Genomic DNA, 239,882 nt, shown 5'->3' on the forward strand with positions numbered 1-239,882 from the left:
AATACATATTGTTTTCCCTGGAGTTTATGATTGTCTTGGTCTTTCATTTGCTAAGTTTTCTACACCTTTATCATTAATTTAGCTGTAAACTCTCTTTCATATATATAAATCTCTTCTCAATATGTTCAAGCTCATTAGGCATTTTATCATTTTTATCTTCTTGAATAATTATCTCCCGGTCTCCTGACCCGCTCCAGCAATCTGAACTGTCTGCATGACCGTCATCCAGGGATTTCCCTTCACCATCAACCTGGGCATTCCTTTGTTTCTCTCCTGTGTTGGATTCTCTGTTTCCTGTATCCCAATTTGTAACGCCATATCCCATTTCACCATCTTTTGTACACACACATACACACACACTCTTTCAGTCTTCACTGCGCTTTTGCTTCTAACGACCAACACCTGCAGCTCTTCAGAGGAGGACTACTCTTGGGCTACTGGAGGTGCTTTGCCTAAAGCCAGAGAACCAAGTGCCTTGGAATTTTCATCCCTCACCCAAGCCACCCCAGAGTGGCTCTTATCTATTGATGGACAAGTATGAAAGCATGCAAGCCAGCTCCTCTGTTCAGGTTGGGACAACTCTAAAGTAACTTATACTCCAGCATTCTCCAGCAGGATCAGACTGATTTCTGCCTGGAATCACACTTTGCCTGGCTTCCTCTATTTTCTTGTCCTGCTTCCTCCACTCCTTTCTAAATCTCCTTAATAAATCACTTGCACAAGAATCCACACCTCTGAGTCTTCAAGGTGGCCCAACCTGAAATACATGTCCTCCTTTTGCTTGGTTTAATCCCTTGGTTTGTTGAAGTACATTTTCCAGTAGCTTCCTGAGACAGAGCATATGGTAAATAAACATTTTTTTGACCCTCTATGTTTGAAAATGTCTTATTCTACTGGCACAGTTCACAGATGGTTTTCGGCTCGTGTGTCAGTTTTATGTGTCAACTTAGCTAGGCTGTGGTACTCAGTTACTTAAATGCTAATCTAGATATTGCCGTGAAAATATTTTATAGATGCAGTTAACATCTATAATCCTTTGACTTTAAAGAGACTGCCCTCAGTAATGTGGGTGAGCCCCATCCAATCAGGAGAATGAAGAGTATAAACAGGTATCCTGAAGAAGAAACTCTGCCTCAAGACTGCAACAATAATTCCTGCCTGCATCTCTAGCCTGCCCTACAGATTTCAGACTTACCAGCTCTCCCACATGAGCCAATTCGCCTGCATCTCTAGCCTGCCCTACAGATTTCAGACTTACCAGCTCTCCCACACGAGCCAATTCCTCAAAATAAAAATCCATTTATATATTTCCATAAATATGTATAATTATACACTTCTGTACCCAGTAGGGTATATATTGCCCGTTGGCTCTATTTCTCTGGAGAACTCTGATACCGCTGGACAGCAGAGTCATCTCATCCTAATGTTTTGATGGTGTTACTTCAGCATCCTATGCCACCTCCCAGTGCTGCTGTTGAGAAGTCCAATATTATTCAATTCCTGATCCTCACTAGAGAACCTGATATTTCTCTCTGAATCTTTCTTCATCCTTATCGTTCTGAAATTTCATGGTGAGTCAGTTGACTTTTTTTCATTGTGTTTGACACTCAGCAGGACCTCTCGATTTGGATACCTGAATTTTTAAGAATTAAAAATTCTCTTGAGTTGTTTCTTTAATGATGCATTCTTCTTTGTTGTCTCCCTTTTTTTTTCAGGGACTTTTATTATTTGGATGCTGGACCTCTTATACTGGTCCTCTAACTTTCTCGTATTGTCCCTCCTATTTTCTATCACCAGACTTTTTCTTCTACCTTTGAGAGATTTCACCATAGTTTTCTTCTAATCCTTCTATTGAGTTTATAATTTCATCTCTCATATTTTTAACTTCTAATAGTTGTTTAATAGAACACTTTGTTTCATGAATGAAACAGGCTTTTTTTTAGCTCTCTGGAGATAATAGAGGTAGCTGTTTTTCACACTTTTGCCTACTACAGACTATTTACTCAAAAATGCTTGTGTATTTTAGTCTCTCTCTTACATGTAAGATTTCTTCATAGTACGGATATCCTAGACTATCTGCTTAAGAGTGTGACTCTAAAAAGGTGAGTGGAAGTCCCAAGTATGTGGCAGAGTTCATGAACCATTATCTTCAGAGTAGGGTGATCTGGCTGGGCTGTTTGTCAGAGGACCCTGGTTTCAGTGTCTTTAAGTCTTTCCTCTTATCTGCCAAGCTTACATTCTGAAATTTTGTATATCCCTAACACACGTTATTTATAGATACCCTATCCGAGATAGCCCTGACTAAATGCAGAGGGCGGAGATTAATGACCTGTGATGTTCTCTTCCTCCTATGTATCTGTAGAATATGTTATCCAATCAATGACAAATCCCGAAAAGGTGATAAGGGATGTAAGAGATACATCTCGTCTCTGTGGAGTCATACCACATGAAAAAATGAGCCTAGAGAAAGGAAAGATGGAGCCTTCAAGGCAGCTGGGATTAGAAACCAATCCTGATTCAAACTCCAGCTCATGCATGCTCCCCCTCTAGCAACACCATGGTGTAGTGGGGGGAAATATGGGCTTTAGCCCCACAGACCAAGGATGTCTTGGTGGCTATTTTAGCCACTTCCCAGACATGTGAGCCAAGGCAAATTACTTAGTCTCTCCACGCATTAAATTTTCCTTTGGAAATCCAGGTTGGGAGTCAATCCAATTGTCTCCTGGGACCCTAGACTTCCTCTGCCATTAGCCCAATCCATACCATGACTGTTTGCTTACTTGCCTCTCACCCTATGCTGACCATATGCTCGTGGGTGACAGGGCCTGGGTCATTTATCACTGGGCTACATAGGCAGCCCAAGACCTTGACCTCAATGACTGTTGGATCAATGTTAATTCTCTTCCCTTTTACTTCCCCCTATGAACTAGGAACCAGAATCTCTTTGGAAGACTTGATTTTTTTCAGTTTGCTTACAGGTAAAGAATACAGAGCACAGGAAGACAATCAAGAAGAAAAATGGAGAGGAGGTGATAGATTGAGAGGAAGAAGCAACTAACTGGAAGAAACTGAAGAAAAGATAAAATTTAGCACATGTCCAAACCATGATTTAAAAAAAAATAAACGAAGGAGGATTGGGAGAAAGGAAGGACAGAGGATACAGGTAAATTTGGATTCTGGAAAAGAAAAACAGAACATAATAGAACTATATGATTACAAAGCTGTAGTATCTTAGGCTGGCTGAAAGCAAGGTTCTCCTTCATGCTGTCATAGTGATTTTGCCCCGAATTCTCCTTTTCATTTAATTGGTCTACCCCACATTCCACCCACGTGATTTTCTCAATTGCTGCCATTTCCTTCCATGAATTTACCTTCCTATCTCTGCCACAGTTGACTGAGTTAGTGGTAGGCACCCATGGTCTAAGCTAATGACAGCCCTTTTTCAGAATGTTATTCATTAGTGTATACTTATAGAAACAAAACTCAGGGGCACCTGGTTGGCTCAGTCGTTAAGTGTCTGCCTTTGGCTCAGGGCGTGATCCTGGCATTATGGGATCGAGCCCCACATCAGGCTCCTCCGCTGGGAGCCTGCTTCTTCCTCTCCCACTCCCCCTGCTTGTGTTCCCTCTCTCTCTGGCTGTCTCTCTGTCAAATAAATAAACAAAATATTTTTTTAAAAAAGAAAAGAAACAAACAAACAAACAAAACTCAGGTGCTCTCAGAAGCTGTTTCTCACCATGTGGAGAAAGCCCATTCACAGAGAGAACCAGAGAAGGAACACTGGCCATGTCCAAGACCACAGACTGAATTGTTCCTGAAACCCCACTGTTCTCCTTCCCTTTTCACAGTTTAATAGTTCAATCTTAACTGATGTACATGAGCCAATAAATCCCTCCTTTTGCCTAAGTCTGCTCAAGATGAGTCCCCATCACTTGTAACCAAAATGGTCCTGGTTAATAAGACATATGGGAAGAAAGACTATGAGAAAAGCCTGTACTGTTCATATACGTAGAAACATCTATACATGTACAAATATCTTCAATCTTGCTAAGTCATTAAATCAGGTCTAGGAAGAAGATGCTATTTATCTGTGTTTGTTACCAGGGACCCTCAGGAAATTAAACATAGCAAAAATCCCTCCTCTAAATGTCCATGTTTCCAACTTCAGACTGTCCTTCCTTTCCATTAATCCCTACTTCAGTCTCCTGCACCACCAGTTCAAACCTTAGATATTGTTTCTTTCCTCCTCTTTGACATCACATCCAAAAAATTCATCACTTCCAGACTCTACAAGTTTTGAAAGATTATTCTTCTCATAGACTGATACCCATCATCTGTCTTCCAATATTGGAAGTTAAAAAAGGATATGTTTCCAGTTTCGGTCAAGATAAACATATTCCAGCCTCTCTCTCCCACTAAATGCAATCAAAAATCCTGGACAGAATGCATGGAGCAGCTATGGTTTGAGAACTCTGGAAAGTAAATGCTGGCAGGTAGATTGGAGAAGGAAAGCAAAACTCAAAGAACCACCAAAAAGAATGATGAGTTTTCTGGTTTTACCCTTCGGTATCTCTGAGCCTAGATTCAAAGGCAGTCAAAAGCCTGGAACTATGCACCAGATGAGGACAGAAAGAATTCCAAAGAGAAACCATCTATATTTCTGTTCTGGGACATGAGAAAGCAAGTCCCTACAGATCTGATAGAGTGGGAGAAATCCCCTGGGTCAGTGGGCTTTGTTTTTTCTACTCCCTCACTCCTAGCCGCTAGGCAATTTCATGGCAATACTATAGAAGGGAGCAGTAGCCAGGTAGGCACCTAAAATTCTGAAAGTGAGTCCTTCTCTCTGACCAGAAAAACTGAGGTCTCTGTAGTAAGGGGAGAATCCCCATTGCTTTTTTTTTTTTTTTTTTTTTTTTTTTTCCTCTCACTTATTCTCTCATTTCATGGCTCTGGGCAGACACCGGCACAGGAAGTGCATGGCAGAGTGGCCCAGCTTGCTAGCCATAGAACCAGGAGGGGAGGACCTTGGGAGCCAACAAGTTTCTAGGGAGACTCAACCCCCAGGCACAGGGACAAGTTCTGATAGGCCTAACTTCAGCAAGCCATTGGTCCCATTCCCCTTGACAGTGATTGGTTTAGAACTGACACAGAATGCAACTCTGGCCAAGGAGAAATGGGCGGAAGGCTGCCCATAGTGAGGGCAGAAGGCTGGTTTTGGTAAAGGTTACTCTACAAAGGAGAGAGAAAAAGTCCTGATCCTAAGTGTCATGTCCATGGACTAGAGCCACAGCCCTGGTTGGAGTCACCACTAAACTGCCGCTCTGAGATTGGCAGAATGGAAAAATGGAAAGAACCTTCAGCCATGGAACTAACCAGTCTGGAGCTGCCCTGCCCATGAGCTTCTTCTTATAAAGAATAATGATTTTTCCTGTTTTGGGGGTAAACTGAGGCAATATTTTCTGGAACTTGCAGTCAAGTTACCTAAGAGTAATACCTTATAAGATATATACGTGGCAAAACGATTGCTAGACCAGGGGCATAAAGTCAGCTCTTCACCCAAACCTGCCCTCATTCTATATTGTTTTAGGCTCATTCTCTGAACCTTGGAGCAGAAGATCACTTGATCATCTTCAAGGTTCACAGGATATATTAACTTCAGGGAAAAGCAAGAAGTCTGTATCTGGAACAGAGGGGGAAACTCACCCTCCTCCAGGCCATTCACAGATATTTGCAACATCCTTATATTGGCTTTCTGTGCAGGCAGCAGACCCCACCATAGGCAATAACCCAACTACAGTGGTCGTAGCAGTACAGAAATACTATGGTCAGCTCTCCCAGGAAAGGTAAAAGCACCCTACGTATTAGAAAAGAATTTACTACATGGATCACACATGTAATGTTTTAACCACCATTTTTTTGTTTTGTCAAATAGATGTTTGACAAATGTTTAAATAAATAATTTTATAGGAAAAAAATCCCATGAATTTAAAACACTCAGATATTTACATCTATCTATGTCTTTTCCAGACTCATCAAAACACAGACACCACGTATATGAAGTTTGTAAGAGTGGCTATTCTATTCTGCATTGTTTTGCTTGCAGTTAGCATTGTGATGTATGCACATTGTTACATATGACTCAGTTCATATATGACTCATTTTTAGTGGTCACGGAGAATTCTGATACACTGTGGTTCTCTTAAGCATTCCCACTTACCAGGCATTTTGGTCACTTCCCATCTTTCCATATTATGAACTTGATGCTATAAATATCTTTGTATAAACAACTTTTTTTTTCCATTTGGATTACTACCTTAGGGTATATTCCCAAAAGTGGGATTACCAACTCAAAGAGTATGAATGCTTTCATAGTTTCTATTACAAATTGCCAACTTGTACTTCAGAAAAATAGGAACAAATTACAGATTGGCCAGTAATGTGTGGGGGTTTTCAATGCAGAATCTAATATAATAGGTTTTATTGATCTTATTTTTTTTGTTAATATTGGCACTCCATAGCTGTTCAAATCTGCATTTATTCAGTTACAATTCAGGCTGAACATTTTTCATATTCGTTTCCTATTTGTAGACAAACAAAAAGACATTTTGATAGAGCGAATCTATCCACTAGGATGATGTGGCGACATTATAAATTGTAAAGGCAATACTAATGAAAGATGTTACCTGTCATTCTTTATATGTAAACAATATCTTCATATTTTTTGATAAATTTTCAAGTAGAATCCAGGTCTTAACTATAAATTTACATAATTCTGTATCTATTTTGGACCATAAGCTTTATTCATAATGATTAAAATAATTTTCTAAGTTATTTCGTTTAGATTTTCTTTTGCTACCAAAAGGTAAAATTCTTTTGTAATTGATTTGATTTGCCTTGTTTCTGATGCTATCTTCTATTGCTTTAAATATCACAAATATATTTCTCCTCCATTGTAGAAATAAATACGCTATTTCATCCTCTTTTGATTTTTTTATGGTTTGTTTATGGTCATTTGTAAGGTGCAAACCTGAGGTAAATTTCATTACTGCCTGGACTTTTGACTTATGCTGCTAAATTCTTCCCTTACAACATGAACTGAGGATAAGAACACCCAGCCATTTAGTTCTGTGTCTGGTAGGTTGATACAGAGCAACTCAGAGTTCTGCTACAGGACCATATGCGTCACCTTTTTACAGGATTCCTTACTAACCAGAAAGAATAAGTAAAATGATGTTCATAAGCATCTTGAGATGAAAAAAATGTGCGCGCACACGTTTTAATGCATGTCTCTGCGTATTTCTTACAACTGCATGTGAATCTACAATGATTTCAAAGCAAAAACTTTAACTGAAAAAAAAAACTTTTAAAATTCATGCAAACTTAGTAAGACATTTGCTTTTAAATAAATAAATTTCCAGGGGCGCCTGGGTGGGGCAGTCGTTAAGCATCTGCCTTCGGCTCAGGGCGTGATCCCGGCGTTATGGGATCGAGCCCCACATCAGGCTCCTTTGCTAGGAGCCTGCTTCTTCCTCTCCCACTCCCCCTGCTTGTGTTCCCTCTCTCGCTGGCTGGCTCTCTCTGTCAAATAAATAAATAAATAATTTTCCAGATTCACACCCTGACTCTCAACAAAAGTCCAGAAGCTTGGAGTATGGCTGTTCTTTATCAGTTTCCATACTCTGGGCAAGAGCCACCAGGTGGTGGGGTCTTTATCTTCAACTTCCCATTATTTGAGGAATCAGCTCTCAAATACTGCAATGTTAAGGCCAAAGGCAGGTCTCAAAGTGTTGTTGTTTAACCAAATTGCCAAATATTTATTAAGGATCACAGCAATCTTACTTGAAAGTTGGGCACCAGCTCTCAAACAAACAACTTGTAACAGAGAGAATTAATATTTTAAAGCTGCCAACAGCTTCTTCCCCCTGCTACAGGTGAGGCTTCTTTTTTGAAGCTGGGGAACTGTCATTTTGGTAACCAAGTGGATTTTGCATCCTAAAGTTTAAGCTGGAATATGTCCTTGGGCAGGTCTTCCCTTTCTTTTTTCTGTGGTGACCTTTTTAGTCATGCAGACAGAGATAAAGCAATTTCTTACCCCTTTTCCTGCAAACAGCCCTGAACAAGACAGGGCTTCGGATGTTAAGTATTCTGTTCACTAATGAAAATTTGGTCTATATTTTAGCAGGACTGTGCCCTTGCAAATAAATTATTTTAAAAAATGAATTTAAACTGTCCAGCTTCTGAAAATTATTCCTTGTTCATGAGAGACATTTCCTTTTTTATCTATCTCCAGTGGTTTTTTTACCAGTAGATTGCCAGACCAGCTCATGCGAGGAGAAACATCGGGCCTGATGGACTTCTCACAGTGAGGAAAGCAGACCTGGGCTGAGCTTGACAACTGCTCTCAGCCTAGCCAGTTGGGACCCCAAACCCGGGGCAGCCCCTGCTGCCATTGCTGCCTCTAACCCAGAGGCCTCTGGCCCTGAAACAATCCAGCCATTAGGAGCACAGGTCTGGGTTTGAATTCCCCAATTCCACCACTGTACCCCTGTGTGACTTTGGGCAACTCACTTTACCTCTCCTGACTCAGTTTCTTCATTTTCAAAATGGAGAAATTAATACCCACTAGTTAGTTCCCTCCCCCTGTTCTGGACCTTGGACTGGGGGTCTCTCCCATTCTGTACATAGAAGCTGAAATCCAGTGGCCAAAGGGGATGAACAAGAGAAATGGTCCCTCCTACCTCCTCCCCTCCCACTGGATACACCAGCAGAACCAGTTCTCCGCAGCAGCCACCTAGAAGCTGCTAAGTGTGGGGAGAGCTTGGACTACCTGCAGCAGAGGGATACTGCACTGTGCCTGGAACCTCAGCTTGTCTGCCTTCCTTGCAATCCGCCTCTCCGCCTAGGTGCACAGAATTACAGCTGACTCCAAGGCTGACCCTTGGTCTTCCTCACATCCTGGCCAAGGAGGCATGAAGATCCCTGGGGGGCAAATAGCCTCTGCTCAATGGGCCACCCTCTCTGAGCTACTTGTTCCAGCCCCTGCTCAGATGGCCTCCTTGGGCCAGGACCCATACCCACAGGCTCTGCACCTCACCCTGTTTCTCCTTGGATCATCCTTCTGCTCTTTGAAAGAATTCTCCCCACACCCATAGCTTCCTGCCGTCCCCTCACCACACACACAGAGTACTCTGCCCAGATCCCCTCTACCAGTATTATGTGCCATTACCAAGATTCCTTACCTGTGTGCTTTGCCTCAGAAAGCTCTCACCCTGCAGGCTTCAGAGAATGACCCCTGGGCTACTGAAAACTTTACCCAGGCACAAGGACAGACAGAAGTGCCTGGGAGTTTATGCCCTTGGGGTACCAGTGCATGACCGCTACTGTATGAGAGCCACTTCCCTTGCCTCAATGAGAGACAAAATGAGGGGTAATCTGTGCTCCAGAGCATTCCAAAGGATCAGGCCAAGGCTGCGAACTCGCCTAAATCACATTGTGTAGCTTCCTCCTCTTCCCGGTCCTGGTTATCCTACTCCCTTAAGGTCTCCCCTGGGAGCACTTCCTTAATAAATCCCTGGCACACTCCCTTTCATCTCAGGGTCTGCTTCTGGGCAACCTAAGACACAACACTAGCTTATCACGCTCTGATGAGATGCAAGTCCAACAACCTGAGCCCACTCAACTGTGTGTGTTCTCAGGTTTGTGTATATATGCACATGCATGTGCACATTCACGTGGGAGTGTGAGAACAGCCATGTTGGTGTGGAAGTATGAAAGCGTATAGGTGTGCTGCTTGGGTGAGTATATGCATATTCTGGGGGAAAAGTGTGTTTGCCTGTATCTGTATGTGTGTCCAGAAATGTGTGTTTCTGTTTGCAAATGCGGATGTAACTGAGGAATGTGTGTGTACCAATATGTGTGCATACAGGAAGTGGTAGGGTATGTATACACATTCGTGCTTGTGTCTAGCTCCCCTGTTGGGGGGCTTACAAGCAGAAGTAACTTGCAGCATCTGAACATCTCCACAGCCAGCAGAGCCCACATCCTTCGAACAGGCCAGCAAACAGCTGGGTCTCAGGCCCTTTTCAATGTCCAGAAACACAGCCTCAGTTCTCAGTTAAGCAAACATCAGATCCACTTCCACACAAAGTCCACTGACACATCAATGAAAGACTTGGGAAAGAGGGGAATCCTGTGGTAAATGAAACCCAGACCCCTAGGACTGAAGATACCCACTCTATCGGACTACTTTCGGTATAACTGGGTGCCTGGGAAGCTAGGCCCACCCCCACATCCTCCCCAAGTGCTTGGCATACAATCTCCCACTTAGTTTTGTAAACCTAGGCAAGCTTTTCATCCTGTGTCTCAGCTCCCTCATCTGAAAACGAGGATAATGGTAGCATCATTAGGTAGTAACAGTATATTCCCTGTACTCATTTATTAGGGCTGCCAGAACAACATACCACAAACTGGGCAGCTCAAGCAACAGAAGCTTATCGTCTTCCAGTTCCCATAGCTGAAAGTCTGAAATCAAGGTGTCAGCAGGGTTGGCTTTCTGAGGCCTCTCTCCTTGACTAGTAGATGGCCATTTTCTCCCTCTGTCTTTACCTTATCTTCCCTGAATGCATATCTATGTGTCCAAATTTTCCCTTTTTATCAGGACACCAGTCATATTGGATTAGGGCTCATCCCGGTGACTTCACGTTAACTTGATTATGTCTGGAAAGACCCTATCTCCAAATAAGATTGCATTCTGAAGTACTAGGATTAGAACTGGGCACACAATCCAATCCCAAACATTTACCTGAGGAGGTTAAAATCAGTTAGTTTTTGGAAAGTCCTTAGCTCAGTGCCTGGCATATAGTAAGCCCTATGATATATTTTGTTATGATAATGATGATGAATTATAACAACTTCAGGACTTTTGTGCCCTGTAATAATAAGATGTAAAAGTGGTTGCATAATGGTTGTAAGACAAAATATAACAAGCTTTATAATATGCAAAAGGTGAAAGAGAAAACAAAATCCATCAAAGGGAGTTTACTCTGATTATTATGAGACCAATTTCCAACAGTTTGTGCAACATTTGAGCCTAGTTTATGTGCCACAAAACTGAACGTTCCAGGTGGGTAAAATGGACCCACTGTTCAAGAACTCTTTTTTTTTTTTTTAAGATTTTATTTATTTACTTGAGAGACAGAGAGCACACAAGCAGGGGGAGCAGCAGGCAAAGGGAGAAGCAGGCTCCCTGCTGAGCGAGAAGCCTGATGCGGGGCTCAATCCCAGGACCCCAAGATCATGACCCGAGCTGAAGACAGATGCTTAACCGACTGAGCCACCCAGGCGCCCCCAAGAACCCTTAAAACAAATGTTTGTCTTATCACCTCTACAAGGTACACTTTCCCACTGCTGCTCAAGATAAACAAGCAAAACCAACCCAGACTGAAAATCATCAGTAAAGAGACAGAAAATGGGTCCTTATCTCAAGACATCTCTTCTTTTCATTAAAAATTTTTCACTTTTTTCAGCCCTGAGATCACAGAACCCAAGCAAAAAGAGAGGAGATCTTTGAGTGCATTGTTAAGTTTCAGGCCCAGGGGAGCTTCCAGGATAAATACTATAATGGTGTGTTTATAGTGTGTGGGCTGACTGCTGACCAGAAGGAAATGGAAATTAGTTTCTCCAGGACCCCTGGCAAGCTGGGCTTGCTGAATGAACCACCCGGTGGTGGTGTCCAGTGAAGACCCCTGAGCTGAATTCCTGGGTGCATCATCCCCAGCTCCACTTCCAGTCACTCATGAGCACCCACAACTTGCCCCTGCAGCCTGGGGTGGCACAGGCCAAGCCCGGCAGTCGTCGCTGCCTCAGCCAGCCAGCTAATGCTTCAAAGGGCTGGGTGAGGGATGCCTGGGGGGCGTAGTCAGTTGAGCATCCCACTTTTGGTTTCAGCTCAGGTCCTGGGATCAAGCCCCACGTTGGGCTCCATGCTCAGCATGGAGTCTGCCTGAGATTCTCTCTCTCCCTCACCCTTTGCCCCTCCCGCTCATGCTCTCTCTCTCTCAAAAAAATAAATAAAATCTAAAAAGGCGGGGGGGGGGGGCTAGGTGAATATAAATGCAGTTACTTAATCTAATGCGGTTATTAATGTAAATGGGTTATTTAAGACTCGGATAAATATTGCCTCAGATGTATTCAGTTATAAGTAAAAGAAAATCTAACTGATACAAACAAATCAGGCATTTATTTTTTTTGCTAACAAGAAAATGGGGAAAAGGTGATCATAGAGTTGGTTTGGCAACCAAATGATGCCATCAAGAAACCAAGAATGTCTGTCTTTCCATGTTCCCATCTCTGGCTTGTTGGCTTTTGGCTTTCTTGCTTGTGGCCTGACAGTTGCAAGGTGGCTGTCCCTAGTAACACCACCTCCTCCCTCTGTCTCTCCAACCAAGGAGTCAGAGCAGCTTTCTTTCTATTGCTCATTTCTGGGTTGTTTCTTCCATCCGCTGCTTGCCTTCTCAACAGCTCTACCCCCTGCTGAAACAATTCCCTGCATTAAACTCTTGCTGTTGCAATAACCAGTGATTTTGTTTTCTCAATTAAAACCTGACTGCCCTGTAGTTAACACAGTAACAAACTCATATCCCTAAGGAGCAACACTTTAAAAGCACATACTTATGGAGAAAAACAAAGATAACTTTTAGTAAAAGTTAACAAAACTCAAAGTAGGCACATTTCAATAATATTGAAAATGAGGCACGTGATCATATGATGATGGTAGTACCCTCGACAAGTGAGAAGGTGGAAGAGGCCAGCACCCCTTCTAGCTCATTCCATACGGGGCACTGGGACAAGGAAGGAGTGTAGCTCAAATTCAGCAGTGCTTCACTCACTGCACTATGTACCCCACATGGGGCTCTTTTCCCAAGGAAAGGGCACTTTTTATAGCTAGCACAGGGTTTCCCTAATTTTCACTTGGCTAGCCTTGGCGCCCTCTAGAGTTGCCAAAAGTTATGGCAGGCAGGACAATGAAGAAGACAGAGCATAAAACAAGGCCCACCTAAACCCTGAAGCGTTTTTTCCCCATTTTTTAAAATTTAATTAAAATATAATGTATTATTTGTTTCACAGGTAGAGGTCAGTGATTCCTGAGGCTTATATAACACCCAGTGCTCATTACATCACGTGCCCTCCTTAATGTCCATCCCCGAATTACCCCATCCCTCCACCCACTTCCCCTCCAGCAACTTCAGTTTGTTTCCTATGATTAAGAGTCTCTTGCGGTCTCTCTCCCTCTCTGATTTTGTCTTATTTTTTCCTCTCTTCCCCTATGATCCTCTGCCTTGTTTCTTAAATTCCACATATCAGTGAGATCATATAATTGTCTTTTTCTGACTGACTTATTTCGCTTAGTATAATACCCTCTAGTTCCATCCATGTCGCTGCAAATGGCAAGATTTCATTCTTTCTGATGGTTAATATTCCATTGTGTATATATACCACATTTTCTTTATCCATTTATCATCTGTTGATGGACATCTGGGCTCTTTCCATAGTTTGGCTATTGTGGACATTGCTGCTATAAACATTGGGGTGCAGGTGCCCCTTCAGATCACTACATTTGTATCTTTGGGGTAAATACCCAGTAGTGCAATCGCTGGGTCATAGGGTAGCACTATTTTCAACTTTTTGAGGGACCTCCATACTGTTTTCCAGAGTGGCTGAACCAGTTTCCACTCCCACCAACAGTGTAAGAGGGTTCCCCTTTCTCCTCATCCTCGCCAACATCTGTCGTTTCCTGACTTGTTAACTCGAGCCATTCTGACTGGTATGAGGGGGTATCTCATTGTGGTTTTGATTTGTCTTTCACTGATGCTGAGTGATGTTGAACATTTTTTCATGTGTCTGTTAGCCGTTTGTATGTCTTCTTTGCAGAATATCTGTTCATGTCTTCTGCCCATTTCTTGATTGGATTATTTGTTCTTTGGGTGAAAATTTTATTTATTTGAAAGAAAGAGCAGGAGGAGGGGCAGAGGGAGAAGCAGGCTCCCCGCTGAGCAGGGAGCCTGGACAAGGGGCTTGATCCCAGGACACTGGGATCATGACCAGAGCTGAAGGCAGACGCCCAAACAACTGAGTCACCAGGCACCCATAAAGAGTTTTGTTTAGGTTTTTAATGTTCCAAGAACACAAGGCAAAGGGACTTTTAAGGAGGCTCCCCATCCAGAGGCAAGGCTGGGTTAATAAAATATATAAAGCCCATCCTCTGGAGGAGCAGAGCGAGGCAGTGACGGCCCCTGCTGGAAGGCACCTTGTTAGAAGGAGACCCACACTTCTGACAAGTGGCCTGTTCCACATAGCTGCAGCTTTCTTTTCTTATCTCTGTCATTCGAGAGCGTGGCCTCAGAAATTAGAAAATCAGCTTTGACCTCTGATGGCCCTAATAATTCCCCCTATAAAACTGCAGGACTCCAGAGACAGACAGACCTAAAGTACGCACAGTTATTTGTGGGCATCTTCAAGGGGAGCCTGCCAGGTATTGTAAGTTGGTCTATGCAGTTGCTACCAAGCATCAGCCCTCCCTTCCTCTGGACCCCACATCTCATTTGTCCCTATCCCCCTGCCCACAAAGTCACTTGCAGGAGCCTCAACTCTGCCAGCCTGTGGGGGAATGCCTCCATCCATGTCACGGGTGCTCTGATAGGTAATCCCAAAGCCACCCTCCAGAGGTGCCCTCACCATGCCGAGGCCCATGCAGAAGTGCAGAAATGGTCTCCTCCCAGCTCTGTGCCTCTCCTTATCACCTGGGTCCCAAAGCAGCTTTGTCAGCACCCAGGGTCTCACCAGGTGACCCCATCAACTCCTAGAACACCTCCACCCCCCTGCCAGGCCTGGGCAACCTGGAGGAACCTGGGACCAGCAGGGACCTCTGTGTCTTCCAAGGGGTCCCCCACACTCAGCCCACAGGGCCTCATGCCCAATCCATGGAGCTGAGTTTGAGCAGGCACCAGGCCACCCACCCAGTCTCCTTCTATTCCATCTCCTGCCACCAAAAAAAACCTCTGTGCTCTTCCAGTTACAAAGCAAAAATTCCCAGGTACTGATATATCTGAAAGAAAGAGAGACAGAGAATGCCATCTCCATCAGCAGTTGACAGAAGACTCTCTGGTACACTTCGCAGAAGTAAGCCAGGGAGGTCTCTCCTCAGCAGGGGAGGGCATTAAGCAGGGCCTATGTGGAGTTAAAAGAAATACTGGCCTTTACTGCCGAATGTTTGACCTGCCGGCCTGTAGGGCGCGCAGCAAAAAAAAACCTCCTGGAGCAGCTGGTACTCCAGCAGGCCGCAGAGAAGCTGGCAGCCTCTGAGGGGAGAATGGGGTCTGGGAGGTGGCTATCCAGCTCCCTCCCCTCTCTGCTCCTGTCTCTCCTCTCTCTCTCTTCTCCTCTCCCTCCTCTCTCTCTCTTCTCCTCTCCTTTGCCTTCATTTTTACCTGCTTCTCCTTCCTGCTCCTTAGCTTCTAACCATTGTTCTTCCTCCACTTCCCTTCTCATTCTACTTTCTCTCCAGTACCCCTGTTGGATAGAGCACTTTTTTATATGCCATTGGAAGGGAAACAGAAAAGAGACACTGGCCCCACCCTTAGCGGTTAGTGAGATTACCAAAGGGGGGAAAAATCTGCTTGCAGAGCCAAGCAGAAGGATAGGACTGGGTCAGAAATGCCTTTGACCCTCTGAAGTGTTTCTTCAGCATTCACTTGTTAGGACAGCCTTGGGGGAAGACATGGCCCAAGGAGACAGCCCCACGGGATCCTTCTGGATTGGTTCAGCAGAGAAAGGAAGAATTTTAGAACACTTGCTGATGTCTGTGGAGTGACACAACTGAATTTATCTAATAAAAAATGAGAGAGCAAAGAATTTTCTATAAGGGACTCATCTATCTTTTTTAAAATATTACAGTGTCCTGTTTGAACATGTTTTTAAAGAAAAGTCTTATTTATTTTTTTTTAAGAAAAGTCTTTTTAAAAGCCTCACGCACCTTATTGTTAAAAGCACTATCAGATACAAGGCCCAACACTGTAAGGAAGACCACAAATACTATAAATAGGAGTTTAAAAATTCATTCAACAAATGTGATAAACTTAAGTTTTATATTCAGACGGAAGGGAGCTGTTAGAAAATTACTCCTTTCTAATTGGGAAAGGTCCACCCTAAGGATTTCTGAGGTCAACATAGAAGAGTGCTTCTCTTTTGTGCCAGGGAAGACAGACTCAGGCCTACGGAGCATAGAGTTTTTTTCTCCCTTTTACAAAGAGGCAGGGATCTGGCCTCTTAGGGAAAGCTAAGCCCTCGCTGACAGCATGAAACTTCCCAAGCTGTCTAAATGCTATAGACCAATATTCTGGCACATCCCAGACAAAGCAAGCAAGAGTCAATATCATCTATTCCAATCTGGGGACGAGGAACCAGGGATGTGTAAACAGAAGCAAATCGGCTCGTCTTATATTTTTGTGTTTCTTTAAATCTTACCCTAAACATGGTAGTCTATCTAACACACATATATCATATTAATAAGAGTTAACTCTATAATGTTTGGAAAACACAAAACTTTGTAAAAGGAAGCTAAATTCGCTTTCAGCTTCCCAAGGCTATGGGAAGCCCAGCTGCGGACCCCTGCAATTCCCAGTGGGTACCTGAACTGGCAGCACCCAGCTTAGGACAATGCCTAGAATTGCCTAGCTAACTTAAAAGTTAACAGCAAATAGCACAACTCCTACCTAATCAAGGCACGGGGTGGGGGTCAAGAAAACAGCTGCCTAATCGTACTAATAACTTAGACAAAGCAAAGGGGAAATGGATAGCAGCCCACATTTTCCTGTTGATAGCCCATAGCTGCTTCCACCATGTCTCTGGATTAAGAATGATGGACAGGAGAACTACCATCTGCCAATTAATTCCAGAGTATAATTTGTAGCCTGGGCCCATCCTGGAAGATCCTGGGCTGCTAACAAACCATGACACTGCTTTAATTTCTCCTTTGCCCCCACACTTTATTAAAACCTGGAGTGGGTTCCATCAAATATCCCTTCAAGGGAAAAACAGAGAGAGGCAGAGAAATGGAGCAACATTTGTCTCAATGCAATATGAAAGATTAGAGTTTGCTGGATAAAGAGGGAGAAGGGAGGGGGTAGGAATTCTTGTGAAACACACGCACGCACAGGGACACACACACACACACACACACACACACAATTTCTCTTTTGCAATGACCTCCTTATGCCCCATCCATCAGCCTGGGGTTGGCTTATTCTAACTAGCAGATTCCTTTATTCTGTATAACAGGCCCATCAGACACAATCTGCATGCCAATTACTGGCACAGACCCCTTGATACCAAAAAATGGAAATTAGCTGTCAAGGAAAGGCTTCAGCCGGCCAGGTCTCTTTCTTGCTCTCTATTTCCAGCTCATATACACACTCACTCTGCTCAGCGCCTGGCTCTCACCAGGGAGTCCCCAGTGGAAAAAGTCATCTAAAAAATACAAACATATTTTATTGTTATTAGTATTAGTTGCTGACTTTCTCAGTACAATGTGAAATTCACTAGTGGGCAAAAGCTGCTTAGGGCAGAAATGGGTGAGAGAGGTTGATTTCTGATAATTGCATTTCTTTGGGAGCAGATCAAGGCGTCCCATGAAAGGACATTCAAAGAAATGTGAGGATAAGGGCAAAAGAAAACAGACAAGGAATGGGATTCTGTAACCAAGATAACAATCAGAACTTTCACACTTAGGAATGGGCCTAGGCAGAGTTGAGAGGACAAAGGTGAGACAAGCTCCATGAACAAGCGTGCATGACTGCCTTGCATCCTAATAAGCTCTCACAAAGCCAGGCTGCGGCCAACCTGGACAGCTTCCTATGGACACAGAATCACTTCGGTGTGTTTTCAACCCAACCTAAGCCTGCTGCCCACAAGGTTTCTGTCCTTATGCTCCCAGAATCTCCAAAAGAGCACATTTTATTATTGTTTCCTCTTCTCTTTTTTCCAAAGTGAGTCAAGGAGGGAGGGAGTTTATTTTCTGCTGTCAAAGGTCTGGGGTTCATGTTGAATCTCATTTGGTGGGACAATGGAATCCATCTGGATCACTGCGACCTCAGAATGGTGCCCTGGAAAATTCAGGGCACCCCCCCTCATTCAAGAACACATCCAACCTAATGTCAGAGAGGGCTTTATCCTAAAAATTTTTAGTGAGGGGCATCTCTGTATTAAAAGTTTAGTTGTATGGATCCATCCAACAATATGTTTCATGAAATATTTTCATTACCACACAATTCAAAACTTGCTCAAAATCTGGATTCCATCATTGGCAATTTGAAATTATCTTTACTTCTAAACAAATTGTCCCTTCGTCCCATGCATTCTGGGAGCTAAAGTTGTCAGCCAAGAAAATCTGGAGTTCTTAAAATGCACAATTTTCAGAACATGATGTAAAATCAACTTAATTTGTCGAACTGAATTCCTACTATGTTCCTCATACCTAAATGTACAGTTCGTGGAAACAATGAAGGAATGAATGGCAGGAGCTCAAATGGCGCTTCAAATAGGTTGGAGAAGACACATATCTTGACCTTGAGGAGCTCAAGGTCAGACCTAGTCAAAATCCTTCATCACTCATTTCCTGTCCCTGTATGTATTTTGTAGTTGGTGTTAACAAATGAGTTTACTTGGCTTTCACCAGAGGATGGCTTATGTGTTCCCGCACCCAAATGCTCTTCTTTAAGCTCCCAACCTTGAGTTACTGGATTTACAAAAAGCTATTTACTTTCTCATCACCCAGAGTGCTCCTGACATCTAAACAAAAGCAATTTGGTTTAGGATCTGATGACATTTAAGGCTTCTAACCACTTCGGATGCTTCAGGATGCATTTCTAGTTTTCCTCCTACTTCTCTGAATGCTCCCTCCCATCCTTCTTTGAAGATTCTTCTTCCATTCCTTAAATACTGGTATGCCACTGAGTCTGTCCCAGGTTCTCCTCCTTCTCGTGTATTCAGGTTCTAGGACAACAGAAAAGGCAAGGAGAGGGGCACCTGGGTGACTCAGTTGGTTAAGTGGCCAGCTCTTGATTTCCGCTCAGGTCATGATCTCAGCTTCCTGGGACTGAGCCCCATGGTTTCGGTGTTGGTGTCAGGGCTCCCCGCTCAGCAGAGAGGCTGCTTCAGGATTCTCTCTTCCTCTGCCCCTCACCACGCTCACTCACATTCTCCCTTCCTCTCTCTCAAATAAATAAATTCAAGAAAGAAAGAAGGGGGGGAGGGGAAGGGAGGGGAGGGGAGAAGAGGGGAGAGAAAAGGAAGGAGAGTCAAAGCAGAGCCCCAGGTTTCTGGCTTGAGCAACTGGACAAACACAAATCATTTCAGTTAGGCATCCCAGGTTGCAAGGAACAGAAATCCATTTAAACTAGCTCAAGAAAAGGATTTTTACGAGGACACAAAGCATCTGAGAAAAATGCAGAAAAGGAAAGGTGAAACCAAGGCCACTCCAAGACACACTCTCACCTCTTCTCCCATTAGTGGCTCCTCAACTTCTCTGACTACTTCTGCTCCTTTCCTGTCCTCTAATCAGCTATCTCTAAGTTGCCCCTTTTCCCAAATCTCAACTAGCCCTTCACTGCCACCCCAGACACAACTCTCCCATAGTCTTTCTGCTCCAGTGCCCACCATGAACCGAAAACTTCCCTGGTATCACTTAGATTCCCCTGAGTGACATCTGACCAGCCCAACTCACCTTTTGTATTCCAGGCAAGCTTAACAGTGAGCTCCCCTTAGATGAGGCGCACATCCCTGTGCCAATCAGCTATGACTGGGGCTGGGCCAGATGGCCTGCTGTCTATGTAGCGGGGAGTGTGGGTGGAGGAAGATTCTCTAAGAAGAGAGTGTTACTGAGACAGTTATCTCAGTGCCAAAACGTGCCAAATACAGTTGTATCATTAAACGGACTAATTCTACAAATATTCATTGTGAAAATGCTAAATGCACAGCAAGATAAGATGGTTGAGGCTTATACCTCTAACATTTTGGAGGGGACAGACTCAAAAAGACCAGCAGAAGAAGCAGAAGTTTCCATATAGGGAGAGAGAGTCTTGAGAGGTGTATTGGTTTTTTATTACTGCTGTAACAAATTACCACAAACTTAGTGGCTTAAAACAATGCAAATTTATTCTCTCACAGTCCTAGAGGTCAGAAGTTTGAAATGGGTCTTACGGGGCTAAAATTAAGGTACTGGCAGAGCTGTGTTCTTTTTGAAGGCTCTACAAACACCTCCATCCCTTGCCTTTTCTAGCTTCTGGAGGATTCCAGCATTCCTTGGCTCATGACCTGGCATTACTCTGGCCTCTTTCTCCATCATTTCGGCTCCCTCCCTGAATTGGACTCTCCTGTCTCCCTCTTTTCCTTATAAGAAGCCTTGTGATTACACTGGGACCACCTGGATAACCGAGGATTATCTCCCCACCTCAAGATCCTTAACTTAATCACATCTGCAAAGTCCTTTTTGCCATGTAAGGTAACATATTTACAGGTTCCAGGGACTAGAAGGTCATTATTCTGGGGGCGCCTGGGTGGCACAGCGGTTAAGCGTCTGCCTTCGGCTCAGGGCGTGATCCCAGCGTTATGGGATCGAGCCCCACATCAGGCTCCTCTGCTATGAGCCTGCTTCTTCCTCTCCCACTCCCCCTGCTTGTGTTCCCTCTCTCGCTGGCTGTCTCCATCTCTGTCAAATAAATAAATAAAAAATCTTTAAAAAAAAAAAAAAAAAGAAGAAGGTCATTATTCTGTCTACCAGATGAAGGATATGATGGTCACAGAGGACCAACGCTGCCACTAGTCTGAGGAAAAGCCCAAGTCTAGACATAGCCTCATCTGTATCCTACAAAACACTGGTTTTCACAAAATGGAAGGAGAGGAAATTAAATGTGAAGAGATTAGAGGGGTGCAGGTGGTAGAGAAAAGGAGGCAGAAATGCCGCTCACTCCTCAGAAAAGTCCAGCTATAGAAGATGAAGGGAGAACTGTAGTCTGAGGGAGAATCAGGCCCAAGGAGGACAAGGCATGACAGAGTCACTGAAGTATGAAAGTTGGAGGCTAAGACCCCGCTGAGTCATGCGGAGGCAGAAAGAGACCAAGTCTTGGAGTGTCCAGGCTCAAAGGCACCTCCACGGAAACGCCACGGAGGAGCCCCAAGAGGGAGAGAAGTTCAACAAGACTCTTCGCGTATCCAGCTGAGGTGAATATTGACCCAACCTCCTCGATTCTCATGAGAAGGCCTGGAGGTCTGGATAAGGAACAAGAAAGCAAACAGTGGAGATGGCTGGGCTGGAGGCTTGGCAGGATGGTTTCATGGGGGATCTGGGAAGTGAGCAATGCAGGGTTGCTAGAGACAGCAAGGGTAGAAAAGTCAGAGAAGCCAGGGAAGGCCAGGGAGTGGAGAACTAAAGTGGGAGAGGGAGACAGTAGCCTACGTAAGGGTTCCATCAACACTCACTGAGGGGGGGCGCCTGGGTGGCACAGCGGTTAAGCGCCTGCCTTCGGCTCAGGGCGTGATCCCGGTGTTACGGGATCGAGCCCCACATCAGGCTCCTCCGCTGTGAGCCTGCTTCCTCCTCTCCCACTCCCCCTGCTTGTGTTCCCTCTCTCGCTGGCTGTCTCTATCTCTGTCGAATAAATAAATAAAATCTTTAAAAAAAAAAAAAAACACTCACTGAGGGATGGAATGCATGGAAGAATGAAGAGCTGATCCATACGCATGGTGCTGCTGGTCTGCTGAGTATGATGTAGGATATGGGACTGAAGAGGTGGCTGTGATTAGATGGGGGAGGCTGGAGATGAACAGGGTCACATCACTAACCATGCCACACCCCTAAGGTGCACAGAGTTGCAGGGATGAAAGTTACTGGCTTTCCTGGATGATCCAATTGCTTACCACAGTCCAATGAGCCCCTGGCCACCAGGAAAGAAAGGACTCAGGGTTATCCCATCAGCTTCAATCATTATTTAGCCCTAAATCTTTCTTTGGTGGGGTGGGGGGTGATTATAAAAAAACATCTTGAGTGACTCAATTCAAGAAAACCTGAAATACACTGTCTCCACTTGCCGTACAACTGTTTATCCATGCTTGTCAGATGGACATTGGCAGAAAGCACACTTCTTCCCTAGAGAAAAGAAAGATGTCACTAAAATTATCTTGGACTCCACAGGTGACATTAGTATAGCCAGACTGCAGAGCATCAAGTGCCAATTTACATGTTAGCTTCTGTTGTGCTAAATGAAAGAAATCGTACCCTTGTTGTGTCAATTACGTAGGTGAGAAAACGCCACCAGCCGTGGGCCTGGCGCTGGGCTGCACGTGGGCCCAGGGGCCACTTATCTGCTCGTGTCGGTGGATTCTCTGCTGCTTGGCTCTAGAGGAAAATGCATCTTACATAAGGTGCTGCTCCACAGATAAGTCTGTTGTTAATATGCCTCAGACTGCCTTTGCCATGGCTATTATCACGGATACATGCGACGTACATCTTTTTTATCGGTGTGCATTGTACTTGTGGTAAAATAAATAAATAAATAAATAAGGAAAAGAGACCACAGGATGTCATTTGTTGTTTTTTTAAAAAGTAAAAAAAATTTTGCTACAGATTCAACCCATACCACATATTATCCCCGAAGAATAAAACTGGAACATCAAACACGAATTAATCAATTTTGTGGGTTTTTCAGAATGGACTTTTCCATAGTTTAGCGTGATCCAGCAGGTACTTGCAGGGCATTATGGCCAAGTTGAAGGAACTTGTTAAATGCTATGTGTTATGATTCTACCCCCTCATTATTGTTAAAATGTACACAGTAATTTCCACCACCAATTCCCCCCAACACTGCCAAAAAAAAAAAAAAATGAGGATTTTGATATTTTTTCTTTTTTTTTTTTTTTAAGATTTGAGAGAGCGAGCATGTGCACCTGTGTGCAAGAGAGTGGGGGGGAAGAGCAGTGGGAGGGAATCCCCAAGCAGACTCCCCACTAAGCGCAGAGCCCTACGTGGGGCTCAATCCTAGGACCCTGGGATCATGACCTGATGCTGAAATCAAGAGTTGGCTGCTTAACCAACTGAGCCACCCAGGTACCCCTGGTAATGCACTCTCAGCTGAGAGAACAGAGGAGACATGGAGGCCCAGTGTGAATCTGGGCCATTTCTTCCTTAATATCCAAGAACTGATCAGTCTAGGGAAACTGAGGCAGCTCAACCTGACGTTTGTTCCAGCAGAAGCCGACTGTGCAGCAGAGTGAACCCCAGCTGCATTGTTAGGGAACTCCTGGCCCTTCTCTGAAGACCCTGACCTGCCGGGGGTGGGGGGTAGGTTCAGAGTTGTGGGAAACTGTTTGAGGGTGTGCAGGCAGTGAAAAGACAATAACGCATTTCCCCATTTTCCTCGACCCAGGAAGGCAGACACTTGAATGGTAACTAGTGATGAAACCACCCACGGCAGCCAGGGCCAGAAGCCTATGGGGCTGAAGAAGCCCAAGTGAGCTAAGAGTGACCATGTCTCTGGGCCTCCATGTCCCTATCTATGGGAGGGATCCAGAGCGGACTAAATGCCCAATGACATCCTCCATGCTGACTGTATGCATCCAATGCCTAAGCGTCAGGTTTCACCATCACTGTAGTATGTCTGCTCTATACATTTCTGCTTCCTTCCTAGCCAGGGAGCAGCTGAGGTGCTAGCTGGGGGTCCCACTGAGGCTCTGGCTGAGCCCTCATGCCCAAGTAAAGCCCAAATCCCAGACTGGAGTTGATACTAAGAGGAAGGGATCTTCCATGAGGCATGGAAGCTCTGAAAACTTGGGTCTGAGGACATGGTAGAGACTAGAGAGCTGGGCCTCCAAAAGGAACGTGAATCCTCAGTGCAGTGGCTGAGAGTTTTGTTCATCACTTGCCCAAGAGGGTGGGCACTGATGGCTCCAGTTTCAAACAACCATGCACAAGGGCAGAGGGAGAACCTGGGCGGGGTGGGGGGGGGACACACTCTCAATGCTCCGCCCAAATCCTCTAGGATCTCTTTCACCATTTCTGTGCACCTCCCTCCTGGCTTCACTATGTTTTTGCCCTGATGGCCAGCATTGCCCTTCTAGAATTCAGACCCTTCAAAGAGACATCAGTTTACAAGTCCTAGACAGGACTGAATGCTAGGAAAGAGTCTTAGATATTTTCCAGAGCTTGATCCAGACCACCAGAATTCTCTCTAGCCTGTAACTCATGTATTCCCAGCACTCTCTAACCCCTCACTTCTTTGGTGATACCATGGCCCAAATGACTGCCTGCCAATCAGTGAACCACATTTATGTTGCCTTCTTTATAACACTAGCATAAAACGGTTAAATCAGAAGCCCCAGTGTCGTCCCCCCCCCCCCGCCACACACACACACACACCCTCTTCCTTACCTTCAACTGCTACTGCCTGGAGGCATATTTAATGGTGTCTGCCACAGAGAAAGTGCCACGGTACCTGTGTTTCGTCCCAGACCCAAGAGGTAGACTCTACCCAATGTAATTTAAAATGCCCCTATTGTAGATTGTAGCAGAAAGAACACTAAGCAGGACAAGGTACCCAACATCCAGACACCAGAAACAGGCTGAGTTCTCATTCACAGGGAGAGGCTAAGGAATGAGAGAGCAAAAGAATGAGAGAATGGGAGTGAGCAAGGCACACACAGCCCCTCCACTCACCCGTCCTGTCAGGCTGGCAACCATTCATTCCACACTGTCTTGAAGCAAGAACCCTGCATTCGCTCATCTGAAAATAGAGTAATTGCCTATGTGCCTATGCATAGAAATCAACAAATAAAGAGGCAATATTTATAGATTTACTTTGAGTATCTAAAGAAACAAAGGAGCTTTCTGTCAACAGTAAAAGTAACTAGGTTCAAAGTGAGTTCAAAATTGAACAAATTATACCAACTGCCTCTTAGTCCATTGGGTAAGGATAGCAAGTCAGCTTGGGGCCCTTGGGGGACACTTCTTAGTTATGCAAATTAAGGCCTTTTATAATATTTTATACTTGGGAAGAGGATGCTGAGGCCCCATAGGGATCTAAGGTATACAGTATGTGAGGCTCTGGAGGAGTGTAACAGGGCTGTATGGCCCTGTGAAGGCATGCCTCTGCTAGAGACCCTAGACCTGCAGAGCTCAGAGGAAGATGGACTCACCAGGGTAGGTAAAAACGTTAAAGCAAGAGGACAGAATTTTTATTTCAGGATGGTAATCGGGCTCAAACATAAGAATCTTAAAACAAAAAAATCAACATTTCGATCTATTAATAGAGTGAACCGTGAAAGAGGCTTGGCACACGCTGGAAGAGAGAAGTAAGGCTATTTTACTGCAACCCTTGTGGAGGTCGGGGGTCTACCAGTTCCCCCCAGAACTTCCTACCAGCCCTGTGCCCACTGTCCTTAGAGGTCAACACCAGAGGAACCTCTACTGAGACCACATTCCAGAGTGCCAGCCCACTCCTCCATTTACTCTTATCACTGCATAAAGTCCTGGATTGAAGAGCTACCCTACCTAAGTTTAATACTGATTCAGTCAAGATTCTGGAGTCCAGAGTAACAACCACTTGGCAGCCCCTCTGCCCCACTGACTTGCCCCAGGACTGAGGATAAATGCTTCTCGGGGTCTGGCCTCCCCTTGCACCCCGGGGAGAGGCCCAGTCCCTGGCTGCTGAGAACAAACCCGAGAGAATGCATGGCCCTCCAAGGCAGTCCTGGGTCCCCCGCAGCCCCCATCACACCTCTCTCTCCCCACCCCGCCCCCTCGTCGGCATATGAAGCGACCATCTCTGCTGCGCCAGGCCTCACAATTCACACAGGAATCCACCTCGCAAACCAGCGCACAGCATCACTTGGTCTGCATTACCTCTCCATAATAATCTCATATATCAAAGCTGGAAGAGACCCCGGCTCTGCCTGTGAGCGACTCCGTTAGACGCTGAATATCATTATCAGAGCCCCTCGCTCCCTCGGCTTCGTATGCAAACTCCTGAGCTCCCTGGAGTCCTTCCCGCGGAAAGTGCCCTGCTCCACGGACATTTGTTATTTTGAGGGTGAGGACGCTGAGGCTCCATCGAGACCGAACCAAATTAACGGCAGCCGCCAGTTGACTGCAACCAAGACCTACATTGACACCTAGTGGCCTCTCTGGGAACTACAGCCGCTCTGGCGGATTGCTCGGGAAGCCGCTGGGAAAGCTGAACAATGCCACTGGTCTACATACTAACATCCAGGAAGAGGACTGAATGGGAAACAAATATTCACTTTCAACACCTCTTTGGTGATACACAAACCCACGCGTCATGTTTAAATATCTTAACTTGGCAAGGAGAGGGAGAAATTGAAGACATCTCTCTCTCATCCCTTCTCAGGATAAAGCCAGGTCATTAAGAAAGAAATGGAGGAACTGAATCAAACACGTTAAGTGGAATCCAACTTTACATTGCACATCCCTCTGACTTGGGAATTTGTCCTACGTATACTCACACAAGTCATTGCAGCTGTGTTTGGAATTTTAAAAAGAAAAGAGGGACACCTGGGTGGCTCGGTTAAGCGTCTGCCTGCCTTCTGTAATGGAGCCCTGCATCGCACCCGGGCTCTCAGCTCTGCAGGGAGCCTGCTTCTCCCTCTCCCTCTGCAGCTACCCCTGCTTGTGCTCTCTCTCTGTCAAATAAATAAAATCTTTTTAAAATAAACAAATAAAAGAAAAAAGAACAGAACCTAATAAGGCCACATACATATATATATAACAGGTATGTAACAATATATATGACAAGTCATACATATATACACGTGTGTGTGTGTGTCTGTGTATAGCTAGTATACATGATATGACTTTTTTGTTATTGTTACATAATTTAATTTTACCTTTATTTGGAGTTTCCTTTCCTCCCAATGGCAGAAAATATAATCGTGGTCTGTCCTAGATGAAGTCAGGCGTTTTATATTTAAATTTAGTCAAAGCAGAAGTTTTCTTTCCTTACCTCGGCCCTTAGATTTAGGGGCCTATCTCATATCACATTTTCAGAGGAAGGTGTCTCTTCCCCAAATCTCCAAATGAAGGTTTATCACTGACCCCTAAGTTCCTGAGTCTCCAAATTTTATCCCGAGAGATCTATAACACCTTCATATGTGATATCTAACCCCCCCCCCGTTCATGTTTAATAATCTCTTGGTCTCATTGCAAAGATGCTATTCCCTCCTTGCCTCTTCAATATGTAACATGATGTTAAACTTAAAAGTAATATCTGAATATTATAACTGTCACCCATTGAGAGGATATAAAAAGGGTTGAGTTGTTGGGCATTTCAAAGGATTTGTGAGGCAGATGTCTCTGGAGAGCTGCTGGAGTGCTCTGAGTTTCACTGCTGGGGAAAGGTGAAATGGGGGCAATTTACCTCTAAACCCCAATTTTAGGGTTCCATGCAGAGAGCCTGAAATGTTGGGGAACAAAGAGGGTGGGTGCCTGGCTCACTCTGAGGAGGCCAAAGGGCCTGTGAATGCAGAGTGGATGGCAACATCTGGGAAAACCGGATACCAAGGAGGAAAGTGCAGCTGTGTACTAGTTTGGGTTCTCCAGAGAAATAGAACCAGATAGATGTTGATAGATAGATAGATAGATAGATAGATAGATAGATAGATAGATAGATAGATAAGACAGATAATAAGAAAATCAGTTCACATGATTATGGAGGACGAAAAGTCCCAAGATCTGCAGTTGGCAAATGAGAGACTCAGGAGAGCAATGGTGTAAGTTGCAGTCCAAGTCCCAGTATGAAGCAGGAGGAGACTGACATCCCAGCTTGAAGACAGGCAAAGAGAGAATTCTTCCTTACTCAGCCTTATTCTATTCAGGCCTTCCATTGATTAGATGAGGCTCACATACTCTGGAGAGGGCAATCTGCTTTACTCAGTCTACCAATTCAAATGTTAATCTCATCCAGAAACACCTTCACAAACACACCCAGAATGTTTATCCAAATATCTGGGTACCCCATGGCCCAGTCAAGTTGACAAAATTAACCATCACAAGCCCATTCTTTGTCAATTTGGCATTCATATGCCTCTCCTTAACACATGCTTTATCTCCAAATAAAGATAACACCAAGGTCATAATGCCATCCAACATGATATAACTATCCTGCATACAATTAAAACCGCACTAAGCCTTTCCCCAGAAGAGGAAGTAGAGTCCTTGAGTACTGTTTACTTCTTTCTAATATCCCATAACTTAAATACTATGATATAAAGTTAATGCTTAAATACTATGATACAGGTTTAATATATCTTATGTTGCATGATAAAGGAATAAGAGAAGGAAGAAAACAAAGATATTTGCTTTATACACTAACACACACCTATAAACACATTCATAACACAATAAGGAGGAATCCTTGTAACAGACTCCTCATTTCTGTATTTGGTCATGTGGTATTTATAACCCTCTTCTTCTACTATCCATTTCCTTTGCCTTCAACAAGAACCTCAGCTGGTTCTTTAACTGCTGATGTGACTCAAACCCTCATTCCTGTAAGGTCTGGGCCATTAGCGGTTCTGCCTGGGTTGAACTGTTGGGGTTTTCCATTGAGCTTAATCACAGCACATAGTAATAGTAGGAAACACCCTAAGGGATCTCCTGTATTCCATATACTTTGTTACTTCCACTGTGGAGTAGCAGTCCAATTTCCCTTGGTGGTCAAGGTTATTTCCCCAGCCAGCACAGGCACTCCTTTCTTTGCCTGTTGATTCAGAGACATGAGGACTATAACGTAGCCACATGGTGGTCTTAACTTCCAGTTCAATGGTGAAGGCTTTCCTCCCTCTGTAACTAAGACCTCTAGGCCAAAAGAGGATAAGGTCATGAGAATAGGAAGCCCCAGAATTTTGCTAATGGGTCACCAGAGGTAATAATGAGTAGCACCACTCCCATTTCCACGAATCTTGGCTTGGGAAAAAGGGTACTACTTTATATTCGACACTGATGCAGAGCATAAATAGTCTTGTGAAGAGCCTTGCCCTAGTCCTGCAAAAGTATTGCCATCTAGTTGGTGCCATAATTGAGTCTTCAAAAGACCATTCCATAGTTCCATCAAGCCATGTGCTTTGGGATGGTGTAGAACATGGTGAAAATCAATGAATTCCACATAAGCATGGGTTCACTGCAGCACTTCTTTTGCTGTGAAGTTCCTTGATCAGAAGCAATTAAGGGGGGGGGGCGCCTGGGTGGCACAGCGGTTGAGCGTCTGCCTTCGGCTCAGGGCGTGATCCCGGTGTTATGGGATCGAGCCCCACATCAGGCTCCTCTGCTGGGAGCCTGCTTCTTCCTCTCCCACTCCCCCTGCTTGTGTTCCCTCTCTCGCTGGCTGTCTCTATCTCTGTCAAATAAATAAATAAAATCTTAAAAAAAAGCAATTAAGGGGGCACCTGGGTGACTCAGTCAATTAAGTATCTGACTTTTGATTTCAGCTCAGGTCATGATCTCAGGGTCATGAAACAGATCCTCAAGTTAGCTTCCACACTCAGCACAGAGTCTTCTTGAAATTCTCTCTCTCCCTCTCCTCTTCCCCTCCCCCTGCTCATGCTCTCTTTCTCCCTCTCTCTCTAATACAAAATTAAATAAATAAAATCTTTAAAAAGCAGCAGTAGCAGCAGCAATATGTGTGGAATGCCATGACAATGGATAAGGCATTCTGTCAGTCCATGTGTGGTGGTTTTGGCAAAAACACTGCATACAGGGAAGGCAAATCCTCAAGCAGAGCAAGTGTCTATTCCAGTAAGAAAAATGCCCCTCCCATGATGGAAGTGATCCAGTATAATCAACCCGCCACCACATCACAAGCTAATCACCCCAGGGAATAGTGCTACATGAGATTCGATGTTGGTCTCTGCTGGAAGACTGAACACTACCAGTGGCCACAGCAAGGTTGGCCTTGGTGAGAGAAATCCATGTTACTGAGTCTATGCATAAACTCTATCCCTGCCACCATGGCCACCTCACCCATGAGTCCACTGAATGATAACAGGAATGACTGGGGAAAGAGGCTGAATGGAATCCACCTAATGGATCATCCTATCAACTTGATTATTAAAATCCTCCTCTTCTAAAGTCACCATTTGGTGAGCATTCAATGGGACACAAATATCTTCATGTTTCTTGCTCATTCAGAGGGGTCTCTCCACATATCTCTTCTCCATGTTTTTTGTCACCAATTTTTCAATCATGTTCCTTCCAAGTCCCTAACCATCCAGCCAAACCATTGGCCACAGCCCATGAATCAGCATATAATCGCACATCTGGCCATTTCTCCTTTCCAAGCAAAGTGAATCACCAGGCACACTGTTCAAAGTTCTGCCCACTGGGAGGGTTTCCCTTCACTACTGTCCATCAGGGATGTCCTAAAGAGAGCTATAGTGCTACAGCTGTCCACTTTGGGATAGTGCCTGTATAATTATAAACCAGGCCAAAGTCTTCTCTTCCTCTGATCATAGGACACTCCCCATGAGGCCAAAGGTGCAGACTGAAAGGGAGAAGTCAATGTAGCAAGAGTGGGGATCATGGACATTTGGGCTACTTCCTCATATAACTTACTTGTGGCTTCAGGGCCTGCTCAGGCCCAATCACATATATATATGCCACTTCCATTTGATAATGGAGTGCTGTTGTGTCCAACTTCATGGCTTGGTATGTCAGATAACACCCAGTTCATGACTTGCAGCTCAGACACGTGGTAATTTTGTTGCCTATAGTTAAGCATTTAATCTCTAGTAAGGCCCAGTAGCAGGCCAAGAGCTGCTTCTCAAAAGGAATGTAGTTATCTACTGAAGATGCCAGAACTTTGCTCCAAAATCCTGAGGGCCTGTGCTAGATTCACCTACAAGGGCGTGTCAAAAGTTCCAAACAGCATCTCTGCCACTGACAGTTTAAGCCCCACTGATCTGCAGAAGCATATGGCCCAAGCAGCAGAGCAGTCTGCACAGCAGCCTGGACCCTGCTGTAGAGCTTGCTCTTGTCTGGGCCCCACTCATAACTAGCAGCTTTTTGGGCCCCTGTAAATGGGCTAGAGTAACCCACCCAAAAGAGGAATATATTGCCTCCAAAATCCAAAGAGGCCCACTAGGTATTATGCCGCATTTTTTGTTGTAGGAGGGGCCAGATGCAACAATTTATCCTTCTACCTTGGAAAAGATATCTCAACGTGCCCTATACTACTGGACCCCTAGAAATTTCACTGAGACATAAAGCCCTTAAATTTTAATCAGATTTATTTCCTACCCTCTGACACACATATATTTTACCAATAAGTCCAGAGTAGTTGCTACTTCTTGTTCACTAAATCCAATCAGCATATTTGTCATCAGTGTAATGGACCAGTGCGACACCTCATAGAAGAGAAAGGTGATCAAGTTCCCTGTGAATTAAATTATGACACAGGGCTAGAGAGTTGATATACCTAGGACAGTGAAGGTGTATTGCTGGCCTTCCCAGGCAAAAGCAAACTGCTTTGGTGATCTTTACTAACAGGTATTGAGAAAAAAGCAACGGGAAGATCAATAGCTGTACGCTAGGTACCAGGGGATGGATTGTTTTGCTCAAGCAATGAAACCATGCCTGGTCAGCAGCTGCAACTGGAGTCACCAGCTGGTTAAGCTTATGATAATCCATAATCCACTGTCATTCTCCAAGATCCAACTGTCTTCCAAACAGGTCAAATAAGTGAGTAAAATGGGGATATAGTGGGAATCACCACCCCTGCATCTTTCAAGTCCTTGATGGTAGCACTAACCTCTGCATTCCCTCCAGCAACTTGGTATTGCTTTTGATTTACTATTTTCCTATGTAAAAACAGTTCTTTTTTTTTTTAAGATTTTTTATTTATTTGACAGAGAGAGAGACAGCCAGTGAGAGAGGGAACACAAGCAGGGGAAGTGGGAGAGAAGGAAGCAGACTCCCAGTGGAGCAGGGAGCCTGATGCGGGGCTCGATCCCAGGACCCTGGGATCAGGCCCCGAGCCGAAGGCAGACGCTTAAGGACTGAGCCACCCAGGCGCCCCATATGTAAAAACAGTTCTACTTGGCCTTTCCCATCTTTTCATTCCACCAATTAGGGAACCCATGTGGTGATTCTGCCAGCTCCTAAGTATATCTATTCCAACTATTCATTCTAAAACAAGGGAAATAAACACTGGATGTGTTCAGGGTCCCAACCAGCCCACTATGAGTCAAATCTAAATTAAAACTCCATTGATCACCTGACCTCCAGGGATGCCTGGGTGGCTCGGTCAATTAAGCATCTGCCTTTGGCTCAGATCATGATCCTGGGGTCCTGGGATGGAGTCCTGCATCAGGCTCCTTGCTCAGCAGGGAGCCTGCTTCTCCCCGCCTGCCGCTCCCCCTGCTTGCACTCACTTTCGCTCTCTTGTGCTCTCTCTCTCTCTCTGATAAATAAATAAATAAAATCTTTAAAAAAAAAAATCACCTGACCTCCATAACTCCCTATCCTTGACTGGTGGACCACAGTGACATTCTGGGTCTCCTGGAGACCCAATTCAAAGTCGTGTCAGCAGTCCCCAACAGCTCTGATTATTTCCTTTTCCCAAGTGCACAGCTGCCCTCCTAAAGGCCACAAATCCCTCTGGGGAAGACTGGGAAGAAAATTAATAGTGTAAATTTTTGGTTGTGTACCAGGGTCCTTCCCAGAGGGGACCTAGCCTCCCCTTCATTCAAGGGATTCTGGGTTTATAAACTGGCTCAAGTTTGGGAATTGATTGAGGAGCTATGACTCTGTTTTTATGATTCAGGTTAAACTTACTCACTTAGAACTTTTCTTACAAGATCAAGTAAAAATTTAGTAGGCTTCCTATCTACTTTCACTTCTAGAAACACCATGAGCAACTAGGTCAGTCTGAGTTGGACTATTCTGATCACTCCTTTGAGTCTGCTGTCCACTACAGTAACTACACTAACCTTGCCTTTGGCAGTTGCGTGCCACCACTTTACCCCTACCATCCCAAGATCCAATTATTCCCACTGTATTTTGGCTTCCCAATTCAATGACTACAGCACTCACCGTAAGGTCTAGTCTACAGAGAAAAGCAATCACAGTGCTCTTCAAGTATATTGGGACTTCCCGTCCCAAATTACTTCTCACAGGAATAGTAAAATGTATGTCTTCTGTACCTTCCCAGTGTGAGTAAATCTTAAATGATACCATTCTAACATTCTAGTCTCCCTAAGCCTTTGAATCCCTTCCTCTACATGAAGCCAAGGCAGGTCAATCATTTCTCATTTGCTCACTGTGAGCCGCCTTTTCATCCATGTTTATGTTAACCAAACAAACTGTTAGAGAGTTTCCTAACTCCTTGAGCTTGCAGCATAAATACAGAAGCTCTGCTTAGTGAGCCTATATCAATAAATTCACATGATTCAAATTAATGTTCCTCCCACTATTACTATTACCTCACACCCTCAATATCATTCCCACACATTCCCCAGATTTCTGTCTACACAAATTAGAAAACTCAAGTAGTCTTTTGGAGTGTAGTGCATCTCCTCATGGGTCACACTTGGTGCCTCACCTTTAGGGACTGCTGGGATTTGAGTCCAGTTACAGGTCTAGAAGCAAAGATGGGAGGTGGCTGTGGGGCCTGAGGAAACTCACCATTCTCTTGCATCGCAACAACCTCAGGGGTGGCCATTACAGCTTCCTCAGCCAATGCAAAGTGAATTCTCTCAGTAGGGAATCACTACCACTAGAGGTGGGAAGGCAGCTTCTGGGGGTAGGCAGGCCTCTTCCACAGGCAAAAAAGATTCATCAAAATTTAGGGGCTCATGGTCCCCAGCTTCATCAGGGGACCTCCAATTCAACCTACAGGATCCCATTCTTTCCCCATCTATGCCCTTACTTTAATGCCCTGCAAGGCTGGGTGTTCAATTTACATTATAATTCAGCCAATTGCAGGGTAAGATTCTGCATTTGATTTTCAGCAATTTCAACTCTCCAGCTATAGTAGATAAGAGTCTCCTTCAGGGCACACATAGAAGCTTTCAGGTGATTTATGTGGCATTTGAGCTGGGAATTCAAATCCCTGAGCTCATCCTTTTCTTCTGACACTTTGTAAAGCAACATTAGAAGAAACCAGCCAACCTCATTAGAACTGTTATTTTTCAAAAAATGTTAGAAAACATTAAATACACAGTTACCCAACTCCCTGTTTATTAGTGGTTGATTAAGAATGTTCAATAATGATATTTTGCACATCTTTATTGCCAAATTATGCCATGGATTATCAGTGTCCTCTTTATTATAGGAAATAGAGTCATTAGCACGTTTAAATCTAATTAAATTAGAGAACCAATTCCAGAAACCCCCAAACCAATTTAGAAAATTCATCCTTAAAATTCTGTTCCTCTAGAACCACTCTCAGTACCAAAATCTGTATTAGTCCGGGAGTTACAGATGGATGGATGGATGGATGGATGGATAGATAATAAGGAATTGTTTCATGGGATTATAGAGACTAAGAAGTCCCAGGATCTACACTTGGCAAACTAGAGACTCAGGAGAGCAATCGTGTAAGGTCCAGTCTGAGTCTGAAGGCAGGGCAAGACTGATACCCCAGCTTGAACACACTCAAGCAGAGAGAGAATTCCTTCTCACCCAGCCTTCTTATTCTATTCAGGACTTCACTGGATTGGATGAAGCTCATCGCATTGGAGAGGGCAATCTGCTTTACTCAGTCTGCTAATTCAAATGTTAATCTCATTCAGAAACACCCTCACTGACACAACCAGAGTAACATTTATCCAAACATCTGGGCATCCCCATGTCCCAGTCAAATTGACACATAAAAGTAACCATCAAAAGCTGGAAAATTAAATTTATTGCCTACATCATGGACGTACAGTCTGAGAATTTCAACAGAAAAACTTACAAAGAGCTCATGAAAAGTGTCCACAGGAGAAGGAAATCAGCTTTACACCTCAGCCACTCCCAGGGAACCCAAACTGAGCTTTCAACTGCTCCAATCAAGTAAGTCCATTCCTGAGCCCCCTTTCTGCTCTATCCATCTTGAAATCCAATCTCAGAAGGGCCCACAATGGCAGCAGGTGAAGGAGGGGGAGGTAAAAAAGAAATGGAAACAGACCACACATTTCCCTGAAGTAAGGAAGCCAACCTGCTAAAGACAAAAGCTTTCTCTCTCCTAAGAGTTCCATGTTTTTATCACTACCTGGGAATAGGCAGTTTCAATTTGAATTGAATTAAAGTGACTGAGTCAAAGTGATGATAGAGCTTTCTATCACCTAAGAGTGACCAAAAAGTCATCAACTGACAAGGAAAAAACTGCCACATTCTGGAAAGCCCCAGTGCCAGAAGCCTCCTCAAGCCCTCCCTCTCACAATAACGAACTTCAGAAGCGATTCGGGACTTTCAGATAAAATCTCAGATGCAGATGCTGATATCACATAGGTCAGCCTGCTACTCCCACAGCTCAGAAAGCTCTGGGCCTCCAATGTGCTGCTCTCACCAGGCTCCTATTCTTTCCTGGGGCTGCATCATCAACCCAGCCTGGCTGATGAGCCCAAACCCTGAATCTCCAACAACCAATTAGGGTACGAAAAACATGAAGAGGGGCCTGAGCACTCCCACTGGGGCAAGTGGAGAGTCCAGACCCGGAGAGGCAACATGGATGGCTCAGGAACTACACTTGCTTAGCATAGAAACGGCCCGTATAGCCACACCCCTCAGACCTCAGCAGCCGTACACCACCCTCCCCAAGAGCTGAGCAACTGGCCAATCAGCAAGAAGTTCAGCTGACTAGAACCAACTGTACACCAGACACTGCAATAAATACTTTACATACATTATCTCATTTACTCATCTACCCATCATGATGTGGAAAGTAATGTCAGTTCCATTTTTCAGATAAGTAACTGAAGCTCAGAGAGGTTAAGTACTTTGCCGAAGATCACACAGCTATTAAGTGGTAGAGTCATAATTCAAATCCAGGGGGTCTGAAGCCAGAAGCAGCACTATTGGTCTCTCTGCTCTCCCTGCCTCTGGCAGTGGGGCTCTCCAGGATGTTAAACTGGTCCACCCCACATCAGCTCCCACAGAGTGGTGTCCACCTTTCTGGGAGGGACAAGAAGAGCATGGACCTCAGTCTAGGCAATGGGGAGTGAAGGAAGTCTGTACCATGGAAGGAGAGAACAATCCCCCAACCCCACAGAGTCAGAGCAAGAGGACCCTCAAGGACCCCATTTGGACTTGCTGTCTGATGGGGTCCCAGGGCTCGCCTGCAGTCAAAGCTCCCAGGTGTCTCTTATTGGAAGGTACAGCCCCATTCTGGAAAGCAGTCCAGATGCCTCCAGCTCTGCCTTGAGGGAGAATATGGGCATTTGTGTCATTTAGGGCTTGGAATTAGACACCAAGTAACCCCAGTAGCCCGCTTCTGTGACCCAGCCTCTCCTTACAGTTGCCTGGTTGCAGGGATTTCGCTCCTCTGAGCTGCACCGCTGGTACCTGCACACCCTGCACTGTGCCAGGCAGCCTTTGGCTGCTGGGGCCCCCCAGCCCTCTGGGTTCAGACCAGTCCCAAAAAGGAAGGTGATGTATGGCTGCTGAGGTCTGAGGGGCGTGGCTGTATGGGCTACTTCTATGCCAAGCAAATGTAACTCCTGAGCCATCCCTGTTGCCTGCATAGCCCTGGGTGTAGAGAGTGCCCACTCCCTGAAAATCTTTCCTAGGTAGCAGCTTTATACCAGCAACAGTCAGTCCCCACTCAGAATGGCTACCTGATGTGGTTAGGGCTTCTCCAGAAAGCTAGGCTCCCAGCTGTCACTGGAAGGTTCCGAACCAGCCCTTCTGCCACACAAAGCAGCCCACATGCCTTCCGCTCCACCTCCACCCCCGGGGAAATACGCACACTTGTGTAGTTGAAGCATGGAATTAGGCAGAGGCTAGGTAGTCCCTGAGGTCCTTTCCTGTAAGCAGGCCTCACCTGACATCGTTCTGTTCCAGGGCCCTGGCTCCCCTGTGCTGTGCCCACATGCGCGGTCCCAGTTCACGCACTACACCTTGTTAGCAGGCCGTGGGCTGCAAGGGGCACTCCAGGCCCACAGGACTCTGGTAGGACCCCACTAAATGAAAGGCCTCAGGGTGTACAGAGCCCACCACCCAAAGATATTTCTTTTTCTTTTTCCTTTCCTTTTTTTTTTTCTTTTAAAGATTTTATTTATTTGACAGAGATAGAGACAGCCAGCGAGAGAGGGAACACAAGCAGGGGGAGTGGGAGAGGAAGAAGCAGGCTCATAGCGGAGGAGCCTGATGTGGGGCTCGATCCCAGAACACAGGGATCACGCCCTGAGCCGAAGGCAGACGCTTAACCGCTGAGCCACCCAGGCGCCTTTTTTTTTTTTTTTTTTTTAATCTACAATCAACATGGTAATGCCTTTAGAAGCCAGGACCTTTTCAGCTTTTCGGTTTTGTTTTGTTGTTTTTGTAATGTTCAACGATTCGACAATATTTCTGACATTCCTTTTAAAACAGGGGCCTGTCAGTCCCTGATTGGACCGGCTGCCTGCCTCGGTCAAGGCTCCCAGGTGTCTCTCACTGGAGGCTACTCTGACCTTCCCAGGCAGCCCCCCGCCCCACAAGGCCGCCCAGAGGCCTCCATTCTGCCCGCGGGGGAATATGCGCATTCGTGTAGGGGAGAGCTTGGAGCCTCGAACCCCCCACACCTCACAGCAACGCTGTCAGGGCCTCTCCACACACTTTCCCTGTACCAGGTCCCCGGCTCCCCTACGTGCGTGGCTCGTACATGCCCCGCACACACCCTGGCAGCCTGCCCAGGGCAGCCCGGGCCCTCCAGCCGGAGCCCGCAGGCTCAGGCCGGTCCCAAACCACCTGCGCAGCCTCCTGGGTGAAGAGAGCCCAACCCCCCAAAATTTCTCTGAGTGGCTGCTCTAAAGGGGCTCTAATCGGGCAGTCCTGCTAGGGTCCCGGGCTTACCAGTCATCACGGCTCCCAGGTGTCTCTTAAGGAATGGTGCCTGGGCACCCACCAGGTCTCGTCCCGGCCAGGCAGTCCAGACTCCGCCAGCGTCTCTTCCGGGGGGAACATGTGCACTTCTGCAGCTAGGGCTTGGAATCGGGCTAATCCCAGGGAACCCCAGTAGCTCCCTCAGGGAGCGCAGCCTCTTCCTACCGCGGCTGTGTTTCTGGTGCTGCCTCCCCAGAAGTGCGCGGCTCACGCCTGCGCAGTACACATCCCATCTGCCCACCCAGTGCACCTGGGGCTCTCCAGGCCTGTGGCACTAGGGCCAATCCTCAACCTCCTGTGTCCAAGGTCATAGCAAGGAACCAGCTACATTAGGACAAAAATGTATCTCTAAACAGGGGAGGCTCCTGCTCAGTGTTCCGAATCCTAGCCATCTTCTGAATAATTGCACTGTTTTGTTCTCCTTTTCTTTTGTTGTTGTTTGTTCATTTGTTTTCTGAACAGCAGATTACCACCACCCCCCAACCTGCCCCAGGAGATCCTACTTCAAGCAGTCTGAGGACCACACCTGTGTCCTTGTTAACATTCCCCATGCTGGGATCTGCTACACCAGCCACTCCTGACTTTCTCTCCTTGATTCTTTCCTCCTGTGCCCATGGTTTTGGAAGGACTAGGGTGCCTCTTCCACTCCTTCCAGTTCCCTTCAAAGCTCTGGACAGTGGAACCCTCGGCCCCCACATTTGACACAGCCCTCCTGCCAAACTCAATGGCCTCTTCTCTGTACAGCATGGGATGCTGACAACCCCCCCACCACCCCCTTGCAATTCAGCTCCCTTGAGTTCTAGGAAACTGCAAAGATGAAGAGACAGAATAAACTGGCTGACCTCAATTCTCTGTTCACACCTCCCGACCTCCCTCAACAAAGCCAGCCCCTCATGCCCTGGGACTGCTGCTCCCACTGCCTTCTGGACATGTGGCACCCCAAACCTCATACATTCCAAAACAAACTCATTATCCTTGCCCCAAGCACAAGCCACTCTGCCTTCCCCGTCTGTCATTTCCCAGTTTCTCAGGCCCTGGACTCAGGAGTGATTCCTACCTCCTCTCTCTCCTTCGTTGGCTATGCACGTTGACTGCATAATTTGTGGGGCCCCTTGTGCATGAAGCAGAAAAAATGTCATTAAAGGCACATAAAAAGCTTTTTCCTTTCTGCTGTGATCTTTTTCTATGCTTGTCATGGTGGGTTTTATTTGCTGTTTAATGTGTTTTAAGGGAAAAAAATTTAAAATTTTAATTAGCACAAATTTTACCTCTCATTTTTACATCGCAAATATCACAGCATTTAGCTGTTGCACGGAGTCACCAAAATTATGTAATTCCTATTTCCTGCCTTGTCCCCAGAGGGTGCCAGGAGCTGGCCGAAGAGGCAAACACAAGCCAGACTCAGGAATTTTGGAAGGCCAGGATTCATTAAACCTTAACTCCTAAGCATCAACTTAATGGGTCTTCTTAATACATAAGCATAATCAAAGATACTTCCATTGGATCTGATATTTTTACATGGCCCTGTCTGTCAGGGTTACAACTTATAGGGTCAATCCACTTATGTTCCCTCGAAACATAAAAATTCCTTCTGACTGAGGTATTCGTGTTTACTGGTTTCTGTTTTCTACATCTATGCAATCGAGAAGACAGTAATCCAACAAAACACACTTTTTTTTAAGCTTCTCTTAGTCTGCATGATTTGGATGCGCTCTGCATACCATTTTAGACCCATGACTTCAGATTTACTACATGTCAACTGACCTCAGCCAGTATTCTTATTTCTAATGTTCAAGTTGTCTCAACTTTGTCAGTGGGAGCCCCTTCTAGATTGGCTCCTATGTCCTTTGGATTCCATTAATCTATTTAAACACTCCTGCTTCCTGATCTTGGTGTTTAGCTGTTTGGGTTCATCGTGAACTTTCAGCTCAAAGTACAGATATCTGCCATTTCTCCCAAGGTGCTTTCAGTGGGAAAAGAGAACTACAGGCCAGAATGAGCACGCTGAGATGCGATGTCAGGTGACACGTCTCCCTGGCCCCTTCAAGAGACCAAGAGATAAAGTGTATGTTTTCAGTTTACTATTTTTGTTCTTTTAAAAGCATGAGTTCATATTGATGTTTCCAGTTCAGGTCTAACAATGCAGTATTCCTACTCAAATCCTTGATGCTACGATGGTACTTCCTTTTCTTTTATGCTAAAAAAAAAAAAATCTAGACTCCTAACAAAATAAATATAATTGCCTGTTTTCTTTGAAAAGAAAATAATTCTAAAATATTACAACATTAATGCGAACTATCTAATTACCTAATAAAGTTCAACGTTTCTAATGCTTATTTTTTGTTTGTTTTTAGGCTGCATTCCACTAAGGATTCGCAAGAAGAAGAAGAAGAAGAAGAAGAAGAAGAGGAAGAAATCTTTGCTCTAGAGTCACTTATAATCTCTCACTCTATTTGACTCTGTGAGTCCTTATCTGGCATAGAGTTTTGGTTCAACCGTTTTCCTTCATTTTCAATCTGAGAGCCCTAGCATTAGAACAGTCGACAGACCAAAGCTCTTAGGGTGTGGAGACTGGCGGCCACTAAGAGAAAGAAGGTCCTCTCTGACACAAGATACTGGAGAGACCTCCAGCAGTACAGTGGCCAAAATTCTGCACGACAGTTGCAGTTCCCCACTATCTGCCCATCTGCAATGGCTTAACCCCTGGGTATAATATCAAGATTGGTTATATGATTTCTGGCTGCTGTTAACTAACCTATCCAACCTATATTACTTTCACATATTCGGTTGTTTTTTCTTTTTTTCTAAAGTCCTGTTCTAATCTCCTAAACTTTTTAATTTATCTTCCTCCTTCTATGAACTATAAGCCCACCCTTCTTTTATAATGTTCAACATTCCCTTACCAGACTAATATACTGTGTTATGTATTGTTACCTCAACTGGCAGTGAAGAACCAAAATCAATTAGCAGTATCTTTTTTTTCTTTTAAGATTTTATTTATTTATTCGACAGAGAGAGAGACAGCCAGCGAGAGAGGGAACACAAGCAGGGGGAGTGGGAAAGGAAGAAGTAGGCTCCCAGCGGAGGAGCCTGATGTGGGGCTCGATCCCAGAACGCTGGGATCACGCCCTGAGCCGAAGGCAGACGCTCAACCACTGTGCCACCCAGGCGCCCCCAATTAGCAGTATCTTAAGTCCAGTCAAAGCTTTTAATTTTCTCGCAAGGGAATCAAATTCTTTATGGTTATCCAAGAATAGTACCTATAAATGCAGTAATTTTCATCTTCGTGACACGAGCCTCACCTGCAAAGGCACATCAGCCTCAATAATGTAGGTGGGATGACATCAGAGGGCCCTAGTTCTGGGGTAGAATTTCCCAAGGCTAGAAACCTAAGACGATGTTTGTAGGCTTCATCTTACACCAACGCAGTTTGGCAGAGACGTGCCAGCATCTCCAGGAAATGTGGAGGCATGGGGCCACTTTGTAGATGAGTGGCTTAAAATACAGGAGCAAAATGTAGCAGTTACTGAAGTTTGTACAGATATTCATTTTTCTAACAGCCAGGATTTTTTCAGCAGTTTTTAAAAATTTCCCCAAGGGGATCCAATGGAGGGACCAGGGACAAGGGCCTCCTTCACAGTAAGAGGGCTTGTGCTTTTACTCATGGAACTTTTTGCAGGTACCCAAGAGCACTCCTGCTCAGTTTTCCCTCCAGAATCTTTAATGGGGTTTTACAACTTCCCCTGGGCTTGCAGCTTCTCACTGAGGGAGCAGGAGGGGCTGTGTCTTCCTTTTGGGAGCCTCCTGTTCCCACATGTGCCTGCTCCCATTTCAGGCAAGAATGGGTTTTCCAGCCTTTTTTGTTAGATGCTTGAGGACCTCAGGGTCCCTGGAACCCACAAGACAAAACTGTAATTTGGGGTCAAATCTTGTATGCCAGTTTCAAATTTCACAGAGGAGAGGCCACAATGGTTTGATATGACTACCCTCTCATGAACCATGGCCTGAGGAACACCCCAGGAAGTCAGTCTAGTCCAAGAATAGGCTAGAAATATGACACATGGAAAAAATAAAAATTCAGACAACTCTTTTTTTTTTTTAAGAGATAAGGAAGGATAGCACAGAGGAAAGACGACACAGAAGAGAGTGAGGCAGAGGCCCAGGGCCTAGTAGGGAGGGAGAGCCATGCAGGCAGAGTGAAGCCCCTAATGATGTGCTGGAGACAGAGCCCGAGTGAGGATATGGCGGCCACTAAATTCTGAATCCACTAATGACAGTGGAGGGTTGTCAGGGGCCAAGCCCACAGAGGTTTTGTAATTGAGTTCTCATTCTAGGAAACTTGCCTTGAGTTTTCCTCTCTCCATCCAGGAAACTTGGGTCTCTTGGCTCAGTGGGAACAGAAGAAAATACTTTTTCCAGAACCCAACACAAGGTGGCGCCAGACACCCGCGGACTTAATGAGATCCCCCCTCCAGGTGGGCTCCAGAAGCTTTGCGAAAGTTCCCTGAAGCAATCAATCAAGTCAGGCCAGGTTCAAAGGAAACTCAGAGCTCTGCATCCACAGCGAATTAGCCTACGGATAAAATAGGGCACAAAGAAAATAAAATATATATATGCATATTATATATGTAAGATATATATATTATACACACACACACACACACACACACACACACACGTAAAAGACGGGGAGAAGTAGCACAGAGGCTAACCAGACAAACTGAAACTACAAAACCTCCGTAAAAGGAAAATAAAGGCACGTCTCCGGGAATCCCTGGCAGGACAGGAGCCTGGCAAGTGCGGAAGGACTGGACGTGCAAAGCAGCCAGTAAAGAGGCTGTCGCAGGTGCCCGGTGGGGAGAGGATCGCAGCTGGGGCCAGGGATTGATGGCAGTGGAGACCAGTGCCTTCTGACAGAGGTATTTACATTTACCGGTATTCTTCACTGATATGACTGCATAACAAGACTCAACATGACTGCATAACAAGACTCAATTGAAATGCATTCTATTCATCTTTTCTGAGAATTCACTGTACCATAGCTTTGCTCTTTTATGTGTTATTATGGACTCATGACATTTCAAATGTACTGATGTCAGCCAACATCCTCATTTTGATGCTCTGTCCCAACTTTGGCTGGTGGAGACCCTTTTAGCTTTCAAATGCCCTGGTTATTTCAAGCTTTGCTTCTGCCCCAACAAGGTGTTAGGTGTTCTGAGATTGCCCCATATTCTTGTGCCCCAGACCAGACATGGAATCAGACATTGTTCCAAGAAACTCTGGTTCCTTTTGGGAGAGAAATAGCGTTAGAAACCACAATGTAGGCATCAGGGTGCATTACGCGCGTTATGGGGTAACATTGCTACTGGGCCATTTTGGGGGGACAAAAAACAAAACAGGAAAGAAAAGAAATATATTTTTAATTACGTGTTTTATGAAGGCATGACTTCATATTGATATGCTCAAATCAATTCTAACAACACATTGCTTCTAGTCAAATTTGTGTCTACAATTAGCCTTCCCTTTCACCAATCCTGAAATCTAGGTTCCTATCTATCAAAATAACCATAATTATTTATTTGCTCTGACAACTTAAGAGAATAGCTCCAAAAACAAACAAAAATACACTATCAATACGCATAGTACAAATACTAAACAAAGTTTTTGTTTTAGACTGCAGACTCCTAAAGATTCGTTGCCAAGTTACTCTGTTCTAGAGGCACTCGTAATCACCCCACCCCACGTGGCTATACAAAGATGTAACTGTGGGCCAGCGGTTTCCATTCACTTTGATTTTGAGGAAGCTGCAACCTGCCCCCACCCCCCATTTTCTGCTCTACCTTTTCATTTTTCATAGGACTTATACACTCCCAATATACTGGATAATTCACTTAAAAAAAGTAATTACTATCGTTATTTGATTTTGTATTATTTTGTTATTCTTTCCCCTTTCCCCCGGTGGAAATGTAAACCTCATGGAGCAGGGGGTTTTCTTCAACTGGACTCTGGCAGCTGTTGCCTGAGGGCAGGGCTGGGAGAGCTGGGCTTGATTCTGGGGGCAGGGGGTCTATTCGGGGTTGAGGGCAGAGATGCGCAGGCTTCCTCTTCTGTTGTACTTATTAACTGTGCCCCTTTTCACAAAATCCTTTAAGTGTCATAAAGAGCCAGGTGATGGGGGTAAAAGGAGAGGAGGCCTGGGGAGTCAGAATATAAACACTCCTAGTGTTTATAGAGGAGGGAGCCCCTCTACTCTGGGGAACTAGCTCAATGTCTGATGCATGGTTGGACCTCAGTAAATGCATGTTTGGGAACTGGGAAGACAACAGAATAGTTGAGAGAAATGTTTATATCCATATATATACCAGCAGAAATGTATGAGCACTGGGACAAATTGTGAGAGGGACGCACACAGAGGGAAATCAAGGGTGATTTCTGGGTTCTAGGCCTGAACAGGTGACAGAGGCACATTAGCCCCAGGGTGGAGAGGCAAGGAAGTGGGACGAGGGAGAGTGATGACCAGTATAGTACTATGGCCTTTATTTTTGCGAACTGAAAATATGTTTCCAGTTTAGGCTAAATATAAAATTAACACATACTCTTCATGAAAAAGTCGAACACAGAAGCGTGCAACATGGTACAAAGGAAAAGATCTTCAGGAATATCATCCTTCTGGAGAGCCACCCCCTGGCTACTTGAGACCCTACCAGGTGGAGAGGGGTTGTAGGCCTCTATCTTGTAGGAGAAACATCTAGTTGAAGTAGTTAGATTGTCCCACCTCTAGGCTGGCTGGAAGGGGCCTAGGAAGTTCGTGTGGAGACAAACCAACTCACAGGCTCCAAAGCTGGGGGCTAAGAAGGGAGGCACAGGCCTTGCCCATCAATCCCTTTGCTTCTCAAGAAACTTCCCTCTCCATTCCTTCTCTAACCCTGACTCTTTTCCTCATCTGGTAGGGAGAGGGGCAGGAAGAGTCTTCCAAAGGTGGGTCTTGTATGAACATGCTAGAAGGGGCTAAGGACACCCTGAGTGAGCTGTCTTAAGGAGGAGAGGTACCCAAAGAGATTTCCTGTGGAGCACGGCCTCCAGGAAGAACCAAGAGCAACCTGACCAGGTAAGGCCTTAGCCAGCTGTACCAGTCAGGGTTCTCGTGAGGCCGGAAGCTGCCTGCCNNTCTTTCCCTGCTCCATCCTGCACCTGGGGTCATCCCCACAACTCTTGACCAATGGTGGCCTTCAGGAGCCTCTCTGAACACAAGGCTGATGATGTAATAGAACCCAAAGACCACTTTTTTGGTTACCCAAGGTGACCCCTTTTTATTTTTAATTCTATACTTTAACAACTGTACAGGTGAAAGGAACAAAGAAAATACCACGTTTATGATCAACATCCTTCTGCATTCTCCTCTCCTCATACACATGCATTCTAGCCGCTGCCTTCAGTGTGCATGTGTTATTTACCCTTCACAATATCTCATGTATGCACAGCATGTCCCATTTTCCATGGGCCTGTGGCCTCCTTCCAGGTCATGTATTGTAGAGCTGGCTGAGCCATTAGCCTCTGCACAAGCATTTGGCTTGAAGGGAAGTCAACACTGTACCCATCCTTCCTTTCCTCATCAAGGTTTCCTCTAGAAGAGTGGGATCTCCAAGCCAACTGGTGTAAAAAGTTTTTATCATTCTTGTTAAAATTTATATACTGCTCCGCAGAAAAGCTGAACCCATCACAATGTGCAGTGCTGCCAGGTTCCCAAAGCTCTGCAAGTGCCAGATATACATAGTGGTTTAACGGTCGTATGGTTAATTCCCCCATTTTATAGATGAGAAAACTGAGGACCAGAGCAACCAAGCCACTTTCTCCAGGGTCATTGAGTCAGTGAATGACAGATGACCCAGTTCTAGAGGTCACATCTCCTGACCCCCACTGAGTGTTCTGTCAAACCAGTCTGCCTCTGACAGTTGCTTCTAGACATTGGTACAGCAGGCTCTTCTTGCTTTTCTTGTCCTTTGTCCGTGGAGGAAAACAGATACAGGGCCTTTCCCCTCATGGCTGTGCCAACCAGATTCTCAGTTTCAACTGGGCCCTCCCCAAGCCTGCTAGATCCAGGCCCTGAAGGGTTCCTCAGAAGACAGCACGGCTGTGGCACAGGCTTCCACCTCTTCCCTTCTGCAGCTGATTAACTTCTGGGGTGAATTGGTTATTTTCTGAAAAAATAATTTTCATTAATATTTATTAGAGGGATGGTAGTAGCAGTAGAGTAGTAGTCACAATTACAGAGAATGTTGCAGAAATCCCAGCTCCTTGATTAACTTTCAAGCAGCAAAAAAAACCCCAAAGACAATTCTAACCCCTGGTTCAGGGGCTTCCAACATTGACTTTGATCATCCCCCAGTTCCCTGACAGCAGATCTCTTGCGGCCCTACTATGTCAGTGCTCCTCTCTCCGGGACACTGACCCACAAAAGCCCAGAAGGCAATTCTGGTCAAGCCTAACCTTCTTCCGGCAGAGAACTCTGAAAATAATGACCTGGATTGTGATGCTCAGTGTGCACCACATGGCAGGGTGCCCAGTCCGGAGATGGGACTCCATAAACAGGAGTCCCTTCCCACTCGTATTCATGTTCCTACCACCTTCTCGCAGCAACCCTGATATGTATTCCTAACCGGCTGTAAAAATGCACCTGTCAACACTTCAGAGGGACTCTCCCCACTGTTCCTAGCCTGCTCACCTGCACCAAATTCATGAGGTTCCTCTACAGTTATTTCCCACGGCCCTTCCCATCATCACGCCAAAGAAGGACACATGGACACAGCAACTAGGCACAACAGGTTCCTTCACCTCTGTCCTGGGAGACATTAGTGTCATGGAGCCAGGCGCCTTTGATCCTTGTTTGTAAAGAGGCGGCTGTGGGGCTCAGTCCTAATGTTCATGAGCAAATAACAGGGAAGGACCACGTACACACAGGGTTCACTGAGGGGGCGTGTCAGCATGGAGCCCACCACCAATTCACTCCTGCTAGTCCCATCAGATCCTTAGGATGACAGCTACCTAAAACTGCAGTGATTATATATGATTATTTTTTTAACTCTAGAGAAGTACTGTCCAATGGAAACATAACTTGAGCTATATATACAATTTAAAGTTCTCCAGTAGCACATTTTAAAAAAGTAAAAAGAACTAGGTAAAATTTATTTTAATAAGGCATTTTATTATTAAAATATTATTTTAACTTATGATCTATGTAAAAATATTAATGAGTTTTTCAAAATCTGTTGTGTATTTTATATTTACAGTACATCTCAATTTGGACTAGCTACATTTCAAGTGCTTAATAGTCACATATGGATAGTGGCTACCATATTGGACAGTATGGTTCTAGAACATGAAAGTAAAACACATAATCTTAGAAGTTCCAAAGGTGTAAAACTGTTGTCCCATAGGTTAGAATAAACTTCAAAGCAAGGTTCAGTTGATTTTTTTATTTGAATTACTTTTCAACATTCAAAAATCAGGAGATTTCTCATAAATGTTTGGATTTCTGGCTTCTTATTTAAAACTTGGAGATCTGGTGGGGTGCCTGGGTGGCTCAGTCAGTTGGGCAACTGACTCTTGATTTTGGCTCAGGTCATGATCTTGGCAAGGTCATGAGACTGAGCCCCACATCAGGCTCTGCACTCAGTGGGAAGTCTGCTTGGGGTTCTCTCTCTCTCCCTCTGCCCCTGCCCAACACACACTCACTCGCTCTCACTCTCTCTCTTTCACTCTATAAAATAAATAGATAAATCTAAAAACAAACAAACAAACCTTGGAGATCTGGCAGCATTGGCTCACATTTCCTACGAGCAACAACATGCTGGAGCTGGAACACAGCTGCATTCTTTAGCTGAAACATGTTTGCTATGGTCCCTACCATCTCTCCCTATCCAATTATGTTCACTGAGGTGCACACTTTTTTTTTTTTTGTACCTGTCTGAGCCAGAGGCATCCGAGCTCACAAACTCTACTTTCTATAAAGTACACAAAGCCAAACTTGGGATGACCCACTGAAGAACGACTAACTTGGGGCCATCTTTATGCTTGCTACCTACATTACAGTGGAATGTGACAACAAAAAGAGAAAGAATAAAGTGAGTCACAGAAAGGAAAGGAAGACCCTCTAGCACCAAAGCCTCCATCCCCATAAAGAAATTATGGATGAAAGACAGGAAAAGAAGAAATACTTTAAAATAGGGACTACACACTGAGCATTCTTGATATAATTTTCTTTGCATATATATTTTTGCTTTAGACTGTTACTTTGTGATATAAATTTGAATGGAAAGAAAATCTTAATGGTGTATTTCAGAGTGCAACCGTCACCAACCATGAAATTATAGATGTAGACATGAAATGTTTAATCCAAACAGATAAATTAAATACTTACAAACTCAATAGGGATTTTTGAAGAATTGTCAAGGATTTCCACTTGGTAATTTCCCATGGTTTAATTGGAAAGATGCGTGGGTTTTGCAAGGAGGGCTGGAAGTTACTTTTTAATACTTCGGAGGATTATCTATAACTAAGGCAAACGTTGAAGTGCAGCTAGGCTGTGCTAAAGTCCAGGCTGAGGCAGAAGAGGGGTAGTGGTGACATGCAGCTCCAGAATCGGTTTGGGATTTAATGGACACTAGTGATCAATTTCTCATACAGCACTGTGGGAAATACATATACTCAGAGAAACTGTCCACTTAAAAAATTGAGGGAGAAACAATAAACATTAAAAAGCTTAGGGAAAGAAATGCACATATAGGCACAGACACTAGAACAACGTAGGGAGGATGGTAAGGAGAACAGAGAAGCAAAACGTAGTCGAGGGCAGTGGTATCTATCTTCCATGGATGAAAGTGGCCATACACTCTTATAGAATATCCTTGTTTCTGGTCTTCTCTAAAATTGTTCGGTTTTCTCCAAAAGCTATATTTAGGGTGTGGCTCATAATGCACTCAGACCCCTAGGAGTTCTTGCCATTTGAGGGCTCTTCTTGTGCACCTGAAATTCTATAAGCAACTGACCCTTTACGTGGTTCTCTCCCTGGCCCTTTGCTCTGTCACTCACTTTGGGTACTGGAAGGATCCTAGTGCCCCTGATCCTGAGGGAGAGAGGAACCTCTGCTGAGCTGCTGAATGTAGACCCAGAAGAAGAAAAATGAGAGACGGTGTTAGGAATGGAATACCCTGTGAACAGAGGGTAAGCATGAGTAACAAAGTTGAGAGGAAAACCACAAAAGGTGACTAATTGATGGAGTTCAGCTGAGGAAGGCTGAATTTTTTTACCACATGTGGAAAAGAAGAGCTGTGACCACCTCAGCCAGGGATGCTCCCCTCCCATTATCATTTTGGGTTGGTCCAGGACCTCCTCTTTGACTGCAGGGTGCGGCTTCTACTTACGGTGGAGGAGCACCAATCAGACCAATCCTCCTACAGATAACAACTTTAAAAACTGATCACAACATAAAGTCAACTTCCTTAAGTCGCTGGCAAGCAACCAAAAGTGGACTCTTGAAAGAAGGTAATGTCACTGGGTGGGTTTCACAGTTCCTTGTCTGAGGGCAAGTGTCTCTTTTGGTGCCATGAACAGTGACAGACACGGGTACAAACACAAAGGTTAGAAAGTGAGAGGACGGGGGTTAAGCGTTAATGGACCAAACATTCCAATTAAATGCAGAGATTATTGGAATGCATTTATTTAAAAACAAATTTTAAGACCAACATAAGCTGCTACAAGAGACATACTTTAAATATGAGGACACAGATATGTGTCGAGTAAAAATATGGAAAGAAGACATGTCACACAAACAGTAAACAATGGAGAGCAATTCTGATATCAGGATAAGGAATACTGCCAGAGATAAAAAGGGACATTTTGTGATGATAAAAGACTCAATCACTGAGGAAGACATGACAACAACGTGCGCCACCAAAATGCAGCGTCAAAATACATGAAGGAAAAATTGACAAACATCGAAACAGACACACCCACACTCCCAGTCGGAGATTCTGCTCTCTCGTTCTCAACGACTAAAAGAACTATACCAACATATCAGAGCAGGGTTATCAAACACTTTGACCCAACTGATATTTATAAAACACTACTCCAACAAATGTGGAATACACATCCTTTCATGGTTCTGGCAACTATAAGCCCTCGGGTTCTTGCTGAAGGGGAAAAGGCCCGCCCTGGCCCCCTGTGTTCGCCACACCACGGGGCCTTCGTGGTTAGCAGTGAACCATTTAGTCTTTCAGAGTGGGCTGGCAGGGCGCTGATGAACCGCACATTGGTAAGCAATTATGGAAGAGGAAAAATGAAATGAGTCAGTACACGAAAAGCCTTAGAACAATGCCTGGTGCTTAACTCTGCACTTAGCGTCAGCTAAAGTTAGGACTAGGCAGAAGTGCTGGAAAGAAACAGAGAGCTGGCCTTAGGCTAACAAGGTGAAAGGGTGTCCTGGAGAACGGATCACAGGGAGGATGACTCCCCCGCGTAGGGAGAACGTGGCCCGCACTCTCAAGGCCATGCAGATATGCCAAGAGTGACTCCTTCCAGAGTGACTCCCAGCTGACGCAGTTCTGATTCTAGTTGCCTCTGAGAAGCTGACTGCTAACTCCCTCTTCCCAGGAGAGAACTGTGAGAAATCCCTGAGGTGACAGGGATGGGTTTGTTTTTGTTTGTTGTTGCTTTGTTTCGTTTTGTGCCGCTTTATGTACTGAGGTCTGGGGGTGGGTGGAGGGCACAGGAGGCAGGAAAATGGAACAAAGGAAGCTGCTGGAGGCCTGCTTTTACTTTTCTCCCACCCTGGGATGGGCTTAGGACCTACCTGCACTGGAGACTCAAACCTGTGGCCTAGTGTCCACAACGCAGGCTTCACACACATGCACTTTCCCCGGGAAACCAATGAAGCTCTTGGCATATGAACTGAATATGTTGGGCTGGAACATACTACAGAATGTAGCTGCTGTTTTCATTATGGCAAGGGACCAAGAATCCTTGCGGGCCAGTCTAGAAGAGTCAGGCCGTGCATGACTCTTGAAATGCCGAGCATTCTGGGTGGTGTAACACACCTGCTCTCTTGGCTGTGCCAGGTCCTAAGGGCAAGCACCAGTGGACTGACGGGAGCCTGAGGAAGGTCACCACTCCCCAGAGAAGGGGATTTCTCTCCCAGCCCCACTGATCAGAAGTGAATTCCTATAAATCCTCTTCTCTTCTCTTTGTGCAAATGCTTGTAAAGCCACAGAATGTGCACCCATGCCAGACTAAGGCTCAAACTACATCTGGTCAGCGTCATGCTGAAAGGAAAAAAGAATACCATTACCAAGGTGTCGGGGAGCACCACCACGGGGCAACAGGAGTACCGGAGCAGCCGGCCCATTTTCCAGACGGAAACGGGCACGACCACAAGGATCAGCATGAGGCCAACAAACGCAAACAGGGCCAGCGTCAGCGGGAGGGTCTCTCCTGGAAATGAAAAGATGAGGGCAAGCTTAGGAGACAAGAGTGAAGACGAAATCACCAGTCCTGGCCTCTCTCACTTTCCTGGAGTTAGCTCTGCACAGCGGCCAAGACAGCAGATGCCAACATCCTGAGATTTGACATATGCCTTAGTGACTAAAATTACTACCATTAAAACCATGATTTTTAGAATCCAGATGAAGGCGTTGTTTCCAGAAAGCCCCAGGGAAGATTAAAATCTTTTTCTTGGGAAGGGAAAGGGAGGAGCATCATGTGTGAGGCCACTGGCCGTGTTAGCTCGTACCTTGGCGCAGCTGCCGGGAGGAAGGCAGAGCGCCAGGACCCTGGCAGGATGAGGGGGGTGCCGGAAGGGAGCCGCACAGAGGGGAGCTGGGCGGTAACTGAAAACAAAATGTGTTTCACAATTTGCTCTTGGCGTTGACTCACATTGTGAAGGAAAATACTGCCTTCAGAAAACTGTCACGTTGGAACTGCGATTTACCGAGCCCCTGCTATCGTTATGTGACGTACCCCAGGTCACAGGGGAGCGTTGGCTGCAAAGCCCAGGGTCACTCTACTAAGTACATGTATCGGAAAGTGCCAAGTGTGAGCATCTGGAGATGCAGATGGGGTGATAGGTTATGTTCCCACCTTTCTGTTCTGTATAACGTGGCTCCCGCAGCCCCTCCGGGTCAGACCGCGCACCCATCACGTAAAGGGCAGCACAGCCAAGGAGGCCACGGAGAAGATGGTGGTATCACATACGTGGCTGGGGGCGCCGTACTTGGTTTCCATGCTTTTGGAAAATACTTTGGCAGCACACATCAAGAAATAAACAAACGTTCGTACCCTTTCATTTACTCCCCTGAGTGGCTTCCAAAAAATAATTTCAAGGAAGGAAACAATTATATGCAGAAAACAGTTCCTAGCAACAGCTGGACTGGGCGACAGGCTCATAACCAGTCTTTCTCTCCACCCAAAGTGGCATACCTCCACCTCCAGGTACGCTCTGGTGTGTTCTGTGTATGGACCACCAAGCACGGACCACCAAGTGCAACTATCTCGTCTACTTGTTGGTAGCCTGTCTCCCCAGCTAGAGGATAAGCTCCTCTGAGGGCAGGGACTTCCCTGCTGCATCCCAGTGACGAGGCCAGCATTTGGCACATAGTCAATGCTCAGTAAGTATTCACTGAATGAATGAATCCGTCAATCAATGAACATCACCAAAAGCGCGTGGAAATGACCTAAAACATAGAAATGATCTAAGTACCCCCAAACAGGAGATGATTTAATACACTATGAGACATCAGCATGGTACCTTAGGAAGTCAGCTATTAAAATGGGAACTGGGATATACACAAACTTGCTCACTACAGCACGCTGTAGTGGCGAGACTGGGAAGCACAGAATATATGTTAGGAGGAGGATGGTTACATATATTTTGGCACATCGATAAATTCACTTATTATGCAACTTCTTAAAATGAGGTAGACCACATCCCTGCTGGCATGAATAGATGTCCACAATATGCTTGTAAGTGACGACAAGCAGGGGCAGAATGGCAAGCACAGCACAGTCCCGTTTGTGCCTGTGGGCACTGGTACCACAAATGACTGCAAGATTAAATGTCAAACCTGCCCGAGGAAGCCTCCTGAGTGCTGGCGGGGAGAATGGAGAACACGTGCCTCTCACTTTACATACTTCTGTGTTGTTTGCATTATTTTTTTTTTTTAAGATTTTACTTATTTGGAGCGCCTGGGTGGCTCAGTCAGTTAATCGTCTGCCTTCGGCTCAGGTCATGATCCCTGAGTCCTGGGATCAAGTCCCACATCGGGCTCCTTGCTCAGCGGGGATCCTGCTTCCCCCTCTGCCTGGCTCTCTCTCTCTCATTCTCTCTGACAAATAAATTAATAAATATCTAAAGATTTGTCAGAGAGAATGAGAAAGAGAGAGAGAGAGAGCACAAGCAGGGGGAGCAGCAGGCAGGAGCTCTGCAGGGAGCCCCATGCAGGGTGCAATCCCGGGACATCCTGAGCCGAAGGCAGATGCTTAAACCACTGAGCCACCCAGGCGCCCCTGTGTTGTTCGAATTCTTTAACAAACTTGACTTAAATGATTTTAAAATTAGTATAAAATAGTAATCAGAAAATCCGTGTGGAAACGTGATGAATTTGATATTTGTGAAAAAGCAAGCACAGAGTGTGTGTGCTACACGACTGCAACGTGTGTGCATACATGGACAGTGAAGGAACGACCATGCCACCTTGCAGAGCGATTTGGGAACAGCGGTCCAAATTCAAATGTGCATGCCTCTGACCAAGCAGCTCTACCTCCAGGACTTTATCCTTCAAATATATACACACCAGCAAAATGATCCATATACAAGGCAATTAATTAAAGCATTGGCTATAAGAGCAAAATATTGGGAAAAAAATGAAACGCCCATCAATGAAGGACTAGTTAAATTTGTTATCCATCCACACAACTATATACTGTGACGTTGTAAAGAAGGATGACAAAGTTCTTTATCAATATGGACAAATCTATAAGATCTATAAAAGCAAAAAGGACAAGATCCAGAACAATGCATAGAATATGCTACCATGTGTGCTAAAAAGAAGGGAAATATATTTATAAATATTCTCATTTACTTGTTATGCATTTAAAATGCTTTAGAAGGACGGGCGCCTGGGTGGCTCAGTCAGTTAAGCGTCTGCCTTCGGTTCAGGTCATGATCTCACGGTCCTGGGATCGAGCTCCAGAGTCGGGCTCCCTGCTCAGCAGGGAGCCTGCTTCTCCCTCTCCCTCTGCAGCTCCCCCTACTTCTGCTCTCTCACTCTCTCTCAAATAAATAAATAAAATCTTTTAAAAAAATATAAATAAAAATCTTTAGAAGGATATATAAGAAGCTAATACCTATGGGAAGGGGCTGAAATTGCAAAGATGGGGAAGAATAGAAAGGAGATTTTCCATATATATCTTATATTTTTTTAATCATACGAAAGCACTACATTTTTTAAATAATAATTATTTAAAGATGAAAAAGTTACACACAAAAATATCAGTGGTATTTGAGCAGCAAAATCGTGCGATGTGGGGTTTGGTTTTGTTTCATTTCTTTTCAAAGGATTTGTTAACACCATAGGGTTTTATGCTATAAAAACTTTAAGGGATGGGGCGCCTGGGTGGCCCAGTCAGTTGAGCGTCCAACTCTTGGTTTCAGCTCAGGTCGTGATCTCAGGGTCCTGGGATCAATCCCCGTGTTAGGCTTTGCTCAGCTCAGAGTCTGCTTAGGATTCTCTCTCCCCTTCCCTCTGCCCCTCCTGCTCATGCTCGCTCTCTCTCAAATAAATAAATCAATCAATAAATGTTAAAAATTGAAGGGAGAAAAATTAAGCCAAACAGGAGGACTCTGTAGACTTTCCACCAGGTCCCTTCCAGAGGAAAGCAGCAGTGATATACAGCGCGGGGCCTCCTTGCAAGGTCTGACTCTCATACCCCTGGCTGCTTCTCTGGCACCCCAACCCACCCTGGTTCCCAGGCCATTGCCATCAGGGTAAACCAGCCTTTCAACATCTAACCTCAGGCCTAGGGGACTTTTCAGGAGGAAAGTGTTCCACACAGCTGCTCGAGTGCCCTCAACCAGCCCTAGGGTGAACTCTTGCCTCGAGGGGAATTACAGGAAAGCACACTTTCACCAGACCCCCACCCGGCTGGGGGGGCAGGTCAGTGAAACCTAGGGGAAACTCGGAACCAAAGGATCCCAGGAGGCAGCCAAACATCCACCAGGAGGGGCTGTGGCCCCTGCAGGACTCCCAGGGAAGAGGCAGGCTATCCATACCTTGCACCTTGACACACTCTGCCTGGCTGAAAGGGCTGTGCCTCCCAATGGCCTTCACGAACGTCCGGACCTTCACACAGTATGCAGCCCCTGGTTCCATGGTTCCCAGGTGCACCGGAATGCCCCTGCTCTTCACCACTTTGACATGTTCCTTTAGACCAGAAAACAGTTACACCCTGGCAGAAGCAGGGCAGGAAAGGGCAAGAAGAGCCAAGGAAGGAGAGTTCTAGAGATTTCCTTTCTGGGATGCATACAGAATGTTCCCTCTCATTCATTCATTCATTCATTCTATCTATTTATTTAGCACCTCCTACATGCCAGTTTCTGTTGTAGGCCCTGAGAGATACAGCACTGAACAAAACAAAGTCCCTGCTCTTATGGAGTTTACGTGGGGGGTGACGGACAATTGTGTGACAAGTGTCAGGGGGTGATGGGGCTGTGAAACAAAAGGAAGCAGGGCAAGGAGGGAGGAGGAGGAGGAGAAGGCACCAGAGTGGTTAGGGAAGTCCTCTCTGAGAAGGTCACATTTGCACAAACACCTGAAAGTCAGAAACCTGACGAGCCTTGGGGCACAGGAGCAATGGAGCCAGTGGGATATGTCTCCTCCCGCGTTCACCCATTTACCCATCTGTCCATCCATCTGTATTCCCCTCTACCCCCATCCACCCACGGAAGCTTGTGCTCCACATGTGAACCTGTGGAGGCTTGTCTGGGCCAAACCCCAGTGACTCAGGGTACATACGCCTCTCTCAGCACTGGCACTCCCTGTTACCAAGGGTGGGGAGTGGGCCCCATCCCAAAGAATCTGAGGGAGCTGCATGCTCCCCCCTGCCCAGGTCCTGATCTGTCCCCTATACTACTCCATCTGCCTGGCTGGCAATGTCCTGTCCTACCACTAGGCCCTGACCCGGCAGGAGTAAATACCAGAAATCATTGTTATTGCTTGCCCCACCTACACACATCACCTTTCAGGGGAAACTATCGTTCCTGTTGAGTAGGTGGTAGGACATATGCTTTGTCCCCCACATACTCCTATGAGGTCAGAGGTAGCCTAGGCCAGCTTTGTTCATAGATTCCGTGAAAGTCCCTTTCTACATGGAAAAGCCTTGGCAAATCATCTCGGACGGGGTCTCCAACAGGTCGACTATCCCTCAGTTCCTGCTCAATCTGTAGCCCTTCTGTTTGTCTGGCCATTCACTCTGGGAGTGCAGACATCCCACCCAACCCGGTCTGCCGCAACTATCCCACAGGAGGATGGGGGAAGTGCCCCATCAAGGCATTCTGGGTGGCCCATTGACTGATAATTAGACAGGTTTATTCACAAGCCAGCTCCTGGCTCTCTGCCCCAACTTCTGCACCCTACCCAGGTACACACCCTCGAGAGGCTTGTGCCAGGTTCATATGCTCTTGAAATCATCTAGATGATCTGGAACACCCTGGTCTGCTGCACCTAAACGTACCAGGAAGAATGGCTGAGAAGACAGGTGGGGCAGGGAGAAGACGTGCACTGAAAGCTTCTGTGCATCATACTATGTTCGAGTTTAGGGCAAAGAGGCAACCCCCATGCTTCAGCAAATCTGGCGTGAGCCTGGCGTGGATCAAGGCAATTCTTTGAAGAGGAGGCTCTAGGATTGTCAGTGTGCTCCCATCTCTCCTTTCCCACCCTGCACCCAGGCCCGCTCGTGCTCAGGCCAGCCCTAGACTAGACGGTGAGCACTTCAGGGGACAGCTTTCCTCACCCACCCTTCAGAGGTCTGTGACTCCTTTCCTAAGGCCTGACTCCAAGGCCAAGGCTGGAAGTCTCACCTTGGCACCAGGCTCCCTCCTCCAGTAAGCCACGAGGAACTCAAACTGCGGCCCCAGGTCTTCCAGCTTAATAACCAGGTGGAAGCCGTCCTTGGTGACCTCCATCACAGGTGGTGTGAGGACGGCTGTTGGCAAGACGGGAGAGAATCAAAGGCAGTTCCAGACAGGACTGGTTTCTGTCCTGAGAGACCAGAACCGAGTCATCAATAGAAACACACCGGGGTTGTAGGGAAGGGGGGTGGTAGCTGTAACTCCCCAGCACGCAGAAGCTGTACCATCAGCCCCCTTATCGGAGATTTTGCTTGCTGGGCTTTCAGTTACCTGTGATTGGGAGGGAAGCAGATGGTCCTCCTTCTGATACAGGATCGGAAGGACAATACACAGTGCTTGCCTCATTCCCCTCACTCCTCCCATAGGCATTTTATCATCTCACATTATCACGAGAAGGAGGAGGGCCAGCACAGCACAAGATGAGAGAGGAGACCACAGTCACATAACTTTTATTACAGTGTATTGTTATAATTGTTCTTCTGTTATTACTGTTGTTAATCTCTTACTGTGCCTAATTTATAAATTCAACTTTATCATGAGTACGTATAGGAAAAAACATAGTATATATAGGATTTGGTACTATTCTCAATTTCAGGCATCCACTAGGGGTCTTGGAATGTATCCCCTGCAAATAAGGGGGACTACTGTATACCAATACTCTTGTATTCAGCAGGTGCTCAGGAAATGCTTTTTGAAGGATGAGCAAATTTTTTTTAAATGACAAAGACTTACTACAATTCTCTTTTTTCACTCCTCTCCTTTTTTTTTTTTTTTCACTTCTCTCCTTGACATAATAAAATCCTCTGCTCCTTCTCCAGGAGGCACACATACTCAAGAAAAGTGACTGAATACTCAGGTAAACATCTCTTTCTGTTTTAAAATTGTATAACCCATGTTCCTCTTTCTACTTTTTTGGCAGAAATTGTTCCTCACCTTGACTCATCTAAGCGAGCAGATGCTATTTCTTAATGCTTGCCGAACACCTGCATGAGCTCAGGTCTACATTAAACAGTTGGGTCCATTCTTTGCCCCTTAGGAATGAACATACGTGCAGGGGCACGTGTATCACGGTAGCTCAAAGAGATCAGTGATATATACTGGCTGCTGATGACTTTCAAGCATTAGGAAATCAGCAGCCTGTGGGTGGGTTGGCCATTCTATTCTTGGTCTAAGAATTCTTCACTTCATATTTCTAATGGGGATGTTGGAAAGTCAGAGGGCTTTACAAATTCCAATCATCAACTCTAGAAATTACAGCCTAGGCACAAGCACCCATATTTGACATTGTTGGATCTCAAACAGCCCCTGTGGATTCTTTCCCATCAGCAGACCAAGAACAGAAGGGCACACACAGGCAGCCTCCAGTCCCTGGCTACTGATGACGGATCCATACTTGCCTGTCAAATCTCAACACTGCGGGACCAGAAGGGCCACCTCACTGGTGGCCTTAGCTTGGGAAGTGCAGTGGGGTGTGTTCTGGGCTAAATCCCCCTGCACTGGGGTCAGTAGATACTTAGAAGAAAAGCAGTTCCTGGAGGGAGTTTTTGGAGAGCAAAGCATTTCCTGGCATTTGAAGAGCTGCCTGGATAGGAGACAGGAGAACTGGGGAAGTCGGGGACCAACTATGCAAAATATAGCCAGTTCAGAAGCTTCAGTTTTAAGTAACATGATTAAAACTGGATCCTCTCATCTCCGAATTTATTGAGAATAGAATTAGAGAAAATGGCCTAAAGTCATTTCAGTTCAGAGGAAAACTGTTGACAGTGTTGGGGCAGGAACCTCTGTTCTGTGCGCTCTACGTACTTGTTTCTCCGTCCAGCAAGCTTTGGAAAGCACGCGCTATTCCTGTTGTTTAGGCGTAAGTGAGCCTCGGAGAAGTTACGTGATTTGCCCAGAGTCACAGTGAATGGTCAGAATTTGAGCCCATGTCTTTCTAGACTCTGCTCTGTGGGGTATTTAGCCTCCGTATGAGTGGATCCCAAACCCAGCTATACACGAGAACAACCTGAGGAAACTGTGAACTCCCAGTAACAGAATGCACACGGACCCCTCGAATTAGACTGTGTGGAGATGGGCCCGAGACACGTGGTTCTGAAGCGCTGCCGTGATGGGCCGTGTAATCAGGGTGAAGAAACTCTGCTCTCAACAAGGCTCCCCCTGAAGAGGAGGAGAGCCTGTTCTNNGGAAAGAGCCTTAAAACAAGATCTTTCACATGCCTGGGGAGACACTGAGGTGGCCTTTTTCAAAGGCAAAAGAACAGATTTACTGCCCCTTTAGGAGTCACGAGTCCACCCTCACTCCGTAGCTGACTCTGTCTGCACGGGGATCACGGAGGGTGCCGTCTTCTACCTTCTGAGGCAGGTACGCAAGCTCTTTCCTGTTCCTCAGCATCTCCGGCAGTGAGACCCTTCCTGTTTACACGGGTCCCCTCGAGCACGAGCTGTTACTGCACGCCCCTGCCCACGTAAACACTTTGTCTCCATCTGACCTGTACCTTCCTTTCCAACAATAGCTGCCAGTTCCCAGCAATGGTTTTGGCTGGAGCCCTAGGCTCCTAGGAGCTGGAGAGCGGTGGTGCTGGGTGCTGCCCGGGCACTGCACCCTCCAGTGCCCCTCAGACTCCCCAGTGCCTCACACTGGGATCCCACTGCCTCCGCTGTAGCCTCTCAGTGCCTGGGGAAAGAGGCCTGGGCAGAGAAACCCCATTTTGCACCACAATTCCTATTGGTATCCCATTCTGGCAGTCCCACTCCTGCCCCCACCTCTTCGATCCTCTGCTCTCCGGCTCTCAGCTCCAAGCATCCCTTGGGCAATAATAATATAACACCAATAGCTGAGAGCTATGATAGGACAGCACTGCCCAGAACATTTACACATTTCACCTTATATAGTCCCCACAACCACCCAGCAACGCAAACTGTCGCCCTTTTTACAGGTGAGGAAGCACAGTCAGCTATCAAGTGGCTGAGCTGGGATTTGAATCATACCTGTCTGACTCTAAAGGGCCAACTTCCCCTTCAAATCTGTCTTCACCTTCCTCAGCCCCTTCCAGGGTGGGCTCCCTGACCTTCTGAATCCTCCTGATTTCTTTTTTTTTTTTTTTTGAAGATTTTATTTATTTATTCAACAGAGATAGAGACAGCCAGCGAGAGAGGGAACACAAGCAGGGGGAGTAGAAAAGGAAGAAGCAGGCTCCCAGCAGAGGAGCCTGATGTGGGGCTCGATCCCATAACGCCGGGATCACGCCCTGAGCCGAAGGCAGACGCTTAACCGCTGTGCCACCCAGGCGCCCCTGAATCCTCCTGATTTCTACCCGATCTTCTATACTCCTCAGCAACCTTTGAGTCACCCTATTACTACAGATGCTGCCCCAAACCTTCCTTTGTCCTCACTCACAGCAGAGGATCTTCCATTACATCAAGAGAACAGAGATCACCAAAGGCCTTTCCCCTGCCTTTCCCACAGCTCCAACCCGGTCGCATTATTGCCTGTGCCCATCTCAGAGGAGAAGCTGCCTTGCTCCTTCCCCTCTCCGTTCAATCCTCCACCTAGCAGCCTCGCCACCATCCCTAATATTCCATGAAGCCATTTTCCCAAAGACCCATTTAGGGCCCTCCTTCAGGTCTATCAGCAGCTCTTCTCCCCTCCATGACACTACCTGCCCAGCCACCTATGGGTGCCCTTCCCTCCATTCACTTTTTAAACTCTGAGGTTTCCCAGGATCCTATCCTGGGTTCTCTTTGTCCTCACATCTTGTCCCTGGACAATCTCATCTGCTCCCAAGTCTTTAGTTATTAATTTTGTCTGGTATCTGATATTGGCCTGTCTGAGCCCCAGGGCCTGATTTCTAGCTGCCAGTCAGACATCTGTGGCATGCTATCTTGAAGGCGCCTCCAGCTCAAAGAGCCCAAAGCCAGGAGTGCCTCCTATTCCTCCTGGGTTCTCTGCCTTGGATGACGTTCTCACCAACCACAACTAGAAGCCAGACACCATCATTGTCTCTCCCGACTCCATCTCCCAATAACTGGTCCCCAAGCTCTGTCTTTTCTAACTCAGCCATGTCTCTTGAATATGTCCTCTCCTTTCTGTCCCCTCCATCACTTCTATGATCAGGACCAATTTTGACTCAGCTGTAATGACAGTAACGCCCTCCTCACTCTTTCCGTGCCCTGCAGACCTGTCCTACTTCAACTCACTTTCCACACAGCATTCAGAGTGATTGGTATAGAAGATAGAACTAGCCTAAACCCTCTCTTCTTCCATGACTCCCCTCTGCTGATTTCAACAAGTTTCATGTCAAAGCCCTTCACCACATGACCAGACCTTGTTCCTGCTGTTCCCCAAACAAACATACCCTTGTATACACCTGTCATTGCTTGCACTCTGCCATATTTGGCCATGCATGTGGATTCTTCCCATCCTTTTTTCTCAATCATTTTCCATGTACTATTACTGTAGAAAAGTTGTTCATTTCCCAGTGGCTGTTTCTGGTGAGTCTGATAAATATATAGATCCTATTGCACAAAGAAGCTGCTCGTACAGGCAACAATATGAGGTTAACGAGGCCCCAGATGGGAGGCAATGTAAGATGTATTGAGGTACTATCTAGGTAGGAAGAAGCAGTCCCAGCTCTACCCCCCCCAACTTCAGAACAGCTTTCCTTCCGTGTTCCCCACCACTTGCAGACCGTGACAGAGACCGTCAGGAATGACTTCCAAAGTCTCTCTCAAAATGAGAGGGCATGTGGGAAGCAGTTGGTAATTTTTTAAATGGCCCAGTTAGGACCGTGTGTGTTCATGGTACTCTGGCTTTGCAAGGCCAGTTTGATGCTAACAAGAATCCCGAAAGTCTCAGTGAATTTGGTTCCTGAAGGTGAGGGCAATGGGAGCAGGGGAGTAAGAAGAGAAGTGCCTTACTTGAGTTTCGGTTAAAGGGATGCTGCAGGGTGCTCCAGGCTGAGGTCTGTGCGCCCACGGTGGCCCTGACACGGAGGTTGTATGGCACAGTGGCAGTGACGTCATCGGTGATGTCACACTCAGGACCTTCGGTGGGTGAGCACCAGCTGCTGGGGATCCAGATGTGGCTCATGTACAGGCTCTCATATTCTCTGGCCAAGGAGAGGAGGGCACAGCGTCACACCAGCCCCTTTCACCCAGGCTCAATGACAGGGGCAGGTCACTGCCTCATTCACCTACTTTTTATGAGTCAGCAAAATCAAGCATTTGCTCCACACTCCAGTTACTCCACTCTCTTCCCTCACCAACCATCCATTCTTTCTTAGTCCTTTTGTCACTGAACAAGAAAAACACAGGAGTAAACCCCAGTCTGTCCTGGCCTCTCCATCTCTGCAGCACCCCTTCAATCTCAACTGCTGTCATCCCTGACCTTGCTATGGTCTCCTGACTGATCTTCCAGCTTCAACTCCTGCCATCCTTCAAACCATTCATCACTCAGCAGACCGTGACATTTCTCTCCTTAATGGCTTCCAAAGCACTCAAAATGGAACCAAACTCTTCCTGGTGGCCTGTAAGACTCTCAGGCCTTCTCTCTCACTCTGCCCCTAAACATGGTGTTGCCTCTACACTGGCCTCCTTGCCATTCCTCCACAAGCCGAGCTCCTGTTACCTTAGGACCTTTGACTGCCTGTTTGCTGCCTCAAATGTCCCATCCCTGCTGTTCACATTGGTTGGCTCTTCCTGTCCTTCAGACCGGCTTAAACATCACCTCCCCAGGAAGACCCTCCCTGACAACCTAATTTTTTAAAATTTAAATTCAATTAGCCAACATATTAGTTTTTGATATAATGTTCAATGATTCATTAGTTCAGTATAACACCCAGTGCTCATCATATCTGACCACCTAATTAACAGGAGCCTCAGGGTCGACTCTCTATTGCATCAGCCTTCTCACTTCCTCTAGCACAGAACACGACCTGCAGCTACCTAGAGCAGTGCTGCCCAAGAGAACGTGTCCTGTATCAGTGTTGTTCACTGCGGCAGTCACTAGCCACGTGTGGCTATCAAGAACTTGAAATGTGACGAGTATGACTGAAAAGCAGACACTTTAATGTAATTTTAATTAATTTAAATTTAAATATCTATCTGTGTCATGTGTTGCCACCCTGGACAGTGCAGACCTAGTATATTTATTTCTTTACCTTTTTACTGTCTCTGCTTCTAAATGTAAGCTCCCCATATCTAGGAACCTTCTCAACCTGTACCCCTGAGCCTAGAGGAATGTCTACACACATAAGTGCTCAGTTTGTATTTACTGTTCATGCAACAGATTGAGCACCTTCTGTGTCCCTGTCCCTCCTCAACAGCTCCCAGAGCCTGGACACCCAGGGAAGAGCAGAGCCGGCTTGGCCCCAGGTCCGGCTGACCTTCAGGGTCATGATTTATTTATCTCCTATGGGCATGCTCCGAGTCAGGAAAACTGAGGTCTCCCCTCACCTCCAAAGGATCTGCATCTCCAGTGATTTATCCACCTCAAGTCAGAGGCAAACTCATTTCTTAAGATTTTCTTTAGCGTTGGACAGTTGGCTCACTGCTGTAAAGAAGCTCTACCAAAATGTGTTTATACATACTTATACTCCCAAAGAGTTCACTGTCAAATCCACAGGACAATTTCCCTTGCTTCTTCAACTGTCCTAATGCCCACGCAGACAGAAGAGGCAGATCATGGGAAATAACTTATCCCTGGGCTCACAAAGTCTCCTTGAGCTCCAGATTGAGGCCTGTACCTCCAGGAACCAACTACTCTTTAAAGGGTGAAAAAATTAGAAGCAAAAAAACTCACCCCTGGTACTCGACAAAATAGTATATTATTTCTCCAGGCACAATTACTGGGCTCCACATCAAGAGATGCTTCATGTTGGTTGATTGTACAGAGAGGTTCTGAGGCGCAGGCAGGATGGCCACTCCACCTGGGATTGAGGCATTTAGACAGGCTGACCTGTGGGCTCATATCAGAGGAATGTCACAGCTTCAAATTAGTTTCTAAGAAAAGGCGTCACATGTTAATGAACCAGAAACAATTTTAATTTCATCATACTTGTGTTGACACTAAATTTTTGCTTTCATCATTGTAATTCTGCCTTTGGTGATAAGTGGCATATTAACATTAATAATAAAAATGGCTAACATTATGAGAACTTACTATGTTCTATCTAGGCCATGTGTTAGATTGTTACATGATTATCTCATTTAATCTTCATGATTATAGGGGGAGGTAAGGACCATTGGTTTCTCCATCGTACAGATGAGAAAACTGAAGCACATTATTTACAACTTTTATGTCAGATCCACCTAGATGCAGGCCTTGGCTCTGCCACTTACTAACCATGTGACCAAACTCATGCAGGCTCCTGCTGCTTTCTCATTACTTCCTTCTCCTGCTATTGCCATCCTCAGGTACCAAAACACATCCCTTCACATCCCCCAAGAAGCCAAATGGGGCATCAGCTGCCAGCTGGGAAGTGCAGGCTCAGGTCTGCTGTGGAAGGAGTCGAATCCAGAAGAGCACCAAGCCAGATCAGAGACTTCACCCCAGGCAGACCTCAAGACCCTCAGCGTGGGATCCAAGCATCACCTCGCACAGGTGTGTGTGGTGTGCCCAGAGTGTGCCCAGAATGGGTCTACGATTTTCACACAGAATCAAAGAGACCCATGAAACTGAACCTGCCCTCCGAAGGAGGTGGGCAGTCCTGGGGTCCATCCTTGCATGCAGCCCAGGGTGCAGTCTGGATCTTCTGCTATGGTCCTTCTCCTCCCACTTTTACACATTTCTCTTTTAATGCCTAACACCTGCCTCCCTTTGCTGTTACAACTGCAGTGATAACATCGATAAGAGTGTGGGAGGAACTGGGGTCCTTGCCCGGGGGCTTTTCATCTCTGTGCCTATCTCCAGATTGGCACCTGTGCTCGTTATCAAGCCCTGTGACCACGAGGGGATGGGGGGCTCCTGGGGATGTCCTGCCTGATGCCCTTGCTTCTCTGATGTAGGACCCTAGTGATACACTTCTGTCACACTCTCAGCATCCGCAGCCTGCCCTGCAAGGAAGCACCTGGGGTGCCCACAGGGAGGCTTCCTGCCCTCCCCACTCAACTTTGTAATCCCCCAAGGGATGAAAAGGAAAAGAGCCAGCTGCAGTGGGATGGCACAGGAGGGTGGGTGGGGCATGGTCCTCTCCGACATCCTTCCTTTGGTAAAGTATACAACACATTTCTCTAGTCAAATATGGGTATTATACAGCTATGTAAATATACAACTATAATTAGTAATTTTTAAACTCTCAAAAATTAAAACTCCAGGCCCAGATGGTTTCACTGGAGAATGGCACCAATTATTAAAAAAAATTAAACACCAATTTTATACAACCTCTTCAAAAAAAAAAAAAAAAAAAAGAAGAGAAAAACTTTCCAACTTATTTATGAAGCCAGTATTACCCTGAAACCATAATAAGACAAAGATAGTGTGTATTTTTAAAAATAAAACCAAAACCCAATAGAACAATATATCTCATGCACTTAGATGCAAAAATCTTCAATAAAATACCAGCAATACAAATTCAATAATATATAAAAAAGATCATACACCATGACCAAGTGGGATTTATTCCAGGTATGCAAGGTTGGTTCGACATTTGAAAATCAATTAGTGTAATCCACCATATCAATAAACTAAAGAAGAAAAATCACACAGTCATATCGATTGACACGGAAAAAGTACTTACAAAATCTAACTCTAGTTGGTGATGTAAAAAAGAAAACATCTCTCTTCAAGTTAAGAACATCAGGGAGTTATCTCAATGATAAGACCATCTACAAAAAAAAACTACAGCTAATATCTTACTTAATGGTGAAAGACTAAATGCTTTCCCCCTAAAATCAGCAACAAGGCAAGGATGTTCACTCTCACCACTTTTATTCAACATAGTACTGAAAGTTGTAGCAACTGCCATAAGGCAAACAAAAGATGTCAAAAGCATTACAGATTGGAAATGAAGTAATGAAACTCCTCCTGTTTGCAGGTAACATGATAGGCTATATAGAAAATCCCACGGAATTGAGGTACCTGGCTGGCTCAATCAGTAGATCATGCAACTTTTGATCTCAGGATTCTGAGTTTGAGCCCCACATTGGGTGTTGAGAATATTTTTTAAAAAAATCATTAAAACAGAAAGAAAGAAAGAAAATCCCATGGATTCTACAAAAAACAAAACAAAACAAAACCGTCCTAAAACTCATAAGTGAGTTTAGCGAATTCATAGGCTATAAGATAAACAAAAAAAATTAATCATACTTCTACATATTAGCAATGAACACTTATACACTAAAGTTAGAAATACTTTTGACAATCACTCAAAAAAAAAAAATGAAATACTTAGGTATAAACCTAGCAAAACATATCTAGGATATATATAGAGAGAGAAAACTCCACAGTTATGGTGAAAGATTTCAGAGAAAATCTAAATAAATGGAGAGACATACTATGTTGAAGGATGGGACAATTCAACATAATTAAAATGGTAATTTCCCCCAAATTGATAAACAGGGTTAATATAATTCCTATCAAAGCCCATCAAGGGTTTTTGTACATATAGACAAGTTTTTTTCTAAAATATATAAGATATGGTAAAGGAACTAGAATAGCTAAGACAATTTTAAAAAAATAATAAAACGAGAGGACTAAATATACCCAATTTCAAGACTTACAGTAATTAAGACTGTATGGTATTGGCAAACAAACAAACAAACAAACCCACATAGATCAATGAAACACACTACGGTCCCAGAAATAGACCCACACAAATATGCTGAACTGATTTTTGGCAAAGGTACAAAAGTAATTCAGTAGAAGAAGGATAGCCTTTTCAACAAACAATACTAGAGCAACAGGACATCTACAAGTCAAATAAGAATAAGAATAATAAATCTCAGCCTAAATTCCACAACTTATTTTAAAATGAATTCAAAATGGGTCATAGACTTAATGTAAAATGTAAAACTCTAAAACTTTTAAGAAAAAAACATTAAGAAAATCCTCAGGGCTAAGCAAAGAGTTGACACCAAAAACAAGATTCATAAAAGGAAAAATTTATAACGGAACATCATCAAAATTAAAACCCTTTCCTCTGCAAAAGAACCTATTAAGAGAATGAGAAGACATCTACAGAATGGGAGGAAATATTTGCAAGCTATGTATTTCATAAAGGACTCATGTCTACAACATATAAAGGACTCTCAAAATTCAATAGTATAAAAGCAAATAATAATTAGAAAATGGGCAAAAGACATGAAGAAACATTTCACTGAAGAGCACATACAGATGGCAAAAAAGTACACAGATGTTCAACATCATTAGCTATTAGGAAAATGCAAACTAAAACCACAATAAAATAGCACTACACAGCTATTAGAATGGCTGAAATTAAAACAAACAAACAAACAAAAAAAAAAACCACCCAAATCCTGGTGAGGATGCAGAGAAGCTGGATCACTCACACATTGCTGGTAGGAATGTAAAATGGTATTAGCCACTCTGGAAAATATGTTAGCAGTTTCTTATAAAACTAAACATGTGATTACTATACAACCCAGCAATTTCACTCTTGGGCATTTATCCCAAAGAAATGAAAACTTATATCACAAAAGATCTGCAGCACATGAATGTCCATAGACAAACTAAGATCAGCGCATATGTCCTTCAAGAGCTAAATGGTTAGACAAACAATGGTATATCCATCCATGGGATACTATTCAGCAATAAAAAGGAACAAACTAATGATACACAAAACAACTTAGGGAATCTCCAGAGAACTCTGCTGAATGAAAAAAGATAATCCCCAAAAGTTATATCCTATATGATTATATTTATATAACATTTTTGAAATGATAAAATTTTAGAAATGGAGAACAGATCAGTGGTTGCCAGGGCTTAGAAACAGTGGGGAAGGGAAAGTGGTAAGAGGGAGGTAAGTATAGTTATAAAAGGCAACAGAAGGTATCATTGTGATGTTGGAACAGTTCAGTATGTTGACTGTGGTGGTAAATACACAAAGCTATACACACATGCACACATATACATAAGTGAGTACAACTAAAACTGGAGAAATCAGAATAAAATGGGATTGTATCAATGATGTCAATATCCTGGTTGTGATATTGTGCTATCATTTTGCAAAATACCACTGGGGGAACCTGGGCTCCCTGTATTCTTTCTTATAATTGCATATGAATCTAGAATTTCCTCAACAAATTTTCAATTAAAAAAATACAACTATGATGTCATCACACCTAAAAAAATAGTTTTCATTCTGATTATCTGGATGAAAGAATACATTTTAAAAGATTATGATTGGATAAACTCAATATGAAATGTACCTAGGAAAAATGTAAAGTTCTACAGTTAGATCCAGTCAATTAAATCAGTGAGGGAGACCTGTTTAGGGAGAGTGACCTGATGATTAGGGCACTCAAGGATTTAAGCAACACATCCTGATGTTGAATTACTGGGTATGTCTTTCTTCATGAGGGGGCGCCCAGGCAGGAAAACAGCAAGAGATGTCCCAACTTTTAGGTGGCCACATTATGTTAATGCAATAATTTGCTCTTGTGTGACTCTCTTCTACTTGTGAATTTCCATATCTAACTCAATTATGGGCAAAATCCTCGTTGTCATTCCTGTATCAAAATGAAAACAGCCGCTTCTTGGAGCACCTGGGTGGCTCAGTGAGTTAAGCATCTGCCTTCAGCTCAGGTCATGATCCCAGGGTCCTGGGATAACCCCCCCCCCCCCCCCCCCCCGCCCCCCAGGCATCAGGCCCTCTGCTCAGCAGGGAGTCTGCTTCTCCCTGTCCCTCTGCCCCTCCCCTCTCCCCTTCTCCCCTTCCCCCTGCTCATGGGCTTGCTCTCTCTCCTCCTCTCTCTCCTAAATAATTAATTAAATATTTTTTAAAAGAAAAAGAAAACTGCTGCTTCTTTCTGAGCCCTAAAGTCAACATCTTTAATATCCTTATGCTATTCCTATAGTGTATTCCAAATTTCATCTTTGTTTTGCCCATGTTTATGTAGCACATATACATTGGGTATGAGAAGGAAAAACAGTAATGCCCATGAGCTACTGATGCCAGGCAACATTTACTAGAATTGCCTAGAAAGTATCATGGCACTGCATGAGGAAGGATTCATTTTCTGCTAGGGCACTAAATAGAAAATAGGAAATGATTCTACAAGATGGGAGCTCAAGCTGAAAGTGACTCTTTCCACTTTCGAAGGGTTAAAAAATCCTCTCCCACTGTTACAGAATGCTGACTGTGGACTTGAGAACACAATTAAAGGGAGAAAAGGAAACTTTGTTATCCACACAGCATTCTCATTAACAAGAAGTGTCATCAATCAGCCAGGAGCAATGTGTACTGAAGTCAAGTCTCTGAAGAAACCAGCTAATAAAGACTCTACCTGACGTAAATGGGCAAATGCAAAAACAAAGAATACAGCTGATCCTTAAACAACATGGGATTGAACTGTGCAGGTCCACTTATACACAGATCTCTTTTGATAAATAGTGTACAATTATTATCTCTTATGATTTTCTTAATAACATTTTCTTTTCTCTAGCTTATTTCATTATAAGAGTAGAGGATATAATACATATAGCATACAAAATATGTGTTAATCAACTATTTATGGTAAGACTTGGTAAGACTTCTGGTCAATAGCAGCCTATTAGTAATTAAGTTTTAGAGAAGGCAAAAGTTACACGGAAGGGCGCCTGGATTAGCATCCAACTCTTGTTCCAGCTTAGGTCATGACCTCGGGGTGGTGAGATCAAGCCCTGAGTCGGGCTCCGTGCTCAGCAGGGAGTCTGCTTCTCTCTCTCTCTCTCTCTCTCTCTCTCTCTCTCTCGCCCTCTCTCTCCCTCTCCCTCTCTGCTCCTACCTTTGCTCGTGCTCTCTCTCTCTCTAAAATTAATAAATAAAATCTTCTTTAAAAATCTAAAAAAATGTTATAATGGATTTTTTATAGCACCAGGATTGGTGTGCCGTTCAAGGCTCAACTGTATAGTCAAGGGGAAAGAAGAGGGTAAACTTGAAGTGTGAACAGGAACGACAGATTAGCCACAGTGAGGACGGTACAAAATTTGAAACAATTATATCTTCAGCCATGTTGGATGAGGGATCTCAACAGAGTTGGAGAGAGAAGCTGGAACCCTCTGTATAATTTTTTGGTTCCTTGTAAATATTTATGCTTTTGTTTCTATAGAACATTGTATTGTTCCCATTCTAGCAGTCTGACTCAAGGATGTGAAGAAGTATCACTGGGTGGAGCCTCTTTGGTGGTATTTCCAAGAGAGACTTGAGCCTCCTGACCGTGACCTGACTATTAAGATTGAGCGTGGGCAAAACTAAGCAACATATTTTGCACAGAGCTTCATTCACAAAGCTGAGCTCTCTCTCTCTTGCAGCCTATTAAGTGTTCTACTGCTGTTGTAAACAAATGACCACAAATTTAGTATCTTGTAAAACAACACAGATTTATTACATTACAGTTCTGCGGGCCAGAAGTCTGACACAGGTCTCCAGGGGCCTGTGAGTTGGCAGGACTGCATTTCTTCTAGAAGCTCCAGGGAAGAATCTATTTCTTTGCCATTCCAGCTTCTAGAAGCCGCCTACCTTCCTGCTCAAACCCCTTGTCCTCCATTTTCAATGTCAATAATGGCTGATTGAGTCCCTTTCTTGCTTCAAATTTCTCCTGCCTTCTCTTCTATCTTCCCATCTCTCTCACTGCATCCAGAAAAGGTTCTCGGTTTTTAAGGACTCGTGTATTAGATTGGGCCCACTCTGATAATAATCCAGGATAATCTCTCCATCTCAAGGTCCCATACATAATATTAATCACATCTTTAAAATTCCTTTTTCTAGGGGCACCTGAATGGCTCAGTCAGTTAAGCATCTGCCTTCAGTTCAGGTCATGATCCCAGGGTCCTGGGATAGAGCCCCACATCGGGCTCCGTGCTCAGTAGGGCCTGCTTCTCCCTTTCCCTCTGCCCCACCCTTTCCCCTCTCCATAGCTCATGCTCTCTTTCTCTCTCTCAGTAAATTCCTTTTTCCATGGAAGCTAACATATCACAGGTTCCAATAATTAGAGCATGTACATCTTGGGAGGACCATTTTTCTGCCTGTAACATGGGGCTTGCACTATAGAGGATACTGGCACTATAAACTGACGCTATGCGCTAAAATTCCTTCCTCAAACATAGTCAGTTATTGCAAGAGAATTACTTTGTATGTGACCAGAAGAAGAAAAGACCAACATGGCTGCCAAGCAGGCTGCTGGCATCACCTGCTGCTTGAGTTACTAGTGCCTACATACCAGCTTCAAAAGGTGTGCAAACAAATTCATGCCTCAGGAAAGTGACAGAATACTTCATGGTCTTAAAGTACAGGCTTTGATTCAGCAGCATCACATTACCCAGAAGCTTATTAGTAATACAGACTCTCAGGGCACCTGGGTGTCCCAGTCAGTTAAGCATCGGACTCTTGATTTCAGCTAAGGTCATGATCTCAGGGTTGGGAGGCCAAGTCCTGCGTTCAGTCCCCCGAGTCGGGCTCCGGGCTCAACGGGGAATATCCTCTCCCTTTCCCTCCGTCCTTCCCACCACCCTCATATAAACAAATAAATCTTAAAAAAAAAAAAGAAAGAAAGAAAGAAAAAAGAAATACAGACTGTCAGGCTGCAACCTCTGTCTTACTGAACCAGAATCTGCAATTTAACAAGATCCCCAGGTAATTCATATGCACAGTAAAGTTTGAGAAACATGGGTCCATTCTCAACCTTGGCTGCCCATTAGAATCACTAGGGAGATGGTTTTGTTTTGTTAAGTCTTATTTTATTTTATTTTTTAAAATATTTTATGTATTTATTTTGAGAGACAGAGAGAGAGTGTGGGGGGAGTGGCAGAGGCAGAGGGAGAGGGAGAATCTCAAGCAGACTACACACTGAGCCCGAAGCCCAAGGCTGAAATCAAGAGTCCAACTGAGCCACCCAGGCGCCCTGGTTAAGTTTTATTTTAAAATAATTTCAGACTTAGGGGCACCTGGGTGACTCAGTCAGTTGGGCATCTGGCTCTTGATTTCAGCTAGGGTCATGATCTCAGGGTCATGGCACTGAGCCTCCCAATGATGGTCTCCCTGCTCAGCCGGTAGTCTGCTTAAAAGATTCTCTCCCTCTGCCCCTCCCCCCACTCATTCACGTGCTCTCATTCTCTCTCAAATAAATAAATCTTAAAAAAAAGTAATTTCAGACTTAGAGAAGAGTTTCACAAATAGTACAGAGAGCTCCCATATACCCTCTACTTCAGCCTTCCATATGTACATAACCATAATATAATTATGAAAATTAAAATATTAACATTGGTACCATATCATTAATGAAGCTTCAGTCTTTATTTAAATGTAACCAGTTTTTCCCTTAATGTCCTTTCTTTTTTCCCCAGGAACCAATCCAGGAGCCCACATTTTGTTATATCTATTTAGTCTCCTCCAATCTGTTCTCAGACTTTGTCTTTATAACCTTACCTTTAAGAGTACTAATCAGGGAGAGGAATCCAAGATAGTGGAGGAGTAGGAGACTGTAATTTCGTCTGGTCCCGGGAATTCAGCTAGACAGCTATCAAATCATTCTCAACACCTGCGAACTCAACCGGAGATTGAAGAACAGCTGCAACTCTACAAATAGAAAAGCGACCACTTTCTGCAAGGTAGGACATGCGGAGAAGTGAATCCAAGGTGATACAGGCGAAGACAGACCTTGTGGGGAGGGAGCCTCCCTCAGCTGGCTACCGGCAAGTGAGAGAGCGGAGGTACACAAACTCGGAAATTTTAGAAGTCCGCTCCAGTTTGGGACACAGCTCAGGTGGCTAAGCGGTGGGGGGGCGGGGAGGGGTGGAAACCTCGCTGGGACAGCATTGTCTCAGGATCCTCTGGGTCACAGGAACACCAAGGGTGCCTGAGTGCGACAGAGCTCCCAGGTATCAGAGCAGGAAAGCCAGCTGCAAACAGTGAGCCCAGCAGGGGCCTCTCAGTTCGGGGTCGCCATAAACAGCGATTTGAGGCTCGGTGGGGCCACTGCTATTGGAGCAGGGGCCCAAAAGCTGCAGAACCAGTGAGATCCCCCTTCCTACCCCGGGAGGAGCGTGCCACAGAAGTCTGCCGGGTTTGGAGACTCAAAGGCGGGTGGAGTGCCTGAGATAGAAACGCTCCAGGGACCAGAGACTGGGAGGCGCCATTTTTATTCTCATCCTCTAAAGCTGTGGGAAAGCTTTCAGGGCACAAAAGCTACAGAGAACAAATTGGAGCAGATGACTTAGCCTGGCCCCTGGCAAGGGGGGTGCAATTCCACCTGGGGCAAAGACATTTGAGAATCAACGCAACAGGCCCCTCCCCCAGATCAGCAAGAACATCCAGCCAAGACCAAGTTTACCCATCAAGGAGAACTGCAAAACTCCAGTACTAGGGGAATATAGCACATAGAATTCACGGCTTTTCTCCCATGATTCTTAAATCTTTCAACTTTAATCATTTTAATTTTCTTTTTTTTTCTTTTTTTTTTTAATTTTTCTTCTTTCCTTTTCCAACCAACTTATTTTATCAACTTTTTTTAAATTTTTTAATCTTAATTTTTACATTTACATTCTATCCCTTCATTGTATTTAATCTTATTTTTGTTTATATATATGTTTTTCTTTTGCTAAAATTTTGGGATGCAGTTTCTTCTAACAGACCAAAATGCACCCAGAATCTAGTGTATGGCTCTGTTCTATTCACCCGCCTGATCATATTCTCTTTTTTTTCTTCTTTTTTTTTGTCTTTTTGTTTTGTTAAATTCTTTTTAATGTTCATCTTTATAGTTACATTCTATTCTTTCAGTGTATTTAATTTAATTTTGTATTTATAAGTGTTTCTTTCTTTACAATTTGAGATGTAGTTTCCTCTAACAAACTGACCAAAATATACTCAGGAGATAGTGTATTGCTCTGTTCTGTTCACCTGTCTGTTTATATCCCTACCTTTTTTTTATTATTATTATTGTTGTTGTTTTCTTTCTCTTTTGTTTTTTCTTTTCTTTTAATTTCCATTTGTACAGTTACATTCTATCCTTTTATTGTATTTAATTTTATTTTTGTACATATATAAATTTTTCTTTCTTTACAACTTTGGGATCCAGTTTTCTAAAAAACAGACCAAAATACACACAGAATCCAGTGAATTGCTCTATTCTGCTCACCTGTCTGATTATATTTGTGTTTTTTTTTCCTCCTAGTTTTGGGTCTCTTCTGATTTGTTTAGTGTATATTTCTCTGGGGTCATTGTTGCCATTTTAGTATTTTGTTCTCTCGTTCATCTGTTTTTCTCTGGACAGAATGACAAAATGGGAAAACTCACCTCAGAAAAGAGAACAAGAGGCAGTACTGACTGCCAGGGACCAATCAGTATGGACATAAGTCAGATGTTGGAACTAGAGTTCAGAATAATGATTATAAAGATACTAGCTGGGCTCGAAATAGAAAACACTAGAGAATCCCTTTCTGGAGAAATAAAAGAACTAAAATCTAACCAAGTCAAAATCAAAAAGGCTATTAATGAGATGCAATAACAAATGGAGGCTCTAAGTGCTAGGATAAAGGAGGCAGAAGAGGGAATTAGTGATATAGAAGACCAAATAATGGAGAATAAAGCTGAGAAAAAGAGAGATAAACAACTACTGGATCATGAGGGGAGAATTTGAGACATAAGTGATACCATAAAGCAAAACAGTATTAGAATAATTGGGATCCCAGAAGAAGAGGAAAGAGAGAGAGGGGCAGAAGGCATTTTGGAGCAAATTATAATGGAGAATTTCCCTAATCTGGGGAAGAAAACAGGCATCACAATCCAGGAGGCACAGAGAACTCCCTCAAAATCAATAAAAATAGCTCAACACCCGACATATAGTAGTGACACTTACAAATCTCAGAGACAAAGAGAAAATCCTGAAAGCAACTTGGGACAAGAGGCATGTAACCTACAAGGGTAGAAACTTTAGATTGGCAACAGACCTATCCACAGAGACCTGGCAGGCCAGAAAGGACCGACATGATATATTCAGGTGTGAAAGGAGAAAAATATGCAGCCAAGAATACTTTATCCAGTTAGGATGTCCTTCAAAATAGGAGTGATAAAAAGCTTCCAGGACAAACAGAAACTAAAAGAATTTGTGATCACCAAACCAGCCCTACAATAAATATTGTAAGGGGTCCACTAAGCAAAGAGAGAGACCAAAAGTAACATAGACCAGAAAGGAACAGAGACAATATACAGTAACAGTCACCTTACAGGCAATACAATGGCACTAAATTCATATATCTCAATAGTTACTCTGAATGTAAAGGACTAAATGTCCCAATCAAAAGACACCGGGTATCAGATTGGATAAAAAAGCAAGACCCATCAATATGCTGTCTGCAAGGGACTCATTTTAGACCCAAAGACACCTCCAGATTGAAAGTGAGGGGGTGGAAAATCATTTATCATGCTAATGGACATCAAAAGAAAGCTGGGGTGGCAATCCTTATATCAGACAAATTAGATTTTAAACCAAAGACTGTAATAACAGATGAGGAAGGACACTATATCATAATTAAAGTGTCTATCCAACAAGAAGATCTAATAACTAAATATTTATGCCCCTAACATGGGAGCAGTCAATTATATAAGCCAATTAATAACAAAATCAAAGAAACACATCAATAATAATACAATAATAGTAGGGGACTTCAACGTCTCTCTCACTGCAATGGACAGATCATCTAAGCAGAAGATCAACAGGGAAATAAGGGCTTTGAATGACACACTGGGCCAGATCGACTTCACAGATATATTCAGAACATTCCATCCCAAAGCAAAAGAATACACATTCTTCTCAAGGGCACATGGAACATTCTCCATAATAGATCACATCCTGGGTCACAAATCAGGTCTCAACCAGTATCAAAAGATTAGGATCATTCCCTGCATATTTTTGGATCACAATGCTTTGAAACTGAACTCAATCACAAGAGGAAAGTTGCAAAGAACTCAAACACATGGAGGCTAAAGAGCATCCTACTAAAGAATCAACCTGGAAATTAAAGAAGAGTTAAAAAATTCATGGAAACAAATGAAAATGAAAACACAACTGTTCAAAATCTTTGGAATGCAGAAAAGGCAGTCCTAAGAGGGAAGTATATAGCAATATGAGCCTTTCTCAAGAAACAAGAAAGGTCTCAAATACACAATCTAACCCTACACCTAAAGGAGCTGGAGAAAGAACAGCAAATAAAGCCTAAACCTAGCAGAAGAGAAATAATAAAGATTAAAGCAGAAATCAATGAAATAGAAACCAAAAGAACAGTAGAAGAGATCAACGAACCTAAGAGCTGGCTCTTTGAAAGAATTAATAAGATTGATAAACCCCTGGCCAGACTTATCAAAAAGAAAAGAGAAAGGACCCAAATAAATAAAATCATGAATGAAGGAGGTCAGATCACAACCAACATTGAAAAACTATAAACAATTATAAGAACATATTATGAGCAACTATATGCCGGCAAATTAGGCAATCTGGAAGAAATGGATGCATTCCTAGAGATATATAAACTACCAAAACTGAACCAGGAAGAAATAGAAAACTGAACAGATCCATAACCAGCAAGGAACTTGAAGCAGTCATCCAAAATCTCCCAACAAACAAGAGTCCAGGGCCAGATGGCTTCCCAGGGGAATTCTATCAAACATTTAAAGAAGAATTAATACCTATTCTTCTGAAGCTGTTTCAAAAAATAGAAATGGAAGGAAAATTCCAAACTCTTTTTATGAAGCCAACATTACCTTGATCCCAAAACCAGACAAAGACCCACCAAGAAGGAGAATTACAAACCAATATCCTTAATGAACATGGATGCAAAAATTCTCACCAAGATACTAGACAATAGGATCCAACAGTACATTAAAAGGATTATTCACCACGACCAAGTGGGATTTATTCCTGGGCTTTAAGGTAGGTTCGACATCCACAAATCAATAGTGTGATATACTACATAAATAAAAGAAAGGACAAGAACCGTATGACCTCTCAACTGATGCAGTAAAAGCATTTGACATAGTACAACATCCTTTCTTGTTTAAAACTCTTCACAGTGTACATACATCAATGTCATAAAAGCCATCTATGAAAAACCCACAGCAAAGATCGTTCTCAGAAATGTGGGCACATGGAACATTCGGGAATGTGACAGAGATGTCCACTATCACCACTGCTGTTCAACATAGTACTAGAAGTCCTACCCTCAGCAATCAGACAACAAAAAGAAATAAAAGGCATCCGAATTGGCAAAGAAGTCAAACTCTCACTCTTTGCAGATGACATGATACTCTATGTGGAAAACCCAACAGACTCCACCCCAAAATTGCTAAAACTCATACTGGAATTCAGTAAAGTGGCAGGATATAAAATCAATGCACAGAAATCAGTTACATTTCCAAACACCAACAATGAGAGGAGAAATTAAGGAGTCAATCCCATTTACAATTGCACCCAAAACCATAAGATACCTAGGAATAAACCTAACCAAAGAGGCAAAGGATCTGTACTCAGAAAACTATAGAACACTCATGAATGAAACTGAGGAAGACACAAAGAAATGCAAAAACATTCCATGCTCATAGATTGGAAGAACAAATATTGTTAAAATGTCTAACGCTACCTAGAGCAATCTACACAATCAATGGAATTCCTATCAAAATACCATCAACTTTTTTCACAGAACTGGAACAAATAATCCTAAAATTTGTATGGAACCAGAAAAGACCCCAAATAGCCAGAGGAATATTGAGAAAGAAAACCAAAGATGGTGACATCACAATTCCGGACTTCAAGCTCTATTACTATGCTGTAGTCATTAAAATGGTATGGTACTGGCACAAAAACAGACACATAGATCGATGGAACAGAATAGAGAACCCAAAAATGGACCTTCAACTCTATGGTCAACTAATCTTTGACAAAGCAGGAAAAAACATCCAGTGGAAAAAAGACAGTCTCTTCAATAAATGGTGCTGGAAAAATTGGACAGTCACATGCAGAAGAATGAAGCTGGACCATTTCCTTACACTATACACAAAACCAGACTCAAAATAGATGAAAGACCTAAATGTGAGACAGGAATCCATCAAAATCCTTGAGGAGAACACAGGCAGCAATCTCTTCGACCTCGGCTGCAGCAACTTCTTGCTGGACACGTCTCCAAAGGCAAGGGAAACAAAGGCAAAAATGAACTATTGGAACTTCATCAAGATAAAAAGCTTTTGCACAGCAAAGGAAACAGTCAACAAAACTAAAAGGCAACCTATGGAACGGGAGGAGATATTTGCAAATGATAAATCAGATAAAGGGCTAGTATCCAAAATCTATAAAGAACTTAATCAAACTCAACACCCAAAGAACAATAATCCAATCAAGAAATGGGCAGAAACCATGAACAGACATTTCTGCAAAGAAGACATACAAATGGCTAACAGACACACGAAAAAGTGCTCAACATCACTCGGCATCAGGGAAATACAAATCAAAACTACAATGAGATACCACCTCACACCAGTCAGCATGGCTAAAATTAACAAGTCAGGAAACAACAGATGTTGGTGAGGATGCAGAGAAAGGGGAACCCTCCCACACTGTTGGTGGGAATGTAAGCTGGTGCACCCACTCTGGAAAACAGGATGGAGGTTCCTCAAAAAGTTGAAAATAGAGCTACCCTACAACCCAGCAATTGCATTACTGGATATTTACCCCAAAGATACAAATGTTGTGATCTGAAGGGGCATCTGCACCCCAATGTTTATAGCAGCAATGTCCACGATAACCAAACTATGGAAAGAGCCCAGATGTCCATTGACAGATGAATGGATAAAGATGTGGCGTGCGCGCACACACACACACACACACACACACACACACACAATGGAATATTACACAGCCATCGAAAAATGAAATCTTGCCATTATCAATGACATGGATGGAACTGGAGGGTATTATGCTAAGTGAAATAAGTCAATCAGAGAAAGATAATTATCACATGATCTCACTGATATGTGGAATTTTTAGAAACAAGGCAGAGGATCATAGGGGAAGAGAGGAAAAAATGAAACAAGACGAAACCAGAGAGGGAGACAAACCATAAGAGACTCTTAATCATAGGAAACAAACTGAGGGTTGCTGGAGGGAGCGGGTGGGGGGATGGGGTAACTGAGTGATTGACATCGGGAAGGAGATGTGATATAATAAGCACTGGGTATTATATAAGATTGATGAATATCAGGCCTGTACCCCTGAAACAAATAATATATTATGTTAATTGAAAAAAGAGTACTAGTCAGTTGTTTTGTAGAATATTCCTTAATTTGAGTTTGTCTGATGCTTTCCCATCATTTGACTGAAGTAATACATTTTTGGCATGTATTCACAGGGAGTACATGATGTTAGTGTCTTATTATGGGTGATATTAACCTTGTCACTTGGTTAAGGTGGTGTCTCTATTCTAAAAGCTACCATTTCCTCCTTTATAATTAATAACTTAGGGGATGCACTTTGACACTATGTGAATATTCTGCTTCTCAAACTTTTATCCATTAATTTTAGCACTTACTAGTGGCTATTATTTGCAACAATTATTGCTGTGGTATTCTAATTAACTGATTTTCTATCTATTAATTGGAATTCTGTAAGGAAGAGCTGTTCCTTCTCCACTATTTATTCACTCATTCATTCATTCATTCATTCATTCACTCATACAACTAATTATATTAGTATGGAGTCATGAATATTTATTTTATTCTGTTGTTACTTTGTTATTCAAATTATCCCAGCTTTGGCCGTTGGGAGCTCTTTCAGATTGGTTCTTGTGTCCTTTTTACTTACTCCCACTCCTCACTCTCTTTTTTCATGTTATTTTTATTAATAGAATTTTTATTTTTGGAATAATTTTGGATTTACAGAAAAAACTGCAGACAGTACACAGAGTTTCTGCATATCCTTCACCCAGCTTCCCCTAATACTAACATCTTACATAACCATGAAGTATTTGTCAAAACTAAGAAACCAACATTGGTACATTACCATTAACCAAACTCTACACTTCTTTGAATTTTGTGTTTTTCCACAAATGTTCCTTTTCCCAATCCGGGATCCAATCCAGGATACTCATTTCATTTAGGACTCTATCCTTTTTTGAGTACTTTCTTACTTACCACAAATGCTCTAGACTCGTCTTGCATTTTCTCAGCCCAGTCCTGGAATAATTCACTTCTCTAAGGAGTCCCAGCCAGAGAGTTTTGAAAAATTCCAATGCCCAAGAACCACCCTAGATTAATTAAGTCAGAATCTCTGGCTGTGAAACCCAGGCATTTATAGTTTTGAAAGCTCCCCAGGTGATTGCAATGCGCATTTGAGACTGAGTACCACTAATGCAGACCTTACCTCGCATTGCCAAAGGATAGTTGAAACTATAATGGTAAATTCCCAAACGCCAAAGACTTAAATATATTTCCCAGCAGGCTCTTATGTTCCCTGAAGACAAGGGACACAAATTCATTCTTCTATAATCAGCCCCCAAGCCCAGAACCCCGGCACATAGAAGGTACCAGAAATGCCAAATGAATGACAACTAAATAAGTGAATCAGGTCTTGACTCCCTTAGTGAAATTAGCCTCAGCCTGACTTCTTTTTTCCTAATCCCCTATCTATCGTACATTAGACATTTTTGCTGCTAAGTAAAGGCTGCCCACTGCAAAGCCCTTGGGCAAATTTTCCAAACAGAAATCCTTGTATCTCCTCCCTAGAATGATGCCAATGCTGACTTCCTCCCACTGGGTATACTGCCAGCTCCCCTCATTTGGGTCCCCTTCTGCCACTTCTACCTCCAACAGTCCTTAGAGCAAATGCTCAGAAAAGGTAGCAGCATCTTTATTCCCTGTACTTCTTCTGTGCTCCCTTCTCCTAACCTGCTTCAGTGTGTGAGCTTCTTCTGCAGAGAGATACAGAGGGCACGGGCCCTGGAACCAGCCAAACCAGAGTCAAATCCCAATTCTCCCACTTTCTAGATGTATGTATTTGGGCAAATTACTGAACCTCTCTGAATCTCTGTTTCATAGTACGTAAAATGGGGATAATACCACCTACTTTGCAGGATTATGAGAAGTCAAGAGAACATTTTTGCTAAACTAGAGCACAGTGTGAGCTCCGAAACAGCCACTGTGACTGTTGCTGCTGTTGTTATTGTTGCTGTCAGTAGTAGTAGTAGTGGTGGTAGTAGTAGTAGTGGTAGTAGTAGTACTAGAAGTGGCAGTAGCAGTAGTGGGAGTGGTGGTGGTGGTGGTGGTGGTGGTAGTAGTAGGGATCAGTTTCCTGAGTCACACACTATTATTTGGAAGGGACAGGGCAAGGCAAATGAATTCTATAAAGGTGAGCAAGAACTTCTACCCATCTGTCCAGGGATCTAGAGTAACTAATAGAAGTTCATTTAGAATTTGCAGAATTCATTGCAATCACCTACATCAACCAGAGGAAATGGTCAAAACTGCACAAAGGCAAACTCAGTTAAAGCAATTATTTGCTGACAACACCATCTGCTTATGCAACCCACAGATAATAATAATTAACATGGGGGTGGCGCACGTTGACGTCTTCAGAGTGCTTTCGTTTGCAGCATCTCATTTAATTAAAACACCTCCCAATCTCAAGGTGGCTATTTTATTTTTAACCATTTCACTGATGAGGAAAATGAAGTTGCATGATATAGTCACTGAGCTAGCAGGCAATGGAATCAAAACTCACACAGGTCCCTCGCACGGACATCCTTGCGGCTTCCACTACTGGTTTGTTTTTGTTTTTTTCTGTATAGGTTTATTGGTGGCAGAAGAGCACACTCATTTCCAGGTCTGTTTGAAATAGGTGTTTTCAGGAAGGGCTTAAAAGACTGGACAGCTTCACTGAAGAAAATGTCAAATTTAAAAATGGGGGAAGGGAGTCAGAAGGTACAAATTTCCAGTTTTAAGTGAAATAGGTAAGTCCTGGGGATGTAATGTACAGCTTGGTGACTATAGTTAATACTGTATTGCATATTTTAAAGTATTTAAATAGCACTGTATTGCATCACAAGAAAAAAAATGTGTAATTGTCACCAGCTAGACTGCAAAACCTGACATTTACTGCCCACCTGCTTGTATTCATTAACCTTTGTCTTACATATTTCCTTAAGCTCTCTTTCTGGCTTACCTCTTAACTCAGGCAAATGAAACCCAAAACCACCCGCAGGGGATGGCGATGGCCCTAACAACAGCTCCTACTGCCCCAGACCACCCAGACTGTTTGAGCCCAACTCCAGGCGAGTGCCTGTGCAGACAGACCATGGGGTGACGTCTGGAATGACTGGCAATTACCTTTACCTCACTGTAATACTAAAATCCCCGCCCAAGGAGGAGCACACGCCACATTTACATAACAAGCACTGTGTGCCTAGGCCTGACTCCTTAAGCGCCTATGCACCCTTACGCCCACCTCTACATACCGGTGACAGGGCTTTCCTATCCAAATTATTCATTCTAACTCTAAACAAAAGGAACCCATCCACCTGGGGGAGTTACCACTTTGGAAGCCATTTGCTGTGATCTCCGTATTTGCGGCAAATAAAAGTTTTCTTTGTGCAACAAATTAAGTTGGTGCAGTTTCTGACTCACCAAGGAGCCAACTCACGTTTGTTCGGTTACATAACTATGTATGGTGATGGATGTTAACTAGATTTATTATGGTCATCGTCTTGCAATATATACAAATACCAAATCATTATGGTGTATACCTGAAAGTAATATAATGTTATATGTCAATTATACCTCAATAAAAGGAAAAAAAATCTGAAAAAAAATGCTTAGCCTTCCCCTTCTCATTTGGCCTCCCCACTTCTCCCTTCTGGCAAGTTGTTTCACCAGCTAGTCAGTCAGCTAACTAACCAAATAACCAATATGATTAGCCTGTGCTAGGAGCTGTGAGGACACCAGAAAAGATGTCCAGACCAGTACAGGAAAGAGAAGTAACCCACCTAAGCAGAGTATGTGGGGTCAAGGGTCAAAGGAAAGAGAAGTCTGGGAAGAGTCTAAAGGAGGAGGGAACGACATGACAATGAGAGTATGGGCTTGAAGTGGGGAAAGGAACTGAGATGGTGCTTTGGTAGGAAATAACAATCATAAAAGCTGAGAGGAGGAAATGAGGGTGTTACCGGTCAATTGTGAAGACAGCAGCTACCTGTGGTTCATATTTGTTGTCAAGAAGCAGTGGAGAATAGGGTTGAGGCCTGAATGTGCTAGGTCATGAAACAAACAGCGACTTGAATGCCATGTGCTGAGCAATCGGGAGTTGAGAAGGTTTTTGAGCTAGGAAGGGACACTATAAATTTGATGTTAAAGACAATTCTAAACATTTGCAAATTGCTTTAGACTAATTTGTTGCCTGATTTATTTATTATTATTATTTTTTAAAGATTTTATTTATTTACCTGACAGAGATAGAGACGCCAGTGAGAGAGGGAACACAAGCAGGGGGAGTGGGAGAGGAAGAAGCAGGCTCATAGCGGAGGAGCCTGATGTGGGACTCAATCCCAGAACACAGGGATCAAGCCCTGAGCCAAAGGCACACGCTTAACGACTGTGCCACCCAGGCGCCCCTGTTGCCTGATTTAAAGTAAAACAATTAGTCCTCAGTGTTTAAAAAAAAGAAAGAAAGAAAAGACAAGGTACTCAAGGCTCCCACAAACACTGCAAAGTGCCCAGTACCTTGGAGCATTAAAATTAGAAATTTCTCTTGAAGGTGTTTTGGCAGGAAGAAACATCAAAGACTAAGGAGCTTCAATTTTGGAACAACAAAGCATGTAGGTACAAGCAGCCAGGAGTGGAGCAGAGAAAATTATGTAATCTTACTGGTAGGGAAAATGCCCCAAACCAAAATTTTTTAAATGCTATGGAGTACCTAACTACTTTTTCTGCAGTGACCAGAGAAATCCAATTTTTATAAGTCTTATACCCAATATTAAGGTTGCAAATTAAGCCTTTTTATTCATGTATATTCTGTTAGAATCTTTATTTTACTTTAACCTGTCCTTACAGTTAACATCTCCAAGGCACACACAGAATGACCAAGATAACCATGTTGTTCCTTTTAAAATCAGAGGAGATAAATAATAAAATGCATGGAGCTCTGCTAATCTTTAGACTGTTTTGATACTTTATCTTTCCAATTTGTTCTGTGATCATTAGGAAAGAGATTTCCAAACAGAATGTAGGCTTTTGCTTTGAGAGTGGGGATGAAGGTTTAAGACGTGAGAAACCTTTTTAAAAACAGACATAAGATGTTCTACACGTATACTTAAATTCCAAACTCTGCTAAAGTATTTTTCACCTTCTTAACCTATATTTGAATCCCAAGCTATTGACTATATTCTAATTCATTCTTACCTATGAGTAAACAAGGAATCAAGGCGTAGAAAAACCACATGATAAGACTTGTCAAGATTTCTTCTAAAACCACAAGAGGGTCTGTGTTGGCAGATTCAGCTCGACCTGGGACATAGTTTCCTTCCAGAATGAAGCATTCAGTCCATCTCAGCCATCCTTGCTTCAGAATGCAGATGTTGGAGCTGAGGTCTGAGCTGCCCTGAAGACTGAATTGTTCTAGAAAAAGGAGGCAGCCCAGACGGCTCAGAAGGGGCGGGCTATGCAGCTCCCCCCTTTCTGTCCAAACCCAGTATTGCATCAGAGGGAGTGGCCTAGGAGAGTTCCAGAGAAAAACTAACTCTGAGGAGCTTGAGAAATCTGCCTAGGAAAGATAGCTCATCAAGGCTGTATCCTGGGGGACCCTGGATGTCCCTAGAAGCCTCACTGGTGGTGAGATAGCAAGATTATTTTACCCTCTCCTCAAATAGCTATCCTCTTCTGAGTCTCCATCTTGTGAGTTCATTCAAGCTGGGGACTTACTAGCTCCTTTTGCAACATACTCCAGAAAAAATATAGAAGTTAAAAAAAATTTTTGAATATCTTTTAAGAAGTCAGAAGGTGAAGATTATAGCTTTATATTTGCTTATATTTGCAAAAAGAAAACTTGGAAGGAGATACAGAAACTAACAAGATCAGTTACCTTGGAGCAGAGAGAGTAGGAATCAGCAAGATGGAAGAGAAAAATACGACCAAGACTCCTTGCAGTATATCTTTCTTTGGGGGCTTTTTTTGAACATTTTTTTTTTTGGTAAAATACACATAACATAAAATTTACCTTCTTATTTAAAAAATTTATTTAAATTCAACTTAATTAACATATACTGTATTGTTAGTTTCAGAGGTAGATTTTAGCAATTCGCCAGTTACATATAACACCCAGTGCTCATTACTTCAAGTACCCTCCTTAATACCTATCACTCAGTTACCCCATCCCTCCACCCATCCCCTCTCCAGCAACCCTCAGTTTGTTTCCTATAGTTAAGAGTCTCTTACGCTTTGCTTCCCTGTTCTCTTCTTCTTTTATTTTCCTTCCCTTCCCCCATGTTCATCTGTTTTGTTTCTTAAATTCCACATATGAGTGAAATCATATTGTATTTGTCTTTCTGACTTCCTTCTTAACCTTTTTCAGTGTACAGTTCAGTGGTATTAATATATTCAAATTGTTGTGCAACCATCACCACCATCCGTCCCTATAAATCTTTTCACCTTGTAAAACTGAAACTCTATACCAATTAAACAGTAACTCCCCATTCTCCCCTCCCCTTAGCCCCTGGCAACCACCATTATACTTTCTGCCTTTATGATTCTGACTACACTAAGTATCTCATATAAAAGGAATCATGCAATTACTTGTCTAAGACTGACTTATTTCACTTAGCATAATGTCCTCAAGATTCACCCTTATTATAGCATATTACAGAATTTCCTTCCTTTCTAAAGCTAAATAATATTCCATTGTATGTACATACCACGTTTTGCTTATCCATTCATTCATCCATCAATGAACATTTGAGTTGCTTCCACTTTTTAGCTATTGTGAATAATGCTGCTACGAACATGGGTGTACAAACATCTCTTCGGGACCCTGCTTTCAATCCTTTTGGGTGCCGTATATCTTTTTGTACTGTTTGATGTAAGCATTAGTGGGATGCATGAGCGGGAGAACATGGGTTTTAGAGTGCCACAGATTTTCGTTTGTTTCAGAACCTATTTGCATTATAACCTTTGGGAAAGTTAATCACTTATTTATTCATTCAACAAATACTCACTAAAGGCCTACTGTATACTAGAATCTGGGAATTCAACAGTCCCTGCCTTAAACCAAGAACTTTTCAACTAGTGGAGAAGATAGGTATGGTAATAATCATAAATCAATATTGAAGATAAAGTGACAGAAATATCCACAAAGGAATATAGGAGCATTAAGGAGAAATACCTAACCTAGCCTGGGGGATTAGAGAAGTCTTCCTGAAAGAGGTGACTTTTAAGCTGAATGTTAAATGCTGAAAAAAATTAGCCAAGCAAGGTGTACTTAGGAAGCCACAGGAAATTTCCTTCGACTGGAGAGCAAGATTGGGTGGCAAGAAATGAGGCTCAAAGGTAGACAGATCCAGGATTCCAGACAACTTTAAATGCTTTGTTGAGGAAGTTAGAGTATACTGCGAGCAATAAAGGTCAAAGGAGGGGTTAAAAGCTCAAATCTTATCATGTTATTCCCTGCATTGGAGCTTTAAAAAGTTTGACTAGAGTGGAGAAAACAGTGGAAGGGACAAAACTGGAGGTAGGAGGGCAAGGAATAAACTTTGTTGGTCAGTGAGGTGAGAGATACTGTTGGCTTCCACTAGGCTGTCCTAGGTCTGTAGAAGGAAGTGACTAAATTCAAAAGATGGATAGAATTGATAGCTCTTAGATCCAGAGTGGATTAGGAGGGTGGAGAAGGAGGCAAACATGACTTTCAGGTTCTAGGTTTGAGTAACTGGGTGGATGGCAGCACCTCAATCAAAATAATGGAAAGGAGGAGGGAGAGATGAGGTCAGGCTAGGTAGGGTTGGGGGTGGTACAGAAGGTTCCATGTGTTCACCTTGATACACTTCAATTTGACACGCTTATATGGAGAGCAGCAGTCTCAAGTATGTTAACGATCTTTGTCCCAAATCTCTGGGTGTCAAGGGTATGGCACCATTTCCCCTACCTTCAGCGTTCCAGCAGTAGCAGAGACCAGGAAGTGGGTGAGAACATGCAAGGAGACTATGTAGATTAAAGAGATATATGGATGTGTTCCTGGAGAAGACCTACATAGAAGAACCGGCACAAGAAAAAAGAAATGGAGATATAGAGAGGAAAAAATAGGTCAGAGAGGTAGCCCTGGAACAAACTGTAGTCCTAAAAATGGTGAAGAATGGGGAAATCATCAAGGAGGAGTGCAGAAGAGTCACTGAGTTGATCCCTGAAAAATGTCCCCTGGATTTAGTACCTGCAAAGCCATTTGTAATCTCAGTAAGAGGAGTTTCAGTGGAGAACTTGGCTCATCAGATAGATAGTTGTAGGCTGAGGAGTGGATAGGAAAAGTAGTACACTCCTTTGATGTGAATGGGAAGAAAGCAACTTCATGAGCCTCATTTTTTCATTTACAAAATAGATGATGTCTTACATAATAGTTGTGGAATAAAGAATACAGACAAAACACAATTAGCCCAGGGCCAAGAACACAGTAGTCTTCACAAATGCTGTATTAACCATTTGTTATATTAATGTTAACAATAAATACAGGGGCCCCTGGCTGGCTCAGTCAGTGGAGCATGCAACTCTTGATCTCGGGGTTGTGGGTTTGAGTCCCACCCTGGGTGTAGAGATCACTTAAAAATAAAATCTTAAAATAGGATGGTATACTTAGAATGGGATCTGGCAAAGTAAGTGTATAGTAAATATTAGCTGTATATTTTTTTACTACATCATGGTCAAGAACACTTGGTGCATGTTCTCCTTGATCCCAGTACTGAGTCAGTGGCCACATCTGTGCCCTGACCTCTGGTCACCAGCTGCTTGTACACAGTCTCTCACTGCTCTCCCAGCTTCTGATCCTGGCCCCCTCTGCCTTTGGGTCTGGACACACCCCAGCTTGGGAGTGCTTCATGCATCCTGGCCTCAACATCTGTCCCCACTTTTACTTTTGTTCTCCCAGTCCTGGCTTCCTAATTCCTCTATCCTAAGTCCATTTCTACGCACAATTTCCACATGTTAAAAGCTAACAATAGAAAGTCAATGTGTACTGGTTATCTACTATGTGCCAGGAATTGTCCCTAAAGGCTTTCCATAATTATAAAGATTTCCATATATTATACAACAGATTTGATTTCCAACTTTTCAGATGAAGACATGGGGCTCCAAGAAATTTATTTACTGTACATCACAGAGCTAGTCAAGGATGGAGACAGGAATTCCAACTGAGGTTTGCCTAACTCCAAGTCCTTTTCACTCACCTTACTGCCCCACGATGTGTCTGAGGAGCACAGTGGGGTGAATGATCGCGGAGATTAGCAAAGGTTTTAGGGAATAGATAAATCTCAACATGGAATCCTAAGGATCTACCAATTTACATTTGGGTAGGAGAGATGCACTCAGTTTAGCATTCCAACTGGGCTAGTGGCATGAGCCAAGGCTCAAGGACCGAAAAGTTAAAGGGAATACAGACTGAGGATGGAAAGGAAAAGGTACATAAACAGAAAATGACAGAACAACACTCATTTACTTATGCTATGGGGGAAGCAGGAGAGTTGTTCAACAGAACTTGGGTCTTAGGATAGTTAGCTCTACTTGGGGATGGGTTCCTGTCAAGATGCCCATCTGCCATGCTGACAAGGCAGTACTACTGAGCTTTCACAAGCCACCGCAAGGAGAATCTCTATCTTAGACTCAGCACACCTCAAGGGTCACTGAAGGGGAATGCTACCTGCCTGCCACAGCTTTTGAATGACAGTCCCTGTCAGGACTGCTTCATGACTCAAGGAACTCAGATCATCATCTCTGCTTGAGCCTGCCATTGGGTGAGAACTTCTGGAGGGTTGTGCCTCACCTTCCAGCTCCTACCCTTGCCTAGACACTCCCACTCTGATCTTGCCTTCCTCTTCTGGCTTTGGGGTTCTTCTTTCTATACCTTCTCACCAGCTGGTTGTGGTCTCTTGATTGCAACATGCCCAAACCAAACTATTCTCTAACATGTTTCCTGCACTTCTCGGGTTAGTTTCTACTGCTTTCCAGAGCTGAAGGATCATCTACGTCTGAAGATGAACTGCTGGAAGAATGGACCTATTTCCTACTATAAGCAAGTATAGTCTAGAAATAAGAATTTTCTTTCCCATTTACACTAGTTGCCACTTAAGTATTTGATATTTAATTATGGGGAAAAAAAGCAAGGAGAGAAAAGGTTTTTATGGAAAGGTAAAGAGGCAGTGGGGAAGGATAAGGAGGTTAATGATCAAAGAAGAGATTCCTAAGCTCTCTGAGCTCGTGGGGCTGGGACTAGAATGAAGCAAGGAGGGGCAGTAGGGCACAAAATTTGAGACCACCACTCTTAGGGTTGTGCAAGTGCAGGATAGGTCCTGGTGCCCTGGCATGGAATACATGGTCAATTACTCCATCCCAATAACCATTCCTTGCCCTACTTAGCACAGAATTCCCTTCCCTTTACCAAGATTCCTAAATATCTATGTCCTGTGTTTTTAGCACATCGGACAATTGTAATCCAGTCTCAATCCTTCCCCTCCCCTCCCTCCTTCTTTCTTTTTTGGGAAGTAACACAGGGAATTCCCCTTGTCTTATGCTCTTCTAATTCCTGCTTCCACTGAGTCTGCTCCAGATGTAATTTCCACTTTCAAGCTCTAGTTTTCAGGGTTCTTGTCGCCCTTTTTTCACCTCCTCTGAATATACTTTTCAGTTTCCTCCCTAGTTTATATTGTCTGGCCACCAGTGCAGAGCACTAGGAATTTAACCTTCCTTAACCTCAATTCTTTCCTTAGGGTGTGATCAATTAAAAACTTTGTCAAACAGTTCTTCTTCCTGTAGTTAGAACGGATTTTTTTCCCCCAATGTGACATCCCCCAACAACTCCTCTTAAGATGGAGAATCAAACTTTATTCAGAATAGCCCTTTGAGTTAAAAGTTCTATACTTAAAATGCCATTTTATTTAATTTTAAAAAAATGAAAACCAGAAACAATGCTCTGTAATAGTGAAGATTGTAGTATAATTTTTAAATGGCTATGGTTGCTGTTATTTTCACTCAGCCACTGGTTTAATCCTGGTCAGTCATCAGTGATTCTATTAAGTGGAATACACAATATGCTCAAAGGTCAATTTTTTTTTTATTAGAGGCCTCTTTGATCACTCTATATAAATTAACACCCACTCCTCACTCTCAACCTCCTCAACCTGCTGCTCTATGCTTTCTTTAGAGCGCTTCGTTAGGTGTCTCATCACTAGCAATATAAATTTTATGACAGCTTTTAGACAGCTTTGTCTGTTTTCTTCAGTATCATATTGCTAGCTCAGAACTCTGACACCTGAGCATTCAAATATTTGAGGTGAGTTGGTTGGATGGCTGGATGATGGATACATATCTCCAAAAGCTAAACACTGACACACAATCACACATATAGATATAACATTTCAAATAATACTCTTTCCATCTTGGCACCAAGTGATTAGCATATGCCCTGAGGAAATCAGTATTTGTTTTCTGTAACATCTCCCTTATCCTCATCTTTCCATAGTCTAGAGAACGTATCTAAACAAGTAAAATTTGGCATTACACGTTCTTAGAAACAACATGCTTCTTCAGGGATTACAAATCAATTCAATAATCATTCCACTGAAACAGACAACACTTCAGTCTCACTCTGGAACCCAACTGTCTCCATAATTACCCAAAGGCAATCTGCAACTTTTCTACATAGTCTCAGATACAAATTTTCTTTCAGTCAGCCCAGAGATTTATTTAAAGCAACTAGGTATCTTTATCTTAGATGTCTATTTTTAATTGTCTATTTATGTTTGTTTTCCTGTTTGAAAGTCATTATTATTTCAAAAGGTACCAGAAAACATGGAAAAAAGGAAACTGACTACTCTTTGTCTTCTGTAGTTATAAGTACAAATGAAATTTATATTATTCCAAAATACTGAGCCCAGTTTTACCTAGCCTTGAAAACAGCTTAAAAAGTAATTTGAGTGAAACATTTAAAAATCAGCCAGGCCAGTAGATAAATTAAATGTTTGTGCTAAGTCAAACATTTGTTGTGTGAGCAACAGGCCAATTCTGAAATATTTGATAATGAAAGTGCTCTGGCCAGCAAACATAATCTTAAAAAGACACTTTGGTTTAAAAAATTTACCTCCGTGAACATGGCCGACTACAACTGAAACTCCTGTTCTTCAAAACCTCACAACACTCAATTTAGGTTCTACTCATTAAACAAAAAAGTCGTGGCAAACTGTATACTTTCAGATCAGAAAACACCTCGATGGTAAACTAGAAAAATGTATTTCGGTTCCTTGGTCACTTGGTTTAGGTCATGTAACAGCAAGAAATTAGGGTGTGGAGTCTGCATAGCATGCTGGTCTGCATGTGTTTAGAAGATGACAGTTGAGTCATATAAACTTGCTAAACCAATAGAACTAGCTTATCAGAAGACAGGAGATTCCTACCTTGCTTCACAGTAGAATCAAATAATGGTTTTCCCCAGCAGTAATGTTGCATTTTTTAAAAAGTCCACAGGATGCTGTTCAGAACATAAAATGAAGAGGTCATCTCTCTTATATCAAATGTCCTTTAAGAAAAAAGTGACTACAGTTGTGAAGCCATCTATCTATCTATCTACCTACCTACCTACCTACACAAGAATACAAAGGGCCCCTTATCTTAGAGCAAAATATTAAAGAGGAAACGTTGAATCATGTTGTAATGCTACATTCCTAACTTGTTGATTTGGATATTACATCTGCATGTTTCTGAAAAGTAACAGTTTCCAGATTCTAACCCAAAATTCCTCCACGTTACAGGGAAGATAGGGACTAACAACAACTGCATCTGGAGATGTGAACTAGGGAGGTAAGAGTTGGAAAGGAGACTTTTACAATTTTCTTTTAACCATGTACATTAGTAAACATAGGGGACCATTCACATTAGGTTCTATCCAACAGTCACCTTGTGGGAATTCAACTCCAGTACTGTCAGCTAATTATTCAGGGGAAACCAAAACTCCAAATTTTATGTGAAATTCCCCAATTTTTAAATGTGAACAATTACTTTTTTTGTACTGTGTGGGCTGAACTGTATTCCTATTTGGTTGTACCCTGAACAGGGCACCTGGCCAAGATGCGGGAGAGGGGCAGTGGTGAAATTTGGACTTTCCTGTAAGGAAAAAGCCTGGTTGTGCGTTGGGGCAAGGGGTGGAGGGTAGGAGGTGCCTTTTCCTAATTCTCACAAAAGTACCTACACCGACAGTTAGTGCCCCTTTTTTGCAATCTCTGGATTAGAAGACAGAATGAGAGCATTAAAGCTGGAGATAATTTCTGTGCCATACATCTGTAAGGACGGCCTTTTTCTACCAACCCAGGTTGCTCATCTGAAAGCTATAACAATGGATTAGTTAGCCTTCCTGTTTTTAGTGATATATCTGCGACACTGTCTTTAATTGTGCTAGGTACCTATTACTGTGTATAGTAAAAGAAACATTGTATGTGTTCATACATATTCAGCTGAATCCTAAGGACCTATGACCAACTGATACTGCAACAACATCCTTTCATTACTGAACTTATATAAAGTTCTCAAATAACTTCTTCCAAAACTTTGGAGAAGTTATTTATAGAAGTGGGGTGGGCAGGCTTATATGTGTTATCTGTGTGTAAATTGGTGGCTAAGTGTCTCCTCATATGTGGAAGAAAATTTCTGTAAATCTGCCCTTCCCAGAACTCTTAGTTTGTTTTCTTAAATCTAAGACTTATTTTAGAGAGTGAGAGAGAGAGAGAGGGAGAGAGAGAACGAAAGCATAAGAGGAGGGAGAGAATCCCAAGCAGAAACCCTGCTGAGTGCAGAGCTTAATGCAGGCCTCGAGCCCACGACCCTTAGCTCATGATCTGAGCCAAAACCAAGAGTTGGACACTCAAATGAGTCACCCAGTCTACCCCCAGAACTCTTAGTCTAAATAAAACAAGCACACAGATGGCAGCGTGTCACCAAACAGAATGTGCCAGACTGGGAATAAGGAAACCTGGTTTCTAATACAAGTCCTGCTACTTGCTAGCTATGCAGATGTTTTCTAAGGTTGTTCTAGTTCTGAAGAAAATTGCTTCAAGTAAAATTTGTGTTTATAAAAACAGTCATTGAGGTAAGGGTTGGTTTAAGACTTTACAAAAATTGGGGGCGCCTGGGTGGTGCAGTCGTTAAGCGTCTGCCTTTGGCTCAGGGCGTGATCCCAGCGTTCTGGGATCGAGCCCCACATCAGGCTCCTCTGCTAGGAGCCTGCTTCTTCCTCTCCCACTCCCCCTGCTTGTGTTCCCTCTCTCACTGGCTGTCTCTGTCAAATAAATAAATAAAATCTTAAAAAAAAAAAAAAGACTACAAAAATTGATAAAATGTTTTAAGTACAAAATTCCATAGTTCCCAGTGAGGTTTTCATCCCAGTATAATAAGAGCACAGTATTACTGGCTCATCAACTACCTGGCATTTGCAGCCCACCTGTGCATGCATAGGAGAGGGACTAAAGAAGGACTTGAGAAACTATAGGATATCTGAAAGAAGAAAAAATGTGGCAACAGAAAAAGAAAAGACGAGTGATGACACCTCTTATATAACTGCGTGGAATACATTTTCTCTTGTCTGATTTAACAAGTGGAAGAGTTCTGACAGCCTGGTTTGCCTGCCTCACCTCCTGGATACTGTTCAAGCTTTGTTTTATTGAACAATCAGATGCCCAACTCTTTTGCCTCGTGGAAGATGAGTAAATGCAGCACTTGTTAAAATGGTCATGTGGGCTATCTGGGAACTCTCTAGTTATTATAAATCTAATTATGGCACAGAAATGTGCAATCCAGTGCTACTCCATTCCTAGCTGCTTTCTCAAAATCCTTAACATAAGCTCAGTGGGGTTTGCTAAAAATACAGTTCATGTCTATGTACAAAGATTAATTGCTTTTTTTTTTTAAACAAAAAAAATTTTTTTAAAGGAAGACTGGGGGAGAAAGATGGAGAAAAAGCAAGCATATCAAATGTTTGTTTAAATAAAAAGGTGTTTACTACCTAGTCATATTTTAACACTTTGAAACTATTTTCAACTTATATTCAAGTGATTTTACAGCAAAAAAGGTAAGCACACAACTTTTACTTCTATTACACTTGTCTACTAATAATCATCTCAATAAACAAAGGGAGATTGACAAAGATGATGAAATATGAACTAAAAGGCTTTAAAAGCGGATGTAATGAAAATGAAAAATTGTACATCAATGTCTTAATTATATCTGCTAACTCCTGTTGCTTAGTGGGAGAAGCCAGGGCTGCCACCCAGTGGCAATGTAAGTCTTTAAATGCTTTTAAGATTAAAAGAATAAAAAATATTTAAAATAATTAAAAAAAAAAAAAACCCAAACCAAAACCTCAGGAATTAGACGTCAATTTTAACATCAGTAATTTTGGTGTATTAAATACTTATCTATAACATATTAAAGAATAGAAACATTCATTTGCTTAGGCAGCACTGGGGAAATCTTTGAAAATACCATATGATTTCCTACTAAGTTATATGGTTTTAGGAAGTATTTTAATTAAAATATTGAAGGTTACTTTGCTTAAATTTAAATTCCAGAATTAATAATGTGTGTGGGGGGGGGAGGAAGCTCACAAAATACAGTTGTTTTCTTCTGTGACCTGCAGAAGTAGACTCAATACTCCATAATAGCCTCTCAACCATACACCCAAACTTCTGCTTAGTAAACAAAAACATAATAGAAACCCTCCAAAAGTAAGATTTTAAAAATCACTTTCTCTAACCATTTGGCACATCCATCTTTTCCTCAGGTATAATCAATTTTAGTGTCTTAGTCAACGAAACACAAAGCTGAAGGAGGAAACGAAAATAGCAGAAATACTATGCCTGATAATTACTGATGTTTAGAGGTGAGAGGGAAGCCAAGTATCTGATTGCCTCCTATTTCCCCAACATTTGGTCACAGCTTTTTTCACACTGACACAGAAATAATATAATCCAATACGAAATGCTCTGATAAAATAACACTAGGGGAAAAATAATATATAACACAAAAGCATTCATTTATCATTTGAAAAACTAAGTATCTCAGAGACTGCTTTATTCTCTTGACTAACCAGATAAGAAGCACCCCCCCAAAAAACTCCTAGAAATTTAGGGGCGCCTGGGTGGCACAGCGGTTAAGCGTCTGCCTTCGGCTCAGGGCGTGATCCCGGCGTTATGGGATCGAGCCCCACATCGGGCTCCTCCGCTATGAGCCTGCTTCTTCCTCCCCCACTCCCCCTGCTTGTGTTCCCTCTCTCGCTGGTTGTCTCGATCTCTGTCGAATAAATGGATAAAATCTTAAAAAAAAAAAAAAATCCTAGAAATTTAGAGATTTTTGTTTCCAACAGCTGTAAATTAAAAGTGTAAAAGATACGTTTTCAAACGCATGTCCCATTTGTTTTGCTTTACAATGAAGACAATGAATAAATTTTTTAAAACGGCAGACACAACATTTGATATTTACAATGGCTTGCAACAGATACCTGAAAATAATTTCTAATTTTCCATTTATTATTGCTATTTAGTCACAGAAAAGAACATTGTCCAAGAAATTTATTTTAGTATATGCCATATACTGATATAATAATTTTATATGAAGAGAAACTTTTGCAGAAGTGACTAATATGGTGCCCTTACAAGGAAATAAAAATAAACCAATAAATTCTTCCATGTAAAGACTTTTGATCTGCATCATTTTTTCAAAATATAAAACCTTACTATTAGAAGCAAAGAAAAAACAGAAAACAATAGAACAGAAGACCAAGGATAAGGATCTGCTTTGTGCAGATGCTTTGCATATGTAGTATATATGTATGGGCTGAGTTATAATAAAAATACTTATGTATTATAGTCAATTCTCATGTAGGGTCAGAAAGCGATTTCCAATCAAACATGACTGGACTGACATTTTCTCAGTCTTCAATTACATGACGAATTATAGCTGTGTAGCAGTCACTTCTGGTCAGCATTATCATGACAAATGCTTGATAAGATACAGTTTTTCTCCTTGTTCACTTGTAAAAATTGGTGCCTTTTTGTAATGTTCTACAAGTTCTTCCATGGTGCTGAATTTACGTTGCCCAATGCAGTAGACAGTCTCTTTTAGTTGGACTTTAAAATGCTTGTTTTTCCCTTGTGCTTTTAGTGATACAGAGAAATCATTTGGCTAAAAGAGAAAAAAACACGTAAACATTTTGAAAGACATCTATTAGCATTTTTATATTAGACTAATGATAGTAAGTGCTCAAATTTTAGCTAAGTACTAGGCACTATGCTAAATTATTTACATAGATTATCTCCTTTACACCTCCAACCCCTTTTAGAGATGAGAAAATCGAGGCCAAGAGAAGCTAAGTTGCTCAAAATCATCCATCTAGTTAACAAGAAAGCCAGGATTCAAACTCAAGCAATCAGACTCCAAAGTCTCTTAAATTATATGCTCTAACACCCACAGCAAATCCGTTAAAGTTTAACATCTGAAGCACAACAGCTATCTTCTCTCCTGCCAAACAACTGGAGAAATACATGAGAAAACATGAGCTAATGTGAGCTGTTGAGATAATGTTCTGAATTCTCAAAGATGATAGACACTAATGACAGGTCATACACTCAAATGGCTACAAGGATAAAAAGACAAGTGACAGGGTGGATATATAGAAGGAACAGTGCATGGCCACTTAGCTGTGATTGTTGCCTTGTAGGAATATGGGCAATGCTGGCAGGCCTTCCAATTTTAAAAGGAAGTCTGTCATCTGAATTTTTATAATAAATCTCCCAGTATTTAAATACTGATAACAAATTTGAGTTAAAAAACATTGCTCGGGTCAAACAAAATATGCCTGTTTGAGACCTTACTTTAAAAATTCTACTGCTTAAAAAAAAATTATTTAAATGTAAAAAAAATTTTAAATGTAAATAAAAAATTGAATAAAATAAACATTCTACTGCTAAAAATAATGGTGTATTTTGGCTAATATCTATGCTCAATTACCCGCCACAAGAAAATAGTGTTCTACAATCAAACTGCTTTCTTAGGTTTTTTGTTTTGTTTTGTTTTAACCTAACACTTTTCTGAACAGTTTAAAAGTCTCCTTTTATATAGTTACTGACAAAGTGCTTCTTTGGAAACATCCTACACCTATGGTTACTCTTACCACCTGCTCTAAGGTCACTCACTTCCTAATCCCTCTTGCCCATTGTTTGTCCTGGAAAGCAGGGTCTAGTCAGGAATCTAACAGAAAACAAAGGCCACCACTCTTCCCTATCATTGATCCTGCTCTTCCTCAGGGGTTATGTACAGGCCCCATTTCCTGAACTTCATATCAAGCAGTTCAATTAGCCTCGATTTCTCCTTCCCTCCTTTCTTCCCTCCCTTCCCACACACCATATGCATGTGTGTGCACATGCACACACACACCAGATAGGTTTTCTTCTGACTTTCAACCTTCTGCACAATCATACATTCACTTTTGTACAACTACATACACAGCAACAAAACCAATACTAATGATTTAAAAAGTGGAAAAGTAGTGGTATCCTTTTAAAAGGAAAAATAAAGACCATTTTAAAGGGAAATGATATCATCAAATTCTAATATCCTAAACAGTAACCGAAAGAGCCCACATAACTATTATTCAATTTTTATGGTTTTAAAAACTTTTACTGTTTTTCTAGTATCAGAAAAAAATATCTTTTATTCCAAATGCATTTCAAATACAGTGAGTATTAAAATAGGCTTTTGAGGTAAATAATTAAAGGATTTCCAACTTCCAAACAATCTATGAAGAAAATTAAATCTTAATTTTTTTAATTTAGGGATTTCCTTTACTAAGGATGACCGCACATCCGATATGCAATTTAAGAAATGTTTTCCCAGGTGGCCTGGGTGGCTCAGTCAGTTAAGATCTGACTCATGATTTCGTCTCAGGTCATGATCTCAGGGTTGTGAGATGGAGCCTGCATCAGGCTCTGCACTGATCGTGGAGCCTGCTTGAGATTCTCTCTCTCTCTCCCCCCTTCTGCCCTCCCGCCAACTCATGCTCTCTCTCTCTCTCTCAAAAAAAAAAGTATTTTCCCAGTTTAGTTCATTGTGTTGTTTTACTCTGAATAAAGAAGCCACAGTTCAGTTTAATGCAACAGAAGATATTTCAGAAATGCAAGACCAACAGAATTAAACAAGGCCAAATAATCCAGTGTAGTTATAACTGCTAGGGCTATATTTTATTCAAAATAAATATGACTGGAAAGAACACTGACTTTAGGTTCAGAACATCTAAGTTTATGTCCCAGCTTATCATCTGGTTAATTTTAGGGAAGAACCTTAACCTTTCCAATGTTCTATTTATTTTTTAATACTCAGAGCTCTATTTCCATTTATTTGAAAACCAACTTACCGAAGATTCACTATCACGAATGAGGAAATCACCTTCATGCCCTCTTTCATTTAATGCCATTTCCGCTTGATGCCTGGTGACTTTCCCATAATACCATGGATTGCCAGCAAACTTTCCAGTGAGTGAAGGTCTAATGTAATCACACTGTGGAGGTGATGGTTCCAAACCTGAGGTTAATGGATTATTCTGCATAATGGTAACATAGTTTTTTGGCACCAAACCAACCGTTCCATTGATCTTCCTGCATTTCCACCATTCAGGATCATTTTCAGGCTTTTCAATAACATCCATTACATCTCCTTTCTCAAAATTAAGTTCTTCATCATTGGACGAACTGAATGGGTAAAGAGCCTGTACGACATGCAACACTTGCCCGGTATTTAGGTTATTGACAACTGCTGCTAATTTCTCTGACAGAGAACCCACATGATCACCCAAAGGACTGTCACCTTCCTCAGTTACATAGTTTGAAGGGAACCATCCAACTTGTCCATTGTAGCTACCCCGCCACCACCCATCACTGCATTTCTCCATGACGATCACCTTTGTCCCTTTTATCAATGATAACTCATCCTCTCTCTCTGCCATGTAGTTAAATTTCACATAAGCAGGCATGTTGAGGTCATAGAGACGTTCCCCTGGGTCAACAAAGGTATCATCAGCAGGAGATGCAGAATCTGGCACACTATGTTTTCTTTTCACTTTTCCAATGCCTGTTCACATAAAAAAGAGTAATAAGAGAATATAAATATAAGATAATGATAACCAAAAAACCCAATTTATTCATTATTAAAAAAGGATCTTCACCTCTGTAGTTCTTCAGCCTTTAAACTTAGGTAACTAATTTCTTTCTTCTTTTTTTCCTTTCTTTTACATCTTCCTGGCTTGCTTATTTTCTAATTGGAAGTTTGTACCTTTTGACTTCCTTCACAAATTCTTCTCATAACCAAACATGTAAATGCAGTTATTGTGTGACAGTTTACCTTCTCATCTTTTCTCTCAAAGGTGTTGAGATAATTGTATAATATAATGACAGTTTTCCTAAATTTAACAAAATTTCTTCCAAATGTAAATATAGATTATTTTTCTCATATCTACAATCTAAGTACATAAAGTCCCCTATTCTTGTCTTGCTTTATCAACCTAATTCTGCAACTAGCTGTACAGAAATAAAACAATAAATTACAACTTCTTTGTAACATAAGACTGTAGTTATGTCTGGGTAATCCTTCCATTTGCTTTCTTAGTTCCCAGATCCATGTTGCTCTATTTACCTCATTATGTTTATTTTAAAATACTACATGATTTCCTTGTTTGTCTACCCTCACCCTATTCACATGCAAGCTCCAGAAAAGCAGGGACTTTTGTTTACTTTGTTCACAGATATAACACCAAAGATCTTAGACAGCGCTTAGTACACAGGAGATGCTTAAAATATATTTGTTGAAAGAAACGAGAAAAGCACCACATGTACCATGATCAGCAGTGAAAACACATGACAAGTAAATGTAAGCTACGTCAATTTTTGTCATGTGTTTTCACTGCTGATCATTTCTTAGCATGTGATTTTGTGTTCTGCTTTTACTGAGAAACTGGAGGCATTCCTATATAAAACTTCTTGTACCTTCACACAATCTCGGAACTCTTTCTTCCACCCTATTTTTCTTCATGCAAGTTTCCAATCTCTGATCCTCCTGGGTTTTTAAATATCAGCTTTCCTGCCTCTTTTGGGACTCCTGGCCATCCTTGTTTCCCTCCTACTCAGTCCTTTCTACTGTCTAAAAACATACTCAGATCACTTCTATTCCAAAATAAAGTTACTTCAATCCTGCTACTCCTTTTGAACTCTACCATTCTTTAAAAAGTTGCCTCCATTTTTTCCTTCAACTTCACCATTCACTCACTCCTAACTCCTTATGATCTGGTCCTTTAATCTCTACCATTCTACCAAACTACTCAATTAAACCATTCTTATAAAAACTGTGTCATCTCTTTACTGCTAAATCAGTATCTTTTAGACCTTTCATTCTTTTCAAACTCTCTATGCAGCAACCAAGATCATAGATTATTCTGTTTTCTCCTTTAACTCCCCTGAGAGTCTCCTCTCTTACCTCCTGACCTGTTTAGATATTCTTCTGTCCCTCTAAGCTTCTCTAAACCTTGTTATAAAATTGTATCATACTTATTTTGTCTTCCTTCTTTAATATGAGAGTGAGTTTCCTGAAGGCAGAAAACTGGATCTTAATACCTTTGTATCTCCTGCACCCACACAATAGGAACAAGTCAATGTTTGCTGAATGAAAAGGTGAACAGATTCCTCAATTGAAAGTGTTTCCCAAGATATGATGCCTGGACTTCCTTTCTACTTCAAGGGTATTTTATACTTTTATTTTCTATAACTTCTGTATAGGTTCCAAGGTCTCTCTGCAGGTCTAACCTCTCTCTGGAATTCAAGCACTATGATTCCAACTGTCGCCAGACATCTACAGATTGTACTACTAGCACCTCAAATACAACTCAAGTCCAAATAAAAATAACCTCACCCATGCCCATAAATCAACTCCCAGCCTCCCAACTTCCTTACTTGTGGTTAATGATACTGTGAAAAATCTCCATATCAAGGATTTCTGGCAGGGTAGGGAATTCTAGGGCTCCATCCATCCATCAAAAAAAAAACAAGAACAAAAACAAAAAAACCTTACAAAAACTACAGCAAGGATTAGTGAAAAAAGCTGCTGATTTGTAATAAGAGAATGCTGTAGCATTTTAAATTGCTTGTCTACCATCTCTTATATCCCCAATCAGTAGTGGCTTTGAAGACAGCAACTGGCACTCCTAATGCCAGAGACAGCAATACAGACCTTATTCTCAAAGAATTGTGACTCTAGGTTTCAACCTATCTGGCAGCCACGTGAAGGACTGGCACAAAAGCTTGCCTTGGTTTCACTGGATCTGGAACATTCTCATTCTTTTACTGAAATCATTTAACTGATGCAGCAGACTGGGGCAATGGGCAATTGGGACAAAGAACAGACAGAATGAAAACCCTGAGAAGGAAAAGACAGAACACCAACTTCAGAAGCCACACATGACAAAGAATATAGACTTTACAAATAAACAGCTTAGAACACTCACTAAACAAGCAAACAAAAACCTATAGAAGCAACAAAAACCCTAAGAAGGGGATAGAATCTGACGATAGAAGAATAAACTGTCGACCAAGAATTCTACACCCAGCAAAACTGTCCTTCCAAACTGAAGGAGAGGGGCGCCTGGGTGGCGCAGTCGTTAAGCGTCTGCCTTCGGCTCAGGGCGTGATCCTGGCTTTCTGGGATCGAGCCCCACATCAGGCTCCTCCGCTGGGAGCCTGCTTCTTCCTCTTCTACTCCCCCTGCTTGTGTTCCCTCTCTCGCTCGCTGTCTCTCTCTGTCAAATAAATAAATAAATAAATCTTAAAAAAAAAAAAAAAACTGAAGGAGAAATTAAGACACTCCTAAAACAAAAACTGAAGGAGTTTGTCACACTACATTTGTGTTACAAGAAATGCTAAAGAAAGTCCTCCACACTAAAATGAAAAGACACTAAACAGTAACTTGAAGCCATATGAGGAAATAAAGAACAATAGTAAAGGTAGCTTCATTCATAAATATAAAAGCCAGTAAAACTGTGTTTTTGGCTTGTAAATCCTCCTTTTTTCCTGTATGATTTAAGATACAAATGTATAAAACAATAATTTTAAATCTAGGTTAATGGGCACACAATGTGTAAAGATGGAACTGTAGGGGTGCCTGGGTGGTGCAGTCTGTTAAGCTTTTGGTTTCAACTCAGGTCATGATCTCAGGATCATGAGATCAAGTCAGGCTCTGTGCTCAACTGTGGAGTCTGCTTTAAGAATCTCTCTCCTCAGGGCACCTAGGTGTCTCAGTTAAGTGTCTGCCTTTGGCTCAGGTCATGATCTCAGGGTCCCGGGATCGAGCCCCACGCTGGGCTCTCTGTTCAGCAGGGAGTCTGCTTCTCCCTTTCCCTGTGTTTGTATGCTTGCTCTCTCTCTCTCTCTCAAATAAATAAATAAAATCTTAAAAGGAAAAAAAAAAAAAGAATCTCTCTTCTCCCTCTGCCCTCTAAAATAAAAAAAAAAAAAAATCTTAAAAAAAAAGATGGAACTGTAAAAGAGTAGTGTTGTATACCAGCTAAATTTGCATTAATTCAAATTTGATTGTTAGAAAAGTTAAGATATTAATTGTAATTCTCAGGGTAATCACTAAAAAAACTAAAAAAATATAGAAAAAGAAATGAGAAGGGAAAATGGTACATCAGAAAAAAATTACAAAAGAAGGCAGTAATAGGAGAATTAATGGGAGAAAAGGCTTAAGACATATAGGAAACAAACAGCAAAAGAGCAAAAGGTCTTCCTTATTAGTAATTACTTTAAATGTAAGTGAATTAGGAACACCTGGGTGGCTCAGTCAGTTAAGCGTCTGCCTTTGGCTCAGGTCCTGATCCCGGGTCCTGGAATTGAGTCCTGCCTCGGGCTTCTTGCTCAGCAGGGATCCTGCTTCTCCCTCTGCCTGCCACTCCCCCTGCTTGTGCGAATTCGCACTGACAAACAAAGAAATAAAATCTTTTTAAAAAGCTAAGTGAATTAAAATACTGGATTAAAGGGGCAGAGATTGGCAGAATGGATTTAAAAACAAGATCCAACTCTATGCTATCAATAAGCACTCACTTTAGATCCAGAGATAAACAGGTTTGAAAGTGAAAGGACAGAAAAAGGTATTTCATGAAAATGGTAACCAAAAGAGAGCTGCAGTGGTTGTATTAGTATCAGACAACGTAGTCTTTAAGACACAAGTTGTTACAGGAGACGAGGAAGGACATTATATATTGATAAAAGCGTCAATCCATCAAGAAGATATAACAATTACAAATATTATACACACCTAACAAGAGAGCCCCAAGACATATAAAGCAAAAACTGACAGAATTAAAGGAAGAAACTGACATTCTACAATACAGTTAGAGACTTTTAAATACTTTTCAATAATGAGAACTAGACAAAAATTTATTAAGGAAACAGAGGTCTTGAAAAATACTATAAGACAATTAGACCTAATAGACATATAGAACACTGGTAAACAACAGGGGCACCTGGGTGGCACAGCGGTTAAGCGTCTGCCTTCGGCTCAGAGCATGATCCCGGTGTTATGGGATCGAGCCCCACATCAGGCTCCTCCGCTATGAGCCTGCTTCTTCCTCTCCCACTCCCCCTGCTTGTGTTCCCTCTCTCGCTGGCTGTCTCTATCTCTGTCAAATAAATAAATAAAATCTTAAAAAAAAAAAAAAAGAACACTGGTAAACAACAGCACAATACACAATTTTCTCCAGTGCACACTGAACACTCCAAGATAAACCACATGTTCGCCCACAAGACAAGTCTAAATACATTTAAAGAGACTGAAATCATATAAAGTATTTTCTCTGACCACAGTGGAATGAAACTAAAAATTAACAGAAAGGAAAACTGGAAAATTCACAAATATATGTAAATTAATTAACACACTGTTCAAACAACTGGTAGGTCAAAGAAGAAATTTCAGGTGAGATTAAAAAATACTCTGAAACACATGACAATGAAAACACAACATACCAAAGCCTACAGGCTGCAGCAAAAGCAGTGCTCAGAAGGAAATTTATAGCTCTAAAAGCCTATAATAAAATAGGAATTTTTTTTTAAAAAAAGGAAAATTGATCTCACTCAAATCAATAACCTAACTTTACTCTTTAGGGAACTATAGGAAGATCAAGCTACACCCAAAGCTAGCAGAAGAAAGGAAATAAAGATTAAAGCAGAGATAAACACAAGAAGAACACAAAAACAACAAAGAATCAATGAAACTAAAAGTTAGTTTTTGAAAATATCAGCAAAATTGACAAAAGACTCAACTTACTAAAGTAAGAAATTAAGTGGGATATTACTAGAGACCTAACAGAAATACAATAAGAAAAAAAGAACAGAACACTATGAAACTTTACACTAATAAATTAGATAACTTAGATGAACAAATTGCTAAAAAGAGACAAACTCAAGAAGAAATAGAAAATTTGGACGGACATATAACAAGTTAAAAAAATGAATCAGTAACCAAAAACTTTGCAGTAAGGAAAAGTCCAGGACTGGGTAACTTAACTTATGAATTCTAACAAACATTTCCTTCTCAAATGGGAGGGAGGAAGCATTTCGTAACTCCTTCTATGAGGTCAGCATTACCCTGATATCAAAACCAGATAAAGATATCACAGGAAAAGTATTGACCAATATCCCTTATGAATACAGATTACAAATTCCTCCACAAAATAGTCAATTCTTGCTGTTTACGGTAGTTACATTCAATAAAGTTACCATGAAATACCAGGTTAGGTCCTGCAAGCCTCTGTTCACAACATTTCTGTCAACCAAGCAATACACAACCTTGTTTCACGTGGGTCTCCCTTTAAAGATACTTTAATATAAGATATTAATTAACAATGAACTCATGGCCAACATCACTGTAACTCATGCCTAAATGAAGCTTACCTAACATGTATTTTTCACATGAGGCAAATCACACCTTTCCTGCACTTAGGAATACAAGATAATACTTCAGGACTTGGGGGGGGGCACTTTAGACAGCAAAATCATGGATAAACCAAAAAAAGCACACCAATTAGAAAACCATGGCACTAAATAGAATGAATAAAGGACATTTATTTACAATATGAGAGCTGAAACAAAAAGGCAGAGCATCACCTTGTTCAATGTCGGCTGGCAACATGTGCATCAGGCAACTCAAAATTTTTGCCACTCTGTACATGTCCACAAAAGCACCACAGTTATCAATCTGGGCTTACAAATAGATTTTAGCAAGTAGACAAATTCACAAATACGGAATCTGCAAAAAATAGGGATCATCCACACTAACAAACAATATAGCAGCATATATCATGACAAAGGGATATCTGTTCCAGGAATGGAAAAGTAGTTCACCTGCTCAACAATACGAAAATCAGTATTATATACCACATTAATATAAGGAAGGAAAAACACACACACACAATGATTTCATCTGATGTAGAAAAGCACTGGGGATAAAATCTAACATCTTTTCATGATAAAAAAGTATCAGCCAACTAGGAATACAAAGGAATTTCCTCAACATCATAAAGGGCATTTATTTAAAAAAAAAAAAATCTGCAGTTACCGTCTCACTCAATAGTAAAAGACTGAAAGCTAAGATCAGGAACAAGACCTAGATGCCCTTTCAGCCACTTCTATGTACTGGAAGTGCTAGCCAGGGCAATTAGACAAGAAAAAGAAATAAAAGAGATCCAAGCAAGAAAGGGAGAAGTAAAATAATCTTTATTTGCAGATGACATGATCTTATATACAGAAAATCCTAAAAAAAACCACACACACAAAATGTTAGAACAAATTTAGCAAGGTTCCAAGATACAAAATCAACACACAAAAACCAGTTGCATTTCTATATACTAGCAGTAAACAATTTGAAGAGAGAATTTATAAAATAATTCCATTTATAATAGCATTGATAATAAAATACAGAGGTTAAATTTATTAATCAAGGAGGTACAAGACCAGTATACTGATCACTACAAAATATTGCTGAAATTAAAGTAGACCTAAATAAATGAAAAGACATCCTAGGTTTATGGATGGGGGTTCAATATTTTTAGATGGCAATACTATCCAAAGTGATCCACAGATTCTATGTAATCCTTATCAAAGTTCCAATACTCCTTTCTTGCAGAAATGGAAATGCTGATTCTAAAATTCATATGGAATTGCAAGGGACACCAAATAACCAAAACAATTCTAAAAAATGAAAACAATGGGGCACCTGGTTGGCTTAGTCTGTTAAGCAACGACTCTTGATTTCAGCTCAGGTCATGATCTTAGGGTTGTGAGATCGAGCCCCGTGTTGGGCTCCATACTGGGCATGGAGCCTGTTTAAGATTCTCTCTCTCTCTCTCTCCCTTTGTGCCACCCCCGAAAATGAAAAAAATGAAAACAAAACTGGAGAATTCACACTTCCCAATATCAAAATTCACTTCTAAGCCACAAAGTAATCAAAACAGTATGGCACTAGCACAAAAGGACAGACATATAGACCAAAAGAATAGAGCTGAGAGTCCTGAGATAAACTCAATATATCCATGGTCAATTGATTTTTGACAAGGGTGCCACAACCATTTAATGAAGGAAAGAACAGGCTCTTCAACAAATGGTGCTGGGAGAAATGGATATCCATATGCAAACGAATGAAGCTAGACTCCTACTTCGCACAACAAACAAAAATTAACTCAAAATGGATCAATTATTCAAATATAAGAGTTAAAACTTCAGAACTATCGGAAGAAAACACAGGGGAAAATCTTTATGACCTGGGAGTTAGCAATGAATTCTTAGATTTGACCCCAAAAGCACAAGCAATTAAAAAAAGAAAAATTTACAGTCTACGGTCTATATCCAGAACATACAAAGAACTCTTATGACCCAAAAGCAAAAGAACCTATTTCAACAATGGACAAAGGACTTGAACAAACATTTCCCCAACAAAGATATACAAATGCCCCCAAAACACATGAAAAGATGTTCACCATCTTTGTTGAAATGCAAATCAAAACACAATGAAATACCATTTCATACCTATTAGGATAGCTATAACAAAACCAAACCAAACTAAAAAAAGGAAAATAACAAGTATTGATGGGGATATGGAAAAAACTGGAACCCTTCCTACACTGTTGATCAAAATGTAAAATGGTGCAACTGCTGTGGAAAACAATTTAACGGTCCCTTCCTAGGTATATACTCAAAAGAACTGAAAACACATATTCAAATACTTGTACACAAATGTTCATAGCTTCATTATACACAGTAACAAAAAGGTAGAAACAACCCAAATGTCCATCAACAGATTAATGGATAAACAAAATGTGGTACATATCCATATAATGGATTATTCAGCCATAAAAGGGATGAAGTACTGACACATGCTACAACATAGATGAACCTCAAAAACGGGATGCCTACTGAAAGAAACCTGACACAAGAGATCACATATTGTCCATTTACATGAAACAGCCAGATAGGTAAATTCATACAGACAGAGAGCAGATTAGCAACTGCCAGGGGATGAAGGGAGGGTATAATGGTGAGTGACTGCTTAATGGGAATGGGGTTTTCTTGGGTGATGAAAATGGTTTGGAATTAGACAGATGTGATTGTTGCACAACACTGTTAGTATACTAAATACCACTGAAATGCACACTTCAAAATGATTATTTTGTTATATGAATTTTACCTCATAAAAATTTTCTTTCTTAAAAGATTCCCCTATCAAATCCTTATTTCCTTTCTGCCAACACTTTCCATTCCCACTATTCCCATGCTATTTCAGGCCCATTTTGTTGCGTTTGAGTCTTCGATAACCCTCTAAACTAGTTTTCTTACTAATTCAATGTGTCCTGCTCCAACCCATCATCCATAAATACAGTTGTAGTCACACGATATTATTGCTCAGAAGTCAACAGTGGTTCTTTATTGACTACCAAATTAAGAGAAATACTCTTCCTAGAATCTATAGCCCTCTCTCCGGAATGTCCTCACTCTTCCTTTCTCGGCTTATGGTAGAGTACTGAAGACAGCAAAGAGTTTGTAATTTTTTTTTTAAAGATTTTATTTATTTGACAGAAAGACAGACACGGAAGAGAGAGAGAGAGAGAGAGGGCACGCGCGTGCGCACAAGCAGGGGGAGCGCAAGCAGAGGGAGAAGCAGGCTCTCTGCTGAGCAGGGAGACCAATGCAGGACTCGATCTCAAGACTCTGGGATCATGACCTGAGCTGAAGGCAGATGCTTAACCGACTGACACACCTGGGTGTCCCAAAAAAACAGCACAGACTTTGAATGACGCTTTGGGTTCAAATCCCAGCTATACCACTTACTGTGGAAACCTGAGCAAACTATTTCACTTTTCTGAGCTTGGAAATGGAGAAAACACACTTTCTGTCACAGTGCTCTAAGAAGCGAATAAATTTTAAAAAAGTGAATAAAATAGAACAGTACATATAGTAATTGTTAAATAAAAGATTCTTTCCATAACGCCCTGCAATGAAACTATCCTAAATCTTAATAAAAACGGGCCAGTTAAAAACCCCTGAAGAAATAATATTTCAACCTTCAGGATTTTATTGCCTTGTTTGCTAGTTTGTTCTTAAAACCTTATTAAAATTTCTGCCTACTGGGGCACCTGGGTGGCTCAGTCAGTTAAGCATCTGTCTTAGGCTTAGCTCATGATTGGGGTCCTGGGATTGAGTCCTGCATCAGGCTCCAGGGAGTCTGTTTCTCCTTCTCCCTCTGCTGCTCCCCCTGCTTGTGTTCTCGCTCTCTGACACATACATACATACATACATAAATAAGTAAATGAGTAAATAAGCAAATAAAATCTTAAAAAAAAATACTTCTGCCTATCAAAAACCTACCCATTCAAGAAGTGCCATTTCAAATAACAATTTTATTTAACTCACTTTCCATTTTGTGTTTTCCAACATCCTTCATTTCCCATTATCATTCCCCAATAATGTTAGCTCTCCTTGTTAAAGCACCCTAGCACCTTCTGCTTCTCAGGTACTTGTATCACAGCATTTCTTGTGTTTGTCTTTTAAGCTCATCTCCTATAGCCATCAGCTTCCCGAAAGGAAGAGCATTCCATGTCTCACCGATCTTTTGCATTTCCTATACAATTTAGAACTGTGCATTCATCAGATTCTCAATGTTAGACTGATTAAAATTGAGAGTGATATAAGCAAATACAAATTTTAAACTTGAAATTAAAGGCTAGTTCCAAAATGATTTTTTTTTTAATTCTGAAAAAGATGCCCAAGACTAATTATACATTGTCAAAAAAAGAATGAGAATTTTTGGACAGACCCACCCATTAAACTTCCAAGTAGGAAAACACCAAAAACAACCTATTTTAATCTCAGACACCAGAAATATTTTAGGGAAAAGAACATAAGCTTAGAATATTTGTTTCCTATGCAACACAAAGCCCTCTGTGATCTCGTGAGCATTTCTTCAACCTCATACGCCAAGGCATATAAGCTCCTCAGTACCCAAAAAACCCAGGCCCTTGCAAGACTCTGAGCCTTTGCTCATGATTTTTTTTTTTTTTGGCTTAAACATTTATTTCTCATAGTTCCGGAAGCTTGGAATCCCAAGATCAAGGCTCTGACAGATTAAGTTTCCAGTCACCTTCTTGCTGTCTCCTGAGGAGAGGCAGTTCTCTGGGGAGGACTCTGAGAAGAACAAATGAGGAGAGGCAGTCTCTTGTAAGGCACTAATCCCATTCATAATGGCTCCATCCTCATGACGTAATCAATTGAAAGACCCCACCTCCAAATGCCACATGATGGTTTGTTGTTGTTTTTACCTCAAACACAAGCCACCCTTATTCTTCAAGACTCAAACAAGGTATCTTCTCACCAAAAGAGAACAGATGTATTTCTCTTTTGTGCCACTACTGCTCTTTGTAAATATTTTTAAGGCAATGTTTGAACCTCTGTATACCAATATTTATTTCTATGAGAACAAACACCATGTTTTTAATCACTTCTCTATCCCCACCGACTGGCCCATATTAAGTGTTCCATTAATGTTTATCAAGTGCATGACTGACAAATGCATGCATAATTGAAAGCCTGCTTTTTTCTCCCCTGCTTACAATTCTTTGAGAAAAAACTGCTTATTGCCCTTTGTCTCTATTGCTAAAAAATGGTCTTTCCTATCTTCTGTTACCAATGAGAGAATACATGGAAAAGTACTTTATGAAATTATACAAATGTAAAATATCAGCATCTCTTAATTTCTCAATTATAATCGGCCAACAATGAGCTCACCCACAACAAGCAGGCTCCCCCAGATCAAGGTATTAACTTTTCTAAATTATTCTCAACTTCATAGTTAGTTCTCCACAATCTTCCTAATTTTAGTCCCCTTTGCATCAAATCTTTCTAATCCACTGCTTATCTGATTCTAATTCTTTCTCTTTAGTCATAATGGGTACACCAGTAAAACTCTAACAACAACAACAAAAACCCTTCTAAATTTAAATTTTAGTCCTGCTACTTGCTGGTCAATCTGATCTTGGTTATTTATCTTCTTTAAACTCCAGTTTTCCAGGTTTGTGAAATGGTGGTGTATTAGTAAGTACCTACCTTCTACCATTTGTTTAAAGAAGTTATATGTAAAGCACCCAGCACAGTACATAGCAAGCAGGCACTCCATTAATCAATGGTAGTTACTACTTCTAGTGCTTCTGGAATTTAATTTTTTCAAAAACACTTACATCTTTATTATTGCATTTTATAGCTAGACTTGGCCAAGTTCGGGAGGGGATACTCAGGTCTGAGCACTGAGGATGTGCTCACTCAAAAATGAGGCAGTCATTTTTATCATTAGCTTTGTTCAAAAAACCAAAAGTGTTAGTATAGCTTCCAATCCGCTCCTCACTCCTACCCACCGGTCTATCTTCTCTCCTCCTACAGCACTGCTTCTTGATCAAAACAATATATTAACTCCTCCAAGTTATTAAGAATCTGGTTAAGCACTGTGAATATTCCAGTCACGTGACAGTTGTCTTCTTCCTGAGGCAAATCGTTGTACACATAACTACTTTTATACAACCTGGTTTCAAAATCCTTGATATGCTGGATGCTAGTATTTGGCAGCATCCAAGCTTCTCAATAGCACTGTTAAAGTGTATCTATCTATCCAAAGTGGATAAACTATGTCATGTTTCATTTGGCCAGCACACACATAAAGCAGCTATTTGCATCCTTTCACTTGAACAAAGATTTGAATCAATGCTATCACGAACTGCATTGAAGTTCTTTAGCACCCACAATATCATAGCAGTTTTTCTTTTTAAATTTTTTAGAGGGGGCGAAGGGCAGAGGGAGAGGGAGAGAGAATCTTAAGCAGGCCCCACACGGGAACCCAACCAATGCGGGGCTCAATCCCATGACCCCAAGATCATGACCTCACAGCAGCTCTTACTCATATAAAGTCCTGCCAGGCCAGGTTCTCAGCAATCTTTTCAAGTCCCTTTAAAAACTTAATGTAGAATTTTACATTATAATGTCTGTCCCTATTTACCTTGTTTATTTCTATCTCAGTTTTACCTTTCAAATATGTATGTGAATTCAATGTATTAGTAATTCTTTCGGCCTTAGTCTTCTTTTCTTTAAGCATGTCATCTTCCCTCCATCTAAATCACTGACTAAATAAATGTTCAACAGAATAAGGCCGAAGAAAATATTACTGATTCTAATTCTTTAAAGAACTTTAGTTCTGGTTTTTATGTTCCTACTTCTTCAAAACCAGTTTCTCCCTCATGGATTTTCCCTTGATTTCTATCACATGTAAGACCGATCAGTTGTTTTACCAGGACTATAAGACTTTTAGAGTTAGAAGGGACTTTCCAGGATCATCTAGTCTTGCTCAACTCTCCCTCACAAATAATAAGAAGTCAAGAAAGTTTAGTTATATACCCTTTGCCACATGGTTAAATAAGTGGCACATCTGGGAGCAAAACCAGGGAATTCTAAATACAAATAAATGGTGTTCTTTCCATTACAAGTTTTTATTTAAATTTTTGTATTTTTATCTGTTCATTTCATCTACATAAGATAAATTATTTTTTATTATTCTCTGTTTTATCTAAAATACTATACCCTCTTTGTTTATTCTAGCCACCATACAAGGAACACATATTTGTATCTTCTACTGCAAAGCAAAATAAATACAAATTTTGTAATGAAAAAAGGAATATCTTGGTTTCAAATCTCAAGCCCTGACCCCTCAGGTCTACAAATGTATTTAAAATTATCGACTTTCTGAGGCAACAGAGAGAATGATAACTTTATCACTGTATTGATATATATATAATGAATCACCATATCAATGACACAATACATTCTTTTTACACCATTTCTGGTTGACCACCAAGTGACCATCACTTATGACCAAGCCAAGATATGAAATCCACTGTTCTAATATTAAATAACAACCCCCATCTACCTCCTCACCATGTAAATTCTATGAAAGTTAGTTTTTCGTTCTATGATTTTTGTCTGGCTTGCAGCAGGCTCTCAAGAAAAATATGTTGATAAACAAATGAATAAATTAATAACTTTCCAAAAGGAAAACTAACCCAAAAAGTGATCTAAAAATGTATTAACTTTTCAAAGAGTAAACAAAAGAGAGATATTCCAGAAGGATTCATTTGGCCACCAAGGTTAACTGAAGAAACAAATGAGTCTTAATATTACAATTCACGACATTCTTTCTCAACAAAGTACTTGCTCCTTTTCCATTCTGCCTGAAAATGAATCTCTCAACAGGTTACTCTTTGTTTCCTCAGATTCCTTATGCATGAGACTTCTATAACAACTCCTCTGTTCATTTTTCTAGAAACACCAAACAAATGTTCAAAGAGATCAAATCAAGTTCACTATCAAAAGATCATAAAAAGGCCATTAGCAAATACATACATTAGGCTCTGGTAAATTAGTATCAGTATTACAATAAGACCGGAACTCAAAATAACCCAGTAATTCACTAGTTTCTTTCAGTGCTTTCATTTTCTTTGTATGCAGCTGCTCTCAAGACTCATTTCAAAATATCAAATCTCACAATTACAAAAAGAGCAATTTCTAGCAATCCTACACTGATTAAATCAAAACATTCTCTTCACTGCTTTATAAAATGTTATCTTCTATATTGTTCCTCTAAAATCTAAGTAAAAAGTACTAAAACAGTATTATGTTAATTCAAATACTGAGGATGAAGGAATTTGCTCACCTAATCCTTTCTTTTCCTCATATTTTTATAACTTAATTCACTTCAAATGTCTATGCTAAGTTCAAAGTTACCAAATTAAAACTGCAAACTCATTTATATCCTTTTTCTCTTTATTTTTAAACACCGATACTAAAACATTTTAAAACCATATTACTTATCAAAGTCAAAACTAATATTATTTGAAGTATCACCAATCATTTAGCTTATGTTCATAAACAACATAAAGCACCAGTCTATTACATAAACACACCAGGTTCCATATACTTTTTCTTTAAATTCGCAAAAGTGAAAAATCTAATTCAAAAACTACAAGAAAACTATGGATTTAATAAACAGATGAACTTACTGAAAAAATCTTTAAAGACGCTTAACCAATCCATTTTGAATAAAAATCCCGTGTTCTCTTTTGTCAGTTTGTTAACACAACTCAGGATAATCCTCAGTGAGCTTCCTGGTCTGTTCTGCAACACTGAAACTCCCCACACCCAATCCATGTGACTTGGCCTACACCCAGGCAACAGAAAGTTTTTCTGAGGCTTCTCTCTTTCTAAAACTTTTCCCCTCTGAACTATAACAGAACCTGTAAAACAAGTATATCATCATGGCCACAAATGTTACCTTATTATTCAGACTTATTTTAGAAAAAGATTTAAAGTATGCATTTTCAATAGTTGAAAAAATATTCATGCATTCACTCTCTCCTTTGTTTTCTCCCTTTTTTCTTATCTTTCAAACAATGTCTCCACCAGCACGATCATTGTGAAACAAATCCATTAACCACATGGAACATTTAAATTACCAAAAAGGGATTTAGAAATTCTGAGAAAGAGAAGGCTATGTGATTCAAAAGCTGGAATTACATCATTATACAGGAGAACTAAAAATCATTAACTTAAAACAATGTTTTCACATATCCTGTAATATAGGTAGCAATAACTATAATATAGTAATAAAGTTAACAGAGATATTCTAGGACTTAAATAGATATAAAGTCCTTCTAAAATCATCTCAACAATATCAGAAAATAGTATGGAAGTTTTCCCAGGCATATTAACAAATAATAAAAATTCTATCTAGTTGGGCTTTTTAAGTTTATATGCACTAATATCTAAAGCTGGGATATATTTCCATTTTGCTCTATGATATTAGGTTTTTCATGATCTTCTGTTTAAACATTTGCTCTAGGCCCAGGTACCAGTATCCTTTTAAAAAGGAACAAAAACGTCTCTCTAGGTGTAGCTCTAATCCTTTTTGTGCCTTCACCACTATCAGGCCTAATTTCTTGATAGAAGTTACCTTAATTTTCCCCAATACCTCCGATCTACATGCTTTCAATAAGTGACCAATATTTACAAAATCAGAAGTACTCCTGGTCCTAACTATGGTCTCTTCACTTAAAAAATAATAATAATGGTCTTATTTGCAAAACCTTAAAATCTTAATAAAAGGTAACCTCAGATACAGCAGTTGAAAGTCAATGTGAAAATCCAGATTAATAACTCCATTTATTAAACTACCTTTAGAATACTAGAAATTTATTCACTCACAAACCAATATTCCAATATTTTATATTTACTTTGAGTTGTAATATATTTTAGTTTTGGCTATTTTACAGTGTTAAAAATAAGATTTGTCTTCTGCTGATAACTGAAAGAACACTCTAGAATAACAATTTTGAATAAAAAATAAAGCTAAAATAAAGCAGTTAGTTAATAATATTTCATATTTGTCAATCATGCCACATAACTCCCAAACTATTTTTGCAAAGAGAAATTTTACTTTCTCATCCCCATATATACAAAGTAACAGCATGTTTGCCTGAATACCAAAAACGAAATTCTGTCCCTCCCATTCCTTCCTGTCAGCCAAGGAGAGTTTAATTAAAAGAAAAAAGAAAGAGGCCAGTCCTCATCTGTGCATATTTCCTTCCTATCAGCTCAGCCAAGCCCACTGTGAAGCCAGTTCCATTATCTCTGGCCCTAATGGAGAGCTAGTAAAAACAAACAAACTTTACAGTTAGAGGAAGAAAAAGGGGAAAAAAAGAAAAACGAAATAAGAAATCAGCTTTGTAGATGCTAATCTACAGTAATAATCCACAATTTTAAACTTTTATCAAATGCAAAAACAAAATGATGGTTTTTAAAAGCAAAATTCAAAATATAAGCTAATAAACGTTAAAATACAGCAACGTGCCATGTTAAAAAAAATTGCCTTAATGCCAAAGAGGCAATTCTGAATCTCCCTTATTTATATCCTTGTCTCAATTAGATGCAGAATTTACCTAAACTTCAACAGGCACTTGCAGTTCAAGGGGCCCTGGCTGGAGGATCAGATTCAGTCCTGCTCATTGGCACCACTCTGGTTTGACCCTTGAACACCAGCGAGATTTATAGAAACACCAGCCCACTAACACTTATGGCTTTTAATACTCTTCTGACTTGGCTGAATACCTGCTATGAGCAAACTTACCTGGCCTAGCTGAAATTCTAGTCTTGGCCTTTTCTAGCCAATTCTGCCCAATGCTGCCAAAATCCTATACAAAGAAACAAGCTCTAGCATCCATTTAAAAGAAAGTATTATTGGTGTTTTAATACAAAAATAACTTACCTAACGTATCCTTCAGGTTTTTTACAATAGATGCTTTCCGAGCGCTGTTTTTCCTCTCCACATAGTTAGAAGGCACAAAACCAGTTTTATTCATGGAGTTTCGAACTCGCCACCAGGACTTAGAGTCATCCAGAAGCCATAATCTCTCATTCTTCTTGATGTCCAGCTCTTGTTCTTGTTGGGCCACATAATCAAATTTGGCTACTACCACCACTTCTTCTGCCATCTTTCAGCAGCTTCAGAACTGTAACCACATACAAAACATTTTTATAAGGTCTAGTAGTAGTCTACATGCTTTTCAAAAAACCTAAGTAAAAACCTAAAAGAACTGAAAGGTTGAAAGGAAAAATATGAAAAAACATAAACAAAAACAGGCAATACTAATACTAATCGAATACTAATCAAGACAAAACTGATGTAGCTATATTAGTAATACACAAAAAGGACAAACCATTAAGGCAAACCATTACCAGTAATAAGGAAGTTCACAATACAATTGAAGGTTTTATTAAATATACATAACAAACTCATATGTACCTATTAACATACTTCCAAAACAGACTGATAGAACCACAAAAAAAATGTCACAAATCCATTGTCACAGAGGACAATCTTTAACACTTACCTCAGTAATAAATCAAGGACACAAAAATTAATAAGGCTAGATAAGAACTGACATCAAAATCATTAAGTCTGATCTAATAAACATACAAATATTACTTCCAAGCAGAAGAGTACAAATAGAACATATATAAAAATTATCAAATGTCAGGTGATAGAGAAAGTCTCAATAACTTTCATGTACTTGGTATCCTACAACCATATTCTCTGACAATCATTACAAAAAGAGCTTTTTAAAAACCTCCTGTTTGGGAACTTCTAAAACTTCACGTGTCAAAGAAGAAATTATAATAGCATTGTGAAAATATTTAGAGAAGTAAAATAATAAAAAGACTTTATATAACCAAACTTGAGGGATGCAGCAAAAGGAGTGTACAGAAGAGATTCCAGTTGTAAATAGATCAGAAAAGTAAGAAAACCTTAAAATAAATTAATGAACTGAGTATCTGTCTTAAGCATTACAAAAGCATTACAAAAGAATGATATAAAGTAGAAAAAATGAAATAATATAAATAAAAGTAGAATTTCATGAAAGAAAACAATGATATAGAAAGAAGGCTCAACAGAACAAAAAGGTAGTTCTTTACCATGACTGATAAAATGGACATAGTTCTGGCAAGACTTATAAAAGAAAAAAGGAAAAAAACAGACCCAAATACCAGGAATGAAAAGGGAGTCATAATTAGAGATGCTGCAGATATTCAAATCACCTGGCAATACTGCAAGCAACTTTATCAATAAATGTGAAACTAATATGTACAAATTCATAGAAAAATAAAAATTAGAAAAGTAATAACATTTAATCCGTCATTAAAAAATCTTCCCATAATGAACATCAGGACCACATGGTTTACACGCAAGTTCTATTAAAATTCAAAGAACAAGTAATTCCAATTTATACAAACTCTTTCAGAACAAAGAAAGGAAAATTACAAGCCTAACTCACTCCTGAATTTATTAGATGCGTTCCCTGCTTTCTTCAGAGAGATTAATTTACATAAACAGCTACCCCTGGCTTAGCAAGCAAATAAATTCAGCTTTTAGTTTTGGATATTGAATAGCATTCTCTTTCCTTTCTTTTTTTTTTTTTTTAAGATTTTATTTATTTATCTGTCAGAGAGAGAGAATGAAGGTACACACATGCAGGGGGAGCAACAGGCAGAGGGAGAAGCAGGCTCCCTGCTGAGCAGAGAGCCCGATGTGGGACCCAGGATCATAACCTGAGCTGAAGGCTCAGGTTTAGCTTAAGGCTCAGGTTTAGCTTAACCGACTGAGCCACCCAGGCGCCCCAGCATTCTCTTTTCTCAACAATGAAAGAAGTTGTTCAATATTCTCAAAGAAATGCATTTTAATCTAGAATTCAACATCCACTAGCACTAAAGTACAGATACTTTGTGTTTATACGGTAGATGCTTTTTGGGGAGCATTGCAAGGCCTCAAAACCTACCACACGTTCTTCTGAAAGAATGGCTCAAGTGTGTACAGTAGTGAAATAACTAATAATGCTAAAATAAGAGGATGATGTGGTATTCAAAAAACAATAAACAGAGAAACCAGAAAAATCAATTTGTATTCTTGCAATTTTTGTTTGAATTACTTGCAAATAAAAAGTCTAAAAAATTACTACCACATGATGCAAAAACTTTACAGTGAGTGATGACTTTCCAAAGCAATAGAAAGCAGAGAGGGTTTTTTTTCAGGCATACTTGAACACTGACTCTGATTCCTTCCCTGTGGGAACCTGCACACACACACCCTTATAATTAATCTTTAAATTTAGTGAAATTTAAATGGAATTTATTCCGAATCTTGACAAAAACTGACTTTAAAATTTATCTAGAAGACTAATCACATAAAACCGGCAAATGACATTCTATAGAAAATTAGCGTTGATATGACACTGTAGGTTGTATACCCAGAATTTTCTAGTTTCCTATCAATATCCCAATTATCCTTCCAGTTGTCACCTTACTATTATTGTATTAGTCATGCAACTTGGTGGGGACTGACCCTAGTTTCTTTTTTTTTTTTTTAAGATTTTATTTATTTGACAGAGATAGAGACAGCCACTGAGAGAGGGAACACAAGCAGGGGGAGTGGGAGAGGAAGAAGCAGGCTCCTAGAGGAAGAAGCAGGCTCCTAGCGGAAGAGCCTGATGTGGGGCTCGATCCCATAACGCCAGGATCACGCCCTGAGCCGAAGGCAGACGCTTAACCGCTGTGCCACCCAGGCACCCCCTGACCCTAGTTTCTAAGCTGTATTTGGGTTAGTCAAAGCTGTTTCCTCCCATCAAAAGGATAATAAGGGAATGCTACAAAATTTGACAACTTAGAAGAAATGGACCAATTCTTCAAAAAACACAAAGTACCAAAACACACTCAATATGAAATAGATATTTGAATAGCCCTGTAACTATTCGGGAAATTAAATTCGTAACTTAAAAACTCCATCCCCCAAAAGAAATCTCCAGGTCTAGATGGCTTCTCAAGAATTCTACCAATTATTTAAAGAATTTACACCAATTCTACATAATCCCTTCTAGAAAACAGTAGAGGGGAAATGGAGAAATACTGCCCTATTTATCTTTGGTATTAATAATAATAATAAATTGGTTTTAACTGATGTCAAAACTAAACAACAGTATAAAAAGAGTAAAATACCAACCAATATCCCTCATTAATGTAGACGCAAAAATCCTTAACAAAATATTAGCAGACAGAATTCAGCAGGATATAAAAAGAATTAATACTCCATAACCAAGTAGGGTTTTTTCCAGGGATGCAAAGCTGGTTCAACATATAAAATTAATCATTAATCAGTATAATTCACCACACTAACAAGCTAAGAAAAATCATACGAGCGTATTACTCAATGCAGAAAAAGCATCTGACAAAATTCAACCCCCATGATAAAAGTTCTCAGAAAAACAGAAATAGAAGGGAACTTCCTCAACCTGATAAATAGGATCTACAAAAAACCTACAGCTAACAATATACTAATGGTAAAAGACAGATGTCTTCCTCCTATAATCAAGAACAAGGCAGATATCTGCTCTCACTACTCTTACTCAACAAAGTGCTCCAAGTTTTAGCCAGTTCAGCAAGGTAAGAAAAGAATATAAATGGCATATAGATCAGAAAATAAGAAATAAAACTCTCCTTATTTACAGATGACATGACTGATTACAGAGAAGATTCTAAAAGCTACAACCCCCCCAAAAACGAGAAACAAAACCCCCCAAACCCTCCTAGTACTAACTAGTGAATTCAGCAAGGTCGCAAGACACAAGATCAACATGCAAAAATCAACTGTATTTCTAAGTACAATCAATGAACACATGGACACCAAAATTTAAAATGCAGTATCATTTACAATTACATAAATAAAAAAGGAAAAAAATGAAAGAGGTACGAACCTAACAAAACATGAAGGAGACTCTATGCTGAAAACTACAAAATGCAGATAAAAGAAATTAAAGATCTAAATAAAAGTGTTTCTGAAATAGAAGACTCAAACATAGTAAGGATGCTATTTTTTCCCAAATTGATACATAGGTTTACATAATTCTTATCAAAGTCCCAGCAAAAGTTTTTTGTATGTATAGACAATATTATTCTATAATTTTGAAGGAAAAGCAAATTAATTATTAACTAAAATATTTTAAAGTCAAAATAAAATAGGAGGAAACTTATTATATAGCTAAAGTAGTCAAAATTGCATGGTACGCAAAGAAATAGACATGAATATCAATGGAAAAGAAAGAGAATCCAAGGGATGCCTGGGTGGCTCAGTTGGTTAGGTGTCTGCCTTTGGCTCAGGTCATGATCCCAGGGTCCTTGGATTGAGTCCCACATCAAGCTCCTTGCTCAGTGGGGTGCTTGCTTCTCTCTCTGCCTGCCACTTCCCATGCTTGTGCGCTCTCTCTCTGGGTCTCTCTCTGATGAAGGTACAAAAAGTAATTGAGTGGGGTAGGGAGAAGCTTTCTCAACAAATGCCGCTAAAGCAAAAGGACATCAATAGCCCCCGCCCCAGCAAAAAAGTCCAAGACCTAATCTCACACCCCTTATGCAAACACAAACTCAACAGGAATGACAACCTTAGACGTAAAATTATGAAACTTTAAGAAAAATATATAGGAGAAATCTTCAGGATATAGAGCTAGGCAAAGAGTTCTTAGACTTGACACCAAAAGCAAGATCCATAAAGGAAAAACTCAACAGTAGAAAAACAAATTCAGTTAGAAAACAAGCAAAAGACATGAAGAGAAATTCAATGAAGACGACAGAGATGGCAAACACATAAAAAGATGTTCATCATCAAGAAAACGCAAATTAAAACCATGCTGAAATGTCACTACACACCTATCAGAATGGCTAAAATAAGAGAGTAACAATACCAAATGCTGATAAAGATATGTTGAAACTGGATCACTCATACATTGCTGAAGAGAATATGTTAAACGACATAGATGCTCTGAAGAAAAAAAAAGTTTGGCAGCTTCTTGTAAAATTAAATATGCAACTACCATACCAACCAACTATACTCCTGGCATTTATCCCAGAGAAATGAAGACTTATATTCACACAAAAACTTTTACATAATGTTTATAGCAACTTTATTTGTAATAACCAAAAACGGTAAATCACTCAGATGTCCTTCAACAAGAGAATGGTTAAACATAGTGTGGTACATTCCATACCAAGGAATATCACTCAGCAATAAAAAGGGAAAAAATAATAGATACATGCAAAAAGCTGAATGTATCTCCAAGGAATTATGCTGAATGACCAAAAAAACCCAAAAAAACAAAAACAAAACACCAATCCCAAAGTTTATATACTGTGTAACTCCATTTATATGACATTCTTGAAATGACAAAATTATTTTGATTGCCTGGGATTAAGGAGGGAGTAGGATTTGGAGGGAAGTGGGTGTGGTTATAAAAGGGCAACATCAGGGATTCTTGTGGTGATGAAAAAGTTGTCTCTTGACTATATAAATATTAATACCCTGGTTGTTATACTGTACTATACTTTTGCCAGATGTCACCACTGGGATAAACGAAGTAAAGGAGACACTGGATCTTTCAGTAAGTTGTAAGAGTTCTTACGACTGCCTGTGGATCTATAATTGTCTCAAAATTAAAAGTTTAAAATAAAATACACTGATTATAGATAAAAAAGCAAAACAAATAAAATTTAGAAATATTTTCACATTCCTGATAAAAGGAAGTCTTTTAACACCACAATTTCAGTATTAGTAACTATAAAATGAAAATGTTTAACTTTTATACAGCAAAGGATATTAGTACCTGCTGTTGCTGTAACAAATTATCACAAACTTAGTGACTTAAAACAACACCAATTATCTTACAGCTCTGGAGGTTAGAGGTATGAAATGGGTCGTATGGGCTAAAATCAAAGTGTCAGCAGTGTTGTATTCCTTCTGGTGGCTGTAGAGGAAAATCTAATCCTTGCCATTTCCAGTTTCTAGAAGCTGCCTGCGTTCTTTGGCTCATGATTACATCACCCTGATCTTTAGTGTGATCCTCACATCTAATTTGCTCACTTTAACCCTTCTGCCTCCTTTCATAAGGACCTTTATAACTTACAACGGGCCCACGACGATAATCCAAAATAATTTCCCCATTTCAAAATCCTTAACATATGCAAAGTCTCTTTAACTATATAACGTAACAGGTTCTGGACATTAGAATGTGTACATCTTTGGGGGAGCCTTTATTGTACCTACCACCAACATCAAAAAACAATGAGACTAAGTTTAAAAATTGGCAAAGAACAAAGAGCAATTATGTAATAGAAAGGACAGTCAAAAAGTACTGCAAAAGACTCTAAATGCCCTTATATAATTAAAGAAATGAAAACTAAAATTGAGGTATTATTCTTTATCAGAGTAACAGAAAAAAATCCGTTTATTTAATGCTCCCCAGAATGTACAAAATAAGCCTTCCCCTACATACATTATTGACATTATAACTAAAAATTGATATAAAGCTTAACTTTTTAAATTGTGTAAATTTTCAACACATACAAAGTAAGGAATAGTATAATGAATCCCATACCTATCACCCAACTTCAATTAATACTATGATTTTGTAGGTCATTCATCCCCCAATTTTGGGTGGGGGTGCTGGAATCCTACGATTTCACCTATAAATACTAACAGATAAGAACACATACCCCACGAAAATTAGCAACAAATCAAGGGGTCTTTTACCTTTTTTGCCATGGTCCCCCACCCCATAGCAAAAAGGTTAATAAGTCTGGTAAAACCTATAACCCCTACTCAGAATAAGGTCTTATATGCATAAAAAGACATGACATTGCAAATAAAATAAACTATACTGAAGTTCAGTTATTAACATATTTTTTAAAAACTTGTACTGTTAAAAATATAAGTGCTTCTTTACTGAGGTTAAGAGCACCTGCAACAATTCTTTCATTTCATCCAATACTGATGTTCAAGTTTTACTAAGTGTATTTAAATAAAAAGTCTTTTATATAGTTGGTTTGAACTAGGATCTAAACTAAGTCTGTATATTGCACTTTGGTTAATGTTTTACATCTCCTTACTCTATATAACACATTCTCTTTCCCCACCAGTTCCATGCCATTTACTTGTTGGAAGAACCCGGCTTCATTTGTCCTGCAGCACTTCTCACACTGTGGATTTGACTGAGGTACATCTTCATGGTGTTCCTTTATCTACCCTGTTTCCTAAAAATTGGTAATTTTACCTAGAGGCTTTATTGCCTCACCCCCACCCCCAGATTCTTCTGTTGTTGTTGATGCAAGAATACTTCATAGATGGGGCACCTGCATGGCTCAGTCTGTTAAGCGTCTGCCTTCTGTTTGGGTCATGATCCTGGGGTCCTGGGATAGAGCCCAGCACCTGGCTCCCGGCTCTGTAGGGAGCCTGCTTCTCCCTCTCCCTCTGCTTGTACTCACACTCACACACACACACACACACACTCTCTCTCTCTCTCTCAAATAAATAAAATCTTTTTTTTTTTAAGAATACTTCATAGAGATTCTTGAGAACTACTTATTGCCGTAATACAGGAGGCACCCTATGTCTGGCTGACATTTAAAATGAATGGTGGATACAGTAGTATCAAAGATTCACCCATCAGATTCCCCATCAAACCTTCACCTAATGGTTTTATCAGCCCCTGATGATCACTGCCCAGATCTACCATTTCCAAAATGATTTGCTAGCTATACCTGCTTTTAGAAATTGCTACTGTTTTGTTTTACTAAGAACATTTTTGATTACACTGATACATAAACCCTACAAGAAAGGGAGAATAAATGTCTCTGTGTTTAGAACACCAACTAGATAAACAACTAGATTCATCTGTTTCCACTTTTTGAAGATCACTTTATTTTTCCTTTTAAAAATTTAATTATTTTTAAAGTTTATTTATTTACTTAAGTATTCTCTACACCCAGTGTTGATCTCATGAGCCCAAGATCAAGAGTTGCATGCTTTTCTGAATGAGCCAGTCAGGTGTCCCTAAAATTTAATTTTATTTCATTATTATATAAAGCATTTAGATGGTTGTAAAAGTATAACAATCAAACAAGGTACATTCATAGAGTTCTGCTTCCATACTCACCTTCTCTCTCTTTTCTCTCCCTCTCCCTAAAGAATAACCATTTTTTATTGGTTTTGGTTTATCTATTGTTGCTTTTTGAATATGTGAGAGAAAACATATGTAAATCGGAAATTCTAATTTTCACACCCCCTGACAACAAAACACGTACACGCACAAAAGGAGGGGCACACCATGTACTGTCTGAACCTTAATTTTTTTAACACTACATTCTGAACATCATTCCACAGCAGTATCAGAGTTCTTTTCTAATATAACTAACTACCGCACAGTACTTCATCATTATAGAAGTATCTCAGTTTCCTCAATTAGACCTTAGACAGTGAGTTATTTCCAGCCTTCTGATAATAAACAGTGCTGCAATAAATAGTCTAATATACATGTCATTTTGTTTTTCTGTTAATCTACCTTTGGGTTAGAGTCATAGAAAAATGCTGAGTTGAAGTTTAAGGTTTATATAATTTTGTGAGATAGTGCCAAATACTCTATCCATAGGTTCTTTATCCTTTTATATTTTCCACAATATGTGGGAGTGATTATTTCCCCACAACATTACCAACAAAATTTGGATTTTTGCCAGATAAGTAAGAAATGATATTTCAAAGCCGTTTTTAATTGTATTTCTCCATTACAGTGAAATTAAGCACATTTTCCAAATTTAAGGGACATTTACTTTTGTTTTTCTGTATGGATTACCTGTTTATTTCTTTTGCCCATTTACCCAAGGTATGGCTTTTCTTTTCCAATTCTTAGAAACTCTTCATGTAGTAGGAATACTTGCCCTTTGTCTTTGATACAAATTTTTTTCAGTCATGTCTTTTTAACTTGGTTATTATATTTTAGGTAAAATTTTTGAAGAACAACCTGACAGCAACTATCAACATTTTACGTGCTCATTTCTTTGAATCAGCAATCTACATACTACAGGAAAAAATAATGCAAGTATCCAAAGTCATGTGTGTAAGAATGTTTGCTGTGGCACTGCTAATAACTGTGAAAAATAAGGAATAAAGAGTGTCTAAATTGTAAGTACTGGCATGGTAAAATGTCCAATAAACATTAAATATTAAGCAAAAATGCAAATTCTAAAACAACAGGATTACAACTCTATTTTTTTTAAAAACTCCCATTACATATATTTGTATATGCATTAAAAAGTTCTGGGAGAATATACATCAAATTGTAAAAGTGGCAGCCTCAGTGAGTGGTAAGACTGGTAAAACTTAGTCCATATTCCACAGATATGTGTAGTTTGAATATTTTACAAAAATATTACTCTACTTTTAAAAAAAGTACTATAAAAAGAGAAAACCAACTGAAAGCTATAACTAATAGGAACTGGCAGCCAAAACACAAAGTAGGTGTGAGGAAACATGGAGAAAGCAGGAGGAAAAAGAAATTAGAGGGAACTGAGGGAAAAAGAAATGAGAGAGAAATAAGGGTATGAAGTAAATCTGCTTTATCACAGAATCACAACTAAAACCTGAACAATTAGAACATAAAGCAAAAAGAAAAAAAAAAACACCTCACAAGAAACAAAACATACAAAGACAAAACAAAAAACACTAATAAATTAACTTTCCTTTGATGACTATTTCTTCGGTTAAGTAGCAGATAAAAGAGCTAAGTTGAATTCAGAATCCAGATAATAGGGAAAACTATTTTTAAACACAAGAAATAGTGATATGACATGCTTACACTACAAGAGGGACAGCAACTGAGGCCAAATGAGAATGCCTACTCATGCCTACTCTGAAGCATACACTAAGAATAGAATGGGTAGAAACCTTTGCACTTTTTAACAGCCATTTCCCTCCTGATCTTTTAGCCAAGCTTAGTTCAAATTACATAAACTGAATATGGTATGACTCCACTATTCGTTGATCCAGCCAAGAGGCCTGGTTGTAAAGGGGGTCACTTAACATTCTACATTCTCCTACAAAAGTGTCAGCTCCATGTTTTCAACTACACTCACGAAATTTATACTTGGATGCTCCTGGCCCCTACTCTTGCTTTCAGGAACTGGATTCCTGTCCTTCTGTCTGTATCCCTGTACCTGGCACCTGAACCCAGAAGCCTTACCAACCAGTGTCCAATTCCTGCCTGATGTCAAGTATCGGCTTTCCTTGATAGAATGTGAACTGCCTATTTTGATCCCCACTGATTGTCTGCCCCGCTCTGGTAATACAAATATCATGGACCCTGGAATTGACATCAGTCCCTATTTACAGTACTCACATCCTGCTTGCCTTTTCTTCCTGGGCTTATTTCCTGATCTCAGTTTGTTTTTCAAATTCACCTCCAAACTCATTCCCAAACTAGACCTATACACATTTGCTGATCATACTCCTGGCCTTTCCTGATCTGGTTATTACAAGAATAGGACCAAACAGAAAGTAAAGAATAATTATTTCAATGTCTGTAAGAACAATACAGAATTCACTGTCCTAGAAATCAGCAGATTAAATTGGAGAACATCTAGTGGCTTACAATCAGAGGTCTTTATACCCCTTCACAAAGGCTGAGAGTTGTTAAAAATATGTAACTCCACACCAAGGAATGTTTATTGTATGAACATAATTCAGGTATTAACCTAGCATTTCCCTCACAATAATCCTTTGACATACTATCCTTACTTTATAAAATATGACCTAAAGAAGTTAAATGGCTTTTAAACCTTAGAAAATAAGTGATGGAAACAGGGAGACAAATGCATGTTCTTTTCATCTCCCCAAAGTTCATATGCTTTTTTAAAAATTTTAATTCCAATACAGATAACACAGTGCTACATCAGTTTCAGATGTACAATACAGTAATTCAACAGTTCTATACATTACTCAGTGCTCATCATAACTGTACAAGTCAATGTACTTTGATTACCATGCTGCCTTTTTTTTTTTTTTAATACTTGTAGCAAGAATTACTATCAAACTCCACTCATTGGGCCAGAAACCCTTGTGGCGTTAGTGAAAGACTTGCCTTTCATGTAGCACAATACCTACGCTTGTGATTTCACTGGCCAGCCAGCCGCTTCAACTCCAAGCTCTAACAATGTGTAGTACCATGTCGCCTCGTAAAGACCAGAAAATAAGGGTAGAGGTTATAAATGCATGGAAACCAACTGCCTACTAAATCAGTAATTCTCAAACTATTTAGTCTCAAAACCCCTTTACAAACTTAAAAACTTGAAGACCCAAAAAGGTTTTGTTTATGTTGTTTATATTGATCAATATTTACCACACTGGGAATTAAAAGCTATAAAATGTTTGGATATTTTTAAATTCAATTAAACATAATATTTAATTCAATACAGAACATTTTTATGAAAATTATATTTTCTCAAACAAAAACATTAGTGAAAACAGTGGTGCTATTTTACATTTTTGCAAATCTTTTCAATGTCTGACTATTGATTCCCATATCTGTTTCTGCATTTAACGTACTGCAACATACTATTCTGGTTGAAAGGAAAACTTGGTGTCACACAAATACGTAGTTGGAAAAAGAGTACTTTTAAGAGTCTTTTCAGATAATTGTGGATATTTTTTTTTTGGTACTACACTAACACTTGACAAGTGGTAGAGCTTCTTAAATACTAGTTTGTAATGTGGAATCTAAAATTTTACCAAGTGAACTTTTCCACACAGTTATATTAAAATTCATTGCCCTAGGTATTTTTAATTCCAAGCGAAATGGGTATAAGCCCACTGCAGCCTCTCTCTCCAACTGATTACAACTAAAATCTCCAGAAAATACAAAGAATCAACTCCTGAGGACTCTGAAAAGTAAATAATAGCAGGCGGATTGGGAAGGGAAATCAATCTAAAAAAAGACCAATACATCAACAATAAATACCCTTTTGGTTTCCCCCCTTCTGCTTTATTTTCTAGCTTTGACCGAAAGGTAGGCATAACAGGAAATTGCGTAGCAGGTAAAGTCAGGAAAAAGCTCAAGAGAAGCTCATTTGGCCAAAAGACAGGGGGAAAGGCTCTTGAAAGCCAGAAGACTGGGTTAAATCCCTGAGGTTTTATTTCTTCTTTTTTTTCCCCTCTCCCAGTGCTGTCCCAAGGCCAGCCTCAGTTGTGGATCTGCGCCACTGCCACAATGGTGGAGATGGCACATCCAATAAAACCCCAAGAGAAAACCTATCCCTCTGGATAAAGGAAGAAAAAAGTAACCAGCTGGTACAAAGAATATGTGGGAAATACCCACCATCTCACCACTTCACCCTGAAGTCAATCACAGCCATACCCAAAACCGAGTAACAACATGAAAAACTGAAACTCATAATAAGAGAACCCAACCTTTCTGGTAAAAGGAACCAGGAAGAGGGTTGGGGAGGATAGGTAAATATGGGGAAAACTCCCATGAGAAAAGAACTGGTGAAGGTAATCTATGACAAAGACTCTTCTCGAATAGTCAGGCTCCTCTGAGTCCTATTGTTGACTAGGCCTCAATCTTGGCCTATAAAAACTGCAGCCTCTTAGCATAAATGATTTTGTCCACACTCTCACACTAAGAGACTTGAACAAATAATAGCGTCATTTCTAATGGCTTAAGGCTGCATCCCTAGGATGACAACTCTAGCCCCCTAAGTTCTGCATAAGGAAGCTCGATACTGCAAGAATTTACTGTTTGTTCCAACCCAAACTTGGTGATAGGAAGAGAGGTCCCTACAGCCCCCTTAGAACAGTCACTTTAGAAAGCTTGAAATTACAAATATTTCCACTGCCCCTTTGAAATATAAACCTTCTACCACCTAGAGGTGTCGTCTCAGAACTGAGAGCCATCTCTTTAAAATGTAATCATTCAATGGGGCACCTGGGTGGCTCAGCTGGTTAGGCATCTGACTCTTGGTTTTGGCTCAGGTCATGATCTTGGGGTTGTAGGATTAAGCCCCACACTGGGCTCCGTGCTGGGTGTGGAGCCTTCTTGGGATCCTCTCTTCCCCCCCTTCCACCCACCTGTGCACACAGACTCCCTCAAATAAATAAATAAACAAACATTCAATGAGATACAACTCATTCTTGCTCCCAGTTCCCGTAGAGGGTAAGGGCCCAACTTTGGTGGGCACCTTGCTCTAACTTGTACCACATCTCTTGTCATAAAGATAAGTTTGTTTCTCCTCTGGATAAGTGTCGATTACAAATCCAGATGGCCCAGTCAGGTAGACCAATTAAAAAGCTCTGAAAACTTAAGTACAAAATAACTACCACCCAAGTTTCAGACCATCCCTGACTATTACAGATAGCACACAGACTCAAACATTACAGCAAAGGTTTAGAAAATGAAACTGATGCTGGTACTACTGCCCACAAAAAGCAAAAAGACGGGTTTGAATCTAATCAGATTGATGCCTGCTAAAACAACAGCAATTTCTCCAAGGGATTTTAACAGGATCCAAAGTCTCACAAAATAATACTTAAAATATCTAGTATACAATCTAAAGTTATCCAAAATACAAAGAAGAAGGAAAATCTGGCCAACAAGAGTTGGAAGAAAAAGACAATGAACAGATGCCAACAAAGAAATGACCCAGATGTTGGAATTATCAAAAGACTTAAAAGCAGCTGTTATGGGCACCTGGGTGGCTTAGTCGTTAAGCGTCTGCCTTCGGCTCAGGGCGTGATCCCGGGGTTCTGGGATCGAGCCCCACATCGGGCTCTTCCGCTGGGAGCCTGCTTCTTCCTCTCCCACTCCCCCTGCTTGTGTTCCCTCTCTCTCTGGCTGTCTCTCTCTCTGTCAAATAAATAAATAAAATCTTTAAAAAAAAAAAAAAAAAGCAGCTGTTATAACCATGCTCTAAGAAGGTAAAGTGAACACTCTCGAAACAGAAAGATAAATCTGAGGAGAAGTTATTAAATAGGATCAAGTGGAAATTTTAGAACTAAAAATCACAATATTTGAAATAAAAACTTCATTGGAGAGGCTGAATAGCAGAATCAAGATGACAGCTGCATTAATTTCCTATGGCTGCTGTAACAAATTACCACAATCCAGGCAGTTTAAAATAACAGAAATTAATTCTGCCATAGATCTCAAGATATCAAACAAGGACTCAATAGAAGAATCTAAAATCAAGGTGTTGACAGGGCTGTACTACCTCTGAAGGCCCCAGGGAAGAATGTGCACTTTACCTCTTCCAGCTTCTGGTGGCTGTCAGCATTCCTTGCGGCTACATCAGTGTAACTCTGCCTCTGTGGTCACACTGCCTCTTCCTCCTCTTCTATTCAATCTCCCCCTGCCTCATCAGGCCACATGTCACTAGACTTGGGGCTCATCAGATAATCCAGGATATAGTCTACCTCTTAAAATCCTTAACGTCATTAATCACACCTTTTGCCATGTGAGGTAATATTCATAAATTCCAGGGATTAAGAAATACAAGAAAGACAATACGAATCTGAAGACAGATCAACACAAATTATCCAAGCTAAAGAACAGATTAGGGAACATATTTTGAAAAGTAACAGAGCTTCAGGGACCAATGGGACAATATCAAAAGACCACTATTCATTCTTTGAAGACCCTAAAGAAAAGACAATGATGCAGAAAAGACACTTGATGAAACGGTAGTGGAAATTTTTTGAAAGTCTGCAAAAGACTTAAATTTACAGATTCAAGAAACTAAGCAAACTCCAAACAGAATAAACTCAGACCATGTCCAGGCACATCATAATTTAACTGCTAAAAACCAAAGGTAAAAGGAAAATCTTGAAAGCAGCCATAGAAGAACAACATATTACAGTATACATGGCAGTGGTTCTTAATTGGGAATTATGTCACATCCAAGGGGACATTTAACTATGTCTGGAGTCATTTTTTATTGTCACAACTGGAGAGAGGGGGACAGGACGGTGCTACTAGAAGAGGCCAAGAATAGCTAAACATCCTATAATAAACAGGACAGCCCACAATAAGGAATTATCCAGTCCAATGCGTTAAGGCTGAGAAAACCTGACAGAGGAGCAATCTGAACAACTAAGGATTTCTCACCAGAAACTATGACCCATATCCTAAAAATGCTGAAGGCAAGCAACCAACAACCCAGAATTCTATATGCAGTGAAAATATCCTTCAGGAATGAAATGACATAAAGACATTCTCAGATGAAGAAAAAATAAGCCATTCTGTTGCCCAGTGGACTGCCTCTAATAGAAATGTAAAGGAAGGTCTTAAGGCTAAAAGAAAAGTGATCAAGAGGGAAACACGAAACTTCAGAAATGAAGAAAGAGCAAAAAAATGGTAAATATCTGGGTGAATGTAATAAGATTCTTTTTCATCTCTTAAATTCTTTAAAACACACATAGCTCTTGAAAGGGAGTATTTTAATACGTGTAACACGGGGGTTTTACATATGTAGAAGTCATCTGACAATTATATAAAGTGGGGAGGGAAATGGGACCTATATAGTTATTAGACTATGTTCTATTTTAAGTGGTAAAATAAAAATTCTAGATACAGTATGGAAAGTTAAGTATATAAAGTGTATTATATAAACTTTAGGGCAATCACTTAAAAAAAAAAAAAGAAAAAGGACAAAGAGATAAAACCAAAAACTAGTAGATACAGTAAAACGGATACTAAAAAAAAGTATTCAAAAATAATCCAGAAGAAGACACGAAAAAAACAGAGGAAAAATAAATCCCCACAAGAAATAGATAACACATAACACAGTTCAAATATATCAATAATTACATTAAATAAATGGTCTTAGATTAATTAAAAGACAGAGGGGATCAGACAAATTAACAAAGACTGAACTGTTATAATGATACATAGCATAAAAATAAAAGGATCATACAAACAGGAATCAAAAGAAAGCTGGAATTGCTATATAAATATCTGACAAAGTAGATTTCTGAACGAGGAAAATTACCAGGTAAAGAGACATGAGATAATGAGAAAAAGGTCAATTCATCAAGATGACACAACAATTTAAAATGTATATATACTTAATAGAGTTGCAAAAGACATAAAGCAAAAATGACCAGAATGTAAAGAAGTAAATAAATCCACTATTCTTGAAAACTGCAACTACTTTTCAGTAATCCACAGAACATACAGACAGCGTTAAAAAAGAGACAACAGGCCCAAAATGGAGTTGCTCATACTAAGCCCCCCATCAACAAACTAAGACTCAATACCGAACATAACTGCAGTTTCAGTCTCTCCCAGAAATGGAACCTTTAACCAATTTGGAATTACCTGGTCAGCACCAGTGAGGTAATTCACCCAAAAGACCCTTCCATCCTCCACAAGAAGATGACCTTATTTGAAACAATCCACTCTTTGCTAGAAACTTCCTTTTCCTACTTCTCTCTGCCTATAAAAGCCTTTAGTTTTATACAGTTTTTTGGAACTCCTTTTTTCATTCATTCATTTGACAGAGAGGGGTACAAGCAAGGGGAGCAGCAGAGGGAGAGGGAGAAGAGGGAGAAGCAGGCTCCCAGCTGAGCAGAGAGCCCGTGCAGGGCTTGATCCCAGAACCCTGGGATCATGACCTGAGCTGAAGGCAAACCTGAGCTACCCAGGCACCCCTGGAACTCCTTTCTGTCTGCTAGAGGAAATGCTGTCCAATTCATGAATCGTCAAATAAAGCCAGGAAGATCTTTAAATTTACTCAGTTGAATTTTGTTTTTTAACAACAATAAAGGCCAATCTGATGACGTCTCAGACAGAAATAAGGCACATATTATTGGAAACGGAAGGAAAGGTGATCCTCGTTAAAAGATGGCAAGGCGCTTGGCTCAACTGTAGTCACGTCCGAGTGTTCTGTGCAAGGGCAGAATTTGTGAGGATGAAATTGGGTATCTGACTGAGGCCGTTTCTTTTTTTTTTTTTTTTTTTTAAAGATTTTATTTATTTATTTATTTGACAGAGATAGAGACAGCCAACGAGAGAGGGAACACAGGCAGGGGGAGTGGGAGAGGAAGAAGCAGGCTCATAGCGGAGGAGCCTGATGTGGGGCTCGATCCCATAACGCCGGGATCACGCCCTGAGCCGAAGGCAGACGCTTAACCGCTGAGCCACCCAGGCGCCCCTGACTGAGGCCATTTCTAAGCAAGGTGCTGAAACTATGGCTTGGCTCCTCCTGAATGCTTATAGTAAATATGGGAGAAAAAATACCTTAATGATGGAACTGTTAATCAAAAAGGAAGTTAATTTAAAAGGTAGAAAATTCTCAGCCTGCTGTAGTGCAAAAAAATGAGAAACACATTGAGAACAGTAACACTAAGAGTGTTCTAAGAGTCAAGGGATCCTTTGATAGAGATTATTATGGGTGTGAACATCAGAGTCAATCAGCCACCCCAGCAGGAAGCAGCCAATTTGAACTGGAAAGAGACAAGATGGAATTAAGAAAGATTGTCAAGTTTTCTTGATTGTATAGGATGCAACCATGGAGCTATCCCACTGCAAACATGAGATATTCTTTAAGACAAGGGAAGAAGGACCCAAAAGGTGACTCAGAGATCATTAAGGCTGCTTCCCCCATTTCAAAAGAGGAGGACATCACCTGGGTCATGACTCCCAACCCAAAGCTGTGGAGGCCAGGCCAGCAGAGCCACTAGTATATTATTCCACCCTAGGGAGCACTGCCTCAGGCTGTGCCCAGAAAAGCCATCGAACAAAAATATTTAAATATTTAACATTTTTAAATGGTCAAATACTTGAACAGATACTTCACCAAAGAAAATAGAGGATTCTCCCACTATCTGAAAGTAGAACATTCCTATGAAAACTTTCAGAAGCCAAAATGACATGAAATGAAGCATCCGGTTTTCTGAAAGTTCAAGTCACACCACTTTGCTTTTACTAAGACCTACATTAGTACTGTTTTCACCAAACGATATCTGAAGAGGATTTTCACTTAAAAAAAAAAAAAAAGCCATTACCATACTAATGTACGTCTTAAGTGGCATAATGTGAACTTTTGGAAAGAGGGGTTACTGTACAAGGATGACATACAAGAATATGTGAAGATCTTCAATATCATTAGTCATTACAGAAATGCAAATTAAAACCACAAAATGATATCACAACGCAGCAAATTAAATGGCTTCAAAAGGTAAGAGAGGTAGTAAAGAAAGAGGAGAAGGGAGGGAGGGGAAAGAGGTAAAGGAGGAGAGAGAGAGGAAACAAACAGTACCAGGTGCCAGTGAGGATGCAAAACAATAGGGAACTCATACATTGCTTGTGGGGATGCAAAACAGTATAGCTACTGTTTTATATAGTTACTAAGGGTAACAGTTTAGCAGCTTCTTATAAAGTTAAACCTACATTAATCATATATGATCTCATTGAACCAGACTCAAAAGGCTATCTATGTATGACATTCTGGACTACAAAGCATCAGGGGTGAAGAACTGTTCTGAATTTAGATTGTGGTAGTGATTACGTAACTGTCAAATCTCAACCACACTCCAAAAACTGTCAATCTTACTGAATGAAAACTAAAATATATCGGAGAAAATATTCAATGCTCAGTCTTATACTTTAAATGGACCTATTTATACTCACATATGATTTTGTATCATCATGTAATATACACTAAGTTTTGCAAATCTTCAACTGTTGACATCTTATTATAAAATATCATTGCATTCACACAGCCTCTGGAAACTCCAGAGTGAAAATGGAGATATGTATCTCAGTATAATGAAAATAGTCTGGCCTTGTAGACTCCTTAAAAGGTACTTAAAGAACCTCTAGAGAATTGCTAAATGTAGAAATAACAACATCGGGCTAAACACCTAAAACATTCTTCCCCAACCTGCTTTTACAAATTCATTGGGTATATCTATATATTAAATGACACTAAGTTTGTCAAATCATTTTACCAAATCATACTGTGTATGATATGTAAACTATGAGGAAAGGTATAGTTTGCTATGTATACAGGCCATGATAAATATGACCATTTTTGGCAAGCCAGTTGTTACACTGCAAAAGTAAGGAACCAGCTAGTGATAGAAAAAATTCTAAAGAGAAATCGCTCATGCTAACACAAATGCAATTTTAGATTCTTTTATAGTTTAACACATAACTTGACAATTTCCTGTTTCTGATAAAAATCAGCAGAGTGACAATACCCAAGTGACTAACTCCGGAAGTTTGGTTGGGTTACAGATCTTTCGGTAAACAATGAAGGGGGAAAAAATCCCCAAATAACTAACGTCAATGTGCTGTAAGTAATGCAAAAAAGACAAGGCAATTCATAAGAGGATTTTATTCTATTCAACGTTTTAAACCCTACTATCTTATCAAGTAATTTTAATTGTTAAACACTCTTAGAATGAAACAACATGGGTAAGAATCCCATCATGGGGAAAATAAAAAATTATAGGCTGGTCTGAAATAAAGGCTCCTTAAAAATCAAGCCTTTTTTGTTTTTTTAAAGAATAGGTCAAATAAAATGCCATCTTATTCCATTTATTTTTGGAAATATCACTTTGAAAATCTAATATAAGCTAACACAGACTAAAACACAGGCAAAAGTCCCGTGCATATCAAAATTTATTCATTTGACAACACGTTTACTAAGTACTTATAGACTAGGAGGACACAGAGCTAAGGCCTGAAAGTAAAGAAAGGCATATCAAGAATAACATGCTCTCAAAAAATATCAACCGCAGGGGTGTCTGGGTGGCTCAGTTGGTTAAGCGGCTGGCTCTTGATTTCAGCTCAGGTCATAATCTCAGGCTCCTGGAATGGAGTCCCTTGTAAGGCTCCCCGCTCAGTGGGGAGTCTGCTTCAGGATTCTCTTTCCCTCTGCCCCTCCCCCCTAAAATAAATAAATCTTAAAAAAATATCAACTGTAATTCTATTTTTCAACAACTTAATTAATGCCTTATATACATAAAGCATTACTCCCTATATGTATCACAAAATTTTACTTATTACTCTGAATTACAATAAGCTGTACCAAGGTCACCTTAAGAACATACCACCACTCTATAAATCTGAAGAATATTAATTTTATATAATCTAAAGCAGAAGCCATTATATGTTACCACCGAAGTAAAAGGAATATAATAATCTTGCTAAAATTGCTAAATGATGAGCAATTACTGTATAAACCACCAACTATGAAAAAAATAACATAATGAAGAATTTAATGTCATAATTAATACAACAAATGCAAACCATTAACTGATTTAACCCTTATCATACTACATGGCAACTAAACATACATGGGCAGATGACTGACTGTACTCACATTTTTTTTTCTTAAAGATTTTATTTATTTGAGAGTGAAAGTGAGAGAATTAGCAGGGAGAGCAGCAAAGGGAGAGGGAGAAGCAGACTCCCTGCTGAGCAGGGAGCCCGATGTGGGACTCAATCCCAGGACCCTGGGATCACGACCTGAGCAGAAGGCAGATGCTTAACTGACTGGGCCACCTAGGTTCCCCTATACTCACGTTTTTAATGTGTATTTTTACAACTACAGTACACGTGATGGACTGAATTTCTTCCCCTCCAAAATTCAGATGCTGACATCCTATCCTCTAGTACCTTAGAATGTGATTCTATTGGAGACAGGGTCTTTAAAGAGGTAATTAAGTAAAATGAGGTCATTAGGGTGGACCCTAATCCAATATGACTGGTGTCATTATAAGAAAAACTGATTAGAACACAGACACACACTATGGGAAGACCACATGAAGACACTGGGAGAAGACAAAGCGAGACGCCCTCAGAAGAAACCAACCCTGATGACAACTTGATCTTAGACTCTAGCAAACACAATTTTGAGAATAAATTTCTGTTGTTTAAGCTACCCAGTCCATGATACTTTGTTATGGCAGCCTTAGCTAACTAATATAATGCAAATAAAATTTATTATCTGAACCATTTTTAGGTGTTTAGTTCAATGGCATTAAGTAAGTACATTCACAATTTTGTACAACCACCGCCACTATCCATCTCACAAACAATTTTCATCTTGCAAAACTGAAACTCCATACACTTTAAATGATAACTCCCCAATACAGCCGAACTACCAATTAAAATTAAGTGTAAGAGAAGACTAGTCATTTTCGGACAGGCATTCTCAAAATATGTAATTCCAATTCACTTTGACTTAAGAAACAATCAGAGGATATGTTCCACCAAAACAAAGGAGTAAAACAAGAAAAAGAAGACAAAGGATCTAAGAAGCAGGAAAACCAATGAAGAAAGGCAAAAGGAATTTCCAGAATGCTAGCAAAAGTAAATTAAGATCTGAAGCAAATCAGAATAAATAGTCCAACTTGGAGTAAGATTCCAGAAAAAAAAAGAAAAAAACTGATAAGATTATCTGACAGGACTATGTGAAGAATTATATACAAATACAAATTTTATAGAACCACTGGAGAGCGTGGGAAGGATTAGTTACAAATTCAAAGATCACGAAGAAAATTTTAAATGCTAACCATATAAATTTCTTATAAATTTCATAAAAAATAAATTACACAAGAAAGACAATTTAATAATTATAAACAGTATATGTTAGGTTTATATAGTCATAATGATAAAAATGTTGAATATGAATATACAATTTTATAAAGACAATGGGGCTGTGGGGCGCCTGGGTGGCTCAGGTGTTAAGCGTCTGCCTTCGGCTCAGGGCGTGATCCCGGCGGTCTGGGATCCAGCCCCACATCAGGCTCCTCTGCTGGGAGCCTGCTTCTTCCTCTCCCACTCCCCCTGCTTGTGTTCCCTCTCTCGCTGGCTGTCTTTCTCTCTGTATCAAATAAATAAATAAAATCTTAAAAAAAAAAAAAAAGACAATGGGGCTAAAAGAAAATAGATTTAGAAAATAAATGGGGGCACTTTGCTGGCTCAGTAGGTAGAGCATGTGACTCTCGATCTCAGGGTTGTGAGTTCAAGCCCACGTTGGGTGTAGAGATTACTTAATAAATACATACATACATACGTACATACCCTCATTTATCTTAACAGAAAATCAGTAGATGTCTAAAATTAATGAATCAGGAGGTAATACTAACAATTATGTTTTTTATTTATCCAAGTAATACATGAACATAGTTTAAAATGTCAAATAGTGCTATAAGGCGTATAACAAAAGTAACAGTCCTTTGTTCTCCTCCCCCTTTTTCCTCCTGCTTGTCTCAAGAAGTAATCACTTTCAACTTTTAAGCTATTGCTTCTGAAAGAGCTCAAAGAAGTTTAAAGTGATTACTTCTTGAGGCAAGGGGGTAGAAAAAGGAGAGTAAAGGACTGCTATTTTTGTTATCAGGCCTTTTAGCACTATTTGAAACTTCAATCTACATGCATATATTACTTTGATAATTTAAAAAATTTAGAAAACCTCACTGATCCCTTAAGAATCAGTATTAAGTCAATCAAAACGTTAAAAAGCTGGGGCGCCTGGGTGGCACAGCGGTTAAGCGTCTGCCTTCGGCTCAGGGCATGATCCCGGCGTTATGGGATCGAGCCCCACATCAGGCTCCTCCGCTATGAGCCTGCTTCTTCCTCTCCCACTCCCCCTGCTTGTGTTCCCTCTCTCGCTGGCTGTCTCTGTTTCTGTCGAATAAATAAATAAAATCTTTAAAAAAAAAAAATGTTAAAAAGCTAGCTGACTTTTAAGCTGTACCAATATCCATTTTCTCTTCTTTTCATAATGGTGTCTCGACCTCCTCAGAAACTATCCTCACCATCCCCACCCCAACAATATTTTGACATTCCTTAGGTGGAGTTCCAAGATCTCAGGGGTAGTATATGCAATTCATGCATGGCCGATCAGAATATTAAATTCCTTTAATTTCTGTGACTAGTGATGAAAACTCAAGTTGTTCATTCAGAAAGACTCCTGGGATGTACACCAGGGTTACTGGGAAGGTACTTTCTCTTTTCCCAACAGACTTAAACCTGAAAGCAGAATAAATGTCACCATACAGAACCTGACAATGAAGGTGAGAGGTGCACATAGATTCCATTTTTAAAGCCTCCAAATCTAATTATTCCTCAACCCAGAATCTATCTCTGGATATTTCATTTCATAAACCAAAATTACTTTTCTGTTGAAACAAATAGGGCCAATATATGATAACAGGTACCTGAAGAGACTGAGTATCAAATTTATATTTATTTCAAGTTTATTTATTTAAGTAATATCTACATCCAACATGGGTTTCCAACTCACAATCCTGAGATCAAGAGTCACATGCTCTTCCAACTGAGTCAGCCAGATGCCCCTAGAGTACCAAATTTAAAAGAAAAATGAAACTTCTATACAAGAGACTTCAAACGTAAGAAAAATGCAAAATAAAGGATAAAAAAAATGATGGAGATTAAGGAAACCCAAATACTAGCAAGTATAGATATTCCCCAATTTAACAACTCGTGTGTGTGTGTAAACGCTCTGAAACAGGTTTAACGAAAGCTAACACTGAACACTATGTGGAGCTTATAAACAACCAAACTGATTCTACCAAGCTTTCAACTTGTTTATTATTTATCTTTAGGCCCTATTATGTGCGAGGCACAGTATGAGCTATCCAGCGTACAAAGCTAAATCTGTCCTGAAAGAACTTACATGCTAGTGGGAAAAGTTCTATTTCTTGCTAATATAACTTCATCTGTAATGCTGATTTGTATTTCATTTATTCTGCTCCCATCAGCATCACAAACTAGCCAACTGCATCTGTAAACTAAAACTAGATCCAACGTACTACTACTCTTTATATACATTTAGCTACTTCTGACTGCGCCAATAAAACCACCTGTCTTTTCACCTTATAAACTCTTAGTTCCCAGAATCCACCTATTTTAAAATGTAATACAAAAACAAATGGCGTGTCTTGAACCCCAATGTCCTAAAGAACAAATAATGGTCCTAAGGAGGCAAGTTAGGTACCTGGTATAAAAAGGACAGATCCAGAGAAGCAGCATAACAACTTTATACCCATTAGTTCTAAGACAAAGGCTGTACATTCTGGTTTTATTCTCCTCTCCTCACATAGGGTAATGCAAAAAAGGAAACCACTAATATTCAGAGGACAGCTTGTATATTCCATGTGTCATCCACTGAGGTTCTGGGAAATACAAATTATCTTCCTGAGACATGGAAGTAGGGGTTTTATGCAGCCTAGACTGCCTCTAACCCCTAAGTGCTGGGGGTAAATACCTCATGAACAAACATGTCCTTTACCTAAGGGGAATGGAGCTCAACTAGGTTGACTGTACCCTCAAAAACAAAATGGAAGTCGGAAACTAGAGAAAAGAGGCCATGACAGTAAAAGCAGAACATCTGGGTTAATTTCTTATGTCTTTGTTACTATTACCTCTAAATCATTTCCATATTTGTCTGTATGAGCCGTAAAGGAGAAGGAATGAGAGGTACATCTATATTCTCTAACTCGCCAGCCAAGCTTAGAGAACCCCCAAGGGGTTGTGGGTAAAAACAGCTTTAAAAGCACAGAAGAAACTACAGGGTCTGAGATCTGACTGAAGGAAAAAAGGAGTACAGGAACCAATCTAGGCCTAAAGACAGAAGACCCCACACTCTTCTCAGAAAAAGTGAGGTAATGTTCCACAGGTACTTGCAAACTGATATATTACCACATACTGAGGGCTAGGTCTCAAGGGATAATTCTCTTCTACCATCATCACTCCATCTAGCTTCTTCAGGCTATCTGTAATCTGCAGGGCTAGGAGGTGTCTCCTAGGACTATTAGACATTTTAAACCATGTTCAAATATTACTCTGATAAATAAGGATCTTACAAGTGCAGGGTCTGCATCTAAGAGTGACTGCCTCCTTCAATTTTGTACCCTAGGCAACTTGCTTGCCTCACTCTAGTCCTAGTCCTGTTTCACTGCTCCTATAAATAAAATATGCTTAACAAATTGGGGTTGCCATTAAACTGCCTTGCCATTAACAATGAGTCAGTGAATGTCAGATCAACTTAAACTCCATTTTCTTATTTGTAAAATAAGAGAACTGAATCAGGTTATATCAATAAAGTCTCTTGAGTTTTATCAAAACTACAATCGATATCAAAACTAACTCCTTAAATTATCTGGACTAAATAAAACCAGATTTGTACAGTGTTTTCTAATTTTTTCATCATCTTAATCCTTTGGTATTCCAGTCCTTATTCTTTAATAGACTTTAATTATTGTATCTCTTAAAAGTGTTGCTCCAGGTGGTACATATTTCCAAAAGAAAACACACAGCATGGGGACAGTGCAACTCTCATTTCCCCATGCCATAAAATATAACGTCTCCCCACCCAGACAACAACTGTACTAGCAGAATCTTGTCTAACTATTTTAGAACTCTGGAGTCTACTTCAAGGCTTGAAACTTCCAGAGGAAGTCTTGGATTATAAATTTTGGTTAATTTCAGCTCTGAGCTCAGCAATGGCTACACATCTTCCACTCCCCAGACACATACCAGGCAGCTGTGCATTAGTTCGAAGAGCAGCTTGCAGGAGTTAAGGTGAGCAGTAAGGATTCTGTCATCCAAATATCAGGGACCTATGTCTGACAGCTGCATGATGTGTCTGATCACTGAGGTGCTGACAAAGAGGCAGTCGCTGATGTGTGCATGGGCAAATGGGCACACACATACACACACACACACACACACACACCAATTATGTAAGCCCGCTTCCCTCTCAGGCTGAGGGAAATCTAAAGGGCTGGTGCCTTTTTTAACTTTCTCCTTTCAGGAGCTAGACAATAAAGAACTAGTAATAGGGGAATTAAGAAAATCACCACACGTATTCAGAAAAAGGCACAAGGTCAGTGAGGATCTGAGGAAAGCTTAAGTTTATACCTCAAAATGACTCCTGGCACAGAGATTACGACAATAAAAACAAAAACCCAGCAAACCCTGGGGAAGAGGGACAATCTGATTTTCAGATTTACCACATTATTAGATTCAAGCATCCAGTTTTCAACAACCAAACACGCACACACATACACACACTACAAAGAAACAGGAATGAATGGCCCATTCAAAGGGAAAAACCAACAGTAACCATCCTGGAGAAAGACCAGTTAACAAACCCACTAAACAAAGACTTTAAACAAACACCTTAAAGATACTCAAATAACTAAAGAAAGATGTGGAGAAAGTAAAGAAAATGATGTATGAACAGAATAGTAATATCTAAAGAAACAGAAACCTTAGAAATTCTCCAGCTGAAAGGTACAATTACAAAAAAACAAAAACTCACCAGAGGGATTTAAAGGCAGATTTGAACAGGTGAAAGAAGGAATCAGAGTTACAGGGCAACTGAAAAACAGCCTGAAGAACACAAAGAAAATAACCTAAGAAACATAAACAGAGAATGAAGGATCTGTGAGATACCAGGAAAAAAACGAACAGATATTTTGGGGAAAAGAGGGAGACTCAAGGGGCAAAGAGATTATTTGAAGAAACAATGGCTGAAAATGTCCCAAATTTGATGACATACATGCATTTAAACAGCCAAGAAGCTAGGGGTGCCTAACTGGCAAGGTCAGTGGAGAATGAGACTCTGTATCTCAGGGTTGTGAGCTTGAGCCCCATGTTCGGTGTAGAGATTACTTAAAAAAATAAAATCTTTAACAAACAAACAAAACAAGAAGCTCAACAAACTCCAAGTAGGATTAACTCAAGAGATCTATACTGAGATATGCTATAAGTGAAAATATTGAAAGACAAAGAGAGAATCTTGAAAGCAACAAAAGTGAAATGAATCATCACACGCAAGGGATCCTCAATAAGATCACCAACAAATTTCTCATTAGAAACTTTGGAGGATAGAAGACAGTCCAGCTGACCCTTCAACAATGCAGGGTTTGAGGCCCTGACCCCTGCACAGTCAAAAACCTATGTACAACCTCTGACTTCCCCAAAACTTAACAACTAATAGTCTATTGCTGACCGGAAGCCTTATCAATAACATAAATAGATGATTTACACATATTTTATATATGTATTATATACTGTATTCTTAAAGTAAACTAGATGAAAGAAAATGTTATTAAAAAAAATCACAAGGGGGGGTTCCTGGGTGCCTCAGTCTGCTAAACATTCGACTCTTGATTTTGGCTTAGGTCATGATGTCAGGGTTGTGAGACTGAACCCTGCATTGGGCTCCATGCCCAGCTTATGATTCTCTCTCTCCCTCTCCTCTTCCCCCACTCCCTTTCTTAAAAAAAAGAAAAAAAAATCATAAGGAAAATATACTTATAGTACTGTACTAGAAAATATCTGCATATAATTTGACCCACATAATTCAAAACCATGTTGTTCGAGGGTCAACAGTGGGTTGACATATTCAAAATACTGAAAGAAAAAACTGTCGACTAAAATCCAACGTTCAACAAAACTGTCCTTCAAATGTGAGGGAAGAAATTAAGACATTCCCAGAACAAAAGCAGAGGACACTTGTTACTACCGGAGCTGCCCTACAAAAAATGTAAAGTACTTCCTAAGTTGAAATGAAAGGATACCAGACAATAATTCAAAGTCATATTAAGAAACATAGATCTCAATAAAGGTAAATACATGAGCAATTATAAAAGATGGAATTACTGAAAATTCAGTTTGTAAGTCTACTTTTTGTTTTCTATATGACTTAAGACACTAATAAACAACTTTTAAAAACACATTAGTCTAAAGTTGCTATTATTGTAACTTTGGTTTATAACTCTACATTTTGTTTTCTACACAATGTAAGAGACTAATGCATTAAAAAACTCAATTATTGGGGGCGCCTGGGTGGCAGAGCGGTTAAGCGTCTGCCTTCGGCTCAGGGCGTGATCCCGGCGTTATGGGATCGAGCCCCACATCAGGCTCCTCCGCTATGAGCCTGCTTCTTCCTCTCCCACTCCCCCTGCTTGTGTTCCCTCTCTCGCTGGCTGTCTCTCTCTCTGTCAAATAAATAAATAAAATCTTTAAAAAAAAAAAAAACTCAATTATTGGGTAGCCTGGGTGTCTCAGTTGAGCATCTGACTCTTGGTTTTGGCTCAGGTCATTATCTCAGGGCTGTGAGATCAAGCCCCAGAGCAGGCTCCTCACTCATAGCAGAGTCTACTTGTCCCTCTCCCTCTGCTCACCCCCTGCCCCCATTCGCACACGCACACTCTCCCTAATAATAAATAAAATCTGAAAAAATGACACAAATATTAGTCTAGTTTGGACATACAAATATTTAAAGATGTATTTCTGTGACATCAATAACTGAAAGAGGGTGAGAATGGAGCTGTATAGGAGCAAAGTTTTTCTGTTATCTAAATTAAGCTGGTGTAAATTCAGCAAAAGTAGCAGGATATAAAATCAACCTACAAAAATCAGTTGCATTTCTAACGCTAACAATGTTAGTAAACACTGTCAATGAACAATCTGAAAAGGAAATTAATTAAACTACTTGATCATTTACAAGAGCACCAGAAAGGATAAAATACTTAGGAATAACTTCAATTAAGGAAGGGAAAGATTTGTACAATGAAAACTACAAAGCACTGCTGAAACAAATTAAAGACAACATAAGTATACAATATCAAGAGTGAACCATAATGTAAACTATGGATTTTGGGTATTATGATGTGTTAACGTAGGTTTATCAATTGTAACAAATGTACCACTCTGGTAGGGAATGCTGATAATGGAAGAAGCGACACATGTATGAGGTAAGGGAGTATGTGGGAAATCTCTGTATCTTCCCCTCAACGTTGCTGTGAACATAAAACTGATCTAAAAACAAACAAACCTCAGTTAAAAAAAAAAAAAAAAGGAAAGAAAAGAAAAGACGATATAACTAAATGGAAAACTATCCTATGTTCATAGACTGGAAGACTTAAAATTGTTAGAATGTTAAGATGTCAATACTATTCAAAGCAAACTACAGATTCAATACAACCCCTAAAATTACAAGAAAAAAATTAATCTTCAACCACTACATGAGTTTCTACCTTAGTTATATTAAAAACTGATAGATCAAGAAGTCAAAACATCAATAAGGATATAGCACACTTGACCAGCAAAATTAATAAGCTTAATCTGACAGTGAAATAGAGAATCTTCCAACAAACAAAAAAATAAGGATATAATTATTTTCAAGTACACTTGAACATTTTCAAAAATAATTTCAAAGAACTTATACCTAAGACTGCACTCTGCCCACAATATAATGTTGAAATTACCAATAAAACATTTTTAGATGTTTAGAAACTTTAAAATGGACTCCTAAACAAACAAAATCACAACAGAAATTATAAAGTGAGTGACAATATAAGTACTACACTATCAAAATGTGCAGTTCAGCTCCAACTATAACCTTGTTGCACTTGTTAACTAAACATTAAACATGAATATGCTTAATACATTTTTTTAAAGATTTATTTATCTGAGATGGAGAGAGCACACACGTAGGCAAGTGGGGGGGGGGGAGGCAGCAGAGGAAGGAGAGAGAATCTCAAGCAAACTCCCCACAAAGCCCAATGCAGGGCTTGACCTCACAGCCCCGAGATTATGACCTGAGCTGAAATAAAAAACTGGGACCCTTCACTGACTGAGCCACCCAGGTACCCCTTAATTAACATTTTTAATCAAGAAACTAGAAAAAAACAAGTAAAGCAAAAGAAAGCCTAAGTGTATTAATCATGTTTTTAAAATTTTTCTGTATTTATGATGGTCTGACATGGCAGGGCCCTTGGGACCCAAGGAGGGACTGTCCTTCCCAGGGTCACCTAATTCCTAGATATAGGAAACAACTTGCCTGAGAGCACATCTGATACACAATCAACCTATCCAAAGCCTATACCCCTTAACCAACATCTGCTTCCAAAAAATTCTCACATACCAAACGGGTATGCCCACTGCTCTAACTAATCCTGGGGTCAGGTACTAGAAAACTAAAGACCACCCATATCACCCAAAACTATAAATTATTCAAACTATCCAAACCTCAACTTGCTCAGGCTTGCCTATCCTGCCTCATCAATTCCTTCTCACTTAACCACAATAAAGGCTCTGGACATGCTTTTCCCTTGCTCCTTCTGCTTCCTCACCAACCTTGGTGCTTCCCCAAGGGAACTGTGAGTAAAACCTTTTTCCTTCTGACAGTCATTTCCACTCTCTGTCTTACTCTACATGATTAAAACAAATCCTGGGTATATTTCAAGACAATAAGGAAAATAAAGAACAGAAATTAACAAAATAGGAAAATCAGAAAAAAAAAAAAATCCCAGAGAAGGGAAGAAGAGTTTCTCAAACCTAGAAATCAAAAATTAACTGTAAAGGAAAAATAAACTAATATTGGAAAAGGTTAACAAATGAGTACATTAAATCCTCCTCTTTCCTTAAAGTAAGTTGTGAGACATAATCTATACTGATTTTAAGTGTAGAGTTTAATGAGTCTTGGCAAATGTATAAAATTTTGTAACCTATACCACAATCAAGCTCTAAAACATTTTTATCACCCCAAAAAGTTCCCTTTACAGCCAATTCTCTCCCCACTGGCAACTACTGATGGGCTCTCTGTCACTATAGTTTGCCTCTTCTTGAATTTCTTATAAATGAAATATCAGCTGACCATATTAAAATTTAAAACTCCTGTTCATCAGATTCCTTGTTATCAAAAACATCAACTTACTTTGGAAAAATATAATAAAAAAAGTCTTACTAAAATTGACTAATTTCTAGCAGGATTAGGATCACTGCAGAATACCAACAGCAACTTATCAGACATAGAGCTGAACAGGTGGCATGATGGGACTCGGACTCTTGTACTCTGAAAGGCAGCAGGATTTACACTTACTTAAATGGGATTGCATTCCCTGTCCAAAGTGTCCCTCAACATTTTTAGTACCTCTGCCCAGCACCATCATCCAATAGCTTCAAAATGCTTACCAAAATCCATCTTGACATTACCCGAAACCAAAAGTTCTATTTAATGGTGAAGTATTTGATCATGGCATCCACTGGTCCTACCACATATCACATCACCAGGAAACTGTCAGACTTAACAGAATGATGGAATGTTATACGAAAAGTTCAGCTAAACAGTCACCTTGCTGGTCTCCTAGGATGCTGTATATGCACTGAAACAATGGCTATGATGGTATATCCCTAATATCTAGAATGCATGAGTCCAGAAACCAAGGCATAGAAGTTGGACTGACTCTTTTCACCATCAATCCCAGGAACTCACTTGTGGAATTTGGGTTTCCCATTCCAACGATTTAAAACCTCTCCTGTATCAGAGGTCCTAAAGGTAATGCTTTCACCAGAGGACACACTGAGGGTTCCACTGAGCCTAAAAGGTATGACCACTACTCGGTCACTTTGGGTTCCTCATGCTGACAAGAGAAGCAGGCAAAGAAAGGAAAAACTACACTAGCAGTGGTGACGGACACTCATTATCATTAGGAGTGGTACACAACTGGGGTAGGGAGCAGTCTGTCTGGAGCTCAGGGTGTTTCCCTGCTTGGTACTACGATAAACAGGAAATTGCAGCAACTATGGCCCAAAAAGGGCAAGGGAACTAAGGGCTCAAATCCCTCACGGATGAAAGTCTAGAAGTCACAAGCAACCTAAAGCAGCTGCACTACTGGCCTAACATAAGGGAAATCTAGAATGGGTGGTGAAAGAAGGAAATGATGAATATTTACCTGCTTCAGTAACAGTTGCAGCAGCAGGCAGCACTTGCTTGCACCACTAACCCGTCTTAAATTTCTGTTGAAGAGCCTGCAGTGACTCAATGATGGATCAGAATTAATGTAGGGTCCAAGCAGATCTGAGCAGAGCAAGAAGTAGATTTGTGGTAATTTGCTAAATAGTAGTAGGAAGCTAATACAGCTAGAATCAAAGGAGAGGCCAACAGCAAGAGGTAGATTCTATCAGAAATCTCTTATATTTCATCTTCATGCTGTCTACCTGTCCTTTGATGCTAGCTGTAACAGTAGTTTCCTACTGCTGGGTAACAAATTGCCACATATTTAGTGGCTCAGAACAACACAAATCTGTTATCTTAAAATTCTAGAGATAAGAATTTCAAAACAGGTTTTACAGAACTAAAATCAAAGCCTGCATTCCTTCAGAAGCTCTACGGGAAAAATCCATTCCTTATCTACTCCAACCTCTAGAGGCTGCCCGTATTCCTTGCCCCACGCCACATCATGACCTCTGCTTCCATTATCATATCTCTTTGTTGGACTGATATTCCTGCCTACTTCTTATAAAATAAAGCTCTCTGTGATTACAACGGGCCCACCCAGATAACCCCAGAAAATCTCATTATCTACAAAATCCCTTTTGTGATGCAAGGTAACATATCAATGGGTTTAGAGGATTAGGATCTTTGAGAGACCATTATTCTGACCACCACACTTGTCATAAGCTAAAGCTAATGCTTCCGGGTAAATTTTGACTTATTTCCCATGCAGAATTCCATTTGCTTTCCGCCCTGTGCTTTTTTGAGACCATGAAGTAACACACCATGGGGAACCAATCCACTTGTCTGGCTCTTGTGTGGAGTCCTAAAATGATGAAAGGAAGGCGAAAGAATTTACACGCCACTAGGGCAACTGTGAACTGATGGAGAACAAGAGCAGATAACAGTTTTTCCTGTCCATCCATAAGTAAACAATTGGAGGAGCATCTAGATCCTCAGAAGTTTCCACTAAGATTGAGCCCTAGTTGCCATAGCAGTGAGTAACTCAATAATACATTCTTATACTGGCTTTTCTTCTTTTCCTGTTTCATTTACTCAGGTCCCTTATTCTTGTTCCCTAGAATCACCTGCCAAATAAATTACCTGCACCACAACTCTTTGCTTTTAGACTAACTTAGGGTAGGTGATGGGAAGGAGATCTAGTTAACACAGGTAAAGAGTTTTAGACACATAAATGGGGAACATGATGATTTAATAAAATGAAAGCTATATTCATAGTAGGGTATCTAGTATTGACAATGTCACTCTACAACTGGGTCAAATCTCTTCCTCAAATTTTATTTATCAATTAAAAAATGAATGGCTTAACTTCCATGATTATAGTTCCTTTCATCTCGAATCTTTTATGACACAATGAACAGCATTAAGAATTGGTGAAAAAGGACTGGAGAAAGACAAATTTGTGAGATTATCACCAAAGAGGCCAGCCAAAGAAATTTTTGAAATAAGTCAGTCAGAAGGTATTGTGGTCTGGATTCAAAAAGCAATAGAGAAACAGGAATCCTCATACACTGCTGGTGGAATGTAAAACGGTAAAGCCACTTTGGAAAACAGTTCAGCAGTTCCTCAAAGGCTAAAACATAAGTTACCCAATAGCCCAGGAATTCCACTCTTAGTTATAAAACCAAGATAAATGAAAACATATATTCATTCACATAAAAACATAAAATGAAGTTGAACCTTTACCTTACACTATATACAAAAATAACTTAAAATGCATCAAAGACCCAAATAAGCTGCAAGCATAAAACAGAAGAAAACAAGGCAAAAGCATCACAACACTGGATTTGGCAATAATTTCTTGGATCCGACCACAAAAGCACAGGCAACAAAAAACAGATAAACTGGACATCGACAAAATTAAACTCTTTTGTGCATCAAGACACTATCATGGAATGGGAAATAATATTTGCAAATCATATATCTGATAGGGGATTGATATCCAGAATATATAAAGAACTCATAACTCAACAAGAAAAAAACCAAACAACCCAATTAAAAAATGGGTAAAGGACCTGAACAGACATTTCTCCAAAGAAGATACACAAATGACCAATAAGCACAAAAAAAACTTTTAGCATCACTAATCATTAAGAAAATGCAAATCAAAACCACAATGAGATAACACCTTACACACATTAGGACAACTATTATCAAAACACAGAAAATAAGTATTAGAAGACATGTGGAAATTAGAACCCTTGTGTACTGCTGGTAGGAATGTAAAATGGTGCAGGCACTATGGAAAACAGTTTAGCCTTCCCCCCAAAAATCAAAAGCAGAATTATATTACCCAGCCAAAAAAAAAAAAAAGGGAGGGTCTTGAGTAGATATTTACACACCCTTATTCAGAACACCATTATTCACAATAGCGAAAAAGCAGAAGCAACCAAGTGTCCACCAACAGATGTATGGGTAAATAAAATGTGACATATACAATCAGTGGGATGTTACCAGCCTTAAAAAAGAAGGAAATTTTGACACATGTTACAACATGTGTATGTCTGTGAAGACATTACATTAAGTTAAATAAGCCAATTAAAAGAGGAAAAATATTGTATGATTCTATTTATGTAAGGTTCCTAGAGTAGTCAAATACATAGAGACTGAAGACAGAATGGTGGTTGCCGGGGGGGGGGGGGGGCTGGAGGAATGAAATAGGAACTTAAGTGTTTAATGGACAGAGTTTCACTGAGGAAGATGAAAAAGTTCTGGACATATATGGTGGTGATGGTTGCACAACAGTGTGAATGCACTTAAAGCCACAGAACTATACATTTTTAAATGGTTAAAATGGTCAATTTTATGTTATATATATTTTAGCACAATAATAAAAAAACCATAAATGTTCATAGCAGTATTATTCTTAATAGTCAAAAGGGAGAAACCAACCCAAATGTTCATCAACTAATGAATGGATAAAATGTGGTATATCCATACAATGGAATATTATTCAGCAGTAACAAGGAATGAAGTACTAATACATGCTTTAACATGGATGAACCTTAAAAACAGATGGTAAGGGATGGAAGCCAGTCACAAAGGACCACATATTATAGGATTCCACTTATGTAAAATGTCCAGAATGAGCAAACCCACAGAGACAGAGAATAGATTAATGGCTGCCCAGGGCTGGGAGTAGGGGAGGCTAGAGAGTGATGACTAATAGGAATGGGGTTTCTTTAGGGGGTGATGTAAATGTTCTAAATTGTGATGATGGTTGCAAAACTCTGAAAATACTAAAAGCCACTGAATCATATACTTTAAATGGGTGAATTGTAGAGTATGTGAAGTATATCTCAATAGAGCTTTTTTTTTCTTTAAGCCAACAAGTGACTGAATGAAACTGTAACATAAAGCAAAGGGATGAATAAAAGATAACTACAAGAGAAGAGAAACACCACAGTTTAAATTCTTGCTCTGCCATTTATTATCTGTGTGACAGTAACACCTACCTACAGGGTAGCTATGAAAATTAAACAAAATAATACATAAAACACTTAGTACAGGACCTGCTACATGGTGGTCCTTCCCACCCTTACCCTCCTACCTAATGTTAAAAATTTCACCACCGGTTGTATGGATATAAATTCAGTGATAATTATATCTGAATTTTACAATCAGGAATTTATGACTCTCCCAAGTAGCAAATAACCTAAAAGTCACCAATTATATGCTACTTACAAAGCAATTTATTTAATTTTAATTCCAGTATAGTTAACATACAGTATAATATTAGTTTCAGGTAGACAATATAGTTATTCAACAATTCCATACATCACCCAGTGCTCATCACTAAAAGTGCACTCCTTAATCCCCATCACCTATTTCACCCGCTCCCTCCCACCAACCTCCCCTCTGGTAAACATCAGTTTGTTCTCAAGAGAGAAGAGTCTGTTTTCTTGGCTTGTCTATTTTTTTTCCCTTGCTGGTTTATTTGGTTTCTTAAATTCCATATGTAAGTGAAATTATATGGTATTTGTCTTTCTCTGACTTTTTTTCACGTAGCATTATACTCTCTAGCTCCACTGATGTTTTGTAAATGGCAAGATTTCCTTCTTTTTTATGGCTGGATAATATTCCATCGCATAGATATACCACATCTTCTTTATCCATTATCTATTGATAGACATTTGGGTGATGAAGCAATTTCAACTGTTAATTCACTGCCAGTTGAAACCTGATACAAGGGAAAGATAAACTTAAGTAGCTCTTTTTACCAATTATCTCTCAACTTCTTTTTCTCTACCCTTGTGTCTTCTTTCCTTACCTACCTGTCTTTTTACCTTATCCCTAATTTCAAAGTTCTATTCTTTCTTACACTGCTAATGACCATGAGAAAGGCAACATAACTTATTTTTTTCCATTATAATAGATGTTTAGAAAAAAATGATTTCTCACACAAGACATGAACCATTACCAGACTCTACTCAGCTAATCCACCGAAGTTCCCTAAACAAAAAGATGACCAAACTTAAAAGAGAATAAAAAGGAATGCAAGAAAGCTCCCACTTTCCCTTGTGTTAATGACTCTCATACTTGTTTACCTGGAGACAGAAGCCTGTGGCAACTGGAATTTCTCCATACTATCCAAAATCAAGTTCCACTACCAAAAAAAAATGCTTTAAGTTGATGTTAATGCAATTTGACATATTAAACTATGCTTCCAATTTCATATTCTCATTTCATTTCAGTGTTAAATAATAATTTACTCAAACTATTTTAAAGGACAATGACTTTCAAAGGGGCACATGCATAATAAATGCTTCCAGAATAAGATTCAGTAGAAGGATATGGTTAAGAAGCATAAACAGATGAACTGTCATTGTTTTGCTATGGTTCTGCATACTTTCAGATCAGAAAATTCCTACTAAAAACACTTCAATAAAAATTTATAAATGTTATCTCTATATAAGCTTTTAGTACAATTCTAACTTACCGTAACTTTTAAAAAGAACATACCTCTAAAGAAAAGTTGATACAGAAGCCCAGAAGCCTCTTCTCCCACTACAAACTCCTTAATGCCTAACTTAATACCTCCTTAATCCCTAACTGTATTGTCTTACTATATTTCACTTCAGAAGTGTTTACTGGACACAGTGCACTAAGTATGTTAAGTGCTTTTCCTCACAACAATCTTATGAAGCAGATATTAGTATCACCATTTTATAACCTTCATGAAAGGTAACACTTCAGAACCTTCAAATACATATCACAAGGAATAGCCATACTAGAAGGAGCCAAGCCAACCATCCCTCTTTCCTGAAACTCTCTGCTGGTTTCCTTAAGCCTATACTCAACTTGTTCTCTTCCCTCTTCTCCACCCATTCCTCCTGGTCTCCATGTGTGGCTCCTTTTTTTTTCTCCCCTTGAGTCATCTGTTCTCAATGTATACCCTCTCTCTCAACAAGATCATCCATTTTTGTGGCTTCATCTTATCTCTACTGATAACTGACTTCCAAATCTATAATTCCAAGTGTGTTCTCTAATCCAAACTATTCCTCAACATTTCTACTTCAAATACCTCAAATTCAACATGCATCAACCCTAACCCATCATTATCTCCAAAAAGCCAACTCTTCGAACCTCCTTACTAATTCCTATTAATTATAAACCACTATCATCCCTGCTTTAGTCACACAGCAATTTGTGTTGGATTTTCCTTTGAAATGTCCCTTGTTCACTCTTCTCTGTTCTACCAATACTGCATCCACTAAAACCCAAAGCCTCAACAATTCATCTAAATTACCATAAGAGCTCTTGGTTATTATTCACTCTAGTCTCTCTACTTCAGTTTATGTATACTAAATAGTCTTTCATTCATACAACATATTTAACAAAATGACTAGCATATGCTAAGTACTGACTGGGTGCAGAGGGATAGAACAGTGAGAAAAAGAGACCTCTCCTTCTAGAAGAGGGCAGAGCAAAAGCAAACAAAATGTTCAAATAAAAAATTAAAGGTTGTGATAAACATAGTGCTTTCAAAAAAGAGAACAGGAGGGCTACTTTAGATACTTAAGAGATGGATTTTTAAGCTGACATTTTAAGATGAAAAGGAGGCCGTAATGTAAATATTTAGAGTGGTCCAAGCAAAGGAAACCACAAAACACATAGGTTCTATGAGGGAAAAAGCTTGGCATATTTTTGAAAATCACCTAGTCTAATGTGGCTTGAGAATAATAAAGGAGAAAGTGATACAAAGTAAGGATGAAACAGACACAGGCCAATTTTATTCTATGCATTTAAAAAAAGTCATTTAAGAGTTTTAAGCAGGAGAGTTCTAATCCAGTAAATACCGTGAGAGACTGCTAGTGCTCCTTAAGGTCTGTGTTCCCCTCTCCTTCATTAGCATATGGCTATACTACATCTTCCAGCCACCGGCGTAGTTAGGTGGGATCAGGTGACTCAGTTCTGACCAATGGAAAATGGGTGAAAGTGATATATGCCACTTCCAGCCTGGGCCTAAAAACTTCTTCCAAAACGTCTTCTCTTTTCAAAACAACCCCAAAAGCCACATGGTGATAACAGTGATGACTTAAAAAGACAGAGGAGAGGCACCTGGGTGGCTCAACTGGTTAAGTGTCCAATTCTTGATCTCGGCTCAGGTCTTGATCTCAGGGTTTTGAGTTCAAACCCCACATTGGCCTTCACACTGGATGTGGAGCCTAGGAAGGAAGAGAAAGAAAAGAAAGAAAAGAAAAGAAAGAGAGAGAGAAAGAAAGAAAGAAAGAAGAAAAAGAGAAAAAGAAAAAGAAAAAAAAAGGATAAAAGACCCCGTGTCCCTGAATGACTGCATGGAACAGAGGTATCCCAACTCCTACTCCATCACACACATACACTGGGCTTTAATGTGAGAAAGTATTATAAACTTCCATTGTGTTAAACCACTAAGATTTGTTGCTTATTAGGGCTGTTAGCATATCATCACTAATACAGAAACCTTAAAAACATTTCTCTGCCTGCCCTATCAAGAATGAGTTAAAAGGAAAGGAAAAAAAACAACAGAAGTTTAAAAATCAGTTAAGACTCAACAACCACCCAATGAAACAACGAAGAACTTAAGTAGACATTTCTCCAAAGTTATACAAATGGACAACTTGGAGGATGCTCAACATCACTAGTCATTAGGAAAATGCAAATAAAAACCAGAATGAGTTAGTACCCTATATTCATCCATTAGGATGACTACTATCAGAAAGAGAGAGAGAAAAAAAAATAAGGGTTGGTAAGGATTTGGAGAAACTAGTATCTCTGTGCACTGTTAGTGGGAATATAAAATGGTACAAAGATCTTTCCTAGAGACAAATTTGTGAAGCATCCACCTATCAATACTATCTAAAATCACAGGACTGAACGAGATCACCTATGAGAGAGTACAAGAGAGAAATAATTCCAGGACAAAGTTCTAAAATGCCAATATAAAAAACTAAGCAAATGAAAGATATCACTAATTCAACTCTAATTTTTTTGCCAAATGCCTAAATTATATATACAGACATCAGGTATTCTATTGATTTCACTGTCCTAAAGGTATTCACTGTCCATCAGGTATTCTATTGATGTCACTGTCTATTGATTTTCACTGGCAACACCTCACCTGCTCAAATCTGGACTTACTGCTTTATCAGATAATCAGCATTTGGGGAGTCCTTTTTACTATGACCTTAGGGATGCCCTTTGTCTCTCGAGAATGTGATTTCCTGTTTTCTGTATCTTTCACCTTCTCTTTTAGGGAGGTTTTCTCTTTCCTTTTGCGGGTGGAGCAAATCACACAATAGCTTTCTGAAAAAGGAAGTAAGGAAGAGAAATTTTTGGAGACCTTGCATGTGTGAAAACATCTACACTCTAAACTTATGCTTAAAAATTTGGCTGGGGGGGTGCCTGGGTGGCTCAGTCAGTTAAGCATCTCCCTTCAGCTCAGGTCATGATCCCGGAGACACAGGATCAAGCCCCACGGTGGGCTCCCTGCTCAGCAGGGAGTCTGCTTCTCCCTCTCTCTGCTCCTTCTTTCTCTCTCTCTCTCTCTCTCCCTCCAATAAATAAATAAAATCTTTAAAAAAATAATTAAAAAATAAAAATTTTTAAAAATGGCTGGGAAAAGAATTCTAGCTTGGAAATCATCTTACCTCAGATTTTAAGAGCACTTCTCACTATCTTATGGCTTCTGAGGCTGCAGCTGAGAATACTCAGTCTCTGTAATGTGACCCATTTCCCCCACCTCTGGAAGTTTACAGGGATCTTCTTTGTCTTGTGTATTTCAAACTTTCAGGATATACCTCAGTGTCTATGTGTACTAGTTATCATCCCTGGTTTCAAACCTACTTCTCTACTCTGCTTTGAAACACTGGGGGGGGGTGGAACCCTGTAAATCACATTTCTCCTTTGCTAGCTGACTCCCTATTAGACTTGGAGAATCATGTAAGGGTCACAAGAAAGACATTAGAAGACTAAAGGAAGGAACAGGGAGATACTCCTTCAGGTCAGCATCAACCATCAACCAACAACCTTCACTCGCAATAACAAAGATTCCAGCAGGAGCAGTTGGCTCCAGTTAGCAATTTTTTGCTTTTGTGTTTTTCCTGCCATTCACAGACCAGCCTCATCAAGTCTCCTAAAATACTTTTACTTTCTGAGCAGGCAGAAGTCTAAGTTTCAGCTCCTTGGGGCCACTCTTCATGCTTCTAAATAATCCTAGTATCTTCTCTGGGGCTAGTAATTACTTCCTATAGTTACTATCCCTATGATACCTATGTGTTCCCTTATTGCCTTTTCAGTTCTCCAATTATCTAGTGTATTGGTTTCTGAGAGCTGCTGTAACAAAGAAACACAAACTGCACTGGCTTAGCACAAAAATCCATCTGACAGTTATGGAAGCCAAAAGTCCAAAATTAGGGCACTGGCAATGCCCTCCCTAAGGCCCTAGGGAAGGACCTGTTCCAGGCCTCTCTCCTAGTTTCTGGTAGCCTCAGGTATTCCCTGGCTTGTAGATGGCCACCTTCTCTCTATGCCTATCTGTGACCAAATTTCTATCTAGATTCCTCCACTGTTATTAAAGAATACAAGTCATATTGGATTAGGGCACACTCTACTGACCTCACTTTAATTTGATTACCTCTGTAAAGACTCTTTCTAAATAAGGTCACATTCTGAGGTGCTGGAGGGCTAAGACTTCAACACATCTTTTTGGGGTGACACAATTCAATCCACAACATGCCTAACAATTCTTTATATTAAATTCTGTTATAATAGGTGGTATGATCTCCATTTTTCTGACTAGTCCCAGATCGAGAGTATGCATTTATTTTCATCTGTTTTCCTGAATACCCAAGGGCCTCTCAATCTGCCAAATGATGTTCCTCAACTTGGGATTTTTCTTGTTTCATGAATATTTCTTCTCCACTCTTTTCTCTGTTCTCACTGGCACTTTTGTTAGATGAAGTTGACCTCCTGGACTGACCTTTTATCTTTTAAAACCTATTTTCCATATTTTCCTCTACTTCAACTTCCTTTCTTCTATGGAGTATTTTTTCTATTATTATGCTCTAATTTTCAAGAATTCTTTTTTATTCTGAAAAAAAAAAATGTTTTGGTCTCTTATAGTAAAAGCTTTCTTAATGAACCCCAGTGATCCTTGATTGTCTGCTCATATTTAAAGTAGGGCCCTTGGGGCAGCCTAGCTGGCTCAGTCGGTAGAGCATGTGACTTTTGATTTCAGGGTGGTGAGTTCGAGCCCCACATTTGGCAAAGAGATTATATAAAACAAATAAAATAAAAGGTCCTGGGCTAGAATGACTGCAAGCACAGAGATCATCATTCAGATCATCATGATCTAAGGCCAAAAATCAAAACAAAGCAAAACAAAACAAAAATGAACAAAAACTTGCTTGGATTGAATTACAATTATTAAAAGTAAATATGGGAAATGAACCAGACCACAAAAATGTAGATAGAACAGAGCCTCTGTGCCAAGACTGTTGAAGAAGAGCTAAATAAGTCTTTCAATCTTGAAGCTTCGCTTTCAAAATTCTGTTACATAGATCTAGACAAGGAACAAGAGTTCAAAAATGATCTGACTGATGACAAGGAGTTTGATATTACTCAAGTTGATACTCCTCCAACACTGGAAAGCATACTCAGTGAGGCTGATCAAAGAGGAGTCTTTTGTTCTTAAGGATCCTACATTGTTAAACATTGATACTATTGATTCTCACTCCTATGATACTTCGTCTGTGGCAAGTTCAGATAGTGGAGACAGTACCAACTTAAAAAGGAAGAAGAAATTACCAGATTCTTTTACACCGTATCAGTCATTTACGTGACATTCACTTTTGAAGGGAATTTCTGACCAGATAGTGTCTGCAGCTGACAAAGTGGATGCTGGCTTGCCTACTGCAATTGCAGTGTCCAGTCTGATAGCAGTGGGTACATCTCCCGGATTGTCTTTAATATGTGATTAGAATCAAGCTTTGCAACTGTCTGGGTAACAATAGTGCTAGAGGTCAGTATGGAGCCATCTCTGCCTTCAGTATTAACAATGACTACTCAAGACTTCTCTGTGGGTTTGCTAAAGGACATATCATGATGTGGGATTTGGCCAGTGGAAAATTTCTAACATCAATAAGAGATGCTCATCCTCCAGAATAGCAATATTGCATATTAAGTTTAGAGATGATACAACTCTTACAATTTGCAATGACAGCAGAGGCTCTGTTTTTGAATTGACATTTGAAGATTTTTTTTATTATTTGAGAGAGAGAGAGAGAGAAAGAGAATGAGGGAATCAGAGAAAGGAGGAGAGGAGGGAGGGGCAGAGGGAGAGAGAGAACCAGACTCCCCGCTGAGCAGGGAGCCCAACTCAGGGCTCAATCCCGGGACTCTGGGATCATGACCTGAGCCGAAGGCAGACGCTTAACAGACTGAGCTACCCAGGCGCCCCTTGAATTGACATTTAAGAGAACATGTGATTCTAGGGTCTGTTCAGTGATTCCAAGGGTGAAGTTTGCTGTATTGAGCCTCTCCATTCTAAGCCTAAGTTGAAAGATCATCCCATCACAGAGTTTTCCTTGGTCATGGCATTCTTAACAAAGATATTGGTCACTGGATTGAAACAATCCTTGAAAGTGTAGATGACTTTTCCCTATGGACAGATTCTCCCAGTGTTCCATTGCTGGCCTGGCACTTTGTGGCAGTACATAATTATGTGAACCCCATACTTGACTTCTGCAGAGATGTTATTCATTTGCTACTGGTTAAAAGATGAATCTGGAGTGGGGTACCTGGGTGGCTCAGTCGTTAAGCATCTGCCTTCAGCTCAGGGCGTGATCCCAGGGTCTCTGGATTGAGCCCCGCACCAGGCTCCCTGCTCCGCTGGGAGCCTGCTTATTCCTCTCCCACTCCCCCTGCTTGTGTTCCCTCTCTCGCTGGCTGTCTCTCTCTGTCAAATAAATAAATAAAACCTTTAAAAAAAAAAAAAAGATGAATCTGAAGCAATACAACTTACTTATAAACAAAAGCACCTTCACCTATACTATGACCTCATCAACTTTACTTGGATAAACTCATGTACAGTTGTGCTCTTGGACAGTGTGGAGAACTTGCATGTGATTGATCAGCTGACTCAAGAGGAATTGTAAACAGTAGAGATCTCAGAAGTTCAGTTGGTCTATAACAGCAGCCATTTCAAATCACTAGCCACCGGAGGAAATGTTAGCTAGGCACTACACAGCCACTAGTAGCTATGGTTGTCAAATCTTTTATTTGGGGACAAAATCTGTTTATGTGATGATGCCAAAAAGGTGGAAAGAGAGAGTGGATCATCTCCTGAAACAAGACTGTCTTACAGAAGCCTTGCCTCTTGCATGGTCTTTCCATGAAGGAAAAGCAAAAGCAGTAGTGAGATTATCAGGAGATGCCAGTAAGCAAAGGCTGTGGTTGCAGATCGGATGGTAGAAATCCTATTCCAGTGTGCAGATCAAGCTCTGAAAAAGTGTCCAGACCAGGGAAAAATCTAAATGATGGAGCAGCATTTTTAAGACAGGGTGCCTGTCACAGTTGATTACTGCCTGCTACTACGGCAAAAGAATCTTTTATTTAGCTAGATATAAGACAAATTGAGAATTCAGTGGCCGAAGGAGTATTTCTGGAGAGCCCTGAGCCATGTGTTTTAAGTGATAAATTGGTGGGGATACCCACCCCAGGTAACAAAAGACTTGATTGTTAATTTCCAAGATATAAAGTTAACAGAAAATGTGGAAGCCCTCATTGTACATATGGATATCATCAGCCTAGATATTCGACAAGTGAATTTATAGAAAATTTACTATTATACAAAATATCATTTCTTTATTGATTATACTTACCTGACTGACTGGGCCTCACCTACCTTCCATCAACTCCAATTATTTACTGAGCACTTTTGGTAAGACGTGTCTTAAACCTGTTCTTTTCAATGTATTTCTTAGGACTGTTCTTTAATGAATTCAAGATTATGAACTGCAAAACAAGAGTCTTCTATTTCTCTGCTATCCCCCAAAACACACAGCATAAGGTTTACATTTGGTAGTTGCTCAATAAATGCTTACTGATTAAAAAATAAGATAAAGTAAAGTAAAGTAAAGTAAAATAAAATAAAATAAAATAAAATAAAATAAAATAAAATAAAATAAAAGTAGGGCCCTAAAAGCTGATTGTGAATGACTTACAATTTTTTCCCCTTGGGCTTAGTTAAGAGAAGCATCTTCTAAATTGCTACTTGATTGATGGAATTCTGGGAGCAATATAGAAGAGGCCTTAGTAAAAGTCCCAACATTCAGTACATTTATTTAATTCAGATGTTTTCTATAGGATACCTGGTTTTCAATTATGTCTAGTGCCCACCCTTCTCTCAGAAACACTCTGTTTTGTTACCTACAGAGGATAAATCTTCAGTCTTCTGCTGGGGCAGTAAAGAAGGCAGACACTTAGCTATACAAATTGATGAAGAGATCTAGGTTTGAGCAGTTTTTTTTCCTTTTTTTTTTTTTGGTAATAGCTTACTGAGATATAACTCACATACTATACAACCGACTCATTTAAAGTGTACAATTCAATGGTTTTTAGTATATTCACAGAATCGTGCCAAAATCACAATTGATTTTAGAACATCTTTATCCCACCCAAAAGAAACCCATACCCTTGAGCACTCATTTCCCATTTCCTTCTAATCTCCCCTACTCTGAGCCCTAGGCAACCATTAATTTACTCTCTGTCTCTATATATTTGCTTTTTCTGGACATTTCATACACATGGAATCATAAATCTATGGTCTTTTGTGACTGGCTTCTTTCACTTAACATGTTTTCAAGGTTCATTCACGTTAAAATTTGTATCAAAACTTCATTCCATTTATTCCAAATAGTATTTCATTATGTAGATTTACATTTTATTTACCCATTTATCAGTTGATGGACATTTGGTTTGTTTCTACCTTTTGGCTATTATGACTGAGCTGCTACTTAAACAGACTTTCAAGCAATCTTTCTATTTTTAAGCAACACTCTCACCCCCTCTTCAACAAAAGTACCTGATGTTGCCAATTCATGAGCCTAAGTATTCTTTTCCATTTTTCCTACTTCCAGTTTAGGACTGAACATTTTTAAGCCTACTAGGAATTTTCTATCAGTCTGTTTGCTTTCCAGCTTCCAAATTTTATTGTTTCTCCCATTCTCTTTACCTGTGTAGTTAAAAATAACCTTTATTATCACCTTGGTGGGCTTTGGAGGGGAGTAAATGCATCTTTCACTCATCCATTTTTACCCGGAAGTCCCTTCAATTATTTTTATTCTTTATTATAACATATACATTTTAAGGCTCTGCACTTTGCTTTAACTATGACTTATCTCTGTATCTCTTAAGTTACATCATATTTTCATCACTGAGTTCAAAACAGTTGCATGTTATTTCTTTAATTCCTGGGTTACTTACTTAGGAGAGTGTATTGTTTAGTTTCCAAATAGCTGATAATTTTCTAGTTATTTTTTGTAATTAATTTCTGGCTTAATTCCAACATGTCAGAGCACATACTCTAGAATTAATTATTTCCATGTTTTTTATGGTCCAGCATATGTCAATTTGGGGAAAATTTCCACAGGCACTGGAAAAAAATCTGTATTCTCCAAGTGCTGGGTAAAATGTTCTATGCATATATCAATTAGACTCATCTGTTACTTACGTTGTTCAAATCTTGATTTTTTTTTTGTCTTAATGTTCTACTAATTACACAGAGGGCATGCTAAACTATCTTATACGTTGCTTATGGATTTATTGAATTCTTTTAGTTCTGTCAGTTTTTTGCCTACCTGGTTGGCAAAAATTAGAGTAATAATGCCATTAAGGAACACTATTTGTTGGTAAATGTGTAAATTGATGTTTTTCTGAAGAGCAGTCTGGCAATAACAAATTTAAAAACATATTTTGAAACCAGATATTTTACATCTAAAGACCTTAATGTGCACCAAACACTACTCAGCAGCCAAATGGAGTTATGAATCTTCATTTAAACCTTATAATAATCCTCTGATTAGGTATCATCCCCATATTAAGAGTAGAAAAATGAGGCTTATAAAGGCCTATGCTCAAACAAATAGTGATGAAGCCTATACTGAAATTTAAGCTGACTCCAGAATCTCTAAATTAGAAAATCTGTAGCATATGATCCTGTTTATTTAAAGTGAGTATGAGTCTGTATATTCACAGAAACAATTCTGAAATACACATATTGAAAAATAACAGTGATGGGGCACCTGGATGGCTCAGTCGTTAAGCGTCTGCCTTTGGCTCGCGTCATGATTCCAGGGTCCTGGGACTGAGCCCCGCATTGGGCTTCCTGCTCAGCGGGAAGCCTGCTTCCCCCTCTCCCACTCCCCCTACTGATGTCCCCTCTCTCCGTGTCAAATAAATAAATAAATAACAGTGATAAATACTAAAGACAAGATACCATTTAGAGGAATGAAAGATAATTATACAAGAAATCTGTGATGAGACTGCTCATACAATTAAGACTAAACATAATTGAGTTTTCTGTCAGCCAGAACTTAAAGACATTTTTTTCCCCTATAACAATGTAATCCTGTTTCTCCCACTCTGACATGTGGCTTACATTAATTCTCCCTCTCATTTCTGACATCAGGTAGAAAAATACAATTTTACATATACCTGTATATATGTATAAACACACACACACACACACACACATATATATATATATATGCGTATGACTGCCTAGAACAGCTTCCTGCCTAGAACCAAAATTATTCTGCCAGTTATGATTTACCAACTACAGAGAGGGCCGATAAAAATGACTCATTTAAAATATGACTTGAGCCTGTTGTCAGTATAACAACTGTCCCTTTCCCCGTTCTTCACGGTATACATGCCTAAGTTCTGCACTTACATGATAAGACAAAGAACAATGCATCCATATTCATATATATATATGTTCCATGGCTTATTTCTTCAACATTTTGCTTATCCTACTTTTTGAGATTTTACATTAAAAATCTCCATGGGGGCGCCTGGGTGGCATGGCGGTTAAGTGTCTGCCTTCGGCTCAGGGCGTGGTCCCGGCGTTGTGGGATCGAGCCCCACATCAGGCTCCTCCGCTATGAGCCTGCTTCTTCCTCTCCCACTCCCCCTGCTTGTGTTCCCTCTCTCGCTGGCTGTCTCTATCTCTGTTAAATAAATAAATAAAATCTTTAAAAAAAAAAAAAAATCTCCTATCTCTGATAATTGAGTATAACCTACCAATTCTTAGTCACAACTTCCACAACATGCACTAGACTAAATTAAAACAAAGAGCTTCAGGGGTGCCTGGGTGGCTGTCAGTTAAGCATCAGCCTCTGGCTCAGGTCATGTCCTGCATCAGGCTCCCCGCTCAGCAGGGAGTCTGCTTCTCCTTTTGCCCTCACCCCCACTCGTGCTTTCTCTCTCAAATAAATAAATAAAATCCTAAAAAAAAAAAAGCGTCAGGAAGTTCTACGATTACAAACTGAAGCTTGAGGGGGAGTAAAGTAGTCTAGAAACAGCCTTATTAAAGGAAATCAGAAACGTTATAACAAGGTAAAGCAACTTTTTCTCTAAAGGGCCAGATAGTAAATATTTTAGGCTTTGTGGGCCACACACAGTTTCTGTCAAGTATTTCTCTTTTCTTACAACCCTTCAAAAAAGTAAAATCATTTTTGGCTTCCTTAGGGCAGTACAAATAAGGTTTTTGGGAGGTTCCAATTAAAATAGTGGATTTAACACTAATAGGTTTTCTTTTCTTTTTAAGGAAATTAACACAGTAGGCAAAATACACAGGAAAGCAAGCAATAGCCACAAATTTTTGTAACCTAAAAAGACAGATGGACAACTGCTTACTACCTCAGTGAATTCCAGAAAGGTGAAGCCAAACCCAGGAGTTGAAAAACCCAATTTATACCTTGGAATCCTCAAGAGTCAGGAACTGGTGGCACCTGCTACTGCTTAAACTGAGAAAAGACAAGGTTAAATAAGGAAAAATGGGTGAAAGCTAAGAAGTAATTAAATCCTTTTAAGTTTCCTCCCCAAATCTACCTGATGGTTGGCTACACAACTCTGAAATGGGGTCACCAGATATAACTAAAAATCTGTGTACCCTACCAAAAATGGGGAATGAGAAATCCAGTCTCTCTCTCTCTCTCTCTCTCTCACACACACAGGGCAAACCTACAGCCCTCAAGAAGATTGTGTTTTCCCCCAAGAGGAAATACTTCCCAGACATAAAGGTTTTCTCAAAAAAATGGCTCACTTGCACCGCCATGCAATGAAGCTCAAAGTCTTCAAGACCCCATCAATTCAAGCTTTTAGTCTCAAGATAACATCCAAGGATTACTGACACCTGAAGCAAGCCTCCAACATAAAAGTCAGAAAACAATTTAGAAGAGAGTCTCCAAGAAGAAACAAGGGCAAAAAAAAGACACTTTTATACCCTTGGAAATTAGAGAAGAAAATGCATCCATGAAACTAGCAAAGGATAATCTCTATAAAAAAGAATTTTTAAAGAACAAAGAGTTCTTGGGAAATCAAAATCTTGCTGGCAAAAATGAAAAATTCAGCTAAAGGCTTAGGAAATAAAGTTAATGAAACCTCTCATACAACATAGAGCAAAAAGACTAGGAGATGAAAAAGAAAAAAGAAAAACAAATGTCCAAAGACTAGTCTGAGATACAAACAGAACTAGCAGAAATAACAGAAAACTTTGAGAGAGAGAAACAAAAGGAAGGAGAGGAAACTACTATTAAGGACTGAATAGTGTCTCTCTGCCACTGCCCCATTATGTTGAAGCCCCAACTCCCAAAGTGACTGATTTTGGAGATAGGTACTTTAGGAGGTAACTTAGGTTAAACGAGGTGTCATAAGGGTGGGGCCCTAATCCAACTAACCGGGTATCCTCATAAGGGGAGGAGGAGAGAGTTAACTCTCCATACAGAAAGGCTTTGTAACAGGACACAGTGAAAAAGCAGCTGTCTACAAGCCAGGAAGAGATCTCATCAGGAACCAACCCTTGATCTTAGACTTCTCAGCATTCAAACTTAGAAAATAAATTTTTGTTGTTTAAACCACCCAGCCGGTGGTATTTTGTAATGGCAGCCCTAGCAGACTAATATAATCATTAATGAAATAATACAAGAAAATTTCCCAGAACTGATAAATGTAATTTTGCAGGTCTGAAGGCACAGTGAATATCCAGGAAAACAGACAAATACAGATGTATGCCAAGTCACACCATCATAAAATTTCAGAATACAAGAGATACAAAATTCCAAAAAAGCAAAAAAAATTGGGATCCGGAATCAGAATGTTTTCAAAATTCTCAAAAGGATCACAAGCCAGAAAACAATGGAGAGATGCCTTCAGAATTCTGAAAGTAAATTATTTCTAAACTAGAATTCATTACCCACCAAAATCCCATGGGAAGACCACAAAAAAAGAGGGCATTTTATTATGCAAGATCTCAGTCTTTCACAGGAATTGACTATGGGATATATTCCATCAAAGGAAGGGTCAAACCAAAAAAAGAACTACATGATTCACAGAAAATAGGAGATTTAACACAGAAGAAAGACAAGGGGAAGTCACTAGTCTTATGGTAAAGGAAGAAATTCCAGAAAACTACTATGGACAAGACAGAAAGCTGCTCCCAACAGGTCCAAAAACTGGTAGACAAGAAAGGAGTAACTTTACTCCCAGGTATACATACACAAAAGAAATGACTGTTACGCCCACTGGAAGACTTGCAGGTAAATGTATATAGCAGCTTTATTCACAATAGCTAAAAAACTAGCTACAAACCAAATATCCATTAATGGTGAATTTTTTTAATTGTGTATTTCATCCAACAGAAAACTACTATCAGTAAAAAAGACCAACTACTGCTGTACCCAACATCATAGGTGCATCTCACAAACACAATATTAAGCAAAAATAGTCACCCACAAAAGACTGTATACTTTATGGTTCCATTAAGTTCAAGAACAGGCAAAAATGATATAGGTCACAACAGTGATTAATTTTGGGGGATAGAAAATAGTGATTGAGAAGACACATGAGAGAGCTTTCTGGAGCGCTGGAAATGTTCTATACCCTGATCTGGGTGAGGGATGCAAATATAAAAACTCACTGAGTTGGGGGCGCCTGGGTGGCTCAGTCATTAAGCATCTGCCTTCAGCTCAGGGCATGATCCCAGCGTTCAGGGATAGAGCCCCGCATCGGGCTCCATTCTCCGCTGGGAGCCTGCTTCTTCCTCTCCCACTCCCCCTGCTTGTGTTCCCTCTCTCACTGTCAAAAAAAATAAAATAAAATCTTAAAAAAAAAAAAAAAAAACTCACTGAGCTATTCAATGAAATTTGTGTACTTTGCTATTTTAAAAAATTTAAATGATACTTTCTCTAACAAGTTTTTAAAGAAATCAATGACATTTTCAATTGCATCATCCCACAACAGTAATTAATCAAAGGGGAAAAAAAATCTAAGGCTTTGCATACAAAGATCTTTATTTCAGAATTATTTTTACTAGGGAAAAAAACACCTGGAAAAAATATTTAAATAAACGAGTCCCATGCAAACCCTGAATTTTTCTCGAGTGAGAAGAGAAATTATTTGGTCTTTTTTTTTTTATTACCAGCAGCCAAACTTAACATTAATTAACCTAAGGGAGCCATCTGCCCAGCGGGAAGAGCATGTTCACAGGTTCCAAGGCAAAAAAAATCTTGGCCTTTGAAAGGAAAAGGAGGGGAAAGGGAAAATGGCAAGAGATGCAGCTAGAAATGGGCAAAAGCCAAATCACGGAAGGCCTTCTATATGGCCTTTTTAAGGATACGGAGGGGTGCCTGGCTGGCTCAGTCGGTGGAGCGTGCAACTCTTGTTCTCAGGGTTTTGAGTTCGAGCCCCACACTGGTTGCAGATATTACTTAAAAATAAAATCTTAAGAAGGAAAAAAAAATATGGAAAAGAAATGGGAAAAAAAAACATAGAAAGATTAAAGTAACTGACTTCCCAGGGCAGAATTCTGGGGGGAAGGGGCTGTACACAAAGTATTCTAAATGTTTCTAAACATAAAAAATGTTATCATGCAAGAACATATAGTACCTGGAAGCAATAAAAAATTTCTAAGGAAAATTTTTCAAAGTCTTATTTAATTAAAAGAATGTTTTTGTGGTAAATATAAATTTTTGTTTTGCTGGAATGCCCCAAAAATACAAGGGCATATTAAATTCTTTGTTATATCAATTATTTGAGTTGATCTAAATACAACATGATTTGGAAAATAAGTACTGAAATTTTTGGAAGGCTGATTCTAAAAAAACAAAAAAAGCTTTTTAGATGAATCCATTTTTTTTTTTTTAAAGATTTTATTTATTTGACAGGCAGCGAGAGAGGGAACACAAGTAGGGGGAGTGGGAGAGGAAGAAGCAGGCTCCCAGTGGAGGAGCCTGTTGTGGGGCTTGATCCCAGAACACCAGGAATCACACCCTGAGCCGAAGACAAACGCTTAACGACTGAGCCACCCACGTGCCCCTAGATGCATCCATTTTTTAAAGGCTATTCTCCACATGATCTTAGCCAAAAGGCCGAGAAGCGATTTTTAAAGGCTATTCTCATTGCTTTATTCATTTGGTCTGTTTCAACAAAAGCAGAAATTATTCATACCATACTTATGTCCAATTCAGCAATCCTTAAATACAATTTCAGGAATTAGTAATGAGAGAATCAGTGTTTTAATGGTTTATTTTAGCAGATAATTTATTTAAACAAAAAACAAGCCATCATAAACAAAAAATAAAAGAAAAACAGCTACTAACCTGTTTAAAACCAAAAGGGTAAAACATTTCTCCCAGAAATATTTCACCTGATAGTTTTTTATGCTACCTTACATTACACTATTCAACTCTTGCTACGTAAGTGTAAAAGACAAAACAAAACAAAAAAACAAAAACAAAAACACCAAGACAATCCCATGCTGCAGAACACTTTAGTTAAAGAGGGAAAAAAAATGTCAAGAGCAAATATAAAAAAGCTCTGACTACCGAAACTGAACAAATGTTTTCAGAATATTTTGCTCAATAAACAGATTGCTCAATAATCAGGTTTCTGACAGATGAACAAGAGGACAAAGCAGCAATCAGTCTCTTTGAATTAAGAGATTCAAACAAACTAAACTCAAGGAGTAAAAATTCTAAGAGAGCCATTCACTTTTTAATGAATCATGGGTCAACTATAGAAATGACAATATTATTTTTGTTAATGCTGTTAATACATCTAACAAGCATAGAAAAAGACTTTAAATCAGTTTTAATGATTTAAACAATCCAAGTCATGAAGATCCCACTGCCCTCACATACAAATTTTTAATCTATGGAAGGTATAAAGACACAAAATGCAAAGTAAAGTGAAGCAAACAATTTAAAAAAATGCATTCCAAGAGATGAAAAGTAGTATAGCTTCTTAGGAAATAACACGGGGAAAAAAGTTTTTTTAAAGAATACACAGACCAAGGGGCACCTGGGTGACTCAGTCAGTTAGGCGTCTGCCTTGGGCTCAGATCATGATCCTGGAGTCCCAGGATGGAGCCCATATAGGGCTCCCTGCTCAGCGGGGAGTCTGCTTCTCCCTCTGCCCCTCACCCTGCTGGTGCTTTCTCTCCCGCACTTGTTCTCTCTCAAATAAATAAACAAAATCTTACCCAAAAAAAAAGAATACACAGACCTTAAGTTAAGAAATCAAGGTGTGAGTTTCAGCTCTGCCACCAGCATTAGATGTGTGAATTTTTGTGCAGCTATTCTGTATGGCTTTCATTTTCCTTACCTATAAAACAAAAGGTTGGAATTCCAACGTTCCCACAGTATTGTTCCATGATATTATGATACAAATCCACATAAAGCTCAAAAAACAAAAACAAAACAAAACAAAAAAAACCCAAGGAATGATAAAACAGTAAGGGCAATGGGTTCAAAGGAAAGCAACAATACAGAAAACTGAAGGACCTGGAAGGCTGCACTGACTTCAGGACCAAAAACGAAACTTCAACAAAATATGACTTCATTTGCTACTTTGGTAATTTGGGGGGTAGGGGACTTCTTTTAAAGAATAGGCAGGCTATGCACAGGCAATCAAATTCTCAACAAAGGTAGAAAAACTCAGAATCTGAATGAGGATGAGATTGGTTTAGGATGGACAGCTCCCACAGAGAAATAGTGCTGTCGTAAGAAAAAAAATAGGTTTTGAGCAGACTACTAGAAGACTAGGAATTCGGAGGTATACTCTGTAGATAATAGGAAGCCATTGCTAGTTTCAGCGAGGGACATGGGGAATACATAATTTTAAGATTAAGGTGGAAGGCAGGACACACTGGGTAGGGAGAAAGAGTAGGCCAGAAAACGCAATTACAAGCTAGTGGAAAGGAATATATCTCAAAGAAATTACCAAAAAATGGCTGACAAAAATTAGCCAATGCTATGTGGATACGGGATGTCAAAAACAAAACCGAGGTTTGTGTCCAGGTAGCTGCAAGCATAATATTACCAAACAAAGTCAGCCTATGGAATCAGTAAAATAAGGATCATCCAGATAGAATTATTGTCTTAATTAAATAATCTTTAAGAATTAGTTGTCTTCCTGAGGCGCCTGGGTGGCTCAGTCAGTTGAGAGACCAACTCTTCGTTTTGGCTCAGGTCAAGATATCAGGGTCCTGAGATCCAGCCCAAAGTCCCATCGGTCATGCTCTGTGCCCAGCAGGGAGACCCTTTCCCTCTCCCTCTGCGCCTCCCTCCTCCTCACCCAAATGAGCAGGCAGGATGATCTCTAAATAAATAAATTTTTAAAATAAATATCAGTTGTCTTCCTAAAACAGCACACCCAAGTATTTATGAAGAATTTGTTAAATGCTTAGTGCTTTCACAAGTTTCCTCCAATTTTACTTATCGACTAAATAACAAATCATTTAGTCTTCTGATGTAGGTAGGGAATATTTGGTATTTTTCCGTATTATAAAGGTAAGTAAACTGTGAAAGTTATTAAACTATGATACTATGATAAGAAAAAATGGACTACATTCTGTATTTATTAAATTAAGTCCTCCTGACAAGTGATTTATAACAATAATCACATTAAATCTACCTTCAGTTTTTGGCAAGAAAGTTCTCAAAGGTCCAAAAGAAAAATAAACCCAGGGGCATAAAGTACCATTCAGTATCTAACAAAACATTCCGTGTGTGCTTCAAATTTTATTTACGTGGACCTGAAAGCACTGGTAAAATCTGGACTAAAAGATAATGCATAGAAAAATAAAGTGAACAATTTAAAATTTAATATGTGAATAAGCACAGCCGAATCTTGAGCACTCTGCGAATAGGGTTTACAGATATTATAGCTAATTTCTCCAGATCACAATTTTCCCAAAAAAGAAAATTTCAGACTCTATGATCAGGATGGAACGAAACTACTATTAATCAACCAATGCATATTTCTTGTTACTATCAAACCGTGATGGGAGCCTACTTAAGAATTGAATATAACTGGCAATTATCAAACAAAACCTTCCTCTTGGATTATTTACCCATTTACTTTGTGACCTCGATGAAGATTAAGATTTTAGGAACAGTGCTTTCCAGGTGTTTAGTAAATTGTATAGTTGGTTTTTCATTAATCTACCAAAATAAGACTTTTCAAAATGAATACCTCTTGCAACATTTACCCGTTTTGACCACTGAGCTTCTTTGCTCACCGCCCAAGATGAGATTCGAAAATTCTCAACTTCATTCTTTCTTAACTCCTATGTTTTCTTACCAAATCTAACGGGTAGAATTATTTTTAGGTGACCAGCTCATCGTTCGACATTAAGTGAGCGCCTATAAGGTTACAGTTTTCAGCCCTAAACAAAATCCAGCTTCCCGAGCTTCTAACGGCAAATTTAACTTTTATGGAAACACCACAAAATGTCACGAAACCAAGTACTGAGATAATTTTTTTTTTTTTACCGGATATATTACACTTAAGTCAAAAGCTCACAGCCAGCCGAAGCAACAAGCAAGCGTACGAAACTACAGCAGGTCCACAGGATTAAAATAACCCAGATTTCCCGAGAACGAGGGAAACTGCTGCGGCGGGGGGCACAGGGCGCATCCCAGGATGTCCACCCTCAGCACAGGTTACCGCCCCCTCCCCTCCTGGAGGTGAGCGCGCCGCTTCCCTCTTCTACCACGTCCCTACCTTCCTCGCCTCCGATTACGCCACAACAGGCAACAGGACTTTTTAGCGAGAAAAAGAACCAGGAGAGCGCGAGCGCCGTACACTCGACCTCCCAGCCTCGCAGGAGCGGCCAGCCAAAGCGAGGCCTGGGGCTGCGCGGTCCAGGGCACAGGCCAGAGGGTCGCGCGGAGCCGCGATGCAAACGCCCAGACCCGGCGGAGCGGCCTCCCCGCCCCCTCCGGCTCAGCTCAGGGCCGGCAGACGGCGCCCGGGGGGCTAACTTCGCCGGAGAAGAGGAAGCGACGCAGCGAGTAACAGGCTGTGTGGACGCATGGGGAAAGGAAAGGCTGTCTGTGCTCTGCCTACCGGCGGGACCTTCTCACCTTCCCTCTGCCGGGTCCGTGCGGCCCCAGCTCACCTGAGGAGGGCACCGGGAGACCACCGCGGCCGCCGCGATGGCCGTTACGGCACGAGGCCTCCGCTCTGCCGCCGCGTAGCTCTCGGGAGAGGGGCGGGACGCGCGCGGCGGGCGGGCGGGGCTCCGGCGCCGACTGGCCGGGAGGCCGTAGGCGGATCCGCGCGGGCAGGAAACCCCCTCCCGGCGCAATCCGATAGGTTCAGTCGCTCCCTTCTCTCCTATCCCTGAAGCGAGAGCTGTCTGCGCCGCGCTCGGATTGGGCCAGCCCTCCTGTCAATCAAGTGCTGAGCTGGGCGTGGAGCAAACAGGCTGTTCTGCAGAGAGTGAGCGAGAGGCGAAGTGGCTGGTCTGACCCTGGACCATGTCGTTTTTGCGTCTCCGGTTGCTGTAGCTGATTACTTTGGGCCTTCCTCCTCAGCGCCACGTTAGGGACTCCACAGCAGAAATTACTGCTTCTTGAGTTCAGCCCCAAATGTTCTGGGAGCTTCCTCCTGGTTTCTGCACCTGAAGAGGGTCTTGCCGACAGAAGGTTTTTAGGGGCAGGGAGAGAAAACGAAAAACAAACCAAAAGGCCTGGAAATAGGAACCTGAGAGAAAAATGTAAGATGTGTGGTTAATTTGAGCCACAAACCAGAATAAGCTGAGTCTGAGGGCCTTCCAAGTGCCACGGTGCGTGGATAGCTTCCAGTCTCAGCTGCGGTAGCCATGCCGTGAGGAGGACAATGACCTTCGGTGCCAGGCGTGCCCATGCTTAGCGGCCCGGTCCCAGCCACCTGCAGGGTCATCAGTAAGTTGGTTCTCCTCACGCCAGTACTGCAGCCCCCCACCTCAATCTGCCTCATGCCTTCTGAAACATCTTTATGACTCCCCTCGGCTTAGGCGTCGCCTCCTCAGGGAAGCCTGCTGGGTTAGATACCTTTAATGGAGCACAGATATTTTTTCCAAACAAGCTGTTGAGTTTGTCCGTATCCCTACCTAGTTGGTATACTCATTAAGTCAGGAACCATGTCAGTATTTTTCCCCACTGCCTACTACATAATAAGTGATAAGTAATGTTTAAGGCATTAATACATCTCCATTGCCTTCTTTAATCCTGGCCCTAACTGTAAGTCCAAAGGGTTCACACTTTTCTGCATTTAACTTCAAAATTATTCATTTGAGTTCTGATGTCTGTGGTTTGGTTGCCATTATTTAGGATCACAAAGTCAAGCACAAATCGCCTTCGCCCCCTTCCTGGCTTCAAGTTGGCTCTGGCAAATAAACCATGAAACTCTGGGCAACAGCTACTCTATGTCTATATCCCATTATTAGCATCCAAAGTGAATAATGTAAGTGAACTTTAAATTTGTTCTGATGGTCTAAATTCCTTTGCATATTTATCATGGCTACTATGGACTGAGTTAGTCCCCTCCCAAAATTCGTATTTTGAAGCCCTAACCCCTAATGTGACTGTATTTGAAGATAGGGCCTTTAGGAGGTATTTAAGATTGAGATAAGAGTGGGGCCCTAATCCTGTAGGATTGGTGTTCCTGTAAAAAGAGACAGCAGAGAGTTTGCTCTCTATCTCCACCATGAGAGGAGGGAGAAGGGGGCCACGTGCAAACCTGGAAGAGAGCTCTCACCTTTAATTGACCATGCTGGCACACTGATGTGGGACTTCAGCTTCTAGAACCAGGAAGAATTAAATTTCTGTTGTTGGTATTTTGTTATTGGCAGCTCAAGCTAATATAATAGCTTTATTTGTTGATACATCTTATATAGTTTATGGATTGAGATGCTATTATATTCATTTTTTGAGCTGGAGAAATGATTATCCAGAGGTGAAAACTGTTTCTCCAAAATCATGCAACAAACTGTTAGCAAAACCTGGCTCAGTTCAATTCTACTTACATATTTAACATGTGATGGGTTGGGAGTGTTAATACAACAGGTGAAGTGGTTCTTGCCATCAGGTAGCTTATACCACTGCTGTAAGTGGGGAAAATAAACCCAGAAAAATATGCCGAGATCATAAGTTGAAATTTTAAACTTATGAACCAATGGTCTGAACAGACCCTTCACAAGATTTTGATCTAGATCTCTTGACTACTGTGGGCCACCTAACCTATTTAAGCAATAGAAGAAACAAGGGAAAGAGATTTCTTTTAAAAGGGTTTTTAGTTCCCTGTAAACATGCGTTTTCCTTTTAGTTTTCCTTCTTTAAGTTTCCCCATCACCCATTCTTACCAGGAAATCTGAAAGAAAGAAAGAAAGAAAGAAAGAAAGAAAGAAAGAAAGAAAGAAAGAAAGAAAGAAAGAAAAGAAAGAAAGAAAAGAAAAGCTCAAAAAACATGAAAAGGAGAAGGAATTGAAGGAAAAAAACAAATAGCAATGAAACAAGAAAACACTGGGTAGAAAGGTAGATAGGCAAAAGTCATATAAAATGGCAGCATGGTGACTTAGAAGGAATGGAGTGCATGTTCTTATGGGATGGGAGTTGTCCCAGAGACTTCCTTCCATACACCCTGTCTCCCCAATTTCCAAGTATAAACACGCACGTGACTTCTTCCTCTCTTTTAGCAGAACTCAAACCAAAAATGGGAATCACCCCTGCTCATTAGTGTTGAATGGACCAGGGACTAGCCAGAATCAGGTGACAATAATATTTAGAACAAAACTTATGACCTATGGATTAGAAATGGGGCTTTGGCTAGGGATAGCTGATCTGTCTAGGATAAAAACATGTAGGCAGCTCACTTCATTAATCCTGAAGGAAAGGATTCGGGAAGACAAGGAAGGGGAAAATGAGCCTCCATGTCTCAAGATCTTTCCCAGGAAACTTGATAGCTTATAGTTAGAAATGATTAGAGGATGATCTGGTTTAACATCACTGCCAGGTAGGACTGTTTACAGCAACAACAACAAAAAAGCCCTACTTACTAATCAACAAGAAATAACTAATCACTTGACTGTGAAGTATAGAAATTAGTGGACCCTGGGAACTAAATTTAATTTCTGGACTGAGTGTTGTTATGCCTTTATTGGAATTAATTCAACAAAAATTCACCGAGTCCACTCTGTGGTAGGCACTATAATAGATGCTGGAAATCTAAAGATCAGCCTTAACTGAAAGGAGCTCAATCCAGTGTCAGAGAATGAGATTTAAATATATTTATTATTAACATAGTTAAGACAACTATAGATATGGGCAGGGAGACATTAAACCACAGGGGGAGTCGTGTGGTCAGGCTAGTCAGGCAAATAAGCAGGCAAAGATGAGATGGGTTTTCCACATAGAGGGGCCTGCATTTAAAAAGGTATTACACAATTGAAAAGGTATTACACAATATTGCTGGAGCGGAAGATGACTAGAAAAGTAAGCAATAGCAGGTTATAGAAGTTAAGGACCTTAGCCTTTATCCTATAGGTGATAAGAAGCCATCAGGTGGGTTTTCTTCAGCACTTTAAAATGTCATTGGTTTTTTTTCTGGCCTCCAGTGTTTCTGACGAGAAGCTAGCTGTATTACTATTTTCCCGTATGTCATATGTCTTTTTTTCTTGCTGCTTTTAAAGTTTTGTTTCTTTATCTTTGTTTATCAGCAGTTGCACTATGTTTCTAGGTGTGGTTTTCTTTGTATTTATGCTGCTTGGGGTTCACTTATTTCCCTGTATCTGTGAATTACTGATTCATGTTGTTGTTTCCTTTTATCAAATTTAGAAATCTTTTGGCCAATATTTCTTCAAATATTTTTTTCTGCCCCTTTCCCTCTCTCTCCTTTTCTGAGACTACAATTACACTTATGCTAGACTTCTTGGTCCTTAGTACAGGCCATTCCAGGCTCTGCCCATTTTTTTTTCAAAACTTTTTTTTTCTTTTAAAAAAATTTTTTTTAAGATTCCTTTTTTTTTTTGACAGAGAGAGAGACAGACAGCGAGAGAGGGAACACAAGCGGAGGGAGCAGGAGAGGAAGAAGCAGGTTCCCAGCGAAGGAGCAGGGCTTGATCCCAGAACACCCGGATCACGCCCTGAGCTGAAGGCAGACGCTTAACGACTGAGCCACCCAGGCGCCCCAAAACTTTTTCTTTCTGTGCTTCAATTTGGATTTCTTCAGTTTGGATAGTTGAGAGCCAGTGTCTGGTAATTCCTGGAAAATCTGAACATTAACATCATCCCAAAAGCACAGATACCCTACTAATGACGGTGGGCTCTTTGGGGAAATGTTTTAGAGACATATTAGTCAAGAAGACAGAAATCACAAGATATTACAACAGAAAGAATCTAGTATTGGGTATTGATGGACTGAAAAAGCAAAAAGGGAGCACTGCAGGAGCCCAGAGGTGATAACTGTACGGAGCAGCTACCACCCTAGGGCAAGTGAAAAAGAGGGGTCAAGGTTGGACTATAAGGTCTCAGAAGCTCAGAGGAATGACATAGCTGAGCTATAGCTCAGATCCCAGAAAGGATGCTATTTAGCTGGTCCTCCTCCTACTGAGAGGGATATGATGAGGCTGCTAGGGGACGGAGTAGTACCAAAAGAACCTCAAGGCTAAGATCAATTGCTGCTGCTGGAGCGAAGGGCTATTGCTTATTGCTGGGGTAACAATGACAGAAACTGCAAACAAATGGAAAGGAGGAAATCCTTTCTCCCCTTCTCCTGTCTTCTAGTCTCCCTCTAATGCCCTTTATTGATGGAACCTAGTGAGACACCAGCCAGCATAGGAAAAATATAATTTGTAGGGTCTGAGCCATAGCATCACAGAAGTAAGTACAGAAGAGTGAATTTGGTGCTAAATAACAATAGCTTAATAACCATATCAACATTTGTTGTGCTAAATTAGTAAAATTGCCCAAATTAGACCCAAGTTAATGCTACCTTATATGCTTTTACCAACTTTTATGCCCTTTTGAAAAGAATTTCAAGTTACCATGTTGTATCAGTTTTCTGCTATACTGTGATTCCTGTTAGCATCTTTTTTCAGGGATAAGGAGTACCTTTACTGCAGCTCACACATGTACTTGCTACAAAATCATAAACTAGGGAAGTTTTGGAAAAGAACTGTAAAACTGAGGAAAAATAGACCCTGCCCCAACATTAAGTCTCCCACCATCAGGCACAAAATGGCATAAACCAAGTAGAGCTGTCAAGAATCCAGTCTTCTCCCTATTTCCATTTCCTATGCATTACCTAATATAACCATAGCAAAGGAAAGACCAATTTCCTGTTTGAAAGTAGGACAACCACTATGGTCATTGAAAAACCAGCTGTTTTCCTTTGTTCCCTCTTTCTTGCTTCAACTCAAGCTCCCTTACCCAACCCAGTCACCTCTAGTTTCTAATGTAAGCAGATGACAAAACAGGGCTTGGTATTAAGCATTTTATCTTATTGTGTACTTTTCACCAAGGAAGATTTTGAATATTGAAGGATTTTTATTAAACATTTGTAGAACATTGGGCATGAACAATTTTTAGGGCCACAGAAGTTCCATCTGAAAGTAGTCATTTCCTCAAGTATTACGTCCTTTAGTGATGAAAGTTAACATTCTCCTACCACAATCACCTTTTGTTAACAACAGTAGAGACACTGGGTTCATGGTGTTTCACATATTTAATATTTGTTTTTTATAACATATTAGACTAGAATAAATTTCCTACATCTGCATATATTAATTTTATATACCACTCTGTCAGTTATACAACACAAGACATGTATAGGTAAACATTAAAATGGCAGTGTACCTAGTAATAACTAAATGTTAACAGGATAATAATCAAGTATTCATTTAATGGGAGAGTCTAGTATTTCCTGATAATCCTGCCTTCTTAAATTCCTCCAATAAAGTTTATAACCAGCAAGGACAAAAACACTAATCATAATGATTACCCCTCCAAAAACATCATAGACACTAGGAAATATGTGTAACACTAGAAGCTGCAAGACCATAGCTACTACAATCTCCAGGTGTTGTACTGTGCTGACCAAAGCTGGATGGAATTTGTCCAAAGCATAATAAACTCCTAAGAATGCTGCAGTGGAACAGACGCATATGGCAATGAGATAACTCCAGGTCTCTCCATCTAATGGGATGATGGGTTCCTGAAGAACAAACATAGTAGATATTCCCCAGATTGTCCCAGTCCAACCAAAGGTAAACAGTGCAGTCCACATGCTGATCTTCTCCTTAATAGATCTGTATACTATCATGGAAAGAGCAGTGGTCAGTCCAGCCATCACGGTCATAGTGTACCCAAAGGCTTCTTTCCAGGCATTTAACAAAGAATTGTCTTCATCAACAATGTTGGGGATCATGACAAGACAAACACCTAAGATGCTGCAAACAACTGTAGCCATGTCAACATAAGCCATTTTCTCATCTACAAGTAAAAAAGCCAGAATGGCACTGAAGACTGTGGTCGTGGCTCTCCACATAGTGGTCCCATTGCTGGGAGGAACTATTGAAAATGATGTATAAGCACAGGTGATAGAGATGACATTGCATACACCATAAAAGAAGAGTCGTAATCTGTATCCACTGGGTCCAAAGGGGGCCTCCTGGTAGTAACACACAACTAACACAGATAAGACCTGCAAGACAGAACGGATAAAAATCAGCTCTAGAGATGGAACTTTAGAACGATCAGAAACAAGCCTAGTGATAAGAGCTACACATCCATGAGCCAAAGCAGATCCAAACAGCACTATCCACATTTTTCTGGATTGAAAAATATTTTTTTCTGCAAAGCTCTGGAATTGTCCAATATCATTATTCATTGGGTCTTCTGTTGGCAGAGGACGAGTATCCATGGTTCCAAAGAAAGTTCTTCCTTTTCTTTTCATTTCGCTCAGCAGGCTTTTCTTTGGATTTTCTTCCATAAAATTCCCATAGTCTTCATTGATTTCTTCATATCCATCATCTCCAGGCTGGGGATAATGGGAAGTATATTTCACCATTACCGTGTTGGGATGTATTTTCACCCGTTTTTTAACTGGATATTTTTTGGAGGGAGAAGTATCCATTTCTTCAGATAATCAACTCTATTTAAGGGAAAAAAAAGAGACTAATGTACATATTCAGTTGAAATTTAGTTTTAATTTCTACCATAATCATATGCACCAATTTAATCATACAAAGTAGAGGTTGTGAAAAACCTGCATTTTTCACTCTCATTTGATGCCTGTCCCTATTTCTCATTCTGCTTATTCTTTGTCTCATTCAGCTCTGTTACTTATCTTCACACCACAAACTACTGAAATTGTTCATTCATCTTTTCATTCCTACCCGTTTCCCCATTCATCCAATAAGAAAAACACAGAAAAGTAAATAACAACATAGATAAAACCTTTTCAACAATGAAAAGAAAAAAGGAACACAAGTTCCTATCTATATTATAAATTTTAAACAGAAAGTCCAAAGTTTTTTGTATAATCACTTCTATATAATATCACAATTAGCTTTATAGTACAAATTATAGTCTTTTTAACATTTATTCTGGATTCCTCATAAATACTCGTATTTATAAATAGATCAAAATTAGAAAATAAGTAAAATGGATTTAGTGACAGTCATGCATCGTTGTTCTATACTACCTTTCTGATAAGCAATTGGTCAATACATATTAAGATTTTAACTGAAACTGCCCTTTAATTTAGCAATATCACTTCTAAGATTTTATCCTAAAGAAAGATCACTTATATGTTTAAAAAAAGGAAAAAATAATGTTTTTATATGTGCTTAGATAACATAAAGAAATTATGGAAAGATACAAAATAAACTAATAATTGTTAGGGTGGAACAGGGAATTAGAGTGGAAGACAACATTTATACTGTATACATTTTTGTATTTTTATTTTTGAATCACAATATTGTTCAAAAAATTAAATTACAAACTAAAACAAGATGTTCATCTGCTAAGAAAAAGAGCATACAAAAAAGTGTAGAAAAAATGTATGAATGGGGGTTCACTGTAGCTTACCACAATGACCCTTCATACAATGGAATACTATGCTATATATCCATTAAAAATGATACAGATTTTTATTGACACAGATATGTCCATGATGTTTTGTTAAGTGGAAAAAAAAACTTGTAAGGATTAAATGAGATAATGCATATAAAGAATTTGCCACAGTGCTAGCATATCATGAATTCTCAATAAATGTTAACAAGAATTCAGCTTCCTTTCTTTTTCTTTCACATTTTACCTTTCTTGAAACACTGGGTATCCTCTACATTGTTATTCTTTCTCCAAGACTTGTATTTATTCACTCAGTTCTCTTTTTGTTCTTTTTTTCTAAGAACAATTTCCTCTTTCCTTCCCAATGATTCCTCCCCTCCCCTCTAAAAAATAAAAATAAAAAATAAAAAAGAGTAAACCTTTTTGTTTTTTTGTCCTTATGACATAGTCCCTATCCTTGCCCAAAACTCACCAGTTACAGGATCTTAAACCACGGTCTAGAAATCAAATCCTATTTTGTTCTTTGACACCATTGGGGTAGCCAACTGTTTCATTCCTCTTTACTCTTTTTTCTTCTAAATGACACTATCTTCAGGTGGAAGAAATCATGCAAAAAAAAAAAAAAAAAGCCACCCGTGCTTCCAAATTCTTCGTTTTCCTAACCTGGACCTCCCACTTGCAGTCCTTCCTACATATTACTATCAAGCTAATCTGATGTTCTTTTATTCTAATTTGTATCAGATTGTGACTTCAGCTTCAACAATCCCAAATTGAATAGTCTTGGTCTCCCAAATAGATATTCCTTCCCTAACTTAAAGTGATTTTTCTCCTCAATACCTCACTGAATTTATGTTTGCAATACCACCATTTCTCCAGTTTCCCAAGCTAGAAACAAAGGAATACTCTGAATTATCCTTTCTGTTGTCACACTTCCATTTTGTCATCAATCTTAATTTTCTTGTCTTTGAAATATTTCTCAGATTTATCCTTCTCCAATTCCATTTTACCTTTGTGATTCTGGATCAGTTTATTGTGAATTCCTGTCTAGAATAGTGTAACCACATCCTAAGTAGCCCCAGTCCTTCTCCCTTAAAGTCCATCTATATTAAACCACTATCACTTTAATCTGTCTTTAAAAGATTCAAAACAAAACAAATATTTCCCTTAAGCTTTCCCCATTTAAGAACTTACAGTGATTTTCTCCTGGCTACCTCACTGAATCTCAACTCTTCTGCCTGGCTCTCCAGACCCTGCCTCATCTAGCCCCTATCAATACTTGGCTCCTTAACACAAATATTGCTGTGATTAGTCCAGTGCCCTCCCTGACCTCACTCCCCACACGTGCATGTCATTTCTCCAAGTCTTTATTCTCACTTGTTTCCTCTGCTCCAACTTTCTAAACACTGCTCATCTTTTAAGAAGGGCCCGTCCAAATTTTGCCTTCTAAAAACAAGACTTCCCTGGCCACTCTAGCCTCTTATTTTTTTTTTCTTCCTTATCTAACATCTGCAGTAGTTCTAATGTTTGTAATCTAGTCATTTAAAGAAAAACTTTAAGATTTTATTTACCCATTTCACAGAGGGAGAGAGAGAGAGAGAGCACAAGCAGCAGAGCTGCAGGCAGAGGGAGTAGCAGGCTCCCTGCTGAGCAGAGAGCCCGACCTGGGGCTTGATCCTAGGACCCTGGGATCATGACCCAAGCCAAAGGCAGACACTTAACCGACTGAGCCACCTAGGCACCCCTAATCATTTTATTATTTAGTTGTCTCAACTCAGTGGAGTTTTGTCTCTAGTCATTGTACCCGAATTTACTATGTGAAATCTCCTTTCCTTGCTAGTCAGTTGCTGACATCTGTTAGAACTCTTAACTTCTCATTGTTAAGAGTGCTGTCCATTGTTAAAATTTTGTCCTATATCCATTCAAAGCTTTCCCCTTTCCCATTGCAGGCCAGATTTGTAGCTCCAGGAACATGGATAGGGAGAGGATGTGGCCTGCCATTTTACTCCTTCTCTCATTCCCTCCCTTTGGAGTCTGCGGGAGGGCGTTGCGGTCTGCCTCTGGGACACCTCCTCCATCTTCCTATTCTAGGCTCCAGCTCCCCTGGTGTATTGGCCCAGGGAAGAAGGAAAAGGGACACAATGTTTTATATTGGCTGCTACTGTGTGATGTCTTTTTGATGTATAAACGTGGCTGGGCTGAACTACATTCCCCAGTTATTTAATCAAACGTTAATATAGGTGTTGCTGTGGAGGCATTTTACAGATGTGATAAAAGTCCCTAATCAGGGGCATCTGTGTGGCTCAGTTGGTTAAGCCTCCAACTTTTGATTTTAGCTCATCATGATCTCAGGGTCATGAGATCGAGCCCCATGTCCAGCTCTACACTGGGCATGGAGCCTGCTTAAGATTCTCTCTCCCTGGGGCGCCTGGGTGGCTCAGTCACTGAGCGTCTGCCTTCGGCTCAGGGCGTGATCCCAGAGTCCTGGGATCGAGCCCCACATCGGGCTCCTCCGCTGGGAGTCTGCCTCTTCCTCTCCCACTCCCCCTGCCTGTGTTCCCCCTCTCGCTGGCTGTCTCTCTCTCTGTTAATAAATAAATAAAATCTTAAAAAAAAAAAAAGATTCTCTCTCCCGCTCCCTCTGCCCCACCCCACCCACACCCCACCACCACTCACACATGCCCTCTCTCTCTCTTAGAAAAAAAAAAAAATCCCTAATCAGTTGGCTTTAAGTTAATCAAAAGAAAAGTCTATTCTGTATGGGCCTGACCTAATTGGGTAAGCCCTTTAAAAGAGGGCTTAGGCCTTTCTTGAGCTTGGAGATTATTGATGCCCTTGGAGTTCCAGCCTGCTCATGATCTTTTCCTTACTGCCTATGGGCAACAAGCTTCAGCCTGTGCTCATGGGGTTCCAACATGCTCTTGATCTTCTCTTCTTGACTGCCTGCCCTAAAGACTTCAGACTCTTTTATCCAGCCCCCACAATTATATTAGCCAATTCCTTGTAATAAATCTCTTACTGGTTCTGGGCCTTAGGTTGAACCCTGACTCTGATAACATGTTGGAATTCACTCCTTCATTGTTGTCTTTGTTTCTCTGTTAACTCTGATAGGTCACTGATACTCTCAAGGTTGTAGGTATCCAAATACAGGCTATCTTGGGTAAATTTTGTAGGACCTCCCCAGTGCATAAATCCCTGATGTGAGAGCGCCTCTTAACCTAGGTCTTATGGCCCACAGACAGCTCTCTTGGGCAGGCACCAACAGTATCCACTCGGTCCCAGGAACTCACCTATCGTTACCACTCCAGTGAGCGTACAGATCATCTGCCGCTGCCCCCTCCTCTCCAATTTTATTTTTCTTTGTTCAGGCAAGTGAAGGGCAAATTAAAATGTGCTGTCTAAACAGGCTTCCAAATGGGGAATGAGAAGGTACATTCAATCATTGCACATAATGATCTGGTTACCTTCACACTCAGCTAGAAGGGGGGACTTGCCTCTCCCTTCTCCCATAAGGAAAAAGCATAACATTTTTCTTTTTTTTTTTCTTTTTTTTTTTTATAATGATTTTTTATTATATTATGTTAGTCACCATACAGTACATCCCCGGTTTCCGATGTAAGGTTAGATGATTCATTAGTTGTGTATAACACCCAGTGCACCATGCAATACGTGCCCTCCTTACTACCCATCACCGGCCTATCCCTTCCCCCACCCCCCTCCCCTCTGTGGCCCTCAGTTTGTTTCTCATAGTCCATAGTCTCTCATGTTTCATTCCCCCTTCTGATTACCCCCCCCTTTCTTTATCCCTTTCTTCCCCTACTGATCATCCTAGTTCTTATGTTCCATAGATGAGAGAAATCATATGATAGTTGTCTTTCTCTGCTTGACTTATTTCACTTAGCATTATCTCCTCCAGTGCCATCCAAGGCATAACATTTTTCTTAAACCAAAGACCCGTAACAGATAATATGACCCCTGTGACAGACTATACTTTCCGAAGAGAACCACAAATCTAGTATCTCCCATACTTAATGTTTGGGATTTTTTAAAATGTGAATTTAACATTATTAAATACAGAGGTGGAGTCTATATCCCCTCCCATTAAAAGTAGGTAGGCTTTTGTGACAGTTTCAACCAATAGAGTATGGCAGAGGTGACATATTGTGACTTCTGAGGCTAGGTCATAAAAGGTGCTATAGCTATGCCTTCCTAGCTGCAATACTTGTGCTTGGAGCTCTAAGCCAACAGATAAGCAGTCTGACTGCTCTGAGGCTACCAAGGTACGAGGAAGCTCAAACTAGCCCACGCAGAAAAACCATATGGAAGGTCCTCACTTGGCCAACCCCCTCCAGCTGCTCCAACCCCCTGCTGTTCCAACTGTAGTCACCCACCTGACTTCAAGTATAGAAGAGACCCTGAGTCGGAATCTCCTGCCAAGTCCTTCCCAAATTCCTGAAATTCTACAGAAACTATAATAGATAATAAAATGATTGCTGCATTAAGCTACTCAGCTTTGGAGTGATTTGTTACCTGCAGTAGATAACTGGAACACCCTACTGTCCTCCCCAGTATTTTAAGGAATGGGAAAGAATAGTGATCTCAGTGATAGCTGAAGTGAAAGTCCTCTTATATCTGGCCCTAACTGATGGGCTTTTGAAAGTGGAACATTTGGTGGTGCCTGGGTGGCTCAGTCAGTTAAGTGATCTCTACACAGGTCTGGATCTCAGGGTCATGAGTTCAAGCTAAAAGGAAGGAAGGTGGGAAGGGAAGGAAAGGGAAAGGAAAGGAAATAGGGCAAAATGTTCCCCTTTTCATTTTAGGATCATGGATGTTCATTCCGAAGCAAGAGAAAAGTTTTATTCTACATCCTGTTAAGCATACATTAGAGTATTTAATCCTAGTCCAACTGCATACTTTAAACTATTATTTGCACTGTGCAATTTTTGTTCTTTCTGTCAATGGATTAGTCTATAACAGGTGTCTCTCAACACTATTAATATTATATTGTATCCCACTGATTCAAAAATCACCTTATACTAAAAGATACGTAAAAATCACCTCTCTAATTTTCATTTAATTTCATTTAATTAATTTCATTAATTTCATTTAATTTCAGGTTTCATGAATACAGTTCTTAAACAGAACCTGAAATCCTAACTAGTTCTTACATTTTTGCACATGTAAGTCAACATGTGTCCATCTCAATAAATACTGAGGTACCATAAGCCCAGCACCATGCTAGACTCTATAAATACAAAGATAAAACTCACTGTACTCATAGAGCTCGCAGACTATGGAAGAGACAAGGAAAGTCAAAATTTAATATTTTAATAAGTTAATAATGCAAGCTACATGAAATTCAAGGAGATGGAGCAAATACAAAGGGCATCTAACCCAGTTATGGGGGAGTCTTAGCAAGTTTCCAGGTAAAAAGGATACCTGAATTAACTGTATGCATATGTAACAATTTATCAAGTATAGAGGAGAAAAAAACATTTTTTCTAGAGGTAATAAATTTAAAGAAATGTTGGTTTTGAGTTCTGGCTCTGCCACCAACCAGAGTAATAATGATGTCTATTTTAAGAGAAAGAGTTTTAGATGGTAATTATTGGGATCCTTTGATCAGCTCTCTTCAAAATCAGTTTGTCTTTTTAATGATTTCGCACTTCTAGTATTTTGATATCTCCCATGCAAGACCACAGTGCAGTTCAGTGATCTACCACCTGTTCAAAGTTGCTCTGATCAATGTGCCAACTCTACTTCTCCTTCCTCACAGAGGCAAAGGGTCTGAACTAATCTCACGGCTCAGAGCTCTTCTAACAAAGATTTATGTGAGAAGGTGCCCTCCAAGGCAGAGGTGTGCATTTCAGTTGTGTAGAACAACTCAGCTGAGTAGACGGAATATGAAACAAGAGGACCAGAGGACCAGCCTGCCTGGCTACAAATGTACCAACCTGAAATGCTCAACACAAATGGGTCAAAAGGACACACAATTTGGTGTCTGCTTGCACAGTAGGGACAATTGAGTGTGGCAAGCCTGAAATCAATATTTTTTTTTTAAAGATTTTATTTATTTATGCGACAGAGATAGAGACAGCCAGCGAGAGAGGGAACACAAGCAGGGGGAGTGGGAGAGGAAGAAGCAGGCTCATAGCGGAGGAGCCTGATGTGGGGCTCGATCCCATAACGCTGGGATCACGCCCTGAGCCGAAGGCAAACGCTTAACCGCTGTGCCACCCAGGCGCCCCTGAAATCAATATTTTTGTCCAAAAGAGGCACTGTTTCCTAAGTACATTCTACTGCATAAGGCCCACGATCAGTTTTCTCCTAAAACTGAGAAAATTAACACTGACTTTCCTACTGTCTTGGTAGGAATCCTTGGGACAATCCCCTCATAGTACCTAAAGCAAAGGCTACCTGATAGTAAGGGTTTCTTTCTTAAGTTACCAGAATGATCCCTATAGTGATAAAAAGTCTTAGCTGTAATGAATCATGGAACATTACATCAAAAACTAAGGATGTACTGAATGGTGACTAACATAACACAATAAAAAATTATTATAAAAAAATTTTTTTAAAAAGAGAAAAAAAAGTCTTAGCTATAGGGGTGCCTGGGTAGCTCAGTTGGTTAGGCATTTGACTTCAGCTCAGATCACAATCTTGGGAGTCCTGGGACTGAGCCCTGTGTCAGACTCCCCACTCACTGAGGAGTCTGCCTGTCCCTCTCCTTCTGCCCCTTCCCCTGCTGGTGCTCTCTCTGTCTCTCACTCAAATAAATAAATAAAATCTTTTTTTTTAAAGCCTTAGCTATAAATCTGGCTACTACAATTTTTTTATAATATAGTGGTTTAAATATAAGTACTAACGTGATACTTAAAACTTATGAATAAAATTGGCTTTTAAATAAATATAAAGAACTGCTAGGTTACTACCTTAGACCTGAGCAGTCTAGCCCTAAGACACCTTATTACCCCACTTTGCTTGGATAGTCCTGTCCCTGAGTGAAAATGAAAAGACTACACCTAACTGATCACCTAAAAGGGAGGACGCAACAACCACCTTTCCAGGATATCTTGAGACATCAGGACATGCAGAGGTTCTGTCCTGAGACCTGCTGAGAGAAGCCATTCTTCCCTCCAAGTTGATGAAAAGGGCCCACATTCTGATGCTCCAAAGGCTACCAGCATGATTCTATCCATCCTTAGGCTAAACCCTGGCTGGCATAACCCTTAACACTCCTCTTTGAATAGGGATCCTTCTCTTTTCCCCACTGCAACTCCTAAAGATCAGGAGCGACTCGAGGCAGCATTTAAGTTTGCTTGTACTTTATTAATACTCTTTGAGCCTGTATCTTTGTGTAAAGGTACACTGCTTCTAAACTCCCACCTCTCAAACTAGAAAATTACTTCTTAAGTAAACTAATAGAGTCTGAAAGACAAGAATATTGATAATAAGTGAGAAATAACAGAGTAGAAGGTAAAGGACATGCTCTATCTTGTATCAGGCACACTTGGGAAGAGAAGAATTTATCATGAGGAATTACATGTTTGCCTTTCTTAGAAGGTGTGATAATATTCATGTTGCATGGAAGTGGCAAATAATCAAAACGAACCAAGTATATATCAAAAAATGAAACTGAACAGTTAATGAAGATATAAAAGAGGGGTACAGGAAAAGTTAATGGTACAAGACTTCAATCAAATACTCAGATTATATAGGAACCCATCGTAGGCAAATATGACAGAAGAATAAATAATAAGAGGAGACATAGAGTCTAGTACTCTCCTATGGTAAACCAACTGAATATGACCTCTATATATAATATAGTAATATTATATTATTATAATATATATTGTATATATACTATAATATTATATAATATTATATATTATATACAATATATATTATATATATTATATAATAATATAAATAATTTCAGAGCAAATTCAGATGTATTACTTGGCTCATATATACTATATGTAATGGCAGAACTTTCAATAAAAATATCACTCATATTACATCAGATTATTGCTGACAAAGAGCAGTCCGTTTACATCTCTCTTAGGAAAAAAATATATAAGGCAAATAATCATTTCCCCTTTTGTAACACTTAGATTAAAGCACCCTTGCAATGAGCTATCAGAAAGAGACTAAGGAGACAAAGAAGACCTTGATTTAGCCAAACATCATGACAATATTTTCAGCACTCTAACAGAAACAATCAGAAATAGGATAAAAAGCAAGAATAGGAAATCAGATAGAATAAAGAAAGGCAAACTAACGGCTCTAAAATCCAGAAAACAGAAGGAAAGATGGAAGAAAATAATAGCAATACCATCAATAGCCAGATACATTGCTATTTACATTTTACAGATAATGTGCTAAGCACTAAACGTGGGTCAACTCAGCTTTGAGAGGAAGTGAAACCTTAGGAAGTTTAAGAGTAGGGGAGCATTGTTGGGGATGGAACATTAAAAATTGGGAGAAAGCCAATGACCTACCTCACTTTAAACTGAAAGAACTTAAAAGGAGGTAAAAGAAGGTATTTACTTCAGGAAACTAATTTGATGGACATTATTGGACACACTGTGTGTGAAGGGCACCAGGTAGGCAACGTGGAGCAGGTCAGGAGGTTCTATTGTTAAAAAGAATTTGTTCCAGGAGGTTGTCTAGAACTTCGTCACACGGTACCCCAAATTAGTCTCTCCTCCCTACTCTTCTCTCCTCTCCTCTTCCCAATCCCCTCCCTCTTNCCCTACTTTACCTTCTCAACTTTACTCCGTCCCCCACAGGAGCCCTGTGTGATGTTCTAGCCCAGGAGTAGCTACCACTTATTCATGCAAATGATCTCACAAAAAATATTTATTTCATTGCCTTAAATGAAGCAGTATCACTGTCAGAACACATTCTGCTTTCAGAATAACAAAACTATTTTCATGTTCCTGAAATCATACGTTCTCTGACAGGTAATAGGGGTGATGATGACAATATACCTGTATAGAAAGTAGGAGAAAAATCTCAATTACATGACCACTCCTACCACTGAGAATCTCACCCTAAAACCTGGCTTCCTGCCATTCAAACTAATTGTACACATTTTCACTCCTCTGGGCCTCTTCCCCGTGCCACTTGATACTCAGCCTCTGCCTCCTCTTGTCATTTTATTCTCTTTGTGTATGACAATGTTAAGTTTTAGAAAGTAGTAGTTCCTGGGGTGCCTGGGTAGCTCAGTTGGTTAAGTGTCCAACTCTTGATTTCAGCTCAGGCTCAGGTCATGATCTCAGGGTCATGAGATGAGCCCTGCGTCGTGCTCCATCCTGGGTAAGAAGCCTGCTTGGGATTCTCTCTCTCCCTCTCCCCCCTCCCTCCTCCTTCTCTCCCTCTCTCCCTCTCTCTAAAAAAAAGTACTGGTTCCTCCAGCATGTGTTTGGTGGGCAGGGGGTGGGAGTGGGGGAGGAGAACCTATGTGCCTGAACAGATGAATGGATAAAGAAAATGTGGTATATTCATACAATCAAATATTATTCAGCCATAAAAATGAACGAAGTTCCAATATATACTACGACATGGACAAACCTTGAAGACATTATGCTAATTAAATAAGCCAGACACAAAAGGACAGCTATTGTATAATTCCACTTAAATGAGGTATTTGGAATAGGCAAGTTCATAAAAAGAGGAAATAGATTAGAAGTTACCAGGTGCTGGGAGGAGGGAAAATGGGGAATTATGCTCAATAGTTATAGAGATTCTGTTTGGGGTAAGGAAAATGGTTTGGAAATAGTACTAATGGTTGTACAACATTGTGAATATAATTAATGGCATTGACTTATACACTTAAACAAAGCTAATACGGTAATTTTTGTGTTATGTATATTTTACCACAAGTTTTAAGTTTTAAAAAGCCGTAGGGGGGGAGCAGAGTTGCAGTTTCTCCTGTGTGGCTTGGGGGAAAGGAGGCGGCAATGCTAGGCACTGGTATTTTTTTAAAACCTCCCTAGCAATCCTAATGCATAATTTGCTTATGCAAGAACCACCTAATTGGTTATCTAAGGGCCCTTCTGGCTTTAAGATCTAACAATTCCATGCACTGCTGCATGATTGAAGAAGACAGAGTAGCACAGGGCTGGAAATTTAAAACAAAACAAAACAAAACAAAATGAATACTGAAGCCAGACTGACTGGATTTGAATCTTAACTCAGAACTTATTAAATATATGGCTTTAGGCAACTGTGTAACTTCTTTGCCTATTTCCTCTTCTGTAAAATACGATAATGATAATACTACCTCATAGGGTAGAATGAGACAACTAAATCAGTTATTGCAGGAGTGCCTGGGTGGTTCAGTTGGTGGGGTGTCCGACTCTTGGTTTTGGCTCAAGTCATGATCTCAGGGTTGTGGGATGGAGTCCCACCTCAGGCTCCATGCTCAGCATGGGGTCTGCTTGAGGTTCTCTGCCTCTCCCTCTCCATCTGCCCCTCCCTCTGCTGGCTGTCTCTCTCTCTCAAATAAATAAATGAAATCTTTAAAAATCAATCAATCAGTTAATACACACAAAACATTTAGTATCTGGCATCTAGCAAGTGTTCAATATATTTTAGTTTTTCTTTCACATTATTCTATCTGCCTGGAATGACCTGGTCCTCCCCCTTTTTGTCCTTGTCTCTCTGTTGAGCTCATATTTGTGCTTTAGTGGTTTGCTCAAGCTGTTACTTCCTCCTTTGCAGTCTTCCTTGGCCTCTCCCATTGTTGTGCCCCTCTGTCCCTGAATTCATTTGTTTATATCCTGTCTTTCCCACCAGATGGTATACTTCTTGATAGCAGACTTTCTCACCATTTTATCCTTAGCTCCTAACACAGTACCTGGAACATAGTGGCACTCAGTAAATGTTTTTTGGATAGAATGAAATGGATTTCAAAACCAAGAGGGAGACATGGAAAAGAATAGGGAATATTAAGAGACTACTGACATCTCAGGAACCCCTGGGTGGCTCGGTGGCTTAAGCCTTCAGCTCAGGTCATGATCCTGGGGTCCTGGGATCAAATACCACATCAGCCCCCTTGCTCAGCATGGAGCCTGCTTCTCCCTCTCCTCCCTGCTTGTGCTCGCACACAATTCAAAATGGATTAATGACTTGCATGTAAGACCTGAAACCATAAAACCCCTAGAAGAAACCACAAGCAGTGAGCTCTCTGACATTGGTTTTAGCAATATTTTTTTGGACCGGTCTCCTCAGGCAATGGCAACAAAAGCTAAAACAAACAAAGGGAATTACCTCAAGCTAAAAAGCCTTTGTAAGGAAAGCATTAACAAAACAAAATGGCAAACTTCCGACTCAGAGAAGATATTTGCAAATCATAGATCCAATAAGGGTTTAAAATCCAAAATATATAAAGAACTTACACAACTTAATATCAAAAAACCAACCAGACTGAAAATGGACAGAGGACTGGAATAGACATTTTTCCAAAGAAGACGTACAGATGGCCAACTGGCATTTTTGTGTTTGTGAACACAACATTTTTGTGTTTGTGAAATGCAAATCAAAAACACAATGAGCTACCACCTCATACCACCCACACATAATCAGATTGGCTATTATCAAGAAGGCAAAAAATACCAATTGTTGGGGAGGATGTGGAGAAAAGAGAACTCTCTAACACTGTTGGCAGGAATGAAAATTGGTGCAGCCACTAGGGATAAAAGTATAGAGAGTCCTCAAAAAATTAAAAATATAACTACCATATAATCCAGCAATCCCACTTCTGGTTATTTATCCGAAAGAACGAAAACACCAATTCGAGAGATATGCATCCCTATGTTCATTATGTACAATGGCCAAGAAATGGAAACAACCTAAATGTTCATTGATAGATGAATGGATAAAGATGTGGTATATATATACAATGGACTCAGTCATTAAAAAAGAATGGTATCTTACCATCTGTGACAACATGGATGGACCTAGAGGGTATTATGTTCAGTGAAAAAAGTCAGATAGAGAGAGGCATATACTGTATGATTTTACTTATATGTGGAATCTAAGGAACAAAACAAACTAAAACAGTAATAGACTCATAGATATAAGAAACAAACTGTTGGCTACCAGAGAGGGGAGGGGCTGGGGGGTGATGAAATAGGTGAGGGGTATTAAGAGGTACAAACTTCCAGCTATAAAATCAGTCATGAGGATGAAGAATACAGCATAGGGAATACAGTCAATAATATTTAATAACTTTGTATGGTGACAGATTGTAACTAGATTTGTGAGGATCAATTTTTTAATGTTTAAAATATCAAACCACTATGGTGTATACCTGAAACTAATAGGATATTGTATGTCAATTATACTTCATTTTATAAAAAAGAAAAAAAAAAGAATACTGACATCTCTGTAGGGTCTTACAGGCCCAGATATCCACATAATCCCTCTCTTAGTATCTGCTAAGTTATTGGTAATCTTAGGTAACTGAAAACCTTGTTTCTCTTGATAATTAAAATTACAGAAATGTTCAGAAGAATTTTCCCTATTTTCTGCCTTTACCCTCTGTATCAGTGACAGCTCTCCAGAGAAACAGAATCAATAGGATGTACATATATAGGCATACTTCAAAGAAATTGAGGGTTCAGTTCCAGACCACCTCAATAAAGCAAATACCACTATAAAACAAGTCAAATTAATTTTCTGGTTTCCCGGTGCATATAAAAGTTATGTTTATACTGTACTGGAGTCTATTAAGTGTGCAATAGCATTATGTCTTTAAAATGTACATACCTTAATTTTAAAATATTTTATTGTCAAAAAATTCTAATCATCATCTGAGCTTTCAGCAAGTCATAATCTTTTTCCTGGTGGAGGGTTTTGTCTTGATGTTGATGGCTGCTGATAGATCAGATGGTGGTTGCTGAAGTTTGGGGTGGCTGGGACAATTATTTCTAAAATAAGAGAACAATGAAGTTTGCCACATTGGTTGACTCTTCCTTTCACAAATGATTTCTCTGTAGGATGTGATGCTGTTTGATAAGCATTTCATCCACAGTAAAACTTCTTTCAAAATTGGAGTCAAGGGGCACCTGGGTGGCTCAGTCGGTTAAGTGTCTGCCTTCGGCTCAGGTCATGATCCCAGGGTCCTGGGATTGAACTCCGCATCAGGCTCCCTGCTCACTGGGGAGCCTGCTTCTCCCCTTCCTTCTGCTGCTCCCCCCGCTTGTGCTCTCTCTCTCTCTCTCTGTCAAATAAATAAATAAAGTCTTTTTTAAAACACTTAAAAAAAAACCCAAAAAACAAAATTGGAGTCAATCCCCTCAAACCCTGCCACTGTTTTATCAGCTAAGTTTATATAATACTCTAAATCCTTTGCTGCCATTTCAACAGTCTTCACAACACCTTCACCAGGCGTAGATGCCATCTCAAGAAACCACTCCTTTGCTCATCCATACAAAGCAACTTCTCGTCTGTTAGTTTTATAATGAGACTTCAGCAATTCCATTACATCTTCAGGCTCCACTTCTAATTCTAGTTCTCTTGCTATTTCTACACATTTGCAGTTGACTTCCTCCACTGAAGTCTTGAACCCCTCAAAGTCATCCATGGGGGTTAGAATCAACTTCTTCCAAACTTCTGTTAATGTTGTTATTTTGACCTCTTTCCATGAATCACAAATGTTCTTAATGACATCTAAATGGCAAATCTCAGGGCGCCTGGGTGGCTCAGTAAGTTAAGCATCTGCCTTCAGCTCAGGTCAGTCTGCTTTTCCCAAGAGAGAATCTCCCTCTACCTGCTGTTCCCCCTGCTTGTACTCTCTCTCTCTCTCTCTCTCTCTGTGTGTGTGTGTGTGTAAAATAAATAAATAAAATCTTCAAAAAAAATGGCAAATCTCTGGGACAAGATAGCAAGAGAGAGCATGAGTGGGGAGGTGAGGGAGAAGCAGGCTCCCCACTAAGCAGGGAGCCCAATGCAGGGCTCGATCCCAGGACCCTGAGATCATGACCCGAGCTAAAGGCAAATGCTTAACTGAATGAGCCACCCAGGTACTCCTTGAAATGTATTTCTTAAATAGTAAGACTTGAAAGTTGAAATTACTCCTTGATCCATGGGCTTCAAAGTGGTGGTTGTGTTAGCAGGCATGAAAACAACATTAATCTTAGACATCTCCATCAGAGTTCTTGGTGACTAGGTACATTGTCAATGAGCAGTAATATTTTGAAAGGAATTTTTTTTTTCTGAGCAGTAGCTCTCAATAGTGGGCTTAAAGTATTCAGTGAACCATGTTGTAAACAGATGTACTGTTGTCCAGGCTTTGCTGTTCCATTTAAAGAGAGCACCGGCAGAGTAAATTTAGCATAATTCTTAAGGGCTCTAGGATTTTTGGAGTGATAAATGACCATTGGCTTCAACTTAAAGTCACCAGCTGCACTGGCCCCTAACAAGAGGGTCATGCTGTCCTTTGAAGCTCTGAAGCCTGGCATTGACTTCTCTCTAGCTATGAAAGTCCTAGATGGAATCTTCTTCCAATAGAAGGCGGTTTCTACCTACAACGGAAATCTGCTGTTTAGTGCAGCCACCTTCGTTAAGATCTTCTGGATAATTTGCTGCAGCTTCTACGCCAGCACTTGCTGCTTGCACTTCAATGTCATGGAGATGCTTCTTTCCTTAAACTTCATGAACCAACCTCTGCTAGTTTCAAGATTTTCTTTCGAAAATAACCTCCTTACCTCTCTCAGCCTTCATAGAATTGAGGAGAGTCAGGGCTTTGCTTAATTTTTTGCTTAATTTCCCATTAAGGAAATGTTATGACTGGTTTGATCCTCTATCCAGACCATAAAACGTTCTCCGTGTCAGCAATAAGGCTGTCTTGCCTTGTTATACTTGTGTGTTCCCTGGAGTATCTCATTTAATTTCCTTCAAGAACTTTTCCTCTGCATCCACCACTTGGCTTTTTGCACAAGCGTCCTAGCTTACAACCTACCTTGGCCTTCAACAGGCCTTCCTCATTAAGCTTAATCACTTATGGCCTTTAAAGTAAGAGACATGAGACTCCTCCTTGCACATGAATACTTACAGGCCATTGTTGGGTTATTAATTAGCCTAATTTTAATGTTGTATCTCAGGGAATAAGGAGGCCTGAGGAGAGAGAGAAAGAGGGGAACAGCTAGTCAATGGAGTAGTCAGAACCCATACAACATTTATTAAGTTTGCAATCTTATATGGACACAGTTCATGGAACTCCAAAACAGTTACAATAGTAACATCAAAAATCACTGATCACAGATCACCATAACAAATATATCAATAATGAAAAACTCTGAAATGTTGCAAAAATTATCAAAATGTGATACAGACATGAAGTGAGCAAATGTTGTGGGACAAATGACACCAATAGACACAAGGTTGCCACAAAGCCTCAATTAGTAAAAATGCACTATCTGTGAAGCACACTAAAGCAATGTGCAATAAATGAGGTATGCCTATATACATATACAGATTTATTTTAAGGAATTGATTCATGTGATTGTGGTGCCTGACAAAACCAGTATCTTCAGGGTAGGCCAGCAGGCTGGAAACCCAGGGAAGAGTTGCAATTCAAGCTCAAATAGTCTGAATTCCCTTCTTCTCAGCAGATATTAGTCTTTTCTATTAAGGCCTTCAACTGCTTTGATGAGGCCCACCCACATTATGGAAAGCTATCTGCTTTACTCGATTCCAGGGATTTAAGTGTAAATCTTATCCAAAGACCCCTTCACAGAAATATGTAGAATAATCTTTGACCAGCCAAGTTGACACACAAAATGAATTATCACAGCCTCATCCTCTGCTTGTCCTTCACATGTGCAAAAGTTCTGGCTATTTCAAACTATAGGAAGCTCTTTCAAAATGTCATGCTATTTCATGCCTCTGGGTTTTTACATATGCCATTCCTTCTTTGTGGAATACTCTTTTCCTACTTTTTCACCTCGTAAATTCCTGCTCATTCTTCAAGGCTCAGATTAAATATCACCTTCTCTGGAAAATTTCCCTAGGCCTACCTCTTATCTCCATCTAAGTTAGATGCCCACCCCCATTCTTTCATTATATCTTTGATCATAGAATTTATTGCTTTGAACTACAACTGTGTTTTTGTCTTTCTCTCCCACTAAACCTGTGAGAGTTTTCACCCCACAGGTATTAAAATTAGATATTACCAATTTTTATATTTTCAGCACCTAGCACAGTGCTTGGCGTGAGATAGGTGTTCAGTAAGTGTTTGCTGAATGAATGAATGGACTATTTTTTTTAATGAAGCAAATTTTGTTAAGAACAAAATTAAATAATATATATAAATGAATTTAAATGGCTCAAATAACTCAAGTAAGGAACCTTATCCACTAAAACACTTTAAAGTCCTTAATAATATTTCAAGAATAATGAAACATTATTGTGCATACTTTGGCTATTAAGAGAATTTGTTTATCTTGCGTCTCTACCTCTGGCTCTATTTTTGCTGATATGTCTCCCAAATTTCTTCTAATATTAAATTTTTCAGGCATAACTGGAGGTGTTCCTTAAGTAATATCTATCTCCTTTTCTTAATTAAACCATTGTCAATCAAAGAGGAAGGATGCTGGAGATACATGTCTCCGCATTTCCAGGCTGAACTTAGTTGCTAAGTCCCTGCTCCCCAGGGCACACCTCACAACTTGGCCAAGTCAGGTGAATACCACCACCACAAAGTCACAGCATTCCTCATCAAGCTTCCCTGGGCCTGCTCAGAACAAGCTTCTTCTTTTTTTTTTTTTAAGATGTATTTATTTACTTATTTGACACAGAGACAGCCAGTGAGAGAGAGACAAGCAGGGGGAGTGGGAGAGGAAGAAGCAGGCTCATAGTGGAGGAGCCTGATGTGGGGCTCGATCCCATAACGCCGGGATCACGCCCTGAGCCGAAGGCAGATGCTTAACCCCTGAGCCACCCAGGCGCCCCTCAGAACAAGCTTCTAACTCAGGAGCTATTTATCACCATCAGATCTCTACATAAAAAATTATTTTTTGTTTATTCCTAATACAAAAGCAATATATTTTTATTATAGAAAATTCAGAAATGTGGGAAAGCAAACAGAATAAAAATCAGTCACAATTCTATCACCCAGAGATAACTACTGATCCTTCCAAGCCTTTTCCTATTTGTGAATATTTTCTTCCAAAAAAATGGAATCAAACACCATATCCCAGTTTATAACTTCCCCATTCTATTTATCAATACATTGTAAATATTTCCCCATGTCACTAAATATTCTATAACATCATTTTTAATGGCTAGTTAATAAGGGCTTTGAACACAATAGGTCACTCATTAGCTTTCTGAGAGCTAAAAGGCAAATGGGATGACCAGCTGCCACTGATCCTTTGTGAGGGATAGATCCTAACCATCATGGGAAAAGCCACATATGTTGAAAATTAATAGATAAAAATTTCGAAGTTTTCCCACTGAATATAAATGAAGAAATGGGTTTTGGTGGCCAGGGGAATATTGTAAAAAAAAAAAAAGCACAAAACAACAAACACAAAAAAAAACAAATAGATAAATCAAGACTATTCATGTTTGTCTCTTTGTTCTCCATTCAGAACATCATCTATGGAGAGAAACTAGCTGAGACTAAAAGTAAAATAAAGTGCATCTCCATTCATATTTTGTATATTTATTTAGGATCGATACACTGGTTTTGAAAGGATTTGAGGCAACCATTCAATTAGAGTTGAAGGAAAAATGAAACCACAGGAAATATCAAGCACAGATGCTTCCATGCACCTGGGACATACTCTTTTGGATTGTTTCATCCCGAATATGGCTCTAGATTCTCTAATTATAATGCTAGCTTTATTTATTTGGCCCCATCTCTGTGCCAGGCACACACTAAGAGCTTTGTTTCCTCATTTAAAGGTAGAAAACAACTCTGTGAAGTAGGTATTATAATTTCCATTTTACATATGAGGAAATAGGTTCTGAGAGTTTGTGTGACTTGCCAGTTAGTGAGTCACATAACCAGTTGATGGTATGGACAAAATTCAGATCCAGGTCTGCCTTCTCAAGCCCTTTCTTCTACACTACACTGCAAAGTAATCATCCATGGTAGGCAGAATAATGCCCCCTCCACACACCCCCATCAAAATATCCACATCCTAATTCCCGGAAGCTGTCAATACATTACCTTATATGACTAAGGGAAATTAAGGTTGCAAATGGAATTAAGCTTCTAATCAACTGACCTTAAAATAGGGAGAGTTTCCTGGATTCTCTGATTGGGCCTAATGTACTCACAAGTGATTAAAAGTGGAAAACAGAGACAGAAAATTCAGAGGAGATGTGACGACAGAAGCAAGGTGAGAGTGATGCAACGTGAGAACTCAGCCTGCTGTTGCTAGTATTAAACACAGAGGAGGATCATAAACCCAGGAATGTGGACAGCCTCTGAAAGGCAAAGAAATGGACCCTTCCCTAGAGTCTGCAGAAAAGAATACACCCTGCCAACACCATGTGATAGCTGTACTGGACCCCTGACTTACAGAACTGTAAAATAATATTCCTGTTGTGTCAAGCCATCAGGTTTGTGGTAACTTGTTATAGCAGCAAACAGAAAACTCATACACCATCATTCTGTGAATGTCTAAAAACCAGATTTGTATTCTCAGAAGACCCACACGCTTAGTACAAATATGGACAAAAGAACTGCCTGCATGTAAAACCATGAGTTTTCCTAGAAAATAATTTTTGATCTTCTTAAGATCTGGAAGAATGTTGGATAAGACTGTGAAGTTCTAGGTCAAGTGACATGGACAAGATTATTTTTGCCTAAAATAGAAACTACTTGCTGGCTTGCTTGCCCCCTGAAATACTGTTTGAAATGTCTGCTTTTAAGAACCACATCCTCATGGATCATCTAGAAAAAAATGAATTCTAAAACATCTCTTAATGGCTGAGCTAACTGGCCTGGTGGATACAGTTATTAAGTATTGAATCAGAACTTTGGTTGGATGCCATCAAATAGGATTTTGGATTAATAACCAATACTGGACAATAAATTTAACCAATTCTGGAGGCAGCAGATCTGAATTTTAATTTGCCTCTATCATTTTCTACCTGTACATACAGCACTTGGCCTTTCTAAAGCTTAGTTTCTTCATCTGCAAGATCAGTTGTTATTACCAACTTGAAAAGGTTATTAATAAGGATTTAATGAAAATATACATCAAAAGTATGTTATACATCGGGGCGCCTGGGTGGCACAGCGGTTAAGCATCTGCCTTCGGCTCAGGGCGTGATCCCGGCGTTATGGGATCGAGCCCCACATCAGGCTCTTCCGCTATGAGCCTGCTTCTTCCTCTCCCGCTCCCCCTGCTTGTGTTCCCTCTCTCGCTGGCTGTTTCTATCTCTGTCAAATAAATAAATAAAATCTTTAAAAAAAAAAAAAGTATGTAGCAGGTGCTCAATAAATACTAGCTTGCTTGCTTCCTATTGGTCAAATACTGTGGAAATTTTGACATTAGCATAGAAGAAAGATTTATTTTCCTCTCTGCTGTTTCTATAGCAAGAAGGTTATTATTTACAGTTTATGAGTTGCTAGATTAGGAATTTTTTAAAAGACAAAACAATCATGCATTCAAGGAAGTATGCCTGGAGGCCCAACTCGAAATCTGCTCCTCCAGCCCTTCTAATGATCTTAGAAACTTCTGATTTCGTGTATTATATGTCTTTCTGATTCAAAGAGGTAAAGTGATTTTTGTTATCTGTAACTAAACCTGTCTGATACACAGATAATTAGTGTACCATGTAATATTTAAAACTGAATCCCATCAATCAAGGAACCTTTCCTGCCTACTCTGCTTTTCACAATATTATTTTATTATGATGCTAATAAAACATTAATATTTTGAAAGTTATGGAAAAGTATTCACACAATGCTGGTCTAATGTATAAGTACCGCGCGCTGACCGATTGCGCCACTGGAGCTCCACAATGCTGGTCTAATGATTCAAAAACTGAAGATAATTCTTTAAGTTGCAATTAATTCTTTTATCGATGGGCTAGGATGGTGTATAACAGTATTCATAGGAGATGATTTGCCTACATTTTGCTCCTCACGTAGTTGCTATTTGGGGAAAATAGCTTACAATTTGTCAAGAAAACTAGAGTAGATTTTTGAAAGAATCCACCAGAATTGGTTCGCAGTCTAGGGTAACAATAACATAAGATTTCCTTAACGATGGGTAGACAGCACTTTGAGCTCATATTGAAGATAAGTACATGTCAATTGTGGTAAATAAGGACTTAGGGCTGCTAATTAGAACAGAATCTGAATAATTCCTTCAAGCCATTTTCTGCTGGAAACCTTTTAAATTTTATGTGATTACTTAGTTCTCCGGAAATGTAATTACCAAGGCAATTTGTTTTCTTATACCTCCTTTGCACACTCTGTCTACTCTCCCAAACACTTCTACTCAAATCTTCATGTAGGCCCAGCTAGCAAATTCCAGGACAAGGGGCAAGTACTAAAATTCACTCAGACTCTGATTTTTAAAGTGCTCTTTCTGAGAAGACTCAGAGCCACAGAAAACTGGGGAGCTGCCACAGTATGACTTCACCTCCTCACACATTCATGCTGGGCAGGACTTGTCAATACATCCCGAGTTCTCTGGTTTGTGCACAGTTTAAGGTGGCTCCTTTAATCTGCCATGTTCACACCTTCGGTAGATCCAGGCAACATCTCAAGGGAGCATGCCAAAGTCAGAATCTACTTTGTGGCCCATGAGTTCCATGAAGGCAAGAGAGTTCTCATTCATATTTATGTTCCTGGCACATAAAACACATGTAATAAATGTTGATAGAACAAACCAAAGCTCAGTCCTGAACTGCATTCTACAACTGCTCCTTGAACTTTTTCCCATCTTGCAATCAGTTCCCACAGGTTCTGCTGTTCATTCTCCTATTTCTGTCCTGGTATCACCTTTGAGATTGTCCTCAGATGGTTATCTTTGTCGGTTAGCTGCAATTCTGACTCTCTGTGCTAGGGACACTGGTTCCGGATCCCTGACGAACCCATCCTGGTGTGGCTGCCCCTGGAGTCTCTGTTGGCCCCATGCTGGCCCAGAATTGTCAGAACAAACCAGCAAGGATTCACCTGGGGGAGGGGTCAGCATCTCTGCAAAGTTCTTGGGTTGAGAGAACTTTCATTTGTGTTACATCCTAAAGAATTTTCAATCTAAAAATAGGAAAGCCCTTGAACCTCATTTTTCATATCTCCTTGTCATTTGAAGCTGATCCTGAACCATCCAGCAAGAAAGACGTGAGGAAATGGCAATAAAATCAGACTGAATGAATGGAGTGAGGGTATTTACTGAAAGTTGGCATTGAGTATTTGGAATATAAAAGACCAAAATATTATTGGTGTTACCATTTTTTCCATTCTCAAATGTTTTGGTGGCTAGAATAAGCTATACTTTGAATTCTCTTAGGAGCAATAAATGTTAATATATTAGACATTGCTTTATGAACTAAGGGTGCTATCTTCATTTATTTTAAAACACTTCAAAGTCATCATCTGAATATTTATCAGAGTATTATGACATTTTATTAAACTCTCTGTTAAATATGGTTGCTTAATTACTTAGTACTTTCTATTTATACTAGCCAGAAGTGATTACCTTCCACATTTTCGATTTTTTGGAGTCAAAGGATACAATTTTATTTTTTATACTGTTTCAAGTTTTTATTTAAAAATAAATAGTTACTTAACATATAGTGTAATATTAGTTTCAGAGTAGAATTTAGTGATTCATTACTTACATACAATACCCAGTGCCCATCACAATAAGTGCCCTCCTTAATACCCATCACCCATTTAGCTCATCCCCTGCCCACATCCCCTCCACCAACCCTATTATAATTTTAGAATGGACTTTAAATTGGCTCTAAACTTGAGTTTTACTCCCATGATTTGTAGACATGATTATAGGTGGAAACTTAGGTATTTACCCTAAAAATGTTATTTGGGGGTTGCTGGGGGTAAATTCTGACCTTTATATTCACATTATTGACCAGTAAGAAACATCTCGGCTCAAAAATTAGTAGGGGGTAAATTCTGACCTTTATATTCACATTATTGACCAGTAAGAAACATCTCGGCTCAAAAATTAGTAGGATATGACGTCTTTCACTTTACTCATAAGCATCTTGTTCTTGAGCGAAAATAATTTACTCTGAGAGTCTGAGGAATGGCAAGTTTGTGGCACTCTGGAAGCTGGCTTTGGTGCTCTGACCCTGTTAGTCCAGCCCTTGGACTGGGTTCAATTCTGTATTACTGTAGCAATAGCTAGCTTTCCTTTCTATAGCCATTGACTGTACCTCCTGACCCCGCTAACCATCTCATGAATTTATCTTGCTTAGAAAAATCAAGGGAGGAATGTGGAAGAATAAGTCCAAATTCACCATCATCACTGTACTTGGCTGATGACAGGTCAATGAGGTAACATCCTCTGTGAGGGTCATTGCCTGCAGTGCTAATAAATGCACCCGAGCACCAGAACTGCATGACAGCTCGCCGATTCCAGGCTAGAAGAGATCTGGGGCACATAGGCTGAATGATAAGCTCCTCAGCATGTGAGCTAACATAAGTTTAAAAGAGGGATACTTAGGTGAGAAAGAATCCTTATTCTGGGCTGAAAAGCAGAAGCTGCCCAAGAGGGTGTGGGTCAAGGCTGCTTCGATAGGGCTGAGCCAGGCAGCAGCGTGCGGCATAGCAGGCTGGGCTGGAGATGAAGGCTGCTTAGTTGAACTAGGAAAGGCAGTGAATATTGGATTCTGAGTAGGCCAGGCTGGGAGGAGCAAGGGAGCTGGGAAGAGTTGGGCTAAACTGGGATACAAGAGAACAGGAAAGAGACCTGAGGATTTTGCTGAGCTATGCCAGTCTGGGTTACAGGAGAGGAGAAAATGACAGCTAAGAGACATGGAGATGAGGTGAGGTAAGGAGACAGATTTGTTGGGATGGATGTGGGGTCGGGGGAGAGGTAGGAAGGAGAAATGGATGAGATGCACTAAATGGGAGGCTTAGCCCAAGTTTGAGCTGGAGACTCAGCTGACAGTTCTAGGGCATAAAGTTAGTGAAAGGACAGTCGGGGGTTATCAGCTGTGCAAGAGCTGCTAGGAACCAACAGCTAGCTCTGGGAGGGACAAAGACCGAGAAAAAGAAAAGAGCTAAATGAAAGCAAAAAGCGGAAAAGGGAAAGGGGTGGAAAGGGGCAAGTCGTGAAGGGAGTTATCAATCTGGAGAGATCGGCGGAACATTCTCTCTCGCCATCAGCTTGGAAGCAACTGCGCCTGTTGCCGTGTAGGCAAAATCAAGGTGAGGAGCCGGGCTCCGCTATACTCAATTGTGGTTGATGACGTTAGTAGACTGTAATGAACCATGCACACGAGGAAAGGAAAAAGTTAACTGAGGTTGAAAGAAAGCCTTATTTGGCAGTTTTCAAACAAGCAGGTTGATTTGGCTTGTGTGAAGGCAATGATGCCTGATCTGGAGCAGAGCAATTTATGTTGTACCGTTTTCAAAATCCATTCTGGCACACTGTGATGAATATGTCGGCTGGCAGCTAAGAACTTGCTGGAATGTAAGAGTCTTTCACCATTTATAATCGACACTTCCCTTTCCAGGAAAGAGCTTTTCTAATCTCTGAAGCAGTGGACCTATCAATTTGCATAAACTATGACATTCTCAGTGAACACATATTTATCATCTACCACTTACTTTCCTGGTGTCTTTTTAAAAAAGGCAAAATCAGTCAGCAGTGAATCAGCACCTTTAAAATCAGCTGTGCTGAGTGAATCTGTTAAGAGTGGCAGGGAGCCATTGTTAGAAGGGGGAGGGGCAGGAATAAAATGATCCTTTTCTATTTCCATGAACTTTTTTACATGTACATAAATGGTTAAGCCATCAATTAGGTTAGATGCTAATTAAATGTAATGTAAAACAGATTATAGGGCTGTTCCAATATGCTTGTTAAAGTATGATTGGTCGCTTACCCCTTACCTAATTCTCGTAAGAAAAGAACAAACAGACCAGGTGAGTTCAAAGAAGCTTACCAACCCTGACCCCCAGGACTTGCACCAGGCCCTGAACAAAAAAAGGAACACCGAGGATCAATAGAGTGTACTCTCAAATCCCTCAAACGCTACATACACCACCTGCTCACATTTACCCTGTTCTTGCTGCTGTTTATCCACAAGAAGGCCAAGCCTGAAATACCTCTTGAGGCTAAGACTTATGGAAATGCCAAATGAATTAGATCAAAATTTTACAAATTTGGTTTCATTTAATCATAACTGATCTTCAGATATACTATAAATATCACTCAATGAAATTACAACTCAGTCACATATACCATATACTATAATTAACTTAACTCAAATAAGAAAAAACAATTAAAAAATGGACCAAATGTCATCTTGCTTCAAACCAAACCATAAATCACCATATTTTGAGTAAAACTGGACAACACCTGGTTGGTTAAGTGCATACCTAGATTTATTAAAATCACTCCCTTAAATGTCTGTTAGAGAATATACACACATACATATAACGCTACTACAAAGTTGAAAAAGAGACAAGTCCCATCATTGGCAGGGACACTGTGTATGAAGGACAAGCATAGTATATACAATCCATCTCATTAAGAGTTACTTTGCCAGCAACATGTATCAAAATGTTAAATGTGTGAACTCTTTGACCCAGCAATGCCATTTTTGGGAGGAATATATCCCAAGGAGATCACTAGTAGAGTACACAAATATAGCATGCAAGGATATTCATCATGGCTTTCTTTATACAATAAAAAAATTGAAAATAGCTTCATTATCCTCTAATAGGGGACTGGTAAAATGAAAACGTCAATGCAATATTATGCAGTCATCCAAAAAGATAATACGGATGTATACATGATGACATAAAAAAAAACTTCATGTCACATTGCTAAGTAAAAAGAAAGTTATAAAAGAGTATTCATGGTATGATTTTTTAAATATAAAACAATTTTTACTGTGGATGGCAGAATTTCAGTTTTTAAGTACTTTCTTCTTAATACTCTTTGCTTCATTTTCTACCTAAATTTGTGTTTATTTCATATACTGGGGGGTGTGGTGGGGGGAATCAAGCTATTTTCATCAGAGGAAAAAAATCATTATGCTGTATTTCAGTCAGACCAGTATAGTCACCCAGGAAACCAAATATAGCTCTTGTACGTCTGTCTGTACCTTCTGTTGGAAGCAAAACTGTGGATAAACAGTATCATGGAGAGAATTTGAATGGATGACGTCTAGAATGCTAACCAAAACAAGGTGAAATACTACATGAACTAAGAAGGATTCCTTTATTACACTTGATGTTTGAAAGAATTAATTCATTGTGCACGTATGTGTTTATAATATTTTCGTGGCTAACAAAAAATAATGTCAATTCAAATGGCAGCAAATAATATAACTACGAATGGTTTTTCTTACATAAGTTTACCACTCCATAAATCTTTGTGTTAATGTGGGAAAATGTGACCTGAACAGATGGACCTCATGCTGTTTTCTAAAATACAAACAGATTTCTGATCTTCTGGACCAGGAAATGAAGTCAGCCCTAAAACAACAGACACAGTCATCCATCTCCTAGAACTTCAATTTAAGAAGCTGCTAATAAAAGCAATATTTCCCTCTTTACAAATACATCACAGTGATAAATTTCTGTTTTAATGGAATGTGTTCTAGACATACTAACAAAACAGTGGCATATTAGTGGCACTGGAGAGGCAGTTGACTGAACCCTGAACCACACCAATTTTGGAGAAATCCTTCATTCTGGTTCTTGGCAGGTGGCAGCATTTGGCTGCCTCCACCCTTCATTCTCCAAGTTTCTCACAGAAGGGACATCCCTGAGGACTGCCACTCTGCCTGGTTAAATCTTCATCTCATTAGCCCAAGGACCCCTTTTCCTTGTGTATCTTCAAAGGAGCATTTTCACAAATAGATGCCCTTAGGCTTGAAGACCCAATCAAGGGTTCTCTGTCAAATAACTGGCAGGGTTTTTTCCTGCTTTACCACTTTCTAACTGTGTGACTTAAGGCTGGAGGGGGCTAGTGGGGCCAAGAGGACTGAGTCTGAGGAGGAGCTGGGGCCAAGGCGGTGGCCCATGAGGCCAGGGTATTATTTATATAAAGGGAGAATGAGTCAATAATTAAATACTGAGGTTAATGGGGGCCAAATTTCTCATCATTAGAAAGGAAATTACAAACTGAAAAAAAAAGTGACGACTAGAAGGAACCCTGTCGTATTGGAGTGGAGTTGAAGACATTAGAGTAAACTCATGGGTTTTAATATGACTAGATGACTAGCTATAGAAATAGATATAGATTTATGTGCATATGTGTTTTTGAGTTTCCTGGCTCTGTCTGCAAAAATGGTCTAAAAGCAATGACACTCTAGTATTAATAACCACACATAGCACCCAGAGCTTGCATTGTCTACTAAAAGAAACCATGGCTCCCTGGAGAAATAGCTTTTGAAATGACTGAAATGGCTGGGTAAGAATAAGAGAAACAAGATAAGCCTGAAACATCTTGCCATCAGAAAGTACGCCGAGAATAAAATAGAGATGTTGAAAGAACACAAGAACCAGCTTGAACGGGATTTGAACAGATGAATCTCTAACGATTTTAGCATCAAAATCAATGACAACAGTGGGTTAAAATCCACTGAATAAAACAGAAATCTGCAAGTCCATGCTTATGTAAATAAATGAATTAACCAATAAATAGAGAAAACTCTTTCTTATAATAAAATACCAACTAATAAATGTAAAATAATGTTGGAACTGGAAAAATTGCCATTTGGCAATCATCACAGTAATAATTTTTTCAAGCAAGAATCAAAATAAGTGACTGAGTTTACTGAAGAACAGGATGTTTACATAGTCTTGAAGAATCTCCCCACAAAATGCTTATCAATTACAAAGGGAAAATTAATAACTTTACAGTGAAGAAGTTATCACCTTAACCAAGTCATCAAAACCAACACCAACAGCAAATCTTTATTAATTAATAAGATACACTGAGAACACAATATCTCTTCTATCATATTCCTGCCAAAATTGCATAACTTGCAACTAATCATGAAGAAACACAGACAAACCTAAAGTGGGGGGCATTCTGCAAAATGGCCTAAACTTTGTTCTGCTTTGTTTTGTTTTAAAGATTTTATTTATTTGAGAGAGAGAGCAAGGGAGAGAGAGAGAGAGAGCAAGCAAGGGGGGGGTCATGTGTGGGGGAGAAGCAGTCTCCCTGCTGAGCAGGGAGCCTGACGCTGGGCTCTATCTCAGGACCCTGGGATCATGACCTGAGCCAAACAATATGGCCTGAACTTTCAAAAACGTCAGGCTTGAGTCAGCTTGAGACTTCTCTCTCTGTCCCTCTGTCCTGCCCTCCTTCCCCGACACACGCACACTCTCTCTCTCTCTTCTCTAAAATAAATAAATAAACCTTTTTTTTAAAAGAGTAAATTATTGGAACAAATGGCAAATTCTCAGTAAGGTCTGTGGATTTGATGGTAGAATTGTAACTGTTAAATTCCTCATTTTGGTTGTAATACTATGGTTATACAGAAGCGGGTCTTATCTTTAGGGAAAATACTTAAGTATTTAGGGTTAATTAGGCATCACATCTGCAACTTCCAGTCAGTTCAGAAAAAAAGAGAAAGAGTATGAATGAATGACAAAACAAATGTTGTAAAATACTTACAAGTGGAGAAATCGGGTGAAGGGTATATGGGAGTTACCCTTCACCCAGAAGTTCCTTGGGCTACAAGTGCAACTTCCTTGTAAGTTTGAAATTATTTCAAAGTAAATGTAAAAAAATACATTTGGGATTACAGTATCTATCCCATAGATAGATAGTTGTTGGGAGAAGTACATGAGTTAATACATGTGGCATGCTTAAAACAGCTAGGTTCATAGTAAATGCTAAATAAATGTTAGTAATGGTGGCGGTGGTGATAGTGGTGATGTAATCCTGAACTCACAACTCATCTGAATCAGGACAAGTTGACTTATTTCTTTTCTCTTTTTAGGTTTAATTTAGAAACTGAAATAATATTTATTTGCTTTTGAGATGCTAAAAACGTTATTTTTAAAAAGATTTATTATTCATTTGAGAGAGAGAGCATGAGTGGGAGGAGCAGAGGGAGAGGGAGAGAGAATCTCCAGCAGACTCTGCACTGAGCACGGAGCCCCATGTGGGGCTCGATCTCACAACCCTAAGATCATGACCTGAGCTGAAACCAAGAGTAGGATGCTTAACTGACTGCACCACCCTAGTGCTCCCAGATGCTAACAACATTATTAAACTTGTTTATTGCAGTTTAAGTACACAGTGTTCATGTAGAATAATATTTTACAAACTGGCATCCTCAAGCAAAAAACACATTAGTAACATTTTTTTAAGTAATCAAGATCAAGTTTCTGAAAAGTCATTTTCACCATTAATTTAGGCACTATTGTGATAATGAGAATATATATATTTATATATATACATATAAAAAGTGTACATAAACATGTATATATTTAATATAGGGTAACCATACACAATACTATAATAATATACATAAAATTAAAGACCATGAGACTTGAAGAAGATTTGGGGAGTCATCTACTCCAATTCCTTTGCAGCTAACTATACATCTTTCTCCACTCACGGTGGTGTTACAGCCTGATAAACCCATCATAAGTTGAAAGTATTGTAAGTCAAAAATGCCCTTAATGCACCAACCTCCAGAACACCCCAGCTTCGCCTCGCCTACCTCAGATGTCCCTGCATTAGCCTACGGTTGGGCAAAATCATCTAACACAAAATCTATTTCATAATAAAGTGTTGAATATCTCATGTAAGTTACTGAATATTGTATTGAAAGTGAGAAACAGAATAGTTGTAAGTATCAGTTGTTCAGTTTCGTGATCGTGTCGCTGACTGGGAGCTGTGGCTCACTGCGGCTGCCCGGCATCACCAGAGAGAACCATATCACATATCGCCAGCCTGGGAAAAGACCAAAATTCAAAACTGGAAGTATGGTTTCTAATGAATGCATATGGCTTTTGCACCATCATACAGTCAAAAAATCATAAGTCAAATCATTGTTAAGTCAGGGGCTATCTGTATCCTCTAGAGCATCCCCAACGGACAGCACCAATTCTGTTTGAATCCCTACAATGACAGGAAGCTCACTCCTTCTCAAGGCAGCCACGTGAGAGTCATTCTAATGGTTAGAAAATTATTTTCTAACCTTGTGTCAGAATCTCTCTCCATATAATTTCCAGAGTCTGTTCCTATGTATCTCCTCTGGGATCACTAATTAATTCCCTCTTCCACATGACAACATTTCAATATCAGAACTATTTCCTACCTTCCACATTGCAGCTTTCTCTTCTCCCAACTGAAAACCTTCTCTTTTGTTTCAATTATTCCATGTGTAATTGTGGCTTTCAGTCTTCTCACCATCTTAACCACTCTTCTCTGAACATACACCAGGTTTTATAATCTCTCCTATTCAGGAGATTCTGTTTCTGTGGGAGCAGCCTGGTCACAGCAACTATTCTGGCAGCCTCATGCATTCACATTAATTCCTTCATTCAGTCAGTATTTACTGAGTGCCCACTATGTGGAAGACACTATCTAAGACATTATCAGAGATAAGGTTAGGAAGACATAAGCTTTCTCTTAAAAAATGTACATGTTCAGGGGCGCCTGGGTGGCACAGCAGTTAAGCGTCTGCCTTCGGCTCAGGGCGTGATCCCGGAGTTATGGGATCGAGCCCCACATCAGGCTTCTCTGCTATGAGCCTGCTTCTTCCTCTCCCACTCCCCCTGCTTGTGTTCCCTCTCTCGCTGGCTGTCTCTATCTCTGTCAAATAAATAAATAAAGTCTTAAAAAAAAAATGTACATGTTCAGGGGCGCCCGGGTGGTGCAGTCGGTTAAGTGTCCGACTCTTGGTTTCGGCTCAGGTCGTGATCTCAGGGTTGTCAGACAGAGCTCCATGTCAGGCTCTGTGCTCAGCCCAGAGTCTGCTTAAGACTTTCTCTCTCCCCCTCCCCCCATGCACGTGCACGTACTCTCTCTCTCTCAAATAAGAAATAAATGATCTTATAAAAATTAAAAAAATAAATAATATATTCATTTGGTAGAAACAATATATGGTTACAAGTGTCACAAAACGGACACAAGTTCTATACACATTAAAGGAAGGAAATTATACAATTAAATATGTATTTGCTTTAACATCAGAGTACTAAAGAACAAAGCTTAAGTCATGACAATGCCAGACTAGGCCTATTTTGTTTGTGGATAGTATGAGAATTGGTAAAAAGCAGAAGGTTGGGATTTAAACTATATTAAAAGAGAAAATTCCAGATTAGGGGAATTATCATACAGATTCAGAAAACACAGAGTTTATAAGTCCATTTACCACTGAAAGCTCTGATAATAGAATGAATAATCATTCGTCCAGAGTGATTTACATGCAACTCTAGAAAGGCAAAATAAACAAACTAGACTACTATACACTAGGCTTATACCAAGTGCTTTACCCGTAATGTCTTACTTAATCCCACAACAACCCTAACAAAGTAGACACTAATATTATTCGATCTTAAAAATAAAAAATCCTGGTACGCCTGGGTGGCGCAGTCCGTTAAGCATCTGCCTTCAGCTCAGGTCCTGATCCCAGAGTCCCAGGATTGATTCCTGCATCGGGCTCCTTGCTCAGCAGAGGGCCTGCTTCTCCCTCTGCCTGCCACTCCCCCTGTTTGTGCTCTCTCTCTCTCTCTCTGACAAATAAATAAATAAAATCTTTTTTAAAAAATGCAGTGAAATTCAGCCAGGTACAGTGACTCGCCCAAGCTTACAAAGGTGCTAAACATGGCAGCCAGGCTTCAAATCCAAACCCTCAGCTTCCAGCCCAACTTGAGGCCATCAATTACCCCACAAAGAAATCTCTGGCAAATCTCCAAACACATCCTCACAATGTTCCTAGTGACTTACTTGGAGAACCTTCTCACTGAACAATCTATTCCTCCTCTGGCTTTAAGAACACTTTCTACAGGACTCTGTTATAGTCCTTGACATATGGTATCACTATGATTCGTGTATGTAACACTAACCCCTGATAAAGTGTTACACTCCAAGAACAGAGATATGTCCTTATCTTTTTCTCAGTATCCCCAGGCCCTAGGGGCAATATGGAGTCAGCAAATGGTACATGTCCTCTGGCATAGCTGGCCTGCTTTGGAGAAAGTCACCCTCTTAACCAGAGACCACTAATTCTGGGTCTAATTAGTTGTGGTGCTGAGCTCTGGTTATCACACTTCTGCAACCTGATTCTATCTTCTGTCTCCTAACCTTAAATTTAAAGGAATCCAAGAAATAATGCAAGTATCTGCCTTGGTTCACCACCAGCTTCAGAAGCCTTATTCACCCTTGGGTGAATTCACACTTATTTAGATCAAAGGCTCAGCCAGAGTTACACAGAGACCAGGGCAAAATAAATGGGAAATTACATAATATTTCTACTTTCCTTCATCAAGTTCTTAAAGTAAAAGTCAGAGTTCAGTAAAGGTACTGATATTTGGGGTCTTAAATAAAAGGAAAAAGACACAAACCACATGATTTTGATATAGTCAGGAAAGGTGACAGGCATACAAATTGAGTTCCTATGTAACTATCAAACAGTGTTAAGTGCACATAAAGTATTAAATATGCTTATTGGTCACATATAATTCTATTATAACATGACTATAGGAGAAAGAATGAATAAATAATTTAACCTGTGGTAATGTTATGAAAGCCAAAATTTCAAAATTATATATGTATATTAAAATTTATAGGGCAAAATAAGGTTTTGGTCCACAGAAGAAAAAAAAAACTCTGACCTCAGCTCTTCTCTGACATTTCCTACTAAGTAGAAGGCTACTCTCTGTGTCTAGACTAGAATGTAGATAGATGAAAAGTGAGAAAGGAGAGATATTGGAGTGATTATCATTCTCCTTCCTACACCCAAACAGTGGCCAGCAGACAGTGACTGTCGGTGTAACACTTTATTTACTTGGAGAATCATTGCTAAGGGCAAAATGGCAAAAAAAAAAAAAAAAAAAAAAAAAAAGTGTGATGATAAGAAGGGTACTTTGCCTGATTTTATAATCAAAATTATTCAGGAGAAACATGAAATAAGAAGGAAGACATAGTAGTGGCCCATAACATCCTGGAACTGATTTATCAGAGTGTTTAAGAAATATCATCCATAGTGCAAGGTAGCCGCAGCAAGAAAAATGAAACAAAACTCTCCTCACCAATGAAATGTTTAAAAGTGCTCAGAAAAAAAGGCCTGATTAGAGTATAATTAATGCCAACATCTTTTTCCTCACCAACAAATTCCAATGCCAAACTGGAAATTTATATTTCTACTCAGGTCACCAGGAGGCAAAGACTCTTCAAGCATCTAATAATTGGGGATGGGAGGGGTATCTAATCCTCATGGTAACCACAAACTGTCAGGTTGCTAGATAAATCAAAAATTGCTGAGATCAGCTAGGAGGTCTGCAGCGTGAATAGCAACGCTATCCAAGTTAAAAGGGGAATTCAGCTATCCATTTGAATTAAAAATATTGTGAAAATCAACTTTACAAGCTCCAATTAAACTTATATTTAATAACTGGATTACTTATTTCTTTGCATATTCTCATTAATTTTGTCTTTGAAAAGACTCTAATTTATGTAAAAGTATGAAAAAAAGGTATGATTAATCAGTCAATCTCCCAACTACTATTTTCTCTTGTGACTGAATTCACTCACTCCCATTTCTAATAGGTAAAACAAAAATATTAGGCGTATTAAATGAAACCAGTGTGATCACTGCCCCTCTTCAGTTCCTTTGACCCCTCTACTTACATCTACCCACCCCCTGCTGGAGCTGATTGATAGATCTACCAACACAAATAGATAAAACCTATTAGATCCTACTAGAAGCAGAATTGGTAATTATCTAAATACAATATGGTTCTGAGCTCTACTCCTTAGTAAATTTAATTGTGCTCTTTCTCTCACTAGAGAATATTTGTATAATCTTGGGTTGGGGAACTAGAGTAGTGTTTTAAGTGTAACATCAAGGTGAAAAGTCACAAAGAAAAGATGGACAGATTTGTCTCCATGAAAATTTAAATCTGTGCAGAAAAAAAAACCATAAAAAAATTTAAGTTACTAAAAACAACAGCAGCAACAAAAAGTCAACATCTTTCATATCAAATGGACTCTTAAAAACTCAAAAAAAAAAATGGGCAAAGGCCATGAATAGGTAATGCACAAAAAAAGAAATACAAGTAACCAATAGACACATGAAAAGATGCACAATTTCTATAAAAGTCACAGAAACAAGAATTTTAAAAAGAGTGAGATATCTGCTTTGTCTTTTAAGTGAGGAAAATGGAAGAGGCTGATTATCTCTAGCATGAACGAAGAATCCAGAGCATCATACGCTATTTTTGCAGGGCAAATATTTACAGGAATTTTGGAGAACAGAAAACATGCACCAAAACGCAAAGTGTGCATTCTCCCTAATCTATCAATTTCATTTAGGACTTAGTCTATAGAAATACCATTACACAGAGGTATATTAAAAGAATGTTCAAGATGGCATTGTTTTTTTTATTAAAAAGTTGTAAAGAATCTGTACTTAAGTGGGATGTTGATTAATTCAATACTTCCATGTATCAGATGGGAGGATATCTATATCTTCTGTGGGGGAAAAAAAACCAGAAAAATAGATACAATATGGTTCTATTTATGATACACCAAATTTCAGGTGCACATTTTTCACATTTCTAAACTTAAAATGCATCTTACAATTGACAACATCTTACATTCAATGAAATGTGTCTTTATTTAGGAATTTAATAATCTGGAAGTCTTTTTTTTTAAAGATTGTATTTATTTGAGAGAGAGAGAGCATGTGTGCACAAGAGGTGGGGGGGCAGAGGGAGAAGCAGACTCCCTGCTGAGCAGGAAACCCCAGGTAGGGCTCAATCCCAGGACCTGGACATCATGACCGGAGCCAAAGGCAGACACTTAACTAACTGAGCCACCCAGGCGCCCCAATAATCTGAAAGTCTTTATTCCAAACTGATATTCATGGTTACCTGTGGAGAATGGCCTACTAGAGAGTTTTATATTCTACTCTGGTGTTGATCCCTTTTTTTTATAATCAGCTATATTTTAGAATGTATAATATAAAAACAATAAACTTATTCCTGTTTGGCTGTTCTAAAATGTTTTTAAACCCCAGGAAGAAAATAATATAGAATAGCTCATCAATACCCCAATAATCATTCTTTTATTTTTTGGAAAAAGTTATTTTGATCCATAACGGATACAAAAAAATAGTATGTAGGTTTTTTTGTTCTCTTTAAGGTATGTGACCAACTTATGTGTGCACATTCTCATGAACTTCAAGGACATGAATTCTTAATTTGGCTAAAAAGTGGATTTTGTCATATTTTCCTTCTATACAAAAAAATACAAAAAGAATAGCTCCTTTTTAAAAGATTACATACTAACAATTTAACAATACTACAGACTATACAGCATTTTAAGGAAAAACATGTTCATTAAGTATTTAGAAATTAAATACATTATGTTAAAGGGTTCAAACTGAGTAATGTATTACCTCTCATAAAGGACAAGCCTCTGTAAATGTGAGTTCAAAATAAATAACTACTTCTTACAAAGTGATCTTCAATGGAATTTTACATCTAGCAATGAATTTACTAAAAAGGAAGATGGGATAACCTAGAATTTAAAATATAACCTTTTATAAAATCATAAAATATGGCAGATTATCTTTCAACATAAAGGGGTGAAATACTGAAATAAATGCCAAAAATTAAAGAAAAAAATATACATATATTTGACTACATAAAAAATTTAAATTTTCTATACAGCATAAAATACCATAAAGTTTAAAAATAAAAAGTCAAGAAAAAATTGCACCATATATAACAATGTCCTTACTATACAAAGAGCTCTTACAAATAAGAAACAATATAAGCACACCAATAGAAAATAAGGCTGGAAACTCACAAAAGAAGAGATAAGTATAACCAGTATATATATATATATGAAAATATGTTCTTTTTTGCCTATCCAATTGGAAAATAGTTTTAAAAGCTTGGTAGAATCTAATAACCTAATTTTGGTGATAGTATGAGGATACTGATATTCTAATTCACTGTTTACAGTGGTATGTATTGGTTCACATTTTCTGTAGCACAATCTGGAATAGTGTTCTTCCAATAAATACTTCATTAATACTTATATATCTAGCACTGTCGTAGATGCTGAGAACATGGTAAAGAATAAAACAGACAGGAGAGGAGACAGGAAATAACTGAACAAATAAATGAACAAATCAATGTTTTTAAAATGTACCTACCCATTGAACTGACAATTTCACTTCTAGGAATTGTTCTAAGAATACAATGAAACAAGTGCACAAATGTTTGTTCAAATATGTTATTTGCAGAATTGTCTGTAATAGCAAAAAATTGGAAATACATAAATGTTCATTATTATGGTATTATTTAAATTACGTTCTATCCATGTAGTGCAATATTATGCAACCCTTGATAGTGACATTAATGATTAATTATATAATGCAAATGCAAGATCAATCCATTTAATGCATGTATGTTCCCCTAAAAGAAAATCTGTTTACAATGGTTTTCTCTGGTTTTATGCATTCCTCTCTTACTTAAAATTCTTAAAATGAGCATATATTTTATGAGAGAAAAGCCATGTTAATGTTTTGAAGAATACATATGTAATCTTTAAGGAGTCCACAAACCATACACCTCTAGTATATTTGAAACTGCCAGCATTATGATATATCTTAGTTGTATTTTCTTCAGATTATAACTTTCTATAAGATTGTTAAACTGCATATTGTTCTCTTTTACATTTTTCATTAATTCTTTCTGTTTAAACTTCCTTTAAGAACAATTTTTTGTACTGGGGCACCTGGGTGGCTCAGTTGGTTAAGTGTCTAACTTCCGCTCAGGTCAGGATCTCAGGGTCTTGGGATGAGGCTTCCGGCTCAACGGGAAGTCTGTTTCTCACCCCCCCACCCCCCGCTCCTCCGCTCCTGCTCTCTCTCTCTCAAATAAATTAACAAAATCTTTTTTAAAAAAAGAACTTTTTTTGGTACCAATATAAATTTTACCTCTTTCTAAACTATCTTTGTCTGGAATTAAAATATGTATAAACACTCAATTGCTCAGCATAATACCAAACACTTTAATCCACAGGTTCTGTGACTTTGGAACAGATGATTGTGAAAATGAATGGTTCTGAAGAGTTCAGAAAGACCAGAAGAGTTAAAAAAAAAAAAAAAAGATGAATTACAAAAAAGCTCTGGAAAAAAGTGTAACTTGTAGCACACGATGGTGTTGAAAACTTACGAGTGTATTTACATGTAAATTATATTTGTGTGCATATAACATACATGTATCCTACAGATGCATATGTGAGCGTTCATGTTTCTCACCGTGAGTACTTACATGTAGGTAATCAAACCTGTTATACATATACTTTATTTGCACTCCCAAGGGGAGCTGCATTTTCCTTCACCTTATCTTCAGGGAACCAGCATCTAACCCATCTACAAATGGTTTCACTGTCTGGCAGGCTCCACTCTGGCACCTGCTTTGGAGATGAGCCATTTTTAGCAAAGGTACGAAGGGCAAGGCAGGCCCCAGCCCGGGAAGTGAGCCTACGACGGCGCTTGAGGCACTTACTTCAGCACCAAGGACACAGGCAACCCCAGTCAAAATCACTGAAGGTGGAATTGCGCTCGGAAACTGCCTCTCTCAAGCCGCCCCCAGTCCCCTCCGCCCAGTGCTATCTGGGGACCCTCAGTCGTTACTCGGACGCAATCTTTTCTTCGCGCTTTTCGCCAACCGCGGCGAAAACATGGGCGGAAATGCAGGGCCCCACTCGCCCCAACACGAGTCTCCTTCCAGCTGGCCCGCGCGACCCTTCCATCCCTTTCTTCCTCCCAAAAGAGGCCAAAGGGGCGCACACGGTGTAGAAACTCTTCAGCGCCCAGAGACAGGGAGGGTTCGTGTTTCCCTCCCCAGGCCTGGGGAAGCTAAGTGGACTTGCCCTGCGCCTCTAGCCAGCACACCTGGCAATAACCGGCCCTTCCACCACTACTCCTTGCCCTCGGCTTTCGTCGGGGAAAAATTTCTACAAACCATTTATTCTCCATGAAAATCTCAACCCATATACACTGGCGTACAAGAGTCATAGACATAAGAAAGAAAAATACTAATTCTTGGCCACGTTTCTAAAACGATCCAGCAATTTTTAAAGTTTGGATTTGAAACCGTTCTCATGACGCTGCGGGGACTCACCCTTGTTTGGGTGGGCTCCTGGGCCAGAGGAAAGCAACAACCCTAGCCTTTATTATGGAGGCTGGGGAAGGGCCTATAGGTGCTCCGGTGGCAGAAAACGGGGGCGCAGGGGCCCTAGTTGATGCTAATCCTGCTGACCCAGTGTCCTGGTTCTCCAGGAAAGCCGGGCCGGGAACTGCGGGGACCGCGGCCCTTCTGACGTCCAACAGAGCCCCCTGGGAAGGGGGCGGGGTGCTTCGCCCTGGGCCCGCTCAACCCCAAAAGAGGGGCTCTGCCCCTTAGGTGCCACGACTAAAAGTGGGTGTGTGGGGTTCGGGGTCGGCTCTCACTCCTTTCGGGCGGGGCGGCCCGGCAGGCAGCGTCAAGGTGCCAGTCTGCCGCTGCCGCTGCCGCCTGACTCAGGGGCCCGGTTACCTGTGTGTCACGGCGAGGAAGGTGCGCGCGGCGCTCCGCGGCCGGGAATGCCGGCTACCGCGCGCCTAGTCCAGCCTCTACGCGGGTTGTGGCCACCGTGCGCTTCACCGGGAAAAACGCGGCCAGGGCTGCTGAGGCGGCCAGGCTGGGCGTGGAGGGGGCGCCGCGGGTGCGGACACTGCGCCTGCGCTCTCTGCTGCCCGCCCCCCAACGCTGCCCCGGCCGGCGTCGAAGACCGGCAGGGACGCCTAGGATTTGTGCCTGAGCTGAGCGACTTCCCCCTACCCGCGCGATGGGAGGGTCTAAGGCTCCAGGAAACTGCCTGCCCGGGACCCCTTTAGCCTACGCCCTTGGAGACAGCAGGATTGAGGCAAACGATTGTCAGCCAGGGTGACATGGTCTTCTGGAAGGGGGCAGGGAGGCAGCCTTAGTCCATTTCAAGCGGTCTGTTTGTGTTTAAAACTCGCAAGCAGATGCCTCGATATTTAAAAATATGGCTAGCATCCTTTGATTGTGGTTGGGGAAGGGCTTTGGGCACCCCCAAGTTCACCTGACATTTTACTAATGAAGCCTCTGACCGAAGGGTCTTGACTTTGCAGAGCTGCTTCCTGGACTCAGGTTTATATACCCCAATCCCCTGCTGAATGAATAGAGTCTCTTGGAAACAGATCTGGTCATAAAAGCAACGGTCTAGATGGATCAAGAGCACAGGTAGGAAGCTGTTACTTCCCTAGGCCAGGCAAGAAAGAGTGAGGCCTGAACCGAGGTGCTAGCTGTAGGAAAAGATAGAATGTGACCGCTGGTTTTTCTTCTGTCTCTCCAGATCCGCTCTCCACCTTGCTCTGTGACCCACGGCTGACCTTTATGGACTACATCAGTTGTTCTATGACTTTCATTCGGTTTTGACCAATGGGAGGCATCCGCAGGACATCGCAAGGCAGGATAGTATTCAGGACCTCCCCTATGCCCACCAAGCGCCAACTCTGTTAGCAGTGGCTATATTTTTTACCTGGAAGCCATTATGCCAATCCTGCGGTCCCCTCCTATAGTTCTCTCTGGTTCTGTACCCCTCACACTGCCCTTGCCCCTTCAGTAATGGAACTGGTAATGGCTCACAGAAGTTTCCTTTAACCCTTCCCGCACCTTTTAAAAAGTACCTTCCTAAATTCTCTTCAACGACCCGCTGGGTGTGCCAGGACATCTTTTCCCTGCCATCCCAGGACACTATAATAGATAGTGGTTGGGAAAATTCATGAGAAAACAAAACCAAAAAGTAAAAGAAAAATGGGGTTTTTAAAAGGTGAAGTGTCTCCCAAAGTCATCTTGACTCCCTTGGCTCTAAGTAGCCATCATATGAGGTGGTCTCCCCGATGGGTCCCCCAGTGTGAGGACACCAAAGACAGTGTGAATAGACTCAAGAAAGGAATTCAGACCACTCATAAACAACGTGTTTACAAAAGAGATGGAGATCATCTGAATGTCCAGCATAATAGAACTTTTGGATGCCTCTTGATGTAAAGAGACAATCTAGATCTTTATGGAGCAAGCGCTGGTGCTTTCCCAACTGCAGCTGGGCTGCTTTTGAATGAGTCAATATTCTTAGGACACTTAAAAGAGTCCTGGGCACAGTGTCTGAAAAATGTGTTTATGAAGGCGTTGCTGAGTGAAGCAGTTGTCCATGAGAGTCTCTGGCTGTTTCTGTAGAAAACCCAAAGAATGTTCCCATAGCGAGAGGATATAAACAGCAACAGAGTAACAGTCATTACATTGCCCCTAGCACTCCATCTCAGCTTGGACCTGACCATTTCTCTGGCTTGTAAAAAACAATCAAATGGGTTTAACTAGTTTCTTTCCCCACGCCCCTTCAAAACACACACAGACAAGACAAAACAAGGCACTATTGTAGCAAAACTTACCCAAAGGGAACCCCAGAAGTAGCTGTTTGCAAACAATTAACATCCAAGCAAACACTATTTGTACTGAATACAAATGACACCAGAACAGAAAATTGAACGTGTATTTTCAGTCTTTCACCCTTTTGAGGAGAAGCGTTCCTTTGTTGTTCAGAAAGCAGCCTGAGCATTAACTGCATTGATCTAGACAAGGAAAAGAAGCACAGGAGCAAAGGAGCCTCAGAAGGCTAGACCTATCTACAAAACTCAGCTAGATTTTATGTTTCTCTTGGAAGAAGGGGTGGGGAGAAGAGAGCCAGCAAATTTTTGAGTCTGGAAGTGAGAAAAACAAAGATGTAGAGTGAGCCAAGTTTAGGAGAGAAGGTTTCTGAGAGATTTGAGAGAGTAAGACTAGGGAGTTGGCATAGCTGCCATTCTGAATGACACTGAGAGATAATGAAAAACGGGAAAGGATTTTCAGACGTTTTGTTATATGTAATACATGGAATTCTTTTCTGCATTGAGGGATTTTTCTTGCAAGTGTCAAAAACTCAAACTCAAATTGACTTAAGAAAAGGAATATTTGTAGCTTAGTAATTGAAAAATCCATACCTGGATACATAGCTTCAGGTATGGCTGGATCTAGAGTATAAACAAGGTCTCTACTCACTTTGACTTCAAAGAGTTTATTCTCATTTAGTGATTTCTTCCCACCTCCCCACCTTTCTCCAGTGTTCAGTTTATGCCATCTGTGTAGCTGACCATTCCAGTAGAAACAGCATTTACTTCCAGGTAGTTACAATAAAATCTTGGGATTATGCCCCATTAGCAAATTCTGGATCATATACCTCACCATATGCCTTAGTCTGGGGACAAAGAATGTGGGAGAGCTCAATCTCCAAAGGAAAATCAAGGTTCTGTTATCAGAAGAAATCATATAGTGATGGGCCGGTGAAAAAAGTACATGTACACTACAGGTATCTCTCAAAGAGACTTCAGTTAAGATTCATATTGCTTTTCAATTTTTTTAATACTAGACAAGTGCTTCTTTTGAAAATGACATCATATTGACATGAGCAGCAAAGCAGCTGAAATGTTCTCTCAACCTAAAAAATAAAGTGCAATATCTTGCTGTTCCTACAGAAAGAGGTACCAGAAAAGATTTTTTAATGTATTTTGTTCTGAGTTTCCATATACACACAGCCTTTATTTAAGTAAAACGGCCCCTTTTCTAATCCCAGAAAACAATTCAGATCCCTCAAAGCCTAAAGAATTTACTAGAGTTTCTGATTACCATTGTGGAAAGACTTACTTCTCCCATCAGGACTACTACAACTTCACTCTTGTAATCAGACATAAAGCTCAGTACTTGTAGCACTTTGGCCTAAACAACTAAGATTTGGTTTGTATACCCATACAAGAAGGCACACAGTAACACCCCATTTCAGGAGCATTCAGACTTTTATCAGCCTCAAGTACCTGGCACACAACCACATTATCTTGAAATAAGTGAGGCAACTTGCTATCACAAAGTACAAGCTCTTGCCTTAGTCTTCAAATTATGTATAGGATGAAGGGCACCAGCCATAAGCACAGCTATCTGTTTTTCCCCAATCAATTCTTTGTTCATTACCATTTACTACTCTATTACCACATTTGTTCTTTTCACCACTTACTAGCTCAGTTCTCTAGATTCTTTATCAGGTAAGAGGATAATAATAACTACTACACAGGGCTATTGTATGGATTAAATTAATTAATACATGCAAAAGGCTTAAGACAGTGTCAGGCACCAACAAACACTAAATGAATGTTTGCTATCATGATAACAGAGGCCAAAAAGTAAATCCTTCTAGATATGTAAAATGAGTGGAAAAGTCTAGATGGAGATTATGTCTGAAGAAACATGCTGTATAAGAGAATAGCTGCCAGGGGCGCCTGGGTGGCACAGCGGAGCGTCTGCCTTCGGCTCAGGGCATGATCCCGGCGTTACGGGATCGAGCCCCACATCAGGCTCTTCCGCTATGGGCCTGCTTCTTCCTCTCCCACTCCCCCTGCTTGTGTTCCCTCTCTCGCTGGCTGTCTCTCTCTGTCGAATAAATAAATAAATAAATCTTTAAAAAAAAAAAGAGAGAATAGCTGCTAATTCAGCTTCGGAGAACATAAGGAAATGTAAATTCAGTGTTAAAAGATTTAAAGATTTTTTTAAATAGGGGGTAGAAATCTATTTTTGTGTGTGAAAATTTCTGATTATTAAAAATGCAAATACATTCATGATAAAAAAAAAAACACCCAACAAACTAGGAATGGGAGGAAACTATCTCAATATAATAAGGGCCATATATAAAAAAACCCACAGTTAACATTATATTCAATGGCGAAAGATTGAAAACTTTCTCTCAGGAATAAGACAAGAATGCCCACTGTCACCACTTCTATTCAACATAACACTACAAGTTTTAGCCAGAGCAATTAGGCAAGAAAAAGAAACAGCATCCAAATTGGAAAGGAAGAAGTAAAATGATCTCCGTTCACAGACAACATGAGTTTATATGTATAAAACCCTAAATAGGGTTTATTTAGAAATAAAGAAGACTGTTAGAAACTGTTAGAACTAATAAATGAATTTGGAAAAATCAAAGGATGCAAAACCAATGTTTAAAAATCAGTTGCATTTCTATTTACTAATAATGAATAATCTAAAAAGGAAATTAAGAAAACAATTCTATTTACAATAGCTTCAAAAAGAATAAAATAGTTAAAACTGAACTTAACAACAAAAACAAAAGATTTATACACTAAAAATTATAAAACATTCCTGAAATAAATTAAAGCACAAATAAATGGAAAGACATCCCATGTTCATGGACTTAATTTTACTAAGATGTCTATACAACCCAAAGTGATCTACAAATTCAATGCAATCCCTACCGAAATCCCAATGGTGTTTTTACAGAAATAGAAAAATCCATTCTAAAATTCATATGGAAACGTAAGGAATCCTGAATAACCAAAAGAATCTTAAAAATGAAGAACAAAATTGGAGGCCTCATATATCCTGATTTAAAACTTACCACAAAGCTGCAGTAATCAAAACAGTGTGGTAGTAGCACAAGGAAGGAAATTCTGATCCTTGCTACAACATGGATGAACACTAAGGACATTAGACTAAGTAAAATAAACCAGGTACAAAGGACAAATATGGCATGAATCCATTTACGTGAGATACGTAGGGTAATCAAATTTATAGAGACTGAAAATACAATGGCAGTACCAAGGGCAGGGTGGGTGGGAGAATGGGGACTTAATATTTAAGGGGTACAGAATTTCAGTTGGGGAAGATAAAATGTTCTGGAAATGGTGTGTTGATGGTTGCCCAACAATGTGAATATACTTAATGCCAAACAAAAAATTAAAAATCACAGGAGGAATCGCCAATAGAGAGAGCAAGCAGATGCAATAGAGAAGATTTTCTCTGGCCCTACTTGGTTCTCACTGGAGCTCTGGATCCCTATGATATCTCACTATGACCCCAGAGGACACCCAACCAGGTAATTTGCCTGAAGCTTTCGGCTTCAAGGTTACTTTGCTGCTACCATGACAACCCTCTAAGCAGACCAACTAGCACCATCAGCTATTTTCGGTATCCCTCACAGTGCTCGCAGGAACCCCTGGATCCCTTCCATACTGTATAGGAGTATCAGTAGAGTCACAGTGTCAACTTAGCTCTCTCTCTATCTTGTCTATGTTGCACTGCATTTGGATTTCACTTGCTTTCACCATCCTATGTTGTGCAGAGCCACCCTGTGAAGACTTCTCCTCCCTCGTTTTGAAATAGGGTGTAGAAACCTAGCCCCCTCTATTTTCAGCTTTCTTCGCAGTCTATTTAATAACAGCCATACTGGAATTTCTGCCAGGAAGGTTAAAATCACAATACAAGAGTCTGCCTGCTTACTCCCACTCTCTCTCTCTCTCTCTTTTTTTCTCTTTTGTGCTCTCAAGTAGAAAATTGAACTTTGACTCTTTTTTTTTCCTCATTAAATTCCTTGTTTAGGATCATGACCTGAGCCGAAGGCAGACGCTTAACAGATTGAGCCACCCAGGCGTGCCTTAATTTTAGTTTTTAATTGATTTCGGCTCAGGTCATGATCTCAGGGTCCTGGGATTGAGCCCGACACCCTGCTCCATGCTTAGTGGGGAGTCTACTTGAGGATTGTCTCCATCTCCCTCCCCATGTTCTCTTGCGCTCTCTCACTCTCTCTTTCTCTCTGTCTAAAATAAATAAATATTTTTAAAAGGGGGATTTATCAAAAGGAAAAGAGTGTATTTGTACAAAGGGAGACTTTCAATTTAAAATGTGATAGTAGAAATTTTTTTAAAACTTAATAAAAAGATTGAAAGAGCCAGGCCCCCATGATATGGAAGCAAAAGGACAAAAAGATGGAATATTGGTAAGAAAAGATAGGAAAATTGGAAGGCAAGACAATCTGGGAAAAGGTAAGAAAATTAGAAGACCTGTTCAGGAAGTCCAATATTCAAATAAAGAGTCTAGAAAGAGAGAACAGAGAGCACAGAGGGAAGGAAATAATTCTGGAAATAATTCAGGAAAATATTCTAGCTTACAGATTGAAAGGGTGTATTGAGTACCCAGCACAGTACTCTAAAATGGGCCCTCATCAAGGCATATCTTAGGGAAATTTCAGAACCCTGGGAACCAACAGAACATCTTCTAGCTTCTAGAAAGAAAAGAACAAAAAAATTTAAATAGGCTATACAAGAAAATCGGGAATCAGAATTCTTGAGCTTCTTAACAAAGCAGCTCTGATGTGCTCAGAGCTTCCAACCAAATTTTCAGTCTCCACTCTTAAAAGTGTGTTAAAGATGGAAGCCAAAGAAAAATTGTAAATTATAACAGCAGAAGACTGAGCCCAATCTAAAAGTCTAGAACTCCTTCCCCTCTCTACCCCTCCCTGAGTAGCCACTGGGTTAGATGGATCCAGAACCAAAGACCTCCTGGGAGCCTTCCTTTTACACTTCCCTTAGGCTCCACCTTTGTAATAACCACCCTTCTGTGTTCATTGTCCCATTCTCTCTCTCTCTCTCTCACTAGCTTGATTTGAGGGGTTCAACCATGCTGCTTTTCTTGATAGCAAACATTATTTATTATGGCTCTGTCTAGGAAATGGGCAAGAGCTCAGGCCTTGACAGTAGGGAACTGCAGTTCTTTGTGGACAAAGAATCAGACTAGATTTAATGACAAATTCTAAATTGGTATAAGACTTTCCCATTTCCTTGAAACATAATGCTCCATTGATTGCAAGCTGAGTCATATATTGAGCCTACTTCTCACACTGTCAGCGGGAAGTGTAATTCCTGAATGACTCCCAGCAGACATTTATAGATTTTTCAGTCTGTTGAGTTATAAAAGATACCCAAAGTCTTTTTTTCCTGAAGACCTTTAAATAAATTTTGATCTCAACAGCTAAGTCATTGAACATAATTATATGCAACACACTGGGAGTAATCTGCATAGAAGCAAGAGTTGAGGTAATGAGGCCAGAAAAAATATCAAGTAAGTGTGAATGAACAAAGAACAGAAGACTGGGGACTAGAGTTTCAGCTTCCAGTTTGCTCTTATTTAAGAGACAGAAGAAAGAAAGAACCATTCACAGAAAGAGAGAGGGCAAAGATGGGAATAAGAACCTGGTTAGCATACCGAGATGGGAATTAAAGAGATTACATGAAGAAAGGGCGGAGGGCAGAGTAAAATATGTTGGAGAGACCAAGAAAAAGGGATGTGGCAGACCCAATCAGTGCTTTATCCAGATGGTGTCAGGTCGTATAGGATAGGACTCCTGACTCCAATTGTCCAAGGGCCTTTGGCTGCCCCAGCACTGTTGAGCCAGGAACACTGGGGAACCGATGCTTCCCTGTCCTCACTCCAATGCAGCGACCCCCACTCAATGACTGACTAGAGTTGATGTATAAACACCTCAGATCCCACACCCCTTAGGATAACTCTGAGCCCATGCTCTAGGCTGAGGCTCGGAGTGCCCAGGCAGAATTAAGTTCTAGTTACAGTGGTAACTGACTTCATAGGGCAACATGTATTGGATTTCTTCCTTTTTCTTTCTTACTTCCCTANNCACTCCTACTGGTCCTTCCTGGAATCATCTCCAAAAGACTAGAATGAGAAAAGGCCATTGATAGGATAGCATGCAGGTCCTTGAAAGATCAAGGTCAGTAGAATGGAACAGGCAGAAGTCATACTGCTGGATTCTAAGGGGACAGCTGGAAATGAGGAACTGGAGACAGAAACGGAAAACAATTCCTTCCTCAAGTTTAGCATTTAGATAAGGGAAGGAAATGGAGAAATTATTAGTGGGGCGATGAGACTGGGCCAAAAAAACCTGGTGTTTGCCTCTATCTAGGAGAGATCCAATGCATATTTTTTAGACATTTAACTCCAGGACCATTTATGTCTTCCTGGAAGTTTCCCTCCCTTTCTAGGTTCACTTTCCACCTCTCTTCTATTTTTATCATCTCTTGGGCTAGCTTCTCTTCTTTGCCCAGACTTATGTGTTTGTTTTCCTAAGAATTCTGCACTTGGCTTTCTCCTCATCTCTTTCTACACCCTCTCCTTGGTAATCTACCTCTGACCATGACTTTGTCCACTTATACAGTACTGATATCCTAAATTTGTATCTTTAACCCAGACCCTTTTTCTGGGCTCCAGACTCATGTACTCAACAGCCTACTTAATAATTATTCCTATCTGTCCAGCAGGCACCTCAAATTAATCATGCAAAAATTGAACTTGCCATCTTCTTCTCAATTTCATTTTTTCTTTGCATTTAGTTTTTTTTTTTTTTTTAAGATTTTTATTTATTTATTTGACAGAGAGAGAGACAGCCAGCGAGAGAGGGAACACAAGCAGGGGGAGTGGGAGAGGAAGAAGCAGGGTCATAGCAGAGGAGCCTGATGTGGGACTTGATCCCAGAATGCCAGGATCACGCCCTGAGCTGAAGGCAGACGCTTAACCACTGTGCCACCCAGGCGCCCCTCATTTTTTCTTTGCATTTGATTGATAGAGGTACTACCATTTATCCAGCTACGCATATCAATTGAATGCAAAGTGGGACTCATCCTGAACCTCTCTTTCTCTCTCATCACTCTAATCCAATCAGTCATTAAGTTGAATAAATCCTTTCCTTTTTTTTTTTAAACATCTCCCGAGACTACCCATTCCTTCCATCTCCACTGCTCCTGAGTTCAGGCCATTATCATCTCTTTCATGGACCATAAAGGTCTCCTAAGTTGTCTCACTGCTTTTAGTCCTTCAGTACATTCTTCACACTCCTGCCAAATAAATTTCCCACTGCCTAAAATATTTCCAGGCCTTTGTGGAGTGTGTGTGTGTGTGTGAGAGAGAGAGAGAGAGGAAGAGAGAGAGCACGAGAGAGACTCTTTAGAGGGTGAGAGATGTTCATGGTCAGAGTTGGGGAAAATTGTGCTAAGGACCCAGACTGACAAATAGCAGGCTTCTGGGTCCATTTGCATTTCCTTGCAGTAAGTTCAAAACAAGAATCTGCCCACCATCACTAAAGACTCCATTGGAATCTTTCCCTGGGGTCTGCCCCTGTGAATCAGGATAGAGATAGGAAAGATACCCCCTGGTATTTTTCATCTGTTGGCGACAGCCACCAGCACAGGGCCCAAGGTTAAGAAGTACAGCTGAATGAGGCTCATGTTATAGACACAGAAATTTCAAGGAACAAGAGCCCTTCTAAGACAAACACCTTCAAGTTGAAGGCAAAGGTCAACATGGCAAGCCATAAAAAGGGGATTTATTTCTCTCAGAAAATTCTTATTTAGAAAGTTTGTTCTGGACTGAGGAGGGAGACATTGCCATCCCAGCTCCCACACAGGTCAGCAGTAACATTTCCTAAGACAGCGGTCTTCATCCTGAGGCATTTGCAGCCCTAGAGGCCCATGGAGACTTTATAAGGGGTTTTAAGTCAAGATGATTCTAAGAGAATCAATTTTCAGATCCTTTCTTATTTCTTTTGTTCTAAATGATTGTTATGGGTTAGTAGCAGGTTCTCTTTTCCTACCTACTGTTTTACAGTCATCCTTCTCCCTTTTTCCAAAAGAAAGGCACATTCTTCACCCACCCTGGATCTCATGGTGGTGCACCAAAATGAGTATGCATGTGTTATGGAGGATTTAGTATTTTGCTGTTGGTGCTGAGAAAGTGAACCACTGGATAACAAAACTTTCTGTCAGCCGGGTGTTTCCTATCCTTTCTTAAACAAAATTCAAGTTATCAGCTGATTATCTCAACAAAAAATAATTTTTTGTATCATACTGTTAGTTTGGGGCCTATAACTAAGAGGACTTTGAAGCATTGAGTGACATTTGTTTATAACAAAGGCCTTCTGTTTCCATCATCTTATTTATATAAATAAGATTTCCCAAGGCTTACATATATATATATATATATATATATACACACACACACATATATGTGTATGTGTAAGAGTATGATTGATGCTGAATGCTGTCTCATTCCAGCAATAAGTAATTTTCAGCCATGCATTTCTGAACCAGGTTTTTAAATAGCCCGCCACCTCATTAATAAACTTATTTGGTAAATTTTAATTTTATGTTTAATATTACTTATCAAAGTTTGTGATATATTCTTGTGGTTTTGATCCATTATGTACTTATATTAATTATAGTGACAACACAATCCAGAAGAAATGTTTAAATAATTAAAGTCTAATAGTCATAGCAAATATTTTTAAATTCCACTTCAATTTATATACATAATTTTTGTCACAGAGAAGTATAAAATTGTGATCAATGAAAGCTTTTCAAGCATAAAAATATATTAGGATAAAATTCTGTTGAAGAAGTAAAATGGAATATAAGTTAAAGGAGGAAAAAAGAATAATGTAAAATTTCCTGCTGAAAAAGAGGTGAATCATATGTATTTTAAGTGGATATCGGTTGAAGGAGAGTATTGAGTTGTTTGGTATTTAGATTCTACTGGATTTATTTTTTAAAAATTATATGACAGTTTATTTTTAAATGTCAATGTTTACAAAGTACCAGAAAACATACCCTTTGCAATGATTAAACTTAATGATAAACATTTTAAAGATCAAGTTAAAAATATGCAAGGGGATACATAGTTTTCAAATTATTTGGGGGAACTTGTGAGCAAAATTGTTTGAAGACCACTGAGTTAGGATTCTGCAAGCCAAGCCAATTTTTGTTCTGTTTTGTCCTAAATTAACTGAGACCACAGAGGCACCACGGTAAAGGGGCTCCTGGTCCTGATAACTGCTCATTAGTACCAAGGATAAACCTCTTAGCATCGAGTCAGGCTCCTAAAGCTCTATCTGCCCATTTCACATTCCATCAGCTTCATATCTGGCCAGCCACCTCTCTCCCCCCTTACTTTCCACTCTGCCTCCTCCGCCAACTCCAAACCAGAGCTATACGGGACCCTTGCAACTCCCCAAAACTTCCATCACATTTTATACCTCAGGCCTTTCCTCAAGCTGCTCCCTCTGCCTGGGATGACCTTCACCTCTCCCCTCACTTTCTCTTCTCCATCCAACAGTAAATTTCTCCCACAAACTGTCATCCATAACTCGCCCTTAATTAAGGGTGACCTACCATCCAGTTTGCCCAGGACTGAGAGATTTCCTTGAAATGAGGGACTTTCAGTGCTGACACCAGAAAAGTCCCATCCTGGTTGGCCGCTCTGCTATTATATGTTCAAGGGACTCACAATTTGGCCTGGGCAAAGTGACCACAACTTTAGGTTGTTAATTTATGTCTTCTCCCTTCTGACAGATTTCTCACCTGGGGAAGACAATCACTTCCATATTCCACAGGCACTTTCTCAGGATAGTACAATTCAGATGCATCAAGCATTTAAGTTACTTGATTACCAATTACCAACTCACACTTCAAAAAGCACTTATTTTGCAATCTTAAGAGAAACACTCTCTTCTAATTAATTGAACTCATTAAACTTGCATATTCAATTCCTACCAGTGCATGCCTTAGGTCATCACTTCAAAATAATTAATCTACAAAGACTGGGGCTCCTAATCTCCTAAAAATAAGTTCAAGAGAAGCATTATAAATTTTCTGTGAATATATGAATGTGTGTTTGAGGATGTGGAAGATAGAAGTTTGAGTTAACCCTTAGGAGAGTTTCCAGAATTCCCCCATTTCAGAATGTGGTCAGGAGTGGAGACACCATAGAGACATGTTACCTAACTAAGCCTCAGTATCCAATCTGTACAGTAACCATAGTAACACCTATTTTACTGAATTATTGAAAGGGTTAAGAAAGGTAGTGTAACATCGTGGTTAGGAACACAGATTCGGGAGCTAGGCTGCCTGCGTTTGAATTTTGTCTTTATAGCTTACTGGCTGTGTGACCTCGGGCAAGTCACTTAACATCTCTGTACCTCAATTTATTTATCTGTAAAAATGGGAATAACAATAGAAGCTGCTTCCTCGTCTTGTTGTGAGGATTAAATGAATGAATATGTGTAAAGTGCTTAGAACAGTGACCCATAAGTGTTTGTCAAATAAGTGCATGGTAAGTGCCTGCAACATTAATATGCACCAAGGAAATGGAAGCTATTATTGTATTTATAGGCATTCTTTCTTAGAATAACTGGATTCAACAGAAGTTCAACAGGTTACTGAACCGTGAGAATAGATTTTCTAACTCTCCACTGAGAGTCCTTTGTTCAAATTATTTAGGGCTCCCTGAGAAAAGACTTTGAGAGGACACTTGTGTTTTGTTTCTGTTTTTGTTTCTTGCGTTGATAAGAATATCTGACAATTGACAACAGAATTATTTTAAATAAATTGTTTTATATTCACGAGGCTATTCCTGAAGTTTTCATTGCGAGTGTTTTATTTCGGCCAATGTTCCGCTTGCCCAGGAAGGAAAGCCAGCATAGGCAGCATGGTTCAGGGTCCAGGTCAGCAGCAGCCTTCCCCAGCAGGGCTCCCCTTGGTACGCAGGACTGTGAATCCAATTTTGGATTACCATGGTAACTAAGGGAGCGTCTAGAAAATTTTCCAAATGAAACATTCATTCAGGGCAACAACAGGCATGGCCCCCGGGGAGCAGGGACGGGTGGGAAGACAAAAACGTACTGTCCGTGACCTAACCAAGTTCACAAGTCTGTTGGAGAGAAAGAATGTAAAATAATCATTACCTTGATTTCCTTGATTTAAAGATGCTTTTTTTTCCCCTTCATGTTTTGAAGCTTCTGAAATCATGTGTTGTCAGATGAGTTCATTTACTGTTATGGGGTCCCCTGATCTAGATATCTATTATTAACCTAATGGATTCAAAGACGTCTTACAATCTGTAACTTTTTGGAACTGAAAAGATTTGGTATGCTAGTGTGCCATGGGCTACGACTGAAGCTCAAAGGACAGAAAGGGCCAAGCAGTGGGGGGAGGAGGAAAGCTGCATGAGTGGGGTGGAACTCTCTAGGAAGCTTTTTGCAAGATTCTGTCTTGGTTCTGAATTATTTGGATACAGAAAAAGATACAGGATTCTATCAGTGGGCTGCAAATCAAATCGCCTTCTCTTCCTCTCTGTCTCCCCCTCTCTATTAAGTAAACACAGTACACCAGCCTCACCTTATAACACAGGGATGACAGAAAGACCAGAGAATCAGGACTTGGTGGTGGCAAAGGAGCACTGCCAACTTTTCAAGAGAAGGCAGAAGTTCGGAGTTCTATGAAGCATCTCCCAATTTAGGGGTGCTGGCATTTGAATCAAACTTTAAATTGAGCAGGCCAAACAAAGCTCACTTGTGGGCCAGATTTGGCCCAGATTTGCAACCACCGCTCTGAAACTTGGGCATTAAGCTCTGAGTTTCAACAAGACCTGGAACAGGAAAAAAGTTGTGGAGCTATTAGGAAACTGGAAATAGGCACGTGGTTTGTCAGACTTGGGGTCGTTCGTCTTATTCCTAATTGCACAGATGGGGAAATCGAGGCTTGAGAAGAAAAGTGCCCAAGGGCACACAGTTCCAGGCAACAGGTGGCACTTGGGCAGCAAGAACAAGGAGACCCCTGAAAAGGAAGCTCTTGAAAAGCGCGCTCAGCATCAGGCTGACCGGCCTTCACTCCTCTCCCTCAGGTCTCCCTTTTGCTTATATGTTTCTGTTCTCTGGTTTGCAACTGTGGCCAGTAGGTATGTCCTCTACTGAACCCTGGATTCGCCCCATTGGATCCCTGGGGACTGTCCTGGGCTTCATCTGGAGTCACTGCATTGATTTCTCGGCCAGGAGCTGGTGCTATTTCTGAGCCTGCTGGCACTGTTGTTCCCCGCACAATCCGAAGGCTTCTCGCTCGGCCTGTCTCAAGCCCCACCTGGGCTGGGGGTGACACACAGCTCGTATGGGCCACAGATAGGGCTTGATCTCAGTCTGCCTGAGTCCCGTGCTCCATCCCCTCAGATACACTACTTCCCAGGACTAGTACTTCCCTGCAGAAAGGAAAGGTAAATTTGAATGTCATATTGTGTCTGTGAACTATAAAGTGAATTTGCAGCATTTCAATTTTGCTCTTTTTTTGCCATCTCATAGTCAGGGCCAACCCAGGCCTTACCCATTAGGCACAGCAAGTACAGTCTATAGTGTCCGTGATACTTCTTAGGGTCCATGAAAATTATAATTTTAATTTTCTTTTAAAACCAGATATAATAATGAATATGCAAACATACGTAATGCCATGGAACTGTATACTTAAAAACAACTAAAATGGTATAAATTTCATGTTATGTATATTTTACCACAATAAAATAAAGTGAATCCAGCCTGGATTATATTAATCTTTTTACCAGCACAGTCCTCTTTTTGAGGTACAGCTGACACACAATGTTAAGTTTCAGGTGTACAACGTAGTGACTGGACAGCTCTAGATGTGTGCTGTGCTCGCCACGAGGGTAGTTGCCATCTGTCACCACACACCGCTGTTACTATGCCATCGACTATATTCCCTATTCTGTACCTTTCATCCCTGTACCTTATTAATTCCATGACTGAAAGCCTGTACCTCCCCCTTTCCTCTGGCAACCACCAGTTTGTTCTCTGTATTTATGTGTCTGTTTCTGTTCATTTGACAACTCAGTCTTAAAATATAATTTTTGGTATTTTTTAAGGGAGGAAGGGGCCCCGAAATTCAGAAGTGCCCAGGGCCCATGAAAGTCATAAGTCAGTGCTGCTAATAGTGAGTAGTTTGATGATTCATATCAGTGATAAGTTTAGTACTTAAGGACCAAATCATGTGGACTGAATTTCTTTCACTGGCCCATGGTTTCAAGGGCCTAATCATGAAGGTTACACACCATGACCCAGATTCCCAACACCCGTTCCCCGGTAACAGCTACAGAGTTTGTTCAGGTGAAATGCTGAGTACAGAGGCTCTGAGAGGCTGATTAGGTCCAGTCTCCAAAGTATAGTTCTCCCATATCTTAGCACAGTCAAGACAGACAGTTGGAAGCGGTCAATTTTACTCCAAATGGCATTTTTGACATTTCTTAAAAATTAACAATCTCTTGGACCAGCAAAACAGTCTTTGGGTGGCTGTTCCTGACTTGGCTTTCCTCCCATCCAACCCACTATGACTTTTGTAAATATATATCTCCCTGAAATAAGATTATTCAGTGATTCCCCAAATTTTCATTATGTTGTAAAGCTTGATGGAAATCCCACTTTCACTCAGGTCAAGTAAAATAAACTAAAACCTGCTTTAGTTTGGGCTGGAATTGTACCAACATGCTTGGTCCAATTAATATATTGTGAGAAAACAAGTGGGTTTTTCTTCCATATGCATATTGTGCGGTGCAATGAGGTCTTTCACATAGTCCCCTGGGGGAGAAATCATGAATATGCACTTGGAAGGCATGGGGGTCCCTGGAAGTGTCTGAGCAGACTTTGCCTGATCCTTCTGGAAGGGCAATGTCACTCCAGCCACCTAGAAATTACTGACTGGCTGACAGCAGGAGAAGAGGTGGGGGACAATGAAGAAACATCACATTAAAATTCAATGCAAAGTGAAAGCTTGTCTTGAACAAGGGTGAATGACTCAGCAAGAAACCTCTTTCTGGATTTTAGTTACTGCTCTCTGCAATTCCTATATTAAATAAAAAAACAGATTCTCATTATCCACTTGAAGTTATTCCACTACTCACCAGATGGCAAATAAACAACAAACACATTTCTTAGAATATTTTTTAAGTACTAAAATGAAAGCACTGCTTAGGATTACAAATGCTTGGCAGATTTGGTCGTTGAGAGGAACTTGGCCTTTGGCAGAGTGAAAAGAGGTTTTGGTTTTGAAGCCTAGTTCTGCTTGGTTGTTCATCTCTGTAGTGCATAGTTACCATTTCACATTCCTACACTCAATCCCCTTTCCTCTGGTAACAGTTACCAACAACCACCCCCACCCAATTTTTCTTGGGAAATAATAAATACACACACAGTCCACTCAATCTATTTATAGGTTGTGCTATTCTGGACATAGGGGCTTACAGCAGTGAACAAATCCAAGTCCTTGATGAAACGTTTTCAGGAATTCAGGCTTATGTGGTATAGGTGGGCGTGTGGTCTAGATTATCCCTTAGCATAATTTCTCCCTTTAAGCATTCATTCAGTAACTGGTTCAGAAATGTGCATGTGTCTTGGATGGGGTTCCCTAGAAGCAGAGCCCGAGGCAAGGACTCAGACGTAAGAAAGACAGGGAGGGCTCTCAGGACAAACATGCAAGGGACTGAGAAAAGCAAGAAAGAGAAGAGAAAGGAGCCAAGCAGAGAGCTGGTTTCAGGTAAAGCCCATATTTGGCCTGATTTTGTATATGGAAGCTGAAGCTCGCCTCTGCAACACAAATTGTATTACAGAGTTGTTTCTGCCTTGAGGCAAGGGAGCTGCCCTTTTATAACTTGTTATCTGTTAGTCCCCGGGGTCTGGAGATAGAGGCTATGTAAACTTCAAGGCATCCCTGGGCTAAGAGGTACATATCGGCCTAGGGCAACTCTCATTAAGTCAAGGTCAGAGGTTTAAACTCCGACCACAGATTTGAAACAGCTGTAGGTGGTGGGAAGAGGGGTAAAGAAGGGAAGGGGTACGCCAGCTGACAGAGTGGATCTGGGTGGAGCACCAAAAGCATCTACTACTGCATGTGTCCCAAGCAGGCAAATCTTAGACAGTAAGAGTCTGTTCTGGAACTTCTGTTGGAACCATTAGGAACATAATCTCTCCTTTTGCTCATTGTAAAATTAGTACGGTGCACGCCTGCAGCTGCTTAAGCCCACAAAGAGTCAACTGAGAGGAAACGAGTTTAGAAAAATAGAGACAGGATTCTGATAACATTGTTTGAACCTCACAACCAGCTATACAATCAGGCACATGGCCTTGGCTGCAGGGGATGTCCAGTTAGGCAGAGTGTGAAAGGCAATGAGTCCCAGGAGCACAAATATTTGAAGGAAGAGCCAAGAAGAAGCTCTAATGGAGGATGCTGAGAGGTCGGAGAAGTAGGAGCCAAATACAAGAAGAGGTTTTGAGCCTGTCAGTAAGGCTCATAAATTCCTTTGTGGAATTAGTTTTGTGAAATATTTCCAGGTGGCACATTCCCCCTTTTTCTAGATCTTTTGAAACAGTGAAATGGACATGTGTGTATTTTTGCCTCCATGCCAATACCTCCTTCTTTGAGAGTCTGATGCCTTGTACAGCTGCTGCTCATCGTGTGATCCCACCCCCTCTGGCCACATTTTCTTAGAACCAATGAAAACTAGGGGCACCTGGGTGGCTCAGTCGGTTAAGCATCTGCCTTCAGCTCTGGTCATGATCTCAGGGTCCTGGGATGGAGCCCTACTCAGCAGGGTGCCTGCTTCTCCCTCTACCTCTGCTCCCCCTCCCACTCATGTTCTCTCTCACACTCTATTTCAAATGGATAAATAAAATCTTAAATAAAAAGAACCAATGAAAACTAACCTAAAGGCAACCAAATTCTCTGGATAATTGAAGCTGAGAAGCCCAGTGATTGTCTCTGATGGAAATTTTAACTAAAAAAGCCGTAATGTGTGGGTCTAAATCAGCACAGGGACAAGCCGGCACCACAGCCAGTAGGAAGGTAAAATAATGGGAGAAGAAGCACGTTAGAAAGACAGAAGAAACTGGTCCTCACAGAGAAACAGGTTAATAAAGCAAATACAAAAGAAGCAGAAACCAAGAGGCGTGCGACTTCGTGTGAGCTAGGATAGTTTTGTGTCCTGACTTTCTATTTGCAATCCTGTGTCACCAGCACAGCCTCATTTCCTGTCCCCAGATGCGTAAGACATTGTCCATTGACCTCTTACAATTATGCATCCTTCTCAGAAGCTAACTCAAGTGGCCTTCTGTTCTGTTACAAGTCCTGTCTGAAACACGAGACAGAATGCTTATCGCATGTTGTGGCCTGTTAAATGGGTGTGTGTTACATTTAGACAGTATTGTAGATTGATTTATTAGCACCAGTCTTCACCTTTGCCTGCATCCACACCCTTTGCCATGTGACTTTGACATTCCTCTCATTAGAAGCAGAGTGTATTTCTCCTTACCGTGTGAAAAGCCTCCTGACTTGTTAGCAGACATTATGCAAGCAGAAGCTTTCAAAATGCTTATGCTGTTGGGCTTGCCCTCTTATTACCTCCACCATCACCATGAGAAAAACTGTCCCCTCATAGCTATTGGCCCATCGGCCTGAGCCCCAGAGTGAAGACATATGCAGCATATCTGAACCTGACTCTTAATGAGCAGCCAAGCACAGGTGAACCCACAGTTTGAAGCAGAGCCAGCCAACTAAATCCAGTCTCAATCAGTTAACTCCCAGACACACGAGCAAGAATAAACGAGTTTGGGATGATTTGCTACACAGACTGATTGTGCCTATAGCCCACTGATAGGTACACTGACAGTTCCTGGAATATTCCAGCCCAGCAATGCTATTATACCTTTCCTGTACTTACTGAAATTTCCTTGGTCTTCCCCTCAGTTCACTGGGGGACTTGTGTGGTGGGCTCAGCTTTGCGCATCAGGCCTTATAATACCCCAGCTGTCATGAGGCTCCACTGGACACATGAACTTTGGTTCTCCTCAGGGCTCACTCTAAAAATATCATTCTTGGGGTTCATGGGTGGCTCAGTAGAAGTAAGTGTCCGACTCTCGATTATGGCTCCGGTCATGATCTCAGAGTCGTGGGATCAAGCTCCACATCCGGTTCCGAACTCAGAGCAGAGTGCTTATCCCCCTCCTTCTGCTCCTCCCCCTACTCTCTCTCTCTCTCTCTCTCTCTCTCTCTCTCTCAAATAAATAAATAAATAAATAAAATCTTTAAAAACAAACAAAACCCCATATCATTCTTCAAGCTCACGCTGAACTCCAACAAGCCCTCATCTACAGCAGGTGCTGAATTTTGGAGCCTAACAGTAAAGCAGTGCCAGCTACCTTCTTTCTGCCACAGCCAGGCCAAGAAATAGTTAAGTAAGAAGGCCACCAGACACTCAGGTAATTTACATAAATTACTTCATTTAATCCTCATAGTAAGTCTTAAAATATATATTAAAAAATGTTATATTGTCTCCATTTTCCGTTAGAGGTTGAGAGAACTTGAGCGGTGTGGCCAAGGTCAGCCGGCTGGTTAGTGGAAGAATGAGTCAGGACTCGGTTGGTGTTCTTTCCTCTGCATAGGTCCTAAATCCCAATGTGTCCAGTGCCCTTTAGTGCACATCAACTTAACCTAGCTAGGAGGGGCCCAGTAGTCATGGAATTTGATTTTCTTACTTCAGAAGAAAGATTAAGTGAGATTAAGGTGGCAGAAGATTGGGGATTAGAATCCAAACCTCATGACTGAAATTGAGGACACGTTCAGGGCACCAGGCTGCACCAGCTCTTGGAAAGGACTAAAATTCTTTTGCCAAGGAAGGAGTATTTATTTAACAAGTTCAGCCACACTGTAAGAGAAACACAAAAACTGCCTGGTGATTGTCCAGTGTATCCCAGTTTATGGAGCAATTTCACATCTAAGATATCCTTCGAGACTCCCACCAGCCATGGAGGCCACCAATTCCTGTGCCCTCTGTCCATTCTCCCTGGACTCTCAGAGTGACTGAGAGTCCCATTCAAAACAGAATTGAGACAAGATGAGGGCCAGCTTCTGTGCTGACCTGTCAGATTTTTTTGCCACTTGGCTACATGCAAGCCGAGAGAGGCCCTTCTCAGAGGCTGCAGCTGCACTCTGCTCGCCGGCTGGGCTGCACTCAGCCTCTGTTGGCTCTGAGTTGCCTGCATTTCAAGGAGCTGCCAGCAGGCCGAGGGCCAGAAGAAGATCCCATTAAAGAATATGAAACATATGCTTCACTGCTTCTTTGTTGCTGTTAAGAAGACCGAAGAATTAACCATAAGTGAATTTCTAGAAGTGAGCAAGGATAGTACCAGAATCAAGAGTGCAAGAGAAAACACTAATTAAACTTACAAAATCCAAACTTGAAGAGATTGTAAAGTTTCAAGCTGTTGGCCAACTGGCTACCTTACAATGATTTTTCTCTCCCTTCTTCATACTCCAAAGTTTGGAAATGTTATTTTTGAGACATATTCTTCAAGTATTAGCAATATTTTTGCAAGACTAGTTAGTGATGCATAAAAAATTCTAGTTGAACTTTAAAAAATTGAAGTTAAGATTCTCCAACTGTATTTTTACTCTCTTTTTAAAAAATTAATTTAAGAGGTAGAATTTAGTGATTCATCAGTTGCATTTAACACCCAGTGTTCATTACATCAAATGTCCTCCTCAATGCCTATCACCCCCGTCCCTTCACCCCTTTCTCCTCCAGCAGCCCTCAGTCTGTTCCTTAGAGTTCAGTGTCTCTTATGGTTTGCTCTTCTTAAATTCAATGTCAAAGGCTACCTCCTTTCATCTGGACAGCTGGGCCATTCAGCTCTGGTGAGTTTCCCTTTTGTGAATGTCATGGAAAAGCCGTGGTGAATACTACTCGGATCCCCTTCAATGCACGATTACTGCCCCAATTGCCAGAAGTGCTGTTGGCAGACAGTCTTTAGCCATCAGTCCCTTCAGGAATTGTCTCATCAGTAGAGATTAGCCTCAACCAAGGTCGGTTTTTCAGGGCTGGCCATAACCGGTGAGAAAAGATGCCGAAAATAAAATTCTGGCCACTTCAACCTCACTTTAGAAAACTCTGAATGGCCATTCTCACTCTGCAACTCCCTTTGAGGGAGCCAAGGCTACCGTTGGGCTTGCATCACAGGTTGATTTCTCCCTCTGTCAGCTTCCTTCCCTCTCCTTCAGC

General features: G+C 40.4%; 3 protein-coding genes, 1 non-coding gene and 2 pseudogenes across 6 annotated transcripts; 2 read left to right on the forward strand and 4 right to left on the reverse strand.

The window, feature by feature from the left end:
* Positions 1 to 43,519: 43,519 nt before the first annotated feature.
* Positions 43,520 to 85,609, reverse strand: IL20RB (interleukin 20 receptor subunit beta). The gene is made up of 7 exons (XM_040636777.1): positions 84,874 to 85,609; positions 64,092 to 64,218; positions 62,210 to 62,400; positions 57,243 to 57,367; positions 55,437 to 55,587; positions 51,459 to 51,601; positions 43,520 to 46,314 (listed from the first exon to the last, which is right to left on the reverse strand). The coding sequence occupies exons 1-7, from the start codon at positions 85,169 to 85,171 to the stop codon at positions 46,207 to 46,209; spliced, it is 1,143 nt and encodes a 380-aa protein (XP_040492711.1). The 5' UTR covers positions 85,172 to 85,609; the 3' UTR covers positions 43,520 to 46,206.
* Positions 85,610 to 96,255: 10,646 nt separating this feature from the next.
* NCK1 (NCK adaptor protein 1) lies at positions 96,256 to 172,864 on the reverse strand. 3 transcript variants are annotated; one of them, XM_040636779.1, is made up of 4 exons: positions 172,738 to 172,864; positions 116,641 to 116,884; positions 99,113 to 99,825; positions 96,256 to 96,885 (listed from the first exon to the last, which is right to left on the reverse strand). In XM_040636779.1, exons 2-4 carry the CDS (start codon positions 116,864 to 116,866, stop codon positions 96,691 to 96,693), a joined length of 1,134 nt encoding a protein of 377 aa, XP_040492713.1. In that variant the 5' UTR covers positions 116,867 to 116,884; positions 172,738 to 172,864; the 3' UTR covers positions 96,256 to 96,690. The 3 variants fall into 3 exon arrangements, with proteins under 3 accessions (XP_040492713.1, XP_040492712.1, XP_008706442.1); XM_040636778.1 differs by having other exon boundaries at positions 172,703 to 172,854; XM_008708220.2 differs by lacking the exons at positions 116,641 to 116,884; positions 172,738 to 172,864 and adding an exon at positions 114,380 to 114,507.
* LOC121104330 lies at positions 127,804 to 127,957 on the reverse strand. The gene has a single exon (XR_005836622.1). It is a non-coding gene; the product is annotated as a small nucleolar RNA SNORA62/SNORA6 family (small nucleolar RNA).
* LOC121099768 lies at positions 157,974 to 159,221 on the forward strand (annotated as a pseudogene).
* On the forward strand, positions 160,040 to 161,080 carry LOC103678803 (annotated as a pseudogene).
* A 5,219-nt stretch (positions 172,865 to 178,083) lies between the features above and the next one.
* SLC35G2 (solute carrier family 35 member G2) lies at positions 178,084 to 218,695 on the reverse strand. Its single transcript, XM_040636780.1, has 2 exons — positions 218,592 to 218,695; positions 178,084 to 179,750 (listed from the first exon to the last, which is right to left on the reverse strand). Exon 2 carries the CDS (start codon positions 179,730 to 179,732, stop codon positions 178,494 to 178,496), a length of 1,239 nt encoding a protein of 412 aa, XP_040492714.1. The 5' UTR covers positions 179,733 to 179,750; positions 218,592 to 218,695; the 3' UTR covers positions 178,084 to 178,493.
* Between the last annotated feature and the right edge of the window lie 21,187 nt (positions 218,696 to 239,882).

The sequence above is a fragment of the Ursus maritimus genome, unplaced genomic scaffold, assembly GCF_017311325.1.
Source record: "Ursus maritimus isolate PB19 unplaced genomic scaffold, ASM1731132v1 scaffold_20, whole genome shotgun sequence".
In the NCBI taxonomy this organism is placed as follows: Eukaryota; Metazoa; Chordata; class Mammalia; order Carnivora; family Ursidae; genus Ursus; species Ursus maritimus.

Bases quoted from the DNA above. Each gene is read 5' to 3' on its own strand.
- NCK1 (XM_040636779.1), bottom strand. From the start codon at position 116,866: ATGGCAGAAGAAGTGGTGGTAGTAGCCAAATTTGATTATGTGGCCCAA. The intron at 99,826-116,640 runs GTAAGTTATTTT...TTATGTGAACAG, and splicing joins AAACCTGAAGGATACGTTAG to GCATTGGAAAAGTGAAAAGA. The intron at 96,886-99,112 runs GTAAGTTGGTTT...TTTCTCTTTTAG, and splicing joins TTCGTGATAGTGAATCTTCG to CCAAATGATTTCTCTGTATC.
- IL20RB (XM_040636777.1), bottom strand. From the start codon at position 85,171: ATGCAATACTGGGTTTGGACAGAAAGGGGGGAGCTGCATAGCCCGCCC. The intron at 51,602-55,436 runs GTATGGATAGCC...TTTCATTTCCAG, and splicing joins AGAGTGTGTCAAGGTGCAAG to GAGAGACCCTCCCGCTGACG. The intron at 46,315-51,458 runs GTAATGGTATTC...TTATTTTTTCAG, and splicing joins TGGTGCTCCCCGACACCTTG to AAAATAACCAATTCACCCCA.
- SLC35G2 (XM_040636780.1), bottom strand. From the start codon at position 179,732: ATGGATACTTCTCCCTCCAAAAAATATCCAGTTAAAAAACGGGTGAAA.